Source organism: Copadichromis virginalis, linkage group LG13, assembly GCF_057382275.1.
Source record: "Copadichromis virginalis isolate Kocher_CV1m ecotype Utaka linkage group LG13, C_Virginalis_male_GT1.1, whole genome shotgun sequence".
Taxonomy (NCBI): Eukaryota; Metazoa; Chordata; class Actinopteri; order Cichliformes; family Cichlidae; genus Copadichromis; species Copadichromis virginalis.
In genome coordinates, this window is record NC_140630.1 from 25981910 (window position 1) to 26237317 (window position 255408).

The following is a 255408-nucleotide window of genomic DNA, read 5'->3' on the forward strand; positions in this document are numbered from 1 at the left end:
CATGGAAACTGTCACCTTAAAGCCTCATTCTAAATATCATCACAAACAGATGTTTTCCACACAGTTAACAAAGCTCCACCACATCCAATCACTGCATATAAATCTAAAAGAAAACAAAAAAAAAATCAAAAAAAAAAAATAAAATTAACACAAGGGAAAACTTTTGATTTAATAACTAAGCTTAAAATAAGTGTTACCTTTGAATATTTGTGGGAAAATCTGATGCTACCCCAAGAATACAAAGCCACACTGGAAACGATGACAGGCTTGCAGCCCTCTGTCTTCCTGGAGTGAGGTGCCTGATCAGTAGCAGTGAGTTGACAGAAGTTGGTGTCTGTAAGAGTGGCCAAACACTGATACTCTGTCCACTTGAGTAGAGTCTAAGAAGCTGGAATGCAGGCACACTGGACGAGCTTGTTGTAAAAAATACAGAAAAAGGAACATTTTATTTGTGTTAAGGCCTAAAAACTACAAATAAGTTATACAATGAACAATATTGAAATACCTTATAGGTGCTGCAGGCCACATAACCAGAATCCAGAGCAATCTCACACTCACATGATGGTGAGGAAAGACATGAGCTCTGCAATGAGGTTTGAATGTCTCATTTGGGACACTGAAGAACTCAGAAGACAGCAATACCTGCACAGAGAGACAGAGTAGAAAAAGCATAGATTTGTAATCCATAATGTGAATTAAAACTCAAAAAGTGTCAACAAGTATAATCATTTGAGTGTGGAATTATTTATGCACTAAACAGGATTTAAATTGATTAATTGGATTAAAAACACTGACTTTTTTTTTAATCAAAGATAAAGAATCATACCTCTCTCTGCTCTGAGGATCACTGAGCATCTCTGACAGGAAATACAGTTTCCTCAGTAGGGGTCATCATTCATGGTCTCAGAGGTGTGTAGTGTGGCAGCATCATGATGGTCTCCAGATCAGGCAGGAGGTCAGGTGATGGGTGTGTCATCTTCTCCATTGAAGACATACTGGTATGGCAGTTCATAAAACAGCAGTCTCTGTGTGGCATGTAGTTATCTGTGCAGTCCAGCACTGGTGGATCAGGTTTGGCTCAGCAGTTCATGAAGATGGTGTTAAGATGTTGTTGTTTCAGCTGAGGATGGTGAAGTTTGAAGGTTTTCCCACAAAGGAAACAGGACTGTGTGTGCCCTGTCTGAAAAAAATACATCTACAAAACATAAAGTGCTTTTAACACTACCCACCCCCCCCCCATACCCACCCATCTCAGCCCCCAAGTGTCTATATAATGCTGGTATGGGGTGTCAGTTACTAAATCTAATTAGTGCGTCAGAAAACGGGGGCTACACCTAAAGCCCCCGCTTTCTGATGTCTTTGTTTATTAGCAGCTTTTTCCAGCTGCTCAGAGAATTCTGACTTGGCCTTTATCCACCCAAACCCAAACCCACCCGGATAAAGGCCAAGTCAGAAAATGGATGCAGAAACTTTCCATGTACTTCTAAATCAGTTTTTATACATATTCTGTAAGCTGTGAAAATGTTTTTCTCTACATAATGTATAATTATAGACATCTCTGGTAGCCTAAAGATAGCTTAAAACTTTTAACATTTTTTACCTGTAAAACATGATAAGCAAAACCTCATTCATCCCAAAAACATTTGATTCTACAAAATTTACTATAATCAAGAAAATATAATTGTCTGTATTTATTCACGTGACCCATAATAAATACCTGCATTTATCTGTGATTTGTTTATTTACTATTTCATATTTGAAAGCATCTTGGAGGGGAAGATCTCGTTTGTTGAGATACATACGTCAGAGTAAAAAAAGTATCAAAAAAGGAGATGACAATTAACATCCATGAAAAAATGTATAAGTAGATTTAGTCATGTAAAACATGAGAATAAAAAATAAATTATGTCCGTTTAATGCAGTATATTTCAGATCTGAGGTGCATGATAACAGAAAGCAGATCTCCCGGCTCTGCATGAAGTACAGCCATGATTTGGTGAAATGATTAATAACATTGCAATAAGAAAGGGTCTTCTTACAGACAGAGTAGGGAAGACAATTTTTTCCAATGAAAAATATTTTTCATACTCTACAATCAGTAAACTCTGTAACAAACATGATCTGTAATTGTTTCAAAACTCACCAGACGACTTCATGATTGGCTCGAGGACAGGACACAAAACACAGGGTTGTGGTAACTGTAGTATGATCTCAGAACACCGGAATGGAGACATTGATCTGGCTGAGAAATAAAAATGAGGTCAAGCAGGGTGTTCTTGTCTGTAGTGGCAGAAGTGATCAGCTGTGAATACCCTCTCGACTGAAACTGCTCCAGAATCTGTTTTCTTCCACTCTGCAACTGGTTCTCATTAAAATCTCCACACACAATGATTGGGTGACAGTCCATTATTTCAAGGGAATCTAAAAGACTTACCAGGTTTTGGATGAATGGTGTCAAACTGTAGTCAGGGGGTCTGTACACAACAGCAATGAGTGCAGGGAATGGAGCCTGAACCTTCAACACTAAAAACTCAAGATCAGTGACATTATGCAGATACTGTTTTACCTGAACCTGAAAATGATTCCTCAAATACACAACAACTCCACCACCACTTCTGCTGGCCATGTGAGGAAAGTTTGTGTAGGACACATGTCTGTTGCGTTTGAACATGGTGTAGCCGTCCAAATGAAGACTGTCTGCAACAAAGGAGCCTTGGAGGTGAGACTCTGTGAGACACAAAACATCTGCTAAACACATTTCATGATGACTCTTGATGTCACTGATGTGAGATGGCAAACCCTCTGTATTGTGATGGATCAGTGTAAGAGTGTCAAGTCTGCTGGCTGTTTCTCTGACCTGAAGAAGAGGCATCATTTCCTCAACGCTGGCTTGTCTCATGGTTTGGAGTGCTGCAGTTACCTCGGGATTGGAGTAAATCTTTTTCTCATCCAAGTCCTGCAAATAGAGTCCACTGAGAGACGTCACCCTGCTGAGAGCAACATAAGCCATACCTGGTTCAAAAATGTTCTTCATTGAAACTACAGCTGTCTGTGTTGTAAGACCCTGAGTTTTGTGAATTGTGCAGGCAAATGCTAGCTTTACAGGAAACTGTCTGCGTACCGCTCCTTTAAACTTCAGACTCTCCTCTGCTCTCTCAATGTAAACCAGATCATCAGATGCTGCATTAGCACTGCGGTTGTGTCTCATAGGCTGCCGGTTGTCCATTCTGAGCCCCAGTTTGATTATGTGTCCATCATTTTCAGATCTCACCACCTTTACCAGTATACCAAAAGCACCGTTGACTAAACCGTTTAGTGTGTCCAAGTTTCTGGTCAGCATGACTCGAGCTCCTTCAGCAACATTCAGAGTGTCAGGTAAATCATTTCTCCCACCTGTAAATGGTTTGTCTCTTCGTTCCATTCTGCCTGTACGTTTATCCTTCTGGAAATCGTCTGCAGTGATGATTATGATGTTTGAATGAAGCTTCTTCAGGGTATCTGTGTTATGGGATTCCACATTCTTGTTGGTGGCATAAATGTGTAAGACCTCAGTTGGACATTCTTCTGGTGCAGTCACAGCCTGTGACAACAAATCTCTGTCGCACTGAGAAAGCTCATCCGTCTTTTCTTTCACTCTAATCCTGTTCAGCATCTCTGCAAAGGCCACATCATCTTTCTGACGCATGATCTCGGTTAGAGTGATCATCTGAAAATGTTCCTGCCATAGGTCAATCTGTTCTGGATCGTAAACGCAGAGAGGTTTAGACTGTCGCACTGGTGGCAGCTGGTAAAAATCTCCAACAGCTAAAACTGACATTCCACCAAAAGGTCTCTGAGTGCCTTTGATTTGTTTCAGTCTTGCATCCACATAGGCAAAAAGGGGTTTTGAAACCATTGAAATCTCATCAATAACAATAATTTCAGCATTCATCAGCTCAGATCTGACTTCATCCAGTTGGTTACCAAGTCCTTGAATGGGTGGTTTCAGACTCCTGGGTAGTTTCAGTAGAGAATGTAACGTAGAGCCACTGATAGAAAAAGCTGCTGTACCGGTAAATGAAGTCAGTAAAACAGTTGGATTTGATATGTCAGCTTCTTCTGCATTAGCAGGCAGTCTGCTCAGGATCTTTGATGCTTCAGAGTGAATACATTTAATCAGATGTGACTTTCCAGTTCCTGCACCACCGTTGATATAGAAGAAAAATGGATCTGGGTTCAAACCACAAACTCGCTGAATACACCAGTCTCTTATGGCATAGAACACGCAGGCCTGCTTCTGGTTCAGATTCTGATACATTACACGTACCACGGCTGGATCTACTGCAGGTTGTTCTCTGATGGCTCTGATCTCTGTTACAGCATCAGACTGACGACTGTAGTCGGGGACATTCTCCTGTTCGTTCTCATCATCAGAATGTCTCTCAGGAAGATTCTCATCACATTGCAGCCTCACAACTTCAGATTCAGGAGCAAGATTACACCATTCATCGATCACAACATCCCTATTTTGTTCAAACTCTTCCAGTGCACTCTCAATATCCTCAGAGTTCTTCTCATACTTGTCTTTATTTCTTTTCACAATCCGTTTCACAGACTCACTGTGGTCTGAACATGGAAGTCGTACAAAACCTGAGTTGTAGAAGGACTGATAGGTTTGGAACCCTTGTGGTTTCAGTTCCTGCTCTGATCTGTGTGGAAGGTAAAGTCTCAACAGTCGACCATAATATTGCTCAGGATCTTTTTCCTGTGAACAGTGGTAATACCTGATTATAGCTGGTTTATCATTCTTTCGCCTTTGTACAAATCCAAGCTGGTTTAGAAGAGGAAGCACATCTTTTCCTTCATTTGGACCACTCACCAACCGGCACAGGGCAGCAAAATCAGCCAGCGACATTTCCTCATATTCTGGGGTCTCAGGTCTGCATTTGTATTTATCACTCAAACTTGTCATCCAAATATTACAGCTGTCATGTGTTGTGCTTTCCAGGAAGCTCATGGGCCGACTCATTTTTACTGGGTTATCATCTGTTGGTACAAATACAACACTGCGGGAACATTTTTTCATTTTTAGGCCACAGACTCGAGTCACACACTCCTGTGCGCTGATCTCTCTCTTTTTTGAGTAAGCCTGCATCACAGCTCTCATTTCATCACATTCATTGACGGTGTTCTTATCAGAGTTATCGATAACTGTCTTCAGGTATTCAGAGAGGCCAGATTCTTTCTTTGTTATATATTTACAGAGGTATTCTACACATGAATAGGCATTCAAAATGAATGAGACATCTAAATTAGAGTTCCAGGCTTCAAGCAGATCTGGGTTGTAATTGTTGATCCAACAGTCCTTTGGGTCACGTTTCAGAATCAGAGCTGTTTTCTTGTTTATGTTCTGGAGGCATTGTTCATACTCATTCATTGTCAAGTTGCATCGTGACAGAATCTGCTCTATGGTGAGGGAAGCAGCTTCAGGTTCCTTCAGCAGGTTCAACAAAGGTCTGAGTTTGGCTTTTGCAGCTTCAGTGTCTGAATCCTCATCCTGTCTCACAATCATTGTTCTTGTGGATGGTGGTTTTGGAAACCCAAATCTACAACCAGAGTTCACACTCTTAAAGCATGTCTTTGTGTGGTTTTTGCTGTGCTTTTGTAGTTCAGAGACTTTTTTGTGCAGTTCAGGTTGTTTTTCTGGATCAGGGAGTTGAGCTGAGATGTATCTGTCCACAAAGTCACAGACAGTTTGGTCATCATCCACATCTGCTTCTACCTTTTCTCGAATCCACAGCAACATGTGTATATGCGGACTACCTCTGTGCTGGAACTCAACTCTGTAAAAGTAATCAATGATCTCACCAAGGGGCTGTGCAGGAGAAAACAGCAAATCTCTGAACAAAGCCTCAACACGCTTATCAAACATCCGCATGGTGGTTACTGGATTTGATCTTAGAATTTCACACTTTTCTGACCAGTCCAGGGCTTCAAAATCAACCTCTTCACCTTGCTGTCTCTTTATTGCTTGAATCACTTCAGGCCATCTCATCTCAGCAGCAGAGAAAGTGACAAAGAACTGAGGTGTTCCTATTTGACGAATCATACTGAATAAATCTTTGGTAGTTTTCTGCCAGTAAGCTGGAGTTCCTCTGAGTGGCTGCATAAATCTGATTGCATCTTTATTTCTTACCAGCTTCTCTACTTCTGTCTTACTTTGTAACATTCCTGATGTGATTTTGCGTCCATCTTTGGTCATAGTTTTACCTTTCCTTAGCTGTATTGTCATGCTGGAATTAGCCAAATGTATTTCAGTGACAAACTGTGAGAAAAACAGGTAATTTGTGTCTTTAGCAAATCTTGCATCAATGTTGAAAAGCCTTGACTTGAAGTAAGCACTTGGTGTGAGTTTAAGAAGTCTCTTTTCATCCAGTGTATTCTGACCGGTAGGAAACTGCACAGGAAATGCCATGGCTTCCAAATGAGGAGTTCTGAAGAAGCTAACAGGATTGTTTCTTTCTGCAGGAGCCACACAATATGTGTTATCAGTGAAACAGAGAATCTCTTCTGAAATGTCAACAGGCTGCAGACAACTTTCTAGAGCAAAACCTCCATTGTTCAAATCACTTTCTGGTTCATCTGGATTTTGTTCCTCTGGTTGTTCATCACAGGATTGCATATTAATAGCTTGTTCACTTTCAGACTCACTTTCGCACAAAAGGGCATCTTTTTCATAGTTGTCAATTTCCATTAAATCTGCTTCATCATAATCATCACTTCCCATGCTGGCTTCATCACTGCTGTCATCATCAGGTAACGTTGGATCACAAAGCAATGCATCATCTCTGATAATAATATCTGTGTACTGTGGATGAATTTGTTTCAGTTTACGCAGGGCTTGAATGAGTTTAGACCAGGTGACAGTCTGGAACAGCTGATGGCCTTTGTAGCACAGTCGTCTTTTCAGCTTTATCCTCATGATCTGTGATTGGCTTCTGATCCTCGGTAAACTGTCAACTGTTTGTTGGACTTCAGATGGTACACACACCACATTACCACGTATGAGTCTCTGTCTGCCCTTTGGAAGTGGAATAATCTTAGCAAATGGTATGCATTTGGCAATCAGATGTCTCTCCAGAATGTTGAGATCGCACAGTTCAGCTGGAATATCCTGCAGTTCTAAACCGTTGACAGCAGCAAGTCTTGGCATGCGTCCACTTTTGAGGGAACTGTGACACGTGTGACAGATATACTCCTTTTTTCTCTCAACAGGAAAGCTGCAGTGATCATGACATGCTTCATCACACACATGAACAAATTTACCAGTTAGACACTGCTGAGCTACAATTTGGTGTTTTGAGTAATTTTCTCTTTTGCAGATTTTCACCTGATTAGGAAAAGAAGCTTTTAGACAAACAGTACAAACATAAGATGGTGCTGACTTAATGTTGGATCTGAAACGAGATATGGCCTCATTCATTAAAGTGTTCTCTGGATGACACTGTAAACTGTCAGCTGGTCGATGCATCTGACGATATTTTCTTTTTATTTTCATTGCACATCTGATATTATGCATCTGTCTAAAAGAAATACTGTTCCAATATTTTACTCTCATTCGTTCTCTCATATTGTCCTTGTGTTGCTGCTGAAATTGTCTCTCTTCTCCATAACGTTTAGTCATGTAAGATAGTTTTTTCTGTCTAAATTCTACACTTTCTTTATATAGGTTAGAAACATATGACCTCATGTAAGCTTTATGTTTCTCTCTGAATCCAGCACAAGTTCTGTAATTTCTTCTTATACGTTCCTTCTGCTGTTCTTTGAATATAGGAGATTGTCTATAAGATTCTTTATATGTTTTTCTCATACGTTCCTTCTGCTTTTCTCGAAAAATGGGAGATTCTCTATATGTTCTTGTTATACGTTCCTTCTGCTTTTCTCGAAAAATGGGAGATTCTCTATATGTTCTTGTTATACGTTCCTTCTGCTTTTCTCGAAAAATGGGAGATTCTCTATATGTTCTTGTTATACGTTCCTTCTGCTTTTCTCTGAATGAAGAATCTTCTTTATACATCCTTATGACACGTTCTCTTTTTCTCTCTCTAATTTTAGCACTATCTCTATAGATTTTTCTAAAATGTTCTCTCTGTTTCTCTCTATATGTAGCATTGAGTTTACACAGATTATTTTTGTACACACTCTTCTTCTGTCTGTGATCAGGATCATGAGACTTTCTGCTAGAATCTTTTTTCTTTGCCTTAAAGCTTTCATCAAAAGCGTACATCTGTCTTTCTTTCTTTTTCTGATTTTCCCTTCTCTGTGGTAGTTTTTCTTGGACCAACAGTCGTCTCCTAATCTTTCTCCTTTGCTGTTTATTATGCTTCAACAGTTTATGTGAGAGTTCATCTGTTGTCATAGTTAAACAGGAGGCAGTGTTTAAATCATTCAGAGGAACAGAATCTTTTGTTACCTGAGTGTCTCTTACAGAAGATGCAGAGGTTTCTATTTCTAAATAATCAGAATTGTTCAGCTCAGCAGCTGGCTCATTTGAATAATCCACTCTGGATGACATCACTTCAGTAGCTAAAGTGTCGGCCACAGTTTTCCGTGTCTGCTCAGTGGACTTTGGGGTTTCAAATTCAGGTTCATTTAAAGCTGGTGCTGGAACAGTTGTAGCTGTTTGTCTGTTTTCATCAGCATTTCTTTGGTCAGCAACGTTTTCACTGTGGAACTCAACAGGCTGTAGCTCATAAGCACAGGTTGGTGGGATGCTACACATTCGGTACAAACGTTTGATCCTGTCAATCATGTCGTTAAGACGTGTGAATTTTAACATAACTGCAGTTCCACCACTTACACTTAGCGACAATGGCATTCCTGTAGACTTACGTGGGTGAGGATCAAAATATGCGTATCCACCTGAAGTCAGCCTGGAAACTGCAATGGCTGTTCCTCCCATGACTAGCAAAGCATAGCAAATGTCTGAAGCCAAACACTGTAGTCCCTGTTCAAGGCTCGGAAGATGATCTGTACCGTCAAATGTGCCATAAAGAGCAAACTGAGACATGTCGACTTGATACTCGTGTCTGCGGCTGATGATCACAGTGGGAAGTTCATCACAGGCTAGAAACACGCTGTTCACAAACCTCTTTCTGGCATCTGAATACACGGCATGGCCTTTGTCCAACACACGGTTAAGATCTGCTCTGGTAATGAATTCATCCTCGTGTAAGAATGACAGGAAAACCAAACTGTTCGCCATGCATTGCTGATTCCGGTACTTTCCATACTTAGCATTGGCCTGGCTTCGGGATGCACAGATGCTACTCACTCGTGGACGACTTTCACTGTTTCTAACCTGTACATGAGACGGTCCTGGAGCTTCTCCATCATGCTGCGTTTGCACAGTTAGCTGGGGTTCAGTCTGGATTACCTGCTGTACTTTAGCATTTGGCACCGATGATGAGCAAACACCTCTCTTTACCACATCTGCATAAGACACTGCGGCTGTCTGAACACTGAGCTGCACTTCTGGACTGGGAATACTTGTAACAGACACCTTTACCTGCTCACTGGTCTGAGAAAGATTTACCTGTTCCTTCTGCTTTTGCCATCTAAGCTTCTGGGACTGTGACCTTTGACCTTTCCTTGGCATTTTGTGCAAGTACAAACTGGACCTTATATGTATTTATACACAAATGTATACAAAAATCAACCTGTAAACACTGAAAAACTCCTCAAGTTTCTATTAAATGGATAAATGTAAAACTATACAAATGGTAAAGTGTTCTTATAACTGTTTAATTGATGTAAAAGGCTGGCTTAAATACAAACTCAATATAAAAGTTATTGAAAGATCTTTAAAAAGTTTTATTGTAGCTTTTTCAAAAACTGTATATTATACTTTTTTTTTTTAACCAGACTGCTTAATGAATAGGTCTATACTTCTGTGAAGTAATATGCAGAATAAATCTCAACAATCAATCAACAGGCTATAATAAAACTCTTAGCTTTGAAGTAGACTTTGTGTAAATCTTTCAGATATCTAAAATCTAAAGCAAATATAAGGAGCTGTGGTGGTGTAGTGATCAGATGACAGGCGATGAGGATTCTTCAGCTGGATGTTCTGCAGCAGTCAGGAAACAGGAAGTCTGGGTTCTCAGGGCAGCCTCTAGATGACAATTGTAACTGAATACTTACACTGAGTGACAAAAAAAGGGTTTGTCCTTAAATAATAATAGTTTAAACTTGTAGTCAAATGTTATAGCCAGTGAAACAGACTTGAAAAATGTATTTGAATCTAATTTAATATTTATCTAAATAGAGCAGTCTGAATGTATATATTACAAAATAACCAGATTGTCTTATTACAAATAAACCTTTAAGAGGTGTATATTTTATATAATTTCTCAAAGTAATTGCACCTGTAAGCCAAACTATCACTGTTTATTTCAAAGTGTAATGCAAAATTAAAATGACAAATGTAGGGCTCTGTAAGTAGTTTCTACAGTGAGTTCTACTGTACTGTATATTCAACTTTTTACTTGTAATTTCCAAAAAAATGAGTGGATATGAGAGAGTTTAACGACAGGAAAGATGGAGCAGTGAGAGCAGAGATCTCTCAGATTTCTGAAAACAGATCGTCGAAGTTGCGGTAACTTCAATTTCCAAAAACTTGGTTTGTTGTCAACCTTGGTTTGTTGTCAAACTTGGTTTCTTGTCAAACTAGGGCTTATGCTTGTCAAAATTAGATAGAGTTCATGGCGGAGAAATGATAGAAGATAGAATCCCTTGTCAAAAAAGATGGAGCAGGGAGAGGGAGAGTGATAGGACAGACTGAAATTGCTTGTTAATGGCTTGTCAAAGATAGAGGGAGAGGGTTTTCTGCAGCAGGTCACCTGTAAGACAAAAAGGGACTGGAATTAGGCATATTTCCAATAAACATGGCTTTCCAGTATTTTTCAAACTATAAGTCACACTTGAAATCCTTTAGTTTTCTCAAAAATCAACAGTTTACCTTATGTATTAATTCTGGCTGTGCTTACTGACCTCAACCCAATTTTATGTGCTACACGGCGCTCAAACATCTGTCAAAATGTTTTAGGTATGACTTTGGAAAGCTACAAAGCTGCAGCGCTTGATGGATTGTTGGAGCATTACAGCTACAGTAGTCAGGAGCCTCGCCGAGTAATTCGTATTGTCCTTAAACATAATATTATGGTGTGTGTATGAGGACCTGGCATCTGTTTACAGACATGCGTACGAAGCAGATTTCAAAACCGATCAATCCATGAAGAATTTGATAGATTTGTGGAAGAGGACTGAAAAGAGAAAGTGAGTGTACTGTTCTGTGTTACCAGTGAAAAATGTTGAGAGTTATTGTGAATGAGTTGAATAGTTTGAGTTGTCTGAATATTTGGTTAGCTGCATACACCTTATAATCCGAAAAATACAGTACATACAGGGCTTTACATATTGAAGAGTTCCACAGTACATTATTGGACTGAACTGATTGAAAATGCTCAAAAATGGTGGTGGAAGTGTTCTAAAGAAATTTTTACATTCTATTAACACAATAAAAACAAACAGTGTCTATAAACCAAGATGTGCTGCTACAATAACCTACTGTAAATATCATATGGTCCAACAAAACCCACACATTGAGGTTAGAGCAGACAGTTTCAGACCACCTGCTTAAAATTTATGCCACATCACAGGTTATTTAATCCCCAAAGTACCTGTGACAACAGTACATGATAATATCTGGGCACACAGAAACAGGGATTTGAGATCCGTTAACATAAAAGTAAACAATACTTTACTCAGAATGACTTTTGACAAAATGAGAAATTTGGAGATGGATGGTTCCTACAAAGCAGTTTCTACATATTTCAGTCACATGTTTAATGCACAGCCATAAGCACTCCACTAAATCTAGCACTTATAATGGTCGATTTAAAGGCCTAATTAAAAATGTAGTATGACGATAATTTCTTTGTAGATCATTTAATCATAAAATACAGAAATGAGTGCTGTATCTGTGCTTTTGATTTTTTCCAGTCATCAACAAAATCTTTAATTAAAAGACTAATTCAAAGAGCAGTTTTCAGACAGTGACTTAATTTAATGAAGAGAAAGAAGCTTTGGAAATCCACAAGGCCCTACTTGAAGACTTAATTGTACCTAAACTGCTGTTCATGAGCTGCTCTAATGTGAAAAAATATGCGCTGCTACAATAACCTACCGACCTCTGTAGGTCTGGAAATGTTTACACAGACTTTTCTAGGATTTGATGACTTTTGATGATCACCAATAGCTGTGCTCACTCACAGCACTACACTGAATCTCCTATAATGAGAAACATTTCTCACCATTGCACCTCAGACACCTTTACTTACCAGACTTGAGACGATCAGATCAGCAGTCTAGAGAAAGGAAACAATTCATCAGATCACTGTTTGATGATTCAGACTGTTGAGCCTCTTCCCACACAATCCAATTTACTGTGACAAAAATTAACTAGTAAAATTCTTAATTTATTTAAGGCTTTATGAGCTTACTGTAGTCTAAAGAGGAGATAAATGAACTGCAGCGTCTCACATGGCTATAGCAAGTGTAATAAAGGCATTCATTACTACAGAAGTAAAAAGAATAGGCACCAATATTTGTTGGCACAAGTGCAGGATATACCAAATATTTCCTAAACAGAAGCTTTGTGGCTCCAACATTTTCTACAACAGGTCAGTACTAGTAAAGTGTGAAAGCCAAAACTTTTCAAAATGTTAGATACAAAGTAATTATATAAATCAGAAGCAACAGAAAACCTCATCATGTCTGATATGAATATACCTTTAAATATTGACATGTTACAATAGCAGAGGTGCACCATGTTTTGTAATTAAAATTAAATGTCTTAAATTTTTACACTAAAAAGCCCTTTCATTATACCTGTTGCTAGGAATATTTATGTATTTTGCAGTCACCTTTTTGGCAACTTTTCTATTAAATTTTAAAACACATATTCACCAAATAAGTGATAAACTAATTAGACACACTGGCTGTAATGTACCTAACAATGTCCACTCACACCTCTGGTTCTCTTAGTTTTTCATTATTGCTTAACTGTACAAAACACTTCTACAGTGTTCTGACTTTAATGTAACACATCAGCAGAATTTGAGAGACAATATGAATCAATCACTGTGCAGCTCTTAAGTGTTTGAGCAACCACTTATACCGACTCCCCTAAAACACTTTCATTGTTTTGTCTGCTACTTAAATCCACAAACATAAGGAGAAAATGAACAACTGACATTTAGCTGTATGTTTGGATTTGATAAGCCATAAGAAATTGAAATCATACATAAATGGGCTATTAAACTTCAGGGACATTTTCAGGGACAGTCAGAGGTCCCGTGTGAGGACTTTGCTGCTACGTGTAATAAATCCTGACTTTGTGTTTTTGCCAATCAGTAAATGGAAACATATCACAAAAAGTCAAACTACTGTATGTAAGTTGCCACATGTGCTACGCAATGCCAGGTTCATACTGCTTCAGTTACAATCACTGTTTACTTACCAGCAAAGGCAAAACCAAAGATCTCTTTCACTCTGTGTAACAAAAGACAAAGCACAAAAATACAGAATGAGACAACTCAAATCAGCATCACAGTCAATACTGCATCACTCTGTGTAGTCCAAAAGATTCAGTACACTTCTTTGTTTACCACAGCAACAAACAACTCTCCTCTTTTTTCTACACCTTATTAAAGATTACTGTCTTCATTAAGGTAAAATGTGGTTTCATCCATTTGTAATAAGCCACACACGTTTCTCAGTTATGTGATAGCTCTATTAGTTTGGTGCTATTAGATAACACAGTAGATTTAATAAGCAATGATTTGCTACACCTAGCTCTGCACACTTTATCAAATTCTGACATCACAATTTCAAAGCATGAACAATCATAAATGAAAGCTTGGATGTTATTTTTGTAGGCTTCAACATTTGAGTTCTTCTGCATTCAAATTCTGCTTCCTAAAAATATTATCACCTGCACACAGTATCATTTAATATGCTGTTGTTTTAAATATCTACATATCATATTTATAATATTAATGGTGCACTGCTGCATTTTATTTATTTGAAGGTGGACTTTTTTATATTTCGTTAGTTTTTCACAAAGTGAGAAGTTAAACAGAGCTGCAGGTGTAGGTTTCATTAAAAAAAAAAAACAACCTGCACAAACAAGTGTTTGTTAAACAGTTCTTAAAATTTAACTAAAAAACTAAAATTAACTAATTAAAAAAAAACTTCTTGTTAAGAGATGTTATTATTCTTATATTATGTGTTTCATCCTCACTCTCTCTCTCCCTTCTGTTAATTAACCCACAGCACAAAAACACACCGGTACAGGCACGTGACTCTTTTTCTCCCGGCTTTCAGTCAGAAGCTGTGTCCCAAAATGTCGGCTGCATCCTCCGGAGGCCGCATTTGAAGGCCGATTATGTCACAGCCAGTCGACGAAGGCTGTCTCAAATGCGGCCGACAAATGAGTCCTTCATTTCCCCGAATAAACTTTTAACATATTTTTAGGCGAGAAAGTAGCGGTGTAAATTACAAATATCTGCTTGGTTTATCAAGACATCGCATATTTGCAAAAGTGTGCCGACGTTTTCAGAGACGTCTGTCACCCACCGGCTCGATGGCAAGCCGGGAGGGGGGTTCAGACCCCCGCTCTTTCGCTACTCAGGTTAAACATGATATACAAGTCACTCTGATAACTTAAAAATGTAATTGTTTGCCTTTTTCTGTGTTTTATTTGTTCTGGAGTAAATCGGTTTGGCTGAGATCAAAGTTATTAGATTATTAGATTAAATAAAGCTTTATTAATCCATCCGGTGGGTCCTCCGGAATTTTCACACAGCTCAATAAACGTTAAACGGTCGAGAATTTACGCCAGTGTCCTGTTATATTTTAAATAGCAAGGAGCAGACGGCCGAGTTTATTAAACTCCAGCGAGACAGCGGTGACGCAAATCTGAAGGCTAGACCGTCCAGTTTCACAGCCTTCTCGGTCCACGTAGACCGCGAAAGCTGGGTCCTCCGAAAGATGCAGCCGACGTTTTGGGACACAGCTAATGGCGGTAAAATGGCTCCTTTGAAGTTGCCGACCCTGCTGCTTCAGCAGCTAATCAGTGGTTCTAAAATGACGGCTCATTACCTCACAACCGAAAGAATGAGGCCGTTTTTAACTGACTGATTTGTGAAGAGAACTAACTTCAGCTTCCCTAACAGACTCAGAAACACTAACACACCGAATGAACCAAATACAACACAATAACTGTAATAAACAATCAAATGAACCATATTAATTTCACACTGGGCCTATAGCAGCTAGGCTAGGCGTTAGCACTTAGGGCTAGCATACCAAACACTCCTTTTAAATAGTAAAATTACAACGTTTCACTAAAAAAGCAGCCATTGTGTTACTTTAACATGACTTATACTTCGACTGGCTTCATAAGTCACTAACAACAACTGGGTAAATCCCTCATACAGCTTATAGACATTTCATTTCAGATAAGAGAGACAGAGAAGCAGCACTTACCGGCACGGATTGAGCTGAGAGTGGACGGAGATTCAGGAGTCAGGCGGAGACGTAAAAAAGGAGGCATTCATGAGTAGTGGGAAAAGTGGGAAACTCCACAATTACACAAAATTGGCATGGAAAACGTGAAAATATATGTAAATTTAAATATTATTATACTAGATTTTTTTGCAACAAAAAACAACTTTTAATTTAATTCTATAAGTTTAATAAATGTTTCAAATGGGATTCTTTGAATTTGAAATAATGGTTAAAAGACATAAATAAACACAAGGTCATTATGTTAAAATGTACTTTATTATGCTGGATTTATTTAACTGACTGCAGTAATAAGAACAGTCTTGTGTTGGTGTTGGTGATCGCCTAAGCATCCTCACAGTAGGAGCTGCAGAGGCTCATCTCACTCCACTGCAGGACTCAAGAGGTTCAGGAGGTCCCTTAACCCCACTGCCATGAGACTTTTTAACAGCGACTCCTGACATGTTCATTGCACATTTGTTTCTTTTACTCCAATACATATTGGTTGTAATCATATGAATTCTGAATTGCTTTAAAGCTGAAGCTGTCTGCTAAAACTAGCTGAAAAAGCTGAAAAGTTGCAGAAAAGGGTGGCCTTTTGTTGTGGGCAGTCTGAGGTACACCTGTGCACTACTCATGATGTCAGATCAGCATCCTGATGTGGCACACCTGTGAGGTGGGATGGATTACCTCAATATAGCAGATGTGCCCACTACCACACATTTGGACTGATTTGTGACCACTGTTTGGGAGGGATGGTTATATTGTGTATCTGGAATGAATTTTAGGTCTCTACGTCCATCCCATGAGGAATGGGAGCAGTAACAAAGGTGTTGCATTTATATTTTTGTTGAGTGTATATTTGGCAGAAATACTATATTTGGCACAAATCTTATAAAATAGCAGAAATAGTATGATTTAGCACAATAGTAATAACTTAAACAGAAAAATTGGAAAAGCAAAATGGACAGGTGAAAAAATGCTGAACATGCTGAGGGTCCCTCAAATATACTTGTTAAATGAAAAAAAATCAGCAAAAAAATCTATAACAGCCACACAATCACAAATATGTACACATAAGGAAACACACATGCACAGAGAGACACACACACAACATCCAATTCAGTCACCCAGTCTAAATATATTGAATTTGAATCTTAGAATGAGATCATCCCATTAAAAGGCTTACTCTCTCTCTCTCTCTCTCTCTCTCTCTCTCTCTCTCTCTCTCTGTCACACACACACACACACACACACACACACACGCACGCACACTCACACACACACACAGGGAGAGAGAAGTAAGTTTCTAGGTCAGCCTGGGAGCTGCTGAATTTGAATCCACCAATCAGAGAGCCTGTGGACTTTTTCCCGCCAAAACAGGTGCTTCTGTTTACACACGCAGCACAGAGAGGCACAGGATTATTGCAGTCTATTTCTCATAGTGACGACTCCCCTCAAACAAATGACCATAATTTCCTAACTGTAGGGGCTAGAAGGGTCATTCTTACACCGTTTTGTTCAGAAGAGATGGGGGAATCTTCAAGTGTTGACAATTTATCATTAAAATATGAATTTTTAGAGATATATGACATGGATGACTTGTTGACTTAGAAGCCACGAATTCCCCAATATGCAAATTTGAATGCCTGGAGCCCACATACATGATTGGCTGGCTGGGAAGCTGTGCAGGCCCTGATTTGTGGATTTGAATTCCTCAACCCTCAGATATGATTGGCTGGCTTAGAAGCCATGAAGGCCCCAATATGCAAATTTGAATGCCTCAGGACACATATGTGATTGGCTGGGAAACCGTGCAGGCCCTGATTTGAAAATTTGAATGTCTAAGTCCTCACAGAGGATTGGCTGCCTGGGGACCTGGCAGAAATATATAGAAATAGTATGATTAAGCACAAATACTACATTTAGTAGAAATACTATGTTTTAGCACAAATACTATAAAAAGCAGAAATACTATAATTTAGAAGAAAAACTATATTAGGCACAAATCTTATAAAAAGCAGAAATACTATAATTTAGCAGAAATACTATGTTAGGCACAAATCCTATAAAAAGCAGAAATACTATAATTTAGCAGAAATACTATATTAGGCATAAATTCTATGAAAAGCAGAAATAGTATGATTTAGCAGAAATACTGTATTTAGCACAAGTACCGAAAAGTACCAGATTTAGCAGAATAGTAATAACTTATTGAAACACAAATGCACAGAGGGACACACAAACACAGGCTCTAATCCAGTCAACCAGTCTAACTATATTCAATTTAAATCCTACAATGACATGCTGCCAAATAAGGGCAGGGTCCTCTCTCTCCCACTAAACACACACACACACACACACACACACACACACACACACACACACACACACACACACACACACACACACAGACAGACACAGACAGACACAGAGGGAGAGAGCTGCCGAATTTAAATCCACCAATCAGAGTGGCTGTTTACGTTTTCCCGCCAAAACAGGTGCATCTTTTTCCACACGCAGCACAGAGAGGCACAGGATTATTGCAGCCTATTTCTCATAGTGACGACTCCCCTCAAACAAATGACCATAATTTCCTAACCGTAGGGGCTAGAGCGGTCATTCTTACACCGTTTTGTTCAGAAGAGATGGGGGAATCTTCCAGTGTTAACAATTTATCATTAAAATATGAATTATTAAAGATATTTGACTTGTAATGCACCATAACTGAGTAGAGCGAAGCAAAAACTGCCTTGACTTGCCCTCAAACAACGCTTTGTAACTCTAAATCTATTTGGAGTATCGATATCATTCTTTCACCGTAAGAGACAGCAGGCTTTGGTGAACAATCATGGAAATTTTCAGGTCTCTGTGGAAATCCAACAAAAAGTTATGACGAGAGAAAAAAGTGGTTCATTTCCACAGTTTGAAATCTGAAGAAATCTGAGCGAGGGACAAATTTCCTACCCTCAAACAAACGTAATTCATGGCCAAATGGTAATAGGTGAGAAAACAATTCTTGAATTGTGAGCGTCAGGAGTGTCTGAAGATATACCAGGACAAGCCTCATGTCTTAACTTTGCTTCGTTAAGGAGATATGACGATTCGAATATGCCTCTCATTACAGAAATCCAGCGGTGATTTCTAGCAAACTCTCCATTCACTTTGTATGGAGAGGTTTGAGACCTTGTGTTGGTCTGAGGAGATTTGCCAAAATTCTATAAATCCCACAACAATGACAGTGACATTTTCTGAAAGCCAGCAAAAATACCTACGTTTTGATGTATAATTTGTGGAAGTTGAGTGAAAATAGAGAAAGTAGCAAGAAGTTGTTTGGACATGAAGAGAAGACTGCAAAAGCTTCAGTGACACACTGGAAGCCAAGAGCATAGCAACCATAACAACGCATGTATTTTGTGAAAAATCACAATTGTGCAACTCAAAACTTTAAGAGGCATAAAAGTAAAACGGTAAAAGATTTGAAATAGCTGAATCATACCTGAATAGCCCAATAATTTGTGAACATTTTAAAATTTGAATGGTTGTTCTAGGCGAAAGTATGAGGAAGTAGTTAGGTTTCAAAAACAAGCAAAATTTAGCAGAATTTTGGAAGTTTTCCATTCATTTCAATGGGACAAATTAAAGGAAAAAAGTGGAATATTTTAAAAAGTATAATAGCAAAAAATAGCAAAAGTCATAGCAAGAAAGAGCAAAAATAGCAGAATAGTTTAAAATTTGAACGGTGAAAATAGCATGAAAATTGTGGAAGTAGTTAAGTGCCAAAAAGTGTACGGAAGCAACTGGAATAATAACTAGAAAAAGTTGCATTTCCTGCGAAAATGCAGTGTGGATGCTTAAAGCTGAAGCTGTATGCAAAAAGTAGCTGAAAAAGCTGAAAAGTTGCAGAAATTGTAAAAACTTTGCAGAAGCAAAGGAACATTGCTAAAATGTAATAATTTAGCAGAACTGCAATATCTTAGAGGAAACATAATACTTGGCAGAAATACAATAGCATAGCAGAACTTAGCAGAAATATTGTAACTTGCCAGAAACATAACTTCTCAAAAATACAAGAATTTAGGAGAAATAGTATAAGATAACAGAAAGAATATATTTAGCCAAAAATACTTAAACATTACAGAAACACTATGATTTAGAAAAATAGTACAACATAGCACAAATACTGTGATTTACCAGAGACACTGTGATGAACTATGAATATTGTAATTTTAAATTAATACTATTTTTTAGCACAAACACTATAATTTGACAGAAATACTATCATTTGGCAGAAATACTATGTTTCAGCACAAATACTCTGGTTTAGCACAAATATTATAACATAGCAGAAATACTATTATATAGCAGAAATGCTATATTTAGAAAGAAAAATATAATATAGTAGAAATAGTATGATTTAGCAGAAATACTGTGTTTAGCACAAGTACCACAAAGTAGCAGAAATACTATCATTTAGCAGAAATACTATGATTGAGCAGAAGTACTAAGATGTAATAAAAGTACTTTGAATTAACAGAAATACAATTATGGAGGAGTAATACTTTAAAATGGGAGAAATATTGATACACACACACACATACACAGAGCCTAAAGGGAAGAGTATTTGTGCCATGGAGTGTTAAGAATGTGAGGTCCATATTAGAAAAGCTGGTAAAATCATAAAAGTTTGCAGAATTGTAATAAATGATGAATATGAATTACTGGTCTGTGACAGTGTATTAATTTGTAGGGAAAAAAAACATGTTGACCAAGGTGGAATCGAACCCACGATCTTTGGCTTGCAGACCCGTGTCATTACCAACTGCGCCACTGGGAAAGAGAGCAGGCGTTTTGAAAAACAGGCTGATGAGGAGTCAGAATTAGATCGCGGTGAGAGGCGAAAAATGCCATTTTTGGAGTTACAAAACAGTGTGTAACTCAAAAACTAGGTGGACTAGAAGCATAATTCTTCTACTGGCTGAATCAGCGGACTTTGGCGTACTTTGACTGCGATTTTCATTGCTCTCTGTACATCTGTCGCTGAGATATGACGAGAGAGGAAACGGGAGACCTCAGATATGATTGGCTGGCTGGGAAGCCGTGCAGGCTGTGATCTGTATACTTGAATGTCTGAGTCCTCACAGAGGATTGGCTGCCTGGGGACCTGGCAGAAATATATAGAAATAGTATGATTAAGCATAAATCCTATAAAAAGCAGAAATAGTATATTAAGCACAAATCCTATAAAAAAGCAGAAATAGTATATTAAGCAGAAATCTTATGAAATAGCAGAAATAGTATGATTTAGCACAATAGTAATAACTTAAACAGAAAAATTGGAAAAGCAAAATGGACAGCTGAAAAAATGCTGAACGTGCTGAAGGTCCCTCAACTATACTTGTTAAATGAAAAAAATCAGCAAAAAAATCTATAACAGCCACACAATCACAAATATCTACACATAAGGAAACACACATGCACAGAGAGACACACACACAAGATCAAATTCAGTCACCCATTAAAAGTCTCTCTCTCTCTCTCTCTCTCTCTCTCTCTCTCTCTCTCTCTCTCTCTCTCCCTGTCACACACAGACACACACACACAGGGAGAGAGAAGTAAGTTTCTAGGTCAGCCTGGGAGCTGCTGAATTTGAATCCACCAATCAGAGAGGCTGTGCACTTTTCCCCACCAAAACGGGTGCTTCTGTTTACACACGCAGCACAGAGAGAGACACTGGATTATTGCAGCCTGTTTCTCATAGTGACGACTCCCCTCAAACAAATGACCATAATTTCCTAACCGTAGGGGCTAGAGCGGTCATTCTTACACCGTTTTGTTCAGAAGAGATGGGGGAATCTTCCAGTGTTAACAATTTATCATTAAAATGTGAATTTTTAGAGATATACGACATGGATGACTTGTTGACTTAGAAGCCACGAATTCCCCCAATATGCAAATTTGAATGCCTGAGGCCACATATATGATTGGCTGGGAAACCGTGCAGGCCCTGATTTGAAAATTTGAATGTCTAAGTCCTCACAGAGGATTGGCTGCCTGGGGACCTGGCAGAAATATATAGAAATACTATGATTAAGCATAAATACTACATTTAGTAGAAATACTATGTTTTAGCACAAATACTATAAAAAGCAGAAATATTGTAATTTAGCAGAAATACTATATTAAGCACAAATCCTATAAAAAGCAGAAATACTATATTAAGCACAAATTCTATAAAAAGCAGAAATACTATATTAAGCACAAATCCTATAAAAAGCAGAAATACTATATTAAGCACAAATCCTATTAAAAGCAGAAATACTATATTAAGCACAAATCTTATGAAATAGCAGAAACAGTATGATTTAGCACAATAGTAATAAGTTAAACAGAAAAATTGGAAAAGCAAAATGGACAGCTGAAAAAATGCTGAACATGCTGAGGGTCCCTCAAATATACTTGTTAAATGAAAAAATCAGCAAAAAAATGCACAGGGAGAGAGAAGTAAGTTTCAAGGTCAGCCTGGGAGCTGCTGAATTTGAATCCACCAATCAGAGAGCCTGTGTACTTTTTCCCGCCAAAACGGGTGCTTCTGTTTACACACGCAGCACAGAGAGACACAGGATTATTGCAGCCTATTTCTCATAGTGAGGACTCCCCTCAAACAAATGACCATAATTTCCAAACCGTAGGGGCTAGAGCGGTCATTCTTACACCGTTTTGTTCAGAAGAGATGGGGGAATCTTCCAGTGTTTACAATTTATCATTAAAATATGAATTATTAAAGATATTTGACTTCTAATGCACCATAACTGAGTAGAGCGAAGCAAAAACTGCCTTGACTTGCCCTCAAACAACGCTTTGTGACTTGAAATCTATTTGGAGTATCGATATCATTCTTTCACCGTAAGAGACAGCAGGCTTTGGTGAACAATCATGGAAATTTTCAGGTCTCTGTGGAAATCCAACAAAAAGTTATGACGAGAGAAAAAAGTGGTTCATTTCCACAGTTTGAAATCTGAAGAAATCTGAGCGAAGGACGAATTTCCTACCCTCAAACAAGTCCAACTCATTTCAGAACGGTAATAGGTGAGAAAGAAATTCTTGAATTGTGAGCGTCAGGGGTGTCTGAAGATATTCGGGGACAAGCCTCATGTCTTAACTTTGCTTCGTTAAGGAGATATGACGATTCGAATATGCCTCTCATTACAGAAATCCAGCGGTGATTTTGAACAAGCTCTCCATTCACTTTATATGGAGAGTTTTCTGACATTGTGTTGGTCTGAGGAGATTTGCGAAAATTCTATAAATCCCACAACAATGATAGTGACATTTCCTGAAAGCCAGCAAAAATACCTACGTTTTGATGTATAATTTGTGGAGGTTGAGTGAAAATTGAGCAAGTAGCAAACAGTTGTTCGGACATGAAGAGAAGACTGCAAAAGCTTCAGTGACACACTGGAAGCCAAGAGCATAGCAACCATAACAACGCATGTATTTTGTGAAAAATCACAATTGTGCAACTCAAAACTTTAAGAGGCATAAAAGAAAAAACGGTAAAAGATTTGAAATAGCTGAATCATACCTGAATAGCCCAATAATTTGTGAACATTTTAAAATTTGAATGGTTGTTCTAGGCGAAAGTATGAGGAAGTAGTTAGGTTTCAAAAACAAGCAAAATTTAGCAGAATTTTGGAAGTTTTCCATTCATTTCAATGGGACAAATTAAAGGAAAAAAGTGGAATATTTTAAAAAGTATAATAGCAAAAAATAGCAAAAATCATAGCAAGAAAGAGCAAAAATAGCAGAATAGTTTAAAATTTGAACGGTGAAAATAGCATAAAAATTGTGGAAGTAGTTAAGTGCCAAAAAGTGTACGGAAGCAACTGGAATAATAATAATAAAGTATAAAGAATAAAGAGAAACAGGAACTCAATAGTGTGGATGCTTAAAGCATCCACACAATAATAAAGTATAAAGAATAAAGAGAAGCAGGAACTCAATAGTGTGGATGCTTAAAGCATCCACACAATAAAGATTCGAATAACAATACTGTGAATGCTTTTCAAGCATTCACACTAATAACTAGAACGTGCATTTTCTGAAGAAACTGCAGTGTGAATGCTTGAATCTGAATGTATGCACTGAAATGAATTAATTACTGAATTTTGAGTTAAAAATATTGAATGAGATAAAAAAAAAAACCCGAATTTAACCTGAAAACAAAAGTGCTGAACTGCTAAAAGCTGAAGGTTACACAGAAGAAGTTGGAAAAAAGCTGAAAATGTTTTAATTGTAAATTAGAAAACCCTAAGAAATGAGAAAAGAACATTTAGAGTCAGAAAACATCTGAATGAATATTAAAAGGTCATATTCTTTGAATCACTGAATGACTCAAATGTGATCCCTCCACTTTGAGCCACACAGTTTAAAAAGTTTAAATGCCTGAGCTTTGAAAGACACGGTGTTGGAAAGAGAACAATAATGGCGACAATTTGAGGGTAAAATGATGGCTGTAACACTGTGGACACAGCAGCAGTTGAAAGAGAAGTGCTAAAGATGAATCTTGGTACAGTGGCAGGCAGAGCTCGTTAAGCAGGCAGGTGTGAGCCTGGTTGCTATAGTGACCGCACCCAATGGCTCCATACACACGTACACAGACATGCGCCTCACTTTTGCTGCTTAAAATGAACAGAAAAGTCAGGCCGAAACAAATCGCTCCCAAATGAAAAGTAAAAGTCGTATTAACAAAATTCTTTCACCGTGAGCGACAGCAATGTCTAGTCTACCTAATTCTCAGTTTTCATGCCTGTGGAGCTTATTATATGGACGTGGTGACAGTGGAAAGACACCATGCTCTTCTGATTTTCAAACGAACCTTCTGAGCCATTTTAACATTAGAGTCTATGGAAGAGTTGGAGGGAGGAGGCTGTGCATTGGTGACATTTATGAAAGAACCATAACACCTAGTACAATAGTAAACACATTGGATGAAAGAGGACAGCCATGGCTACGTTTTGAGGGTAAAATCATACCTGTAGAGCAAACGCTGCGGACACAGCAGCAGTTTTAAAAAAGATTTTAAGATTAATTTTTTTGCTCCTCTCACTCTAGCAGTTAAGCTGCCTCACTCTAGCCCCAACATTCCGTCCCATACACACCCATTATAAACTCTGAAACGGGTGAAAAAACATCATGAAACTTAAACTGGAACTGAAGAAAAAGTATAAAAGATATTGAAAAGATAAATACAAGTTGAATAGTTGAATGTCTTGTCTTCGTTTTAAAGTTTGAATGGTGGCTCTATGTCAATGTATGTGGAAGTAGTAAGAGTTTAAAAATGAGTAAGTTGAATGAGGATTTGAAGGGTCTCCCCATTGAAATACATTATAAATTTTTGTTGAATAAAGTTGAATAAAATTAAAAATATAAATGTTAAAAATATGAAAAATAGAAGCAGTGTTGTCCAAAAGAATAGGAATCTAACGGTGTTTGAATGGTTTTTCTAAGTTGAACGGTTTTGAAGGAGTAGGCTTACAAAAAACGTACGGAAAAATAAAATATAATAATAACTAGAAAGTGCATTTTCTGAAGAAACTGCAGTGTGAATGCTTGAATCTGAATGTATGCATTGAAATGAATTAATTACTGAATTTAAGTTAAAAATCTTGAATGAGATAAAAAAAAAAAACCCCGAATTTAACCTGAAAACAAAAGTGCTGAACTGCTAAAAGCTGAAGGTTACACAGAAGAAGAAGTTGGAAAAAAAGCTGAAAATGTTTTAATTGTAAATTAGAAAAACCTAAGAAATGAGAAAAGAACATTTAGAGTCAGAAAACATCTGAAAGAATATTAAAAGGTCATATTCTTTGAATCACTGAATGACTAAAATGTGATCCCTCCACTTGGACCCACACAGTTTAAAAAGTTTACATCTCTGAGCTTTGAAAGACAAGATGTTGGAAAAAGAACAACGATGGCGACGTTTTGAGGGTAAAATGATGGCTTTAACACTGTGGACACAGCAGCAGTTGAAAGAGAAGTGTTTAAGATGAATCTTGGCAGAGAGAGAGAGAGAGAGCTCGTTAAGCAGGCAGGTGTGAGCCTGGTTGCTATAGTGACCGCACCCAAGGGCTCCATACACACGTACACAGACATGCGCCTCACTTTTGCTGCTTAAAATGAACAGAAAAGTCAGGCCGAAACAAATCGCTCCCAAATGAAAAGTATAGGTCGTATTGACGAAATTCTGTCACCGTGAGCGGCAGCAATGTCTAGTCTACCTAATTCTCAGTTTTCATGCCTGTGGAGCTTATTATATGGACGTGGTGACAGTGGAAAGACACCATGCTCTTCTGATTTTCAAACGAACCTTCTGAGCCATTTTAACATTAGAGTCTATGGAAGAGTTGGAGGGAGGAGGCTGTGCATTGGTGACATTTATGAAAGAACCATAACACCTAGTACAATAGTAAACACATTGGATGAAAGAGGACAGCCATGGCTACGTTTTGAGGGTAAAATCATACCTGTAGAGCAAACGCTGTGGACACAGCAGCAGTTTTAAAAAAGATTTTAAGATTAATTTTTTTGCTCCTCTCACTCTAGCAGTTGAGCTGTCTCACTCTAGCCCCAACATTCCGTCCCATACACACCCATTATAAACTCTGAAACGGGTGAAAAAACATCATGAAACTTAAACTGGAACTGAAGAAAAAGTATAATAGATATTGAAAAGATAAATACAAGTTGAATAGTTGAATGTCTTGTCTTCGTTTTAAAGTTTGAATGGTGGCTCTATGTCAATGTATGTGGAAGTAGTAAGAGTTTAAAAATGAGTAAGTTGAATGAGGATTTGAAGGGTCTCCCCATTGAAATACATTATAAATTTTTGTTGAATAAAGTTGAATAAAATTAAAAATATAAATGTTAAAAATATGAAAAATAGAAGCAGTGTTGTCCAAAAGAATAGGAATCTAACGGTGTTTGAATGGTTTTTCTAAGTTGAACGGTTTTGAAGTTATAGGATTACAAAAAACGTACGGAATACAGAATAAAATATAATAATAATAATAACTAGAAAGTGCATTTTCTGAAGAAACTGCAGTGTGAATGCTTGAATCTGAATGTATGCACTGAAATGAATTAAATACAGAATTTAAGTTAAAAATTTTGAATGAGATAAAAAAAAAAACGAATTTAACCTGAAAACAAAAGTGCTGAACTGCTAAAAGGTGAAGGTTACACAGAAGAAGAAGTTGGAAAAAAACTGAAAATGTTTTAAATGTAAATTAGAAAAACCTAAGAAATGAGAAAAGAACATTTAGAGTCAGAAAACATCTGAAAGAATATTAAAAGGTCATATTCTTTGAATCACTGAATGACTAAAATGTGATCCCTCCACTTGGACCCACACAGTTTAAAAAGTTTACATCTCTGAGCTTTGAAAGACAAGATGTTGGAAAAAGAACAACGATGGCGACGTTTTGAGGGTAAAATGATGGCTTTAACACTGTGGACACAGCAGCAGTTGAAAGAGAAGTGTTTAAGATGAATCTTGGTACAGTGGCAGGCAGAGCTCGTTAAGCAGGCAGGTGTGAGCCTGGTTGCTATAGTGACCGCACCCAATGGCTCCATACACACGCACACAGACATGCACCTCACTTTTGCTGCTTAAAATGAACAGAAAAGTCAGGCCGAAACAAATCGTTCCCAAATGAAAAGTAAAAGTCGTATTGACAAAATTCTTTCACCGTGAGCGACAGCAATGTCTAGTCTACCAAATTCTCAGTTTTCATGTCTGTGGAGTTTATTATATGGACGTGGTGACAGTGGAAAGACACCATGCTCTTCTGATTTTCAAACGAACCTTCTGAGCCATTTTAACATTAGAGTCTATGGAACAGTTGGAGGGAGGAGGCTGTGCATTGGTGACATTTATGAAAGAACCATAACACCTAGGACAATAGTAAACACATTGGATGAAAGAGGACAGCCATGGCTACGTTTTGAGGGTAAAATCATACCTGTAGAGCAAACGCTGCGGACACAGCAGCAGTTTTAAAAAAGATTTTAAGATTAATTTTTTTGCTCCTCTCACTCTAGCAGTTGAGCTGTCTCACTCTAGCCCCAACATTCCGTCCCATACACACCCATTATAAACTTTGAAACGGGTGAAAAAACATCATGAAACTTAAACTGGAACTGAAGAAAAAGTATAATAGATATTGAAAAGATAAATACAAGTTGAATAGTTGAATGTCTTGTCTTCGTTTTAAAGTTTGAATGGTGGCTCTATGTCAATGTATGTGGAAGTAGATACAGTTTAAAGAGGAGGAAGTTGAATGAGAATTTGAAGGGTCTCCCCATTGAAATACATGGGAAATTTTTGTTGAAAAAAGTTGAATAAAATTAAAAATATAAATGTTAAAAATGAGAAAAATAGGAGCAGTCATGTCCAAAAGAATAGGAATCTAATGGTGTTTGAATGGTTTTTCTAAGTTGAACGGTTTTGAAGGAGATAGATTACAAAAAACGTACGGAATCCATAATAATAAAATAGAATAAAGATTAGAAGAACAATACTGTGAATGCTTTTCAAGCATTCACACTAATAATAAAGATTAGAATAACAATACTGTGAATGCTTTTCAAGCATTCACACTAACTAGAAAGTGCATTTTCTGAAGAAACTGCAGTGTGAATGCTTGAATCTGAATGTATGCACTGAAATGAATTAATTGCTGAATTTTGAGTTAAAAATATTGAATGAGATAAAAAAAACCAAAAAAAAAAAAAAAACGAATTTAACCTGAAAACAAAGGTGCTGAACTGCTAAAAGCTGAAGGTTACACAGGAGTTGGAAAAAAACTGAAAATGTTTTAAATGTAAATTAGAAAACCCTAAGAAATGAGAAAAGAACATTTAGAGTCAGAAAACATCTGAATGAATATTAAAAGGTCATATTCTTTGAATCACTGAATGACTCAAATGTGATCCCTCCACTTTGATCCACACAGTTTAAAAAGTTTAAATGCCTGAGCTTTGAAAGATACGGTGTTGGAAAGAGAACAATAATGGCGACAATTTGAGGGTAAAATGATGGCTTTAACACTGTGGACACAGCAGCAGTTGAAAGAGAAGTGCTTAAGATGAATCTTGGTACAGTGGCAGGCAGAGCTCGTTAAGCAGGCAGGTGTGAGCCTGGTTGCTATAGTGACCGCACCCAATGGCTCCATACACACGTACACAGACATGCACCTCACTTTTGCTGCTTAAAATGAACAGAAAAGTCAGGCCCAAACAAATCGTTCCCAAATGAAAAGTAAAAGTCGTATTGACAAAATTCTTTCACCGTGAGTGACAGCAATGTCTAGTCTACTGAATTCTCAGTTTTCATGCCTGTGGAGTTTATTATATGGACGTGGTGACAGTGGAAAGACACCATGCTCTTCTGATTTTCAAACGAACCTTCTGAGCCATTTTAACATTAGAGTCTATGGAAGAGTTGGAAGGAGGAGGCTGTGCATTGGTGACATTTATGAAAGAACCGTAACACCTAGGACAATAGTAAACACATTGGATGAAAGAGGACAGCCATGGCTACGTTTTGAGGGTAAAATCATACCTGTAGAGCAAACGCTGAGGACACAGCAGCAGTTTTAAAAAATATTTTAAGATTAATTTTTTTGCTCCTCTCACTCTAGCAGTTGAGCTGCCTCACTCTAGCCCCAACATTCCGTCCCATACACACCCATTATAAACTCTGAAACGGCTGAAAAAACATCATGAAACTTAAACTGGAACTGAAGAAAAAGTATAATAGATATTGAAAAGATAAATACAAGTTGAATAGTTGAATGTCTTGTCTTCGTTTTAAAGTTTGAATGGTGGCTCTATGTCAATGTATGTGGAAGTAGTAAGAGTTTAAAAATGAGGAAGTTGAATGAGGATTTGAAGGGTCTCCCCATTGAAATACATTATAAATTTTTGTTGAATAAAGTTGAATAAAATTAAAAATATAAATGTTAAAAATATGAAAAATAGAAGCAGTGTTGTCCAAAAGAATAGGAATCTAACGGTGTTTGAATGGTTTTTCTAAGTTGAACGGTTTTGAAGGAGTAGGATTACAAAAAACGTACGGAATAGATAAAATATAATAATAACTAGAAAAATTTGCATTTCCTGCGAAAATGCAGTGTGGATGCTTAAAGCTGAAGCTGTATGCAAAAAGTAGCTGAAAAAGCTGAAAAGTTGCAGAAATTGTAAAAACTTTGCAGAAGCAAAAGAAGTTTGCTAAAATGGAATAACTTAGCAGAACTGCAATATCTTAGAGGAAACATAATACTTGGCAGAAATACAATAGCATAGCAGAATTTAGCAGAAATATTGTAACTTACCAGAAACATGATAACTTCTCAAAAATACAAGAATTTAGGAGAAATAGTATAAGATAACAGAAAGAATATATTTAGCCAAAAATACTTAAACATTACAGAAACACTATGATTTAGAAAAATAGTACAACAGAGCAGAAATATTGTGATTTACCAGAGACACTGTGATGAACTATGAATATTGTAATTTTAAATTGAGACTATGTTTTAGCACAAATATTATAATTTGGCAGAAATACTATCATTTAGCAGAAATACTATATTAAGCACAAATCCTATAAAAAGCAGAAATGGTATGATTTAGCAGAAATACTGTATTTAGCACAAGTACCGAAAAGTACCAGAAATACTATGATTTAGCAGAATAGTAATAACTTATTGAAACACAAATGCACAGAGGGACACACAAACACAGGCTCTAATCCAGTCAACCAGTCTAACTATGTTCAATTTAAATCCTACAATGACATGCTGTCAAATAAGGGCAGGGTCCTCTCTCTCCCACTAAACACACACACACACACACACACACACACACACACACACACACACACACACACACACACACACACAGGGAGAGAGGACTAAGTTTCTAGGTCAGCCTGGGAGCTGCTGAATTTGAATCCACCAATCAGAGAGGCTGTTTACGTTTTCCCGCCAAAACAGGTGCATCTTTTTACACACGCAGCACAGAGACATAGACCTGCTTCTTTCAGTTTATTTCACATAGTGAGGATTCCCCTCAAACAAATGACCATAATTTCCTAACCATAGGGGCTAGAGCGGTCATTCTTACACCGTTTTGTTCAGACGAGTTGGGGGAATCTTCAAGTGTTGACAATTTATCATTAAAATATGAATTTTTAGAGATATATGACATGGCAACCCGTTCTCACTCCCAAAGCGTAACATTTTACGCTAGGTGACAAATCGTCACCATATTACGTTTTCGGCTACCCACCACGTTCCTAAATGACGACCTCGGAAAAAGAGGAAATATGAGAACCATCTGGACTGAACCTACACATGTTCGCTCTTTTTCTTCAAATCGCTTAGAAACACGCTATTTAACATCATTAAAGTCCTGGTTAAGGTCAGGAATAAGGTTATGGTCAGGGCTAGGGATAAGGTTAGGTTTAGGGCTGGAATACAGGGCTGGAACGTCTACTACCGCGGGAGCGTCATTGCACTGGATTCCAGCAATAACCCGCCGCGTACCATAAGAACGCCGAAGGTCTCCTTTCGCGTTCCTCAGGAACGCTGCGGGACGTGACAAAACGTCGACATGTTACGCCTCGGGAGTGAGAACGCTCTGGACATGGATGACTTGTTGACTTAGAAGCCACGAATTCCCCAATATGCAAATTTGAATACCTGGAGCCCACATACATGATTGGCTGGCTGGGAAGCTGTGCAGGCCCTGATTTGTGGATTTGAATTCCTCAGCCCTCAGATATGATTGGCTGGCTTAGAAGCCATGAAGGTGCCCAATATGCAAATTTGAATGCCTCAGGACACATATATGATTGGCTGGGAAGCCGTGCAGGCCCTGATTTGAAAATTTGAATTTCTCAGTCCTCACAGAGGATTGGCTGCCTGGGGACCTGGCAGAAATATATAGAAATACTATGATTAAGCATAAATACTACATTTAGTAGAAATACTATGTTTTAGCACAAATACTATAAAAAGCAGAAATACTATAATTTAGCAGAAATACTATATTAAGCACAAATCCTATAAAAAGCAGAAATACTATATTAGGTACAAATCCTATAAAAAGAAGAAATACTATATTAGGCACAAATCCTATAAAAAGCAGAAATACTATATTAGGCACAAATAGTATAAAAAGCAGAAATACTATAATTTAGCAGAAATACTATGTTTGGCACAAATCCTATAAAAATAATAAATACTATAATTTAGCAGAAATACTATATTAGGCACAAATCTTATGAAAAGCAGAAATAGTATGATTTAGCAGAAATACTGTATTTAGCACAAGTACCGAAAAGTACCAGAAATACTATGATTTAGCAGAATAGTAATAACTTACAAAATTACAAATATGGAGGCATATTGAAACACAAATGCACAGAGGGACACACAAACACAGGCTCTAATCCAGTCAACCAGTCTAACTATATTCAATTTAAATCCTACAATGACATGCTGCCAAATAAGGGCAGGGTCCTCTCTCTCCCACTAAACACAAACACACACACACACACACACACACACACACACACACACACACAGAGGGAGAGAGCTGCCGAATTTAAATCCACCAATCAGAGTGGCTGTTTACGTTTTCCCGCCAAAACAGGTGCATCTTTTTACACACGCAGCAGCACAGAGAGGCACAGGATTATTGCAGCCTATTTCTCATAGTGAGGACTCCCCTCAAACAAATGACCATAATTTCCTAACCGTAGGGGCTAGAGCGGTCATTCTTACACTGTTTTGTTCAGAAGAGATGGGGGAATCTTCCAGTGTTAACAATTTATCATTAAAATGTGAATTTTTAGAGATATATGACATGGATGACTTGTTGACTTAGAAGCCACGAATTCCCCAATATGCAAATATGAATGCCTGAGACCACATATATGATTGGCTGGCTGGGAAGCTGTGCAGGCCCTGATTTGTGGATTTGAATTCCTCAGCCCTCAGATATGATTGGCTGGCTTAGAAGCCATGAAGGCCCCAATATGCAAATTTGAATGCCTCAGGACACATATATGATTGGCTGGGAAGCCGTGCAGGCCCTGATTTGAAAATTTGAATTTCTCAGTCCTCACAGAGGATTGGCTGCCTGGGGACCTGGCAGAAATATATAGAAATACTATGATTAAGCATAAATACTACATTTAGTAGAAATACTATGTTTTAGCACAAATACTATAAAAAGCAGAAATACTATAATTTAGCAGAAATACTATATTAAGCACAAATCCTATAAAAAGCAGAAATAGGATGATTAAGCATAAACACTACATTTAGTAGAAATACTATGTTTGAGCAAAAATCCTATAAAAAGCAGAAATACTATATTAGGCACAAATCCCATAAAAAGCAGAAATAGTATGATTAAGCATAAATACTACATTTAGTAGAAATACTATGTTTTAGCACAAATAGTATAAAAAGCAGAAATATTGTAATTTAGCAGAAATACTATATTAGGCACAAATCTTATAAAATAGCAGAAATAGTATTATTTAGCACAATAGTAATAAGTTAAACAGAAAAATTGGAAAAGCAAAATGGACAGCTGAAAAAATGCTGAACATGCTGAGGGTCCCTCAAATATACTTGTTAAATGAAAAAATCAGCAAAAAAATGCACAGGGAGAGAGAAGTAAGTTTCTAGGTCAGCCTGGGAGCTGCTGAATTTGAATCCACCAATCAGAGAGCCTGTGTACTTTTTCCCGCCAAAACATGTGCCTCTTTTTACACACGCAGCACAGAGAGGCACAGGATTATTGCAGCCTATTTCTCATAGTGAGGACTCTCCTCAAACAAATGACCATAATTTCCTAACCGTAGGGGCTAGAGCGGTCATTCTTACACTGTTTTGTTCAGAAGAGATGGGGGAATCTTCCAGTGTTAACAATTTATCATTAAAATGTGAATTTTTAGAGATATATGACATGGATGACTTGTTGACTTAGAAGCCACGAATTCCCCAATATGCAAATATGAATGCCTGAGACCACATATATGATTGGCTGGCTGGGAAGCTGTGCAGGCCCTGATTTGTGGATTTGAATTCCTCAGCCCTCAGATATGATTGGCTGGCTTAGAAGCCATGAAGGCCCCAATATGCAAATTTGAATGCCTCAGGACACATATATGATTGGCTGGGAAGCCGTGCAGGCCCTGATTTGAAAATTTGAATTTCTCAGTCCTCACAGAGGATTGGCTGCCTGGGGACCTGGCAGAAATATATAGAAATACTATGATTAAGCATAAATACTACATTTAGTAGAAATACTATGTTTTAGCACAAATACTATAAAAAGCAGAAATACTATAATTTAGCAGAAATACTATATTAAGCACAAATCCTATAAAAAGCAGAAATAGGATGATTAAGCATAAACACTACATTTAGTAGAAATACTATGTTTGAGCAAAAATCCTATAAAAAGCAGAAATACTATATTAGGCACAAATCCCATAAAAAGCAGAAATAGTATGATTAAGCATAAATACTACATTTAGTAGAAATACTATGTTTTAGCACAAATAGTATAAAAAGCAGAAATATTGTAATTTAGCAGAAATACTATATTAGGCACAAATCTTATAAAATAGCAGAAATAGTATTATTTAGCACAATAGTAATAAGTTAAACAGAAAAATTGGAAAAGCAAAATGGACAGCTGAAAAAATGCTGAACATGCTGAGGGTCCCTCAAATATACTTGTTAAATGAAAAAATCAGCAAAAAAATGCACAGGGAGAGAGAAGTAAGTTTCTAGGTCAGCCTGGGAGCTGCTGAATTTGAATCCACCAATCAGAGAGCCTGTGTACTTTTTCCCGCCAAAACATGTGCCTCTTTTTACACACGCAGCACAGAGAGGCACAGGATTATTGCAGCCTATTTCTCATAGTGAGGACTCTCCTCAAACAAATGACCATAATTTCCTAACCGTAGGGGCTAGAGCGGTCATTCTTACACTGTTTTGTTCAGAAGAGATGGGGGAATCTTCCAGTGTTAACAATTTATCATTAAAATGTGAATTTTTAGAGATATATGACATGGATGACTTGTTGACTTAGAAGCCACGAATTCCCCAATATGCAAATATGAATGCCTGAGACCACATATATGATTGGCTGGCTGGGAAGCTGTGCAGGCCCTGATTTGTGGATTTGAATTCCTCAGCCCTCAGATATGATTGGCTGGCTTAGAAGCCATGAAGGCCCCAATATGCAAATTTGAATGCCTCAGGACACATATATGATTGGCTGGGAAGCCGTGCAGGCCCTGATTTGAAAATTTGAATTTCTCAGTCCTCACAGAGGATTGGCTGCCTGGGGACCTGGCAGAAATATATAGAAATACTATGATTAAGCATAAATACTACATTTAGTAGAAATACTATGTTTTAGCACAAATACTATAAAAAGCAGAAATACTATAATTTAGCAGAAATACTATATTAAGCACAAATCCTATAAAAAGCAGAAATAGGATGATTAAGCATAAACACTACATTTAGTAGAAATACTATGTTTGAGCAAAAATCCTATAAAAAGCAGAAATACTATATTAGGCACAAATCCCATAAAAAGCAGAAATAGTATGATTAAGCATAAATACTACATTTAGTAGAAATACTATGTTTTAGCACAAATAGTATAAAAAGCAGAAATATTGTAATTTAGCAGAAATACTATATTAGGCACAAATCTTATAAAATAGCAGAAATAGTATTATTTAGCACAATAGTAATAAGTTAAACAGAAAAATTGGAAAAGCAAAATGGACAGCTGAAAAAATGCTGAACATGCTGAGGGTCCCTCAAATATACTTGTTAAATGAAAAAATCAGCAAAAAAATGCACAGGGAGAGAGAAATAAGTTTCTAGGTCAGCCTGGGAGCTGCTGAATTTGAATCCACCAATCAGAGAGCCTGTGTACTTTTTCCCGCCAAAACATGTGCCTCTTTTTACACACGCAGCACAGAGAGGCACAGGATTATTGCAGCCTATTTCTCATAGTGAGGACTCTCCTCAAACAAATGACCATAATTTCCTAACCGTAGGGGCTAGAGCGGTCATTCTTACACTGTTTTGTTCAGAAGAGATGGGGGAATCTTCCAGTGTTAACAATTTATCATTAAAATGTGAATTTTTAGAGATATATGACATGGATGACTTGTTGACTTAGAAGCCACGAATTCCCCAATATGCAAATATGAATGCCTGAGACCACATATATGATTGGCTGGCTGGGAAGCTGTGCAGGCCCTGATTTGTGGATTTGAATTCCTCAGCCCTCAGATATGATTGGCTGGCTTAGAAGCCATGAAGGCCCCAATATGCAAATTTGAATGCCTCAGGACACATATATGATTGGCTGGGAAGCCGTGCAGGCCCTGATTTGAAAATTTGAATTTCTCAGTCCTCACAGAGGATTGGCTACCTGGGGACCTGGCAGAAATATATAGAAATACTATGATTAAGCATAAATACTACATTTAGTAGAAATACTATGTTTTAGCACAAATACTATAAAAAGCAGAAATACTATAATTTAGCAGAAATACTATATTAAGCACAAATCCTATAAAAAGCAGAAATAGGATGATTAAGCATAAACACTACATTTAGTAGAAATACTATGTTTGAGCAAAAATCCTATAAAAAGCAGAAATACTATATTAGGCACAAATCCCATAAAAAGCAGAAATAGTATGATTAAGCATAAATACTACATTTAGTAGAAATACTATGTTTTAGCACAAATAGTATAAAAAGCAGAAATACTGTAATTTAGCAGAAATACTATATTAGGCACAAATCTTATAAAATAGCAGAAATAGTATGATTTAGCACAATAGTAATAAGTTAAACAGAAAAATTGGAAAAGCAAAATGGACAGCTGAAAAAATGCTGAACATGCTGAGGGTCCCTCAAATATACTTGTTAAATGACAAAAATCAGCAAAAAAATGCACAGGGAGAGAGAAGTAAGTTTCTAGGTCAGCCTGGGAGCTGCTGAATTTGAATCCACCAATCAGAGAGCCTGTGTACTTTTTCCCGCCAAAACATGTGCCTCTTTTTACACACGCAGCACAGAGAGGCACAGGATTATTGCAGCCTATTTCTCATAGTGAGGACTCCCCTCAAACAAATGACCATAATTTCCAAACCGTAGGGGCTAGAGCGGTCATTCTTACACCGTTTTGTTCAGAAGAGATGGGGGAATCTTCCAGTGTTTACAATTTATCATTAAAATATGAATTATTAAAGATATTAGACTTCTAATGCACCATAACTGAGCAGAGCGAAGCAAAAACTGCCTTGACTTGCCCTCAAACAACGCTTTGTAACTCGAAATCTATTTGGAGTATCGATATCATTCTTTCACCGTAAGAGACAGCAGGCTTTGGTGAACAGTCATAGAAGTTTTCAGGTCTCTGTGGAAATCCAACAAAAAGTTATGACGAGAGAAAAAAGTGGTTCATTTCCACAGTTTGAAATCTGAAGAAATCTGAGCGAAGGACAAATTTCCTACCCTCAAACAAGTCCAACTCATTTCAGAACGGTAATAGGTGAGAAAGAAATTCTTGAATTGTGAGCGTCAGGAGTGTCTGAAGATATACGGGGACAAGCCTCATGTCTTAACTTTGCTTCATTAAGGAGATATGACGATTCGAATATGCCTCTCATTACAGAAATGCAGCGATGATTTTGAACAAGCTCTCCATTCACTTTATATGGAGAGTTTTCTGACATTGTGTTGGTCTGAGGAGATTTGCAAAAACTTCTATAAATCCCACAACAATGATAGTGACATTTTCTGAAAGCCAGCAAAAATACCTACGTTTTGATATATAATTTGTGGAAGTTGAGTGAAAATTGAGCAAGTAGCAAACAGTTGTTCGGACATGAAGAGAAGACTGCAAAAGCTTCAGTGGCACACTGGAAGCCAAGAGTATAGCAACCATAACAACGCATGTATTTTGTGAAAAATCACAATTTTGCAACTCAAAACTTTAAGAGGCATAAAAGTAAAACAGTAAAACATTTGAAAAAGCTGAATCATACCTGAATAGCCCAATAATTTGTGAACATTTTAAAATTTGAATGGTTGTTCTAGGTGAAAGTATGAGGAAGTAGTTAAGTTTCAAAAACAAGCAAAATTTAGCAGAATTGCAGAAGTTTCCCATTCATTTCAATGGGACAAATTAAAGGAAAAAAGCTTAATATTTTAAAAAGTATAATAGTTAAAAATAGCAAAAGTCATAGCAGGAATTAGCAAAAATAGCAGAATAGTTTAAAATTTGAACGGTGAAAATCGGCTGAAAATTGTGGAAGTAGTTTAACGGCGAAAAGTGTACGGAAACACCCGGAATAATAATAATAAAGATAAAGAATAAAGAGAAACAGGAACTCAATAGTGTGGATGCTTAAAGCATCCACACAATAACTAGAAAGTGCATTTTCTGAAGAAACTGCAGTGTGAATGCTTGAATCTGAATGTATGCACTGAAATGAATTAATTGCTGAATTTTGAGTTAAAAATATTGAATGAGATTAAAAAAAACAACAAAAAAAAACGAATTTAACCTGAAAACAAAGGTGCTGAACTGCTAAAAGCTGAAGGTTACACAGAAGAAGAAGTTGGAAAAAAGCTGAAAATGTTTTAATTGTAAATTAGAAAAACCTAAGAAATGAGAAAAGAACATTTAGAGTCAGAAAACATCTGAATGAATATTAAAAGGTCATATTCTTTGAATCACTGAATGACTCAAATGTGATCCCTCCACTTTGATCCACACAGTTTAAAAAGTTTAAATGCCTGAGCTTTGAAAGATACGGTGTTGGAAAGAGAACAATAATGGCGACAATTTGAGGGTAAAATGATGGCTGTGACACTGTGGACACAGCAGCAGTTGAAAGAGAAGTGCTTAAGATGAATCTTGGTACAGTGGCAGGCAGAGCTCGTTAAGCAGGCAGGTGTGAGCCTGGTTGCTATAGTGACCGCACCCAATGGCTCCATACACACGTACACAGACATGCGCCTCACTTTTGCTGCTTAAAATGAACAGAAAAGTCAGGCCGAAACAAATCGTTCCCAAATGAAAAGTAAAAGTCGTATTGACAAAATTCTTTCACCGTGAGTGACAGCAATGTCTAGTCTACTGAATTCTCAGTTTTCATGCCTGTGGAGTTTATTATATGGACGTGGTGACAGTGTAAAGACACCATGCTCTTCTGATTTTCAAACGAACCTTCTGAGCCATTTTAACATTAGAGTCTATGGAAGAGTTGGAGGGAGGAGGCTGTGCATTGGTGACATTTACGAAAGAACCATAACACCTAGGACAATAGTAAACACATTGGATGAAAGAGGACAGCCATGGCTACGTTTTGAGGGTAAAATCATACCTGTAGAGCAAACGCTGCAGACACAGCAGCAGTTTTAAAAAAGATTTTAAGATTAATTTTTTTGCTCCTCTCACTCTAGCAGTTGAGCTGCCTCACTCTAGCCCCAACATTCCGTCCCATACACACCCATTATAAACTCTGAAACGGGTGAAAAAACATCATGAAACTTAAACTGGAACTGAAGAAAAAGTATAATAGATATTGAAAAGATAAATACAAGTTGAATAGTTGAATGTCTTGTCTTCGTTTTAAAGTTTGAATGGTGGCTCTATGTCAATGTATGTGGAAGTAGATACAGTTTAAAGAGGAGGAAGTTGAATGAGAATTTGAAGGGTCTCCCCATTGAAATACATTATAAATTTTTGTTGAAAAAAGTTGAATAAAATTAAAAATATAAATGTTAAAAATGAGAAAAATAGAAGCAATGTTGTCCAAAAGAATAGGAATCTAACGGTGTTTGAATGGTTTTTCTAAGTTGAACGGTTTTGAAGGAGATAGATTACAAAAAACGTACGGAATACAGAATAATAATAAAATAGAATAAAGATTAGAAGAACAATACTGTGAATGCTTTTCAAGCATTCACACTAATAACTAGAAAGTGCATTTTCTGAAGAAACTGCAGTGTGAATGCTTGAATCTGAATGTATGCATTGAAATGAAATAATTACTGTATTTAAGTTAAAAATTTTGAATGAGATTAAAAAAAAACCCCGAATTTAACCTGAAAACAACAGTGCTGAACTGCTAAAAGCTGAAGGTTACACAGAAGAAGAAGTTGGAAAAAAGCTGAAAATGTTTTAATTGTAAATTAGAAAAACCTAAGAAATGAGAAAAGAACATTTAGAGTCAGAAAACATCTGAAAGAATATTAAAAGGTCATATTCTTTGAATCACTGAATGACTAAAATGTGATCCCTCCACTTGGTTCCACACAGTTTAAAAAGTTTAAATGTCTGAGCTTTGAAAGACAAGATGTTGGAAAGAGAACAACGATGGCGACGTTTTGAGGGTAAAATGATGGCTTTAACACTGTGGACACAGCAGCAGTTGAAAGAGAAGTGTTTAAGATGAATCTTGGCAGAGTGGCAGGCAGAGCTCGTTAAGCAGGCAGGTGTGAGCCTGGTTGCTATAGTGACCGCACCCAATGGCTCCATACACACGACACAGACATGCACCTCACTTTTGCTGCTTAAAATGAACAGAAAAGTCAGGCCGAAACAAATCGTTCCCAAATGAAAAGTACATGTCGTACTGACAAAATTCTTTCACCGTGAGCGACAGCCATGTCTAGTCTACCTAATTCTCAGTTTTCATGCCTGTGGAGCTTATTATATGGACGTGGTGACAGTGTAAAGACACCATGCTCTTCTGATTTTCAAACGAACCTTCTGAGCCATTTTAACATTAGAGTCTATGGAAGAGTTGGAGGGAGGAGGCTGTGCATTGGTGACATTTATGAAAGAACCATAACACCTAGGACAATAGTAAACACATTGGATGAAAGAGGACAGCCATGGCTACGTTTTGAGGGTAAAATCATACCTGTAGAGCAAACGCTGCGGACACAGCAGCAGTTTTAAAAAAGATTTTAAGATTAATTTTTTTGCTCCTCTCACTCTAGCAGTTGAGCTGCCTCACTCTAGCCCCAACATTCCGTCCCATACACACCCATTATAAACTCTGAAACGGGTGAAAAAACATCATGAAACTTAAACTGGAACTGAAGAAAAAGTATAATAGATATTGAAAAGATAAATACAAGTTGAATAGTTGAATGTCTTGTCTTCGTTTTAAAGTTTGAATGGTGGCTCTATGTCAATGTATGTGGAAGTAGTAAGAGTTTAAAAATGAGTAAGTTGAATGAGAATTTGAAGGGTCTCCCCATTGAAATACATGGGAAATTTTTGTTGAATAAAGTTGAATAAAATTAAAAATATAAATGTTAAAAATGAGAAAAATAGAAGCAGTGTTGTCCAAAAGAATAGGAATCTAACGGTGTTTGAATGGTTTTTCTAAGTTGAACGGTTTTGAAGGAGTAGGATTACAAAAAACGTACGGAATAGATAAACTAGAAAGTGCATTTTCTGAAGAAACTGCAGTGTGAATGCTTGAATCTGAATGTATGCACTGAAATGAATTAATTACTGAATTTAAGTTAAAAATCTTGAATGAGATAAAAAAAAAAAAACCCGAATTTAACCTGAAAACAAAAGTGCTGAACTGCTAAAAGCTGAAGGTTACACAGAAGAAGAAGTTGGAAAAAAGCTGAAAATGTTTTAATTGTAAATTAGAAAAACCTAAGAAATGAGAAAAGAACTTTTAGAGTCAGAAAACATATGAAAGACTATTAAAAGGTCATATTCTTTGAATCACTGAATGACTAAAATGTGATCCCTCCACTTGGACCCACACAGTTTAAAAAGTTTACATCTCTGAGCTTTGAAAGACAAGATGTTGGAAAAAGAACAACGATGGCGACGTTTTGAGGGTAAAATGATGGCTTTAACACTGTGGACACAGCAGCAGTTGAAAGAGAAGTGCTTAAGATGAATCTTGGCACAGTGGCAGGCAGAGCTCGTTAAGCAGGCAGGTGTGAGCCTGGTTGCTATAGTGACCGCACCCAATGGCTCCATACACACGTACACAGACATGCGCCTCACTTTTGCTGCTTAAAATGAACAGAAAAGTCAGGCCGAAACAAATCGTTCCCAAATGAAAAGTAAAAGTCGTATTGACAAAATTCTTTCACCGTGAGCGACAGCAGCTTCTAGTCTACCTAATTGTCAGTTTTCATGTCTGTGGAGTTTATTATATGGACGTGGTGACAGTGGAAAGACACCATGCTCTTCGGATTTTCAAACCAACCTTCTGAGCCGTTTTAACATTAGAGTCTATGGAAGAGTTGGAGGGAGGAGGCTGTGCATTGGTGACATTTACGAAAGAACCATAACACCTAGGACAATAGTAAACACATTGGATGAAAGAGGACAGCGATGGCTACGTTTTGAGGGTAAAATCATACCTGTAGAGCAAACGCTGCGGACACAGCAGCAGTTTTAAAAAAGATTTTAAGATTAATTTTTTTGCTCCTCTCACTCTAGCAGTTGAGCTGCCTCACTCTAGCCCCAACATTCCGTCCCATACACACCCATTATAAACTCTGAAACGGGTGAAAAAACATCATGAAACTTAAACTGGAACTGAAGAAAAAGTATAATAGATATTGAAAAGATAAATACAAGTTGAATAGTTGAATGTCTTGTCTTCGTTTTAAAGTTTGAATGGTGGCTCTATGTCAATGTATGTGGAAGTAGTAAGAGTTTAAAAATGAGTAAGTTGAATGAGGATTTGAAGGGTCTCCCCATTGAAATACATTATAAATTTTTGTTGAATAAAGTTGAATAAAATTAAAAATATAAATGTTAAAAATATGAAAAATAGAAGCAGTGTTGTCCAAAAGAATAGGAATCTAACGGTGTTTGAATGGTTTTTCTAAGTTGAACGGTTTTGAAGGAGTAGGATTACAAAAAACGTACGGAATAGATAAAATATAATAATAATAATAATAATAAAGATTCGAATAACAATACTGTGAATGCTTTTCAAGCATTCACACTAAATATAATAATAATAACTAGAAAGTGCATTTTCTGAAGAAACTGCAGTGTGAATGCTTGAATCTGAATGTATGCACTGAAATGAATTAATTGCTGAATTTTGAGTTAAAAATATTGAATGAGATAAACAAAACAAAAAAAAATGAATTTAACCTGAAAACAAAGGTGCTGAACTGCTAAAAGCTGGACGTTACACAGAAGAAGAAGTTGGAAAAAAGCTGAAAATGTTTTAATTGCAAATTAGAAAAACCTAAGAAATGAGAAAAGAACATTTAGAGTCAGAAAACATCTGAAAGAATATTAAAAGGTCATATTCTTTGAATCACTGAATGACTAAAATGTGATCCCTCCACTTGGATCCACACAGTTTAAAAAGTTTAAATGTCTGAGCTTTGAAAGACAAGATGTTGGAAAGAGAACAACGATGGCGACGTTTTGAGGGTAAAATGATGGCTGTAACACTGTGGACACAGCAGCAGTTGAAAGAGAAGTGCTTAAGATGAATCTTGGCACAGTGGCAGGCAGAGCTCGTTAAGCAGGCAGGTGTGAGCCTGGTTGCTATAGTGACCGCACCCAATGGCTCCATACACACGTACACAGACATGCGCCTCACTTTTGCTGCTTAAAATGAACAGAAAAGTCAGGCCGAAACAAATCGTTCCCAAATGAAAAGTAAAAGTCGTATTGACGAAATTCTTTCACCGTGAGCGACAGCAATGTCTAGTCTACCTAATTCTCAGTTTTCATGCCTGTGGAGCTTATTATATGGACGTGGTGACAGTGTAAAGACACCATGCTCTTCTGATTTTCAAACGAACCTTCTGAGCAAGTTTAACATTAGAGTCTATGGAAGAGTTGGAGGGAGGAGGCTGTGCATTGGTGGCATTTATGAAAAAACCATAACACCTAGTACAATAGTAAACACATTGGATGAAAGAGGACAGCCATGGCTACATTTTGAGGGTAAAATCATACCTGTAGAGCAAACGCTGCGGACACAGCAGCAGTTTTAAAAAAGATTTTAAGATAAATTTTTTTGCTCCTCTCACTCTAGCAGTTGAGCTGTCTCACTCTAGCCCCAACATTCCGTCCCATACACACCCATTATAAACTCTGAAACGGGTGAAAAAACATCATGAAACTTAAACTGGAACTGAAGAAAAAGTATAATAGATATTGAAAAGATAAATACAAGTTGAATAGTTGAATGTCTTGTCTTCGTTTTAAAGTTTGAATGGAGGCTCTATGTGAACGTATGTGGAAGTAGTAAGAGTTTAAAGAGGAGGAAGTTGAATGAGAATTTGAAGGGTCTCTCCATTGAAATACATTATAAATTTTTGTTAAATAAAGTTGAATAAAATTAAAAATATAAATGTTAAAAATGAGAAAAGTAGAAGCATTCATGTCCAAAAGAATAGGAATCTAACGGTGTTTGAATGGTTTTTCTAAGTTGAGCGGTTTTGAAGGAGTGAGATGCCAAAAAACGTACGGAATATATAATAATAATAATAATAATAATAATAAAGATTCGAATAACAATACTGTGAATGCTTTTCAAGCATTCACACTAATAAAGATTAGAAGAACAATACTGTGAATGCTTTTCAAGCATTCACACTAATAAAGATTCGAATAACAATACTGTGAATGCTTTTCAAGCATTCACACTAACTAGAAAGTGCATTTTCTGAAGAAACTGCAGTGTGAATGCTTGAATCTGAATGTATGCACTGAAATGAATTAATTACTGAATTTAAGTTAAAAATCTTGAATGAGATAAAAAAAAACCCGAATTTAACCTGAAAACAAAAGTGCTGAACTGCTAAAAGCTGAAGGTTACACAGAAGAAGAAGTTGGAAAAAAGCTGAAAATGTTTTAATTGTAAATTAGAAAAACCTAAGAAATGAGAAAAGAACATTTAGAGTCAGAAAACATCTGAAAGAATATTAAAAGGTCATATTCTTTGAATCACTGAATGACTAAAATGTGATCCCTCCACTTGGATCCACACAGTTTAAAAAGTTTACATCTCTGAGCTTTGAAAGACAAGATGTTGGAAAGAGAACAACGATGGCGACGTTTTGAGGGTAAAATGATGGCTGTAACACTGTGGAGACAGCAGCAGTTGAAAGAGAAGTGTTTCAGATGAATCTTGGCAGAGAGAGAGAGAGAGCTCGTTAAGCAGGCAGGTGTGAGCCTGGTTGCTATAGTGACCGCACCCAATGGCTCCATACACACGTACACAGACATGCGCCTCACTTTTGCTCCTTAAAATGAACAGAAAAGTCAGGCCCAAACAAATCGTTCCCATATGAAAAGTACAAGTCGTATTGACGAAATTCTTTCACCGTGAGCGACAGCAGCTTCTAGTCTACTGAATTCTCAGTTTTCATGCCTGTGGAGTTTATTATATGGACGTGGTGACAGTGGAAAGACACCATGCTCTTCTGATTTTCAAACGAACCTTCTGAGCCATTTTAACATTAGAGTCTATGGAAGAGTTGGAGGGAGGAGGCTGTGCATTGGTGACATTTATGAAAGAACCATAACACCTAGGACAATAGTAAACACATTGGATGAAAGAGGACAGCCATGGCTACGTTTTGAGGGTAAAATCATACCTGTAGAGCAAACGCTGCGGACACAGCAGCAGTTTTAAAAAAGATTTTAAGATTAATTTTTTTGCTCCTCTCACTCTAGCAGTTGAGCTGCCTCACTCTAGCCCCAACATTCCGTCCCATACACACCCATTATAAACTCTGAAACGGGTGAAAAAACATCATGAAACTTAAACTGGAACTGAAGAAAAAGTATAATAGATATTGAAAAGATAAATACAAGTTGAATAGTTGAATGTCTTGTCTTCGTTTTAAAGTTTGAATGGTGGCTCTATGTCAATGTATGTGGAAGTAGTAAGAGTTTAAAAATGAGTAAGTTGAATGAGAATTTGAAGGGTCTCCCCATTGAAATACATGGGAAATTTTTGTTGAAAAAAGTTGAATAAAATTAAAAATATAAATGTTAAAAATGAGAAAAATAGAAGCAGTCATGTCCAAAATAATAGGAATCTAACGATGTTTGAATGGTTTTTCTAAGTTGAACGGTTTTGAAGGAGTAGGCTTTCAAAAAACGTACGGAATAAGAAAATATAATAATAAAGATTAGAAGAACAATACTGTGAATGCTTTTCAAGCATTCACACTAATAATAACTAGAAAATGCATTTTCTGAAGAAACTGCAGTGTGAATGCTTGAATCTGAATGTATGCACTGAAATGAATTAATTGCTGAATTTTGAGTTAAAAATATTGAATGAGATAAAAAAAAAACAAAAAAAAAAAACGAATTTAACCTGAAAACAAAGGTGCTGAACTGCTAAAAGCTGAAGGTTACACAGAAGAAGGAGTTGGAAAAAAACTGAAAATGTTTTAAATGTAAATTAGAAAACCCTAAGAAATGAGAAAAGAACATTTAGAGTCAGAAAACATCTGAATGAATATTAAAAGGTCATATTCTTTGAATCACTGAATGACTCAAATGTGATCCCTCCACTTTGATCCACACAGTTTAAAAAGTTTAAATGCCTGAGCTTTGAAAGATACGGTGTTGGAAAGAGAACAATAATGGCGACAATTTGAGGGTAAAATGATGGCTGTAACACTGTGGACACAGCAGCAGTTGAAAGAGAAGTGCTTAAGATGAATCTTGGTACAGTGGCAGGCAGAGCTCGTTAAGCAGGCAGGTGTGAGCCTGGTTGCTATAGTGACCGCACCCAATGGCTCCATACACACGTACACAGACATGCGCCTCACTTTTGCTGCTTAAAATGAACAGAAAAGTCAGGCCGAAACAAATCGCTCCCAAATGAAAAGTAAAAGTCGTATTGACAAAATTCTTTCACCGTGAGCGACAGCAATGTCTAGTCTACCTAATTCTCAGTTTTCATGCCTGTGGAGCTTATTATATGGACGTGGTGACAGTGGAAAGACACCATGCTCTTCTGATTTTCAAACCAACCTTCTGAGACATTTTAACATTGGAGTCTATGGAAGAGTTGGAGGGAGGAGGCTGTGCATTGGTGACATTTATGAAAGAACCATAACACCTAGTACAATAGTAAACACATTGGATGAAAGAGGACAGCCATGGCTACGTTTTGAGGGTAAAATCATACCTGTAGAGCAAACGCTGTGGACACAGCAGCAGTTTTAAAAAAGATTTTAAGATTAATTTTTTTGCTCCTCTCACTCTAGCAGTTGAGCTGCCTCACTCTAGCCCCAACATTCCGTCCCATACACACCCATTATAAACTCTGAAACGGGTGAAAAAACATCATGAAACTTAAACTGGAACTGAAGAAAAAGTATAATAGATATTGAAAAGATAAATACAAGTTGAATAGTTGAATGTCTTGTCTTCGTTTTAAAGTTTGAATGGTGGCTCTATGTCAATGTATGTGGAAGTAGTAAGAGTTTAAAAATGAGTAAGTTGAATGAGGATTTGAAGGGTCTCCCCATTGAAATACATTATAAATTTTTGTTGAATAAAGTTGAATAAAATTAAAAATATAAATGTTAAAAATATGAAAAATAGAAGCAGTGTTGTCCAAAAGAATAGGAATCTAACGGTGTTTGAATGGTTTTTCTAAGTTGAACGGTTTTGAAGTTATAGGATTACAAAAAACGTACGGAATACAGAATAAACTAGAAAGTGCATTTTCTGAAGAAACTGCAGTGTGAATGCTTGAATCTGAATGTATGCACTGAAATGAATTAATTACTGAATTTTGAGTTAAAAATATTGAATGAGATAAAAAAAAAAAAAACAAAAAAAAAAAACGAATTTAACCTGAAAACAAAGGTGCTGAACTGCTAAAAGCTGAAGGTTACACAGAAGAAGGAGTTGGAAAAAAACTGAAAATGTTTTAAATGTAAATTAGAAAACCCTAAGAAATGAGAAAAGAACATTTAGAGTCAGAAAACATCTGAATGAATATTAAAAGGTCATATTCTTTGAATCACTGAATGACTCAAATGTGATCCCTCCACTTTGATCCACACAGTTTAAAAAGTTTAAATGCCTGAGCTTTGAAAGATACAGTGTTGGAAAGAGAACAATAATGGCGACAATTTGAGGGTAAAATGATGGCTGTAACACTGTGGACACAGCAGCAGTTGAAAGAGAAGTGCTTAAGATGAATCTTGGTACAGTGGCAGGCAGAGCTCGTTAAGCAGGCAGGTGTGAGCCTGGTTGCTATAGTGACCGCACCCAATGGCTCCATACACACGTACACAGACATGCGCCTCACTTTTGCTGCTTAAAATGAACAGAAAAGTCAGGCCGAAACAAATCGTTCCCAAATGAAAAGTAAAAGTCGTATTGACAAAATTCTTTCACCGTGAGCGACAGCAGCTTCTAGTCTACTGAATTCTCAGTTTTCATGCCTGTGGAGTTTATTATATGGACGTGGTGACAGTGGAAAGACACCATGCTCTTCTGATTTTCAAACGAACCTTCTGAGCCATTTTAACATTAGAGTCTATGGAAGAGTTGGAGGGAGGAGGCTGTGCATTGGTGACATTTACGAAAGAACCATAACACCTAGGACAATAGTAAACACATTGGATGAAAGAGGACAGCCATGGCTACGTTTTGAGGGTAAAATCATACCTGTAGAGCAAACGCTGCGGACACAGCAGCAGTTTTAAAAAAGATTTTAAGATTAATTTTTTTGCTCCTCTCACTCTAGCAGTTGAGCTGCCTCACTCTAGCCCCAACATTCCGTCCCATACACACCCATTATAAACTCTGAAACGGGTGAAAAAACATCATGAAACTTAAACTGGAACTGAAGAAAAAGTATAATAGATATTGAAAAGATAAATGCAAGTTGAATAGTTGAATGTCTTGTCTTCGTTTTAAAGTTTGAATGGTGGCTCTATGTCAATGTATGTGGAAGTAGTAAGAGTTTAAAAATGAGTAAGTTGAATGAGGATTTGAAGGGTCTCCCCATTGAAATACATTATAAATTTTTGTTGAATAAAGTTGAATAAAATTAAAAATATAAATGTTAAAAATATGAAAAATGGAAGCAGTGTTGTCCAAAAGAATAGGAATCTAACGGTGTTTGAATGGTTTTTCTAAGTTGAACGGTTTTGAAGTTATAGGATTACAAAAAACGTACGGAATACAGAATAAAATATAATAATAATAATAATAATAATAATAACTAGAAAGTGCATTTTCTGAAGAAACTGCAGTGTGAATGCTTGAATCTGAATGTATGCACTGAAATGAATTAATTGCTGAATTTTGAGTTAAAAATATTGAATGAGATTAAAAAAAAAACAAAAAAAAAAAACGAATTTAACCTGAAAACAAAGGTGCTGAACTGCTAAAAGCTGAAGGTTACACAGAAGAAGGAGTTGGAAAAAAACTGAAAATGTTTTAAATGTAAATTAGAAAACCCTAAGAAATGAGAAAAGAACATTTAGAGTCAGAAAACATCTGAATGAATATTAAAAGGTCATATTCTTTGAATCACTGAATGACTCAAATGTGATCCCTCCACTTTGATCCACACAGTTTAAAAAGTTTAAATGCCTGAGCTTTGAAAGATACAGTGTTGGAAAGAGAACAATAATGGCGACAATTTGAGGGTAAAATGATGGCTGTAACACTGTGGACACAGCAGCAGTTGAAAGAGAAGTGCTTAAGATGAATCTTGGTACAGTGGCAGGCAGAGCTCGTTAAGCAGGCAGGTGTGAGCCTGGTTGCTATAGTGACCGCACCCAATGGCTCCATACACACGCACACAGACATGCGCCTCACTTTTGCTGCTTAAAATGAACAGAAAAGTCAGGCCGAAACAAATCGTTCCCAAATGAAAAGTAAAAGTCGTATTGACAAAATTCTTTCACCGTGAGCGACAGCAGCTTCTAGTCTACTGAATTCTCAGTTTTCATGCCTGTGGAGTTTATTATATGGACGTGGTGACAGTGGAAAGACACCATGCTCTTCTGATTTTCAAACGAACCTTCTGAGCCATTTTAACATTAGAGTCTATGGAAGAGTTGGAGGGAGGAGGCTGTGCATTGGTGACATTTATGAAAGAACCATAACACCTAGGACAATAGTAAACACATTGGATGAAAGAGGACAGCCATGGCTACGTTTTGAGGGTAAAATCATACCTGTAGAGCAAACGCTGCGGACACAGCAGCAGTTTTAAAAAAGATTTTAAGATTAATTTTTTTGCTCCTCTCACTCTAGCAGTTGAGCTGCCTCACTCTAGCCCCAACATTCCGTCCCATACACACCCATTATAAACTCTGAAACGGGTGAAAAAACATCATGAAACTTAAACTGGAACTGAAGAAAAAGTATAATAGATATTGAAAAGATAAATGCAAGTTGAATAGTTGAATGTCTTGTCTTCGTTTTAAAGTTTGAATGGTGGCTCTATGTCAATGTATGTGGAAGTAGTAAGAGTTTAAAAATGAGTAAGTTGAATGAGGATTTGAAGGGTCTCCCCATTGAAATACATTATAAATTTTTGTTGAATAAAGTTGAATAAAATTAAAAATATAAATGTTAAAAATATGAAAAATGGAAGCAGTGTTGTCCAAAAGAATAGGAATCTAACGGTGTTTGAATGGTTTTTCTAAGTTGAACGGTTTTGAAGTTATAGGATTACAAAAAACGTACGGAATACAGAATAAAATATAATAATAATAATAACTAGAAAGTGCATTTTCTGAAGAAACTGCAGTGTGAATGCTTGAATCTGAATGTATGCACTGAAATGAATTAATTGCTGAATTTTGAGTTAAAAATATTGAATGAGATTAAAAAAAAACAAAAAAAAAAAACGAATTTAACCTGAAAACAAAGGTGCTGAACTGCTAAAAGCTGAAGGTTACACAGAAGAAGGAGTTGGAAAAAAACTGAAAATGTTTTAAATGTAAATTAGAAAACCCTAAGAAATGAGAAAAGAACATTTAGAGTCAGAAAACATCTGAATGAATATTAAAAGGTCATATTCTTTGAATCACTGAATGACTCAAATGTGATCCCTCCACTTTGATCCACACAGTTTAAAAAGTTTAAATGCCTGAGCTTTGAAAGATACGGTGTTGGAAAGAGAACAATAATGGCGACAATTTGAGGGTAAAATGATGGCTGTAAAACTGTGGACACAGCAGCAGTTGAAAGAGAAGTGCTTAAGATGAATCTTGGTACAGTGGCAGGCAGAGCTCGTTAAGCAGGCAGGTGTGAGCCTGGTTGCTATAGTGACCGCACCCAATGGCTCCATACACACGTACACAGACATGCGCCTCACTTTTGCTGCTTAAAATGAACAGAAAAGTCAGGCCGAAACAAATCGTTCCCAAATGAAAAGTAAAAGTCGTATTGACAAAATTCTTTCACCGTGAGTGACAGCAATGTCTAGTCTACCTAATTCTCAGTTTTCATGCCTGTGGAGTTTATTATATGGACGTGGTGACAGTGGAAAGACACCATGCTCTTCTGATTTTCAAACGAACCTTCTGAGCCATTTTAACATTAGAGTCTATGGAAGAGTTGGAGGGAGGAGGCTGTGCATTGGTGACATTTACGAAAGAACCATAACACCTAGGACAATAGTAAACACATTGGATGAAAGAGGACAGCCATGGCTACGTTTTGAGGGTAAAATCATACCTGTAGAGCAAACGCTGCGGACACAGCAGCAGTTTTAAAAAAGATTTTAAGATTAATTTTTTTGCTCCTCTCACTCTAGCAGTTGAGCTGCCTCACTCTAGCCCCAACATTCCGTCCCATACACACCCATTATAAACTCTGAAACGGGTGAAAAAACATCATGAAACTTAAACTGGAACTGAAGAAAAAGTATAATAGATATTGAAAAGATAAATACAAGTTGAATAGTTGAATGTCTTGTCTTCGTTTTAAAGTTTGAATGGTGGCTCTATGTCAATGTATGTGGAAGTAGTAAGAGTTTAAAAATGAGTAAGTTGAATGAGGATTTGAAGGGTCTCCCCATTGAAATACATTATAAATTTTTGTTGAATAAAGTTGAATAAAATTAAAAATATAAATGTTAAAAATATGAAAAATAGAAGCAGTGTTGTCCAAAAGAATAGGAATCTAACGGTGTTTGAATGGTTTTTCTAAGTTGAACGGTTTTGAAGGAGTAGGCTTACAAAAAACGTACGGAATACAGAATAAAATATAATAATAATAAAGATTAGAATAACAATACTGTGAATGCTTTTCAAGCATTCACACTAACTAGAAAGTGCATTTTCTGAAGAAACTGCAGTGTGAATGCTTGAATCTGAATGTATGCACTGAAATGAATTAATTGCTGAATTTTGAGTTAAAAATATTGAATGAGATTAAAAAAAAACAAAAAAAAAAAAACGAATTTAACCTGAAAACAAAGGTGCTGAACTGCTAAAAGCTGAAGGTTACACAGAAGAAGGAGTTGGAAAAAAGCTGAAAATGTTTTAATTGTAAATTAGAAAAACCTCAGAACTGAGAAAAGAAAATTCAGAGTCAGAAAACATCTGAATGAATATTAAAAGTTCGTATTCTTTGAATCACTGAATGACTAAAATCTGATCCCTCTGCTTGGATCCACACAGTTTAAAAAATGTAAAAGTCTGAGCTTTGAAAAACAGTGTTGGAAAGAGAACAACGATGGCTACGTTTTGAGGGTAAAATGATGGCTTTAACACTGTGGACACAGCAGCAGTTGAAAGAGAAGTGTTTAATATGAATCTTGGCAGAGAGAGAGAGAGCTCGTTAAGCAGGCAGGTGTGAGCCTGGTTGCTATAGTGACTGCACCCAATGGCTCCATACACACGACACAGACATGCACCTCACTTTTGCTGCTTAAAATGAACAGAAAAGTCAGGCCGAAACAAATTGCTCCCATATGAAAAGTACAAGTCGTATTGACGAAATTCTTTCACCGTGAGCGACAGCAGCTTCTAGTCTACTGAATTCTCAGTTTTCATGCCTGTGGAGTTTATTATATGGACGTGGTGACAGTGTAAAGACACCATGCTCTTCTGATTTTCAAACGAACCTTCTGAGCCATTTTAACATTGGAGTCTATGGAAGAGTTGGAGGGAGGAGGCTGTGCATTGGTGACATTTATGAAAGAACCATAACACCTAGGACAATAGTAAACACATTGGATGAAAGAGGACAGCCATGGCTACGTTTTGAGGGTAAAATCATACCTGTAGAGCAAACGCTGCGGACACAGCAGCAGTTTTAAAAAAGATTTTAAGATTAATTTTTTTGCTCCTCTCACTCTAGCAGTTGAGCTGCCTCACTCTAGCCCCAACATTCCGTCCCATACACACCCATTATAAACTCTGAAACGGGTGAAAAGACATCATGAAACTTAAACTGGAACTGAAGAAAAAGTATAATAGATATTGAAAAGATAAATACAAGTTGAATAGTTGAATGTCTTGTCTTCGTTTTAAAGTTTGAATGGTGGCTCTATGTCAATGTATGTGGAAGTAGATACAGTTTAAAGAGGAGGAATTTGAATGAGAATTTGAAGGGTCTCCCCATTGAAATACATTATAAATTTTTGTTGAATAAAGTTGAATAAAATTAAAAATATAAATGTTAAAAATGAGAAAAATAGAAGCAGTCTTGTCCAAAAGAAGAGGAATCTGAAGGTGTTTGAATGGTTTTTCTAAGTTGAACTGTTTTGAAGGAGTTAGATGCCAAAAAACGTACGGAATATGGAATAATAGATAATAAGAAAGATTTGAAGAACAATACTGTGAATGCTTTTCAAGCATTCACACTAATAATAAAGATTCGAATAACAATACTGTGAATGCTTTTCAAGCATTCACACTAATAAAGATTAGAAGAACAATACTGTGAATGCTTTTCAAGCATTCACACTAATAATAATAATAATAAAGATTAGAATAACAATACTGTGAATGCTTTTCAAGCATTCACACTAATAAAGATTAGAATAACAATACTGTGAATGCTTTTCAAGCATTCACACTAAATATAATAATAATAACTAGAAAGTGCATTTTCTGAAGAAACTGCAGTGTGAATGCTTGAATCTGAATGTATGGACTGAAATGAATTAATTGCTGAATTTTGAGTTAAAAATTTTGAATGAGATAAAAAAAAAAAAAAAAACAACCTGAATTTAACCTGAAAACAACAGTGCTGAACTGCTAAAAGCTGAAGGTTACACAGAAGAAGAAGTTGGAAAAAAGCTGAAAATGTTTTAATTGTAAATTAGAAAACCCTAAGAAATGAGAAAAGAACATTTAGAGTCAGAAAATATCTGAATGAATATTAAAAGGTCATATTCTTTGAATCACTGAATGACTCAAATGTGATCCCTCCACTTTGATCCACACAGTTTAAAAAGTTTAAATGCCTGAGCTTTGAAAGATACGGTGTTGGAAAGAGAACAATAATGGCGACAATTTGAGGGTAAAATGATGGCTGTAACACTGTGGACACAGCAGCAGTTGAAAGAGAAGTGCTTAAGATGAATCTTGGTACAGTGGCAGGCAGAGCTCGTTAAGCAGGCAGGTGTGAGCCTGGTTGCTATAGTGACCGCACCCAATGGCTCCATACACACGTACACAGACATGCACCTCACTTTTGCTGCTTAAAATGAACAGAAAAGTCAGGCCGAAACAAATCGTTCCCAAATGAAAAGTAAAAGTCGTATTGACAAAATTCTTTCACTGTGAGCGACAGCAATGCCTAGTCTACCAAATTCTCGGTTTTCATGTCTGTGGAGTTTATTATATGGACGTGGTGACAGTGGAAAGACACCATGCTCTTCTGATTTTCAAACGAACCTTCTGAGCCATTTTAACATTAGAGTCTATGGAAGAGTTGGAGGGAGGAGGCTGTGCATTGGTGACATTTACGAAAGAACCATAACACCTAGGACAATAGTAAACACATTGGATGAAAGAGGACAGCGATGGCTACGTTTTGAGGGTAAAATCATACCTGTAGAGCAAACGCTGCGGACATAGCAGCAGTTTTAAAAAAGATTTTAAGATTAATTTTTTTGCTCCTCTCACTCTAGCAGTTGAGCTGTCTCACTCTAGCCCCAACATTCCGTCCCATACACACCCATTATAAACTCTGAAACGGGTGAAAAAACATCATGAAACTTAAACTGGAACTGAAGAAAAAGTATAATAGATATTGAAAAGATAAATACAAGTTGAATAGTTGAATGTCTTGTCTTCGTTTTAAAGTTTGAATGGTGGCTCTATGTCAATGTATGTGGAAGTAGTAAGAGTTTAAAAATGAGTAAGTTGAATGAGAATTTGAAGGGTCTCCCCATTGAAATACATGGGAAATTTTTGTTGAATAAAGTTGAATAAAATTAAAAATATAAATGTTAAAAATGAGAAAAGTAGAAGCAGTCATGTCCAAAATAATAGGAATCTAATGGTGTTTGAATGGTTTTTCTAAGTTGAACGGTTTTGAAGGAGTAGGCTTTCAAAAAACGTACGGAATAAGAAAATATAATAATAAAGATTAGAAGAACAATACTGTGAATGCTTTTCAAGCATTCACACTAACTAGAAAGTGCATTTTCTGAAGAAACTGCAGTGTGAATGCTTGAATCTGAATGTATGCACTGAAATGAATTAATTACTGAATTTAAGTTAAAAATCTTGAATGAGATTAAAAAAAAACCCCGAATTTAACCTGAAAACAAAAGTGCTGAACTGCTAAAAGCTGAAGGTTACACAGAAGAAGAAGTTGGAAAAAAGCTGAAAATGTTTTAATTGTAAATTAGAAAAACCTAAGAAATGAGAAAAGAACATTTAGAGTCAGAAAACATCTGAAAGAATATTAAAAGGTCATATTCTTTGAATCACTGAATGACTAAAATGTGATCCCTCCACTTGGACCCACACAGTTTAAAAAGTTTAAATGTCTGAGCTTTGAAAGACAAGATGTTGGAAAGAGAACAACGATGGCGACGTTTTGAGGGTAAAATGATGGCTTTAACACTGTGGACACAGCAGCAGTTGAAAGAGAAGTGTTTAAGATTAATCTTGGCAGAGTGGCAGGCAGAGCTCGTTAAGCAGGCAGGTGTGAGCCTGGTTGCTATAGTGACCGCACCCAATGGCTCCATACACACGTACACAGACATGCGCCTCACTTTTGCTGCTTAAAATGAACAGAAAAGTCAGGCCGAAACAAATCGTTCCCAAATGAAAAGTAAAAGTCGTACTGACAAAATTCTTTCACCGTGAGCGACAGCCATGTCTAGTCTACCAAATTCTCAGTTTTCATGCCTGTGGAGTTTATTATATGGACGTGGTGACAGTGTAAAGACACCATGCTCTTCTGATTTTCAAACGAACCTTCTGAGCCATTTTAACATTAGAGTCTATGGAAGAGTTGGAGGGAGGAGGCTGTGCATTGGTGACATTTATGAAAGAACCGTAAAACCTAGGACAATAGTAAACACATTGGATGAAAGAGGACAGCCATGGCTACGTTTTGAGGGTAAAATCATACCTGTAGAGCAAACGCTGCGGACACAGCAGCAGTTTTAAAAAAGATTTTAAGATTAATTTTTTTGCTCCTCTCACTCTAGCAGTTGAGCTGTCTCACTCTAGCCCCAACATTCCGTCCCATACACACCCATTATAAATTTTGAAACGGGTGAAAAAACATCATGAAACTTAAACTGGAACTGAAGAAAAAGTATAATAGATATTGAAAAGATAAATACAAGTTGAATAGTTGAATGTCTTGTCTTCGTTTTAAAGTTTGAATGGTGGCTCTATGTCAATGTATGTGGAAGTAGTAAGAGTTTAAAAATGAGTAAGTTGAATGAGAATTTGAAGGGTCTCCCCATTGAAATACATGGGAAATTTTTGTTGAATAAAGTTGAATAAAATTAAAAATATAAATGTTAAAAATGAGAAAAATAGAAGCAGTCATGTCCAAAAGAATAGGAATCTAACGGTGTTTGAATGGTTTTTCTAAGTTGAACGGTTTTGAAGGAGTAGGAGTACAAAAAACGTACGGAATAGATAAAATAGAATAATAAAGATTAGAAGAACAATACTGTGAATGCTTTTCAAGCATTCACACTAATAATAATAAAGATTAGAATAACAATACTGTGAATGCTTTTCAAGCATTCACACTAATAAAGATTAGAATAACAATACTGTGAATGCTTTTCAAGCATTCACACTAATAAAGATTCGAATAACAATACTGTGAATGCTTTTCAAGCATTCACACTAATTAAGTTAAACTGCCATCTGTTGCTTTCGTAGTTAATAAAACCTGTACCTGCTTCATTCTTTATTTTTCTCTGACTTTTAAATGTAATTATAGGAGATATGCGGGCGACCGTGGCTCAGGGGGTTGGGAAGCGCATCTGTAACCGGAAGGTCGCCGGTTTGATCCCTGGGCTCTCTGTCCTGGTCGTTGTGTCCTTGGGAAAGACACTTTACCCTACTTGCCTACTGGTGTTGGCGCGACATGGCAGCCTCGCTTCTGTCAGTTTGCCCCAGGGCAGCTGTGGCTACAACTGTAGCTTGCCTCCACCAGTGTGTGAATGCGAGAGTGAATGAATAGCTTTGGGTGCCTTGAAAAGTGCTATATAAATCCAATCCATTATTATTATTATATCTTCCTGCATACACTTGGGTTGTTGTTTGTATATATTCACTTCTCTGTGTGTCTTCTTTGATGTGTCTTTCAGGACACACCAGTGGGCAGATCCATATTCATGGTAAACGCCTCCGATCCAGACCAAGGCACTGGGGGCAGTGTTCTCTTCTCCTTTCAGCCACCTTCTGCCTTTTTCGCCATTGATGGAGCCCGAGGCACTGTCACTGTGACCAGAGCTCTGGACTATGAGACGACGACAGCCTACCAGCTCACCGTCAACGCTACGGTCAGCACACATACAGTATCAAAACTTAGTCTCTGTTAGCAAAATTGCATTAGCGCTGTTAAATGTATACTGTGTTTGTTTGTTTGTGTTTTTTGGTTTCTGAAAGGATCAAGACAAAATCAGACCTCTGTCACGGCTTGCCAGCTTGGCTATCACCATCACTGATGTCCAAGACATGGATCCCATTTTCACCAATCTGCCCTACAGTACCAACATAGAGGAGGATGTTCCCCTGGTCAGTAATACAGTCCCACTTTACATCTCACCACCACAGTGTGTACCCTCTTCAAGCAGCTTTCGTCTTTTCTTTCTTTCCATCCTGCTCTGATGCCAGAACATTCAACTTATATTTTACCTCATTTCTCATATCCCGCTCCTCCTGTCTCATGCTCATGTTGCTCTTTGATTATTCAGTAGGTGTATACAACTCGTGCAAAGAAATATGATTAAAAACAAAGAGTTTCTAAAAGCAGAATGGGAGAATGAGCCTTTAGCTTTCAGGACCTTCTTCTGTGGAATCAGCTCCCAATCTGAATAGGATACAGATGGTTCGTACTTTTTAGGTTAGGCTTAAAATTCCCCCTTTTGATAAAGCTTATAGTAGATCAGCTGACCATGAATCCTCCCCTAGTTAGGCTGTAACAGGTCTTGGCTGTGGGGGTTTCCCATGATGCTATGAGCATTTCTCCTTCACTCACCTCTATGTGTTTACAATTGAACTCACAGTGTGTCTTTTGTCCTGTCTCCCTCTCCTCACTGCCAAGTCTGGTTCTGCCAGAGGTTATTTCCTGTTAAAAGGGAGTTTTTCTTTCCCACTTTTGCCACGTGTTTGCTCAGAGGGGTCATTTGACTGTTGGGGTTTTCTCTGTATTATTTTTGGGGCCATACCTTACACTATAAATTACCTTGAGGTGATTGTTGTTGTAATTTGGGCTCTATGGTAAATGGCCTGTATTTACATAGCGCTTTACTAGTCCCTAAGGACCCCAAAGCGCTTTACCTATCCAGTCATCCACCCATTCACACACTGGTGATGGTAAGCCACAGTGTAGTCACAGCCACCCTGGGGCGCACTGACAGAGGCGAGGCTGCCGGACAATGGCGCCACCGAGCCGGGGCTCTAACCGGCAACCTTCCGATTACAAGGCGAACTCCCAACTCTTGAGCCACGATCGCCCATCTATAAAAAAAACTGAATTGACTCTAATTGAATGACGGCATGATATTTCACATCTTATCGTCACTCCTGAGCCTCCAACACTGGAAATGTTGGAAATGCACCCAAATTCAGTCCAGTGCCCCCATATACAGCACTGTGGTGGTTGAAGATGGTAATTACTGTTATAGATTTACAATCCTCATCCATAGATGCGAAGCCCCTGCCAAAGGTCACAAGGGCTACAGGATTTCTGGTCTTATGCGCTCATACTGTGGCATGTGTATGAAGTCTGGGTATAACATGAAGTACATTAGGGACTCAAAATGGCCGTAGCTTTGTTTCAGTTTCAAGTAGGTTTATAATGGGTATGTGATACACTAAATGTCTGTTTCTCTGTACACCATTATGTTCACTCTCCTGGCTCAGCTCTTAAACTCAGTTCCCAGGTGGCTAATGGTCCAGCTACTGATGTTTCCACTTGTAGAGAGAGAATTACACACAGGGGCATAACACTGTCCGTCCCGATTGTGGTTTCTCACTCTATCAGTTTTCGTTCTGTCTCGTCCCCAGTCTCTCACCCATATCAGCCCCCCGACTCACACAACAACCCGCACGTCCCTCGTTCCCAGCCCGAATGCGCTGTAGTAGAAATGTCAAGTGCTACATTTGCATGCATATTAACGGGGCGTGACGGAGTCGAAGCCCGGTGTCTCCCGGACTCTCTGATTCATCAACTGTCACCAGGAAGGTCACAATAGGAGGAAGGGGGGAGGTGTGAGGGTATGGAAAGAGAATAGGATGTCGGGGTGGAATGAGAAAAAGGTGACCGGAGAGAAGAAAAAAAGCCAGGTATAAAGTTAGATGAGGGAATAAGAGGGAAGATTTTTTTAAAAAGAGTCCAATTACATTGGATTGTAAAGTTAACATTAGTAAGTGGATTCCAGATCACAGCAGCTTGGAAGCTTTAATCCTCAGTAATACTGCCTCGGAGTGCCTCATCTCTTACCTCTAACAGTAGGGGGCAGTGTCTAATCCTATTACAGTTACAATGTAAGAGCAGGTCACGGCAGATACACAGCCAAAATCAGAAATCTATTACTTAGCCCTGTTGACCCCACTACAGACACAGGATTACAACAGTGCTTAAAGCCAGACACATAAGTACAAGCCCGCAGCAGCACCACACTTATACACAGACACTCCTTCAATGACCTCATGTGGTATTCTGTGTCATTTCCATTATGCAGTGTTTGGTGGTGATAAGCCGAGGGCGTACAGTGACGGAATGAGTGTCAACTGTTCTCAAGGCCCTTGACATTTACACGTAGAGATATCAAACTTGGGTCCCTGTCATAGGTCATTTCTCAAAGGTGTAAGTGCGCACGCTCTGTTTCTACCTTTCCCTCTCTGGCGGCCTGTTTGTTTCTCTGTTTCTGTCTTTCTTTTATTCCTGGGCCAATCAAGCAGTCATCCAGGGAAAAGTTTGACAAAGGAGTAGAAGAAATGCTTTTTTTTATTATTATTATTTTCAGATGAAATCACAGGGCAGGGTTTTTAGCTGTTATAGCTGTGAATCTGTGCTCGGACTGACGTTTAAGCCCCTTCTAGGACAAACGCAATTTGGCTGTCAACTCAATGAGGAGAAGGAGAGGAGGATGGGGGGGTAATGCACTGTATAGCTAGAAATGAAAGGATGAAAAGAGGGAGAAGAGGTTCAGTGTATACATGTTAGTGTGTGTCTGCATGTGTGTGAAGGAGGGGAGGGATTGTATCTTTGACGCTTGATTGAACATATTGCACTTGTGTGGACAGCTCGAGAATATTGCTCATATTACTTCAGCATCACTTCTCCACACTCACTTTCTCTATTCCTCTCTTAGTATGTCCCTGCATCTTTCTCGTTTGTGTGTGTGTGTGGGTGTGTTTCCCCCTCAGTTTGTGATAGGTGCGAATCAGTCTCTCTAAAAGGCTTGTAATTGATTCTGCTGTAATTGGTCAATGACAGGAGATGCTTTGGCAGAAATGGAGCATAAACACGTCTTAGACACAATTTGCAGGATCAATGGGAGGCAGCCTGCTCGGGTGTGAGTGAGAGGGCTGAGATGGGAGTAAGGGAGGGAGGGAGGAGAGAAGGAAGTAAGTAAGGGAAGGTCTCTCAATCTCACACTGCAGCACAGGGGTTTTTAAGTACCACCGCTGCGTCTGATTGAGGCAAGAAGGCTGAGAAAGCTCAGCGGATCAAAGACTTTTCAAATAGCTTTCTGTCTTTCGTTTTGATTTTTTTTCTTCTCTTTTTTCAGCTGTCACACTGTGGTTTTGTTGAGTAGCAGAGTCATTGACGCAGCAGGGGAACTTCGAAACAATGAAAGGAGAAATAAACCCCAATGAAATGCTAATAACACACATAAAGAAAAAATAGTTTGTGATTTGCCTGCACTTTTTACATTTTTTTCCACCCTCTCCATTGAAGAGATACAAAGGAGGATTGGAAATACGATACTGTTATGCTTTAAAATTTGATGGGCACGTCTTTGTGAGAGATAAGTGGATATTTACGGTTTTGATATGCCTAGGAATATTCTGTTAGCTTGTTGATGCTTTGGTTACAGATATTTGATTCACCGGTATAAACTAAGGTATCCTGTCCTGATTTTTAAAAGAAGAAAAGAGAAAGGGAGATTTCAAACACATTCAAGGCGTCTATCATCCTGTGTGCACATAGCAGAGGACAAAATAGCATGTAGTTGTATTTTATTTAGCAAAAACTGCTAACTGTGTCCCAAGGGTTTGATGTTATTGTTTTTTCTCTGATTAAAGTGGAAACTACTTTTCAACAACTAAAAAAATGTGTCTGTGAAGACTGCATGCAGCTTACAGGTTATATTTGTGCGTGCGTGTGTGTCTCTGCAGGGATACGAAGTGCGGAAGATAACAGCCATTGACCAGGATCTTGGTCGACCAAGAGGAATCGGCTACACCATCATCACAGGTCTGAGTCACATAATCGATCTGACATCCGCAGCACATAGAGGGGAATCGATCACCTCTTATCATAATTCCGCAGTAATAATAGACAAGTCTCATCAAGCACAACAGTCAATAACAGCAGAGAGGAGCGCCTCAGAATTGGAGAATAGGCTTGGCTCTGAGCATTTATTAATCACTGTTTTGGTTCAGTTATGCAGAAGTCAGCTTTCATTTTGTGTTATCATTCTTAAGTTGGCTTGTGCCATCAAAACAGGATTATGATTTGTCAGCGTGACAAATTTTACCTTCGGCAGACGAGAAGGATGCCACGATTTTTCTGTTGTCGTCTCCGTTTGCGGTTTTTTTTGTTTTGTTTTCTTTAAGATTTTGTTTTAGATTTGAGATAAAGGGCCAAAACAAATGACCGCCATATTAAGCTCACTTCGGAAATCCCTGACTTGTGTTGGTGTTACTATATCTGAGAGCTTTACTTTGGAGTTGTACAGCTTGTATGGTGCTGATAAGGATGAAGCAGTGATCCTGCATTAAATACTCAGTTTTCTTACTTCTGCCAAGGATATGATGTTTATGCCTGCCAGTTGCTTTGTCTGTCTGTCTGCCAGGAAGATATCTCACAAACTGAACTGACTTCATGAAAGTTGGTGGACAGATTGACCCTGGGGCAAGGTTGCTTAAAGTTAAACTTTGGTGTTGATCCGTATCTGGGGATAGACAGGTATTTGTAATGACATGAATACTATATTCATCCTTCCGAGGCTCAAGGAATCAAATTAATATAAAGATTTCGTGAAATAATTATTGTTATGAGTACTAACGGCATGCAGCAAAAGCATTGCGTATTAACTCTGCACACACTTTGTAGCTTTGTGTCTTAATCTTTATGCGCCACTGCACCACTTTGCTCTGTAAAACTGGCTTCACATGCTTCGTAATCCTGTAAAACTCGTTGTTAAGCTTGCGCTAAAGGTGCAGATGGATATCTGGGAGAAGTTACAACAAGAGTAATATTGACTGACTATGTAACAGGATAAACTTTAAATGCACCCCAGTATTATGAATATAACTAGATTAAGTGAATGATTCAGCTGTCATGTTTACACCTGTGCCAATTTATCTTACAGTTAGCTCTTAATGCAGGAAGCATAACTCAGAACAGCTTAATGACATAATGATGACAATATCCTAAATTCCTCCTGCTGTAGTCAATTACTCTCTTTTTTAAGATGCTATTATTTTGTAACTACAACTCTTAATCAGTTTAAAAGAAAAGGTATTAATGAAAAGATTTGCTGGGATTAATTGCAATAAATTACCTTTTTAAGACTGAAAAAAGCATGGAATTAATATTGAATTAATTTCCTCTAAGTGGAATAAGTGGAAGTGAATATTAACATTAAATATAAATAACCCATACTTACAGTAATGTGCAAAAGTCTTGAATCACCACTCATTTCTTTATGTTTTACTTCAAAGTAGCAAGACTGTTGTTCAAGAGCTCGTGAGGCGATACTTATCAAGACTTTCTGAACATCTTTCAAAGACTTTCTTTGGTTATTGTGAGAAAGGCTGAAGTATATCAAATTACACAGGAGAGAGGTGCAACAGTGAGTGTCTGCAGCCCTCTGTAAAACACGGTGGAGGCTCCGTCAAGGTTTGGGACTGCATATCTGCCAGTTCAGCTTGATGATGATCCCAAACACACTGCCGAATTCGTTAAAAGCATGTTGACTGTCTAATATCTCTATAAATTGATGCACTTATCTCCTATTTTCCTATCAAATGATAAATAAATGACAGGTAGCTGAAGGCTTTTGCACAGTCCTGTGGCTTGAATGAATACTTAGTAATATTTATTGAGAGAAATGTAATCATATTGCCCGGTATACCCAGCTAATCAACCTTTTTTAATTTTCTCCAAATCAGTAGTCACTGTGACGCCATCTTGCTTGAGTCCATTTCCTTATTTTAAACTTAAGCATGCTCGTTTTAAGTTTCGACGTTGCCCCAGGGTAATTGGCCTGGACAAATGTTTATAGAGTTAATTACTGGAAGGCAGACTTTTTTTTGTGCACATGGATATGAATGTATTTTCATGTGCCAGAAAAGCAGAACTCATGGAAGTGGATGCAGGCCAGACACAGACAGATCGAGAGTTGACTGCACATTAACTTAATGTTAGTGCTATTTGTTGACATCGTATCTGAAGAGAATGGAAAACAAGTTTACCTGATGACTGTTCCATCAGTTTACCCTCAGCTGTTTCTTTTTTTCTCCTCATTGATGCACATTAACACCTGTTTTGACACGGGGACGGTGAGCCACCTGTGCAATTTACAGAACCCTACACAACTTGTGAAGTGATCTAGCCGTGCTAATTGTGTTCATTTTTCTTTCTAATGTGTCAGATATTACAATTGACTCACAAAAAAGAATGCAGTAATTTTGACAGCACTATTATAAATTATTCTTGACTGTCACAAAGCTTCTGTGAGCGGCAAATAGTCAATTTAAATTATGATTTATATCTGAGTAATTGACCCAGTTGTGTTGCTTGTATGCATCACAGCCGCTGAGCGTATCAGTCAGACTTGTGCGGCCTGTTTGAGAATACAAACCTGAATCATAGTTAATCAGGAGAGACATGAAGCATCTCTATTTCTATTAAGATAAAACACACAAACACTTTTGACTCTGTTGTCCATCCACTGCTGCAATGCTTCTTTAATACCCCTGCAGGGTGTTTATTTCAACCACAATCAGTGTTTCAGTCCTGAAGGACGAACAATCCCTCAAAGATCCTTCAGGACTGAAACATTGATCTGCGTGGTGGAAAATAAACACCCATTGGGAGGATTACAACCGTCTGTGGACTGTATCCTTTAAACTCTGCTTGCCCCCTGTTGAGCCCAGAATGGCCAGGATGGAGGGACATCGGTGCCTCCACTATTGCCAGCTGGCTGATAAGGGCTGGCACCGCTTGATATGCTTGGCACACCATGGGAATTTGTGGTGATAAAGATATTCAGTCTTCTACCATCTGCTGAGTCACTGCGCAATCTCACAGCTGAACGAAGGAATTTGACCCTTTGTCCACGCATGTGCGCAGCCATGCATTATTTGTGAGTGTGTGCGCTTGATAGCTGTATGCTCAGGACAGAGAGGCCACTGCCCAGCCCACTTCTTTACTGAGCTCACCATAAACCTGCTGCTCCCATTCAGTGCACACACCTACTCAGTCTTACTTACCGTCTGCTGCCACATGTTGTATTGTTGTGTGTGTTGTGCTTGTTGCAAAGTTGAGCTTGGCTGAGTTAAGCTCTGGAGGAGAAAAGCATTAAAAAGACATTAATTAGGTGGTGCGATGTATTCCCGGTCGTTGCAAAATCAAGAGTTATAGCACCGCACTAAGCCCTTATGGAGATGGAGTCTGTAGGCTTGATAAAATCATTATAAGTTTGATAGATAATGGAAGTTGAAGGGTGATGTAGTGCTAGGAGATAAAGGTGGGAGGGTAAGGTTATATGATGATGCATTTTGCATGGATATATGTGTGTGTAGCCTCTATATGTGTGTGCTTGTACATGCACGCTTACACATATGCCTCTGTCTATCTGCTCAGATTGGTGCGAGGGCGTGCTTGTTTGCAGACTTAAGTGGGACTCTGCATGACTCCTCACTTGCCTTCCCGCTCCTCACCCCGAGTGTCCTCTGAGACTGCGGCTCACTCCTGCGGGACTCGTCTCATTAGTTCAGTAATTAAGATAAACGAGGTTTTAATTGCAGCTGTGATTCACGCTAATGATTGTGGTACTCAAGATGAGGATTTCCTCTCCCTCCTCCAATCAGAGGAGTGTATCTGGGATTTGATGTGTACATGAGATAGAATCACAGCAGCGCTCTGCCCGCAGTGTTGCAGTTGTTATTTTTTTGTTATGATGGAGATTCAGGGTAGCGGTTCTGATGGTAAATCCCCTGTCCACAGGGTGAGACTTAGCCCTCTTATTGGACCTCTGACTCACTGCTCTCATTATATATCACTTTAGCAATAGCCCACTGCTGAACTATCCACTGGATTTTTCCTGCTCTAAACATCTGTGGGGGGTTTTCTGACCCAAAATGCTCCAACAATTCCTCAATTACTGGAAATGAGAAAGAAAGGTTTTATCGCACACCTATAGTGGCTGTTGCCTTAAACAAACAAACATATTCATGTATACTCCTGACAGAGTTTTGGTTTTTTTAAGTGTGGCTAAAACACAATCTTTCTTCTGAGTTGATGGTCGGTAAATTACTTAATGCTCATCATTGTCAGTGGTACTAAAGTCGCTCCAAATATACAAGTTACTTTTTATTTCATGCATTTATTACTTAATGATGTTGATTCCTGCATATCTTAAATGGGGCGTGCAGTATAATCATCAAAACAGCTTAAAAGCAGCTTAAAAGCAGCATTGACCATGCAATGTGCCTGCAAACAAGATTAAAAGACAATACTTAATTCACGTTGTAGTAATCATGTTAGCATGCTCCTTAGTGCTGAGAGGCATGCTGAATTGAAATAAAATCAGTCCAGCATGCCTTTTTGCGATTATTGTATTTGTCATTTTTGCAAGGCTTTTTATTTGGGAAAGCTGTGCAGCAGATCCTTATTGATTACTCTTAGTGGTCCTTCTTCCTACTTATTCAGTCACACATCTGCCATGTAATAAAATTTAAATACACATTAAAAACCTTTTTTTAAAGAAAAAGAAGAAGAAAGAGAAGCTTAGTCATTCAGGAGACTAGGGAGTAGATCTGTGGCTCCTCCTCCTTGGGGTAGCTTGTGCTTCAGGTGTTTCTGTATGAAAACATTTGACCTCAGGATGGATGGTTGGATGGATACTTGGCACCCAGATGTCTTTGGAATCAAATATCTGCGTGCTTAGTCTTGTTTCACCGCTTGCTGTGACTCCTGTTCCTCTCAGGAATATCAGATTACATGTTCCCATGACAGTTCTCCTCTAACGCTAGCATCTCAACTTTGACTCAAGTTGTTAGATCTTTGGAAAGATTTGTCAGATTAATCCCTCTAAAAGATAAGATCATAACAGCTTTGCACCTCTGTCATCACTGAGATGATGCTCAGCTATGCTATCAAGCTACAGCAGAGCTAAAGAAGAAACTAAGCACATAAATAAATTGCGACTAAAAAGAAAGGTAAAGATCAAAGAGTACACAAACCCGGGGTGTTTCTGACTGATGAGCTTCTACACCAATGAGCTTCTGCCATAGCATTGTATTACATTATTCACATCTATAGCATTACATCATAGCTTTTGGACAGCAACTCAGGCAATAAACAATCCCAAAACGTCAGCCATCATCTGCTCAAACCCATCCCTGAGGACGACAGGGGGGAAACACAGACAACACTAGTCAGTCTCAATGACACCCCCAATGACCTGAGGAACTATCACTCTAAAGCCCAGATGGACTCATTTTAGCACAATGTCTACTCGCTACATGCTCATGTCTATCTGCACACATATATGCTCGGACAGATCACCTACTTCACACTTACAGACAGATATTAAAGCACAGTATTCATCTTAAGAAATACAAAAAATACCCAATATTGACCTACTGAACATATTTTACCTGCTAAAAATAACTTTCTGTCTTGCTTTCTGTGATTTCTATTATAGAGGACTTGAGGCAAGCAGTCTTGCCCCAAAAATACTGCTGTCCGTTAGGATAAGAGTTAAGCTTATGTAAAGTTTCTGTAGCCTCTCCTCTGCGCTGTAATAATAGTGTAAGAATAAGCAGAATAAAAGTCAGCCTTGCGTCTCACAGAACGAAAGGACATCCCCCAAGCCTTTCATATCAGCCTCTTGTTTATCTTTGTGTGCTTGGTTCTATCGCTTTTGTCACATGCAAGCACAACTAATCCCACTCTAAGCTCCTTCCATCGCTACACTTTTCTTTCCTTTTAGACCATTCTTCCTTTCTCATTGTAGCGTCTTCGTGCTGGGAAACTGCAGCAAAGATGTTATTTAATTTGCAGCTAAAGTAGTACAGATTTACAATATCATCACTGGGTATTTTGAAGTCTGTCAGGAACCTGAAGAGCAAGACCACATATTGCACGTACACATTTGCCTATGGACACAGAGACAGAACAGGTGTCCACTGTCCACTGCACTTAGTATTAGGGGGGCATCCTCTAGCCTGCCCTCAGCAAAGCGGTGTCACAGGTACGGCCATGCCATTTCCTGCCTGGACACACTGATAAGTTGTAAAGGCGATTATTTCCCGTTGTCTGTCTTTCCCCACATATCTTTATCTCTCAGTACTGCTACACCCTGATGCTCTGATTCCATGCGACTACTGCCTAACTTGTATCAGCAGACATGTTGTAATATGGACAAGCCTAATACCTGTTATTCTATAGGGAGCTCTTATTGTCACTGTCGCATCACGGGGATTTCTCCTGGTTTTCAATTAGACGCTCTGAGGCTCACCACAGCCCGGTGCTATGTAATCTCTCAGGGAAGGCAGATAGTCTGCGGGATGCTGATTGTGACACAATCCCAGGACTAGTGAAGTCTAGTAGAGTGCAGCAATCAAATGCAATCACAGCCAAGTCCAGGCCTCACTTTGTTATGGTGTGATCAGCCTCAGCTTTACAGCAACTAAAATGTGAAGTCAATAATACTGATCATCTCCTTACGATGCAAAATCTGCTGCGTTGTGAGGACATGATGCTCACATCTTTGTGGATGTTATTCTGACATGTGCTAGCCAACTGGATGTGGTGGAAGAACAAGGACACCCCGCATGGCAACAACCCTCCTCAAAGGCATCAGCCCCTGCTAGCAGAGCAATGCATCGTGAAAGAGCACAAAAACTGCACAGCTGTTCAAATTCTTTTCCACTATTGATCTCAGTTATTGGTCTGTATTTTAATTGTAATAAAAGGTCTATTTTGCTTTTGTTATATTTCCAGCATACACTGGAGGTTTATCAATTGCTGTTCTGTTCATTTACCCTTTGGATAAAGAGGACACCACTGGCCTTAAGAAGTGATATTCTAAGCTATTGGCTTGTGAACAACAGCATTTCCCAATGTCAAATCCAATTTCCTCTTCTGCTGTCTTCTAACCCGCTGCTGTTTTGTACTCTGTGCAAAAACTGACTTTGTGTTGTCTAGCACGCTGCAAAAAATCAGATAATAGGGTAAATCAGTCTAGCCTAGTCTCACTGAGAGACACCGACAAGATTTTTCGCAAACACGCTGCTACAAATACACTTCAAATACACACACTAGCGATAAGACCACACTGCCAGTTCAATACTCAGTTGAAAAGAGACTGTGACGTCTTGGGCTGACAGACCAAATCCAGGAATCAATAGCTGTAAGCCTAATTATTTTTCATGAGACCTGAAGATTGTAGATCGTGGATACATTTATCTGTGACCAGGATGAGAATTGTGTTGGTCTGAGGTTAGGTTAGGTCAGTGGCATCTTGAGCTAAAGTCATTGGAGGAAGCGCACAGAATGTTTTAATGCTGTTTGTTCCTAATAAATATGTAATAAAGTAGGATTTATGCCCTGTCCAAACTGCAGTTGGACACTCTCCCATTCCACCCACACACTTCCAACAATGGTCATGGGATGACTGTGTCTTCAATTATTTGTAACGTTACCAAACCAACAGTATTGTTGTTGGCCAGCAGGGTAGAGGTAAACTGTACTTCTCTTCCTCTTTCTTTTGTTTGTTGTTGTTCTTACTTAGCTGTTAATTTCACTTTTCACACATAAGTCAATAAAAAACTAAGCTATGAGAAAATGTTCAGCTGCAGGTAGAAGAGCCAAAAGCTTGGCCTGATCATGTCACGTCGATGGGTGTGGGATCATGTGCAATGTCACAGAACAAGCAAATTTGACTAGTTCTTTTGGTAGAGGCGCAAAAGGCTAACATCTCATTGGATTCACTAAGCACATTCAAAGATAAGTGGCTGCAAGTGCCTGTTGTAAAATCAAGTCAATAAGTACTGCTATGGAAAAAAATTCCACTGTTGTTCAGCAATCCGCCCACTCGTTACTGGAAAAGCAGCATTTGTCTAAATGTTTAGAGCAGGGGTGTCAAACAAAAGGCCCGGGGGTCAGAATTGGCCTAGCAGAGACTCTGGTCTGGCTCATTTGAGAGCTTTGGAAAATGTGAAGGAGGGCATATATTTTAGACTTTTAACTATATTTTACTAAGTTTTCCTACTAATAAATACCTTCCCCATTCCCATTCATACTGCAGTGAAATAATAGATAAAGAATCAAATGACAGAAAAGTTCTTGTTTTTTCACTATCAACTATAGAACTTTATGAGATTTTATTGTTTGGTTTTTTTTTACAATGCGTCCAGAAAAAGGACATTTTTTGCAAAATACAAAAAAAAAAAAATCTTATTTATAATTACAGCTGTCTGGGCAATGAGCTTTCAGTACTTTTTCCATAAGTTCACATTTATTACTTATCATTTAAGTCATGCTGACAGATTTATTTTATTTTCTACAGCAGTATGTTTTATTATGTACAAAAAGTGAGACATGCTGCTGAATATACTGACAGAAATGGGATGCCCACTTAAAATCAAAGTGGGTTGTATGTACATGAAAGTAAAGCTTAATTTATACATCTGTAGAACCTGTGCAGAGCATGCAACGTAGCCTAGCAAATGGCCAACACCATTAACAGCATTTACACAGGTTGCTGGCAATGAAGGGGACCCACGTCTCTGGAGCTGCACATCAGGTTACAGCATAAGTTAGGCTTTAGGGCTTCAGGTGGCAGGAAGGGTCAAAGCACAAAGACCGCTTACGTGCATCTTACTAGCTGTGTCAACCTGAGTGATCTGTGGTTACAAACAGAAGTCGGTTTCATCTGCCACACATTCTCAGACAATACTTGTCCTTGAATCTTTTCTGAAGAAAAAAACTTTTGATGAAACTAATTCATTTAGTATTCATGAAATGCAGCTTGTCTGCCAATGGCATTATCACTTCACATCGCAGACACACAGGAGCACATGCATATGCACTAGTAGCTGTCATACACTAAAGGGTTTGTGTGAATGCACGGATGAGCACGTGCATAAGCAAATCAGTGTAAGTGAGAAGCTGTTCATTTAGATTTTGAAGCGAGTGTAGTTTGAAGACAATAACTAAAACCTCATCATTAATATGAATGCCTGTAGGCGTAATCCTTAAAAGTGACACTAATTTGTGTACATTTAGCAAAGTACACAAAATCTTAGCCCCGAGCCTCTAAGCACTGGCTGCTTGCCATATCACATTACTAGAATGTTCCAGCGCCCCCATGGTGTTGTCACCAACTAGAAAAAACAGTTGTCACTAGCTTAGTCATGGCGATTACACTCGGAGAAGTCCTGTTTCGGCTGTCCTCAAAAGCTCGAGTTTTGGAGAAAGTCATTGTTATCCACACGTCGCACACCCAGTTGAACTCATCAGATCAGATCCTTTATATCTTCTGCTTCCAGGGCAATCCTCCCATAATAACTACACGTGTAAGTTTTCCACTTTTGCAACTTAGAACACGGAAGTCGCCCAGAATCACTAGCATGTTTTCCCCCCTGTGTCTACACTCGCTCCTTTGCTGTTTGTGAGGGAGTGAATTTCAATAACAAAACTGTTCTCAGGAAATAAGCCTTCACTCCATTGTTAATGATGCAAGGGTGTAAATGTGTTTGTCAATACATAATATGAGATCTACACTCGTGTTTTCCACCTATTCTTTGGTAATGCCGAGATTCTTCAAAAGTGGCAAATTATTTGGATTTCTTTTATTTTGTAATTGTAGCATTGGCCATTGAAGCTGTTGAGCACATTATAAATTCCCAGAAAATAAGAGCTGCTTGTGTGAGTTTGTGTGTGTCTCAGTGCCTGTGGGCATTTCTCGAGGTGTGTGCGTGAGTGGATGAATTTGAGTGTGCAGGCCCACTCTAGACAAAATCATGCCATGCTTTCTCATTTTCCAGTCCAGTACTGTTGGTAATGTGAGAGCATGGCTAATCCCCTGGAGTCTCACATCACAGAGTCAAACTCTCCTGGTTAACACTAGATGCACTCTGACACACACACGTACACAAATCTTTGAATTTCTTCTTAGGAGTTTGAAATTGAAACGGCAAAATATTAACACACACAAAACACAAATTGAAGTAACAAATTTGAATTTCAAAATTCAAATAAAGAGTTTATTGCTATTTGTGTATAATTTGGGTGCGTGTGTATCTTTGAACAGCAATTTTCATCCGTTGGGGGTCTAATCACTGTGTCCTAGCAGAGCACTGGAGAACACTTTGCATCAGCAATTAGATTATGATTATATTTTCTTTCTCAGTGGCACCTCTGAGTCACCCTGTGTAATTTCAGTCTGTCTCTCTGGTCAAGCTCAACACAGCGGTGCCTAGGTGGAAGGCCCCTTCAATGGAACCTGAAGCAATGAGTCAAAGCCTCTTAACGGATGCATGCAGAGAGTACAACCAGCAGCCTGCTGTTATCTCGCAAATGTACATTACAGCACGGCACTCTAGAGCTTTTTGTAGATGCGCGTGTTTGTGTATGCACGATAGCCGCTCGGCCAGGTGAGCACCCAGTCGTCCGGGCAAGGGGCGGCTGTTGGAGAAGATTGGCATTCTAGTCAGGCCACTGAAGCTGACAAAGCAATTTAGAGGCAAGATGCCCACACTGAGTGGGTCTAAGTCCCTGATGCGCGTTACCCTCCCACCACCTCTAACAATTGTTGTCAACATCAACTTGCCTGCCTCTCCCATCAGGCAAAAAGAAATGTTGCAATGAATGTTGTGTCAGCTTAGTGTCACTAGTGCGTAACACAAAGTGGCAGTTTTTTTGTGTTTTTTCCCCCCCATGCACACTCTTACAACAACACACTACTACACTTCTCCTAACAAGATACTTGGGTCTAGCGGTTACTGCAGGATTATTACATTGATTACATGTGGCCTTTTTGCAATATTCTGTGTTATTGATCCTGTGTTTCATTGTCTTCCTGCTTCCGATAGTGGTCATTTTCAGTGTTCCACACCTATTAGGACTCAAAGGAGCTTGCAAAGAAAAGCGTCTGGACTTCTTTAAGTTGCTTGAAGACGTTTCACCTCTCATCCGAGAAGCTTCTTCAGTTCTAAGGTCAAATGGTGGAGAGTCCCAGATATAAACCTAGTGGGAGTAACCCCCCACAGAGGGACAAAAGGACCCCCTGATGATCCTCTAATCGCCTGAGCCAAGGTGTGAAACTGGGTGTGGGTCCCAATAGGCCAGAGTTTCGGGTGTGTTCATTGTGAAACCTGGCCCCACCTTATCATGCGAATTCCTGAGGTCAGATGGCCCAGGATGTGAGTGGGCGTTAAGGCGTCTGGGAAGGGATCTCAAAACTGGATTATAGATGGCAGAGAGTTGGTGTCGTAAACCACCGCCTCTGTTCAAAGATGGTCGCTCACAGTGGACATAGATGGCTTCTTTCACTCCTCTTTCAAACCATCTGTCCTCTCTGTCCAAAATGTGAACATTGGCATCCTCGAAAGAGTGTCCTTTATCCTTAAGATGCAGATGGACTGCTGAGTCTTGTCCTGTGGAGGTGGCTCTTCTGTGTTGTGCCATGCGCTTGTGAAGTGGCTGTTTGGTCTCTCCAATGTAGAGGTCTGAGCATTCCTCGCTGCACTGTACAGCATACACCACATTGTTAAGTTTGTGTTTTGGCGTTTTGTCTTTCGGGTGAACCAGTTTTTGTCTGAGCGTGTTGCTGGGTCTGAAATGCACCGGGATGTCATGCTTGGAGAAAACTCTCCTGAGTTTCTCTGATACACCGGCTACATAGGGGATGACAATGTTGTTGCGTCTGTCCTTCTTATCCTCCCTCGCTGGTGTCTGGGCGCCCTAAACGCCCTAAATGGGCGTTCTTAAAGTCAGCAAAGAGGCACAGAAAAGAAGACCAGACACCAGCGAGGGAGGATAAGAAGGACAGACGCAACAACATTGTCATCCCCTATGTAGCCGGTGTATCAGAGAAACTCAGGAGAGTTTTCTCCAAGCATGACATCCCGGTGCATTTCAGACCCAGCAACACGCTCAGACAAAAACTGGTTCACCCGAAAGACAAAACGCCAAAACACAAACTTAACAATGTGGTGTATGCTGTACAGTGCAGCGAGGAATGCTCAGACCTCTACATTGGAGAGACCAAACAGCCACTTCACAAGCGCATGGCACAACACAGAAGAGCCACCTCCACAGGACAAGACTCAGCAGTCCATCTGCATCTTAAGGATAAAGGACACTCTTTCGAGGATGCCAACGTTCACATTTTGGACAGAGAGGACAGATGGTTTGAAAGAGGAGTGAAAGAAGCCATCTATGTCCACTGTGAGCGGCCATCTTTGAACAGAGGCGGTGGTTTACGACACCAACTCTCTGCCATCTATAATCCAGTTTTGAGATCCCTTCCCAGACGCCTTAACGCCCACTCACATCCTGGGCCATCTGACCTCAGGAATTCGCATGATAAGGTGGGGCCAGGTTTCACAATGAACACACCCGAAACTCTGGCCTATTGGGACCCACACCCAGTTTCACACCTTGGCTCAGGCGATTAGAGGATCATCAGGGGGTCCTTTTGTCCCTCTGTGGGGGGTTACTCCCACTAGGTTTATATCTGGGACTCTCCACCATTTGACCTTAGAACTGAAGAAGCTTCTCGGATGAGAGGTGAAACGTCTTCAAGCAACTTAAAGAAGTCCAGACGCTTTTCTTTGCAAGCTCCTTTGACTACGATGACCTGGATGACTGAGAACCTTCACAGACCTATTAGGACTGTCGGCCAAAGAAAAATAAGAGCATCTGCCGTTTTAGCAAATGGCCCAAAATGATTGTTGGTCAAATTAATGTTGGGAATCATTTTGGTGACCATAGGAATTATTAATGCTGACCATGAGGGGCTGTTTCATACTGATGGTCTTGTGTTTCTTTGGTTTGTTTTAATCATAGCGATTGCCTCTAAAAAATTTGGGGGGTTTTAAGTATTATATTTGACTTAAGGCAAATAAGCCACTAAGTCTAATGTTAGCCAACAGCTTGGAAAACATCAGACTTACTGGCTTATTGGCTCACTAGTCATTGTGCAGTTCATCAATAAGGTAGTCTCGAAGCTGAAGGATAGGTTTTATGATGGTTTTAATCCTTGTCAGCATCTTTATATTTTGACAGACAGACAGACAGACAGACAGACAGACAGACAGACAGACAGATAGATAGATAGATAGATGCCACTTGTCATCAGTTACATAACTAAATTCATTATGTAGGCTGGATATGATCAGCAGTAGTTTCTGTGCCTTCTACATCCTACTCTCCACCTTTTGGCCTCAGTCCAGGCCAATTACCCCAAAGCTTTGCTCTCTTTGCTAGCTTGGCTCCTCTCCTCAATGTTCATTCTTCTGTAGTTTCCCTCCCTTCCATTCCAGACTAGATATAGGGCAATAATAGAGTGCCGACTGGGGAGTGGGGAACGCAGGCATGGGTTAATCTGTTGACCCCTAGTCGTTGTATACTATAGACTTACCTCAACATGTTTCTCTGAAGTCTAGACCTCAGCTATTACTCTAACCTATCTGAAAGAGAATGTTTCTTAATCCCGCTCAAAGTGTAGGTCAAGGTTCACAGTGTTCTTACTTGTGAATGTAGGATTTCAGAAAAAGGGAAAATAGCATTTATCATGTCATATAGTTAAAGGAAGTTAGTTTAATCATGCAAAAGCTAATGAAAAGCAATCATGTCTCAAAATGTAAAAAGAAGAATAAAGTAAAGTAAAAGAAGTAATAGTTGGTAAGCTACAAAAACTATGACTGATTTATATTATTAGGACAAAACCGGGGGATTAGCTACAACAAATTTCTGGCCAGAACTTCAAATAGTATTTCAGACAGATCTGTTTCATTTTTACTGAATAGACCTTAAAGTAAATCCAGTATACATTTGTTTGTAATCTGCCAAAACTGGAGTAATGTTAGCCTTGAAACCAAATAAATTCAAGAGCTCATTTTTTATTTTTCTCTAGGCCCTCTCCTTCAGACACAACACTGATGTGTGCCACAAAACACCCTGCCATATGTGCAAAAGGCTTCAGTATCAACTATGGTGAAGTGTAACCACACCTGTAAATGTTTAGCTCTCGCTGTCATTGCCACCAAAAGAGTCCCTCTAAGTGTGCGTACTGCAGCAGGTGCTTCCGACCATCCACACAGGTGCAGACTGAACGATCAGTTTTCTGCATGGAAATAGCAAAAGAGCATCCTAAACAAATGCTTTAATGTCTTAATGCTATTGCAAATAACAAACATAGCATTAAATTTGACACAGGAGGCATGCACAGTCCAATCGTGTGAGTGTCTCTCGTTCAGAGTTGTGCCATACTGAAAGCGATACATGTTAAATGTTGTGGTGCTTAAGATTTCAATAACAAGTTTTAGTTAAATGTGACCTGTCTATGATGCTAGCATGTTCAAATTTAATTTTTGAATACAGGTCATTTAATGCAGGCCAGTTGTTGACTGAATTCTTACATGTATGAATTTGGTACACGCAGTTCACTGATGGGGAAATGTTAAAATGAAATTTTAAAAATTTCCCCAAAGCGGGCTAACAGGGACATTAGTAGTGTACGTGCCTTAAACTAGAGCTGGGATGTCGAGTCGTTTTACATCGAATGCCACATACAGCTTACATTAATCTCAAATGGACCAGACTAGTCAAACTCTCCTATCTCAGTATAAGCACGTTAAAATACACATTAGATGTCTCAGATATCTCAGTATAAGAAAAAGAAGTGCAATTTCAACAGTGCGACTTAGTTTTTCTACATTATGAAAAATACTGCTGTAGTAAAGGAAAGAAACCTATGGTGCATTATGTAAAACTTGTTAAAACCAATAAATAAATGTGTCCCAAAAAAATGAAACAAATCTGTCAGCATGACTTAAATTCTACGACCTAAATTGTGTAATATAATTCAAAATGAAAATTTTTCTTAATTCACAATTTAACTTTTTTTTAACTGGAGCCATTGTAAAAACAAATCAATAAAAACTCCATAAATTTCTATAGTCAATAGTAAAAAAAAACTTTACTGTATCTATTATTTTACTGTTGTATGGAAACGTCTTTATTAGCAGGAAAAGCTGTAAAACCTCTGAAACTACAGGTAAAAATTGAAAAGCGATGCCGTCCTTTATATTTTCTAAAGCTGTCCAGTGTGCTAGTCTTTTCCAGGCCAATTCTAGTGCCCTGGGCCTTATTTTTGACCACCCTGGCACGCAGCATAATGGTGTGCTGATGTGTAGTACTCATTTTTGTCAGATGTTTTTGATTTGGTTGCGGCTGGATTATATTTTATCTGTTCAGCATTATTCGATTTTTGATCATTCCCTCACATTAACCTGTTTAACCTGCAGTGTGCGACATCACAGATGACCTGCTGTGGTGGCCGCTGTTAAAAGTGTTAAAGTGCTCCATGTTAACACGGCGTAATTGAATTAGTCCTAGGTATGTTTCCCATTCATTCATTGATCTCATTTAGTCTTGTCTCCTCCATTGTTTGCCTTCAGCTGAACAGATTGCTGTAATAACATTCACATTTATAAAGTGCTACTTACCAGAGATTTCAAAAGGGCTATTCACGTCTCATATAACACATCATCGGCGCCAAGGATCACACTGAAAGTGTAAAGGCATTAGCTTCTCTGAGTGAGACTTGAGCATCTGATCTGAGAGAGGGAGATACCAGGCAGTGCGGGGCTGGAGCAAGAGAACATTAAAAGTGAAGAGGTGAGGGCCATTGGGTGTACTTTTGTTTGTGCTCTCCATCTGCTGGGTGTAATTAGCAGGGTGTCGGAGAGAGAGAGGGAGAGAGAGACAGAAAGAGAAAGTGTCACAGAAAAGTGTGAGAGAGGTGTGAAAGTTAACGAGAAGGACAGTAATTTGAAAAGGAATAGAGGGAATAAGAAAATATTAGAAGAGGACTCAAGTGGGCCTCGGTCTAATATTTTAACCTGTTTAATTGAAGTGAATGGATAACACCAGGCACACTTGAACTTGTTAATGAGAACAGTGCAGCGTTCATAATTTGAAATGCTCCTCTCTGAAGGAGTGCATGGAGTATGACAAAGTTAATGCAATTTATCAACCCATGCAAAAAGGGGTGACTGCAGTCAATCTGTATTGTAAGCCTATTATGTTACAGTTTAAGAAATTCTTATAAGAATTATAAGATTCTATTAATACCAAATTATACATCCAAATATGTTCTTGAAGTTCATCTGTGGGTTTTAGTTTCTAAGTAAAGATTGTTTTAAATTCAAACTTAAAAACATTTGATGTCCTACATCCCATCCTTTCTTACTAGCATGCGTCGTCTTTGATGCTTTTATCGCGACTTAACTGCCAATCAGCAGCACAAATGATACAGGAGACCCATGGTGCACGCACAAATGGTTTTATGCCTGCATATGAGAATTCACAGACAAACAAAACAGTAGCCCATTTATTTAATTTTTAAAAAAGTCTCCGTGACACTAACAGTGATAATAAAAAAAGATCTTTCCGATATCAGCCACGATGCTTGTAGTTCCCGGGATGTGTAACTATGCTTGCAGTCAGTTACTGACAGCATTATCACTACATAAATTACAGATGAACTCAATAAAGAAGTGAAAAAGGGAAGGGGAGTGTGACAGAAATAAAGCGGGTTTAGGAGAAGCAGCTTGTGGACAGGTTGGAGGAGGTCAGCCAGCCTAAGGGAGGTACAGAGATAAAAGACAGCACAGTGAATGCAGTATCCATATTACATGAAATAGAGACTTGCACATGGCTCATCCACCACCTTCCCTTCCAAAGGATTCTTGTTGTATCCCAGGAGACATGTTGAATTATCAACTATGCAGGTTTTGTTTCTCTCTCTGACTTTCTTTGGTCTCCCTCTCTCCCTCTCTCTCTCACTCCATCTAGGAAACACAAACAGTGTTTTTGCCCTGGACTACATCAGTGGATCCCTGACAGTGAATGGGCAGCTGGACAGAGAAAACCCCCTCTACTCAGCAGGATTCTCTCTGACTGTCAGGGTGAGCTGCCGAATGTGGGGGGAGTTATTGTGTGGAGGGACTGTCGTAGGCTAGAGAAGAGACTGAAAGGCTGCTTCACCGCTGGATTAAGAGAGAACTTTGATATGAAAGTGTATTCTATATAGTCTCCAAAGACCAACTAAACAGATCTCTTAGACTGGATATACAGTCTGTCGCTTATGCAGGAAATCAGTTAGAACTAGATATGTATGATGTGCGTGCAGTATATCTTTAGATGCTTTGTCAATATGCTTCTGCACAAATGAGACTCTGACAAACTCAAGTGCTTTTATTGGGCTCATTAGTGGCCATATTCATGCTTGCGATTCTGTGATAATGTCCCCTCCAGAGGCTCGTGCTGAATGAGCAGATATTAGAACAAGGGGAGCAGAGAACAAGAAAGAGGAAGAGGATTTAGAGTCCTCCTTAATGCTGAGGCCTCCTTTGTTCCTCCATTTTTTCCCCTTTTCTCTTGTTTGAAGTAGGTGTGATCTCTGAATCCCTCTATCCCTCCATGAGCCAAGTCTGTCTCGCTTGGCTTTTTAGCATGTCACTCCTTCCCTCTCGCCCCCCCCTTGTCCCCCCACCTCCCAACCCGGAGCCTTGCCACCTTGTCCAGTCCTCCACTTTTGTTGTCATTATTTCTTCTCCTCCACCATTGTACACCGAGTGGTTCCCACAGGGTGTGAGGGCGCGTGAAATGGATTTCCAAGTCCTGCTGAAAGCGGAAAGATTTGTGAACAAAGGCCTCATTTTTCTGTGTAGTTACAATATTCCATTCGTGATCTTGATAGCTTGACAAGTCAAATCTGCCACACCTTAAGAGAAATGGCCTCTCTGGCGTTTGTGCATTTACTGATTTGGCTGCAATTATTGGTAATAAAAAGCAGGTCGCGTGACATTTTTATACGAGAGACCATTGAGATACATTTGGCTCTGAGGTTTAATACAAAAAGAGATTCTGGCAAACATATTCCAGGCTCAGGCTTGTCTTTTTAATTGAAATCAATAATTACTAACCAGAAAAGTAGAATGAGCAAAAAGGCTGGAAAAGAAAAAAATGTCACCCAAAAATTTATTTATAAGATATGGATTTTTCTCCCTCCTCTCTAAATTTTCTCTCCTCTTCTTGTGCTTTCTTAGCCGGTGCTGCTATTGATTGGAGTGTGCCGTAGTAATACAACTAATTTCTCAACTTCAGGCAGCTTAGATAGCACTGAGCACGTGGAGGTGGAGGTCAAATTATTCTGGAGCACTGTTACGAAAGAGGCTAAACTATCTGATTATCCAGACTAGCATGTTGTTTCTGCTTCTCCTCCTATTGCCTGTGACACTCGTTCGTCAATAAAAGACAGTGGTTGCCCCTTTCTATCATTCCCTCCTATTTTTTTCATTTCAGAGGGCAGCCATCTTCAATAACTGAGGCAGGCAAAAACAGAGTGTGTGTAATTGTGTCTCCTCAATTGGACTTCTTTCACCTAAATCTCATTGTGTGTTCATGCGTATGAGTGTGTATGTGTGGATGTACATGTGCTGGCCTTCTCTTGGCCTCACTTTGAGCCTATTTCTGTGATTGCTTTTAGGCCGTCTGTCTACCTTTTGATCCAATAAATGAACAGCTGTAAATACCGAGTGAGATTGCGTGCTGACCGTCTCCATCCAGAATGACATTTTCAGTCCAATCAAATGGATCGCTCTCTCTCACTCTCGCTATGTCTCTCTCTCTCTTTTTTCTGTGTCCCTCTCTCTTTCTCTCTCTGATGAACATTTCCTGCTCTGGCTTCCTGTTAGGCCACCGAGCTGAATGATGACCGCAGTCCATCTAGGGCAACTGTGGTGACCACCTTCACCATCCTGTTAATTGACAAGAATGACAACGCCCCGAAGTTCAACAGTTCTGAATATCGGGTCCGCATCACCGAACTGGCACAGGTGGGCTTTGCCCTGCCCCTCTTCATCCAGGCAGAAGATAAGGACGAGGTGGGTAGATCACATCTTAATGGTTTCCACTATTCACAACATTTGTATGCCCCTGTGCTGACAACAGCTGTAGTGGGAGGCATTACGTTTTTGGCTTCTCTATTCTCATCAACACCTTTCTTTTAATTACACAAGAACATTTGATCAGACTCAGGAATGAATGCAATATGTCCGGAACATCTGAAGTGACTTTCATGGCATCTGTTGCAAATATTCTCATGTCAGTGATTGAATTTAGCGGTTACAAAACCAGTTTTTGCCCACAACTGAAGACTTCTTAGATCAGTGCTGGCAAAACTTTACACGTCAAAAGTCCTGGTGCACAAAATAGGCAGACAATAACACAATCAAACATTAAAGTATTTCCAGTGACAACTTCAGTGACCTTTCAAAATTATGTCCAAAAAGGAGTAGTAAACAATTTCTGATGAATAACTGCAAATATTCAACACACTTTTTTGCCCCAAGTCCTCATCTAGCAATCCTCAGGGCTGTGAGCCAGGCTCATCTAGGGGTGGCCAGTTAGCCGGTGAAATTTCCCCCTTTAGTAATGCTGATGGCTTACCCACCTGTGGTGATAGCCCTGGGTGGATTATGATCAATCGACCATTTCTTGTAAACCTGGTGGGGCTTTTGTCAGAAATGTGGTAATTAATCAAAATGCTACAAGTGAGTATTTATCTATTCATATCATTACTGAACTGCAATAATTTGAATAATGGACACAGTGTGACATCTTCAAGCTAAAAATTTATAGAAAATAAGCAAAGATAGACGAAATCTGTTGTTTGTTTTGTTAGAAATCTTTTAATTTAATTTTGGGGAAACATGAAATGTCTAACTGGATAAAATCATGAAATCATGCAACAAAGACAAAGCATGTCTTTAGGCATTCATCAGTGCCATAACTGAGGAAAATAGGTAAATGTGACAGTATATTTCTTGTTTGGTAAGATACAGACATACTAAAATATTATCATTGATCTTTTGTAAGTTGTCTTTGCATGTGGGATACTGATTAGTTCAATCCTGGCATGCTTTTAAAGATTATATCAGATAAAAGATGCTGTCTTTACCACATTCTAATATTCTGTCTGCCTTAGACCTTTAATTTTGCTACATAGTTCTATTGTACAGTACAGTATGCTAGTGTAAAAGAGAACAAGAGTAAATCAGGATGTGACAAAATGTTAGATGTATTTTTGCATTCCTGCATCATACAAGCAGATCCAATATTCAGTATGAAGAGAATGTGATTAGTGCAATAAATAAACCTGATTGGAACACGCAGAATTGATAGTTCAAAGTTTGTTTTTATCAGATTTCAGACTTTTTACTTTCAGTTGGAATAGATCGGCACTAACAAGCTAACAAGATACATTTTAATCTATCTTGTTATCTTGTTTATAAATGCACAGCCAAAAAAGAACATCAGCCACTCTGTGAAACTATATTTCACTATGTCATGTGGATTGTGTGGATTGTCAGCAGGAGTGTGCTACAGCCTCCTTTGGTTTGCCCGCCACTTCCCATTTACTGTATCTATCAGCCTACTGTGGTGACACGCAGTCACATACACTCAGACACCAAAATATACACAGAAGTCAAACATTTTAGGCTTGCTCTGTCTCACTCGTTTTCTCTCTCCCTCGCTCACATATGCACACGCTCGCTCACACCAGCGCATTGGACTCGACTACAATTTAATTTGCTCTGGAAGAGATGGGATAGAGCATCAAATTATACCTAACGAGGAAAATCAATCACCTAGGGTGCAGATAAGCTGAAAACTAGTCAACTCTGATTGATTCAGGCGCAGCAGCCGCCAGGGTGGAATTTGACAGATAACTGTGAGTCAAGTGGATAGAAAAGAAGGTAGAGAATAAAGAGAAACAGACTTGCGGAGGGGAGAGGAGAGGAGCAAAATCATAAGTCGTAGTAATTGGTGGAGCAGGAAGAAAACAGTCAGGAGAGGAATACAGCACTTGAAAGGAGAGATAGCAGGAATATTTAGCAGCAGGTCTGTTTATCCATTCTAGGGATGGCGTGTTTGCTTCTGCCTGTGTTCCAGCAGCAAGCAGAGAAGAGAGCACTGCAAGCGTGTTGCTGCACGCAGGTGGGGTGACGACCCAGACACCTTGGCATGAGATAAGAGGTCTCTCTGTAGGTTAGCAACCAACATTTTACCACCACCAATATCAGCGTTCGCTCAGGGGAGGCTTCCAGACACCTAACATATCTGGGCTAAGATTGCTTATTGCAAATGGGGGAATGGCTCCGAGACGGTTTTAATTTACTAGATTCGCCGTAGATGCTGCATTCGAAAGCACTTACCAGAATCGGCGCATTAGCAGCCCCAGCTCACTGTTAAGTCATCATCATGCAACAAAACAAAAGACATCAAAAAGAGCTTAAAAAGCAAAGTGTCACATGGAAAAAATATAAAGAGAAAATGCAGAAAACGTATTCCGGGGCATTTTAAACTCTACCAGTCTTGCATTGTTACTCTGCTGTGATAGAGCCACGAGTACATCAATTGCAAGGAGTAAAGCCCACGAGGTGTTTTTTGTCTTGCAGTTTTTTATTGCTTTTTTGATCTTTTAAACCTGCATGTCATTGCCGATACACACAAACTCATTCACACTCCACTACACCTGCTCTGTAATCTCACTCCTTCCATGTGTAAGGGATTATAGGCAGACATTTCTTTTCTTAGACTATGACACAAGTGGTAGTTACCTCTCTGCCTGTCGCTGCCTTCATATCCTCTTCTACTTGGCTAGCATCTTTAAAAACTTTTTGCTGCTGGAGCTTGTCACTAAACTTTGTGGCAGTTGCATCTGACAGGATGCTTTTATTGGGGGCTTCTAAAGGCAGAAGCAAATGGACGGGCAATTACGTTTATGGGCAGTTTGAGGTGACATCCCTGCATATTGGATGGTCTTTTAAATAGGAGTCATCAGCCACAATGGTTCTCCCACAGACGAAAACAAAAACAAGGGGGCTATTTCAACTGGCAGCATAATGCCAATTGACCACGCCACCCGTCTTCCTCTGTCTGCCACAATGGCTACATGATTGGCTGCCCTGAAGCTTTATACATCAAGACAGGAAGGACCTAGAGATGGGGTTTTTTCTCCCGCTCAAGAAAGCCACAGGTATTTCAGAGATGTGATGTCACTGGTTTATATTTACCCATAATGCATCTGCACGTTGGGATTTATCTGAGGAAAAAGAAGTGGAGAAGGAAAAGATGAGTTGGGGTTTTTTTTCCCTCCATTATTCCAAATTTCATATATATACTTTTTCATTACACATAACTGCAATGACACAAAACATAGTATTTCTAAATCAGTCTTCATGTTCACATAATCTACATAATCATAAACATTGTGCTGGCAACTTACGCTGCAGTGAGCTAGAAAGCAAACACAAACGAATGTAGCTGGATTGAGGTAGATAGTCATGGTTGTCACCAGGGATCACGTCAACCCCTTTTCCTCTCTCATAAAACACACAATGTGCGCAAAGCATATGGTTTTCTTCTCTGGCTAGGTATTCATGCAGTCTGACTTACTCTTAGAGCTCTGTGGGAAATAAATGGGGAATAAATTCTGTGTATCACTTAAACTGTGACCCAAGTTTTACAGACGGAGAAGTGATGAATCTGTGGTATGGGCTATGATTTGATTCTTATGTCTGATCACAGTTGGACCTTTCAGTGTTACTGTTATTAATATTCTGGCTTGTCACTTTGTTCTTTTTGTACAAAGTGCACTCCTCCACGCCAAATGCATCCTGAAGGAATTTTCGAGTTGGCTTGTTCCGTCTCGATTTAACATTTTCTTCACTGGTGCATTGTTTGGTGTGCCTTTTTATAACTGCTTCATTATGAGCGTTCAACATATTTCACAGTTGTTCTCAGAAAAGAAACATCCTGCTCAAGACTGACAATAAAAAAGCTGCTGCCTACATGCTGATCCTGGTTTTGAAGATCATTTATTATTGTTAATTAAATACAACTCAAAATTAAAACTAGGTGGGGGGACTTTCAAGAAAATAAATGAACTAACTGAAATAATATTGTGTGCTCAGAAAACTAACTAATAAAATACCAGAAATATGAAATATGTTCATATCAAAGTGACCCTGTTGAGGCTGTGTTTGTATTTGGCTATGTAGATTTATATATGATATATGATATATGATCATAATAACCAGAAAAAAAACTAATTAGAAAATATAAAACTCTAATAATCTATTATTTTAAAGTACGAACACAAACATGTGACATATTGAAAGAAAAGTTTGGAATAAAATAAAATAAGATAAGATAAGAAAACCTTTATTAGTCCCACCCATGGGAAATTTGTTGTGTTACAGCAGAAAGTGGACAGTGCAAAGTTACAGTAGCAAAAATTAAGAAAAACACTGGAATACGATAAGATAAGAAGAATAAGATACTATATACAACAGAATAAAATACAGCGTTGTCAGAAAAAGAGAATAACCCTTCCACATCATTCATGCATTTGTACAGGTATAAATTACAAGTATCTCGTGTCCTGTCATCAGCGATACATTAATCTTTAGTATAGCTGCAATTTTATCATTTTACCAGCAAAGACAGAGAAATATTTAAATGAAAACACATGAATATCATACAGTTATTACACTGTTGTTAGTACATGTTATTACCTAACACTACTAGACTATGTGCAGGCTTTTGATATACATCATTCTAGGTACAACAGCCATAAATGCGTGAAAAATATGTATGCTGTCTATCTATCCTGTCGAGATAGATAGACATGTTTTTTCCCCCTATAATTAAATGTGATTAGACTCAGTATATATTGCCACCTGACTGTGCTCCATCTTTTAAAAACACAATTTTCTTGCTCTTATTCTATCCTCTCTCTTATCCTTCCTATGGCAGGGGGTGCACAGCATGTTCCAAGTGTTTCTGACAGGAAACAATTCAGAATACTTCACCATCTCCCCCACAGCGGTGCAAGGGCGTGCCGACATCAGGATGAGGGTTGCCATGCCGCTGGACTACGAACAGATTCGCAGCTTCAGTTTTTCAGTAAGTTTTTCAACTTAGTTTGAGTAGTTGTGCCCTGTAGATTTACCTGAGAAACCTGCATCACCCCAACAAAGCATAGCTGTTGGTTTTTTTGATAATATCTATTAAAAAGCCTAAAGTAGCTTAAAGATTTATAATCAATGGAAATGAACTGTGGACCAAGCCAGAGCTGTGAAAAAGAAAATCCGAATGTAACTTCATTATGTTTCTTGAAAAGTGTTTTAATTTGTTTGGACACAAGGCACAGTTAGACTGGAGCAATATCTCTTTCTAAACAGCACCGAGTTGTTTGAACAGTGAAATTGCTATTTTGTCACCTCAGTTTAACCCCGAGTTGTTTATAGAATCAGAGTAGCACACTGTAAATCTTAAATAAATTATTTCAGTAGCAAATTCAGATTACACTTTTTAGAATGCAACCAACAGCCTCCATGCATAATAATCTGTTGTTTTTTCCTTTAATCATTCTTTATATCTGAGGAAACATTCATGTGTCTGTGTGTATTCATTGCTTCTGTTCCTTGCTCTCTCTCTCTCAGCTTTATGCAAATGAATCCATGTCGGATCATGTGGGATTTGCTCGCATCTTTATTGAACTAATCAATGAGAATGATAACCGCCCCATCTTCAGCAGACCCCTCTACAACATCAGCCTCCCTGAAAACACACCACCTGGTACATCGCTGCTGCGCATCCTGGTGAGTTTCTAAGTGAACCGCTGTGTGGTGTTTACACAGCTGGGAACGTGATAAATTACTCACAGAGTGGGGATTTATTCCTGGAGAGAAACTTAACATGGCTCCAAACAGATTACAATAAAACCTGGCTTGTACTAGTAACTTTTACAGGGCTTGCTTTATTGGGGATGAAATCTTGAAGTGTTTGTTTAGCCCACGTGACCCGGTACTCTCTTGAGACTTTCCCGTACGAGTAAGAATTTAATGTGACCCAAGCAAGGCAGTGCCTGAAACTGAAAAACACAAATGAAAAACGCAGTTACCTTCTCATCTACTATACTGGGCCACAGTTAACCAAATTACTGACAGCACAGTGGTTTAGGGAGAGAACAGTAGTGTGGTTAGTCCATATCATTGTTTGGGCCAGATAAAATTACCTTCAGAATTAAGATTTAAAGTTTCATATTACGCTAAACTTCTTTGATCTGTAACAAATTGAAGCATATTGTAGAAATGCCAGTTCTAATTGGATTGTTGTTATCAGAGGAGGTTAAGGTGTATTGCTTTTCATATTGTATTGAAATTACAGATGTCAATAATAATGGCATGACTCCATACAAAATAATGCAATTTAAGAATTGAGTTTAGGATATTTTTTTTATCATATGTTGCATTATTTATTTCCTCCATGTCTATCATTGTTATGTAGTTTCACATAGCTTGAAGTAGCTTTGTAGCTGCTCCACCTCATGATCTCAGGGTCCCACCATTTAGCACCTGCAGCCACTGCTTTAATCAGATGAGGAAACAAAAAAACAAAAGCATCTCTGACTGTCTCCTCATAAGTCTGCATTATTATTCATTACTAGTCATCGCTGTGATGAACGCCCACAATCCACTAGAAACATGTGCCAAAAACCACAGTGTGAAAATCAATAGTGTTTATAGACCAGTTGTTCATGAAACGGAGATTGCAGGGCCGTCTAATACCCAATAAGTATAGCTGGTGTTGGCCTCGTGCTGCAGCATGTGGTTTGCCTTGGAATCCTGATATCTGGCTGTGGGGAGTGAGTGGACTGTAAACAGAATGAAATGTGACGGCTTCAGTGAGGAATATACACTGGCATGACTGACAGAACTCGTATACCCTGTTAGATAAAGGTTTCGATTGTCTGACCTGTTATCAAACACACACAAAACTGCACTGATATAGACATTAGTCCTCTGAGATTGAGACGTAACATGCATTTTAAAGAGGCGTTTAATATAGTACACATTTCTAGGTGGGTTTTGAGACTGAGAAATAACAGACACATACACACCTACAGGGTACAGTATATACAGTATTTAATATTAAAGCTGTGGAGCTTATACTTTTGACGTCAGATGAAAGTCCATGACTGTCTGTACTCTTTGACCTTCTTTGGTCTTCACATGGTGCTTGGAAAGTATTTTCTGTTTCAGTTGGGATTCTTTCTTTTTTCTGCACTATGAAATTTTCTTTGCAAAGATGCAGATGGCGTCTCCTGTCTCTACAGAAATGAAAGAGCACTTGTCTCTGGCAAGAGAGGAATCCATTTGGTGCAGGTGTCCAACTCCAGGAAAAGGCAAACAGCTCCAGACTTGAATATTCCCACTGACATGTTGCAGCTCCTCTAAAATCTCTAGTCATCTATACGCTTTCATGTTTAGAGACTTCTACACATAGTCTGATGTCAGTAATACTACTTGATGGCCATTACAGTGCTTTTGCTGACTGGAATCGTGTTTTCTTCATCTTGCAAATTCTGTATCTGTGGTGAAGTTTGTGCTCTTTTGCTCTGTGGGGCCAAGGCTAAGTGGTAACTTTCCACTTGCTTTATTAATGATATTGCCACCTAGGTTTTAAAGAGCCGGGGAAATCTTGTTTCTAAGTTATTAGTTTTTGTTTTGATTCCACAAGGGAAGGCAATGCAACCTAGCCCAAGGACAGAGACTGGAGCAAGGATGTGTTTGGAAAAAAACACATTTTAATTTCCCTTTCGATAATAAAAGGAAAACAATCTGTAAATAGAAGGTAACCTGACTCGATAAAAGTCAATAAAAGTGACTAAAAAGAGTAAAACAGTTGAGCATTAAAATACTAAAGGAAAAGAAACTTAACTTGTCAAAAAAACTTTATTCATAAGATATACACCGGTACATTAAAACAAATGAAATAAAATAAACTACACCAGCCTGACAAACATGCTGTTACAGCATAGTCCAGTCTGTGTTACTCTGTCCAAGATTTCAGATCAAAGCATGATCCTTTCCCATCCCCATATCAAACAGCCTGCCACAGACAGCAAACACACCTCTTCCCTCAACACTGTGCCTCCCTCCTGATACTACAACACTGGGCAGTGCTGTTGGTAAAACAGAGCTGCTGCAAACAACTCTGATACCGACACAGCTCCTAATCCCGAATGCCCCTCTGGAACTCCTGCTATCCCGACACTAGTCCAGCTGCTTTACAAAGAGTTGAAACAGGTTACTAACAGAGGTGTGCGAAGCTCTGGGCTCTGCCCTTTGGCTCCTCCAGATTTGACTATAGCATCTAGCTTTGGGTCTCGTTATGGTCGGTTAGTAATGGCAAGGTGTTTGTGGCAGCACATCTTCTACTTTGGCATCTTACGCTGGCATTCCCCATGTTCCTCTGCTTTAGGCTACTTATAATATCTCTGGGTATTGATCAGATCTCCCACCTATATCTCCATATTGCAGCTACTAAATGTTCCTCAGTGACCTGCCCCAGGCTGAAATCCTTGGCAGCTTTCTCTCACACTCTTTATTTAGGTCAATTTTACAGTCATTAAATCTGGCAGGTTATTAAAACTACACATATATCAATTAAAATCAAGACATCTAAAAACAAATAAAACCAACAACAAGCAGAAAAAAAAGCTAAAATGCTACAAGCACAAAATAAACAGGCAAAGGACATAAACCCAAATATTCTACCTTGTGACATCCCCCACCCCTTTAATGGTGGTATTTCCTAACACCTTAACCTTCATCAGCAGCTGCGCACCCTATCCCAGGTGGGGGTTGCTCTAAGGCCACGTCCACACATAGATTTGAAAATGGCGTTTTCAAAACGCTCGGCGTCCACACTAGCGTTTTCAGTCATTTTCACGGAGTTGTGCGTCCACATTCCAGTACTGCACATGCGTGAAACGCAAGAAGATTCGACCTGCCTCATTTCTGTCTGCCATTTATTAGTGATGTGCGATACCACTGATTTCCTTTCCGATCCGATACCAAGTAAAATTCAGGGTGGTATCGACAAAAATGTAATGTTTCATTGTATTTCATAATACAATATTGTGGCATGCAGAGGAATCTTAACAAAGAAGCTCACAGAGAGATTGAGCTTGCTGTTCAACCCCAAACTGGTAGGGGGAGCTCTTTATTAAAACACTTGCCGGTGCTACAATGTGTCTCAGGGGTCAACAACAGCACAACAGAACTCACTCATGGTACAGCACTCTCTCTACAAAACAACAACTGTCAGTGACTTCATAATAATGTAACCATAAACAATAAAACAAAAATATCTAAACAGCAGCACATGTCCCAAGGCATGATGGGAGAGAACTAGCTGCTCCCCCAACATGCCACACAGCCCCCACCTGAGTGGTTAGCTGTCCCCAGCAACCAGCATGTCCATAGCAAAGTCTCTGGACTCAAGGGCTGATAGGGTGCCAGGCGATCACGAAGGAGTACGACCACCCTGTTCCATTTGACCAGCCACACCCTGTAGACCACGTCGGACAGCCTCTCCAGAACAGTGCAGGGTCCAACCCACTGGCTCATCAGTTTGGGGGAAAGCCCTTTCTTCCTTTCCGGGCTGTAGACCCACACATGCTGACCTGGCGAGAGTCCTTCCCCCTTGCAGCAGCTATCAGAAGCTCGCTTCTGCTGGGAGCCTGCGTCTCGGAGAGCCTGCCTGGTCAACTGGTGCACCTCCCATAGCCGGGCCAGGAGGTTGTGGAGGTAGTCCAACCCGGGGTCCCCGCACACTGGTCAGGGACTGCATAATAGGCCTCAGGCCACTTAGTGAAGTAGTCCATGGCAACCAGGATGTAGCGCTTCCCCTGGCCAGTGGTGGGGAAGGGTCCCAGGATGTCGACTCCGACCCACTCCATGGGAGCCCCCACCTGATACTGCTGCAAGGGGGCATGAGAGTGTTGGGAAGGCCCTTTCTGAGACGTGCAGGCATCACAGATGGACATGGAGCTCTACATCCTGGCGACACCTGGGCCAGTAGAACCGAGACCGAAGTCGCCGCAGAGTCTTGGTAACTCCAAAGTGTCCTGCCCCCGCCACACCATGAACCAGCTGGAGGACCCTGGACCGCAACTGTTGAGGTACCAAGAGCTGGAAGACCTCATGGTGACCCCCGGGAGCCTGCCAGCGGTGATAGAGGAGGCCGTTCCGGCTTGTGAGGTTAGCCCATTGGGAGTAGAAAGCCTTGGTCTTGAGGTCCAGTGCAGATACTTCTGGCCATGATGGTCTCTGACCGGCCCCAATCCAACACTGAACCTGTGAAAGGGCAGGGTCTTGGTTCTGGTCATGTTGCAGCTGTTTGGGATCCATGGCCTCCAGACCCTCAGTGTGCCCTGCAGCGGACTGGACCTGAAGACTGCTACAGTGCCCACCTGGAACAGAGTCATTCTCATGGCCACCCTGTGGTGACGCTATCACTAAAGTCATGCCCTCCTGGTCCTCCAGGTGTTGGCAGTACCTGCACTGTTCTTCCTCACAAGGGCGTCGGGAGAGGGCATCTGCATTGGTGTGGAGACGTCCCGCCCGGTAACGAACCTCAAAGTGGTAATCTTACAACGTCTCCAACCACCGGGCTAGCTGTCCCTCCGGTTCTTTAAAGCTGAGCAGCCAAGTGAGGGATGCATGGTCTATGCACAGGAGGAACTTCTTCCCGTAGAGGTAGGGTCTGAAATGGCAGAGGCCCAGGATGATGGTCAGCAGCTCTCGACAGCCCCCACGCCCGTGTTGCTGGCATCGGTGTCCACGACAAAAGGAAGATGCAGGTCTGGGTAGGCTAGCACCGGTGCCTCAACCAGTGCAGATCGGAGCCAATCAAACGCCACAGCGCAGTCCTCACTCCAGTGGAACTCTCGGCCCTCCTGTGTGAGCCAGTGCAGGGGGCTTGCAATGGTAGCAAAGTCCTTGACAAAACGCCGGTAGTATGATGCCAGGCCAAGGAAGCTCCGCAACTCAGCAGTATTGCCTGGAATGGGCCAGGCCTTCACAGCAGCCACCTTCGCAGGATCAGTGGAAACCCCAGCTCTGCTGACAATGTGACCCAAAAAAGTCGTCCCCTTTCGGAAGAGGTGGCACTTTTTGAGGTGGAGACGAAGGCCAGCCTGGCGGATAGCATGGAAAACAGCAGTCAGGTTAGCCAAAGCTTTCTCGAAGTCTGTTGCTTGGACAAGGAGGTCATCCAGGTAGACCACACAGCGGTCGTGGGGAATGTAGAACCCTCTCCATTAGGTGCTCGAATGTGGCTGGGGCATTGCAGAGGCCGAAGGGCATCACCTTAAACTGCCATAGTCCCTGACCAATGGAGAAAGCAGTCTTTGGGCGGGCCTCTGGCGTCAGCTCCACCTGCCAGTAGCCACTGCGCTAATTGAGGGAATTGAACCAGCAGGACCCAGCAATGTCGTCATGGGCATCGTCAATCCAGGGCAATGGGTAGGAGTCCTTGCATGTGATGCTGTTGAGTAGACGATAGTCAACACAAAACTGCCAGGTACCATCCTTTTTCCGAAACAGTACGGCCGGGGCTTCCCAGGGGCTGTCTGAGGGTTCGATGATGCCCACCTCTGCCATTTCCCTGATCTTCTGCTCTGCTGCGGCACGCTTGGCAAGGGGAAGGCGACGAGGGCAGAGGCAGATGGGCCGTGCATCCCCAGTGTCAATGTCATGTTGTACCAGCCTGATTTGCATGCAGTCCGCATCTTTGGCTGCAAAGATGTCGGCAAACAAGTCGAGTATCTCCCACAGCTGCCGTTGCTGATCAGCCTGGAGACCCTCGCAGCTCCTCTGGTATAAGTCCTCGACAGCTTGCTTGGTCTCTGTGGACAGTTGCTGTACTGCTGGTGAAGGAGAGGCCCTTTCCACCGCCAGCGGCGACAGGTCCTCAGGCTTCCTGACACTGGCTGAAAAAGTGGAGGCAGGCAGCGGGACTTCCTTGGTGGTGTGGAGCTTCACAGCCTCCGTGCCCAGGTAAAGGATTCCTCTGGACACGTACCCTGTGGCCTCCCATTTGGCCAGCAGGTCCAGACCACTGATGCATTGGTCCTGGATGCCGGCTAGCCAGAACTGGTGGTCCACAGTGCAGTTAGCAACAGTCGCCAGGAGGGATCTTTCCCCTTTAACTTTGGCACGCTCCCCCGTGACTGTGGTGATGTGGAGCTGAGTAGGCTACCAACCCTGCAGTCTTGGGCTGTCAGTACCAGGGAGGACTCCTGCCTGTACCAAGGAAAGCGTAGATCCAGTTTCTATCAGGGCTCTACAGGTGGTGCCAGCAAGGTCACAGTCCGGATACAGTCCCTGTGTCTGGCAAGCCAGCCAACCCGCAAGTGTGATTCGGAGGACAGATTGGTGGTGGGGGGGCAGTTCTTCCATTGTGCCACCCCGCCTTAGTTTAACGGCAGCTGGGGTGCCAGGCGTGCAATGTGGCCTTGTTCTCCACACCGATGGCAGTTGTCCCTGGATTAGCCACCTGCTGGCCTATTCCCTCGCCGAGATCGCCAGGGTGGTGTGATGGTGGTTTGGAGGGCCATCTCCTCCTGGTTGCTCCTTTTGTACTTCATTTGACACACTCGGTGACTTGTGCCAGGGCTGCGTGCACCTGAGCTGAGCACATGCTCCACTCTTTCTGCCTCAGTTAGAGCTGCTGCCAGGGTTTCCGGTGCATGCAGACGGATGTGCTCTTGTAGTCGTTTTGGCTGGAGGCCCCGAACGAAAGCCTGGAGAGCAAGCTCTTCTTGTGCTGCAGCATCAAAACCAGGGTACCGTCTTCGTGCGTAAAGACGAAGGTCGGCAGCATAGGCACCCAGACTCTCCTCTTGTCTCCGTGGGCAGCTGGCAAGTTTATCTCAGGCATCATCTGCATGTGTACGGAGGCCAAGCCTGCTCCGCATTGCTCTGGCAACAGCAGGCCAACTTAAACACTCTTCTGGCTGAAGATCTGTGCAGATCTGCAGGGCCCTGCCTTCCAAGGTGAGGGCAACCTGGACAGCTGTCTCCTCTGTTGACCATCCATTTAGCTGAGCAGCCAGCTGTACCTGGATAAGGTAGGTCTCAGGAGGCATTGGCGTTGTACCCCTCAGCTGCCAGCAATGAGGGTGTGCTGCTCCCAGGCATCACCCTGAGTGGAGGCTGGCTGGCTGCTCGTTGTCTTGGAGCCTGCAGCATGCCTTTGCAGCTCCGACAGCTTCCCAGTGGGCAGGGGTGTGAGGCTCCATCTGGTAAGCCCAACAGATCTTCCCCTGGCTGGTTTGCTGCTGCCCGGGGATCTCCCTACTTCTTTGGTTGTGCTCCATTCACTGCTTCCAGGCAGGTGATAAGCTCCTCAATCTTCCTCAGCTCCTCTTCCTCTTTCAAAATAGTGGCCATGCTCTTGGAAGCCCTCTTTTGACACCTATGTGGCATGCAGAGGAACCTTAACAAAGAAGCTCACAGAGAGATTGAACTTGCTGTTCAACCCCAAACTGGTAGGGGGAGCTCTATATTAAAACACTTGCCATTGCTACAGTGTGCCTCAGGGGTCAACAACAGCACAACAGAACTCACTCAGGGTACAGCACTCTCTCTACAAAACAACAACTGTCAGTGACTCTGCACCACAGCGTAAACACAACATTCAAGATAACAGTTAAAAGTAACGTAACCATAAACAATAAAACAAGAACATCTAAACAGCAGCACATGTCCCAAGGCATGATGGGAGAGAACTAGCTGCTCCCCCAACACGCCACAATATATAATTGTATTATGTAATTGTAGTAATAATAATATAAGTATATCGCTTCATAATGATTACAGGACATCAGACTACTGTACAGAATAATCATATAGAAATAAAAAAAAACTTGAAGTTGTGCACTGTTTGAACACGTTGCCTGCCTGCAGCATTAAAGGACTCCGCGAGAGACGCCTGTCTCGCCCTAGCAGCACCTGTCCTCCTCCTCTTCACTTCGCCTCAACATAAGCTCATCATATTCTGTGATGTGATTTACTCTGAGGTGTTTGACGAGGTTAGTGGCGTTGCCACAACACCTCACTGTCTTGCCACATGTATCGGAAACCGCGTCTTGGCTGTTTGTGGAGGTAAAATACGTCCACACATGACTCCGTTTACGCTCAGCCATTGTTCTGAGTGCACATGCCAGGGGCTGCGACACATTTATACAGCCGTATTTTGCATATGACTATGAAAGGCGTAAGAGGAAGTAGTTCCTTCAAATTTAGAAGATCCGAATGATATAGTTTCTTTCCACTGTGTTCCTGTTAATGATAAACTACAAATTTACCCCAAAGTACTAAAATATCGATATTTTAATATGAGAATCGATTCTAGAACATAAATTACTAGTATCGGAAGAATCGATATTTCAGTATCGATCCGCACACCACTTTCGTTTATTTACTTTCTGGCTCATTGAAACGTCACTGCAAAATTTTGAGGAAAAGCACCGAGTTTTTGTAAATGGACTAACAATGAGGTGGAATTGTTGCTGCGAGTAACACAAAAGTACAAAGTTGCAAAAGTGAGTGAGAATTAAGGAATTTGAAGAAAAGCTATCTGAAGCTTGTACAAACTGATATTAATCTTTAATAGGGCTGTCAAAATTGAGAGCAAACAAAATTGCTGTATAATGCCCACTGCTATCTTTGTTTAATTGGTCACATGACTGCATCACATTGCTAAAATGCGTCATCGTTTTCAAAAGTCTCCGTTTTCGCTGCCCACACTGCAACGTGTGGACGTAGCCTAAGTTTGGGCCAGTGAAATGCTGAGGTTCTCGTACCGTCTCTATGAGCTGGTTCTAGGATATAAAGATATACACGTGGGTGGGATACTGTGGGAAAAAGAGAGACATGCTTGTTAGATAGCGTTATGAGCAGAGATAAACATCTTCACGAGAAGAAGAAACTCAATAAGAGGGGGAAAAAGCCCAGCCAGTAACATGTATAGACTAGTAGACTGTCTAAATGCTAGAAATGTGGAAAAGTCCCTCAGACCCCAAAAGTGGAGTGTCCAGCAAACTGTTCGATCTGCCATTATAAAAGAGTGTGTGCCTCATCAAGAGCAGTGTATAAGGTTCAGGAAGAAGACAACATATTCCTTGGCATCTGCACTCTTCTCTGCTCAGCATACCTGTTGTTGAGGTGCTAGGCCTGGTAGCTCAAGTAGTTAGTGTCAGCCTAGAGACGCTGAAGAACAAATATTTGAAGGTGTGCAATGGTCTTGGTCTGAGTTAGCACCTATTTACCGTCAAACTGAAACCCAGTGCTATGCTGTTCTCTTTAAAGACCCCACAATGGATTCCCTTATCACTAACTCTGAAAGCCAAGAAAGACCTAGAGTGAATGGAGAAGACTGGAGTAAGGAGAGTTGATGAACCACTGGATAGCAGTATGATGGTGGTGTCTAAAAAGACAAGTGATCCTTACATATGTGTTGACTTCACTAAGCTCACTGAGTCTTGACTGTAACATGGGTCTTTTGTAAATCCCTCTAGCTAAAGAGTTTGCTAAACCAACAACCTTTATGACATCACTTGGCCCCTATTCTAAAAGAGCATGATGTCAGAGGTTGTTGTAGGTCTGGATGGATTAATGTGTCACATAAATGATGTTGTGATTTTAGAGTGTCCACGGGAAGATTCTTGTATAATATATTGGCACAGGCATGAAGAGGGCATACCTGGTCATTGCTGTAAGTTTAAGAAACACAGTCCTCAGTGGTCTACATAAGGGACATCTATGAGTAGCCAAATTCAGGGCACGTGCAGTGGAGTATATGACAGTCTAGCTTGAGTCAGCAACTGAATGAACTAGTTTTGAAAATAAAACTTGCACTGAGGAGCATGCTAACCACAGAGACCCACTGCTCCCGGCAGATCACCCGGAGAGACCCTGCCAAGACCTGGAGGCAGATCTGTTTACACTGAAAGGGAAAATGTACTTGCTGGGAGTGGTACAGCAGATTGCCTTTCACAACTAACTGGAAATACTGCAAAATCTAAGATACTGTCATAACAGGCTATGTTTGGAAAAATATAGCAATCCACAGAACCTAAAAATCTCCTGCCACATTCTTTCTGCTAGACATGCTATGACATCAAATGCAGAGACCCTGGTTCCATGTACTGAAGGGTCAGAGCTTGACCCTTTGGGGCCTGTAGGTTTTTTGGTGGTTGTTCCATTGAACAGGTGTGTTTGCTGTGCATCCTCTTGGGATCTGGGATAGCTAAGGTTACTCGGGTCGTTGGTTTGGATGCTTTTGTGTTCTGCAACACTTTCCTAAGCAGTTCTAGAGTGCCTTGTCCAGCATTAGGGAGGCTAGGGATTCAAACACTGTGTTAGGTGGAGTGAGCATAAGTAAAATGAATCTCTTGCACTAAGGTTTCCCAGCAGACCATTGGATTGTAGCAGAATGACCAGGAATTAGTCCCCTCACCTGTTACTGTTTTTCCCCTGTGATTGTATGGCTGGTCAATGTATATATGCATGGACACATCAATCTCTCTGAACACCCTCAAGGTCAACACAAGATGCCTACAGATGGTGTAACCCTGGGCACATCACTGTAAAAGAGCAACTCTGCAGCAGAGACATTGAGCTGTTAGCCGTTAGCATGCGTCCGTACTACCTGCCCCGGGAGTTCTCGCATGTTATCGCGATAACAGCGTATGTCCCCCCCTCGGCCAACGCGGATGCAGCCTGTGACTCTCTCCACTCTGTGGTCAGCAGACTGCAAACACAATCACCGAGAGCCCTTCTCATAATATCAGGGGACTTCAATCATGCCTCACTGGACTCCACACTGCCCACCTTCACCCAGTATGTGGCCTGCCCAACCAGAGTCAATAAAACACTGGACTTACTGTATGCCAATGCAGAAGAGGCATACAGTTCATCACCTCTCCCTCCCCTGGGCAGATCTGATCACAACCTGGTGCACCTTGTCCCTGGGTATGAGCCCTTAGTGCGCAGGGAGCCACCAGCCACCCGCACAGTACAGAGATGGTCAGAGGAGAGCGAGGAGGCTCTTAAGGATTGTTTTGAGTCGACTGTGTGGGAGGTGATTTGTGATGACCACGGTGAGGACATCGACAGCCTTACTACATGCATTACTGACTATATAAACTTCTGTGTGGATAACACTGTACCTACCAGGACTGTACGGTGTTTCTCCAACAACAAACCTTGGATTACCCCAGAAATTAAAACCGTCCTCAAGCAGAAGAGGAGGGCCTTCAAATCCAGAGACAAAGAGGAGTTGAAAAGGGTGCAGAGAGAGCTGAGGGGACTGATAAGGAATGGGAAGGAGAGTTACAGGCAGAAGATGGAGAACCAGCTTCAACAAAACAACGTTGGTGAAGTCTGGAGAGGCCTCAGAACCATCTCGGGCCACAAACAGCAGAACTCTCTGCCTGGGAGGGATGTGAGATGGGCAAATGAACTGAATCATTTCTTCAACAGATTTGACTCAGCCATGAGGCAGTCTGCAACATCGGCTGCAGACTCACCCACCCCCACTGCTGCTGTTCCACCTCAGACACTTCACACCTCCTCTATTCACCCTGCTCACTCCCCCCCACCCCCAACAACAGCATCCAATACACACTCAACACAAGGCTCCAGCCTGTCTCTCTCAACCACCCAGGTTAGGAGGGAACTGAGGAGGATTAATGGCAAGAAGGCAGCGGGTCCAGATGGCATCAGCTCGAGGGTCGTCAGGTCCTGCGCAGACCAACTGTGTGGGGTGATGGAGCACCTCTTCAACCTGAGCCTGAGGTTGGGAAGAGTCCCACAGCTCTGGAAAACCTCCTGTGTTGTACCAGTGCCAAAGACTTCACGCCCCAAGGACCTCAACAGCTACAGGCCGGTGGCTCTGACATCCCACCTGATGAAGACCCTGGAGCGGTTGGTCCTGGCTCAGCTTCGGCACCTAATAAGCTCATCACTGGACCCACTTCAGTTTGCCTACCAGCCTGGCATTGGAGCGGATGATGCCGTCATTCACCTCCTACATCGTTCCCTCGCTCACCTGGAGACCGCTGGAAGCACTGTGAGAATCATGTTCTTTGATTTCTCCAGTGCCTTCAACACTATTCTTCCCTCGGTTCTGAAGGACAAGCTGGAGAACTCTGGAGTGGACCATCACCTCACTACCTGGATCCTGGACTACCTCACCGACCGACCACAGTATGTGAGGACTCAGGGCTGTGTGTCGGACAGGGTCGTCTGCAGTACGGGGGCCCCACAGGGAACGGTTCTGGCACGGTTCCTCTTCACCATCTACACTGCAGACTTCTCCCACAATTCCACCCAGTGCTTCCTGCAGAAGTTCTCTGATGACTCTGCAATAGTCGGCCTCATCACTGATGGGGACGACAAGGAGTACAGAGGTCTGACCCAAGACTTTGTGGACTGGTGCCAGCTGAACTACCTCCAGATCAACGCCAGTAAAACCAAGGAACTGGTGGTAGACTTCCGCAGGCACAAGCATTCTCCACTGCAACCACTGAACATCCAAGGTATGGACATTGAGGCTGTGGACAGCTACAGGTACCTTGGTGTTCATCTGAACAATAGACTGGACTGGACTCATAACTCAGACGCCCTCTACAGGAAAGGGCAGAGCAGGCTGTACCTGCTGCGGAGACTCAGGTCGTTTGGAGTGGAGGGCCCACTCCTGAAGAAATTCTATGACTCTGTTGTGGCTTCTGCTATCTTTTATGGCGTGGTCTGCTGGGGCGGCAGCATCTCTGCTGGGGACAGGAAGAGACTGAACAGGGTGATCCGAAGGGCCAGCTCTGTTCTAGGATGCCCTCTGGACCCAGTGGAGGTGGTGAGTGACAGGAGAACGGCGGCTAAGCTGTCATCCCTGATGGACAACATCTCCCACCCCATGCAGCAGACTGTGACAGCACTGAGCAGCTCCTTCAGTGGGAGACTGCGGCACCCACGGTGTGGGACGGAGAGATTTCGCAGGTCTTTCCTCCCCACTGCTGTCAGACTCCATAATAAAGACTTTAACTGATCAAGCACACACATCCATACATATGCAATAATACTAAGTGCAATAATCCTTTCTGTCATCGTTGTATTTTTACTCAGTTGTATATAGTATTTGTATTTGTATTCTATTTTTATCTTATTGTATATTTATTTTATTTTATTCTACTGTATATAGTATTTTATTTTATTTTATTCTATTCTGTACAGTTGTGTACTGTATTTATTCTTATTGTATTCTAATTTTTGCCTCATAACTTTTGCACTGTCCACTTCCTGCTGTGACAAAACAAATTTCCCACGTGTGGGACTAATAAAGGTTATCTTATCTTATCTTATCTTATCTTATCTTATCTAAAACCAAAGTCCTTATTTATTTTTGGCTCTTCTCTATTTTCTTTTCTGTAAGACTCATATTAATAATCTGTTTGTATAGATTTGTTTACCTATGTGGGTTTGTCATAATGTAGTTAATTAGTAATTTAGACAGTAAGTTAGAGTGGTTGTGATCCAGTGAAAAACACCGATAGTGTTTATTTTCATGCTGGAGTCGGAGCAAACAAGCTTCGTCTGCCTCGCGTGTGTTTGTGTGAATGATAACATATTTATTTTGGCTCTGGCAGTGCATGTATTTATAAAATAAGTGATAATATGTCCAAAGTGAGGCACAAGAAGATGTTAAATCCATCAAGCTGTTGTTTCTGGTTCGTAATGTTCAAAGAGAAAATAAAGGGGAGAAAGGATAAATAAGCTCATGATCCTTTTGTAAAATGTAATGAATCATATGTCTTTAAATGAATATTCTGTTCTGGCCATAAATTTTAAAGTGCAGGAATTCAAAAGTGGCCTAGGCTATATTCATCTTATGCTAGAACACTTCAAATTCCACTCAAGTCGGTCTGTACCAGGTAAAATAATAATCTACCTTGTCTATCACCTGACTGTTAAGGTCAAATTATCCTGATCCCCAAGCACAGAAAATCATGCTGAGATGGAACATTAGTTGTGAATAAATTAATTCATAAAGACCTTTGCTAGTGTTTCACTTATTACATTTTTACTTAACATTGATATTTTATAGCTCTATGCAACTGTGCTGTTAATTGTTGCTGGACTTGTTTATACAGCAGTTGCATTGTCATTTTTCTGATACTCTGCATACCTGTCTCAGTCTTTACCAGCAGTTGCTGGAGTTGTGCCCCTGGTATCACAGTATAACCAGGCTAGACTGAACTCACAGTGCTCTCTGTCAGGTGGCTGTAAAATGCAACAGATGGTGGTCAAATTATGTTTTTGTACCAAACAGAAGGATAACTCCTTCATTCTTAATCAGTGTACCCTGGTGGGCCATCTTCAAAATGCAGCCGCAAACACACAGGCACACATACTTACACACTGTGCTAGAAACTACTGAACACACATATAGGTAAATAAGTGTTTGACAAGATTATTTACTGCATTGTTGGTTTGCATTATTCCCCTCTTGGTCAGAACCAAGTAAGTGGTTTCTCCTTATTTCCAAACTTTAAGATAAAATGAGGTAATCACATATTAGAATATGTGAAAATTAGTACATATGTGAAAAAATAAATAATATGATACCTTTATGTTTTTATATCAGCACATGATTAAAAAAATTGTTTGGGTCTTACCACGTTCAAAAATGACTTAAATAGAGCCGAATGATGAACAACATGACATGTTACAATGTCATTATTTATTTAACAAAAACTAAGCCAAAATGCAGAAGCAGTGTGTGAAAAACTAATTACACCCTAGTAGCAGCAATAACTTGGAGTAATCACTTTCTTTTAATACTTTATTAGGCTCACATTGTTGTGGAGGAATTCTTTCTCACTCTTCTTTGCCACGTTGCTTCAGTTTATTAAGTTTTGTGGGCATTCGTTTATGCACACTTTCCTTGAGGTAGAGGTCTGGACTTTGACTGGGCCATTTCAGCACCTTGATTCTGTTTTTCTTTTCTTTCTTTTTTTCCACCCAGTGGCTCTGTTGTAGATTTGCTGCTAAACTTGGGATCATTGACATGTTGCGTGAAGTCATTTCATCCAAGCTTTAACTGTCGGACAGATGGCCTCAGATTTGATACTAGGGTACTGTGGTATACAGAGGCGTATGTGGTTATCTCGGTGACTGGAAGGTTCCCAGGTTGCCTCTCCATTTTTGTTTAATGGTTGTTAAATAAGTAATGACCCAGTTTAATATGTCATGTGTTGTTATTCATCTGAACGTGTATTTAACTAATTTTAAGACCTGGTAAGGACCAACTGAGTTTACACGTGGTCATCATCTCATTGGCCAGGCCTCGTTGGTCAGGCAGGCGGTGTGGACACGCAAAGTTTTGAATGCAATAACTCGAGAACCAGGCAACATAGGATTTTGAAATTGATACCATAGGTGTGTCTTCTAGGAGGCTGTTGGGTACCTGCAGTGTAGTGCAGTTTTGTTATCATGTATATCATAGATATACCTTAAGATAATCATGTTAAGTGATACACCAACATTATGCCCACCTGCCTAATGTAGCGCTGGTCCCCATTTTGCTGCTAAACCTACTCTGACTCATCAAGGCACAGACTCCACGAGACCCCTGAAGTTGTGTTGTGCTGTCTGGCACCAAGATGTTAGCAACAGATCCTGTAAGTCCAAATGGATCGGACATGTTCGTCCAGCCCAGCTATTCTGTTTCCATAAAAAGGAGCACTAATGTTTACGTAGGTGGTAATGTCAAAAAGTCTCAAGGTAATATTTAAATGGATGTCAGGGCCCAAGGTTTCCCAGCAGACCATTGCTCAATGGTCCAGTTCACGCTACCTGAATGGCTTGCCTTCTTCCCATAATGCATCCTGGTGCCAGGTGTTCCCTAGTAACACACACGCACCCAGCCATTCCCTAGATGTAAAAAAAAAAAACATGACTCAGGCGAGGCCACCTTCTTCCATTGCTCTGTTGTCCAGTTCAGATGCTCATGTGCTCACTCTTGGTAAATGGCCTGCATTTGTATAGCGCTTTTCTAGTCCATAGGACCCCAAAGCGCTTTACACTACATTCAGTCATCCACCCATTCACACACTGGCGATAGCAAGCTACATTGTAGCCACAGCTGCCCTGGGGCGCACTGACAGAGGCGAGGCTGCCGGACACAGGCGCCACCGGGCCCTCTGACCACCACCAGTAGGCAAACACGGGGTTAGTATCTTGCCCAAGGATATTTGGCATGCAGCCAGGATGCAGCCTGGGATCGAACCACGGACCTTCTGATTAGTGGCTGACCTGCTCTGCCACCTGAGCTACAGCCTCCCGTGTTGATGCTTTCAACACGGGAACCCCGACTGGTCTGTGGCATGGCAGCCCCACAAACAACAAACTGTGGTACACTGTTTGTTGTGTACTGTCAGAATGGACACTGTATAGTTTTAGCAATCTGAGCTACAGTAGCTTGTCTGTTGGGTTGAACCCCCTGGTTCACCCTTCGCTCCCCATGTACACAAATGAGCCTTGGTTGCCCATGAACCTGTGGCTCATCCATCAGTGTTCTGTCATTGGACTACTTTAGATAGATACTGACTACAGCAGACTGGGAACATCCCACAAGAGCTGCAGTTTTGGAGATGCTCTGACCAAGTTGTGAAGCCATTACTATTTGACTTACTACTTGTGCTTTTGTTTTCCTGCTTTTAAAGGATCAACTTTGAGGACAAAATGTTCATTAGCTCACTAATATATCCCACCCACTAATAGGTGCCATGATGAAGAGATAATCAGTGTCATTCACTTCACCTCTAAGTGGCCATAGTGTGATACCTGATTGGTGTATCAGCCAGCTAATTTACATAATTTTAAGGAACATCATAAATGTCCGAAAAATTCACTGATCCATACAGTCTTTGTATTTGTATCTACCTGAATATGTGCCCGCCTAGGGACTCAACAATAATAATGTTAACCTGGCTTTAAGCATCATTTAAGCTTTTTAGAAAGCTCTTGTCATTATATGACAGCAATGAGGTAATATCATTATACTGAAAAGAAGAAAAGCTTTTTTTTAGACAATCATGATGCCTGGATTAGTATCGGAGTTGAATCTGCTCTTTTATTGGTCAAAAAAAGGCTCATTCAGTTTGAAAACATTTTTGCTATTGCAATAAAGTGAGAAATTACCCTCTGTAATGCTGTAGGACAGTCTGGATCTGCCATGTAGGAACAACAATAACAGGGAGGATCGTCCAGTCAAGATTCATCCCCTACTTTTTTACTACATAGAGACTGATAGTAGTTTCTCTCTTGCTTGTTGTGTTGTTGTGCTTCCTAAGAATGAAAATGTTTTTGTATCTGTGTAGCATATTAATACTGTGCTGAAAGTGGCTTGTATGTAAAGAGGGCGGGTAATTCTTTATACCTATGCTAATTGAATGTATGCATGTTGGTTCCTAGTTGTTTAAAAAAAGAAAAGAAGTGCCAAACAGCCAATCTGAAATGCTTTTTTTGGGTTAATATTCATAGCTCATCTGATCAGAGCTTATGCACAATGTTAGTAAATGCATTACTCAGTGTCCGCTCCTGCATCCCCGTGGACACTTATGCTTAACATACCAGCGCGCACTGATACACAGACACAAACACACACACACATGCGCAAAAGCAGCGGCTCTTTAATATTTATGGTCTGCAGCATTACTTATCATTATAAATATTTATTGTGATTTACTCTTTTGTCTGGGTCTTTTTCTCTCTCTCCCTCTCTCGCTCTGTTCTTCTGTCTGTTCCTTACCCTGGGGAAACCAAGCAGCTGCTCGTATCAGTGAATCACTGTGATTTTTTTTTCCTCTCCTTGGGTTTCAGAAAATCTGCCTTTTTCATTTCTTATTTATCGTATGCCCTCAGTTCTTGTTGTTTTTTCCTCTTTTTCTGTTTTACCATTAGATTGCTAATGGTTTTCAGGTGTTGCTCTGATTCGCTCTGTGATTCTTTGCCCATTTCTGCTTGGATGACGTTCTCTAGTGCTCGTGCTTTCTATCCACCGAGCACTGAAAATATGCACATTATGCATACTGGAGTTTGCCTTCCCCCTTCTCTCCTCGTATAGTTGGTATTAGCGGCTTTCTCCTTCTGTCTTGTAACCTTCCCGTGATGTGTGTTTTACAAGTTCTGTGCAGATGCTCTGCGTTTTAAGGCACAGTGATAAATGCCTCAAGTGGGTGGTTTTAAATTACAGTTGCAGATGAACCCACCGCTACTGTTTAGACAGGCGTTTTTTAGGGTAATAGTCACAACAGCAATTATAATTCATTATTGTAATAAAAGGGGTGAAAACCAGCTCTCTCCTGCTACTGAATGCTCATACAGAGTTTCTGTTAATAATGGGGCCCTCATCATGGGTGTCCTGACATTGTGAAATGGGCTGTGAATGGGAGTCCGGCGCAGAGGGTGAATCGACAGACGCTGAGAGTTATGAAAAGCGAGTGCTTTCCAGGAGTTGGTACACTATAAGCTCCCGTTCCAGTTTGATTTCTATGTTGGCTCATTTTTATCTGGACAATATTGAAATATTTGTTAAGAACTGGAAGCTTTTGGTCACAGGAGGTGTTAAAATTACAAGTGATGTTTAGTCAGAGCATTAGCTGGTCTATAAAATGTGAAAATAATGTATCTTTAATACAAGACTCAAGAAGAAGGTTTCAAATTAACATATTTTTAGCTTAAATTCTATGATGCTCACTTTACATTTATATAAATCACTACTGAAAATCTAAAAGTACTTTTGGTTTGTTTGTTTGTTCGCATTTTTCTGCTGTTGCCATTGTCATTGTGTAATTTGTTGACCTCAGTTCTACTACTTTTATTTATAGACACATTTTTGTCTTTCCCTTTGCATACATCACCTTTGTAGAGTTTTCTTTACTCTTTATCGTGTCTCTACATCCTCCCTGTTCTTGTGTTAATGTCATTCCTTCATCACTGAGGCCAGAGGAACACAGGGAGACAGAGGAGGGGAAATCAAGACCTGCTGGTAAAGTGAAGCTGCCAGACGCTGAGAACTGCATTAAGCTCAAACTCTGTCTATAGCTTATGCCCACACTAGAGTCATCTCTCTTTCTCTGTCTTACTCCTCGCTTCTCTTCTCACTTTCACAGACTTCTTTTCCAGAGGTCTACATATGGAAAATGATAAAGTGGCTACATATTCATGCAAAGACAGAATTTATCTTGCAAGCTGCCACAGTGTGCCGTGAAAACATCCCCTCCTCTTTGTTGGAGACATTGTTAGAAAAGCGTTAAACTTTTATCTCTTTCTCGTTCCCGTTGTCTTGCTGTTATCTGGGTGGTCAGGAGATAATAGAAGCAGGCAGTTCAATCCTGTCGGCAGGCGGCGGTTGCTTTGAGCACCCCCACCTGCTTGTTAATGGTTTGAAGAAATAAAGCAGTCGTAAATGTACACTCGCCATCTTCATTGCACTAAAGTGTCTGCCATGAAAAACACACACAGACACACACACACAGCTCCCATCAACCCCAAGCAGGTGCTCTAGGTCACAGCTGGAGAGAGGAGCGGTCAGTCCTAGTGCGATCCGAGGAGGGGAGGTGTATTTCATTTCAGTTTTGCTGTTGGGGTTTGAGTTTTGTGTCTTATCGCACAGCTTCGTGTGTCCGATATGAAAGTGAAGAAGAATGTATAAAATTCACTCATTAGCTCAGTCACAGGAGTGTTGAGTCAGTAGATGTTCAGGATATGTGATCATTAATTGGACACATGTCTGAATAGCCCCGACGTGGTATCTGAGTTTCTGTGCTTTTTCCAGGCTGCTGCTCTGCTGAGTCTTGCTCTGTAGAATTGATCAGAGACACAGACAGGCTCTATACGGTCCCATGTTAGTTTGTGGGCATAGAAACAGAGATCTGAGTGAAAGCCAACACCTGTTTATTTAATTAAATTATTTAAATTACATTTAAATTATTTAATTCACTTTTTCACACGTCTTCGGTTGGAATGTGACTTGTTGACTTGTCCCCTGTCAGTTATGTTGATGTTAATTTACAGAATAATTAAGTCAGCTCGCCAATTTTTTTTAAATCCATGTTCTTTAGAGGATTGTTAAAGGATGGAATTACATTGTTCTGTAACTTAAAACAACTTAAATTAAATAATGTTAATAATGCACCTATATGTATGATGAAACAGCTTTAGTTTGATTTTGTTTCTCCTGTCTGCAGTAGCATTGCATCCATCCATCCATCCATCCAACCATTTACTTCTGCTTATACAATTTCAAGTTCCAGAAAGCAGCATTCAAGTTGAACAAAGCAATTCGGTGTTCCCCAAACTTTGTAGTGTAAGTTCACTTACATTACTCCACCAATGCACAACACAGGAAACACTGGCTTTAATTAAGCTTTTAATGTCAATTAGATCTGATTAATTTAGACCACTACAGCCTGCATTAATCTGTTCATTAAAGAAGTTGCGTAATGTTGATTGTGGAGTTCCTAAACTTTAGCAAGGGCATCTTCACTTATTATGTGGACCACATGGCCATATCAAAAGATATTACCATGTGACATGTGTATACAGTATTTCAAAGCAATTTAATCACTTCTGACTGCTGGTTTGTAAGTTTGTTGCTGATGATTAACAAGCAGAGCTGTTGTGACAGAATTCTTTTAATGAAGTATATTTTGACAGTTAGTGAAGTACGGTTCACCATCGCCATTTTATTTTGAAAAAGGATGCGTCATGCGATCTGACTGTGAAACCGACACTACACGCTTACTGCCTAACAACGTGATAAATGAGCCTGAGGTTACAGACAAGGAAGCCGATGGCCGTTTTACCAAAGACTTGTATACCACCCTTTTTGCATCCAGAGGACTCACTACCTGCTGGTCATTTTAAAAAAAAGTGCAGTTTTAAGACACCTTGTACTGGTTTTACGTCTCAGACCTGAAAATACCTCTGTCTTTTATTTATAACTATATATAACTATGTCCATTTTTCACTTTACTTATGTATAGAAAAATAGACATGGATGTTAAATTATCATGTTTTTTTTATTTTAATTATATATCGTATATAGTGAGATGGCAAAAGAGGTTCTTCTTCGTCTTCTTTGTAAGCGCCATATTCATTGTGTAAAACAAAAGGCACAAATTTACACTAAAAACTGTTTAGCACTATCTATTCACAAAGAACATTGTACATGTAACGTACTGTACGTGTACTGATTTAAGTATTCACAATGATGTAGGAGTGTTTGATTAAATGATTGTTCTCTGGGCCTTAATTCTTACGTAGCATTTATGAATGTTAATCTATGATTTTGCCACAATCAGTAGTGTGGAAACCTAACCAGAGCAGAGGAACCCAAGTTCAGGACGATAACCTTGTGGACCGCCTCCTCCACAGTCACTCTCACAGACTGGACAGCTTTACTTTTACTGTTTATGTGCACATGTGGGTCCGCATTTGCTATCCCTTCTTTGTGGTTGTGTTTAGGTGTGCAACACTGAGACAGAGGAGGTTGTCTGTGTTGGGACTGGGGGTCATCTCTATTTTGACAGCATGCTTTGACAGGCAGTAATTGGTTTCCTTTTCCATGCCTCCAAAGCTCCTGCAGAAAAAGCAATTTTGGTAGCCAATCAATTCAAATTTTAGCTCACTCAAGATAGAGAAGCCCGTGCAGCTTTAACCTCCTCGCTAAGGAAAACGGCCCTGCAAACCCCCACTCCCTCAATCCCAGCCCTAACTTACACACATACGCACACAGACTAGCCTTGTCTCTCAGCCATCCTTGAGGGGAAGCTCTCATTTCCGTTTTCTCTTGAAAGCAATTGAGTGTAATAATAGCTGTTTATACTGTAAATGGTTTGGGTGCATTTTTACCTCAAAACTGAATGAACCTATGAATCTCTGTCCATGTGTATCCTTCTCACATGTTCACAAACATATGCGCACACATACACACACCATCCAATACAAAATACAAAGGTAAATACACAGGTACTCACACACACACAGAACTGTGTTTGCCTACTGGCTCTGCCCCTGTGATGTGAAGAAACACATCATTTAACCAAACTGGTCAACTGAGAACTAATTTCTTCTTTGTAGTTACTGCCTGAGGACCCTAGGGTTTGCAGAGTTTATAGTGGCAATCAGCAGCACTGTGACTCTTTGTGCAGAAACTTCTTAACAATTTAGTTTGGACTCTGATCAGGACGCTGACTCTGATACCTCAGTGCCCTCCTCCTCAGCGCTGTTACAGTCTAGGCCCGGTATTTATCAGTACATCTGCACCATAGTCTGTACACAGTAGTAGAACACAGTAGTGATATACCTAAAGTGTTTTGTGCTATCCTGGTATACAGCATTCACTTACCAGAATGCCTCCTTTACAGTTTATTTTTTTTCTTTTTGAGTTTTTCTCTTTTCAGTTATTTCAGTGGCTCCCTAAAAAGTCGTGTTTCATGAATCCATTAGCATGAAAACTATTTATCCGCGTGAACCATCACTGCACTTTAAATGGTGGTTGTAATTGTCTGCTAGGATTTTAGTCACATTAGTAAGGCACATTGCCCAGCTTTATTTCCATGTCATTTCTTTCCTCATTAAGTCCTACGCTCACTCTCTCCCTGTGCACCCCACCTCAACTTTTCTATCACCTCCAACTCACTGACTAAGAAAGAAGTTTAAGCTGCCATGGCAACGAGGGGCAAGTGCATAATACACTGGTGTCAATGATTCCGATTCCCAGGATGCTAAGTGGCTGCAAAATCCCTCTGCCAACCAGTCTCTGCCGTCCATCTGCTGAGGGCCTTCTGTGGCTAAAGTTGAAAGTCTTTGACATACAGTTGGCAAAGTGACTGGACCATGGCGATTGTTTGGCTGGTGAATGACTGGACGGGAGTGGATGCCGTCTACCTCTCTTCATTTCTCTTTCTCCCTGCCTGTCTCTCGCTCTGCCCCGTCTGTCTGTCTGTCGTAGCGAGAGCAGTTCGGCTGTAGCAGCAGAAGCGACATTGGCTCCCAGGCTGGGCTCGGGCTCCTGTCACTGCCTCGATAGCTGTCACGCTAACACCCCTGCCACTATCATTGGAGCACTTATGGGCCTGTCACTCACCTGGGAGCAAAGGGAGGGAGGGAGGCACCGAGGGCCAAGGGTGTGCTAAGGGAGATACGTGCAGGAGAGGGGAGAACGTGGAAAGGCGCTCGGATGCAGGGAGGAAAGTGAGGAAAAGACAGCAGGCAAAAGGGGAAGATAGTGGAGAAGGGATGGGCTGGAATGCAAAGACGGAGAAGGGGGGGGCAGCCAGCTGAGCGGCATTAAATGATGAAGTCATTCAGACTCAATAGATGAAAACTCAAAGGTTAACATTAGAACCTGACTGGATTTCCAAACACTCCGTTTGTATTTAGCAACCCGCTCTCTACTTGTTCAGCAGGATGTGCTCCATTACACTTGACAACTGAGAAAGGGCCGTTCGGACATTAAAAAGAAACATCGATTTGCCATCCCGGACAATGTACTCGAAGCTCTGTGAAATTACAAGCTTCAGCTAAACAGCATAGGGTAATTTTTAGAAGGAAGTGGAAAACACATTGATAGCTGCAGCTATCCGCGCTCACAAGGACATGTCACAGCTGCGTTCCAGAAAAAAAAAGCACACACTCTGGACACACACGTGTACGCAGAGGTCCACATAATAAGGTCGGTATCGGGGCATCACTGAATCACAGAGACCAGCACTGTGGTTGACAGAGCAGGCTGCAGACACGTTTGAGTCTGGCCCTTCAACTGACTGTAGAGGCACTCAAGTGAAACTCTATTACAACACCCTCTCCAGCCTCGATCCATCAGCGCCAACACAACGCCAGTTCACGTGTACACAAGCAGGCGTGTGTGTTTGTGTGTGTTTTTTCAAAGACAGATTGCTTTAATGTGGCATTTCATTAAGCACAAGATTTCTAAAAGTGTTGCTCTTTCTATGGTATTTCTTCTGACACCCCTTTTATCTGCAAAACTTATGACAGCAATTGTTGTTGCTTTTAAGGCAACTGCGGGTCATGCGGGTGAGGAAAATGTATCACTCCTCCCATCAGACTTAATCCAATCAACACCTTTGGAGCGTGAAGCATGGCTTTCATGTTTTATCAGAGAGTCATAGACAGCTGTTAGAGTGAGAAATTTAGGAAAAGGAGCAAAGTGCAGTCATGACAAGTGAGCTCATGCTGCCCCACACTTCAACACAGACAGGCACAAATGTATGCAGAGGAATAGCATAACAGATACATTGTCTCGAATGGGATGAATATTTCATGGCTGGTTTGTGAAAAAAAAAGATTATAATGTGTCTTTGCTATCATGTCGCAAAAGTTCAACATTAACTTCCCTTCCTAATTGGCTACAGCACAGAAAATCAAGGTACACAGACACATGGCACAAAACTTTTTTTTCCACATGAAAATAGTTTAGCCAAATGATGCTTGAAATTGAAAGTGACTCAAAAGTTAAAGTGGATGAGAAGCAAAAAAAAAAAAAAAAAGTCAGGATAAAAAATTTAAATCGACAAACGACAGGAACTGAACATACTGTAAAACTTTACTGGGAAGCAAATAAACAAAAATAAACATGATTTTAAATGTGTGTCTTCTTTTTGTTTTTTGGGGGTTTTTGCCCGTCTAGGCCACAGACGGAGATGCAGGCACTTTTGGGATTGTGCGGTACTACTTCACTGATGAGCCAGACCAGTAAGACACAGCTACACACACACACTCACTTACACATAGTCAATCAGTCCACACACACAAAAACACACACACAAACACATTAATTTTTCATTTATTTGGCCCCTTGTTAACAATTGTACCGCACTGTTTCTGGCACACAGCATCACCAGAGACAGCTGAGCTACAACAATGTCTGGCGCTTATCTCAACGTCTGCTCTTTTCAGGCCACAAACACCTAGAAAAACTAACACTCACATAATTCACTCATTAATAATCGCCAGTGTTTTAAAAGACCACCATTACTGTGGCTTCCTATAATATGTATATTTTTCTGTCTTTAACAAAATAATTTAATTATTTATTTAACACAATACGGGGACCTCCCTGCTCACAACTCTGTATTATATATATTTGAGCAGCTTTGCATGACAGTTTAAAATCTGTCTTTAGCTACCTTCTCCATCTCTTAAGCCAGCTTTCTCCTGATTGGCTCCCTTTCACAAACAAAAGATTTGGGTGCCAGTTGCATGGGACTACTGGGCTCTCACCCAGAGCTGTGTCATTTTCTAACTACTCTCTGGATTTCTAGTTTCATAGGGGCTGCTTGCCAGAATTAATTGGCCCCTTTGGAGCTATAGTCCAAAGATGTAAATTTCCTGTGGTAGAGAGTGGTCCGTGGGACAGTGTTGGGGGTTTCTGTGCTTACAGCCAGAGCTAGCCATATTAATCTTATGAAATAAAGTTAGTGCGGTGCACTTGTAGTCACAGGGAGGAAAAAAATGGGCCTCTAACCTCACTTTTCTCTTGCAGGTTTTCAATTGACGAAGAGACAGGCTGGGTCGTTCTGCAGGCCAGCCTTGACTATGAGTTAATGCGCCGCTTCACGCTGACTGTGCTGGCGAAGGACGGCGGTGGGGAGGAGACCACAGGGAGGGTCCGAGTCAACGTATTGGACGTCAACGACAACGCGCCACTCTTCCAAAAGGAGGCGTACGTGGGCTCTCTGCGAGAGAACGAACAGACTGTGCAGTCAGTGGCACGAATCAGGGTGATTATAAACGCATAAGGTCGAAGAAGCACCTACACACAAAAGGCGGTGGAGTTTTTAAAGCATGCTTACTGTACAATTTGTTGGCAAAATTACATGCTCTTTACAAGACAGTGTTGTAAACGTGTCCCGTTTATAGCTGCTGTAAAATACCCCATAAACATACACCTGTGACCATCGCGGGTTTTAAATATTAACACTCGAGACTAAGATCAACATCCATAATGGTATTGAAGTGCCGCATAGCAACAGTTTGTTTGGTTGCAATAAACAAACTACGTTGTAAGATAAAAAATAATGTTTATTTATTATTGATTTGAAATGAAATTATTCCACACACTGAGCACTGAGACAGAATATTTCCCCGTGTTCTCTTGCACTTATTTGGTACATTCACATAAAAACTACACCCTGCTATACAGAATCTCACTCAAACCCCACCACAAATCTGACTCCCAGACCTTTTGGCTTTGCTGCCCTTCTCGTCTTTCTTCCGTGTTCCTTCTCTGTTACTGTAATCACGCAGTAATATGTTTGTCTGCACTGTATCCAAAAAGAACAGGTCAGCTTACTGTGTTGGCCATCAGTCACTGCCACACATAAGGCAGTGGTGCGCAGGCACAGTGGTAACCAGTGGGTCAGTGTTTGCTTTGATTGCACCCACAAGAGAAAGATTATTACATCCCTTGTGGCTTTACGCTGCTACGGTTACACTATGGCAGTTTGCCTTTTGCATTGTGGGAACCGAGCTGATGGCCAGGCTCAGTGCTTTGGCTCGCTGTGTTTGATTAGTCTGAGCTAACCTTAAACGCTGCTGATATTAATACGCCGCCTCAGGAGGAAGGGGAGGGAGGGAGCCGGTCGCATAATTGTGTGTGTCAGCAGTATGCCTTGGAACCTCTTGTGCACACACAAATAAATGTGCGCGCACGCACATACAGAGTACTCCAGGAAAACAGGGAGGGATGGAGGAAACGAAAGAACGCTGAAATAGAAGGAGAGGGTGTTTTGAGAGACAAAGCAAAGAGAGGCTCTTGTGTTGTTTGCTTTTTGCCTTGGAGATTTGTGCCTCCTACCACTGCGCTTATGCTTTCTAGCTAAATCTTTTTTCATTTTCTCAACACTCCTTATTCCTTTGCTTCCTTAGCCGCTCATCTATTTGATTTGCTGCCCCCAACTCCTCTTACCTTTGAGTGGTAATGCAAAACTATTTGTCGGAATTTGATAGAGGAAGACGGTCTGGAAGAGAAAGCCACAGCTTAGGAAGTTGTGGGGGAAGAAAGGTATTGCTTACTCAACACTCTGGCGTTAAATCAAAGAGGAGAGATTTGTGTTATGGAGGGAAACAAGTGAGTGTTTTTGACAGCCTGTCCAGCCTCTAATGATGCCAGTGAGGGCCCAGTAGACTCCCCTCACAGCCGGAGGACTCGTGTTTAAGTTCCTGCCAACTCGAGAATAATGAGGGGGTGTCATCATTGTTGTTGTTGTTGTTGTGGATTAGACCTGCAAAGTACAGTTTCATCTGTCCTCTGCCTGCTTGGCTTGTCTAGGCTCGGTTGGTGTTCATCCAGTATTGACGCCTGCGCCACTAATAGCCAGAATCAGCTTTAATCTGTCCAATAACATATCGACGCTGACTGACACTTTCCTGGCTGCACATATACACTCAGACTCAAAAACACCCATGCTGTGCAGACATATAGTCATAAATATTATCACTGTCTAATGCAACATCTGTCCCATCGCACTCTGCGAGACTTTGCCTGTCAATAGCTTCTTTTGCACTCCCTTTTCAAGGTGGGAAAACCCCACCATTATTACACCTCACTGCTCCATATAAAAGGTAAAAAGGCAAAATAAGAGTGCTTTGAGGTACCGCCCTGAAGCCGGCAGTGGAGGTGGTAATGTACTGTATGCATGTGTAGAAAGCAGATCCAGAAAGCTGAAGCTTTTGTGCACAAAGCACACCTTTGATTCCGCTAAGCCAGCATGCTATCACACTCTTCCAGCATTACGTCTGCCACCATTAAGACACACCGGATGTATAAAAAGGCCTACTGAGCCACAAGTCACTAACATCGTCTACTCTCGCACACCTTGTGCCCAATCACAGGCTACAGATGAAGATTCTCCTCCCAACAACGTGTTGACATATACCATCATTTCAGCGTCGGCCTTCCCTGATTACTTCCGTATCATCATGGTGGAAGGTTACGCAGGTACGCAGATGTGGTTGAGTTTAAGAGTGTGCGCGTTAAGCTAAAAACAGATTAGATATCCAAGGATTGTTTATACGTAAGTTTTTGCTTGGATTATTTGGGATTATAATAATTATTTGACCAGCAATTTTACTAAGATGTGATGTTTGTGCACCTTCCTCCAGTGATCAGTGTCATCAGACCTCTGGACTATGAGATGGTTCCCAAGGGCATGATCTATCTGACAGTGATGGCCAAAGATGGGGGAAATCCAGCCCTCAACAGCACTGTTCCTGTTACGGTGGAGGTGATTGTAAGTATAACCCTGCAACATACACACAACAGCAACAACTTAATGACACACAGCCACAACTGGAGGTTCAAGTATCAGTTCCTCCTGCAGTTTTTGCTGACAGCTGTCAACAAATGCAGACACAGAGCAGTATTTTGCGAGTACACAGCTTTTGACTTGGTTAAATCTTCAGCATGTTTTCCACCTGCATAACCCAAATATAAACATCACAAGTATGCAGCCTTATTCAAGCTGTGAACGTTTTCTACCATCCGGTGCTTTGTACATTCTCTTAGATGAAGACTAATGACCTTAAGCAACAACTGTCACGTCTTGCTATGTACTGTCCATCGGCATATAGCAGCTTTTATGAAGCCTTGCTTATGTCTAAAAATGTTATTGACCTCACATTATCACCAACGGGATGGCATCTTTTCCCGGGATGTCAAATACATTTGAATGCTGTTCTTCCAAAGTTATTTACAGCAAACCCGCAAGCAGATGTGATTTGAAGTTTAGTTGTTCTGGGTTCAGGGGTTTGTTAGTTGTTCCAGGAAATAAAACCTGAAAGGTAGGTCTAAGAGGGCTCAAACAGTTCAGTGTAACTAGAGTGCTTGCACAGAGGTCACAGAGGTTAGTAATGCTAAATCTATCAGAGAAAACATGCATTTCCCCATTACCATTGTGCAGCATGCTTAAGCGGCTGGCACTTTTAGGATTATAAACACAACTTTAAAAAAGTTACTAGTACCCTAGCGGCCTTCAACCTCTGTTTTCTTTCTTAAGATTAGCTGATGTGGAACCTGCATGTAATTCATTAAGACTTAAAGATGCCCATTTATTGACTTTATTTGCAACTAATATTTCACAACGTAAATAACTTCTTTATATAGTAACTATTTTGATCAAAGCTGAGATTCTTTCTAATTCCAGACCCTGCGACAGAAATCCTTACAGTCTCCCCACTTTTAAGACACTTTTGTCAAACCCTTTAAAAAATAGGAAAGAAGCCCACAGAGCTCTTATATCATATGTAGTGAATGAACACAGAGCTTCCTTATACTTATAAAAATCCACATTGCAGTTTGTGACAGGTGTCACCAGCCTCATCTGGTGGATTGTTTCATATGTTTCTGACTTACATATTGCTTTCAGTATTCCTTCACTGTTTACCTTCTCAATCCTTTTAACCCGTGTCTCACTGCAACTTTGTCTGCAGCTTTATCGCAGTCTGTGCAGCTATCTGAGCTTCCAGTTCGCTTGTCAGTCTTATCAGTAAATGTCTTATTTTGAGGCACTAGAAAAAGTCACAGCTGTCTACTCGCACCCGCACTGCATCACAGATGTTTTAATATATTAAAGGATGGAGGAAAGAAAACACTCTGCATGAGGTTCTGGGTTCTGATCCTACAAGATAGTGATTCAGAGCTTTTGATGCATGTTTCCCTGCAAATGTAATGACAGACCGTATTGTGATGCTATGCACGGGAAATTTTCACCTATATGGTTTCATTTCATGATGCTTTTGGGTTTTTAAGTTATCTTTGAACCATGTTTGAATGCTGATGTGAACGGAGGTCGTTCAAATGTCCTAATTAAAGGCAGTAATGACATCATGCTTGCACGTTCAAGACGACTCGCGTTGGAACTGTGGTCACAGAAAGCTGTCTAATATGTGTCCAAATTCTCACATTAATCAGGTTGTAGGTGTAATATTGTATTTTTGTCGACTAAAAAAAGAATGAATATTGACCTTTGCTAAGGTGCAATAAATACAGCTGTAAAAATATAACGAACAACCCAACACTAATAAACAGTCTCTCTGCTGGCTCTTAAGCTCATTTCCCATGATAGCCATCAATTAGACATGAAACCTTTTGTTCATAAGAGGGAAAAAAATGGCGGTAGAATGGATGAATCCAGTTGGAATATTCTTTGATATGCACGGACAGTAATCATATCTGTACACATCCTACAAGAGAGAGAAATATTGTGTAAAACAACTGGGAGAGATGTGCCAAATTCATTATGCTCTCCCTCTCTCTCTCTCTCTCTCTCTTGCTGTCCTCCACAGTGTCGTGACTCACACCACAGGGGTTTATCAGTGGCTGGCAGCATCACATACACACAATGCTTTGCGCCAGCGTAGCACAGAGCCCAGCTAGATAATAGTGCCAGTGACTGTTGTTAAAGTGTTAACATTTCTCAGCGGCTCACACAGTGGGGAAACTCTCTGTGAATAGCCACACAACTGGATGTGTTGGTGTGAAATAGTCTAATTCAGCGAGTGGGAGGTTGTGAGGAAATGTAAATACTCTTACAAAGTCTGTTTTTCAGCAGAAGCTGTAGCACGCTCTAGTCCGTGATTCCTATCAGTATACAGGCCCTGATTACTCTTTTGCTTCAGGCAGTGCCATTAGAAGCAATAATAATAATGTTTCTAACTATTTTCTCATATATTGTTGCAACAGTGTCTTCTTTTTTAATATCTACCTCAGCTTGAGCATCAATCCACTTATTGTCCAGCCTACTTTCTTTCTCCTAAAGCCACAAAACACCTAACATTGCATTCACTGGTGGGATAGTTAGTGTAGTAGCCACAAAATAGTTTCTGATTGGACAGTGAAAACAGCAGCCGGCATGACAAAGTGTTTGAAGTCATAAAATAATATATTATAGGGTCTTTCAGCTCAGTAGCCATCTTCAAAGAGATTCCACCAGCACTGATGCTATTAAAAACGTTTGTGCTTCTCACTGTCTTAATTCCCAAATTTGCTAATCTCAGTGTTAATGTGTGACGACAGTTTCAGCAACTCTTCTTTTTTAAGCAACATTAGCATTTTCTCATTGTTTAGCACATTGACTCAAGCTGTTGTTGATGTTTGTACCTCCCCCAGGATGAAAATGACAACCCACCCGAGTTCAGCAAACAGTCCTACATCATCAAAATCCCCGAGAACATTATCGCTGGTGAGTCATTTCATACGTTTGGGGTTACAGTTTAGTTGCTAGAATACATTTTTCTGGTCGGCGCAGCCAACACAGCACTTAAACACTCCAGACAAACACCATGTGTTGCACATACAGTCACCACTCACTCGAATTGCCTTACTATTAGGATATACAACAAATGGCTCTGCTGTCTTGGGGCTGTGTTTCCTTTTTTTTTTCTTTTTTAAAATGTTTTATTTTATTTCCATCCTCTGGCCTGCACTGTCTTATTTGTTTTGATTTTGCATAATGTTTTAAAATTCTCAGTCAGAATAGGATATTGACTATTCAAGGGAAATCACTGGATGCTATATTCATTCTCATGCATGCATTCAAAAGACTCTTTCATCCCAGACAATAGATTAGTTTCCAGTCGCTAGAGGGAAATGAGATATTTGACCGCCTTGTTCTCTGTCTCGAGTTCTGCCAGATCCTGGCCAGTTTTTATTCCTCGGGCCCGATTTTGAAGGAGCGCATAGCTGAGCTGCTTGGGCCGGGGCTCGAGGTTTAGGAGACTATGTCTAAAGTGTTTGGCCCTGAGCTGAAGGCCCGAGGCTTGGGATGCAAGGCTGCGCTCAGGGCTAACCCTGCGGCTCTGGCTAGCCTCTCATCCCCTCTGCCTGCCAGGGTATTGATCAAGTCTGTGCCAAGTATGGGCTGTGCCAAACAAGCTGATAATCCACTAATCCATAAACCCACTCACTGTCATGCCATCAGTCGAGTTGTGGATGGGGGCGGTGAAGACACTAGCTCTGTGTTTGCCATTTCAGTCTGTCTCTGCTGCTCGTCTATCCCTGCCTTCTTTCCCTTTTCCTAGACTTCACATGTTTTCTCCATGATACTGTCTCTCACTTCAGTGAGTTGTAACTTTCTTTATGTCTAACCCCCCCCCCCCCTTCTGCAGGGGCTACTGTGCTGCTTGTGAATGCTACTGATTTGGACGCCTCGCGGGAGTTTGGCCAGGCCTCACTCATCTACTCCCTGGAGGGCTCCTCTCAGTTCCGTCTCAACTCACGCTCAGGTACATGTGTGTGCATGGTGTGTCTTTGTACCAGGGAAAACTGATTTTAGATTTGACTGTAAGATCATGCTGGAAGTGATGGCTTACTTAAATCTGTGTATGCACAACCTTTTTTTGGTTACTTTGCTTCTGTGCACTTTGTGACTGGCTTGCACCCCGTGTCCACAGCGATCCTCATCAAAAGAAAAAGAAATCTTTTTTTTTACTACTCTACAAACTTCTTAAAGTACCTTTAATAAGAACAAATAAAACAAAATGAATACATATAAAATATAATACTGTTTGCTAAAGTAAAGTGAGCTGTCTCTGCGGGGGTTTGCACTCTCTGAGTGTGTGCTGTTGTTGTTCTTGTTGTTTTCTTTTTCCTTTCTTGGCACTTTTGATCTGATACCATGTGTGTTTCAGGAGAGATTACTACCACAGCACTGCTTGACCGTGAACTGAAGTCAGAGTACATCCTGATAGTCAGAGCAGTGGATGGAGGCGTGGGCCCACAGCAGAAGACTGGGATTGCCACGGTAACAATTTTATATCACTCATCAACCAATAATTTGACATCAATAAATTCTGCTTCGTCAGCATAGACGCTCCATGGCATGTTTTTTTTCTGTCGTATAAAAGCTATGAGGTACTAGTAATCGGACTTGGCTCATCATATTGCATCAGTATAGTCAGTTAATGACAATAATTTCCCTCTCCTGCTGAATTTAGGTGAACATCACCATCCTGGACATCAACGACAATGCCCCCATGTGGCGAGACGAGCCATATAATGCCAACGTAGTTGAGATGAGTCCTATCAACACTGATGTCATCTCTGTGAGTGTCTCTAGCCCAACTTGTAACTTGATTCATTAGGTGGTCTTACTAATAGTAACATTGGCACACTGTAATAATAATACTAAAATTACATGTTTATTATCTCCACCAACGCGGTTATGTTTTCACTAGCATGTGTGTCATTCTGTCTGTAAACACAATTACATCAATTCTGATATTTTAGGGGTGTAGAGTGGGGTGTGACCTCTGACCTCTCCTTCACGGTGATTGAAGGAGAGTTATTATAGAGCTATTTAAAATAACACTAGGTTTTCAGACTAATTTGACTAATTTGACTTTTTTTTATTAACATTACAGTAAGAAATTCTAACCATTTGAACACATGTACATGTTTTTGAATATTTTTTATATATTTTTTCAAAAACGTCCTGTACCATAGCAGCAAAAAAACCACTTGAAATTAGGTCGAGAATATTAAAAGGGGGCAAAAGCCTGAACTTTGCACATGTTGGGACTGCAATTACTTTGAAAGTCAGTACTGTGGTCCTGGAGTAGTTTCGTGTAGGACGGGTGGTGAATGAATTTAGAAGTAAGTTACTGAATTTTTTATATCTTTTGATTGGTGCACTGCTGTCATTTGATTCGTTTTTGTTTTTTTTTCCTGTTTTGAATCAGTATTTTGCAGCTTAATTTGATTAATCTGATTTTGAAAACGCATGCCAAAGATGTGTTTTTAATTTAAAAAAAAATACTCAGTGTCAGATACAGAGTGATCAAAGTGTGAAGATTGAATCATCCATTTTTTTCTGCTTTAACTGAAGAACAACATTTGAAATATAGATCTGCTTACATACTCGGCTATCGATGGACAAATGGCCGTCATGCATAGGTCATCACAAAGTAAACTCCTCTATTAGCCCAAACTCTCATTGTCCTGCCGGTGTCTTTGGCAATGTGTTGTTGTTAATTAAGCCCTGATTGTCCATTAATTAAAGAGGCATCAGTGAGTGTAATTAAGGGAGTCCAATTGCTAATTAAAATGTAGCCCGCAGTCATACGCAAAGCAAATTATTCAGCTTCTACGCAGAGAAATAAGCAAGAACCCATCTTGCAGTGCAAAAAAAAGTGAAATGAAGAAACGGTGGAGAAAAAGAAATGGTAGATAAGCTTTGCACTGCTAAAATGTTGCCACTTTTTCCTAATCTCCTGTAGTTATTCATCAGTTGACTTCTTTCATGGTGCATCCAGCACTGCGCTGCATACTGTATGTGTCTCCATGTGCACAGTGGACAGACACAGTTGCTCCTCTGACCATTTTTCAATAAATCTGACCACCCAGGCTTACAGTCCTGTAATTGGCCCCAGTGTATCCCTGGCCCAGCCAGTGTTTCCATGGTGACAAGAGACCACCTGCTGAGTCCTCCTGGAGGTGTCCAGTGAGCCGATGAATTTGGCCGCTGTGTCCAGTGCAAGGATCAGCCCACTCAAATCTCAGAGAACCCCACCATCAATGCTGCAGCCTCCACACACACACACACACACACACACACACACACACACACACACACACACACACACACACACACACACACCGTAAGCCTCCTCGAAGATCGCCTTTCAAAACAATATTCCCTTTTCTGCCTCTCTGCAGTCAGACGAGGACCACAGTTCAATAGACAAGGCTAATATATTTGCTCTCCATCTTTTAATGTGCTCTGCTCGGGCCAGAATTGATCATTTCAACGGGCCCCGGTCAGGCACTTCTCCCTGTCTTATATCACCTGCCTTTGTCTGTGCAGTTGCTAATCAATGAGGCTCTGAGATGCCTGCCTACCATGTCCCCTTAATAATTAAATACCTGCAAAACCTTTGTTCCTCTAATGACCAATTAACCAGTTTCCAGCATTTTTAGTCAGCGCTTTGAATAATTGATCAGCTCTTTAAAAATCAGCCTGTGCTTTAGCTGGGCTCCCGGCTTCGTGCATTCATCACCCATCGCAACTCTGTGTCACAAAATGAGACATTACTATTTTTCTTTTAGCTGACTGATGTGTTCAGAAAGTTGAAAGGAATTGTACACGATGCTCAGCTGCTGTTATTCTTTTCCCTCCCTCTCTTGTTCCTCCTCCTTCCTCTTCCTCCTTTCTTTTTTCATCAGAAAAGTTCTGTTGCAGATCATCCCTTCATCTTTAAGTTGTTTTTGCAAAGTAAACCACTAATTTAGCTTTTTATATATCTCTATATGTGGGTGATATATGTGTGTATAGTAAACGGTTTTGAGGAAGCTGTCTGAAGAGCTCAGGCAAATGAAAGTAAAGGGTTTTCTTTACTGGTTTCTGTGTCCAGGTGTTGGCAGTGGACCCTGACAATGGGGAGAATGGGACAGTGATATACAGTATCAATCCAGAAAATCCTTTCTACACCATCAACAGCAGTACTGGGAAGATCCGCACCAGTGGGGTAACACTGGACAGGGAAAGCACAAACCCCAGGGACACGGTTCTTATGAGGACTATCGTCGTGTCAGCTGTCGACCGTGAGTAGTGTGTTGCAGTATGATGTTGGTTTGTGCTTGTAAAATGCTCCTATTAATTACAGGGGATCCAAAAGCAAGCTTAAATTGTAATGTCTCATTATCACGTTATAGTTTTCAGTTCTCAGCGATGAGCCTCTTCCTCCAAGCCTCATTCCTAAAGTTTTATGTTGACCATGAAACTCTTTACGGTGGCTAATAAACTCCTTTGACCATGAGATATGGTGTGTGTGTATGTGTGTGTGTGTGTGTGTGTGTGTGTGTGTGTGCGTGCATATAAATATATCTTTATCTATCCCTTTGGCGCCCTCTTTAGGTGGTACACCTCCACTGCGTGCATCAGCAAGCACCACAGTATTTGTCAACCTGCTGGATCTCAATGACAATGACCCAACCTTCCTTAATCTGCCATCTGTGGCTGAAGTACCTGAGGGACTTCCCATTGGATTCTCATTTTTTAGGGTAAAATAAAAGACTGGTGCTTTGTAAAATGGTATTCCATTGCATTTGGGGTTTATTTTGTACATGTTAAAATGATGCAAGGAAAAAATTAATAGTGAAAATCATAATAGTCATGTTCAAAAAGGACTCAGGAGAAGCGTAAGTTTGTTTAATCCCTATTGTTTTATTTAATACTATTTAGTGACTAATTTAGTCACTTTTTTTATTTTATGCTCTGTCCTATCATAAATCCTTCCTTACAATTTGTTACATGGATTTCATTTTATAACCCAGTAATGCACTAGGACGTGTAAAAATCTAAGAATTTCCCCTCTCGCCCTGCTGGTGGTCTTTATCCTTCAAGCTCAGGTCCTCTTTGAGGACCCTACCACTCTCTCTGGCTGAGGTTTTCACGCAGTCGGTTGTGGTCATATTCCTGATGTACTCATGGATGTTTGTTGTCTCATCCTGGACATCCTGGTTTTGACACTCACTAGTCCTCGGCCTCCTTCTGTTCGCTTAGCGTGCATAGGTGCTGGATTTGGGTTGAAACAATCCATGCATGGTGAGGAGGCTTCTTGTCTTGATGTCAGTAGCTTCTACCTCCTCCTTTGGCCAGCTTATTATCCCAGCAGGGTATCTGATCAGTGACAGGGCATAGGTGTTGATTGCCCAGATCCTCTACTTCTCATTCAGCTGACTCTTCAGGACTTGCCTTACTCTCTGCAGGTATTTGGGGGGTGCAGTTTTCCTAATGGCTTCTTTATGATTCCCATTTCCCTTTGTAATTTCCAGGTACTTGTAGCTTTTTTAGATGTCTACAATGTTGCCTTCTGGTAGTGCAATCCCCTCTGTTCGGACTAATTTCCCTCTTTTTGTTACCATCTGACTACTGGTACTATTGGTAAATTATCTCTACAAATTGTGGAAGATTTTCAGATGAATCTTCCTTGATGAAGCATTGTGCAGACTGAATATATCAAAATCTAAAGTGCATAATATCATTAAAAGTCTCTAAAAATCTGTGCAGTCCATGATCTCCAGGCCCTCAGACAGGTCTGCATTTACAAGGTTCATTCACAAATGCAGGTTAAACTCTGTCGTGCAAAGAAGAAGCCGTATGTGAACATGATGCACAAACACTGCCATCTTCTCTGAGGCAAAACTTTAAAATGGACTGAGGGAAAATGGAAATCTGTTCTGTGGTCAAACTGACTGAAATTTGAAATTCCTTTTGTAAAACATGGATACTGACTCCTTTGGATTAAAGGGAACAGGGACTGTTGGAGCCAAGTCCAGGCCAATATTTTACTCAGTTACATCATGCCATATTTAAGTATTTGTCATGATCTTTAAGTTTTTATTATAATCTTGATCATTTTAGGTTATAATGTAATATGCTGTGCTCCATAAATTAATCCTGCTTTGTTAGTCTGTTGTTGTTGTAAAGTGTTGGTGGATGTCGTAAAGGGGGTGTGTATTTGACCCGCATGCGGAGGGGTGTGGGTAAAAGGTTAGGTAAGCAAGCAGGACGTGGAGCAACGGTTTTCTGACCGTCGCCGTTTTAATGTCATTTTTTGTTGTAACACAAAGGGAATATAAACGGAGCTCCCACCAGAGGCATTTGTTTTGTACCTTTCGATTTGTAAGGAAAAAAGGGGCAAAACATTTATTTTCCTTACAAATCGAAGGATAAAGAACGAGGCGAAGGAAAAAAGGGGCAAAACATTTATTTTGCCCCTTTTTTCCTTCGCCTCGTTTTTTGCTACCGGAAGGCATCCAAGAGACTTAACAAGAGCACGAGTCAGAAACTTTACGTTTTGCAGAAGCGCCAAAGAAGGACCGAAGGTTGCCGCTATAGGGACCATCCAGCTTCTTATCAGTGCTCAGTTCAAAAGTCTGCATCTCTGATGGTATGGGGCTGTGTTAGTGCCTATTGGCTTGGCAGCTTGCACATCTGGAAAGGCCCCATCAATGACGACAGGTATATTCAGGTTTTAGAGCGACACATGCTCACATCCAGGAAGGCCTTCCATATTTCAGCAAGACAATACTAAACCGCAGTTAATGTCATACAACAGTACGGCTTCAGAGCAGAAGAGTGCGGACAAGATGAAAAATCATGAAACATCATGAATCATAATGAATCATTTTGAATCATCACAAACCAAAAATAGGACAAAGAATACTCAGAAGTCTTGAGCAACAACAATCTTGCTGCTGTCATCAAATTCAAAATGAGCTTACACTTTTGATTTTTGATTTTTTTGATTGAATCTTTATTTTGAACATGTTGAAAAAGTACAGCAGCATAGAATTAAAAGAGACAAATGAACAAAGCAAAACAAAAGTAAAACGATCAACCACAACTACAAATAACTTTCATGTTCAAAAAGGAGCAGGAAGAAGCATAAGCTTATTTAATCCCACCCCTTTTCCACTATCTAGTAATCAATAGACTACAGAAATACCTCCTTGCAATTACATTATATGTCATGTGTAATTTTTTTTATTATTCTTTTATATATATATATATATATATATATATATATATGTATATATATATATATATATATATATATATATATATATATATATATATATATATATATATATGTATATATATATATATATATGTTTCTATCTATCCATATACACGTTTCTCAAAATGGTCAATTTTAACAATTTAAATATTTGTTGTGTTTCCTGCATTTTATTGTGATTAAATTTGGAATTATTAAATGTCAAAGTAATTTCATTCTTTTTTTATTTATATTTTCTGTCCCAACTTTTAAATGAGGATTATATTATCACCATATTTAGTGAAGATAGGCGATGACAGACAGAAACACAAAGTCCTAAAGGAATTTCTCACTTTTTTTAAAAGACTTGACTGCCAAATAACACTGCAACACTTAATAATACGTTTTAATCAGTTAAAATAAACACAATTTAACCACATTTTATTCACCATCTGCTATCTGTTACCCTGTGAGTAATCTTCTATGGGTTTTCTTTTCTCTGTATCGCTTCCTCTCTTTCTTCTGTAGATCCAGGTTGAGGACCCTGACGAAGATAAGAATGGTTTGATTACACTAGCATTACAGATGGGAATGCCTCGCCTCGATTTCTACCTGAACATCTCCACTGGCGTCCTCACCTCATCAGCAGTCCTGGATCGTGAGCGGATCCAACAGTACCAATTGAGGATAATTGCATATGATGCAGGACAGTTCCCTCGTACCTCTACGTCAACCCTCACTGTCATAGGTGAGAGATTCAGATTTAATTTACCTTTGCTTTCTCTGAAATTACCCTAATGGGAAAGTTGAAAACCAAAATAATGAAATAATAAAGAGTTGCTTCATTACGGCAAATAGCCCACCTCTGATTTCTCAAACATCTGCTGAATAAAATGCTGCCACCTGCTGGTGGGATTTGTAAAACCCCAAATGGGGACTGGGCTGATTGCTCTGGATGTGACTGAAGAAGATTGGAAAATCTGCTGCCATTAGCCAGAGAACAGGACACCTGAGCAAGAAAGGCAAAAAGGAAAAAAAAATGTACTACTCACTGCACCACCCTGCTGCCTTTATTTGTCCTCATGTGCATCTATCCGTGTGTCCTCGTGTCTTTCTGTGTGTGGCGTGCGTCAGTTCTGGATGTAAACGATGAGACGCCCACCTTCAACCCTCGCGTGTACAATGTTTCCCTGAAGGAGAGTGTCCCTAGAGACCACACTGTAGCCCGCCTCAGCTGCTTTGACAACGACGAGGGTCTCAACGCTGAACTTAGCTACTTCATCACAGGTCAGAGGTCACGGTGGGAGGTGTTTTTCTGTGTTCTTGAGTTAAAGTTTTTAAAGCCACGGGAGATTTTGTGTGCCACCCGTACCTTCCTTCAATCCATCCATGCATGTGAGAGTTTGTGTATGTACTGAGCTCCTTTGCATGTGCCTTTTACTACGTACAGATATTAATGCGCTTAATTTCTAAAACTGTGACTTCTTTTCATTTTTAGATGGTAATCAGGATGGTAAATTCAGCGTGGGTTTCAGAGACGGCATTGTTCGGACAGTGGTCGGTCTAGACAGAGAGACGCAAGCAGCGTACACTCTGATCATAGAAGCTATAGGTGTGTCATAAAACTTGATCTTTTGTCTTTGTCATTTTTACATACTGTGTGTTTATATATATATTTAAATAATGTGGTTTATCTTCAAAGCTGCTCTTGTTTCTTTGTGCATGCATGATAATGGTGTAAGGAAAAAAAACTGCCTGCACATCTGCAGTGATTTCAGACCATTGCTCAACTGCCTTTGTTCCTGTGTGGAAAAAAAAGAACAAAAACTCGGAGGTTTTCCTGTTTTGGAAAGCATTGAGTGGGGGTAGCTTATCTGCTGAAGAGGCCAGAGACGCCAGCGCTGGGAGAAGAAGCAGAGATAATGTAAAACTGTGCACATTGTCCTCATTCAGCTGAAAATGACCCAGTTTTTAATGAGTCAAGTATATTATATAAAAAATCTCTTTTAGGAGGATTAATAGATTATTTAGTCTGTGTCAGTGAGTGTGTCTGTTTCTGTTATCAATGTCTAAAATTGATGTTAACCTTGAAACTGATGCAAACGTGTTTGTTTTTGCACATAGACAACGGTCCGGCTGGCAGCCGAAGGACAGGCACGGCTACCGTGTTCGTCGAGGTGCAGGACGTTAATGACAACAGACCCATCTTCCTCCAAAACAGTTACGAGACCAGCATACTGGAAAGTGTTCCCCGAGGAACAAGCATCCTTCAGGTGAAAAATACACACGACCACACACAAACACACGCTCATATATACTGCAAAACACATCCTGACAGAAATGGCACTGTTAGCGAATTTAAAACTCAAATTTATTTCCTTAAAACACACTGAGTGAGTTACAGTGATCTCTTTTTGGCTTGAGTTACATTTGTCTTCTTGTCCATACAGGGAGTCCCCCCATAATCTGAGACTAGCGTGACTGTGTTTGTCTTAAGGTGTGTGAATTTCCAGATGGATGGGTTTCGGTGCATCAGAGCAACAAGAGGTGTGATGTTGGGTAGCGATGCTTGAATTTGAGTGAAAATATAGAAACAGACTAAAGTGATATTCTGTCATCTGAGGCTTAATTTTCGCCTCCAAGTCGTTTTGCTGGTGTCTTGTGTTAAAATTTTCTGTATTGATTTCTTTTGCTCACTGTAAAGTCACTTGTGACTATAGCACAGAGCTGTGATGAAAAAGATCACCTGTGATCCAAACTTCAACCTGGGATCAGTAACAAAAATATGCTTTTTGATTATCTACATTTTAAATACTTTTCCTGCGTTTCCTCCACCTAGCATTCAAAGAAGGTTAGAGAAATACTATAAATGCACTCTTCACTCTCTCCTGGTATTAGTGATGTTTGCTGCACAGTCAATCGTCCTTCAGGTGCTCTTCAAGTCAGATTTCGGTAACATAGTCGAATAGACAAGGCACAGTGAGGTGGGGTTCTCCGCTGGCCTCTGGCTGTGTTGTCTGTTGAGTTGGAGGCAGGGGAGCGCGTGTGCTCTCGCGCTCCTGCGGCCTGCGATGAGGCGGCCGTCTGAAGGAGAGATTGTACGAACGCCGATACGAGCCCAGCCTCTTCCACACCTTCAGCTGGGGCTCGCTGGACGTCCTCCTTCTACGAGTCGAACTCTCCCCTGGCCCGCAGCTCGCTTCGGAGTCCCCGTCCTGTTCAGAGGGCCGGCACACTGCCAGGAAGGCTGCAAATCCTGCCAGCAGCAGCGACAGCCCCAGCACCACCATGATGGTGAATTCTGGGTCGTGGATGTGTGAAGAATAAGATGGGGGCTGTCGAATGGTGACAGAGGTGGCAGTGGTGGTGAGGGTGGACAGAGTGATGTTTTCTGTGTTAGAAGTAAAGGTGACGTTGGAGCCCGGATCAGTGGTGTTCATATTGTCTCGGTTCTGGAAGGAGAAAGCTATATTAGTCAGGATGTTTCAGAGATTGTGTGAGTGTTGGTTTTAGTCTATTTGGCTAATTTCAGTGTATGCATGTGTGTGTGTGTGTATGGGTGTCTGTGTGTGTGGTCAGCCTCCATCAAAGTGCCATAACAGCTCTCTTGACGTGCTTGCATCTCCAGCCAAGCCTAACTTTGCTGACTAGGTTTATTTTAGGCCTATTCTCATGTTTTTGCTTAATTAGGCTCATACACTCAAGAGCTCATTATACACAATGACACACATGCACAAATATGCATAGAAACGCCTGCACGCACAGCCAGATGCAGGGACTGTTTGGCATTTGCGGCAATTATGTAGCTATTAAATCAAGGACTACAAAACAGTCAATGCTTGACAGGCTTTCCTCAATGTAAAACAAATTGGGTTTATTAAATTGCCCTCTTGTAAAATGCAAGGAACCCACCTCTTCTACCCCAGTCTCCAATTACCCACCCCCATCCCTCCCTCCTATCTTCAGCATAGTAACATTTGTAAATGTCATCGTCCTTAATTCAGTGGAGACAAAGCATGGCTTATCGGTTTAAGGGAAACACATTGGGACGTGAAATTATTTTTAAGACCAAATGCCAGGAAAGCTGTGAAAAGGCCAGTGGAGCAGGATGGCTCGTTAGAGAGTCAGTTCATTAGTCAGCGCCTCCAAGCACATACGCCGCACTCGCATGCATGCACACACACAAACACACAGCTATTCAAACACAAACTTTCTTTCTCACCCACACATATTGTAGCTTGCACATATTCGTGATTAGACGCGCTGTTCTTAAGCTCGGCAGCCTGGCTCTAAGGTGCTCTCCCTCTGTTTCTCCCCACATTGTTGCTCCTCCAGATCTGACTACTCAGCTAGTTTTGAAACCAACAAAACTTTTTTCTAGCACGCTTTGTTTGTCAGATTCACATTTGCAAATTTAACTGACTGTGCACGCAATTTCACTAATAATTAATTTCTAGTAGAAACAAAATGAATTCTAGCAATATAACATCTCCAGTGATTTCAATAATTTACTGTTGTGGTATATTCTTAGCAATTAATATTGACGCTGAAATCCCTTGAAAATATATACTCACGCTGACACTTTGGAGACTTTAAAGCAGAACTTTGCTTCGTTCCAGTAGTTGAGGTCAGATCTGTTTTGTAGATCCACACTTTGTAACTGCACGCTCTTGTTTTTCCCCCCTCAAACTACGGCTTTTCCCAGAAACAGAGGGGGAAACGCTGGGGAGGAAGAGGGGAACGGGGTTGAAAAGGGGGTAAAGTCTCAGGAACAGCATCACAGAAGTAATACGTCTCAGCTGCTTTAATGACACAGAGCCAAAGACAATAAAATATTTTGTCAGTCACACAGAGTCTTAGATTTAAAAAAAAGCTGTGCGTCTACACCACACGGTTGCACTTCCAACATCTGGCTCCGCAATGTAGTCTTGCACTTTCATGCACCCCCTTTTATGGACCAAGTGGTGCATTCCACTGTGTAGTGCCCTATTCATCACTCACCAATCTGACCCCCAGCCACTTTTTTTCCTCCCGTCTCCCCCTCCCCTCACCTCCTCTTTCTCCTCTCCTCTCTACATCTCTTTATAAAACTAATGAGACTGAAGTTGGGCCCCTCTTCACGGAGGGAGTGAGAGCGCGCAAAGGAGGACACACAGGGCAAGACAGAGACCGCGAGAGTGTGGGTCTCACTATATGCGTGCACCTGACTGCACATGTAAATGTGCTTGAATGAGCGTTTCTTCTGTGTGCAGTTAAGTCTGCACTTTGTAGGTACCTCCACAGATTTTGACACATTCACAGAGAAGCGAGGTGTGACATAAAGTCGGCCTCATCCAGTGCCGGCGACAATGCTGGATTCAGAAAGTCAGTCGTATGACATGGCCCATTCACCAGCATCCCAATAGGTTTCACTGTTTATCTGTGTACGCTGTGGAGTCGTGCTGTCTGTGCTGAGATTGGCTTTTTTTGGGTGTTTCTGGCCATCTGCCTGTAACACAGAGAGAGAGAGTTTATTGCTGCCAAGCTGCGAAGAGGTTGTTGTGGCAACAAGACACTGGGCACCCGGCAATGTGTGGTGCATGGGATAGTATACAGATTTCTCCCTCTGCCTTGACAATTATTAAAAATGCATATGAAATGTTCCGTCTGTCATCGGAGAAAGAGACTAGAAAAACTGAGATGCTCAAACCTTGTGGTAACCAAATCCAACTGTTTAAGTCTGTCATGATTTTAGTTTTGAGCAATGATAGCTCTCACATAAAGTTGCAATAATTGCCATTAGACTATCACTTTTTTTAAAGCGTGCCTTTGCCAATTTTAAAGCAAAAACAACTGCAGAGCTGTTTCCTTTCCCGGAGCTGGTTTGCTTTTCCATGTTATTTAGCATTTGATTAAGTTCCGTGATCCTGTGCAGATGTTTTAAGACAATGCAGATGTCTTTATTTGTTTTTTCATTTTTGGTCTGTAAAGGTTCAAGCTACAGATGCAGACCAGGGAGAGAATGGGAGAGTCCTGTACAGGATCCTCACTGGTAAGTGTCGCAGTCCTTTAGAAAACCTTTGCACGTGGTCATCCTGTTCGCTGATTGAATGTCTACAAGTTTAAACACAGTCTCAAAATATGTGATGGCAGCTTTGTGAAGATACGTTCTTTAGAAAATTGTCAACATAGTAAAATTCTCAAGATTCACTGATTTGATCATTCCTCTTGGTTCCTGTGCTTTAGCTTTACTCAGTGTGTATGAGTCAGGTCTTGCCAAAGAGTCAGAGTACTTGTGATGACGGGCTCTTTAAACAAGTTGAATTTGCCATGTCAGCAAATGAAATGACCCACTCAGTGGACTTCAGTAAACCTAGGTTAAATGTGCAATTTTGTTCAGGTCTCTTGGCTTCATCTCACCTTCCCTTCCTTTCACTGTCTCTCTGTCTGTGCGCTCGTGTTTGTGATGCATGCAGGGAACAGCAACAATCTGTTCAGTATAGAGAGAGACACCGGACTGGTGACAAGAGGCCTCAGGGCTCTGGACAGAGAAACCAGCAGCTCCCATATGTTGGAAGTGGAGGCGTACAACAGTGATGAGGGCAGCATGAGGAGCTCTGTGAGGGTGAGAAGCAGAGAAACCACATCCGATGAAAAATATATTATATGTGCATTATAATCAATTTGTTTGGAGGTGAAATTATTGTCTTTTATGTGGCTGTTCGATATATTTATTTAGGAAATGTGAACCGTCTCCTCCTCAGGTGATCATATACGTAGACGATGCCAATGATGAGGTGCCGGTGTTTACCCAGCAACAGTACAACCGTCTGGGCCTGAGAGAGACCGCTGGCATCGGCACCTCTGTGATTGTGGTGCGTGCCACTGACCGTGATACTGGTAAGTTCGGTTTCAAATATGGCAAGAAAAGGGAATGTTTGATTCCAGATCTTTTTAATAACCATTCAGCATCAGGTTTTCTTCATCTAACACCAAATGGAAATACATATTTAGCTGTGCTATTTAGCATAGCTTGTGCCTTTGATCATCAGCTTGCAGATCAATAAACCTAACACTAGTGGGTGCCTCCACAAAGAGAACAAACCAACCTCTTCTTTATTTTTTTTCCCCTCTGGTTTTGTAACTATGGTGCGCACGAAACATCGCAATTGGCATTTAAATCACTACTTCTGCTCCATGGCACAAACTTCCTCTTATTCACTTCCCGTTGGGTAAAGTGTTGCTTAGGCAGCTTCTGACGCATCTTGTGCCGTGACATACATTTTCCAAAACATTAGATCAGGATCAGGCCTGAAACCGAAATAAACATCATATAGCCAAAAGACCAGCGTTGACAACTGTGATTAATAAAAAATAGACTTGAGGAAAAAGGTTACGTTTTGTAACTATAGCTTCATCGAAACAATGTTACAAACTTTTAAAGTTGTTATTCTTAGTAACAGTAGGTGGGGGGAAAAACACCTTTTTATTATAAGTTGTTTTTCTTTGAAATGACACCTTTTTCCTCTCTTGCTGTTCAGGTGATGGTGGAGCCGTCGCCTACGCCCTCGTATCCGGCTCAGACCGCAAGTTTGAGGTGGACGTAAGCACCGGCCTGGTTACCACTGTGGACTACCTGGACTACGAGACCAAGACCTCCTACCTCATGAACGTCTCAGCCACCGACCAAGCTCCGCCGTTCCACCGCGGCTTCTGCACCGTTTACGTCACGTTACTTAATGAGCTGGATGAGGCCGTGGCCTTCTTCTCCGCTGGTTACGAGGCTTCGCTTCGTGAGAACATCGCCACAGGCACAGAGGTGGTCCAGGTGCAGGCGCAGTCTGCCGACAACTTGAACCAGCTGAAGTACCGTTTCGACCCCGACACGTCGCCCGCAGCTCTAGCCCTCTTCAAGATAGACAGCGTCACGGTGAGGTGGAAGAAAGGTCACTGATGATTTGATCACAGTGTGCATGCCTTGTTTTCATGTGTGCTTCATCCATTAACCGCAATGCGACTCAGTAACACCTCGTCCCCGGTGATTTAGGCTAACACTCGTGTTGCTGTATGACTGTAAGCTGATCAAAGTGCTTTAGGTGCTTTGAAGTCATTTGATTCCTTTGATAGATGAGAAATGGGGATTCCTTTGTTGATTTGTGTGATACTTGTTAATTTTCTTCTGTTTTCGTCGCTGTCACACTGGGACTTACATCTTGTATGGACTCTATGATGGTTACCGTATCTGCTGATGCGTGTCTGTGTGTTGTTTCAGGGCCGCATCACAGTGACAGGCCTGCTGGACAGAGAAAAGGGTGATATGTACACGCTGACTGTTGTCGCTGATGATGGAGGACCCAAAAAGGACTCCACTGTGGTACGCCCCTTTGTTGTGAATGGTGTTGTTTCGGGCCTACCCCTCCTATTATTGTGCCTTGTGGATTTATTACTTCATGTGTTTGTGTCTATTCTGGCGCAGAAAGCTAATGGCCTTCCTCTTTTATTAATTGCATCCCTCTCTGGAACTGCAGAAGGTAAGACGTTCTTTTTATGGGGAATGTTAAGTACAACAGTAAATGCGTTTGCTGTGTAACGTGATCATTATGTTTTGTTTGCCCGGGTTTATTTAATGTTCAAGGTAAGTATTACTTTGCAAATGTGGAATTTAACCTCCATTCGATCGTACCTCTGTACAGGTGTCCATCACCATTCTGGATGAGAATGACAACAGTCCAGAGTTTGACATCACATCTGATATTTCACGCGCCATCCCGGAAAACACACCCAAGGGTACAAAGGTGGCAGTAGTTCTGGGAAGGGACAGAGATGCTGGTTTAAATGGACTGGTGAGGGTTTTTTTTAAAACAGCAGAAAATAATGAAAGATCTTCTGTGTGTGGCGCTTAATATCATATCTTTTACTTTACGTTTTACTGCACTTAACAGCTGACAAAGAGCAAAAAAGACGTTGCTTCCCAAATATGGTGCTTTATTTTTTCACTTCTTAGTTCCTAACACATCCTGAATCAAGCAAGCGTGCTTTCCCGGCATCTCAAAAGTGAATGTGACATTTATAACTTGTGTTTCCCTTATTTTAGGTTGTGTATCTCTTAATCTGGCACTAGTACTACAAATATTTACTTCCTCAGATTGCAATACAAGAAGTCAAATTAAACTTATTTCAGTTTCACATCGGCTCTCTTAGATTTTGGCATCTCGATGGCCAACTTAAGCTGCCAGTATCACATTTTCCTTTTTTGCTACTTCCTACTGCGCAGGTTGTGGACTCTCACTTCTTATTTCTTAATTTACTTTCTTAATGTGAAAGAAAAGCTATTAAAAATACCCACACTCTCATTTTTGGTTGCAGTAAGTAGAAGTAATCATCTGACATTCAGTCAGTGACTGTCTGCCCCCATTTTTCTTTCACTCATTCTGACTTGTTGCTCTTTGCCAGGTCAATTTCACTCTGGTGGCAGGCAACATGGAAGATGTGTTCATGATCAAGACTGTGAACAACACTTACGGAGAGGTTTATGTCAATGCTCCTCTGGACAGGGAGTCTGTAGACCGCTATCTACTGAAGGTCAGATTACTATAGTTACTATAGGACAGTTTTACCAGACACCTGTGTCTCTTTCACATTCATGCTCTAAACTTACACCTCATCCCTGATTCAGCACAACAATGAACTAATTACTTGTCATACTTTTAACCAGGAACTCCAAACACATTTTACATGTTGGGCCACACACATAACCCCCATTTCTGTCACTGTTTAGGAAGTTTAATTAGATATTAAAATCATTGAAATGTCTCTGTATATGAAAAAGAAGTGCAATTCAACATTGAGTCTTGGTCAGTATGACGCATTGAGGTTAAATTCTAAGAAGCGTGTAAAATTACAGAGGAAGTTCTGGTAGCTTAGACTCAGACTGTCCAGTAATTATAAAACATGAAGTTCTTATTAATTCGAAGAAAAATCTCTGTGGTAGATTATGAAAAAACATCTTTAATTTTTTAACCATTAAAGAGTTTATTAATTACACTTGTTAGGATGAATGGCAATGGGGGAGGTCTTTCTTTAGTACAAAAAGTTCAGAAAATACAGTTTCAAGTCCGAGATCTTACTTCACATTTTCCAAAGCCATTCAATGGCCAGATTGGAGTGTTTGCTGGGCCGATTCTGGCCCCCAGGCCTTATGTTTGATGCTTTTAATTGAAAACCAAATAGACATTTTTTGAGACTGTTGTTCTGTAGAGACAAAAGGCACAAGTGTTTTTCATTTACTCGTCATGTTTTAATATTATTGATGTTAATGAAAACAGATTTTAATAAAGTATTCAAAGTGCATGCGTTTCGTTTATTTATCCTCTGTGGGGTTTAATGCCAGGTATCAAAATGCATGCTGAGGCTTGTGTTCTAATGCACATCAGTTCACATGTATTGTTTTAGGTCCGTGCCACTGACAATGGCTCACCTCCCAGACACACGGACCACTCTCTCACCATCAACATACTGGACGTTAATGATAATGCGCCAGTTGTTGAGAGCCAGAGGGGCTACAACGTCAGCGTGAATGAGGTAGGGATGCACTCGACACACGATCTAAGCTAAGCAAGCCAGTGATGTCAGTGTATACAGAAATAGTATTCAGCTGTTAAGTTTTATTATAGTCTACCACAGATGATCCATAATTTAACAAGGCTTCTTTTTTGATGTATTTTGCAGAACGTTGGAGGAGGTACATCAGTCGTCCATGTGATGGCGACAGACCGGGACATCGGTCCCAATGCCATGCTGTTTTACTATCTCACTGCTGGAAACCAGGACCTGACCTTCCGCATGGACCGAGTGACCGGAGAGATGGTGACGCGCCCATCCCCTCCCGATCGAGAGCGCCAGGCCGAGTACCGACTAACGGTCACCGTGGAAGATGACGGCACGCCACCTCTGTCGGTAGGGCACAGCAGTAAGCATGGCATTACAACATGCTGCAAACATATCTTATTAATATCAATTCCAACAATTTTTTCCTTTAGCTACTCTCAGATCACTGAGAGTATTGAATCTGAATTCATCAGGATAATAAATAACTAACCATTTTTTGTGTTTGTAAGTGTGCATGCATGAGGTAGACATGAATAGTTCTGCCTCTATGGGCCACATTTACTAACACGTAGCGCCGCCGCAATCTGTGTTGTGACGTAAATAGTACTGCCAGACGCCACAGCTCAGTGGATGAAAAGAATGTGTTATTTTTGGCACTTGATATTAAAGTAAACTCACTGCAGCTGTGTTGGGAAAACAAAACAGACACCTACGAGCGCTATTTGGGGATTTGTAATTTACCCCATTTTTAAAAATTGGACTCATGTGTTGGCCCGGCGACCTGTTCAGGGTGTACCCTCCCTCTTGCCCCTATGATACCTAGCATAGGCTCCAGCAGTATGCAGACAGATGGGTTATTTTCAGTGTACTAATAATGGATATAAGCTCTCAAATAACACATGTAAGTGTTATATTTAAGAAATAGATGTTAAAATAATAACTGGGAAATATACTTAAATGAAATTTCAAGGTGAGTTTCAGGACAAATGATGATGATGAGTAAAGTTGAATAATACTGGTTAAGAGGATTCAGCTTCTTATACATAACAGTTTTGATCTTACTCACACTCTTGTCCGAGACACGGGTTCTGTTAAGGTCTGCTTAATGCTTTCTTATCTGCTTGACCTAATTAAGGCACAAATATGGCAAATATAAAATGCAGGAAGACAAATATAGTGGTTTCTTGATATTCTCTTTAAGTTAAATGGCTTTCATTTTGTCAAAACGAAAGCCACAATTCACATTTCTTCTTTTCCCCTTTGTGTGCTTATACAGAAGGAATAATGTACAGTACTGTATGAGTCACAAAGGCATCCACTGTCATGTAACTTGTACTTGAGTTTTGTGCTATAAATTTACTTTACACCTATAATAATGCACATTTTTTTAATGCATTGTATAAATAGTCAATGTAAAGCTGGAGAAAAAGCTGGGAAGAGAACAATGGCCATCACCGGGGATTTTCACTTATCAGTCATCTAGCTCTGTCTTTTCTCATGAAACAAGATGCTAAGCTTGTTTTATCATTTTCTCTCCTCAATGCCGGTCTCCCTCTGGTGTGCACCATCTTAGAAGCACACAAGTGGAACAACCTTGTTCTATCTGTGATGGCTCCCCAGACAGAAGTGCAGTATGTCCTTGTAATGTAATAGTTTTGGAGACCTGCCATTTGAAAGGAACAACTGAGAGACACAAGGCTTTAAAGTGCCACTTTATTATAAAAGCCACTAATAGCAGGATTCAGCGGTAATATACAGAACAAACATGCTAATTACAAGCCTTTTTGTATTTTGTTAACGTTTGCGCTCATGTCAACATGTGGTCACAGTCCAGATTTTTTTTAAAAACACACATACACAGACACACATAAGCAGGCATAATGGAAAACACAAGCATTTAAACACAAAAAACAATCATTAACTCTTAGAGAATAAAAACATCTTTACATAATAACCCGAACTGTACACTTGCTACACATCGTTCTAGAGAGGATTTCCTCCAAGCACCTCCTGTACACCTCAGTGTGAAAAAAACCCACCGGTGGTTTTTACAGTCACACTAAATAATATCAAAAATGCTGTCATATATACGTTCGCCCTTCTTCTCTTAAGCCAAGTTGTGTTCACTGATCTTAGGTTAACATTTTAAAGCTTTTTTCCCGCACTTTCACTTGAAATATTTGATATTTATCAAACAGCCCCATTGCACACGTACTAATAAAATACAAATGAATACTACAATATATTTTACCACAGTCAAATAAAAAAAATAAAAAACAAAAATATTCATAAAAGATTTACTTCCACTGCAGTGATTAAACTGTTTTAAGGTTTTTGTTGTTGTTCTTTATTTAATAAAAATCAGCTACATTCAAGAGTAAAAAACAATAAACATTTTGTTTAGAATTATTGAACTGTACACGAGCACAAGCAAGAACGTCTTTTCTGAATGCTTTTTCTAAATTCTTCCTGCAATTTTCAGCACTTTATGAGAATATTTAAGGCCACTGTGAAGGGCTGCGTTTCTGGAAGCACAGGAAGGAAAGACAGTATTTAAAGCAACAGAGTTTACGCATAGCTGAGGTAGCAAAGAAGAAATAGAAAACATGGCAAGTTCAAGTTAAAACAGAGGAACAGCATAATGCCTGTAAAAGCAAAAACTGTTCTTTTTTTGTACAAGACCTTTGGCACTTCTCTGATGATTGAGAGTTCGCTGGTGCAGACGGCTTATGTCAAATGACTAAAGGGAGAAAAGGGTGTTAAGTCGTCCTCACACCAGTTGTTCGGTTTTAAAAAAAAAAAACATGAAGAAGAAAGAAAACAAAAACAACACTGTTTGCTTCCTGGAGATGTAACCTTCCTGCCTTCTTGTGTAAAGGTTACAACATCAACAAGTTAAAAAGTAGTCTTGTGTGGGGTCTTTTACATAGGATTGTTTCTTAGACAGCTTGTGCATTTAGCAAATACATAAAGACAGATTTACAATAAGTCTTCGGTTGGCCCCCTTACAGTTACAAAGAAACCACAAGAGTGACACAGGAAATTTACAGAAATCATTGTGAGTTCTTTAGGGTTTGACTTGCCCTAAACAACATGCCACCCCTGCACATTTTCTATAGCATGGATCTTTGGTTGGTGTGCTTGCTGACATATAGAAACCGCAATACTGACACAAATTATACAGACAGTCACGCAAAGTGCCAACACTATTATAAGCAGTGTGTTTCATCCAAACGAGGTACCTGATTCGAATGAATGGTTTGCAAGCCATCGCCAGTGTTTGGATGTAAAATGAAGCACAACAAGTCGTCACGAGCCAAAGTTCACTTTTTGCCTGCAGCTGTTGTTGCAGGTGGAAGTAGTTTATGAATCAAAGAAATGCAGCCTTCTTTTTTCCCTCCTTGGGTCCAGACAATGTACAGACTAAAATCCGGGGTTATTCTGAGATGGCTCGAAGGAGAGCGTCCGTCTGAAGGCAGAGAGAAGAGGAAGATAGTTGCGGGGCTGTTTCCAGATCAGCAGTTTGAGTGATGATTGAGGTTCAGCTCCTCTTGAAACCTACAGGAACTCTGGAAACTCAGGGATGGCAGCTGCAAGCAAAGACAGTGCATGTCAGTGAGAGCACAGAAATCATTGTAGGTATCACTATCCACCTACACAAACATACAATTCTTTTCTTTTCCTTTTTTTGTTATGTGGAAAATTAGATATGGGGGTGTTCGAACATGCAAATGTGCACTTCCTGCCTCAAACATACCTGATCTTTCAAAAGTCAAATGAAAAAATTGAAAGAATTTCCTTTTTTTAACTTTTTTTTTTCCATAACTCCCACATCTCAGAGTACTACAGACACACATGGAGACTGATCAGTTCCACAGAACTACTCGTGTTTCTGAAAACTCATTAAAAAGCAGAACAACAAGGCCTTGGGTCTGGGTTGCGACATGCTAGCGATAACAGGGAAGTGCTGCTTGTTGAATTCCGCAAAGTTTAAGGTCAGCAAGTTGGAAAAAATGAAGAAGAAAGCTAAAGTGTGGCCTCCATCCATGTAACATGAAACCTTATGAGAAGCTGTGTATTTCAACATAACATCTGTGGACCACTGAAGGAAATGAGCTCCGGCATGGAAAATCCTCCTTGACAAATGTCAAAGATATTGTTTTTTATGTCGAACATATGAAGGTTTTATCAATAATTTTGACTTTTCTTTGCAGACGGGAAACATAGAGATCACACCAAGAAATGGAAAAGGCATCCAGCTCCCCAGTAAAAGAATAATGTTTGATTGAAGAGGCGAAAACCGCAGCATATGGCACAATTTTACCTTATGTTTATGTTTCTCATTTCTGTTTGAGCTTCAGGAAGGCTTGTCCATATATTCACCTATTACAGTGTTGAAACCTTTATGGGTTGCTTAAGGCTGTATACTCAGTAAGTTGTACCTTACCCTCTTCCCATGCACATCTCAAACCGTGCTATAAGGAAATGGGGGCAATCCGCCTCAGTATGCCTGGAATGTCTGCACAGGTGTCCCAGGAATCGGCAGAAAAACACTAAGGATTGAACCCCTTAACCGTGTCTAATGTTTCAATATTATTTCAAGTTGAGTCAGAAGGAACAACTGAAGGAGCCATTAGTGTTCAATGAGAGTGCTGATGGGTGGAGAATGACTTGTGAGAAGAATTAAGAAGAGGACAGTGTAAGGGGGTGGTTTCGTGTGTGTGTGTGTGTGTGTGTGTGTGTGTGTGTGTGTGTGCGGGGGGGATGAAATCTCCTACACAATATATTTTCAGAGTCATGCAAGACTCAGCCCAGCTGTTTTTGAGTGTGCAGCTACGCACTACAAATTCACGAGCATCTTTCCACCAACACTTCCACCAAACGCAGGATGTTTCAGCAAAAGCACAGAAAGAACTAGTGGTTCTTGATTGCATCAGTCTTTTACCAGACTGAGTGCACATTTTGATATAGGTGTCTTGCAAAACCCTTGTGTGCAATGCAGTTACACGCATATCCCGGTACTTTTTCATTTTTGTTTTTTTAAGTGTTTCTTTTTTTGAGTGTGAAATAAATGTGAACAAAGTGATTTGCATTCATTCACAACAATAAGAATATCGGAACAACAGATATAACACACTAAGCCATGTAAATGACCTCTAAAAGTGAGATGACTTGCACTGCCTTTTTGGGCTTTGATGTTTACCAGTGGAAGGTCCCTTATGTCAGCGACTCAGTCTCAGCATGAATATTGTATGAGTACAAGTTGTGAGGCAGGGTGGGGGGGGTCCTACCTTCTGCTGGGAAGAATACGTCGCCATGTGCCGGAGGAGAAAGGGGTGTTCCCGGTTCGGACAACAGGTGGCGACCTGTCTCGGATGACTGCCTGGTCATGATCTGAGAAACAGTGCGGGTCTTTGTTTCTGGTGATCCCCCTCGAAACACTGGGTTTTCATGGCCCAGAGCCTCACTGAACACACACACACATACATGAAGAAGAAGCATGATTACAAGTGAGCAACTTTCAATATGACCCAGTAAACTGTTTCAAAACTTTCCTAGAGACATGCAAGAGTTTCATGTTTGTCACTTTGGATTTAATAAGGGATTTTCTGTAATGACAATTTAACACTACACTTAAATGATTAGCAGTAGGATTTGCATATACAGGACACATCATGGCAAAAGAAAAAAAATGTATACATGGTTTTAACTAGTTTATTTTAATGAGGCTAGTGGGTTTAATCTAGCTATTGTGTCACAAGTGTTGTGGCCACCGTGTTCACAGTCTATTATTCTAAGGAGCAGCTGTGTTTTGAAGCTGGTCGCTGAGATCAGCTGCCTGTGGGAAACCTTACCTGTCCATCCTCACTAGCTCTTGTCCACCTGGGAGAGAGGAAATAGGAAATGGGCCATTGTAAATGAATTGAAACAAAGCGGAACACTACAAAAAGACTATGAATGCGCTTCCTACTGTGTGAAATACAGTTAATCGAGCTCACTGACAGGAAACGTGTCAGAACAAACACTATGGGAAGTCCAGTGTGAGAGACTTATGTGGCCCAAAGGTGGAAATTAAGTGTGAGTGTGTGTGTAGCTGTTTGTGCACATCAGTAATACATACGTCTTCCTAACGGTGAATTCTCCCTCTGTTTGTACACGAGCACTAGAATAAGAGGCAGGGACAGCAGAGCCACGATGCAGGCTGTTATAGCCAAGGCCACTGGCACAGAGCCTAGGGAAGCAACAGACAGGCTGTGAGTTTAATAACATCACGAAATAACTGCCTCAGACATTTATTGGTTGAAGGCCTGAATAATGTTTCATACTTACTTGCAGTACTTGCAGTTGGTGTGGGATCCCAGACAGTGCAATTCTGAAATCCTTTCCTTGCTGGAAAGAGATAAATAAATCGGTTCTCTCTCGTGTCAAAACAGTTTCACTGTTCAGCAACATCAGCTCCTGAGCTTCTTGCAAAATATATTATTGATAACCTTAGTGCACATTCACAGCGTTTGACATACTTACGCGGTATAACTTGTAGAATAACATGGTTGTAGGCTTTCTGCACCAAGCTATGTTTATTGAATTCTAGAATCCCACAGCAGTAGCGGCCCTGGTCCGAAGGTTTCACATTCTCTAGAATCAACCAGTGGTTGTGCCCCATGCGATCCATCTTCACTCCTGGTGGCAATGTGCTGTTACGGTGTGGGTGAGAAAAATTCCTTGGGCCCATTCCTGGATGACAGTGCTGGTCACTGTGGGCTGTGAAGAGCCAAGTGCTCCTCACAACATCGTTGGGGGAAAGCAGGGTACCTTTCTGGACGCACGTCATGTTGACTCTTGCACCTTCAGGACAGGTGTAGTACAGGTGGGGAGGAGAAGCAATCAGCGTGGAATGGGGCTGGGCGTGGTGTGTCTCACCTTTAGCTAGAGAGAAAAGACAAAAGCAATGGAAGAATGTAGTGCATTCAACTTCCTTTGAGATGGTACTTCCTCCTTTCTACGTATCCATAGAAATGTTTAAGTTTAGGGATGCTAATGTTAGGGTGTCGCTACTGAAAGAGGCGGGACAGTGAAACTTGTGGCCAGCTTTTAATAGGATCACACCAACTACAACAGTGATGCAAATGAGTTCTCAGATCATTTGCATCTTCACTGTGTGTACTCATGGGTGAGACTGTGCCATATTGATTTATTTCTGTTTGCTTATTTAATAACACTTCAATGTAGTATAAATATGATTATTTATTAAAATTGGGATAAAGTGTAGGTGTAGAGTAAAGTGTAAGAAAGTGGCTGTGAGTGTGAGTCAATCCAAGGGTACAGATATGTATAGTATAGTTGAATGGATGTATAGATGTATAACTGCACATGTTTTACGTATACATATCAGTGTGGAGTGCGTCACTGACGGATCATTTGCTGGTATAACTTTGGAACGAGAAGACAGGAAGGAGAAGTAGGATCATATAAGTTTATACTTCTTCATTCTAATAAAACAAAAACAAAAATGAGTCTTTTATTTGCTGATGTTTTATATATTGCTTTATTATTATTATTATTATTTTGTTTCAACAACTCCCATAAAGCTCAAAGTACTCAAAGCAACCTTTCTGGTTGTTCCTACTAAAGACTTACTAAACTAAGTCTCCAGCACTATATTTCACCATAATGACAAACACAGAGTCACAAGGTCAAAGCAATAATAGCCATTCTTGTTATTATTCTGTTCGGTTCAGATCACACAAATTCCCTATAGCTGTCTATTACAGATGACCCAGAAAAACCAGAGGAAAAAAGGAAGTACAAATATAAGTCGCATCTGGTTTGGCAGCGGGCCTTTCCAGGGTACAAACTGCCAGGGAAAAATTACATAACGAAAGATTTTAAAAAAGCAAAGGATAAAACCCTACAGTGACATTTTGATAATAACATGTTTTGAGCAATTTGAAATTAATGTAGAAAATAAATGGCAGGTCTGCTGAAATTAGTTGCACACCTAAAAGTTGCGCTGAGTTGAGTTCCTGCCAGGTACAGTGAGTCATTGCACAAGTAACCACAGTAAAAGCAGTAATTTTATCACCTGCCAAACTTAACATGGGCTTTAGTGGCACACTTCTGCATGCTTCCTGGGTTTTTGTGCAAAGTTTGCTTCCTATTTTGTACATTTAAACTGTGGTTAAAAATCATGCATAGTTTGCTGTCTTGAAAAATATACAAATGTCCTGAGGGAGTTAAATCTCTTGTTCCTCTTTGTGAGCTACAGAAATATAGGCAGGAACTTCTTCATCTCTTAAAATGGGGACAGTATAAAAAAAAATCCCACTGAAGTTCTGTTTATTAACTTTAAATATCATCTTGCTGTTTGGTATTAATACACAGCAATTGTTGTGTATCGATTATGTGTATTAATATCTCAAAGGATGGTACGCTCAAAGATCTTCTGCACACACTCATGTACATTCAGGAAACCGGCTGCACAGCTGTGAGCTCGTTCTCAGCTTATTGCATAAACCTTTCTCCCTCTCTCACTCTCTGCCTCAACCACATCCTGTTGTGAATTCTTCAGTGTTGCAGTGGAATGCATGAATAGATAAACATAAATTGTGTGCTTTCAATGATTATTGCATTGCAAAAACACAACAAAATGAGCTCATCCTCAGGCTAGGCAGTGTGATGCCACTCTCAGAACCTCACTTTAAAGCAGACACATGATCTGGAAAATGCACACCCTATATAACGCCTCGCTATGTTGTAAAAGAGCAGCGTAAAAAGGCTGTCATTCTCTAGCTTTGTCAACGGACTCATTATTTTGTAATGATCTGCCTTTGTAACAGATGATTAAAGAATGCTTACTGCTGCAAAAGTTACAGGAAGGCTGCATGCACGGGTGCGTGTGTGGGTGGACTGCAGAGAAAGAAGAGTTTGCCCACGTATGTGTATCTTTTATAATGACACCATGGCAAAATTTTACAGTAAATGTGTGTGTGTATGTGTGTGTGTCCATATCTCTGTTTGGGAAAGTCAGGGTGGAGTCTCAGTCAATGCCAGAATTTGGGGAGTGGACTTCCTTCCTGAGTTATCCCAGCACATAAACACTTCCACTCCCCGTTTCTTGCTCATTATTCCATGAAGCCAAACTTCAGATGTTGCAAACTTCGTGTTTCTTTATGTGATAAAAACCTCGAGCAGGTTGGACCACTACCCACAATGCCAGTAATTATAGCGTTGGAGATGACTGTCCCTGCTGATTTATGCTCACTATTAATGTTGGGGATTAACCTGTAAATCAGAGTCTTGATTAAACTATTTAAATGTGTATAAAATGCCAGTCATTATTTCCTAGCACATCTTTACTGTATTTGTCTACACAACTATTTAAAAAAAAACCCTAAAGATCAGCTTTCCTACAATATGAGGCAATACATTAACCAGTTTACACATTACTTACACAATTACTTGATCATTCAAACAGTGGGGGATTAACTTTGTTGTGCCTGCCGCATTACAGCCATATCCCAAACTTTAAAAACTTTGGTCCTAACTCTTTGTGTTTGCACAGATTCATTTTAACTTGTTCTGCTGACCTGCTTGTTGCGGTGCGTTCTCTATTAATAGTTTTCTTAGAGAGCTACTGCTTCGTTTAAAGTCTTTTCCCCTGCTAGTTATGAAAAAAATAAGCTGACAAGCTTCATCAAAGAAAGAAAAGTAATTTAAAAGCTCCCATGTTTTATTAGTTCCCTAACAAGTTCAGTTATGTTGTTCTATGTAGCTGTATAATTTAGATAGTTAAATCTCCAAAGTAACTACCCATGTTTTTGTGAATCACTGAAAGCACTTCCACATGCGTCTAAGCCTGCAGAAACTTTTGCTTTGAATGTGATTAGAGTGGATTTAACTACTTGCTGGCTCTTACTGGCAGTGCTACTTATTTGTAAGGGGAAGCTGCACCGTGCAAACAAGCCAGAATTAATAAGCACACAAGTGTTTTTGTCTAAATATTAACAGAATCAGCTGCTGTTAAATACAGCAGAACAGTCGATCACCTTTCCTCTTTCATTGGCTGGCACATTTGTTTGCACAGTATGTGTGCATCCTGTGTGTGTGTGTGTGTGTGTGTGTGTGTGTGTGTGTGTGTGTGTGTGTGTGTGTGTGTGTGTGTGTGTGTGTGTGTGTGTGTGTGTAACACAATGTTAGGTCGATGCCATAATTCTGTATTCGGGGCTGAACTCTACTGGAGCCATTGTGTGTTAGGAAAAGCAATAGGAAGACCTGGGATGGTGATTAAAGTGAAACTTTTATCCCCCCACTGTTCATGGCTTCCTAGTGGGACAATAGGAGAGGAAGCCCTTCGCCTCTCCTGTTTCACACCCACCCTACCTTCCTCTTCTCCTAATTTCATTTTGACAGCTCTTTAAGCTTTCTGTAGACCTATTTCACAGAAGTGATGCATATCGAAGGCGAGAGTAAAGACAGCATTTTTTTCGGTAAATATAGCTAAATGTTAACTAATTGCTGGGGGAACAGCTTGGAAGAGCTAATGTGCACACACATTTCTTACCGACAACGCTGTGATCTTTAAATAGGTATTCAAAGGAAATGAATATGATTTTTTTTAGCATGCCAAGTGGGTGGCGTTTGCAGTGTCGGTACTACCTGAGCTGTCTCGATGTGGTTTCCAAACCAACAAGCTATGCCATGTGTCTGGAACAGTCTGATTTTCTCTTGCATGTATACAACAGACGTGTTTTTGGCTCAATTATACATATAAGTTTCCTCCTCTGATCACTGTTCTCAGAATCCTGATAGCCCCCGAGGGCCCAGAAACAGGCCCTCCTTTGTATTAAGGCAGAATGCCACCTGTTTAGGACATGTTGCCACTGACAGCTTTCTTTCGTTCAGACATGGATGATAGTCTGTGCTGATTAAACATATATTAACCCTGCTAAAATTTCCCCACCTTTGACGTCTTGAATAACCCTGTGGTGAGTCTGCACGGTGATATTACCTCATGTTACAGAAGCTGCTGAACCCTTCAGATAAATCTGGTTTTCTCAAACTGCATTAATCCTCTACTTGCAAGTGTTGTTTCCCAACACATATCCTGCCCTTTTCACACCCACTGTAATGGTAATGATGATCAAACCCATTACAGGGTGTTAGTGAAAGCAGCAGGAGACGAGCTCCTCTCTAAAGTAAGAGAGTTTCAGTTAAAGCCCCTGGCATGAAATGGCAAACAGATGCACCTTTTCAGCAACAGGAAGCCTTTTAAATATGTTGCTCTACACTCTACATTGTCACAAAGGGAAGTGGTTATGGGTCACAGCTGCAGGTCAACGTTTAGAGATTTACATTTTCTTATAATAATCTGATGTGCCCCTTGGTACTTTGTAAACTAAATTTGTGGCAGCATTTTCCAAAATAACGTGTGCACTTTGTGTGTTTAATTTGTCTTCCTCTTTCTTTTCTTCTTGACATAATAAATGGCATGTAAATGGTTGTGTAATGACAGCTTTGTGAGAAGTTTTACAACACGATTGCACAATTATTTCCTCACTTTAAAAATGAAGGTGGCCTCTCATTTCAGACGTGGAAATGAGCAGACGTGGGCCTTTCTGTCTTTTCAAAAATGGTAAAAATCCGGGGATTACATCATTTTTAAAAACTGACTTCATTATTATAAACTAACTTCCTCTTTTTACTTTGACCTTGCCTTCCTGTTTTTCACTACATCGTCCAGTGTTAAACCTTTTCTGGCACAGTTTAATGTCTTCATATCTCAGGTCGCATTAGGTTGAAAGCAGAGTCAAGGTTCCACCAACAGTGGTCATCACTGTGTCCTTGAGCTGTTCAGAGAAACGCCCTTGCGAGAGAAAACCCCTTGCTAGCAGCATGAAGGCCGCTGCTTTTGATAACTCATATTATGATTTTACTACAAATGCACAGACCTTTCAAAATCTGATGACCAGAAAAATTTCAAGCCGAAGACGGGGCCTCCCCCTCCCCATCTTCAGCTTATTGCTGCATAGGTAAAAGATTTGCCCATCTGGCACATGTGACCAAGCACAATCCCTGCCACAACACGAGCAGAAAAGGAGGCAGAGAAAGAATGAGTAATTTTATTTTTACTCACTGGTTGGAAAATTGGCACCGTTTGGTTCCAGTTTTTTTTTATGGGGAAGACACCCACTGCTGGCAGTGGCAAAAACAGCTGTTTTCATCATAAGCTGAAAGGAAGGAAACGTCCCAACAAGGAAGACATAACAAGACTGAAAGGAGGAAACTGTCTTAAACGATACGGATTTCATTGTGCTGCATAAACAATTCAGAAACATATCAAATGGTATATCTGAGTCACTGAATGTTTTGGCTTTATACCTGAATCCCCACAAGCAACTGCTCTAGAAACGCTTTGATTTGTATAGAGTTTAAGTAAAACATTACATTCGCTTTTGGGTGAGCTTATTTAAATCCTAAAGGCGAAAGCTGATAACCTCTCCCGAGTTTTTAAGCGGCGTTTGAAGTGAAGGACCCTACACCCCGGAGGCGACAGCTGCATCTCTTCTCTCCTCCGCCGTCAGTTGCCTAAACTTCAGCCAATCCCAAATTCCCTTTTATAAAATAAATAAATGAAGTGTGGGTATGATCGCAGCTCCCAGCTGAATCCCCAATAAATTCCAAGAAAACAGAAACCTACGGACGTCTTAAAAAGATAAACTATGTGCAGTTCTTGCGCACAAGGAAGTTTTTTCCTCAACTTCTTTCAGAGGATCAACTTCTTGCGTTTTTGCAGCCGCCTCTTTTCGTGTCCGCTGCATTTATTTTACAAGTTGTTTTGAAACCTGGGGGGGAAGGGGGGGGGGGGGGGGGTCTTCTGATCTCGTCAAGCTCAAAGTCGCTGACTTTAAGGTGGATTTACACTCCACTGGGCTGCATCCATGGCGGGCGGTTTAAACAGCTCCACGCCAGATGTTCTGTCTCAAAACAGCAACAAACCAACTCAGTAAAAACCTAGAGACACGCGAGATAAAATAACGGGCTTACAGGGTCGCTGCGTTCAAGTGCATGTCGTAAAAAGCTAACAGAGGTTAAAATATCAAAGTCAGAGTGTGCAGAGGGTTTACTGTCATTGGTACAGACACGTAAGACACAGCAAGTTGGCTGTTTTGTCCATCTAGATGCTTTTTAGATCTATATATATATATATATATATCAGTGTGTGACAGGTGACTTTTCTAAAACAGAGAATCCATCTGTGACTCCAGTCAACTAGCCGCTCACTAAACAACACAACTGACAAGTTCATACACGCCCGGATCAGCCAGTTAAGCGAGTCTTAAAAGGATGGACGTGTGTGCTTACCTCCAGCTATGCAAAGCAAAAGCGACCAAAACACGAACTTCTTTCCCCAGACTGATGAGCGACGGAGTGAGACCCATTCCATGGCTGTCCGGATAAACAACATTTGGCTTTCAACTAGATCTACAAGTAGCCTTTGTTCAACTTTCTTCCCATTCAGTCTAAAACTAGGCGACTTGTCTGAACTTTACTCCAGAACAGTTGGGGAGGTTTATCGTCCCTTGTCTCTCCAGCTTCTCTGAGTTGTGAAGCAGCGTGACAGTCCCTTATTCGCTCCTCCTCATTGTTTCCCTTTCTCTCTCTCTCGCTCTCAGTGACCCACCCACTATCCTTTCTCGCAAAAAGAGCCTCACAGATACTAGTTTGTTTTTTAACGGCAATATTGATATAAATGTTTAGGGATTTAAAAATTATGTATATATTTATTTTTGTGTTCCTGTCTGTTAGACTTATATTAAAAGAGTTTGAGCTGTTTTCAGTGGTGCAAAGTTTAAAATGTTGCATCATCACATTTTTGGGGGCAGCCTGCAGGCTTTTACATCTGCACACTGTAATCGCACCAAAGTATTACCTTATCAGCTCGCTCAGTCATTGTTTATATTATTGTTAGCTTTCACACGGTAGTTAACAAATGACCATCAAGACATATGTTGACTCGACATGTGTTGCACATAGTATTGAGGGTGCTGGAGTCTTTTGGTGGAGAAAACAAACCCTAATTATGTGATTAAACTGTTTCTAAATGAGCTTGTTCTGTTAACGGACATTTTCAGACTGGTGCATATCTGACCACTATATCTGTGAGATGTCACAATATCAGGAAATGTCTGCTGACTTGTAAGATTTTACTTCTAGTTAGGTATGTCTAGAAATATCTAGACGTTTAGTCTGTGATAGTCTGCAGGCCGGAAGACGTGTTTTGGAGTGGTAGAATATATTTCTGATAAATCTCAATAATGTTTATTGCGAATGCTCAGTATCCAGTTTGTAGCAAACTGGGATTTTGTTTGTTTCCAATCAGATTTTTTTCAGGCACAATTAAGACTGAGATGACCCCAGTGGCATCACGAGGACACAAAACATAAACGTGACAGTAAGAGAGCTCTTTTACAAGTAAACTGATCTTCCTGTGAAAAACGATCGCACTTCACCTTTGGGCCTTGAAAGTTTTACTGACGTCTTTTCTTTTTTTTTGATTTTGCCAAAAACTATTTAGAGTAAACAAAGCTGTGGTGATATTCAGGTTATCACTTGGTGGGTTTTGTTTTTGGAGCATTATAAAATTCGAATGACGAATTTAACCCCCCCAGCCTGAAGGGCCAGGTTAGTCGCTCGTTCTTATTGCAGCACTGGTTGGGGAACTGGTGGAGCAGGAACTTGCATGACCTTTATCTCTTGCAGTGATACCTTTACTTCTGCTGATGTGTCAAGATCTGAACAACCAGAAATGAGTTGGAACAGGCTGGGCTTTATGGCTCACTTTCATGATTTTGCAGTTTTGGTTCTCACAAGATATTCTTTCAGCAAACAATGCACCTGTTTTTATTTATTTGTTTTATTATTCCTTCATATAAAGTGAATGCTGAATATCCAGTGTCACATGAGAGCATCACAAGTGTTTTGTTGTGTTGTTGACCTTTGCACGCCCAACTGATGATAACTCATTGTAGTTTCATTGTAATTGTAATACAAAAGAAGTATGAACTCATATTGAGACCCTTGCAGCCTCAGTTGCCACAAGTTAATCGTTTTTTTGTCATTCACATAAATAAAATCACTCTAAACAGAGCATGCAGCTGTGAATGCTTTTCTGTGTTTCTCTGTGTGTAATGCAGACCTCAACCACCATCTACGTTCGTATTGTGGATGAGAACGATAACGCCCCGGAGTTCCCCGAAGAGGAGTACGTCACAGTGCTGAGCGAGGGACCGGAGACAGTGGGTGCCACCATCGCTACGGTAACGGCCATTGACCCAGATGAGGGTTTGAACGGCACCTTGCGATATGCCATCGCTTCAGGCAACCTGATCCAGACTTTTAACATCAACAGCATCACGGTGAGACATAAGAGCAGTTATGCTGAAGCGTCACAAGCAGCAGCAGAAAAATGTTAACCTTCTGTTAATGCTGTGTTTATTTAGGGGAGAATTACCGCTGTGAAGGAGCTGGACTTTGAGATCAGCAACGGACATTATGCGCTGGTGGTCACAGCTACGGACCAGTGTCCAAAACCTGCTCTTCGCCTGACATCTAGCACAACAGTGATGACGAACACTCATATTTATATTTACAGAATAACACACACATAGAAATCCTCCCACATGCATTCTGCATTTTATCGAGGATCGCCTTCGTCTGTGTACCAGCTCTCATTTGACTCTCCCCTCCTGTCCCCTCTTTAGGTGTTGGTGAACGTCCTGGATATAAACGATGTGACACCCACTTTTCCCAGAGCCTACGAGGGACCTTTTGAAGTTACTGAAGGTCAGCCAGGGCCTCGGGTGTGGACGCTCCAAGCCAGGGATGAAGACTCCGGGCTCAACGGCAAAGTGGAGTACAGCATCACCGGTGGAGATTTCCAAAGTTCGTATCAGACTGATTTGCTGTGGTGACGGTAAACTGTTATGAAATCCCTCAAAACGTCTCTGAACATCCTGAGAACATTACAGTTATTGTGAAGGGCACCGTCTCGTAACACTTCCTGGAAACATGTCCAAAATGTCCTTGCAACATTGTAACCTGACTATTAAGTAACCAAATTTTATAGTCGTATAAAAGGGACGTGCAGCATTTTCACAACCGAGGCAGGGCGTTTCAGGGACATCCCCAGCGTCCTGTGAAGGTCTGGGACATTTTTCACCTTTAGTGAAGTAGAGAACCTTTAGATAACGTCACATAAGAAGCCTAGGAACACCCCCTTCTACACTGATATGCATCTCCACTCTCTTATATGTTTTTCTGTCAGACGAGTTCATGGTTTCCCCAGTGGAGGGTGAGCTTCGAGTGAGAAAGGATGTAGAGCTCGACAGAGAGACCACTGCCTTCTATAACATCACTGTCACAGCCCGAGATCTGGGAACCCCATCTCGCAACAGCTCGGTGGGCCACGCTTTCACACATAAGCACCCACACACTCTGCCATGTCTGTTACTGTGTGTTAAATGTGGCTTAGTTCTATTATTTGCTTACTATACACATTAACCACATGTAGGATACTATATATCACCTGAATGACTGCTGTAGTTTTTTTAATCTCTTTATGTCACATAACCCACAATATAAAAAAATCATAATAAAGTCTTGTTTTTATGGGTTTATTAATAGCTGTTCAACCAGCTTGAACTGAATGCCTTTATTTTTAAAGGTGGCTCTTATTTTTTTCAGGTGCTGGTGGGGGTTTATGTTCTTGATATCAATGATAACGACCCGGTCCTCCTTAACCTGCCTTACAACACAAGTGTAAGTGAAGGCGCGTCAGTACACACGTCTGTGGCCAGAGTCCGGGCGCAAGATGCAGACAGCGGACGCAACGCACTGCTCACTTATAACATCACTGCTGGCAACCAGGATGGAGCCTTCTACATCAATGACACAGTGAGAGAACTGGGTGGTGGGGTTTAGGCTGAAAAAGGTGGAGCAGGTGATGGAAGATAAAGAAGCATCCAAGAGCTTCTAGATTTAGTCCCAGATCAGTTTATCAGTTTAGTTTAACCTATGGAAGTGTTTAGGCTCCCTTTAATCTGCAGTCCAGCTAAATACATTAGCTGTGTATAGACTATAAATAAAAAGCTTATGTGACAGGATATGAATTTGTCTTTTTTTTTTAGATAAGGGTGAAATATGTCTCTTGTTTGTATCACAGACTGGTGTCGTCCAGGTCAACAGACCACTAGACAGAGAGCGAGTAGCTGAATACACACTCACCATCACCGTCAAAGACAACCCCGAGAATCCCCGCATCGCTCGTAGGGTAAGCTCACTCTCCTGTGTGCATTTGTTGCAAGTGTTTGCATGCTATCACCCTGACAGTTTCACAGAGAGACCAATGAACCCATCTGCCTGCAAATAAAATAGTGTGTCTTTGCAGCTTATCTCGGGAATTTAACTGCAAGCGTGGTTTTTAGGTTATGCACAAATAGTTGTTTCACGAAAGCACTTGCCATAATGTGAATGAAATGTAAATGAGCCCTTCAAACTCTGGGTGATTGCTTTAGTTTGAACGATGAACAAGGCACAAATGGGTAATATAGCCCTAAATCACAACAACAGTGACCTCAAGTTGATTTATATTGTACAATAACAGATGCCCACCATAACAGAGAGAAAACCCAACAATCAGACACGCCTACGAGCAAGCATTTGATGACAGTGGAAAGGAGAAACTCTTTTAACAGGAAAACTGCAACAGAACCAGGCTCTGGGAGGGGCGGCCAGCTTCTGCGTTGTGTTGGTGGTGAGTTCTGACTCACATGGACAAGCCAAATGCCTTCTGGAGAATAGATTTTATGGCCAGACGAGACATCATCAACTTCACCTGAAATCAGCAGCTTGATGTTTGAAACTTGACACAGCTGGGTGCTACAACAGGAAAATGATCCAAACACACATCAAAACTGGTTTTCCAGTGGATAAAGCAGTAAACGTTAGGCTTTTTGATTGGTGTTCCTAAAGCCCCAACCTTAACCCCATGCTTAAAACTAGCATGTGCCAGGAAACCAACTAAAGTATATGAATTCTACCAAATCTACCAAGGAGAATGGTCAAATATCCAGCCTAAGTTATGCAAAAGCTTGTTAATGTCTACCAAAAGCATGTATGCATGCTGTACTGGAAAAAGAAAACTTCGAAGTTTTAAAAGTTTAAAAGCCCATGTTTATCACAAGGTGACCTGGAGGCCAGCTTGAGGGAAAGGACCCAAAAGCAGACTCAGTAAGCTCAGCGATGAATTTACACTTGATTTATTCAGTGATATCAAAGCCATTTACAAACACCAAAACCCACAACAAGCCCACAAGATATTAAACAACTATTTACATGAATATGTACAATATGGGGAAGATGTGCGGAGCGTCAGTGAGGTGGAGGGGAGACTTCTTAGGGAAACTCAGGAGCGGAAGACGGGCACAGATGACTGGTTTAACCAGAACAGGATTACAGTCTCCTCCAGGGCACAGGGAGAACAGAGACAATGAGGCAAAGTGAGCCAGGAAATCTGAGGAGTGATTCAGTAGGTGTGGCTGCTTACTTGGATCAGAGCGGTTTTCCAATTGGGAGGCGTCGTCGTGAACCCAAGTGAATGGTTTTGTGGCAGGGAATCCAGAGCTTCAGTGGGCAGGGTGGAGGCAGTGATAGTGGAGGAAATCCACTGAGGGAGGTGAAGGAGATTGCCTGACTCCGCCTCAAGGTGGACCCAGGAAGAACACCGCCAGCCCCGACACACCCGCCACTCAGTTGTATGGTGACAAATTTACCATGACATTCATGCCCATGATGACTGTATATAAACCTTTGATCACAACTATAAAAGTTATATAATGTAACAAGTGCAAAGTGCAAACGGTGGATTCATGTAAGAAAAATAGAAAAACTTTCAATCTAAGGTTTTCTATGCCCATTTTGCTCTACTAGGTACAGTGATACGTGAGTTCAAATGAAGTTCATCTTTGAAAGTTACATAATTTTGATACTTTAAGAGTTATAAGACACTTCTGTTTATACCTATGTCCCACCTGTTTTTTGATACTTTACTTCCTGCATCGTGTTCATATGTGGTCTTTTTACTTAAAGCGAGAGTAACATAGTTCATCAAACTGCAGTTGTGAGGTTTTCTTTAAACACACCATGCATCTGTGGGAAAAGGTGTGAAACTGTTCTTCTTGCCTGCAGAGATGTGAACCGCTAAGAGTCTGAATGCAGTCCATTAGTGCATGCAACAAAGTAGTGCAAAATCTGTCTGATCTGACGTCTGATATCTCTATATTAGTTTGCAGGTTGACTGACCTATATTTGTCTCTTGCTTGCTGTGTCACACAGTCTTCTAAGCATTTTCTTTCCATGAATCTTTTGTCCCACACACCAGGATTCAGACTTCTTGGTTATCACCATTTTGGATGAGAATGACAATAGGCCTGTGTTTACCAGGAGCAGCTACAGGGCTGAAATCACAGAAAACTCTGCTGCAGGTAGCATCCGTGTGTGTGTGGGTGTGTGTGTGTGTGTCTACCTTTGCAACCTATAACTGCATGGCAGAGCAACATGGTCTGTAGCACTGTCTAACCCACTTCCTGAATCTGTTTACACACAGTTCGTGTTCAGCAAAGGCTTTTTTTTTCACTTTGTCGAGTGATTTACAAATAGCCTTGTATTATAAATACACTTCAGATACACAAAATACATTTGTTCAAAACACAAATAACAAACACGTGACCTGGGGACAGTACAGAAGACTTCTTCCAAAAGTCCTTTACCTTGTAAGGACTGATGATCAATGTTATTTTTGAAATATTGTGAGACTAAAGTCAGCATAAGTGACAGGCCTAAATCTATCCCCAAACAAGGACTACTTTTTAAAGAAGAAGAGCAAAGAATTTTACGTGAATAATTTTCAGTGTGTAATAATTAAGATGACTTTTCTTTTTACCACATATTGATTTAAATTGGGAGGACAGCTTTTTCCTCATTCCTGACATCTTAGTCTGTCTTGTAGGAACCACTGTAACAGTTTTAAATGGACCAGTTCTAGCTGAGGATAAAGACATTGGACGTAATGCTGTGGTGAAGTACCGCCTGCTGGGACCCAGGGTGGACCTCTTCACCGTAGATGCTGATACTGGTAACATTGTGACTCTCCAGTAACAAGAAAGAAGATTTCTTTTTTTAAAAAGTGTGATGGTAAAGTCTGTATCTCCCTCCAGGTGTGATACTTGTGCGCCAGGGAGCAAAGTTGGACCGAGAGGCATTTCAGGAGCCTCGTGTAGAGCTGTTTCTGGTTGCGGAGGACATAGGAGGTTTAAACAACAGCGTACCTCTCACAGTTACCATCCTGGATCAAAATGACAACCCTCCTGTCTTTAGCCCGTCCAGTTTCAGCGTTCGACTTCCTGAAAACAGCCCGACTGGTGTGTGCATTGCTTTGTTTCTATGATCTGGGTCAGTGAGTGGGATGGGAGGAGGGACTTTGAAACAAAAGTATTACCCCTCCACTGTATGAGGTTTAGGCGCTTTTTGTCTTCGGTGTAGTGATACTTGATCACAATGTGTGTGTGTATATTTGCTCTCCAGTCATTACTTTGTCTCTTCCAGGTGTTGTGGTGACTCAACTGTCTGCCACCGATGCTGACTCTGGCTCTAACGGATGGCTGACGTATCGGTTGGAAAGTGGCGCAGAGGACCGCTTTGTGGTCGAAGCGCTGTCTGGCGCTGTCTTAGTGGGCAACACCACGCTTGACAGAGAGGAGCGCGAATCATACCGTCTTGTCATCATAGCAACTGACCGCGGCACACCCCCTTTGTCTGGCACGGCCACCCTGACTGTTATCCTGGATGATGTCAACGACTCACGGCCACGTTTTATACAGCCTGTAACCGTGATAAACGTCAATGAGTCCACTCCGCCCGGTGTGGTGGTAGCCACGCTGACTGCCGAGGACCCTGATCTGCATCCGCGGTTGGAGTATTACATTATTTCCGTGGAGGCAAAGGATGATGGGAACAACCCAGTGGATGGGCTCCAGGAGTCCTTTGGGATTGATCTACACACAGGTGAGACATATATTTCTACCGCGTTGTATGTTTAGATCTAAAAAGCTTTACTTTGAGTAATGATGATGGATACCGGCTATATCAGGTCTTTTGTGTGTCTTTATATGGACTTTCAGGCGCGGTATTTGTACGCAACCCTCTCAACAGAGAGCTGGTAGCTACATTTGAGATCATTGTGTCTGTACATGACAATGCCAGCGATGTTATTGACAGGTCAGGCAGTGTTCCCAATGGTAAGTGACTCTTTAACCTTCAGTTTATTATAAGTGACTTCCTAAGTAGTTTCCACTTATCTCTCATATCATGATCTCCTCTACAGCAAGATTAACCATCAACGTGTTGGATGTAAATGACAATGCTCCTCGTTTCCGGCCTTTTGGAGTGACTAACTTCACAGAGAAGATTTTAGAAGGAGCTCAGCCAGGCACAACGCTGTTGTCAGTGTCAGCTGTAGATCCAGACAAGGGTCCCAATGGCCAGATCATCTACCAACTGCTTCACTTGCCTCGAGGGGGATACGTTAGACTGGAGGACCCTTCAGTTGGTGGGCTGTCGTTGGCTGCATGCTGTCAACAAACGCAGCATGCACCAGTTTTAGATTTGCTTTCATTTAAGATGCTGTTACTTGGAACATCAAATAAAACAGAATGCAATGATTTGCTAATCTTATTTTATTCACAGTATACAACAAAAACACATGTTTGAACTGAAATATTTTTTATATTTAATGAAAAATATTAGCTCATTTTGAATTTGACATGTCTCAAAGAACTTGGGGTGGTGCCACATTTTGAAACATTTTGCAACTAATGAAGTAAACTGAGAGTAAACTCAGAAGTAAAGAGGGCAGAGGCAAAAAAACTGCATCTGTAAAAGGATTTCAGAATAATATTCCTTAATTTAAAATTGCAAACACTTTGAATGTCTCATAAGCTACAGAACAAAATAAGAAACTATTTCTCTTAAACTGGTACATTTTCTCAGTTTAAATAAGTTTTCTATAATAATAATGGATTGGATTGATATAGCGCTTTTCAAGGCACCCAAAGCGCTTTACAATGCCACTATTCATTCACTCTCACATTCATACACTGGTGGAGGCAGCTACAGTTGTAGCCACAGCTGCCCTGGGGCAGACTGACAGAAGCGAGGCTGCCATATCGCGCCATCGGCCCCTCTGGCCAACACCAGTAGGCAAGTAGGATAAAGTGTCTTGCCCAGGGACACAACGACCAGGACAGAGAGCCCAGGGATCGAACCGGCGACCTTCCGGTTACAGATGCGATTCCCAACCGCCTGAGCCATGTTCTGTTCTGTGAAAATATGGGTTTATGAGATTTACAAGCTACTATTTACTAGCTTTATTTTTTTATTTGACTTGTTTTTATTGTAATTGTGTTTATATTATACTTTTCCGTACTTGTTGTCATGCAAATTTAAAATCTAAACACAGGCTATAGTATATGAATGTTGACCGTGACTATCATTGTGATACCATTTTTTCTAGGTAAGATCGTAGCCAACCAGACGGTGGATTTTGAGCAGGTTCAATGGCTGAATTTTACAATTCGTGCTCAGGACCACGGCACTCCTCCCAAGATTGCTGAGCTGCCAGTTTATCTGCGTATTGTAGATGTCAACGACAACAACCCTGTCTTTGTACAACCGTCATATCAGGTATTAAAGAGGACGTTAAGAAACACGAACACAATTGAAGCAAATTTGTGTAGGACTGTTGCTTAAAATGTTTCTATATTCTCTGTGATCACTGCTTAAACTTGATATTTGTGGAGATTTTAAGAGCCTACCGCAGGAGAAGTACAAGCCTCAGGATGCCAGTGTTATTAGTGTCATTAGTTACATCTATGTCTAAATTAAATAAAGTACCAGCGCACGTGAGCCCGAAAAGGACAAAACACAGCAAACCGAGAAATAACAAAATCATTAAATTATGAATAAGAGCACACAAAATCCATGAAATTAATTCACCACAGTAAACTGCCACCAGTGTATTAACTGTAAAAATGAGCTTGCTTTGCAATGTCATCAAGCATTGTACTGCATGAGTGTTTTTTTGTTCTTTTTTTCTTGTTTGTAGGAGCCTGTGTTTGAGAATGTAGACTTAGGCACCACCATAGTTCGCGTCCGTGCTACAGATGCTGATTCTGGCCTCTTTGCAGTGATTGAGTACAGCCTGGTAGATGGAGAGGGCAAGTTTGGAATCAGACCATCTACTGTAAGTGAACTCATACACCAGCAAAATCTGATCTAGTGTAAATAAAATTGCTTTATTTTTGTTTCTGCAATTAGAGTTTTGTTTTAGCATTTCCTAGAAAATCCAAAATGACAAAGCTTTGCTTAAAGTGTAACAAAAACATCTCAGAGTAGTTACAGTAAATGTAACATTCCACTGTGTGAGATTTTAGTGGAAAGGTTAAAGCGAAGCAATCCATAACCTTTGAACAGCAGGTTCCACTGAAAATGTGGAATTTCTGTCCTCTGGGGAAAAAAATAAACATTTATTGAGTAGTGAGGAGTGTTTTATTGTGTTATCTCTCCTGGCAGGACTGAGGAGCATACTACCAGGAAACACAAGTTTATGCAAAAGGATCTAAAAATATCTACAGTACATATTTGACCGTATTTGACTTCTGTTCTGTCATAAACACAGAGTCAACTATATGTTCTCCCAGTCAACACTTTTACTTCTTCCCCTCATCATTCTTTCTCTTCTGCGTTAGGGAGAGATCTACATCCTGTCCCCTCTAGACAGAGAGACAAAGGATCACTACACTTTAACAGCTGTCGCCCGAGACAATCCCGGCGACAGTCCAAACAAGAGACGAGAGAACTCTGTCCAGGTAGAAATCGTAGTTCGTGATGGCAAAAATATTTGGTTTACACATAAACAATATTGTAAATATGTCTTTAGTATTTGGGTGATTCATTGAACCCTTATGGAAATGAGAAATAGGCCAATTTTACAAGTTGTGTTGTCAAAGTCAAAAAATAGCAAATCATGCAAACACTTGATCAAATACTTATTAAGGGTGTCGACCAGGAGAATCTATGAATTTGAAGCCAATGCTTATCTTATAATATATATATAATTTTTATAATTTGAACTATTGTTTTAACTGCGTGCTGAGCTAAACTCTGCAGATCTTAAAGCCCAAGCTAATACTATCCCTAATATCCTTTTGCATTATAATGTGTCAAATCAGGTCCTGGTGACTGTTCTCGATATCAACGACTTTCGGCCGCGCTTCTCAGAGCGAGTGTACAACACCAGTGTGTTTGAGAATAAGCCCAGTGGTACTTCCGTGATAACAATAAAGGCTACTGACCTGGATGAAGGCGAGAATGGTGCAGTACTCTACAACATGTTAGGACCCCATTCAGGTATGAAAACGCAAGATGCAATAAAATCCTCAATAGGGTCACATGACTAAATCTTTTCAATGAACTATGCTTTGAATTAAAAGTTACTACCTTAGGTACAGCTTGAATTCTTCCAATAAATATCCACACTTTACTTTTTAATCACTTGTATAATTGGTGGAAAGAGAATAGTATCACAACTTTGTCTTCTCTTGCGCTTTTTCAGATGCGTTCTCCCTGGATCCAAACACAGGACTGGTGCGATCTCGACGTCTGCTTCAGTCGTCAGAACGTTTCAACCTGACTGTGGTGGCTACAGACCAGGGGCGTCCCCCCCTATGGGGCACAGCGGACCTGATCATCATAGTCATAGATGTCAATGACAACAGACCTGTGTTTGTTAGGCCTGCCAATGGAACTATCATCCATATCTTAGAGGTACCATCTGCATTCACAGCCTTCTTTAAGTCATCGTTGTCAGCATGTGCTTTTGCCGTACGCTTCTGTTGTGCAAGGATATATATGTCCTGATTTCTTTACTCTAGTGCTACTATAATGCTCAAAAGAAATGAGTCACTGGTTTTACTGTGAAGAGTTGAACTTATACTTTTACTTCCTTTTTAATACACTGCTAATAAAATGTATTTCATGTGGATTAGTCATATTTGTCTGACACTCCATCAGTATCATAAATGGCTCTAATAAAATAACCCTTATTGTGGTTTGGTTGTGGTCTTTCAAGAGTTGTTTATCTTCCAACTGAGAGACATCATACCATATCACAATATAGAAACCTCTCATAAACCACAGATTTCTTGCATTTGAGTAATATAGATAGGTTATTTAGTTCAAGTCACACAAACACTCACTGCCCTTCTTTGCTCTGTACAGGAACAACGTCCAGAACTGGTGGTGTATGAAGTGCATGCTACAGATGCTGATGAGGGGCTCAATGGAGAAGTGCGCTATGCGTTCCTGCAGACGGGAGCCGGTAACAGAGATTGGGAAAACTTTCACATTGATGCCGTGACTGGAGTCATTACTACTACTGCAAAGCTTGACCGAGAGAAGCAGGCCTTGCTTAGCGTGAGTCACCAGAGTTTGTTTGTGTTTTCAGTTGGTGTAATTGTAGGTATGTGACGCTAACCCTGTGCAAACTGTTCTCTCAGCTTATTATTGTGGCCCGTGACATGGGCCAGCCAGTGCCTTATGAGACCATACAGCCTCTGCAGGTGGCGCTGTCGGACATCGACGACAATGAGCCTGTCTTCCTCAAACCGCCTGTGAGCACACAGATCTAGGAATACATCATAAATGTGGTCATCTGTACATAAGAGATTGTGTTCATGTGTTTTTATGTAATATTTTCCCATGGTCTGTGTGTGTGTGCACTTCCCAGCGTGGTGGCTTGCCTTACCAGAAGCTGACAGTGCCTGAGCACTCCCCTCCAGGAACCACTGTGGGCAACATAACCAGAGCTGTGGACGCCGATGAGGGCTCCAATGCAATCGTCTACTACTTTATTGCAGGTCACTCGGTGCTTTACACACAGTAGCATGTTTTTGCTGTTAATTGTGATTTTTTTTCTCAGTCAGTTCAATAACTGATGTAGCCAAAGTCTTGAATTTAGGAAGATTATAAACAAGTTTTTCTCAACTTATTGTATCTCTATTGTGTGGCCATATGAAAGTCCTTGTACTTCAAAAGCTTGAGAATAATGAAGACATTTGTATGGATCTAGCTGTCTTTGTTCGCTCTTTGAAGCTTCAGTGTTTAATGTGGCCAAATGTGTCTCTTCCTGAAGGAGGAAACAGCGACGGAAACTTTGGCTTGAGTCTAGATGGAGAGTTAAAAGTGCTCAAAGATCTGGACCGAGAGGAGATCCCAGTCTACTCCATCATAATCAAGGCTTCCAGCAACAAGAGCTGGACTCCCCCCAGGGGTCAGAGGTCATTACGGGCTAAAGCTCTGGATCCGGCTCAAGACCCCAGTCTGCTGGATGTCCGGATTGAACTGGAAGACATCAATGACCAGACACCACGCTTCATGAAGACAGAGTACACTGCAGGTAACCTGCTTTCCTGCATAAATCTGTATGATGGACTATGTGATGCCGACATTTACTTTATACATTTCTTTCTTGTTTTAGGAGTTGCAGCAAACGCCAAAGTGGGCTCAGAGCTTATCAAGTTGGTGGCTATAGATAATGATATAGGCAACAACAGCGTGGTCCAGTACCACATTGTTACGATCCGCTACTTCCACTCACAGAGCAACGGCAGTGAGGATGTTGGCAATATGTTCATCATCGGTGCGTTTCTATAATGCATTGCTGTAATGCAAATCCTCTGAAGGGAGAACCAAAATGCATTGTATTTTAATCTTGGGTACATTTTGACCTGTGAGAAAAAAGAAATTTAAGAAACTTGCACAACAAGTATTTCGGAATTCTAGAGGGCAAAAACACTGTGTAGCAATGGCGAGAGATTTAAAGTAAATGCAGATGTCAAATATCTCATAATAAAAACTTGATGAAAAACTGTTCACATATTGTTTTAAAAGATAAGGACGACTCTGTCACAAATGAGTAAGTTCAGACTGAACTCGTTTGCAAACAAATTATAGGAATTGAAATGGCTTCAATAAAACCGAGTTAACAAATAGTAACAGCGTTCTCACACATGAACATTTTGCTTCCCGTAACCATTTTCCCACGCAGACGCAGAGAAAGTTACTTAAACCACCGCCTATTTTCAGATCTTTTCTGCATGGTTTCAGTTGTACTGGTGTACATACAGTGACAAAAGTCTTTTTGCTCCCGAGTGAAGCAAATTTCTTACACAGAAACAATGCTGTCCCTTGATTTCCCCAGGTTTGACAGATGGCATCATCCGCACTTACGATCTCTTCACAGCCTTTAATCCCGGCTACTTTCAGCTTGAGATTTTGGCATGTGATTTTGCTGGACACAGCACAACAACTAATGTGAATATCTATATTCTCCGGGATGACCAGAGGGTCAAGATAGTCTTCAATGAGATTCCCGATTTTGTTCGTGCAAACCAGGAAGATTTCATCAACCTGCTCTCCAACATCACCGGTGCTATTGTCAATTTAGATGACATACAGGTTAGGCTTTCTTAGAGAAATGCTTTGATTTGTTTGCAGTGTGTAGATATCTGACATCTTTGACCCTTTTTTTCAGTTTCATGTGGACAAGAAGGGCAGAGTGAGCTATGTTCAGACTGATATGCTCATCCACGTTGTCAACAATCAGACCAACACCATCCTAGACGTTGAAAGGTCGTGTATGCACTAGCGCTCCAAAGCAGCGTGGTTGCACTTTGATTCACATACACTAGGAATAATAAGGCCAGTGCAATAAGGCCTTTTTTATATAAGGACTACACATTCTGAACCGATTTTTTTAATACTTTCCAGGGTTATTCAGATGATCGATGAAAACAAAGAGCAGCTGAGAAACCTGTTCAGAAAATACAATGTTGTGGACGTCCAGCCAGCTGTTGGGGACAAACTGCCAGACGACATCTCTACTCTGCAGGTGTGCAAAGCTGCCAACTCTGGAAGTCTCCAGCCTGCTGCAGATGTTATTTGGTTTTGGTGCTTTTAAGGTGTCTTTCTTTTTCTCTTTCACAGCTGGTCATCATTATCTTGGCTGTGCTGCTGTGCTTTGCGGGGATTTTGTTTGTCACAATGAATTGGCATTATCGCAGAGTGTAAGAATTTTGTATTAAGGCACATTTGTTTACATTGTTTGAAACTCGCTCAGTCACGCTACCAGTCTGAGCAGCTGATCAACATGTTTATGATCTCATAATGTGTCTTTTTGTTTGACGCAGACATGAGAGGAAGTTGAAAGCAATTGTCGCAGGATCAACAGGTGAGAAGCAGCTCGACTGATGGGACGGTCCCTTTATCTGTTGATCAGGAAATGACTTTGCTATCTGCTGATGTACAGTACAAAATATCAGTTAACTCAAAGCTGTTTTTCCATTACATTGAACTTTCCTCTACCTCACAGGAAACCAGGGACTAATGGATATCCTGGACATGCCCAACACTAACAAGTACTCCTTTGAGGGGTAAGATAATAGCTTTATTTTTACATTTTACTGGCTAACATTATTTACAAGAAGTTCTCACTTACAACAAAGTTCTCACTTGATGTTTGTTTTTTGACAAGTTCTGTTTTTTCAAAGTCTCACTTGATTTTTGTTGTTTGACAACTTCTGTTTTTTCAGGCATGCCTCTCCTTAACTTAGAAAACAATAAACAAATAAATGCTTAATAAGTGTATTTATTAATAATATAACAGAGGAGGTTAACAGACACTGCAACAAAGGACAGAAGAAGAGCAGGGCACAGGAGGGAGACAAGACACTTGACAATAATGAAAGACAGTGATACAGGAGGGGAAGTAAAACTAAACACTAGACACCACTAGATTTTATCAAAATAAAACAGGAAGTAAGCGCCATAACTAAACGTTTTAACTTAATCTTAAGCTACAAGAGGGAACAAATTAAAAGGACTAAATTATAACAAGAATTAAATGCTCCAAAATGCTCAAGAAAATAAAAAGACCAGTATACAAAACTAGTGAACAACCTAAAAAGTTGAAAGTTAAAAATCATCGTCCTGCAACCCCAAGAAATATTATTGGAATTTAATTCCCCACAAAACCCTAAAGTGTTGTTTTAACGTGTGACAGCAAGACTAACATGTTAATTAGTAAGTGTTAAGTGTAAGTAAGTGTTATCTCTGCATAGCTCCGGGCTAGCTGTTTCCAGTGTCATTATATCAAACTAAGCTAACTGCACATTAGCTTTATAATTAGCTTACAGACAAAATAGTTGTAAAAATCATAGTTAACTGCATTGTCATGACTATTTGAGCTGTTTTCACCATAATTAGGTATCCTCAGCATTTCTATAGCACAACAAATTATGAGAAAAGAGACACATAATCCAATCATTTCTTTCCTTTCTCCATAGATCAGGAAGTTCATTTGAATTAACCATTTTCTTGAAGCTTATTTTGATGCCTTCAAAGGCAAGGTCCTTTGTATAACCTCTCACTGATGGATTTAATGCTTCTGCAGGGCCAATCCAGTGTGGCTGGACCCATTCTGTCGCAACCTTGAGTTGGCTGCTCAGGCTGACCATGAGGATGACCTGCCTGAGAACCTGAGTGAGATAACTGACCTGTGGAACAGCCCCGCACGCACTCACGTCAGTACCAACATCCATTTGTATTTCTCAATAACACCCCAAGTATATTAATAGATACAATTTTGCTATGTGTTTTAATACTCAAGAGATGTAGAATATGGGAGTTTGTATCGTTTACCATGAAATACTCTACCATAACGTTTTCATCATTTGTTCTCACAGGGCACATTTGGTCGAGAGCCTCAAGCGAAACCTGAGGATGATTGTTACTTGAGGGCAGCAATTCAGGAGTACGACAACATTGCTAAACTGGGCCATATCATGAGAGAGGGCCCTATCAAGGTGAGACCAGGAGTAATGCACTCACACATGCGCATACTTTCTTTTTTATTTTTGCTCCATCCATCTCATAATTGTCGGGACAGTTTCTTTTCCCAGAACTCAAGCCTTCCCCTATTTTTAAGAAGTGGAGGAGGTCCTGAGTATAAAATATAGAGGCAGACCCTCAGGACTCTATTATAGGCTTTTAACGTGCCTTCAGGGATAGGCCTTCCTGCTCTGGATTCTTATTTATCTGTCCTGTGACAGCGCGGGTGTGCAAAGGTGGATGGTGTTACATACTATGTTTGATCATGACTGCCATCCTGTCAGGGTTCCCTGCTCAAGGTGGTCCTGGACGACTACCTGAGACTGAAAAAGCTCTTTGCAGCACGGCTTGTCACAGCATCCACAACCGAAGGAGACATCTCATCTGTCACTGAGGTGGGCTACAAAAAACGGACGAGCTCTCTGCACCTGCTGAAGGTGTTCCTGTCTGCTGGAGAATGATCTTCTGTTTCTCTCAGTTCCCTTTCTGACAGCTTGTCTGAGTACTCTGACATGATTCCTTCCTGCTGGTTCTCCTTTCTCGTGTACTGTGAACCAGACTTCAGGTCAAACAGAGTTTAAGCTTAAAATTTGCTGATTATTTGTTTCAAGTGTTTTTCTTCCAGTGACCTACTAATTTCACTTCTGTTTCATTCCACTGATTTACTCCTTTCTAGCACCTTGTCAAAGCTATTTCTTTGTCAACCTAATGCATTTTAATCCCAGCATTAATAGCTAGCAGCTTCATTCACTCTCCCTCTCCTCTCCTGTCCTCCTTTAACAGCTGATCCAGAGCGATTTGGATGACGAGGACGATGAGCATCTGGGTATGGGTGGAGGTCGGGGCACTCTCCGTTTCAAGCACAAGCTTCCTGTGGAGTTGAAAGGGTCTGAGGGTGTGCACGTGGTCCACGGCAGCACAGGCACGCTCCTCACGTCTGACCTCAACAGCCTGCCTGAGGACGACCAGCGGGCCCTGGCACGTTCTCTGGAGGCACTAAATTCTGATGGGGTGCTGTACTCTGAGCGCAACGCCCGTACAGAGTCTGCAAAGTCCACCCCGATGCACCGCCACAAGGATGGGGACACCCTGTCTGAGAGTCCGCTGGAGATCACAGAGTTATGACTAGCCGAGGCCTCGCTGGTCTGAGAGCAAACCACGACTCGTGTGTGTGTGTGTGTGTGTGTGTCCTTGTGCCTTCACACCGCCACCCTGATAAGTTTGGGAAGGACTGGAGGAGCAGTGTGTGTAGTCTAGGGAACATCATCATCGAACGTCAGTGCATCATTGAGACATCCCGATAAAGGACGAACGCAGCACTGGGTCAGCGTCGGTGGATCTTGCATTGGAAACGGTCCCATGTTGGATTTTGTCAAGAGATGGTTTATTTAAAAAGAAAACATATTAATAAAGGAAAGTGACAAGCTTGACACTTTCCTTCAGCGAGACAGAAAAAAAAACTGGTTTCATCAACTTTTATTTGAAGAGCTGAGTGGAAAAGAGGGACTAAGCCTCCCTGTGGGAGAAGCTTGTTGAACCACGACCTTAAAATCGTCAGAAGGTGCCTCATTCTCACTAAACTTTTTGAAGGCATGCCTGGACTGCAGACACTCACACAAACGCACACACACACTCAAAATAAATAAATAGAATAAAAATGATGCTACACACACTCAGACCAGCGGATGGCCGTCAATGGGAGACTGAGACAATAACAATTCCTTATCACGCTGATATTTTTCCTTATTGAAAGATGCCTATGTCTGTGTTGAATGAGATATTAGATGTTGTTGTTGGGACTTTATTGATGAACACTTTATGGATACAGGGGAACCTCTGTATTTTCCCAGTGATGCTCACGGAGTGGCGTTTTCACCTCACACAAAGGGATGAGGAGGCCTGAGCTCTTTTTGATCGTCTGAAGAGCAGCAGAGAACATTCAGACTCTAGTCCAGCTCACTTTTAAGGGCATAACTGTGTCAGTCACAGTTAAAGCAAGAACCTGCATAAGAAGAGGAAGACTTCTTAAATGATGAACATGGTGGATGAAGGATGACTGTTATCTGGTACTGGGGTTACAGGGAGTAAATAAATCTTTGATATTAAGGGCAGTTAGAGAAAGCCTTGATAAAGACTTATAAATGGGGGAAACTATGAATTATCCCATTTTCTAGACATAAAGAAGGCATTGTGCCCAGAGACTTTACACTGCCACCTGAGGGAGTAAAAGTCATGCTCCAATGAGCAATGTTTGCTTTATTTTTTTATTTTCTAGAATATGTGACGGAATTAAAAGATATTTTTGAAGAAAAAAAAAATATGCTGGCTTACCAAAATCGGTAGGGAACAACTTTGGATGTTTGAGTATGTGTATTTTGTGCTATGGTGACATGTCGTTCTGTTTTCCTTTGCAGGACAACTAATGCTGTTTCTGATGAGTGGTGTGTTTTAAAAAATAATGATTTTTTATATTCCCATTTTGTAAGTTTTTATTTCTTTGTCATTTTTGTCACCAGCCCTGAGATCTGTGTTGGGAAATGTTGTGGGATGGTCTGTGGTAATAAAAAGACTTATGCAATGGCCTCTGACCTCAATAGATGTTGCCATATGTCTGGTGTCTGATGCAGCAGAACGAGCTCAGACAGGAACAAAAAGCTTGGGAATCTGAAAATAAACATTAATAAACCTAAATATTAGTCCCCCAGTTACCTCACAGTTGACGTCTGTTCTACCCGCAAACAAAAGCTTAAGTAGGAACATAACACTACAAAAGAAGACTTAGCAACTGTGGTGAGGTGGTAAATACTGCCTCCTAGTGGAACACACCTGGTATTAGGGAGCAAAAACATACAAGTAATTAGTTTGCACTCCAATCCATCCTTTTATTGTTATTAGATTACATAGAAAATTTTTCATTAATAATAGCTGTCAAAAAACTGGAAGGAGGCATTAGAAGACGTGATGTGATGTCTCATCGGCCTGTAGCGGTTCCTGATGTCACAGTGGTAGCAGTGGTTGACATCTTCTTCAGAGTCCTGTTCAACTGTAGGGACACAAGAAGTGATCATTAGTCCTGTATTCAAAATCTTTTCAGTGCGGGGCAAACCAAAGGAGCAGGTGATGTTTTTAATTTTAATATTAGAGACAACTGTTTAATTTCCAAACTTTTAATATTCAAATTAGATTGTTACACCTTGTAATAGTTAGCATCTGAAACATATTAAATATTTTCCCATTCAGAGGCATTATGGACGATTGCTTACCTCCTCAAACTTGTGGATCTGTCTGATGAAAAAGTCTCCATACCGACGAGCGACTTTGGTGTCGGCAATGTGGATCATGTCCTGTGGGGAAAATGCCATCAAATATAAAGTACAACAAGCCACATCCACATATCTAACTTCTGTAAAACTTAATTTAAATCTTATGCTTAATTTTACCCAAACTAAACACCTGAGGCATTCCTCAGAGCCATCCAGCCCTGTGACATGCTATTTAAACAGCAGCACAGAAACATCAAAAAGAGCACTTTCATTTAAAAGATGTTCACCTTGTCAATGTAAAAGTCGACCTCAGACGCAGACTGGAACTCTCCGTCCAGCGCTGAGATGCCGCTGGTCCACACCAGATTCTTCATCTTGTGTTTGAAGACGAGCAGCTGAATGCGGAACTCCTGCTCTGTCATGTCCAGAAATCCGGCCAGCTTGGCTACTGGCATGGTGGTGTACAGCTTCAAGAAGCTACAATGACATATTGTGACTTAGATGACATGTATAAGCACTCAGACACAATCTAATAGTTCATGTAAAGGATTTAAATATGTAAAGTGTGGCAAAACGTTTGGAGGAGATTCAGGATATTTTTGTACATTACTCCAGCTTTTACAGGTAAAACTACAACCTCCACATACTCACAAGTTGGGGGACTCACCTTCGAATGGTGGAGAGCTGGGCCTGCTGCTGCACCTCCTCAGCAAAGACCTTCAACTGCTGTTGAAAAGGTTCTTTGTGGTAGTTCGGGTGGACGTTGTCGTAGTTTGGCACTACAGGTGACAAGAACTTGGGACAGGCAAAGCTGAACAGCTCCTCGAACACCTGCAGATCTCTGAGATGGTAAAAGTAACATTTGCATCAAAAGAAATGTTTGAGGCTACGAGCACAAATGCTAATAAAGTCATACATTACTGATTCCATATCCCATAAGCAAAGCTCCACACTTTAACATTCTACATAATACAAAATCATAACAGTAAAACAGAAAAGGACTGACTCACAACTTAAACAAATATGTTGTAAAGCAAGGCAGTGAGTGTAGGTCTTACCCCTTTTGCATGCGGAGCATCTTATCTCCGTACTTCTCCCTCAGCTGGGTGTGGATGCTCTCGTCGATGCGCATCGGGTACATGGTCAGAGCGATAGCCAGCAGGCCGTGCATCTGCTCATTTTGTTTGTTAATCTGAAGAAAACATATAGGTATTATGACACCTGTTCCAAACATAATACTGTTTGATCATCCAACACAATGAGAGTGCCTGATTATTATTCACATGTCAAAGCATTTTAAAGAAAATCAGCGCATCCCAAATGTTGCTGTCTGAAGTTCTCTCACCACGTTCTGTACAGACATAAGTAAAAGAACCTACAGCTAAAGATAAGACAATAAAACCACTGCTGTTACTGACCATCTCATATTTATACGTTGACCTCTGGAACATGTTTCTTGTTCTCTGGATATAGAGCAGGATGTTAGCAAAGACTCGAATGGCATCCTGGTAGCGCCTCATCATAAGGTAGGCAAAACCCACATAGTAATATGTGGTGATTTGGCACTCTGGAACACGCGAGTACATACTCTGAAAGATAGGGAGAAAAAAAATATGCAGAAATATGAATTACAGAGAAAATGAGCAGTTTCATTTTTTAATGTTTAATTTCAACAGATCAGCCAAACTTTATTTGTTGCTACAAAGGTTGATTTAATAGAAACTTTAAACTCTGAGATGAAATGAATTATATGACTCCGTGCTACTGAAGAACTGAGAACTGTGAATTATGTATTTACTTTATAAAGTATTATAATAGTTATTCATTGTTAATGTGTCAGGTAAATTAATGAGTTCCTTCTTTTTTACTGCAACTTCACTTTGCCCACATTAAATTTCATGAGCATAAAGACTGATAAAGCAGAAACTGTGTCGAGTCAAATTATCACAAGAATCCTCGGAGAATATCGTTTGTTTGTTTTAAATTAAAAACATCAGTATCTGTCAGCATTGTATCAATCCTTCTAGGACAAGAGGAAACAACACCAACAACACATTTCCATAATGACACTCAATCCCAGCGCTCATCATCACTAGTGGGAGCAGACCAGACCTCTCTCTACATGAGGTCTTAAATAAGGTCGTACCTTCTTATTGAGCTCAATGTTCTCCAGGACTTTGATGGCCTGGTAATAGTCACCAAGCAGAGAGTGAAGCCTCAAAAGCCCGACCAAGCTGAAGTAACCCAACATCTTGTACAGAGAGTGACGTCCATATTCTCCAGCCACGCTTTCTGGGTCTCCTGCATTACAAGAACACATAACATGTTCACGACCTATACAGTCCTGGACTCTAAAGCCTTAAATTGACATAATTCAAGATTTTAAAATAATTAGGTTTCTATGAATACTCCATTGTTTCTATAAATATCATAAAAACACTCTTCTTTACCTCCACTTGTGTAGACCTCAAGCTGACGGTTGATGTTGCTCTTGTCCACCAGGGAGTGGAGAACATTGAGGACACTGTGGACGTTCCAGATCTTCGGGTTGCTCCTCAGGAACTCAATTTCCTCCTCAGACTTTTTGGCTGTCTTACAGCGGTACTGACTGAACGACTGAAACTGAAGGTGGAAGAGATGTTTGTTAGTGGATTTTAAATATGCTTTCTAGCCACGTGGACTAGTGATCATTAAAGACCATGAATATCTTCATTAATATGTCACCTATCTGGTGCTTAAAGTAATGATAACATTAACAACAACAGCTATCAGCCCTTTTCTTTATTTGGATCTTATTGATTGTTGAGCATGCACTCTAAAAACACTGTAATGTACCTGGTAGATAAACTCATCAATGATGTCCCAGAGCCACTGGTTTGGCAGCTCCAAGGGGGCCGGCCCATCAGCATCTGTTTAGAGTCAACAATGATCTCATATAGCTGCTGTTCTTGCACTAACGGATCAGAGAAAATGTATGGACAATATGTGCTCCTTACTGAGAATGTAGTTGAAGAGGTTGCAGTAATTGTAGTAGGACTCAAATCTCTGGTCCAAAGTTGGTCCACCCTGATTATACAGAAAATATTTTTTTCCAACCAAATTCTAGAAAGTTTTTTGGACAGTGATAAAAAAGACACAGACGACTGTTCATATTTAGCAGCTACTCACGCTGACTTTAGCGTAGATGTGTCTGTAATAGAGTTCTTTGTAGAGAATGAGAAACACGGCATCTGCAAAACACAAGAGACAAAAACAACATGAAACATCTCCACTGAACCACACAAAGGAGGCCTAAAACTCTTATAAAATCTTAAATATATAAAATAAATAATAATAATCTTAAGCGGTGCAAGTTTATCTTTTTTTTTAAAAATCACACTCAAACAATAAAGAATAAAAATGATACTATCCATACAAAATCAAAAGTAGAACAAGTAATGGATAACGCTCTCACCATTGCCAACAAGTGATGCGATGGCCTCAGCCTCTGGCCAGGGAGAGGTCTTGAAGAAACGGTCAGTCAACTTGTTCCAGCTTAATAGGTAAGAGCATGAAAAAGTCAGCATATTGATCACGCACGGTGTGAGAGTTATGTGCACAGAGTTAAGTTTACCTGTTTTCATAGACGTCCTGGATCTCGTAGATCTTCTGCTCAATGCTCTCACTAGACACCCGGTTGGACTGCAGCTCATAAACCTTCTGGTCAATCAAGTCAGAGATGGTTTTGTGGAAATACTGCAGAAAGTTCTTGATCACCTCTGGGATGACATGGTAGGTCTGCTGCTCATACTGCCTCTCGTAGGCAAGGTCTGCTTTAGGGTCACCTGCAAGGAAAATTAAAAGAACATCCTTTAATCTGCTCTAAAAGTTACTTATGTTGTGTGACTGACTAAACAAGAGGATTGTATCTGTAAAAATAGATAGTATGAGTATAAAAGGGATGGTTATTTGTATACTTACCAGTGTGCAGATCGTAGTCGTTTGTGTAGGAGTAAGGATCGTACTGTAAGGAAACAAAGCAATCAGGCATTTGTTACTGATACAGCTACAGCATCTGATATTGATCTGCCCAGCGAGAAACGACCACCTGATCGATTATATAGTGATATTTTATAATAATAAAAATGCACTAAAAAGAGTTACAGACAATTAGCTACTTTTTTGGTTGCATTGTCTTAAAGCAGGGTTTAAGAGTAAATTTATATCACACTAACTCATTGAAGCCACTGTTATACTATGCCGGTGGAGTCGAGCTAGCTACACAGCTACCTAGCTAACAGTGTGCCATTGTTATTGCAGTCAAAACGTACAAATGTCTGATGGAGTAAATGTGTACTTACATCCTCTTCGTCGTGGTATGACATTGTATTAGCTATTAGTCCAAGCTAGTTTAGATGCTGGAGTGAAAAAAGAGAATATGTGCTCAATTAGCTACCGCCGCTAAACCACGCAGCTGGCGGTGGAGAGATGGGAAGAAGCGGAAGGAAGTAGCTGTGACGTAGGAGTGACACGCATCGTAATTGGAGCACTATGGGAAATTGAGTTTGTTGTTCACGAAAAGAAACACTTGATTCTCAAACTTTCGCATATCTCTTCTAAAAGCCAAAAAATATGTAGAGGGTGGTGAATTTAAAAACGAATAACCATTTCTTTCCGCGTTTTTTTCTTCTTAAGTTTCTCTTAGGGAATGAAACCTGTGTAACTGAGAACAAGAGCAAGCTAGGGCTCTGATTAGGGTTTCATAAATGTATTTTATGAACCTCATTGTTTTGCTAGTGTCTGTTCGTGAGACGGCATCTGTCCATTTGTTTACAGCTGTGCTTTTTACTCACCATAATGTATTGTAAAGATGACTAATGATACTAATTCGGCTACACCAGTTTTGACCAAACATATATTCGGGAAACAAACGGACTCTTGGCGAGACATGCCTTCCTACTGAAGGGCTTCTTGTGCAGGTACTGAAAAACAAACCACCAAGAGGAACAGATATAATTTGAGGCTTTATGTTCTTATTTGTCACGTTTCTTTGATTCTTGCACAAAAAAAATGTATGTTGAAAACTCAGCCTAATTTTTCTAGTGGAGAATAAAATAAACTTGTGGAAAACACAGTACGCGGAGTTCTGACAAACGCAAAAGTCAGAACTGACTGTGTAGAATTTCGAAATCCCCGACAGCTATTTGACCATATGAAGTGTATCGAGCAGGCTGTGAAGACTATCATCTACCGTTAGGTGGCGTTATAGTCGTAATGGGACGCTCTGAAACGTTGCACTAGTGGCCGTGGACTCGGCGAATGGAGAGTTATTGGGAAGAAACTGCAAACTGATTCGTGCTCATACAGCATATAGTTACAAAGCTGAGAATGGTTTAATGGTTTGCCAAAATATCTGTTATTCTAGGCGCCCCTTGTTTTTTTAATCTGTATTGTGTGAAACTCAGGGGCTTGTCTAACTTTGTTTTGAGAATTGTATATAGCCGTATAATCAAAAAATTGAATGTGATTGCGTATGCGTCCACCAGAACGAAAATGTATTTGCTGATCCACCTAGCAGACACTTTCTGACCCCTTCCTGTGTTTTCTCTTCACTGGGGTTGAGCATCCTCACACCACTTTCTTGCGTGAAAGAAAAGAATACCTGACGTGTTTGACTACCAGCAGCTGACGGCGTAAGCTTACGCCTACCTGACTGACTAGGGGACCCGCCTGCATCCGATAAGGGATCTAGTCCACAGAATCAAGTGTAGCAGAAAAGGGGGTGTGGAGAAACGAAGTTGAGTTAAAGAGAGGGAGAAAGAGACACCGTGGGAGGGGAAAAGGTCAGGGACACGGGGGGGTTTATCGGACTGCCAGAAATAAGGAGCGTGTCTACACAAACGGGCTGGCAGACGAAACCAAGGAAACGACGTGAAATACACCACCGACCCCCAGTGACTTCTTCGAAAGGACTGGTGCGGATTTTAAACAATTTTTGACTTCTCCCATAGACAGTTTTGCGCCTAGGTGAACTCCTGCCAACACGATTTTGGACCGTGCGTAATTTGGAGAGTATATTACCACGCTGCGTCAGGATGCGCATCTGTCCACTGCTGGTCTTCCTCTGTCTACAGTGCGCTGGAGGCGTTCAGAAGTTCTCCGCTCTCAAGGTATGAGGAGGCACTTAACTCCCGGAATGAATGTCATTCAATTTCATGAGTAAAAGTTGTTTTAAAGGGAAAGGATGTGCTTGTGCTTTCTATGAATAAAATTCCAAAATTCACAATCTGGAAAGTATTTTTTAATATAAAAGAAATAGTTCCTACGCACCCTTTTCTTAAAAGTCAAGCTTCTTGTGATCTATTTAGTCTAAGAATCTGAAATAATAAAATAGTCAATACCTATAATGACGCATTTGAAGTCAATTACTACTACACTGTGCCACATTCTTACACCGAAGTCTGAGTCTGAGGTTATCTTGCTCTAAAAGAAGTGGGCTGTATTAGTCGGATGTTTTATATGAGGCAGAAATCCATTTTAGAGCTCAAGAGAGCATCAACTAGAGCTGTGCACTGAGAAAATGGCTCTGTGTTTTTTGTCAGTCATGTAAACTGAGCGCCACAGCTTACAGAGTGTTGGCACAGCAAAGGCTACAGGTTTGTAAGCAGTTGGTGGGTGTGCAGCAGATCCTTTGCAGGTTTGGTTTTGCTGCTGTAACCTGCCTGCCAGCTTCTCGGCTCTGCTGCCTTTCTGTCTGGTTTGCTCCTGTTGTTCTAGTTGCTCTTCAGAGGTTGAGCTGCCGGGATCTTCTGCATTAAAGCACATGGCATTGTTTACAGCAGCATCCTCTCCATCTTACATTAAACTCTGACAGAAAGTGCATCTTCTGGGGAATTTCATGGCCATGATCAAGTGCAGGTACAGTGCTAAAGGACACTTAATAGAGAGTGGAATGTGCATTGTCAGAGGCTCCCCCTTTTGATTTAGAGGCTGATGTGACAGCCACCTCTCCCAGCACCAGTATTTATGGTTCTGGAGAAGATGCCTCGGTATCCAATTGGAAACAAATGGCCATGAGTTGTTAACCTTCAGGTGAAGGGTCGGAGATCCTTTCTGCCTGACGGCACTACAGAGTTGTGGAATGTGGGAGGAAGTGTTGTACTGAGCAGATGCTTCACTGAGTTGATACACACAAACACACACACAGACCAAGGCTACAGATAATTAGTGTGAGGAGCGTTTCTCTATTTGTGCCATGGTTGATACCATTTACTGTCATTTAATAGAAAGGTTACACAGGTGTAGCTGTGTTTGTGGTTGTTTGGATATGACACATTATCTGCTGTGCTCTGGAGACGAGTGTAAGAACGAGAAACTTCTCTACTTTGTTGCGTGCCTCAGTTTAATTTTGTTTCATATTGTGTGCCGTACCTCCCAACACGGGCTAATCAGACTGTCTTTAGTGGAATAACACATGAAACTTTCTTATACAAAGAAGGTTGCAAGTGATTAATGGCTTATTGTCTAACATATACAGGAGAGACCATTACTAGTTAAAAGAAAATGTCTTCATGTTATATTTTGTCCATATTTGAGGTCAGACAGGCAGTTAAATATATGAGATATTTGCCCAGGGTTATTCATGAGACCAATTTTTTCCATTGTTTATGGAAATATGAAATAGTGTGTGAGAAGATGAGGGCACACAGAATAGTGGCTGCCTCATTTTCAAATCTTTATGTAGAAATCTTGATCTAACATGGGCCCTGTTGCCCCCCAAGTGCTTTCCTAAAATTTTCCACCTGCTCAAAGAGGCGGGTTTCTTTATCACATGACTATCACTGGCCTTTTGCGACACCTCCTTTTCTTTTTAACATCTTTCAAAGCAATTAAATGCCTTTTTCCTTTGATTGAGTTAGTAGGCTGGTTAAAGGCTGACACTTTCTTCCCTTTCCACCATGCTGGAAACTAATGATTCCCTTTGCATCCTAGCATCCACACAGGAAACTCCCGGCAAGGGCATTTAACACGTTTGCCACAGCTCTCAGCTGGGGCCCCCATTGACCCTGTGAGGCTGTGGTGTGAGGGGCCTCTCAAGGCGCTGGAAGCAGGGGCCTCCCAGCCCAGAAGGCTCTTATCAGCCTACAATGCGCTCTCTGCTGGAGGTTCGCCTCCTCCATACCCCATTCAATCCCACAATGCCGTCGAGCCAGGGGGAGGTAATAGGATTTGATTTGTATGCTGGTTGATCTTAGAAAAAAAAAATTTCCCTTACACTCCACCCGCCTCGCCCTCTCTTGCCTGTCTCTTGTTCTTTTGCCAACCTCCTGTATTATTAGAGCAGATGCAAAAAGCATCTTCCAAGAGAGATCCCACAAAGAACAAAAGGAAAAAATCATGAGAGAGGCCAAATAAAGAGAAAGGCAAACAGAGAAAGTGAGCGCCAGATGTCTGCAAGTAGACGGGAGTGGGATTTGAGCAATAAATTGATTTGAGTCAAAATGCGTGTTCAGACTTGCACGAGTCTCCTTTTATGATAATTCAGGGTGGAAGTCTGTGCCGCATGTAGCTGAAGCAGAGGCCATCCATCACTCTCCACCATGTTCCTGTGCAGGATGATGGTGTCGACTCAGAGAGGCTGGAATGAGACATCAGGGGAGTGTCGGGGCTCTGCCTCAGCCTCACCCATCCATCACCACAGGCAAAAAACACACAGAGATCTGTAGCAGAGAGCTAACTACAATTAGGTGGACACAGGAGGAAGAAGCCCTCAAAGCACCATTAGTCTCCAAAGTTTCTTCCTCTCCCTCACTTTCACATCTTATTTTTTTGTACTTCCTTCAGTGTGGCCAACTTTGAAACGACTTAGAAATAAATACTCGGATGTCTGAAACTGAGTCTGGGTGGTTGATTTCATGGGTGGCTGATTTCATGATTTCAACTGTGTTTTTCCATGCTGCGTTCTTGGAGCTTCACTGTAAACTTGCTGGAGCTTGGCACTATGCTGTGTGTGCTGGAGAGCAGACTTCTAGCAGGATGCTGAGCCGCTGAATGACTCTGTTTGCGATGTCAGTCTGCTGGCTGGCAGGGGCTAATGCTGGTGTAGTGGCAGTACATTGGCTGTGGCAAGTGCTGGACAGTCACCACCAAGTGGGGTTGGATGCTCTAAGACACCATCAGTGTAGTAATTGGCTTCAGAACTGTCTGAATGTGAAGGGGGAGCTATGAGAGACTTTCTGTGTTGAATACGTATGCCCTCCTTACCTGTGTGTGAAGCTAGTAGCACTGGAGAGAAGAGGAACAGAAGGAAGGGAGGATTGTACTAATGGGACTCTGTCAGTTAAATGCAATGATGCAAATAATTCAAACAGCTGAGAGATGCAATGAGGGAGTGGGGGCAGGACATGTAAGATCTTGTGTTTATCAAGAGCGAGCCAAATACATAAGCAACCAAAAATAGAACATCTTAAGTGTTTAGTTGAAGACAAAAAGTGCAGATGTTTGTTTCAAATTCAATCTTGATTTCACTAATATTTTATGAACAGGAATCTTCTGCACAGATCAATTAAATTCAGTTTCATTCATATAGCACCAAATTATAACAACCATCACCTCATGGTGGAGAGAAAACTCCAACAATCACACCAACTCTCCATTAGCAAGCACTTGGCAACATTGGGAAGGAAAAAGTCCTTTTCAGCAAGAAGAAATCTGCGGCAGAACCAGGCAGCCATCTGCCACAACTGGTTGGGGATAAGGGGAGGAAGACAAGACAAAAGACACGCTGTGGAAGAGTGCCAGAGATTGAGAATAACTGATGATTAAATGCAAAGTGGTGTATAAACAGAGTTAGAAGATGTGAGAGAGGAGGAAATGTTCAATGCATCATTGGAAGCCCCCAGGAGTCTAGCCCTAGAGCAGCATAACTAAGAAAGGGTTCAGGGTCACCAGATCCAGCCGTAACTATAGGATTTATCAAAAAGAAAAGTTTTAAGCTTGATCTTAAAAGTAGAAAGGGATCCAAAGTGGGAGCTTATTTGACAGAAGAGGGGCCTGAACGCTGAAGGTTCTGCCTCCCATTCTACTTTTAAATATCTTAAGAACATCAGAGCTTGGAGTCACAGCAAAGTGTTCTATATTGATCAGGTATCAATTAGAGAGAGCAAACATATAATGGATAATTTCCCCAGTTCTGCCTTAAAAGGATAACTGTTTGATGATTTGTGACATGTTATTACAGACAGTAAGAGTAAGACCTCTTGTTTATTTCAGAACAACAGACTATAAATGAATGTAGCCCCAGAAATCATCTCCATCTACATTGTGACACTGTATAAAGCTTCTTGTCTTCCTCGTGACAGTTTTATACTTACCCTTCGAAAATCTTTGATTCATTCCAACACATTCATCTTCCCCCTCACAGCTCCTTCTTCTAGTGTGTTTGAACGGGCCTACCATCTCTGATCTACCCATTGGGAGATTTATGAGCATGGTTGACAGAGTGTATCTGTGTTACCTCCCCCCCCACCCCTCCCTCCCACTGGCCCAGGGCAACTTTACCTTACCTGTTAACCCTCTTCCAGGTGCATGCAGCCCTGCAGCTCTGCCTGTCAGAATGCGGGGGGTGGGGAGGGGGAGTTGCCCCTCCTCCTCCTCAGTATATTTGTAAGATGTCAGACACAACAAATTTTGTCTTTGGCATTACCACAGCCTTTTTAGCAAACGGTTTTTGCCACAGATTGATAAGTGGGAGTGGATGAAAGTTCCCACTTGTCTGTCTATCTGTCTGCCGTATAATAGATGACATGCAGAGATTTTTGGGGTGTTTGTGAATCTAGGAAAATTAGAACAAAACAACAGTGTCTCATATGTGCAATTATTTCTATTAAAAGAGGAGACAAAAGTTCACCGAGGTATTTCTCTGTGGATAAGACTGACTGAAAGTGCACCTGCATCTGCATGAGTATCAAGTTTGTTTGTTTTTTGGGTTTTTTTCAGTCTGCCCAAAGTGAATGAATCATGCAAACTTTATGAAGCCGCTCACACTGTAGCAGCACAAACCCCGCTGACATCTAGTTTATTCAGGTACCCATTCGCTGTCTTTTAATTCATTGTAGCCGTCACAGCTTGTTGCCACCCCCCACCTTTTCCACCACCACGGCCCCATTGTGTGGCCTGGCGAGGGAGTTTCATACCGTGGTGGCAGATACAATGGTGGCATTGACACAGGTGATCCGATGCGTTGAGCCTGGATTCTCCTGTCCTTGTTCCTCTTTTCATGGCTGAGTAAAACATCCTTAGCAGTGATTCCAGGTGAATACCTGTGCAGGTGTTGGCACAGACAAAGAAAAGAGGAAGTGTTAGTCAAGTCCTCTTTAGCCCTTTAGACAAAGACAAAGCACAGCTGCACCTTTGCAGATTTGCAGCAACACTGCCCCATCTTTGTGTCTGTCTTGTACAGATTATCAGTGTCTTCTTGCACTTGATTTTTAATAATAGGCTTTTTTTTTTCTGTTGTAGCTTGTTTTCACAAAAATACATTTTGCTCCACCAGCACCAGCTCCCAGCCTTCCTAAATTCCTCAAAACTCCTACCTGTTGGTGTGCAGATTAAAATGTTTTGGTGCAGAGTACACTTATTCCCAGAAATGGCTCATTTAGCAACTGATTTCTCTGCTTATCTCCTCCCTTCTCACTTGTGCAGTTCCTGCGGGTGGATCAGGATAAGGATTGCAACATGGAATGCAGCGGAGCTCCTCGCAAGCCCCTGTGCGCCTCCGATGGCAGGACCTTCACATCGCGCTGCGAGTACCTCCGAGCCAAGTGCCGCGACTCCCAGCTGGAGGTCAGCCGAGGGCCATGCAAAGGTCAGGTCATGAGTCACGCTTCATCGCCGCCTGATGCTCTCAAATGCACAGAGGGGGGTCACAGTAGAAACTTGTGGGTTAAATTCATTTCAGCATAATTGATTCTTTGAGTGGTGGGAGGACAAGTGGGTTTGACACTGTAGAAGTGGGGGCTTACTGCTGCCTGCGTGGTTTTATAATTTCACACCATTTGTGTGATGAGAGACGCATCATTAATTTGACAAATCATGAATTATTTTGATTACATGAGTGATTTCCTCATTTATGGAAATTGCAGAAATATCTTGATAAATCGTGACAAAGATTTCATCATCCTGGATGTAAAGCTTTATATATATGATAAGTTGAAGAGAGGGAAAGGGAAGGAGAGCCTGTGAGGTCAGGAAGCTCACACACTCTCTCATTGTTAGTCGTTGAAGGAAGGAAGAAGAACCCATACACCCCAGTTCTTCAGCCCCGAACCCTTTCACCCCTGCCCCACAGGCTCACTCTATACTGCTAGTTCATCGCTCTGTAGACTGGGGACAATGACCCATTCTTACCGCATTACATTAGACCTCTAATACAGGGAATGTGAGCAAAAAAGTTTGCTTAAAAAGAGGTGTCATATGATGGAAAAGCATTCCACAATTTTATGCCCGTGCTGGGTTTCCATGGCAACGTCTCTAAGCAGACATCTGGATGTGGCGGACAGTGCCGGGACGCAGAATAGAGGATTCCAGCCAGGAAGCTGAAAGGCACGAGGGTCCATGAAAGTCGTATTGTATGCGTCAATAACATCGGGTCTATAAGAGTTTGGACCCCCCTACTGCTTCTGGATAGGGGGGCGGGGGGCGGAGTATAGACACAGCAACAGCACCCGAAATAAACCGGAGGTCTCGCCTTGCCTAAAAGCACAGAGATGGGATTGTGCAGATGGTGAGAGTGGCACCACATTTGTTTTCTATCACTGTGCTAGGATGATTCAAGTGTCCTGTCATTTTTTCCAGTCAGCTTTTTGGTCAGAGCCCCCTGGAGAAGGATGATGGTTTTGGGGTTTTCCACTGCAGCTAACTTTAGAGCTCCTCAATTCACTATTTTCCTCCCTCCAGAGCATCCAGCATCTTGCCTGCTCTCCTCACCAGTCAGCAAAACGCACACACACAAAGGGTGCACACTAGAGTAAGAGAAAGCAGTGCACATCCCACCTCACATGGCTAATCTACCTAGAAGCCATGCTGGCAACAAGACTGCCATCAAACTGGTGAATGTTTTTAAACTTGGCATTAATTATTGTTTCAGTGCGATTTGAAGCCCATCCAGCACTTTGCAGTAGCTACTGCATTACACTGAGTTACCATCATACTCATTTGTACAGCTGCTGCTGCTGGCCAGGTGAGATAAAGCAGCTTTGGAAGACTGGTTTGAGGGATGTGCAAAAACTGGAGGCACACTTGGATGAAAAGTTGCTGAGTTTGAGAGGACAACCTTGGCTGAACCTCTCAGACGGTCGAGGTTTTTAGAGGAGAGTGAGGCAGACTCAGACATTAAGGAAGGGTCAGGTTTTCCCCGTGCATCAGCCCTTTTCTTGGGTGACTGGAATGTTCTTACAAGAGCAGCATGAGCTGTCTCGCTCAGTAATGGCTTTACCACCAGGCGGTGTGCAGGCTTGCCTGACTTGTCCTAATAAGAGTGGGGGTGTTGGTTCTATTCCCAGCCACACAAGTATCTGCTGCTTCCGAAATGTCTTGAATTGTTTCCCCCTCCGTCGCTGCTCTCTCCCTGCATGTTTCTTCTATTCTTCATCGTCTGTAAAATTCGACATCTTCTTCTGACTTTTTAAGTATGTTGCTTACATAGTTGTGGACCATAAGAAAATAGCGTGTCTAGTGATTTTGCTGATTTGTGATGCTCCTCAGATACATCCAGATGTGTAGCAGAGAAGAAGTACACAGAGCAGCAGGCCAAGAAGCTCTTCCCACAGGTCTTTGTGCCTGTTTGCAACCCTGATGGCACGTACAGCGAGGTAACGAACAACACTCTATGAATTATATTAACTTTACTGCACAAGCCAAAGCTAACAACCATACCAACAGTCAACATTTTTCTAAAAATTCTCATTTGTTCCGCACAAATAAAACTCTTCTTTCATTTCATTTGATTCTAACATGATGGGTTTCCAAATGCAGCTTGTACTGACTCTGTGTGTGTATGCTGTTTTGATTGCAGGTTCAGTGCCATAGCTACACTGGATACTGCTGGTGTGTTACCCCCAATGGCCGGCCAATCAGTGGCTCAGCAGTGGCCAATAAGAAACCTCGATGCCAAGGTCAGTAAAACCCAAGTCTTTTCAGATTTGCAGTTCTCAGCTCTTGGCATCTAATTTTGTAATATGCTTGACGTATGACACTTGGTTTCAGTAATTCAGTGTAGCAATGATGATAAATCAAAGTCAGCACAGCATAAAATGGCATTTTATGTTTGTGTGGGGGTGTAGCATTCAGTCCTGTGGGAAAGCGGTCAGCGAGTGGACTGACGGCCAGAGGGTTCGAGGGCCATACGAGGACTGAGTGTTGCTCAAGGCATGGGGCGTTAGTAAAAATAAGCCTGGCAGAAAATCTGTGCTGCAGAATTGAGAAACGAAGTTCAGCTGCGAGGAATGTAAATGTCACTGGAGGGTAGCATCTGCCAAACACTATGAACACTGCTGTTAGCTCTTTACAGATGTTGGATGTGGTTTATCCTCTTGAGATTCATCACAGGATGTAAAACTTGTACCCACCATTGTACTCTATACTCTTTGGTTAACTTACCTTCACTGTCTACACACAGACTATACATTGGTCTATTTTCATTTATAAATCAATAACTGAATTGCCACCATTGTATCTAACTTCCTGTATGTCACCTAAACAGAGTAATTACAGCCTCCGCTCACAAGCCTTTATTACATTCACTGTTCCCTCACCACATACAGAACTTGGGGAAAAAGCATTTTCTTACAATGCTCCTTATACTTGGAGCAAATTGCAACAGGATTTGAAGCTGTGCAGTTTAACTGAACTCAAGGAATTTAAACAAATTCTAAGGACAAAGGAGAAAAGATTACTGGATGGCCGTTCCTGTTCATGATGTGTTATTGTTACTGTCTTTTTAGTTTTAGTTGTATTTTTCCAGTTAGCTGATTATATGACGTGTATGTTTTAACATATTTAAAACAGGTCAGTCTTGAAGATGACGCACTGTCTCTCCCATTGTATAAGTAAAGGTGAAATTTAAAAATATCAAATCCCTTTGCATCTAAGGGGCTGCCTTGTAGTTTGTTGCTGTCTCAATAGTAAGAAGCCTGCAGAAGTAATATTTGCTGCAGCAGTGTTTCTGCTGCATTTGGCAGGGTTAGGGTTAGGGTATGGGGGTAAGCTGATATGAAGCCTAAATATTTCATAAAACACATTCCAGCTGACTTGCAGCGTGTTACTTTTAAATTAGGTGGCTTTAATAAAAGTGGGTAGGGGGTTAAGAGTTACCGTGTGTCAGCCTATTTTATTCTTAAAGCGTGCCAAAGATTTCCAATCTGTTGTCTCTGTCAAAAAGGAAAAATCAGCAGCACGGTTGTGAATGTTTAGTTAATTTGAGCCTTTTGCTTTTCAGGATCAAAGCAGGAGAAGACAACCACAAGAGAGCCTGGTAAATCAGGTGAGAATTCAAGAAAAGTTCCCCCTCATAGGCACGCTGGCTCCTTGGCGATGCATGTTTGCTTTTGTGTTTGTTCGTGTGCATGTATGTACCTATCAACGCTGGCACTGAGAATGTGTGTGTGTGTTCCTTTGTATCTGTCTATTTGTCTTCATCTTTGTCAGAGATGTTCAAGACAGGTCGCCTGTTTAGGCTTGCCTCACTAATATTTTGTCAATTCATGAACGTTCGAGCTGCCTGAAGGCTGATATAAAAGCAGTCTTGAGTTAAGAGTGTGTGATAAACTTTGCACACCACTGGCAGCTTTGGTGCCTATAACTTGCTTGTTGTCTTTACCAGGCAAGCAGCAGGAGCAAGACCGGAGGACCGCTGACTTATCTTAAGTTCTCCTTCACTAACCTCTCTCCATTTTGGTTCCTTTTTCAGCCACAGTGTCATAAGATACAGCGAAATGTTCACACTCAAGTCTACTTTTTCTGTGTCTCTCATCAAGCATCTTCCCTCTTCCAGATATACAACCACTAAGCTTCCCTGTGACTGCGCTCCAAAATTTGTATAGCTTTCTCATCTCTTAAGAGACAATTTGTTTAACTGCTGTGATTTGACTCACAAAGAGTCCAATTTGGGTTCATTCAGATTGACTCATTATGTGATTGTATGTGACAGTGCATGGTTGCATGAGAGAGAGAGAGAAAGTGTGTGCACATCCACTTGTGTTTGTCAGATGGGTTATTCCTGTCAGTGTGACATTCATGTCTGTGCCTCTCTCTCGCTCTGTCTCTCTCTTTCTCTCTGTGTAAACAGTCTTGGGTATAGCGTCTGTCTGAACCCAGCCAAGTCATTACGCATAGATCAAGTGGGAATGCAAAATTTGAGAGAGGAGGTGGGATTGTGGGAGAAGGAAAGAGGGAGGAAAAGAGGTGGAGGGGTTGGTTGTGGTTCAATCTGAACTGGTTGGATAAACAGGGTGGTGAAAAGCAGAATAAACTGTAGGTTTGTGGTGTGCCAGCGCTCAAAATAGCAGTGATTGCATCAATATTTTGATTCAGCAAAAGCCCATCAGTAAAAAAAAATAAAGAAAAAAGAAGCCATTTCACAGCTGCCTTTGCAGCATTTCTTAAAGTAGGAAGAGATGTGCACTTAGCATTTTGCAATAAAGCCATTTCTGTTACTTGACTTAACAAATTCACATGCTGGAATCATATGCAGCTGACGACTGACAAACAGCAGTAAAACTAATGCCATATGACCACAAATAGCACGGGGGTTTCCTGGCACATGCTTAAAGAGGTGTTACAGTCATGTAAAAGGCCACAAAGTAAAGATAGGCCATTAGTGGTTTATCATAAATCCAAATCATAAATGCACTTTTTGAAATGGCATTTCCATCCTTGAAGTGAGCAGAGTAATAACACGTCTGCCTCAGTTATTTACACTGCACACAGACTCTACGTATTTTTATCCACCTTACGTGTTTGAGGAGATGAATGGCTGCCATAACTGTATTTGACTTTGCCATGGAAAGTCATTGTTAAAGAAAATGTATTTGAGCCTAATCCCTGTTTGTGGAGCCAACCATTAGAGATTCTCTGACTCATACATTAATGGGGCTTTACTTCAAGCAGGAGGAGTGACCAGTTCTGAGGTTAACCACACCTACAGCCATGGTTTCACCCGAAGCGCTCCAAAACCTCCATCGCTGTCTCTCACCACAAATCAAACAAACGGAGACCAAACAAACATACTCAGTTCTCCCGCTGTTAATTGGTTCATCTGAAACTTGGCTACTGCATTTTAACCCTCTTCTGCGCCGCCGCCACCTCCGCACAGCTTTCCTAATCCAAGTGCAGGAAATGAAAGATTGAAGAAGAACATCAGGGACAATCAGTCCTAATTCTCTCTTAATTTACTATAATTGATCAAAATCTGTCCTCTGTAGCACTGTGATCTCCCTCCGTTGCATGACGTGATACCATTGGAATATGTGACCACTACATTCCTAGCTTTCCTTTTCTCATATTGCAAGTCACATCTTTCAGTTTTCAGCACACGTGCAGCCTCTCTTGGTCATTTTTCATCCCTCTAACTCTGCTTCCATCCTTCTTGACCGGGCAATGTGCAAATCTCACATAGTTCAAGTGTTCTCTAATCTAGCGTACTCTCGTAATTGTAGTCTCCTTGCAAATATTCTCCATTCTAAATGCAGATGACACCGACCTAGTGATCGATCCTCAGCCTCCCGAACACGAAGAAGGTGAGCTGTTATTCATCAGACTGTGAGTAAAAAATGTTTGGTCCTGTGCCTGTGTTTACTGACATACCGCTGACTGACTCAAAAGAAAAAAACCCTTAAATGGGCAGAAGAGCCTGCCCGAGTCAGTTACAGCACCATGCTCCAAAAAGGTCACTGTGGAAAACGTTATAGTAAAACACTGTTTTGTAATGATGAGATATGATGAAAATTTTTTTCTTGTGTATTGTATACAGCAAGTGAAGCATATTTCATTCTAAAGCATAGTCCAACAGTAGCATAAGAAAATGAGTCATTAAATTAGTATTATCGAAATCTGCCAGAAATATTGAACTTGTCAGTTAAATAACCAGCAGCTATGCAGTAGCAGGAGGATGTGGTACTTATATATGTAGAAAAGTTGCTTCCCACGTTTTACTTCAAAGATAAAGAATGGAAAGCTGCTGCATTTGAGCACTTTTATAACTAGTTTATATATTTTTTGAGCAAAGTAGCGTTTTACGGCGTCACGCTAATGCGATCATTTGATAAATAATAGATTCTAGCCTACCCACCCATCTTTTGATGCTATAACTCTGGTCACAGCTTTCATATGCAATTTATTATCCGCATCCACTGCAGCAGTTTGAGATATGATAACCTTCATGTGCATTTTACAGGCTGTGAGTTTTGGTTTGCTTCAGATGATTTACGAGCATGTGTTTGACTGAAGCTAATGAAGCTGCCTTGGTGATTTCTTTCAGATAGCAATTCCCAGTACCCCACTCTGTGGACGGAGCAGGTTCGCAGCCGACAGAACAATAGAACCAGAGCACCATGTGAGTTTTCAAAGGCCGCTTTTTACTTAATGAGGGCGAGCGGGTGTTTGCAAACCTCAACTGAAAGCCCGCTGTGTTTTTCCAGCTTGTGTGAGCAATCGTGGTTTGAGGCTGTTCCTGTCTTTTAAGGACAGATGGCGGGTTGTGAAACCAATACATCTTGGTGTTGGAGTGCGTCAGGCTTTGAGGATCTGCTTCTCTGTGGTTCTTCTCATTGCAGCGTTCCTGTAAATATCCTCACATGGCACGGGCAGATGATTTTCTGTCAGTCGGCTTGGTCAATCCTGCTCTCTTTTTACAAACACGCGCGTTAAGCTCAGTTGTCTCGGAAATGTGCAGCTTTTCGTAACAAACAATAGTATTTTAGGCTGGCCTAGAGACGAGAAACTTCTGTGCATGTGTGCATTTCTGTGTGAATCCCATTATCATAATTTACAACCAATAAAAAGCTTGAGAAATGCAGCATTGATGGTTTTGATTACCACATGCTCTTTGGGGTATTGGGGTGAAAAAAAACCCCACCCGCTCCAACAAAGAGAGCCCATACGGAACAACTGGAGCGAAGAAAGTTGGTTGAGAAAGTGGGGAGGCATTTCATTTGGTCTCTTTTGTGTGGGTAAAGATCTCTAATGAAAATAAACAAAGAAAAGGGATATCCATAATCCTGCAGAAGCCTGCGAGCCTTGAGGCAAGCACCGAAAAGAGGAAGAGATAAAAATCCCTCATGGCCAGAAGAGCTCTCCTTCCATTCCTCTGTTTAATGCGGCTGCTGTGCAGGAAAAAAAAGTCTGATTAGATCCTGGTGAGGCTCAGTAAAATCCCATCAAGCCACTTCATTTTCTGTATGTATGGATAAAAGACAGGAACGTGCACTTTTTCAGGGGAATTCTGAACATATAAACATATAGGTCTGTGGTACTTTACAGTATCCTGCAGCTATGTGTCGGTCTGTGTGGGTGTTTGACAGCATAGCCCCAACTGACCACTGTGCTGCCTTTGTCCTGTCTGTTTCTCTCGCTGTCACACACATCCACAAAGGGCAGTTGAGTGTCCAAATATTTACTTAACTTGGGGCACGGGGAGCCCGTGCTTAGTCATTAGCCCGTTAATGTCCGTAAACAGTGCCATGGGGGGCTGATATAGCAGTCTACACACCCTGTCTCCGAGCGCTCGTCCTCCACCCCTTTGTCTTCTTCCTCCTCCTCCTCGGGGATTTGCAGCAATGGTTAGAATGGAATGAGAGAGCAGCTGCATGCGTTTTGCTTTTATACAGAAATTAATTCAACCATAATGCACGTTGTATAATTCCAAATGTGGTTGCCAGATCTGGTTAGGACTAAGTCCAAATTTAAACTTCAAACATACCCTCTTGTTCATATCAAATGTGCCTCTCTGGAGTGAGTGTTTGCCAAGTCACACAACCCAGACCATCAAAACAAAAGCTCAGGTTATAGACCACATGCATGTGTGCTTACGTTCTTGTGACCAATACGCTAATACCTTTGCTGATTCCTATATAACCTCTGATCTTTCCCAGCCTCGTCATGTGACCAGGAGAAGCTTTCTGCCCAAGAAGAGGCAAGGCAGCACAAGAACGACGCTGTATTTGTACCAGACTGTGCCCAAGGAGGACTTTACAAGCCTGTCCAATGCCACCCCTCTACTGGCTACTGCTGGTGTGTGCTTGTGGATACTGGACGGCCCATACCTGGGACCTCTACAAGGTGGGCAAAATATCACCTACAAAAAAAACAACGTGGTATACAGATATTTGCACCTTTATGTGTGGTACTTAATTACCCTGTGCAAATATCCTTGGCATTTATTGCCTTGTTCTGTGTGGGAAACAAACTAAAAAGTTGCTACACAAAGCAGGTAAGTGATCATTAGCCAAGCTTAACAGAGCAGAGAGGTCACAAGAAAGAGAATCTGCTCAACTAGATGACCTTGCATTTTGCCCTTTGGCAAGCATCTTCTGCATTAAATGTTCTAAAACTAGATTTGGAATTATCTTACAACAGGTCTTAATATCTGCAGGCTCTCAACCCTGCAAACTTTGAAAATACTGAAAAGAAGCTCTTAGAAAAAAAATAAATTTCAGAGATTAAAAACAGGTTTTCTATCAGGGATTTGTAAAACTGCATAAATGTCAGACTTGTGAGATTGCACGTCTAAGAACACACATGGACATCTCCATTGCTGATGGCGCAGAGTGTCTCGGTGGTCTGGTGAGTGGCAGGTCATAGGTCAGTGAGCCTGGCAGACTGGAGAACTGGTACACTCTTATTGAGCAGCATGGCTGGGTATCAAATTAACAAGGCTCCAGGCAGAGTGCCAGACAGCACATTAGCACGCATATGGAAGCATGGATTTTCTTCATTGTCCCAGGCCAGCTTTTGGCCCACTTGCACAGCAGCAATCTGGGCTCTGCGACGGAGACTGTGAAAGCTTCCTTGTGTCCCACGCTCCCTGTCTCCCACACTTCTATCTCCCTTCCCATTTCTATCCTCATACCAGCTCCAAATCCTTCCCCTCTTATTAGATGTGTTTCACAGCCCCTGGATTTGCCACAAAACAGTTATTTCTATCCCTAAGATTTAACTGCAATGGGTAATTGGAAAGCATGGGAGTCCTCTCTGACTTTACAGTAAAGATAGTTTCACTGTTATTGACAGTCCCTTTCACCCATTTCCCTTGATTGAACAGATTTTGTATTTATTTATTTTTTACGTGGTGCATTTTCTGTCACAGGTATGAACAGCCAAAATGTGATGGCAATGCTAGGGCCCACCCAGCTAAACCTAAGGACCATTATAAAAGCAGACATCTCCAAGGTAAGTTTTTCAAAACTGGACTCGGTCTCTGTTTTTTCTTTGTGTCCAGACCACACGGGGATGTTCCTCTGCAGCCTTCCTCTAACTGCTGCCTCGTTTCCAAGGTTGTGATAACAGTGCAACTATGCGTGTGTGTAAAACCATCATTAGTGCTGTTGGTCAAGGAAACGCTTGTTAAAAAGTTGAGGATTGCCAGACCCTGCCCTTCGTTGGTCAATAAGCAGGGAGATAGGGACAGATTGGGGGAGAATTCATCTTCGAGTGACATGGAAGCTGGAGCATAGTGGGATGAAAGCAAAGAGGTGAAACAGCAGGGAGGTGAGTGATAATGGATAATTGGATGCCAGAGATAGGTGGTGATCATGGGATTGATAACAGTGTAGATAACTATATTGAGGGCAGAAGATCACTTTGGGGGTGGAGGTCATGTAGCGGACTTAGTTACAGGTGAAACTCTGCTGGTGCTGGGTGCATATAGTATGTGAATGTTACTTACAAACATATAGGGCTAAATATTAATTAAATTACTGCATATTTCTTTATTTTTAGGCATATTTAGAAAACAAACTACTTGCCAATACATTACTGGGCCTAAGCACTGAGGGGTTTTTAAGATGTTTTTCAGAGTTAAATTAGCTAATGTGTTACATTATCCTATCATTCACTGTTTTTACACACAAGCACACACATGCGCACAAAAAAGTTGTTCATTCATGTTCCGTAGGCTAAAACATTTGGCTAATTTATTGCTATATGTAGACAAAGTTAAAACATGATTTGGTGCTGCCTCACTTTCTCTTCATGCTGGAAGTAGGACTTGAACTAACAACTTTCTGCTGGAGACGCTAAACAGAATCAGGTCTCGGTAACCTGCCAAAAGTATCTGACTTACATGTGTCACTTTGGAAGGAAAATGCAGCTGCAGGACTCTTTTCAAGGAGACTTCTGCCGTGGTTAGTAAAATTTGGAAAACTGTCTCATGTCCAGTTTTCCTAAAGCAAGGGAGATATTACATTAAAAATAAGTCAAGTTGTAGTTAAAGTTGTTGTATGCATGTGGATCTTAAAATGATCTTCTTGCTCTGTGATGAAACTCACATTCAAAACCACACTGAGATGACTAAACCATTTTTAAAGATGCGCCAGCTTTCATTCGGCTGCACTCGCTTTTTTTACTCATCACGTAACTGCACAACTTGTACCTCTCATTAAGCCAAAGATAGGTGAAGTAGAGATACAGCGTTCAACCGCTGCCTACAACCAAATCACAGTTTAAAGATGAATGGTGCTTGGCTAATTTGCAATTTTTTTTGGTGGTTTAGTAAACATGTTAATAGTCCAGCAGCATGTGAACAGAGCCACCACTGTTCCAGTCCTCTCCACAACTGTTTATGTAAGAGTGCGCCAGGCCAGAGCTGAGCTCTCTGCTCGCAGGTGCTGCGTTTAGCAGGAGAGCAGCACTCTGTCTCTGCTCAAGCATCAATGATTCTTGTACAGTTAATATAAAACAGAGGGACATAGACAGACATAAATGGTTGGTAGACCACCAAATGCTATTCATCTTTTGCTTTCCAGAAAGTATGCGGTGGCAATGGGGGTAAAAAAAGAAAAGAAGAAAAAGCAGCGACGCTATCCCGTGAGAAAGACCCTAAGACTGAAACATTATGTCTCTGCATGTGTTAAGTTGCACAGACCGAATTTTAAACCTGTCAAAAAAAATCTGCACCTGATCAGTCAGTATGCTCATGCAGTAAAAAAAAAAAGAAGAAGAAGAAGAAGAAGAAAAAAACGTAGCATCTTGTTTTCTTTATGAGCAATTGCGTCAATGGCTGTAAACCGTGTTACTGTACGATCCAGGTATAATTATAAACGTTGCCTTCACATTGCTGCAACCCATTTGCTGTTGAAGAGCTGGTGTTGAGAGGTTTATGGGGCGAGACTTGAGAAAGGAGCAACTTGCCCAGGAAGAGCCAGGAAAGTAAAGCTGAGTATTTGGCTAACTCTATCCCCGCAGCAGGCTCATGGGACAGCACTGGGGCAGGCGCTGGGAGCTGCGGCCGCGAGTGCTGACAGGGCTCAGCCCCATGTGGCTCCGTACAAAAACACTGCTCCTTACTGACAGTAACGCACAGGCACACACATGTAAACACGCACTTACACGCCAACTTTTTACAGGCCGCAGATATATGGAGGCTTGTGAATGGTGGTGCAGCTCTTTGCGTTTCAAAAAGAAAAAACATTGAAATCATGAAGGCTTTCTCAACCTGATTCTGTCCTGCAGCTGTCAAACTTTGGTATTACATAATTATAATTATTATGGAATAAGACAGCAGCCGTGTACTGCTGCAGCCTTGAAATGGACGGAAAATGGCCAGACACAATTTCCCTCAAATGACAGCAGGCACATTCGTGTCCTTCCCTTCAGCTAAACAGTGTCCAGACATACAGAAGCCGATCTGTCCCACCCCCACAGTGAAAGCACTGCTGCTAAGAGGAAACGACTGAAACATTACATGATGGCTTCCCTCCCTGAATGAATTGCAGACGTGCTAAGATTCCTGCAGCATTACAGAGAGCGCCGGTGCTCTCCATGAAAAACACTGAGCCTCAAACAAGTCTCACTGCATCCCACGAACCTCTCTTCATTTAGAAGCCAGATAAAAAAAACACTTTGCCTTCTGAGGGTGCAATTATTTGACTGTCTAGACTAATTTACCACAAGAAGGTCCACAAGGCACCATTTTGGCTATTATCAGGTGGGTCAGATATTTTACTGGGCAAGAGCCAGGGAGGGCCTACTAAAAGTTAAGTACAAGTCTGTTTAACGTGTAAAGGAGACCGCGGAAGAGTTTGGATGTGACTTTTTAAAACCTTGGTCTCGGTACAAGCTGCTAAAGCCCTGAAAGGTGGAGCAGAGGCTGGATGTTTATGCCGATGCTGGTCGCCACCTGTTAGAGACGCAAAGCATGCTATTATCTCCAACACAGGAGAATCGGGCCCCGCAGGCCTGGGCCATAAAAAAAGCAGAAAACTATGGACAATTTCTTCTTCTCCAACGGCGCAGGGAAACAAGATTGTGAGAAAGGAGAAAAGAGCTGGAATCCCTCAGGTCTCTGTAGCCTTCAGCTCTAAAGGAATAACTTTGGTCTCCTCACCCTTAAAATGGGCTCACAGACAATTACTGTCATTAGGGTCATTCACCCAGTGTTGTTCTTCATTTTAATTTTTTCCCATCAGTCTGCATGCAATAATGCTTTACTGTTAGTTTTTACTGGGTGGATAATGACACATTTCACCCTATAGGTTCATGGTCTGATTATATTGCCATTCTCTGTCAGTCATTTATAGAGTAACCCCGCCACACGTTGAACATCGCGTTCTAAATTTTGTCTGTTGCTCTCTGCTTGGATATCTTTAAAGCAAACACCTCAGTAATTAGTAAAATCTTGTTAATAGTAACAGGTATGCCTATACCTGTGGAAAGAAAAAACACTGCACAATGATTGGCAGGTTTCCTCCACTCCTCCACAGGAGGGGAGCTCTGATTCTTTATTGGAGCAACTGCGAGTGTCCTGGGTTTCTTTTCTCTTTTTATGTGACGTCTACATTAAAACTACGCCGGCTGTTACATGACATCCCTCCCCAGACATTTATTGGGCCACCTATGATGAGAGCATTTAACATTATTGCAAAGCTTTTTTTGCAAGAGAATCTCTTTGTTTGCACACTCGCTTTCATACAAGGGCATAATTCCTGCTTTCACACATCGATGTATCTGTGGTTGATTTTCCAGGCTGTCCCGGGGCTAAGAAAACAGAGTTCCTGACAAGTGTTCTTGACGCGCTGTCGACAGACATGGTGCACGCTGTCACAGATCCAGCATCTGCGGGAAGGTATGACATTTCAAAGTGTGTATATTCATGCTATGGTTAGTTATGGATCAGTGGGTTCAATCATTCACCACAAACACATAAATGTATGCCACTCACCAATTTTGAGTGCACTGAAAAGTGGGAAAAGCTTTTTTTCCCCACTGAGAGTGAGCGACTGCATTTCACTGAGTTGTTTTTTAGTTGCTGCATAAAGAGAGATGTGATTACTTGCTGATAATCTGATTTGTACCTGACCTTTAGGGTGGCTGAGCCAGACCCCAGTCACACCCTGGAGGAGAGGGTTGTCCACTGGTATTTCAGTCAGCTGGACAAAAACTCCAGTGGGGACATTGGAAAGAAGGAGATCAAGCCTTTCAAACGCTTCCTGCGCAAGAAGTCCAAGCCAAAGAAGTGTGTTAAGAAGTTCGTGGAGTACTGCGACATCAGCAATGACAAAGCACTGTCTCTTCAGGAGCTCATGGGCTGCCTTGGGGTGACCAAGGAAGAAGGTTAGATGAATGTAAACTAATCACCCTAAATTTGTGCTACATAGTTTTTTAAACCTCTCCTCCAAACGTTATTGCCCAGTAATGGGGCAACGAGGCACCAGAAAGATTTTGGGTTCATCCATATGACAAAGTGATGCACAAAGGGCAGTTATAATCACATTTCAAAAACAAAAATCCAACAGCAACATGTGACCTACGCCAAGTGATGACATAAAGCGGGGTGGGCAACTCCAGGCCTCGAGGGCCTGCAGGTTTTAGATATGTCATTGATCCAACGCAGCTGATTCAAATGGCTAAATGACCTCTTCAACATGTCCTGAAGTTCTCCAGAGGCTTGGTAATGAACTAATCATGTGATTCAGGTGTGCTGACCCAGAGTGATATCTAAAACATGCAGGACACCGGCCCTCGAGGCCTGGAGTTGCCCACCCCTGAAAAGAGTAAGCTAAGTTGTCTAATTAGCACTTGAATGGCATAATATAATGTTTTACAGCACGCTGTACCAGAGTCAGCTGGAAAACAATAGTTTTTAACCAACTAAAAACATTTAAGTGATAATTAGCCAGCTAGCACCTAGCTACAGTACTTGCAAATAACAGAATCCACTAACAGCAGTGCTTAATTACACAGCACAATTATACTCTGCAAAAGTTTCTCCATAATACTTCAAATTCATGTCACGTTTCTTTTATCCTAAAGGGTCCATACCAGGAGAAGGCTTAACCAGTAAACTAGTAAGTACACTCTTCCTTCATTGCATATTTCCAGCCTAACTGAAATGTTATTGTCTCCGGTAGTGTTGACTGAAGCAGTCCTTAAAATGTGTATTTCTGAAAAAGGGGCACATTCAAATGAAGTAACTTCAATTTCCTCTTCCTAGAATCCCTCAAAGAAGCAAGGCTAAGCCCTACAACAGTGATTTCCCCTCTCATCTGGAGAATCCGCCCTCACCAATCGGCAAATGGAAACCATAGTATTTGCACTTTGTACTTTAAAAAAAAAAAATGTAAATTCACTTTGTAGAAATGAGGTATTTAAACAGACTGCTGAATCTGTGAATTATGTAGTTAGCTTTTTATGTCCTGACAAAACAAAAAATATTTAACACATACAATGTATGTGTCCTTTTGTGTCTAAAAAGTGTACTTTTGAAAGTTGTCTAAGTTTTCATGTTTGATGTTACATTTTTGTGCCCATTTCTCCCCAGTTTACTTTTCTTCTTGTATTAATGATATCGAGGTGTTTATACTGATCGTTTCCTACACAGCTACAATAACCTTACCATCTCTCACGTACTGACCTATTTCATCTTTTCCTGTACTTTGTAAAGCAGTTTGCAAGAATGTTTGGAAGATGCATCATAAACAACATTCTACATGTTCGCATATATTCATGATTACTAGAAATAAAGAACTCTTTTATATATTTTGCTCCTTGTGTCTGCTTAATGTGTCAAAGAGGAGGAATCAGGTCAGCGACTTTCTTTGGATCCAATTAGTCTTCTGTATTTTCCCTCGTTATATAAATCTTGTAATGTCTTTGCCATTTTGTCTTTTCTTGCTGTGTCTTTAATAAAACACCTTGTTGACACAGTGTTTAAGAGCCAAGTATTAGTCATACATAGCAGAGGTCGTGTATCATCCCATTTAAAGACAGTTTTCCAATTCCCCTAAGGCAACGTTGGAGAATTGAAAAAAATAGATGGTACTGTTTTACAGTTTTGTCATATTGACTGAAGACAGATAAATAGACTATTCTCAGCTCTGTACAGTATGAGTGCCCATTAGAAGGGCATTATATGAGCTTCTGTTTGTGTGCACGCGCATGTATGGTTGATTATGCTATACTTAAATGTAAACCCAAAGAGTCAAAATAAAGTTTCAATAGATTCTTTGTTAAGAAACAGCTCTGAGCTCAGAGCAGCCGTGACACTTTACACTACTGTACATTGTTCCTGCCTGATTATTTATTATGTTGAGGCTAAGTGGTAAGCTGTGGCTTTTCACACATACAATCCTCTATAGGGCTCAGCGGCTGACCTCAGGCTGACCTGCTCACTCAGGCTTATCCTCTAATTTATGATTAGCACATTGCTCTCCTTTCTTTGATATAATCCGACCCAATGGTCTGGTTTTAACACCACAGGGGAACCAGAGGAGAGATTATAACCGATGGTGGATTAGCTATAGATAACCTACGGCCTTTTTAAGTCCCCTCTCCATCCACAGCAAAGGAAAAGTTATATCTGAAGCAACAGGCCTAAAGTAGTAAGGATATTTAGATTTCTGTTTCCCAGAAACAAAGTATCCAACCAAGCCTGTCTATATATAATTTTAAAAACCGCCTTTTGATTAGCTCCAGCCATCTGTGATGCTCTATGTACTAAAATACAATCTGCTAATTCTAAATTTCCAACCATGTTCCTGGTTTGTCAACCTGAAGGTGATGTTAGCACCATGCCCACGAAAACATTTGCTTTTCTCAAACAACCATACAATCTGTTAAGGTCACCATACTAGTTGCAGGTGTACCAGCAAATGCATCAACCTATAGCAAGCCAGATGTCTGCTACCGAAGCTCCGTCCCATAACCAACACAATGCTAGAGCTTTGTTGTGTAGTTTCTACTCCCCTGGGCTCAAATGCATGTAAACACAGTTTATGATTTGGCTTCACGTCAAGGTGTGGTTTTCCGAATATGTTTCCCTGATGGCTTGGACTTTTGCCTGAACTGATGGAGTAGTTGAAGAAAGGCATCCAAACCTTTTGGCCCAGTTACCAGGACCTTCTCACAGTTCCCCCCTCCTCTTCTCCTTAGTCGTGCTTCCTCACTTCTCTCTTTCGCATATGTGCAAACACACTCCCTGAGCACAGAGATACCATTGAGCGTGATTTGTGGGCACAGTTTGTGTGCTTTAATGGGCAAGAGGAGCCACCCGATCTTACTGCTGGCAGGCCCTGCGGGCTGTGGACTCATGAAGAAATTACTGTCAAAAGCCATCAGGGCTTTAATAGCCTCTGGCCCAGCCATGGCTTCCCCCTGGCCTTCAGAGGGGGTTCTGGTCTGTGGGTAAATAGCATGAGGACAGCGTGCACCCTGGGAGCCTCTCTCTTACTGCTTCCCCAGCAGTCCAGCCAGTATGGCAGAGCACGGTCTGACATTACACTCAAGAAAATGAATTGCTAGAGGAGGTGTGACTTTTTAATGAATGGGGTGCAAACGAAAAATAAGCAGCATAAAGGACTAGGTGAATTCACACAAGGGGCCTTTTCATACTTTACCTCCCCTCTGAATAATTCTTTTTGCTACAGTGGCTTAATTAGTGCAACTTTCTTAGTGGTTGTTTGCTTTCATTATACAATTTAAATGGGATTACTTTGTTCAAGTAAGCATAAATTGTGTGTACTGTTTTTATTGGAGCCTAAAGTGAGCTTAGGCAGGGTGAGTCCATAGAGTGTATGAGTGCATTTGGGAGACAAATACATGCTAATGCTAAATAAATAAAATAGGAAAATAGTGGTAAGTAGATTTTCTTTCTCCTTCATACAAAGACAGACAATCTATTTCCTATTCATACAGCTTTCTGTCATAATGTGCATCTGGAAAGTATTCACAGCGCTTCACTTGTTCCACATTGAGTCATGTCACAGCCTCAGTCCAACAAATTAAATTAATTTTTCATCTCAAAAATCTACACACGATATCCCATAATGCTTTAAATTTATTCTAAATAAATCATATATAAGATCTACATAAGTATTCACAGCCTTTGGTCAATACCTTGTTGAAGTACCCTTGGCAGCATGAACCTCAAATTATCTGAGTATGACACTACAAGCTTGGCAGACCTATTTTTGGGCAGCTTCTCCCATTCTTCTTTGCAGACTTTCTCAAGTGCCATCAGGTTGAATGGGGAGTGTGGGTGCGCAGGCATTTTCAGACTTATTAGCAGAGATGTTCAGCCAGGTTCAACACTGGGCTCTGGCTGGGCCACTCAAGCACATTCACAGAGTGGCCCTGAAGCCACTCCTTTGTTATTTTAGGTGTGTGTTTAGGGTCGTTGCCCTGTTTGAAGATGAACCTTTGAGGTCCAGACTGCAGGTTATCATCAAGGATGTCTCAGTACATTCATCTTTCATCTGCATTAATCTTTCCCTTGACCCTGACTAGTCTTCCAGTTCCTACTGAAACATCCCCACAGCATGATGCTGCCACCATGCTGCTTCTCTGTAGGGATGGTATTGGCCAGGTGATGAGCAGTGCCTGGTTTCCTCCAGACATGATGCTTGGCATTTAGGCTGGAGAGTTCAATATTTGTTTTATCATACCAGAGAATTTTGTTTCTCGTGGTCCAAGAGTGCTTCAGGTACCTTTTGGCAAACTCCAAGCAGGCTGTCATGTGACTTTTACTGAGGCATGGCTTCTGTCTGGCCACTCTACCATACAGGCCTTATTGGTGGTTTCAAACATCTTCCATTTACAGATGATGGAGGTCACTGTGCTCATTGGGACCTTCAATGCTGAAGAAACTGTAGAATTTTGAGGTGAAAAATTAATTTAATCCATTGTGGAATACGGCTGTAACTTGACAAAATGTGGAACAAGTGAAGTGCTGAGAATACTTTCCACATGCACTGTATTGTCATACACACATCAGACTTGTTTTCAAAACATTTAATATGGCCCTGTTTGCTTCAATTGTCTGCTTCAATCAGTCATCTGTAGTCTATAAACTTCCTGCACCAAAACACAAGTGTTGCTGTTGTCCAGAACTAGTTCAGCCTTCCTTGCTGGACACGGACACACACGGCATTAGTCACCCCTTCCGCACAGCCGACTGAGCGAGATAAAATGTTCTGCTATAGATAGAGCGCCGGCAGAGTCGAAGGAAAACTTGAAGGGAGCGTCATCTTCTGTGCTTTTAGGGTGAATTGTGATACTTTTCTCATTTATGTGTTCCAGCTGAATGGAGCGGCTGCCAAGTTCGGGATCTGGCCTGACATCAGAATTTCACAGGGAGATAAAGAGACTCTTGTTTTAAATTCCAATAGACAGAGTTATACACATGGTCTTCGCACCTACACACACCCACTAATTACACACACGGGCACACATTCGGAGAACAGAGGGAATGGACAGCAGATTTCTAAAAACGTGTGTTCATGACAACAATTATTGATTCAAGACTGATAAAGTCACAGTTTTATTGCATATAAACGTAAAATGGACACTATAAGTTTTGTGTCTGTTAATGTTTTTCCTTCCCAAAAATAAGCCTACAGATTTGGACATGATTTTTTCTTCCATTCTTGAATATTTGGGGGGATTAAAACCTCTGGGCCTGGGAGCTGGAGGGTTGGTGTGCATGCGGAGGGGGGTTACTTGTCCTTTAATCTCATTCTCAGTGTCCAACTTTGACATAGCAGTATTCCATTTGAGCCTGACCAGGGCTGAGAGTGGGAACCGCGTGCAAAGTACAACGAGAGAGAGAGAGGGAGGCAACCGAGGGTACTGGAGGTAATGAAGGTGGGAGGGAAGGAGGTGGGGAGCTGTCTGGCCTAAACCCAAGGGATTAACGGGGTGACTTCTCCTCTGGAATGTTCCACTGACAGCTAAGGCCCGCCCACCCACAGCTGCCTCCACCAGACAGGTGCACAGCCAAATCAAGGCAGGAGGTGGGTAGATGTGCGAAGGAGACAGAGTGCCTAAGGTGGTAAGGAGCAAAGCAAACATCCATGCCTAACCACATCAGCCTATAGAGCACCTGAAAACAGGCCGATCAATAACCATTTAAAGAAACTGCTAAAAACAATAGATAGAGGCAGAGGTTGACACACTTTGCAAACAATGCTTATAGTCACCTTCCTGAGCTGATTTAGTTGAGTCTGTGGCAAATCTAGAAAAGCAGCACAAACGTCTCGGCTGCTTTTCACACCAAAACAATGCCCATTTGTCTCAGTCCAGTCATTTCGTCGAGCTGTATACAAAGCAGACTTGGCATTTAGCAACACACACAACAGCGTAAGTGAATTCATTTGTCATGCCTTAATTTGTGTTTGGGAATGTACGAGATCTTGCCCCTGCTTGCTGTGCAGCGTTGAGTATTACTTTGCAAATATGGGAAACAAAGGATTTTTTTTTTTGCTGTATTATTTCAGCGTTGTATTATTACCATATGGGTAAACACAAAAGGGTTTTAGTGACATCCTAAGGTTGTGCCCGAGGATGTTACAACAAAGGACAATAAACACTGCCGCTGATCTACAACAATCCTGTGTTCAGAAGTGAGGAAAAAAAATCCCTCACACATTTCCCTTTGAAGCCAGTGGGATTCCTGAAGGTAGTGGGACTGTGCTTCTAAGATGTTTGATTGATAGAGGGTCTGTGAAATCTGACTCTTTGTTTTGCGCTCTCTCCGGTGACCTGCCCTGTCATGCCTCCCCTGTTTCGAGAACCAGGTTGTCTGTCCCAACATCAGGTGAACGTTGGTGTGTGGAGGGGGCACGGCAACACTCAGGTGGTGAGGCTTTGAGGTCAAAGGTGATAAACCAGGATCACTCTGTTGGATGAACATCACAGACTTCTGGTTTGTTTGTTGCTAAGGAAAAAATAAACAAATAAAAAACAAGGGATCTGTCTAAAAGATTTGTACTTCCATTTAAGTAAAGCAGTAAATTATAAAGTAAAAATATTCACAACTGCTCTTCAAGGTACTTGCACTGTAGGTACGGTGTTTTTTTAATAGGGTTGCACGCTTCAGTGTCAGTGTTGGATGAGTGTGCCAATTTCATCTTTCATCATTTTACTCTTGGTAGAAGTTTTGGCAGTTTGCTAGTCTGAGACATTCTTGTGTGTGTTAACACAATGTCACAATCTTCCCAGGAGTGGATGTCCCAGAAAATTCACCCCCAGGTCAGACTGTGTAATGCTTAGAGAAATTGCAAAAACCCCAGAGCTACATTTCAGACTCTACAGGCCTCAATTAGAACGTTAAATGTTAAAGTTCATGACAGTACAGTGAGAAAAAGACTGAATAAGGATGGGTTGTTTGGAAGGGTTGCCATGAGAAAGCCTCTTTGCCATAACACAGAGCATGGCAGAACAACCTAGGTTTGCAAAGCTGCATCTGAACGCCACAAGACTTCTGGAGAGGACTTCTCAGAGTGATGCTATTTATTACTTATACTGTAATTCATTATTATCAGGCTGTCCTAAAAACTCCCTGATAAGCCTTCAGCTGATCCAGTAATCAGTAATCCAGTAAGGGACTAGAAAGAGAGACCATGTTTTCCCCCATACTGTTAAATCCAGAACTAAATTTGAAATCTTTCTCCTCATCATCACTCTCCATCGTATCATAAAAATGTCATAGTACCATATCACCCCAAGAGAGCACTTCACTCTCAGACTGCAAGCTAACTTGTGCTTCCCAGGATATTTCAAAGTACAATGGGAGGCAGAGCCTTCAGCTTTCAGATCCCACATATGTGGAACCAGCTCCCAGTTTGGATTCAGGAGATGGACACCCTCTCTACTTTTAAGATTAAGCTTCAAACTTTACTTTTTGATAGAGCCTATAGTTAGGGCTGGATCAGGTGACCTTTAATCCTCCCTTAGTTATGCTGCATTAAGCTTAGGCTGCTGTGAGCTTCCCATGATACACTGAACATTTCCTTCCCACTCATCTCTTTTCACTCTGTTTATACACCACTTTGCATTTAATCATTAGTTATTATTATTAATCTCTGGATCTCTTACACAGCGTGTCTTTTGTCCTGACTTCCTCCCATCACCCCCAACCGGTCGCAGCAGATGGCTGCCCCTCTCTAAGCCTGGTTCTGCTGGAGGTGGAGATTTCCTCCTGTTAAAGGGCAGTTTTTCCTTCCCACTGTCGCCAAGTGCTTGCTCAAAGGGGGTTGTGATTTGAGCTTTGTAAGTAAAACTGAATTGAATTGAAATTGAATTGAATGTTCTTTTGGCATTTGAGAACAAAGTGGAGATGTTTGACCATAATGCACAGTGCCACCCAAACAAAACACATCAGCACCCACCACTGCACACTAACTCTCAAGCATGAAGGGCCGCAGGACCTGGGCACTTCACAGTCAACTCCTCTATATACCAAAGTACTCTAGAGTCAAATGTAACGACAGCTGTCTGACAACATTGGTCGGACCTTAAAACAGCTGTGCATAAATGAATGCCTGCAAACCTCAAAGAACTACGGGAGATAATAAAGTGACAGTAAAATGATTCAGGTTGATGCTGCTAAAGGTGGTTCTACGAGCTACTAAATCATGGGGAGTATTTAGTTTTTTACAGAACTCCATGAAGGTCCTGTGAAAACTTTTTTTTCACATGGCTTTAAATGATAGCTTTAGTCTTTTTTTTTTTTTGGTTAATTACATAATTTGCAACATCTTAAACAATAACCTAAACTGCTTTTTGTAACACAACTCTCAAATTTCCCGCAATAAATCAATACCTAAATGCTAATCTAATAACTTTAAACCTTCGCTTGTAAATAGCAAACAGCAGGAAACAAAGGATCTACACACATGGCTCAAACTCCATTTAAGTGTTCAGATTAAGTATTCAGTATTCTCCTATCAAATCTGCTTCAAATCTATGGTGCCTTACAGTCTTTGCAATTATACAGGATGGATTTTCAGTTGGCCGCAGTAGTGAGGAAGATGGTGTTGACAAAGCAGGTGTGTCTTTGCCACACCACCATCCAGGCTGTTTTGGGCAGATCATCTAGGCATATGTGCAGACCACCAGGCAAGGCTTTGTACTTTCCCTGTCTGAGCTCTAGCTTTAAGCAAGTCCAGGACGAAGGAGGTACACCTCACATAAACCCTCCGCCAGTCACTCGATGCAAACATCAAGAACAACATAGAGGTAGATTAATAGAGTCCTAAATCACACGACTCACAAACAAGCCAGAGGCAACAGGAAAGCAACTCGACAGGCCAACGATAAACATGTCTCGTGATCATTTCCCTCATTAATCCTGCATGCTATGACTAACTCTGTATTTGTAACTGAAGCACAAAGCTGTCTTTTGAGAGACTGCTTCATAAATTTGGACAAAAGTTAATTTATACAAGAATTTAAGTCGCGAATTTAACATTTATGAGTGACATACTGAGCATATCTCTTTCTGTGCACCCTGTTTTCCTCCCCGTGTCTCCATATGGTTCTCATGCTGGTTTAATCTTTCTACCTCATTTTTTTTCCCCAAAAGGTGATTCAATGATTTATCAAAAGTGCCGAATCCAGCAAAGCTACAAATCACGAAGGCCTCGTGGTCGCATTGTTCAAACGCGGGGAGCAGTCAGCCGCTGTAATCAACGGTGAAATGCCTCTGAAAGAGGCTCTTGTTGCTGCCCTCCCTTCCTTCTAGACGCTGGAAAACTTAGAAGTCACGTTATGTGAATGTCCAGTGTCAGAGGGCTGCTGTTATGGCGTTAGTTTTGAATGTCTATATCAGAGAAGACATTCTAGCGCTTCGCTTCAGATCTGTAGGCCTGAGAATGGGACTCTTCAAAAAAAAGACCAGATGGCTGCAGCTGATTCAGATCCCTGCACACATCCATCACTACAAGAACATTTATTTTAAAAACCACTTTAGAAAGCACTAAATGAAAATACCGGACCTGTTACATTAAACTGTTTGGACCTTTCACTACTTTTTGGGGGCTCAGTTAATATGTATGCATATATCTACAGTACATTTACATAAAATGGACAAAGAAAAATAGATTTATTGCACCTTACACCGTGAGGCAATCAACTTTTTCCACCTTTTTCCATCTTCACACATTTTCACACTTTTTGTATTGTATTTGAAGGGATAAACACGTGACATCGAGGTTAAATTACCACACAAACTTAATTCTGAAGAACATTTTCCACATTTTATTGTAATCCAAATAGCGTGCATCCAAGTGTGGAAACTTCTCTGTAAGGGTGGATGACGGATGTCAACAAATGGCAAAACATGTTATGACAAATTAGAAACGCTGATTGTAGCACGATCACGGCTAGATGGTTACACACAAAGCCCTTCTTTATTCTTTGAGAGCATTTTTTTTTTTTGTCTTCACTTGGCCCTGGATTCAGACACATCCTTTCATAGTAGGTCCTGGGGGAGCCACTGACACCCCGACCCACAATCGCACATCAACCTCCACCCCCGTCGCTCCCATGCCCCCTCTACTGCCATCTCTATCAAAGGCTTAGCGTGATCTGCGGACAGATGAAGGAGAAAATGTGATTCTGAAGAAAAAAATTAGGAAAAAGAGGGAAAAAAATGTAAGAAGCCAGTGAAGTGTAAGAGAACAGATCATAGGACTCAGTTCAAGTGTTGATGGAAGCAGGCCATCATCAAACAGAAAGCCCGTTTTAGCCCATAATTCAACACATTTTATGCAGAACAGCACGCTAAGCTGCGAGAAAAGAAATTCTGCTGTCACAGAAAGAGGTTGCCACACAGTTTGCCACACTTGAGGTAAAATATTTGGAATTAATTTGTTTTTTAATAATTTTTCTGCCAAAACTGACAAGAAAATAATCAGCGATGGGACATAATTGGTGCATTTCAAGTTAACTGCATATACCATAAAAAAAGTGGTATGTGTATGTGTGTGTGGTGTTTGGTGTTTGGTGTGGGAGGGTGTGGGCATGACAGATATGTTGTTGAAGGAGACGGCATACGAGGTGTCAAAGCAAACAGGATAGAGTTGCCACAGGTGTGCAGTCCTCTCACCTGAGCGCAGACTGCAGACAGTTCCAAGGGCCAGCGTACAAAACATATACAGCAGTTTGTCCTGCAGGAGTCTCTTTGACTGACCTCCTGCAAGCACCTGGATGGCTGCACAAGAAGCACAGCACTCTGAAAATGATCCATTACGAGACAGAAAACAACGTGCGGTGCCTTTTTCTGCAAACATAGCACAAGTTTTGTGAATGTAAGGATGTCATGATTGCAGAGTACCAGCATGCATATCTTAGGGAAAAAGATCAGATTGTTTTGTGCACCTTCAAACACGACATAAAAGAGATTTTGTGTAATAGCTATCATCCAAAAATCAGCTTTTATTCTGAAATTGAGCATGCGTTTTCCATTATAGCTGCTCAAATATTCTTTTATGTGCACAAGTTTAATACTCTGTCTGTACTGCTGTAGATAAAGTGCAAAAATGATTTCATGATTACTGTTTTGTTTGTTTTGTTGTTGTTTTTTTCATTCTTGAGTCGGGCCTCCTCTTCGTAAATGCACACTTTGGCTCCTACCTGCACCTTAGCCCTCTACAATGATTTCCCTCCCTCGCTCTCACACTCACTTGTTTTCTCACAGCCACGCTGCACCCACCACCCCCCAGCCCCCACACCTCCCGCACCCGTGCCCCACCCCACCCCCCTCTCTCAGAGGATAAGCTGTGGTTGGGCCCTGACATCCCAAGTAATTTACTAAGTCAACACAGAGTGAAGAGGGCCCATGTGCTTTCAGAGAAAGCCCCTCTATATGCTCCCCGAGGAGACATGGCACACCACACCAGCAGGCTTCCATGCTGGGAATCATTTTTTTGTTGTTGTTGTTTAAAGAGGAAGAGTGTAAATAGATGATAAATATATGTTATAGTATATGTTTAAAATATGTATTAAAAGTACACAAATGGTTCATGAAAAAGTATTTCTTTAACATCCAGTTCCATGTTTCTGTTCGTTTGAGTTATGTATGAGTTCACAATAATCTTAGCAGCAGTACCATTACATTTTACTGAATTTTGATGATACACTATGAGAGTATGATACAAAGACATGTCACCGGTGTTGGCTTGTATTAGTTTTCCAGTCTTAGTAATCAGTAGCCCGATTGCTGATTGAATCAGCCTGCCACATTTATATCCTTCATGTAAAACATTTGCACTATTTGTTATTATCATCTATGTGTAAACATACTGTGCACAAATCTGCATGAACTCCTTTTGTTTAGTTTTGATAGCAGTAGCATGTTAAGGTTTCCTTATGACATTTAGTGCTTTTGTAGATGGTGTTAGAGACGGCAAGTGGAGAGAAAGGAGGGATGACAATAGTTACCCGTACATGGCCAGCAAGCTGACTGATGCCGGTGGTGAATGCTACAATATGTATAAAAAAGTATTTAGACTTTTCAGTGCGTCTTCTAAAGTTTTGTTCCAACTTTAAAGTGTAATTTTTAACCAGAGTTCATCATACACTCAAATATGTATGCCCAAAATGCTGACTTTAAGTCATTAAATGTAAATCTTCCATTAATATTTTTGCATAGTTACAAAGTAAAACTCTAACTCTAAATAAACCAATCATATTTTACATTTTTACACATTTCCGTTGCATTTCATGTTTACGAGGGCAAAGACTCATATTTTATAGGGTAGCTGTGAGGTGAACTGTCAGGCCTGTTCATGTAGGACTCTTGATTTTACATAGATCATATCCAATATTTCTGAAATTTCTTTAAACAAGTCACATTTATCCTTTTTCCTCAAGCTTGGGTACACTGGGAGCTAAAGACAATAAACAAAGCCCCAAACTTCCATTCCTGGAGTTGCCCCTTGAGGCTCGCTCCAAAAGTGAATTAATCCCCACAGACCCATACAGTTTATTGATGCAGCTTGCTAATCAAGCTTGCTACTAGATAACACCATCAGCTCATCCAAATGCATTTTTAGATTACAAAAACAAGTATAAGGCAGCTGCCATAATGCTAACACAAAAGGCTTTAAAATGTACTTTGAATCCTGTTTACACAGCACTGATGCCACATTTATTTTATGCAATAGCATATCATAGATAATGCAGTTTTGCAATCTTGCCCAAACAAAAGAAAGGAACCTACGTGCTTCAGTCAACTCCAACTACATACACTACATGAGCGAGAAAATACACACACACACACACCCATGCTTGCTCAGGTGCAGGACTGCACTCTCGCTGCAGGCTGCTCCTTGTAAAGGGGCCTTGGTAATCACCGTGTTTGCTTTCCCATTAGGCCACTCTTCAGATGTGAGGGCTACCTGGGCCCGTTCGCTCCCTGAGGAGAGCTTTTCACTCCTCTCCAAAAAGCATTATGAAGAATTAGCCACATAAACACATGGAAATTAAGAGCGAGACTCGGACACAGCGCAGATACAGCATTCTGGAGATCGCGTCTTGCCCGAATATTGAGCGCATCTCCAGATACTTCTCAATGACTTCCTCTTTGAGATGCAATTGAGCACAGCAGTGAAAATCTGCTGAGCAATTGCAATATTTATACAGGAAGGCTCCCAGGTGTGAATGTGGATATTTTTGTAAAGAGCATGCCTGCTCAGCAACTTTCCACTGAATGTATTTTTTTAATGAGGCGCTTTTGTGTGTCTCACTGGCTTTTGGTTGATTTTGTCCAAGTTTGCCTTCAGTTTCAGCAGAGCAGAAAGAGACTTGTTCTGAATCACTGGTTTTAAAAAAAAAGCATGCAGGTATTTACCTGCGATTTCTTTTAAAGATTATCTTCTTTAGTTCGTCTGCAATGTTACTGAGGTGAAGACAGACGCTTCAGCCACAGCTGTGTGTGGCGCACAATAGCTCTGGCATGAGCTTGTGCTCCGTGGGCCATCGGAGCAGATGTTCACAAGAGGTGGATTAGGGAGACAGGGAAAAAGGGAGGTGATGGAGCTTTCAACAGTGAGCGAGTACCATGATAATTTACTGCTCGCCGCGCCGTTAACAAAAGAACTGGCTGCTTCACAGCTGAGAGCGAGCTTTATGCAATGACGGACGACGAGTCAAGAGGAACCCCGTCCTGAACCCGGCGTGGAATGTTTCATGTACAGTCACCAGCACGGATACCCTAGCCCTCTGCCTCGTCTGCCGAGACACAAGAGATAATTCAGAGCTCAGACGTGCACTCCAAAGAACGCGAGGCGCTACCCACTCTCTCTCACTTTGTCTTCCCTTCTGACACTCTCATATCACCGCTCTGTTATCTGTTATCTTCATCTCTGTCCCTCCACCAGTGATTTGTCACGTTAAAATGATTCAACATGAACAATTCCACGCCAAAACGTGCACGCATGACGCAGGTTTCTCTAAAATTCACTGAAAAGCCTGCATTACCAGTGTAAGCAAAAAAAACCCCAAAGCCTCAGCTGTGTGTGTATTTTGCGTAGATTCCTGCCCCTTAGCATTTCTCATGCCTTGAGACAATATTTTGACTGTGGTAATTACAGTATATATGAAACGCAATCATTGCAGCTGTCAATAAAACCTGGTGTGACATTCACAGCTGGCACGTGAATGCAGAGTTGTTGCCATGCTGGGTTTGAGCCCAGCAGAACGAAGGTTTTTCTCCATGAAAATATCAACAACGTAGGTTATGTTGCAACTCTGATGAATATCTGGCAACAAAAGACAACAGCTGAAATCAAAACCATGAAGGAGACATCAACCAAAAGCGTATTTTTCCATGCTCTAGTTGGAAGTCTGCGCTAAATTCATCTGATTGAAAATGTAAAGTTTATGAGTCCCTACAGAGAGGATCTAAGGCTGCGATATCAAGATGTTTTTCAGCGTTCAAGAAAACATCAACGTATTGGAAATATGAGGGAGGGTGATGACTGTTTTTATCATGATGTAAACCGAGTAAAACCCTGCACTGTTCAGTGCTGGTCAGTGCTCAAGAGGCTCCTCACTGTGCTAGGTCATGTGCAAGCCATAGTCATCAATCACAAATAGTGGGGACGAGCTGGCGAAAGGAGCCGATGGCTTGACACGGCTTGGCCTTCGGTGCCTCCTCAAATTCCAAGCCATCACTGACTGAAAGGATTACTTGCATAATCTAATATTTGGTGGCACAAGAAAGCATTCATGCCTCATTTTGCATGAAGTTTTTATTGGCTTTTTATATGTGACTTATTTGTGTGTGGCTCCCCACGCTGCTTCCAATCCTGATATTTTTCTTTGCATATCATTAATGTTTTTCATTAGCATTTAAATGTACCTCTTCATTTTAGCCACCGAGACATGCCTCGCAGACTCTATTCAGCCCCAGGTAACGCAAGCCCATATTCCCATATGCAAAGCCCCTATTGCATGCTCTTGATTGTAGTCATGGATATCTCTTACACACGCATAAACTCACTTTTCTTTTTTTAACAGGGAAATGCTGTAACATTTCCCTGTTAGACCCAAGTCGATGTAACTGAGTGATGTAACCATCCAGTGCCACAGGCCACAGAGTGTGTGGCATGATGGTAACTTCAAGCGGTGCGGTATAAAATCCAAGAAATGTAGCTTAAACAGAAACTGTGGTTTAAAATTCATTTATGTTTTGTGATCCTCCAAAGGGCTGGAGCCACTTACACTGACCATTTCACAAGGCTTTAGTCTGTGCTCATCTTATCTAACGCAAAATCAGGGTTAATAAGTTTCATCAAGTTGCAACATGAGCGTTCATTTCTTAGAACCTGCCGCCAGATATTGAGGTAGATAACGAGGTAATGAGGCAATCTTTACCCATATTTATGATTACACTAAATTATCACCAACCATTCATGCATAGCCATGTAGCGGGGCGAGAGATGAGCAGTCACGATAAAGACATGGCACCCTGGCACTTTCCTCTTCATCTCATCGTGGTGATGACACTATCTGTGACTCATCCTGCAAAATAGAGCCATGTTGTTCTTTACCTTTGCCATTGTCTCTCGGAGCAGATCTGTGGGGGAAGGAGTTGTTGCGCCATGACCAGCAGTGGTGAGTTTACATAGCTCAGAGAGATATTCTGGCCTTTTCGCCGTGCACATCCGTATCACGCAGAGGGCAGATAGGAACTAATCAGCAAATGTGGTTTAGCCTGGCAGGATGATCTAACGTAGCTGCACCTCACTGTATCTCCAGCATGCTGTCGGAAGCTAAGACAGATTCTATCACAACAAAACATGCTCTATTTCCCTGGATGAAGAAGCATTGCTCTTGACAGTAATTTCTTGTGGTACACTTACAACACCCAGCATGAGTCTTTACATATAGGCTATAAACTGATTAGTTTGTATTTTGACATAATTCTATGTATGCTAACACGTCAATAATAAGAATGCTAGCATGCTAGAATGCTAGCATATTGAAGTTTTTAATATATTCTGTTTCCCTTATCTTGGCTTGGTAAAAGGTAAAATGTTGGTAAATTTGGAATTAATGGTCATGATTTAAAAAAATATTTGGTGATATACAGTAACTTTGACCGGGTCTCCATAAAGAAATTAAAATGTTATGAAAGGTCACCATAAGTGGCAGCTCCTGAAGTATTTTACTAAAAAGCACGTTTAATTACACGTTAATTCAGTACTTTGCAGAAGCCTTGAGCCATCACTCATTTCTTTTTATTTTCCTTTCAAGGAGCCAGATTTATTGTATTTTTTTGAAAGTGGTCTTGAGCAATAGTTCTCCAGGCTTTATGAAGGTTTTTCCTCTGCACTATTTTGGCAGCTTTTTCACTCATTTTCAGTCCATCTGACCATTTTCAGAGAAATGTTTTGGGGTTTTTTACTGACCTATGAATCATTCAACACCTGATCCAGATGAAGCAGTGTTGTTTCTACATATAAATGACAACTTTGCAAATAACGAATTGTAAATTATATATTTATGCACTTTGTTTCAAGCAGCCTGTTGCAAAAAAAAAAAACAATCAAAAAACAATCATAAAATCATTTGTTCCAATTTCTTAAGTTGAATCTGTGTAAAATGCCAAAGATCACATAGTTTAAAAGGCATAAAGTAAAAGATCATTCCTAAGAGCTATTACCTAAAAACATAGCATCTCTCAGCATAGTGTTCAGCCTTTCCTTAAAAAATTTGAGGAAACTGGACAAATGTAAAGAGTGTAAAGTGTAAAAGAAGAAGTGGCACATTTAAAAAAAATACTACAGGAAATGAGTGGTATATCAAAGTCATGAAATGGGAAAAGAAAACATCCACCCAAGAGCTGATAAAGGATCTGATCAATTTATTGATCGCAAACGGTTAATCAGAAATTTACTCAGTGGAGGGGTGGTTGTCAAGAAGCCAATCTTGAAGAAGGGACAGGGAGAAAAGGCTGAAGTATGCCAAATTACACTGAAAATCAGTGGCAATGGGTCTTATGGTGTCCCCATGCTGCAGGGAGGCCAATCAATGACTGATAGTGTTCCCCTGGATGCTTTTACTGCATTGGCAGTGTTTGGGTATTCCAGATTAACAGTCCATAAATAGCTTTCCCATTTTCCTAGCAAATTATAAAGAAAGGGGTGGCCCATTACTTTTGCACAGTGTTTATTCATATTCAGCTAATATTGAGTGGGTTTTTTTTGAGAAGTGCAAAGTTGTGACTGATCATTTTCCCTCTATCATATCCTGAATATTGTTGTTATTTTAGTCTCTCTTGAACAAAGATATAAAATTTTAAATGTTTTTATTTTATTTACTTCACCACTAAAACACTGCAAGATCAGAGCTAAATATTAAAATTACAAACAAGCAGAAATTGATAGATTCCAACATGTATATAATTACAAGGATTTGAAACCCTCAATAGTAGATATCAATAGTAATGGTTGTTTGGCTAGTACTCAAGAAAAACTGAAAAAAATATTCTGGTTATGTACGAAACATGAACAGCTGGTTACCAAACCAAGTAGCTCGCTGACACAGAAAAATGTAATGATTAAACTTTTGAAAAGCAAAGTTTGACTTTCTGTAGTGCAAAACATTCTGTCTGTTTATAATTTTAACGTTTCTTATTTTTCCTGCATTTTTCAGCCTGGAACATCAGCTCACTAATATATATATCTACCACGTGTACGCACTGCCTTGCATATTTCAGCAAGAATATTCAAAAAATCAAAATCAAATATTACAACAGCATGGCTTCATACTAGAAGAGTCCAGGTGTTGCCTGCAGTCCAGACCTTTCACCATTTGACAACATATGGATCATACATCATATGATATTGTCATATTTCCCTCTGTCCCAACTTTTTTTAGACGTGTTTTTAAATGAACCCCTTTCCTCAGTTTTGAAACCTATGCCAAAAACCTACAATGTAACCTGACATGCATATCTGACAATTCCTTCTGTGCATTTCAGGCTACTTTTACACTACAGATTTTGAATGTTTCAGTGATGGAATAACAACCAGTTGTTCCAGTATGAAGGATAATACTCCACTCAAAATATCAGCAAATTCCTGGAGGAAAATTATTGAAATTGTTGGAATGGACTTGAGGGAATGCACAAAGAAATGGAAAAACTAGAGGGACAAATAGATCTGCACCTTGTAACGTCGGGTTGCGTTTAGTGGTTGAGAGGAGGCGGCAAAACACCTAGCAGGGTAGCCAAAAGAATACACACTCACGCTGGCGTTGGGGATTCCACAGTGTGTTCTTTAATATACCTTCTCTTCATCAACCATATAAGCCCGGTTGAACGGCTGCAGCTTAACAAACATAGCGCACAGTGTTCGTACAACCCATAACGTTGCAAACAAAGGTGTCTGGAGAGGTAAAACATAAAATCCGTCCCTCCTCATGTACTAGCGTGCAAGCACATGTCCACACCATCACAGAGAGAGAGAGCAGAGAGACCAGTGGCACACACTGATGACACCATCAACCCTCGACTTGGGTGTCTTAAAGGGACACCACACCATAGTGGCTGTTACATATTCCCCCCGGGTTAAACAAAGGCTGCCCTCAGCCGGACCCAGGTGACCCTCCTCCCGCTACCCCCTTTCACCACACATAGCTACTTTAGGTAGTAAGCAGGTCGTGGAGGAATTGTTACACACCTGTACAGCATTGGTACAGTCCAGACTTAACCAGCCTCCATACATGGTCAGCAGGATAAGAAGTTAAAACCAAAACAGGGAAATGTACAGTGCAATATTGACAAACTGGCATACATGACAGTGTCCCACATGGTGAATGTCCATTTAAACAAATGTTAAAGAAAGAAAATAAACTTAGGATAGCCAGGACAATTGCAGAATGAAATTCCCTTTTTCTTTCATTGCGTTTCTTCTACTTCACAAACTTGCAACAGACAGCATAATATGTGAAAACAGTACCAGAAAGTACTGTAGAAAACCCAAACAACAGTCATGTTACAACAGTAACCAATACGAAATACATAAGAAAAAAAAATTCAAATTCAGGAACTATGGCAAAGCTGCATCGAACCCACGCCCAGGAAACGCAGGTCCACGCGCATCCAATGGAGCCACGACGAAGAGGCCAAACAGAGAACGGCGCCACAGTCCACAAACCACGCTGGGGCAGCTCCAGCCGCTGCCATGGAAATGCACCGCCGCGACCCTTTGATCCTCCCGACGTCCTCGTCCAGGACAGCCTGGTCCGTTCCCGCGAAACATGGCGGACAGCCACTTTGCCGCGTCGTACCTTTTTATGTACCAATCATCAACTGCTCGAAGATACTGCATACTGAGGTCCAAGAGAAGATGTTCGGGCGCCATTTTGTAACGTCGGGTTGCGTTTAGTGGTTGAGAGGAGGCGGCAAAACACCTAGCAGGGTAGCCAAAAGAATACACACTCACGCTGGCGTTGGGGATTCCACAGTGTGTTCTTTAATATACCTTCTCTTCATCAACCATATAAGCCCGGTTGAACGGCTGCAGCTTAACAAACATAGCGCACAGTGTTCGTACAACCCATAACGTTGCAAACAAAGGTGTCTGGAGAGGTAAAACATAAAATCCGTCCCTCCTCATGTACTAGCGTGCAAGCACATGTCCACACCATCACAGAGAGAGAGAGCAGAGAGACCAGTGGCACACACTGATGACACCATCAACCCTCGACTTGGGTGTCTTAAAGGGACACCACACCATAGTGGCTGTTACAACCTGAAAAAATGGACACAGCAAAGTGTAACCAGGAAGGAAAAAAGTCATTTTTAACAAGTAATGCATCAGCACAAGCAAAAACAACATTAGCGACATAGCTAGATTGTGTCATAACCTCTACAAAGATTCCCAGCAGAAGTGTAAACTGGGCATTGCACAGCATCACAACTTTTTTTGGACTTGGGGTAGTAAACAAAGGGAAATGTTTTGCAGATATTTCACCTAATCAAGCGAGTTCTTACAGTTTCTTAAACCAGGAGCTTTTGTTAAGTACCTTTATGTGGGAAACAAAATGCAGCTGATGCTTCACAGATCGACAGAATCAATATGTGGCTGTTGCGGGATGCTGTCCGCGACAGCACACAGGGGTTTCCATGCGGCACACAGAGGTGACAGAGTTTCTGTGGTTGGCTCACCACACAGACCTGCTCTGTCCCGACCTGCAAAGCGTCGGACTCCCTGCGTCAGACCTGGCCTTGGAGAGAAGGGCTATATTATGGCGCCTTGGCCTCTGCTTCTCCCCTGTAGTTCACAACTTTTTCACCACAAGAAAATGTCAGGGATGGAGTTTTTTTTTTTTTTTAATTTCACCCCCAAATTTTCCTCTTCTGCTCACGTGTTTTAGCTCTTGGCTCTAGAAGCTGGGGAACTCAGCACCCAGTCTTGTCCAGAAACACGTCTGCGCTATCAGCCACTCCATCAAAATCTATTTGCCAACCAAACACAGTGATACATTAATTCAGAGCTTGAACGCTTATTTAAATAGTCGCTTGGCTGTTCCATTTTAAATACTCTCCCTGATATGTGATCCTAGAAGGATTTAATGATTTGTAGGTCTTTTGGGGAGAAATACATGACCAATAAATACAGCAAATTAATTACTAATAAATAATAACTAGGAAAAAAGAACAGCTCCATCATCTGCTACACCAGAATGTGCCCCCACCCCACCACCCCTGCTTCCATAAACATAATGTGAGCCGAATCTTCTGAGGAGAAAGGACAAGCTAGGATGGAGGATTTAAGCCATCCAACAGATAATACTTTCCCACAGCCTCCAACAACCGATCTCTGACATTTTATAAATGACTCCATGTGCTCCACAGCTTGACCTTTGGCTTCCTCTATATTAGGTGTCAAGTCTTGGTCAAAGGAGGATATCATTCAGCATATAAGGTCTGAGTAACGGCCTGCCAGTACAGTTTAGAGCTCTCATTCTTTAGATATGTAAGGAGTAATGCTGAGGAATTTGCAAACATTTGCTGCGCATTATCTTGTTACAAACACTCCTAATTCTTACTCTTTTCCTGATAGGAGGGAAGCATAATTGCTCTAGCTCGGAGAGCGGTTAGCAGCAATTGTTTTCCTTACTGTGCTGAGCTCTGTTTGTTCGATTCGTTCTACCTTAAATAGCAGATAAATTTGCTGATTTAGTGTTCGTGAGTGGGCTTCCGGAGTGAAAATACAATAAAACTAAAGCCCTGGGAAACAGGACGCTCTAGAATGGCTCTTGTTCTCCCCGTTTGGGCCTCAGTAAAAGTCTGCTCATAATTTTAAAGACATGTGAGTTGCAGAGGTTGTGGGCAAACACCTCAAAAACAAAAAGGTACATTTTTCAGCGGACTTTCGCTCTATGATGGCTCTGGGAACGCAGCCCTGAGCCTTTGTTTGTGCAAAATCAAACTTTAATCTGGTGCTCTTGATAGATCTTGCCTTTTATTTCGAATGTTTATGGAAATACCGAACAACAGTCTTGTGTGGTCCCTTGTCTAATGAAACACACTCACGTATGCCTCTCACGGCCATCGGATCACTAGCTAGCACATAATGTTAACTATGGAGTGTGGTTTCTGAAGGGGCCGGCGCAACACGGGCATGGGGCAGGAGAGGGTTTTCATTCTCCTTGGCAATCATCACTTGTGTGAAAGAGCGTCCAAGGCGGGTCCCAGTCCCAACCTTTGATTCAGCAGGCCAGCTGTGTTGGTGCTGTCAGCCTCATTGGGCTCTGGTCCATTGCTTCCCGACCACATGAGCTCCCGTGGAGGGCTCTAGGAGGATTAGCACACCAGAGGAGGGAAAGGGTTTAGGATCAAGTGTTTAGGGGTCAGGCTGAGGTTTCGGATTGATCTCCTCAATTAATTTGCTGTGATGTATTATTTTCATTGAGCCTCCTTGCGCCGATATCCGCCTCAGCTCGTCCACCTATCAGGTGTAATTTTCTCACATTCACACTGAAGAATCTGCTCGTCCGAGGGGCACAGGATCACCTGAGTCTGAAGTTTTCCTGTTGACTACAATCAAGGAGGGAAAGAGCAGCAGTTTGCCTCAGTTTGATGAATTGCGGGTTGTGGTTACAAATCACACAGCACATCGATTTGTCTTGACAAACAGCAAGGTTCTCATGTCTCAAAAACAGAGAGCTGAAGCAGGGGCTCACATTTTTCTATTTGTGTATAAGGGAGAGGGGAGTGGGGCAGTCGGGGGCACATTTGATGAATTCGACCATTCTGCGCGGACAGATGTATTGTAACGTTAGCCTAGGGGCATGAGCAGTTCTGTCACACTCCCCACAGGAGGGGATTCTGCAAATAAAGAGGCCCCTTAAAACTGCACACCTGCATGCTGCAGCATTTCAGCACTCAGCCTGTATAGCCTGTGGTTATGTTCCTATCAAGCCAGCAACAGATCTCAGCACAAACTCATCTCACGCAGATTTGATGCCAAAATCAGATTCCGATCGGACATGAGGGAGGTTTAGACAAGGCAGGTTTGGTTCTCCCGAGTTTGTCTTGTAACTTCATTGTGATGGCTTAAAGCAATGTCTGCTGGTGTTCCTGTGTACAAGAAGCAACATGCTCTGTCCCCCCGAAAGGAGGAGAGGAGATTTACTTGTTGTAGCTAAAAGAAGCTTCTATGTCCCTACCACCATTGTGATAAACATACATAAACAGCGAATGCAGGAGAAAGGACACAACAAATGACACGTAGCTCTCTTTAACAACAGAACTTCCCTTCACTGGATGGCGATAACAGAAGCTGGGTGGAAAACAAAACTTCCTCTCTTCACGAGCATTTGTGCAATAGAGAGACAGTGGATAAAAGCCTGTATTGTATACTTACACTTTTGATCAGTTTTTGAAATGTGATAGCGGCACACTGATTGTATTTGGCTTGACTTTTGACTCAGAACCACAAATGTGTGTCATGGTCAGGATTGTGCAGCTTCACACATTGTGTGTGTGTGTCTGTTAAAGTAAATTTCATACAGATTCAAATGGGCTAGCTGCCCTTCATAGTTTACAATAATTAATTCTGAACCAAATTCACAATTCGAAAATGTAAGCAGCTCACATTCATTTCTAATGTATTTTAAATTAGGTGGTCTGCGTTATTCTTCTTCACAATGCCCGTCTTCTGCCATCTGCACAGCCCCCAATCATTACAGCTTCATGCACTGAATGAATCACTGTGTACTTCATGGAATCACAGAATGATTACATTCAAAAGCCAAGGAGAAACGGCGAGAAACTACCCTAACCAATGTAGACAACTCAAACAGCAGGACAACTTGGAACAACTTGCAGACAGTTTACAGTGGAAAGTTTTTGTGACTGCTGGCTTATTGTGTTACCCATAGCCAATAATTTCTTGTTGATATCAGCCCCTCGCTGCCATTTTTCTAGTCTTTCCTAGACCTGAACAGAACATGTTTAATTTTTCAAATTTATTGCTAGTGGCTGATATTCGGACTAATATCAGAGAATTTTGGGGGGGGTCAGAATCTTTTCTAATTTTTCTCATAAAACTTCTGTCAGGTGTTTAAGTGATGGCGTGATGAATCCTACAAATAAAATGCCACAGCAAATGCGCTCTAGTGTGAACGCTCAAAGCAGCCCGCATGCGCAAAAGAAGACGTCACACACAACTCGCTCTGTTTAGACCCAGAGCAAACTATATTGTTTGACTGATGGCCCTTAATATAAAGACTTCGGACTTCATGTTTCCCAATTTTTACTTTAAGTTATTTTGTTATTTACATAATAATGTAGATAACCTAATAATGATCCTTATTGCTGTTTTAGAGGAGCGGTGCTTCAAAGGATAGTTGCAGATTTCTGTCAGAATCTGCAGGTTATGCAGTACAAATAAAATGTTAACGCTTCTCCAACGTTGTCTTCCCAGCAGTTTCACCGGATGGCCAGGAAGCGTTCACGATGTCTTCTCGGGCACTTCTCTGGCGCTGATAATTGGCGTCTGTCTTGTGTCAGTGACGTAAAAGACGGATTTAATGCGACTTGACCATTCACACAGCAGTCGCTTTCTGAAACATCGGATATGTATCGGATTCAGTACCACATACAAAAGTGACCCAGATCGGATTTGAAAATATCGGATTTGTGCCGTTCACACTGTCACACCATGATCGGATATGGGTCGCATAGGGTCAAAAAAATCGGATTTGATGCGCTTTCGCCTGCAGTGTGAACGTAGCCTTAAACACCAGATAAAATTAGGTGTTTGTTGCATACTGCTGACAACAAACTCGCCCTCTAGTGGACAGCATCAGCACTCATAACATGGCTGAATGGTGTTTCTCCCATCTCTTCTTCAATTTTTTTCCATTTCATTTATTGGCAACTATGAATGTGGATACCGATCGATCAGTTAATGGCTAAAATCAAATGGTCTTCTGCAGTAGACTTGTAGCTACAAACAAGAGTCACATACAGGGTGCTCACTGCATTAATATCTGTTCGAATTTTAATTGCAAACCGTTCCATTGTTGTCAGCTCATTTCAATCTGGGCAGGAGTTGGACCAGAGAAGTGAGCTGTTGTTTCAACCACTACTGTTCAATTATCTTTGTTGGCAAAAAAGAAGAAATGTCAGTGACCTTCAGTCTCCACCTCGTTGCAAATCCTAAGGCTATTGCTCAACTCTGTCCAGAAGTAGCACCCCTACTACACTGTATATAAAAACATGCCGCTGTGTCATCGCCTATTGGTTTGTAGACTCCTGTTGTAAAACCTTATTTTAAGTATTTTTATTTAATCTTCTTTGTTCTTTCTTTCTTTTTTTTAATTCATATGTAGATGTGAGTGATGAATCTGATTGAGAAAACAAGGAACATTACACACTGAGTAGCAACTTGTTAATCACAAGGTTGTCATGCCCTAAATAATACCCTGCTCTATCTTCTGTTTTACTGTAAATGGGATCATAATTTACAAAATGAACACCATGCTCTATGAAATAAGACTTGAAGGTAATTGAGACCATAAACTCTTTACTGAGACATTGTTTTTCCCCATGGACTCCTGTACCGTCTTTCTTTTTTCACAGCCAGAGGAGTCACCCCCTGCAGGCCTTTGGAAAAATTGGAAGTTTAGGTCACTTCTATGCTCTCAGCACAGACCCTGGGACCAAATCTCTCTTTTATATACAGTTTATGGGAATAACAATCTTTTCAGCTGCAGCAATTGGAAAAAAGCAGAAAATTAAAGTGTCTGGTCTCTGCTGTTGTTTGGCTAGAAACAAAGCAAAGAGATGACAGCAAGGAAATATGTGGACTGTGTCATTGTGTGGTCTGTGTAAAACTATTTAATCTAATTTAAATCTAATTAGCAATAATAAAATTCTCTTTTTTATTAGCACGTGTGGAATTCAGTTTATTCCCTATGCTGCAGTCTGTGGAGTAGCATGGGTCTCCAGGGCACTGCAGACAGGGTTAGCTAAGTACGATGTCCAAGCCTTCCACTGCTCAGATGAATGTCTCCATGCCTATGAAAAGATACAGGCCATTTGAGACTCTCCATGATAAGTGTCCCTTGTATGGACTTTGACACTTTTACATTCATGCGTGAAATGTAACCATTCCCCTGGTAAATGATGTCTTTCAGACTAACGTCTTAATTCTGTTTTTCTCCTTCTGAAGCCCAAACAGACATGCATACTGTACACATAGGTACACATAAGTTATCTCAAATCTCTATAAAATATATGAGGGTGAGAGTGAAGCAGGTGTAAACATATAAATATGATTTTTTTTAAACTCCACATTTGTGCCGATTGTGCACAGCACACTGTGCCCCTTGACCAATCCCACTGAGGATACATAAGTGTGTGTGTGTGTGTGGGGGGGACGGGACTTTCCAAACAGCTTTCCCAGCTTGTCACACAAGAGGTATAGACCATCCAGTGGAACTTGGCTGAAAGCAGCACACTGCATTCAAAAGGTAAGGCAATACTAAATCAGTTAATTTAGACTGATGTCTTTATGATTTGCAGGAGTACAGCGTGGAAGCCAGTCTCCTTCACTTGCTGAATAAACAAAAATTTGCTCAACCCAAATAAAATTTGATGAGGAGATAATTTTGCAAGCCTGCAGTATAAAGGTCTCTCTCTTGTGCGGGGTTTCTGCACTCAGAGGGCAAATCAAATGAAAGTCTAAAGAGTTAGTTCAGCACACAAGACAAGATGATAGAGAGCGATACCATCAGTCCGGTCCAACACTGGAGATACGCCCATGCGCCCCCAAGATTTATTTTGTACCTTTCAAAATTAAATTATCCTCCGGGTCTTCTTAAACTATGACATCTTTACAAACCTCATATAAGCTTTTCAGGATTTAAATGCTCTACCTGAGGGAACCCGTGTTATGCCTGCTTTAATGAATATCTCTCTTTATTATTTAAATAAATGTCCCGATTGAGTAATGAAACTAACCCAAAGGAGAATTCTAACAATATTAGACAGGCCATTCAATATGTTTTATCGTGGACAACTCGTGGCTAAAAACCCACACACACACACACAAACCTCTAATCTGGGATTTCATCAAGAGACAAAATCTTGGATCTGCTCCGCTGGCAATGAATTGGAAACTTACATGGTGGATTGCGTAGTGACTGTCTGATCTTTGCTCTTAAGTCAGTAACTGTAGACACAAGCAGAACATATCTCAAATACCTTGTAAAAAACAAAAATTCCTGGGAACTGTTCTGAGTGTGGTCAGTAACATAAATTGGATCAACAAATGTCAGTTCTGCTTTCTGTTTTGGAACTTTGAGAGCAATGAATTCCCAGGCAGCCCGCTGGAATTCCTGACATGTCTCATGGGCGAGATCGAGTTGGATCTCTTTAGATTAAAAATCACTTGAGGCATTAAAAGTAAGCCAACAGTTTCATAACATACAAAACCGCAGCAGAGAGCGATTCTACCGCCAGCCTTTCTTTTAAGAGCACATATATGTGCAAGAAGCTGCAGATGAAGGACAGATGCATTAACTTTCCCAGTAAAACTCACTTTGGACATAAAATCTAATGCCATAATCTCTCTAAGTAACTCTAGTGAAGGAAGGAGACTGGTGAGCAGCCGCGTGTTAACATCAAAAAAGCAGTTTTCGCCATGTGAGGTTCTACAAGACTCATTCATTCAGTGCAGCGAGTGATACTCGTGTTGTGGTGGCCAGAGGTGGCAAAGCAAGGGAGGCTCTGTTGTCAGATACAAGGGGCCACTTTGATCTCTGAAAGTCCCCATCTTTGGCTTTGTTACCTGGATTGTCAATTAGTGAGCCTTCATGGGAATCCCCTGACAAGATCAACAGTACACAGAAAGATGTGACAATACAACAAGGCCAGGAAATAACTTAAAATCAGCAACTCCCTTCAGAGGAATTCTGCTTCTTTTTTAAGCCAGTGTCTTGTCTATGATATCAGATTTTCATCTTTTGAAGTTAAAAGGTCAAAATGCCTACATGTAAAAAGCTTTTTTTTCCATGTACACAGAGCTAACAATGGATCCACTCCTGTCCTCCTCCTCTCACCCTCCCACATATGACAGCACCTAATGTTTACCCCTTCCATCACGCGCATCCTGTTTGTGGCATCATCGTCTGCTGCTTTGTTTCTGAAATCTACCTGAGCATGTAGAAAACACTCGTCCTGTCTTGGCTGTTTTCAAGAAGTGTCACGAATACCATAAAAGGGATCCGCACCCATGTGCTTTTGTCTGTTTTATCATACCTTAAGTGTGTGGAAAAAGTGGGAGGATGGAAAATATGCTGATAAATGCAGCACGCAAAAAAAAGGCACACAAAGATAGATATTTTTGGACTTGGCCTGGCAAAGTAGTTAAATGTGCTTTTGGAAGTCCAAGTGGAAGAGGATAAGAAACTAGGTACGTACTTGCCTGCTAAAGGGGGGACATTTTTGGAGCAGTACCCCAAGTGATGTCACATTGGAGGAAGTGCTTTGAAGGCGATGAGGGCACAGCTACATCCAGGCATCACAAAGCAGTGTTTTATTCCAGCACCATCACAAGGACATGACGCTATCCCTGTAAGGAGTGGGCTTCACAATGCACTGTATATGTTTGCTATAATGTGAGCATCTTGATGGGGGTCCTGCCAAAGTGTTCTATCAAAGTGATGCGGATGTGTTTGTGCAATCAGAGGTTGGTAAACAAATGATTTTAGCTTTGTATCTTAAAAATAATCTTCATGTTTCACGATCCGCTACATAGTGAAGGAGTGACATGGCTTTATTTTTCCATCCAGGATCAGAATTCCAGGTGAGAGCGATAATGCCACGTCCATAAAAGTGTATGCACCAACAATATAGCAAAGTGTAAAAAGGATTCTCACATAAATTGAGAAGTTGTGTAACACCACCCTCTAGTGTCTGGTGTCTTCATTTTTTTTAAGCCATGTTGTTGTTAGTCAAGCTTTCTTAATCCCATGTAGCATGCATGTGGGTATGTGTAAGTATGGGTGGAGTTAGAGTTGATTAATGTGTCATTAATGAATTAAAAATTGAAATGAACAGATAAATAGTTTATTAAATGTTAAAATGAAATAAATTAATATTTGATTAACTGTGTATATATTTAACTAATTAATTAATTTACTCGTTTTTTTCTCAAATGTTCTGCGAGTCATACTGTTAGGAGTCTACTAACATTTCCATGATAGAACAAGGCTGCAACCTTTGTACACTATATAAGGCAAAGAACTAATTAGCCTCATTAGCCTCATTTTGTTTTCATTCTGAGGCTTGTTTTATTAGCACTTACAAACATTTATTTTCAATTCGGGCAGCCTGATTTTCCACCTGTGATTCAGTGTGAACAGCAGCAATGTCCAGTCATAGTAAAAACACATTACACCTGCTTTTAACGCTGCCCAAACTGATGGACTACAAGAATTGCTTGTTTTAAATCATTCCTGATATTTCATTGAAGGGCCACAAATGCCAAAATGAATTAAATAAATTTGTCATTAAATAATAATGTAAATATATCATTAATGAATTACAATTGGAAACTAATTAACTAATGTTGGAAATAATTGCTTATATATTCCATGTCCTCGTCGCTAGTCTTGGTAGCTGGGGATTGGCCCGCAAGGGTCTCTGCCCCCTTCCACCGCAAAGCATACAATGTGTGCGGGTGGTGGGCAACAGGAGGGTGAGCACATGTCCCTTTTTTTGGGCTATGCCATGGACTGAGGCCCGGCCATCAGACGCTCACCCTTGGGCACCCTCCCCGTGCCTGGCTCCAGGACAGGGCCCTGCTATCCCAGGCAGTGTGAACTGTGGCCAATTTACCACGGGAGACCCTACCAGAGGACAAAAAGCCCCCAACAACAAAGCCCCTGGGATCCCTGGAACACACAAACCCCTCCACCACAATAAGGTAGCAATTGATGGTGTAAAAGCAAAGCTCTCAATTTACCAGTCGAGCTACATCCCTACCCTTAGAGCTTTGGGTACTGACCGAAAGAAAAAAGATCGCCCATACAAGCGGTGGAAATGAGTTTTCTCCGAAGGGTGAGGAGTTCGGCCATCCGGGAGGGGCTCAGAGTAGAGCCGCTGTTCCTCCACATCGAAAGGAGCTAGTTGAGGTCATTTGGGCATCTGACAAGGATGCCTCCTGGGTGAGGTGTTCCAGGTATGTCCCACCAGGAGGAGGCCCGGAGGCAGACCCAGGACACGTGGAGAGATTATATCTCTCGGCTGGCCTGGGAACACTTTGGTTTCCCCGCGATCAGGCCCCAGATAAGCGAAAGAAAATGGATGGATGTTTATATAATTTCATTATTGGCCCTCTATCTTTTCTTATTGTGGCATTGAGTTAATGCACACCTGAATGCTCCAGATCAGCAAACTGCCAAAATTTTGCTCACGCTTGATGATGATCAGTCAATCAAGCACTGCTCATTTGACTAGCAGTAAATAGATGCTACTTATTCTGTTATCCCTATAAAAGCAGTGACGATGTACTTATTTTTTCCACACAATGTATCTTCATTTCGGTGTAGTTTTTGTTAAATAAATAAATGTATATTATTTATCTAATTGTAAATGAACAGTCGCATGCCGCCCCCCATAGCATGAAGCGGTGGCTCAGTAATTTTCTGTCATTTATTTCTTATCTGATTTCTGGCAAAAATCAAGTAGGTTGTTTTTCTTAGTTATTGAAACAGCAGCTGAGTCTTTCTTTCTTCTTAACTGAGGCAATGAGGCCTGCAGTTCTTTGGATTTTGTTCTGGGGTCTTTTGTGACCCCTTGGATGAGACATCACTGCAGTCTTAGGGGGTAATTTTGGTCAGCCGGCCACTCCCGGGAAAGTTCACCACCGTTCCATGTTTTTGCTGTTTGTGGATAATGGCTCTCACCATGTTTTGTTGCAGAAATGGATTTATAACCTTTTATTTTTATTTTTATTTATTTTTATTTAACCTTTATTTAACCAGGAATGTCCCGTTGAGATCAAAGACCTCTTTTTCAAGATTATTACTTTGTTTCTCATTTGTTTCTGAATTTCCTCTGATTGCAGCATGATGACTGCCTTTTAAGGCAGGTCCAATTCAAGTTTCTTGATCGAGAACGATATGTACGATATGCAGTTGTCTAAGCATTTCACTGCATATCGTACTGTGTATGACTGTGTACGTGACAAATAAAATTTGAATTTGAATTTGAACAGGTGTGGCAGTAACCTATGGAACGCCAGGACTGCCATAATGAATTAATTAAATACACCATTAAATAATTAATTAAATGTGGCAATAATTAATTAAAATTGGAATTAATTAATTAAATAAATAGTTATGACACATGTAATTAATTAATTATTGACACATTTAATTAATTATTTATGTATTTCACATTTTAATTAATTATTGACACATTTAATTAATTAATTATTGACACATTTAATTAATTATTTATGTATTTCACATTTTAATTAATTATTGACACATTTAATTAATTATTGACACATTTAATTAATTATTTAATGATATATTTATTTATTTCATTTTGGCAGTCCTGACGCCTGGCTCTCGTCATGAAATAATTTTATCTGTCAGCCTCACCCATCAAACTCAGGGGGCGGGGTTAACGCTGCCCATGCAGCTTCTCTAACATTTGATTGGTTGCCGTGCAAAGTAAGTCAAAACAGGTCGATCCTAGATAATCGATTGCTTGTGTAGACTTGGGGCAGCCAGTTATCCCAGAATGCAGATCAAATCACAGGCCGTTTTTCTGTCACCAGCTACACTTTTAACAGTGTTTTAGCCGCGAATGTCGGTATGTCTGGTCAGGTTGTCAACATAGAACATGTTTGCAAAAGTGCTCAGATGTTTTCAGAGATTTCACTAGCTCTGCTAACAGTTAGCATGCAGAGTGCACCGAGGGGGTTACGTTAACCGGTTTGTTTACATATTCCACTCTCCGTGTTCCACATGTTGCATTCGCAGATTCTCATTTTCACCGAACGATCGTCTCTTTCCGCCTGGTCTTGTGTCTCTGTGCTTCTGTAACATAAAGAACGAGCTGACATTTTTCTCACGAAACCAGCGATCAGCTCAACAGACCCTCAGTTTACCTGCATGCATCCTCCTCCTCATCTGTCAGCTGTTTAACACCTGCTGCTAATTCAAGAAACACGCCTAGTTACCTGGTGATAGTCACAGTTTAACTGCACAAGATAAGTAAATATAGTGTTTTCCCCGAGCGCAGAGCTGCTGGAGCTCGTTTCCTTACAGAGCACTTTATAGGCGAACAGCTTCATCAGCGGCTGATGTCCAATCACCAGCACACAGCTTTCAAACCTCAGCTGAGTTTTAGCTCTCAGTGGTTAAACGCTGGACTTCATTCACTCAGGTTCTGTCTGTCGGGTCACGTTTACTTCGCTGTTTTATTTACAACTGAGCAAATCGGTTTGGCTGAGGTTAAAGTTACGTTTCATAACTGCATAGTTTCACAGACGTTTAATGAACCACTGGCACATGTGTTAGACTGAACTATCATCTAAATATCATCTGTTTTTTAATAGTTATTCAACTGTATTCTAAGCACCAGCTGTCTGTTAGAATGTGATTTTTTTTTTCTCTCTCTGTTGGCAGAGGTATAAAAATGCGCAGGAAAATCTGACGTGCATGGCAAACTTCACCGACGATATTTAGGGAGGAATAAACACACATCAAACATAAATGAACCATTTGCCTGTCTCCATAATTGAGAGAATTTTCTCTTCTTATGTCAACACTCTCTCTCTCTCTCTTTTTTTTTTTTTTTTTTGCTTTTTCGGTCATGTTATGTTTACCTGTCAAAGGCTTGTTACAAACTATGAAACACATTGTGCAGACTTCTGGATGTTAGAAGAAAACGAATACTGCTCATGAATGAGACTAAAGGCAGGAAGGTGTCCTTTAAAACTAAACATGTTAATAGGACCTCCCTGTTTATATCATAGTTTATGATATAGCATGTGTATTTCAGTAATAGCCTGCTGAGGCCACTATACGTGCTGGCCTCATATCAAATGTGAAGGCAGACTGAGTCTATGTTTGACGTTTGTTTATATCTAATCTTCCTTTTCAAACATTTAAACAGCAGCGAGTCTGCAGCTGAGGGAATACAAATTCAAATTGTCGGAACAGGTTTGCTCGTTTCTTGGATTCATTTGGTGATTTATTAAATGTATAACTGTGTGGTGGGGCGTGGTCTGCGGTGCCGTGCAGGGAGGGCGGACGCACCTGCACGGCATCCTTAATCACGCCCGCCTAGTTAAAAACACGGGGACTGAGGGGTTTGGGGGTGTTGTGGTGTGGTGAGATGTAAATAAAGATGACTCTGAACGTTGCTCCGTGGTCCCGCCGTGTCTTATTCACGCCACATTGGTGCCGAAACCCAGGAGGCAGCACGGCGGGTCCATATCGGAGCCAGGGAATGGAGGAGCTGGCCCAGAGGGTGGCCGAAATGGCGGCCGCCCAGCGGGAGCAGGCGGCGGAGGTGCGTCGCCAGCAGGAAGAGCTGCAGGACCAGTCCGAGCGGCACCTGGAAAGGATTGGGGAGCTGGCGGCGCTGCTCTGGGCCTGGGCGCCACCCCCACAGGTGTGTCCCGAGGACAGTGAAGCGGTGGAGGAGCCGCGTGAGGCACCTCAGCAGCCGGAGGTGGCAGACGAGGCGCGCGGGGATCTGCGCCTGCCGGAGGAGGGGGAACAGCCAGGTGAAGGGCTGCTCCTGCCGGGAGTGGTGGATGAGCCGCTCCAACCGGAGGCGGCAGACGAGGTGCGCGAGGGTCTGCGCCGGTTGGAGAAAGAGGAGCTGCACGAGGGGCTGCTCGAGCCGGGAGTGGCGGCGGAGGGAGCAGTAGTGACGGAGGAGTCGCGCTATGGGCTGCTCCAGCAGGGAGCGACAGCGGTGACGGAGGGGCCGCGCAAGGAGCTGGAGGTCCCAGTGCCAGGGGAGCTTGCTCGAGTGGAACTGGCGAGCGAGGCGGGCGCCACGCTTGAGATCACCGTGCTCGCCAGACCGGCCTCACCACCACCAGAGGCCTGTACACGCCACACCTCTGCCCAGCCACCTGTGAGCTGGGGCTCACGCTTGTGCCGGCCGCGCCGGGTGCACCTGTCACGTGTCCGACTTCCGAACCAGCTTTGCCTGCGCCGCTGGATTCGCGGGCGGCCGCCTGAACTCGCACCTCCCCGTCGCTTGGCCGGGGCCTGGGGGTGCCAGCTGTCCGGGCTGATTTCCCTCTCCCACTGGCGGTGGGGGAGTAGGTTCGGCCGGATGGCTCCCCGGCCTCAATCGGGCGATGGGGGTATGTGGTGGGGCGTGGTCTGCGGTGCCGTGCAGGGAGGGCGGACGCACCTGCACGGCATCCTTAATCACGCCCGCCTAGTTAAAAACACGGGGACTGAGGGGTTTGGGGATGTTGTGGTGTGGTGAGATAAAATAAAGATGACTCTGAACGTTGCTCCGTGGTCCCGCCGTGTCTTATTCACGCCACAAACTGTTATTCTAATCTGCTGCTGAGTCTCTTACACTTTTCTTTATGCTGTATATTTTCACGTCTCTGGAATAGTTGGCAGTTAGATAGTCAGCTGGGAAACTTTGTGTTAACTCATGGAGCTGAGGATATCGTGGATATGCTGACCTCGCTGCGTGGTGTACAGAGCGAGGTCAGCATGATTAATATTCACAATAAAAATATTAGCCGAACATCATGAAGTCTGTATGTGTTTCATAGTGTCGAACAACCTTTGTACAGTTAAAGCCAGCAGTTACTACATGACGGAAACACCAACGTTATCTCTTTTATGTGTTTATACACAGGTCACGCTGATTACTGAACAAAAACCCAAAGATCAGATGTTAAACAGATTTATTTGCTCTCTCTCCTCCTTAAACATGTTTTTAATGTTAGTTATAATTCAGAATTGGCGACTGAAACACGTAGGACACATAAGAACATCAGGAAATAAAACCCTGATAAATATAACCTCAGTAAAAGAAGTCAGCGGGGGTTACTACAGCTGTGTACCGGGGCCTGCGCTTTGTCGGTGGGATTGCTTGCGAGGCGAGCGGGTCTATCCCACGCTTTGCCGTGAGACTGGGCAGACATCTCCGAAATCATCGAAACACTTTTGCAAAGAGGCTGTATCTTGACAAACCGACCAGACACATGAAGATTAAACCACTACATTCTCGGCTAAAAAAATATTAAAACGGTATTTGGTAACACACAAACAGGGTTTTTCAAAGCTCAGTTCTGTTAGCTTCCGGTTGTTGTGTGCTAGAAACAATGGCCACCAGGCCAAAGCAATGGTTTTGACTCGATCAGCGTTAACCCCGCCCCCTGAGTTTGATGGGTGAGGCTGACAGATAAAATTATTTCATGATGAGAGCCAGGCGTCAGGACTGCCAAAATGAAATAAATAAATATATCATTAAATAATTAATTAAATGTGTCAATAATTAATTAAATGTGTCAATAATTAATTAAAATGTGAAATACATAAATAATTAATTAAATATGTCAATAATTAATTAATTAAATGTGTCAATAATTAATTAAAACGTGAAATACATAAATAATTAATTAAATGTGTCAATAATTAATTAATTACATATATCATAACTATTTATTTAATTAATTAATTCCAATTTTAATTAATTATTGCCACATTTAATTAATTATTTAATGGTGTATTTAATTAATTCATTATGGCAGTCCTGGCGTTCCATAGTAACCAGGCCTGCGTGTGGCTGGAGAAATTGAAATCAGCTTTCCAAAGATGCGATACGCCACAATTAATTTATGTTGTTTAATGATCTGAAATATTTAAGTGTGACAAACACACAAAAAATTGAGAGAATTCAACGTTGTAAATACACCCTTTTAAGTGCTATTGACGCTCAAGTGCCATGGAGGAAAAGACATCAGTAATGACCTTAAAGAAGTAATAGTTGCTACCAACCTGACTGGGAAGTGAGTATAAGGCCATTTTCAAAAAATGCCAATTCCATGATTCTGCAGTGAGGAAGATTATTCACAAGTGGAAAACATTCAGTCATCGAGTTGACCATGAACTCTGCTGTATACCAAAGTATATTAGAGTCAAATGTGAGGCCATCTGCCTGACAGCTAAAGTGTGGTTAACACTGGGCCATGCACCACAACACTGATCCCAAGCACAGCAGCAATCGACAACAATCCCAGACCTCTGGGGCGGGACCTTAAGAGAGCTGTGTATATACAAATGTCCTCAAACCTCACTGACCTCAGCAATTTTGTAAAGAAGAGTGGGTCAAAATTCCTCCACAACAAGGTGAGACACTGATAAAGCCACACAGAAAACTCTTTTTGTTAAATAAAAAATGATAGTGTAACTTGGCATGTGTTGTTGTTCATGTGAGGTTGTAATTGCTTAATTTAAAACCTGGTTAGAAAGAGATAATTGTTATTATGTCCTGATACATGAAAGCTTGAGTTTTCTTCCTTTTTACTGTGACTGTATATGTAAATTCATCCGATAAGGCACAACATTTTCATTTTTTACTCAAAAGTAGATACTGTGGAGTTTATCTTCATAGAATGGTTTTATTTGAAGTTGTGCTTTCCAATGTTTCGGGTGTGTAGATTTGTTCCAATCGTTGACTCTATTAACTTTGGCTTTTTTTCACCCATTAAATATATGTATAAACTACACTGTATGTAATTGGTGGGCATTCCACGTGATTCATATTATATCAAATAAACTTTATTTGTACAACATGAACTGACAACAAGAGTTGGCCCAAGTTGCTTTATATTGTTAGACCCTACAATATCAGTACTGTCTCATCAAAAATCATTGTCTTTCTTTTCAGTTCTGTATACATTTTCTCATAGTTTATCCATAGTCATCACCACCTTCCCACTTTGTGCTGCTACACTTAGTGACACGAGGTAGGTGAGGCATTGCTTGTCATTCTTAAATGCTGTGTCGTTATAATCCCTTAATAAAATGCAGTTTAATTTCTAAAAGCCTAAATTGAGTTTATTAGTCATTTTCTTAGCTTAAAGCAGCTGTTTTTAACTCATTATAGAGATGATGAGTTTAAAAAAAATAGCCAGTGTCATAAACTGTATCTTTCTGTTCAACCACACGATGGAGCTGTTTATCTGTCATTGGTCTATATCAACTGGCCAGTCTCTTTTATTGCATTTGTTTAATCTTTAATCCATTTCCAAAATAATAACAATAAAAACAAAAATGAACAACTATGATTTGTGTGAGTTTTAACCCGATGAAGATTATATTGAAGAAGACTTTTTTCAAAAGCGCCATCGAGATCACACCAATTTAAAGATGAACTTTCTGCCTCAAATTTGTTGAATTTCACGCCTCTGATGGGATTAAATGCGTTGTCTCGTGACTACAGAAATACTTGTCGTTTTTATTCACATGTCTACTTTCCCTGAAAACATTGGCAGATGTCCACAAAGATGATTCCGGATCTTTGTTTTGCTCCGCTACTGGAGAGATTAATAGCAACAAAAGAATGATGGAAATCGCATAATAAAGTGTCTGCGGTATCTTGTGGTAATACGCAGATGAACTTTGCGCATGCCTGGGCAGCTTCAGTCAACGAGGACTTGAATGAGGAGGATTGGAACCAGATGTTTATTGGGACCGACGTGCCAGCCAATAAGGAGGAGGACCGTTTTGTCTGTGGGAGGAGCTTAGTCTCTATTCTCTACTCAAAATTTATTCTAACAGGTAGTTTAAAATCCAAACAGCACAACAAGAGCCGGGGGAGAAGGGAAGCGGTTATCCTTAACGGCATTGTGTTTCTGGATGTTCCCGGGCGGCGCTGATCATTCAGCATGCTGAGCAGGAAGGGCTCTTGTATGGGGATGTTGAGCGCAGCAGCCGTAGTGGACCGCAGCAGGGTCGGAGAGAGGCTGCAGGCTGCTCTGGCAGGGCTGCACGAGCTGCAGCTTCTCCGGGACAGACAGAGCGATATGGTGAACTGGGCGCTGAGAGTCGACCAAGAAGAACCGGTCACTTCGGTCAATGCAGACTCAGAAGGTGCGCGGCTCATGGGGGCCGAGGAGCAGCGACTGGAGGCGACCCTGACAGCCCTGAAGCAACAGCTGGTAAGATATCATTTCATTAAAAATCTATAAAGAATAAAAACAACAGAATCTTTTGTGATACTATGCTTATGCACAGCTTGATGCTGTCATGATATTTTATTGCAGTTTTCATTAAATATTAGAGAGCTTCACTGTGCTCACATTTATTTATTTATTATTTATTTTTAATAAACAGTTTATTTGTATAGAAGGGGTTTCCGTCAGCTGATGCTCATGTGCAGTCCGCCTTCAATTATTACCAGACACACTTTTATGTCCTCAGCTGGGGGTAGGAAGTAGGATGGGTGTCATAAATCAAGGTTCACTGCAGGACCCGAGGACTTTTTAGCTGTGTGTGCGCGCGCACTTGGTGCACGAGGACCGCAGGGGGTCAAACCTCAATCATTAACCACTAATGCTGGGAAATTAAAAAAAAAAAATGGAACTTTTGCTGTGGATAAGAATCAAGGGAGTCTTGTTCATCAGAGGAGTTGTGGAGACAGAGAGCTCTGTGGAGTTTTCCATGACAAGCTTTTTCCATGCAGGCTGCTGTTATAAGCATTTTAAAGGAAGTGCAAGGGATTAGGGTGCTATACTTGACATGCAGCACTGGTCAAATGCATCAGACAGCATAAGGTTTAAATTGCGTTTTGCAATCATGCTGATAACCACTGGGAGTTTTCCAAGAATGGTCTCAGTTTAAATAGAAACCAGATGATCTAACGTGATCTTCCAAGAGAATGTAGCATTCATAAAATAGTGTGTTTGCAGGCACTGACTCCAGAGATTTCACTTTAAGAACCACTGTAACAGTAAATACCCCACTCAAGCTGCAAAGTAAGCAGTGCTTCGCCCCAACCCCCAAGCTTTCCTCCTGTAGTAGTTTACACAATGGCCAGCCCCTCGCTGTGGGGGAGAAATGAGTTATCCACCACTGCTTCTTCCATGCTCCCCCATGTCCTGCTGGGGTTAATCATCAGCCACAGCTGAGTCGCTTTTGTTTTTCTGATGGTTCTACATTAGAGCTTCTTTTATCTAAACAACAGACCTAATCTTAATGGAATTACAGCATTACTTACATAGACTTTGACTTTTAAGACCAATTTTCCTGTTCAGAGACTGGCACAAAGAAACTCTGAGTGAAATCCTTGTTTGCATGGGAAGCTTTACTGTGTAGCTTAGAAATCTTCTACCTTTCTAAGGAAATCTTTTTAGAGACGGTCTTTGTTCTAGGGTGTACCACTCACACTTTTGTATGTGTTGCCTGTTTTTCAGTCTCGTCTTCGAAAGCAGGATGTGGGCCTGAAGACTCACTTGCAGCAGCTGGACCAGCAGATCAGTGAGCTGAAGCTGGATGTGAGCAAGGCCTCCACGGAGCAGCTGGAGAGTGACAGCAGGCCAAGTTCGGGTGTGGTGGCACACTATATTAAAGCATACACCCAACCTACTACACATACTCTTAAATACTGAGAAGATCCTCATTGAATTGTTCGTTTTCTTTCAAGGTTTCTATGAGCTCAGTGATGGCGGCTCTTGCTCCCTGTCAAACTCGTGCAATTCAGTGTACAGCGAGAGCCTGTCATCTTCACAAACAAGCCTTCTCCTCGCTCCCATCAGCCCTTCTAATTGTCACGTTAGCCCTCCACCACCACAAGTTGATGTATGCCGCCGACGTTCTGCTGATGAGAGCACTACCCAGCCTAACCCTCCGCGGGGTTCAGGCCTTCATCTGGGCAGCAGCAGGATCCGAGCAAGCGCTACAGGCTCCGAACAGGCGCGGCCAAGACCTGTGTCAACTGGTAACGACATCTCTTAATTTTTTATTAAGACAGTCTTTCTTCTTGTAAAAGGAGCCTGAGCTTTGGAAAGTTAATGTCTGTTTTTGTTTCCATCAGGTGATCTTGACAGAATGCTGGCTCAAGTTCCAGGCTACTACAAGTCTGCGGATGCAAAGAAACCCCCAATGTGTCCAAATCTTAAGACCTCCACAGGGGACCCGAAGTTTCAGCGCAATCTGGAGTCCCGCATTGGGACTGAAAAGTACCACTATCCCAGCCCCCTGCACGCGGTGGCTCTCCAGAGTCCCATCTTTTCCAATGGGGGTGAAGCAAGCATGTATGGACTACTAGAGGGTCAAGGACCCCCAGGAAACAATTACAACACCCTAGAAAAGCCCTATGAGACAAAGACACTGACACATTACATTGACAACCTTCTCCAGCGCAGTCTGAGCAAAATCCAGAGTGATGCAGGAAGTCGAACTCTGGAGAAACACAGTGACTATTGCAGGAAACCCATTGAAGATAAAAGTGTTTTTTCTGAAGTGGCTCAGAAAGAGGTGCTTATGCTGCAGCCTCCTCCAACTAAGATGACAAACATCATTCCATTAGACTTCACAGAGAAGAGACACTGCATGGCATACTCCAGCCAAGAGCTGGTCAGTATTGCAGACCATAAGCAGTCGGTGAGAGGCCCACAGGTGCCACAGCAGTACTCCTATCCTGCTGCCATAAAGGAGTACAGCTCTGATGAGGTCACCTATTCATCGCTGAAGAGAAATGATAAACCACAAGAAAGGTATGGCAGTGTAGCAAAGAGCCTTTCTGACAAACGATGTGGAGAAAATCCAGAGCCAAGGCCGCAAGATAGGAAGGATCACAGGCAAAGACCGGTGATGACCCATAGCTCTAGTGCAGAGGAAAGTCAAGGCTTTGAGGTTCATAGCAGTCACACAGCTTCACCTGAGTTTGTCCATGCCAAATTTGTGCCTGCAGGATCTCAGAAGGTCAAAGTTAGGCAGGCAGATCGTAAAAGCAAGGCTTTGAAACTGAAAAGGAAAACCAACGAGAAGCCTCGAGCTGCAAGGCACCAAAACTTTGACTCCTTCTGTGAGAGGACCAGAGAGATGAGCACTGGAAGAAAGGGAGACCACAGAAGATCGGGAAAGGGGAAAGCGACCCAGAAAAATCCCACCTGTCAAACAGAGGGATACAGACAGGGTTCAGGCTCAGACTCCAGCCTCTACAGTCCTGGACTCATGTCTGCCCACAAGACCCACCCAAAGTCGCATCCCAGCCATGTGGTTACAAAGTCCAGCAAAAGCCCCAGACTGCAGTCTCTGGAGTATGAGCAGCCTGTAGAGCAGAGGAAGAAGAGGCAGATGACTGCCAAATGGCCTTCTGATGCGGACATGTTCCTGGCTTCGTGTGGTCAGCGTCTGAGGTCAAAAGAGCCCCACGCTCTGGCACCAGGGAGCATGCAGATGGTCTGGAGTATGAGTGCCAAGCCAGGCCAGTGGATACGACCTGCACTCCCCTTCCAGTCCTCCGTGTCTTCTAGCTCTTTTCTCCACAGTCTTAATGCCAAATACCCTCCAGCACCCTTTCACGTTACCAGTCACTACCCCCCAAGGTGTGAGTCTGAGTATTCAGCTGAATGCGCCTCACTGTTTCACTCCACCATCGCTGAAAGCAGCGAGGGAGAGATGAGCGATAACACCACCAACCGCTTCGGAGATAGCGAGTCCAGCCAAAGCTTCCAATCCTTCTCAGACTCCGACAGCAGCCTGTCTCTGTACGAGGGAGAGCAGGCAGAAAGCCACGATGAGGAGGGAAGCATGGTGTGGGCTGAGGCTGCGCTGGGACCCACCGCAGCTGGAAGGCCCCTCAAGCAGCTCCCACCCCGCCCCGAGCCCGCAGCCTGCCGCATCAAAGCTTCCAGAGCCCTGAAGAAGAAGATTCGTCGGTTCCAGCCAGCCTCCTTAAAGGTCATGACCCTGGTGTAGAAGAGTTTCCTCCAGGCACAATGAGAATTCCTGGGGAAAACACAGAGAGCTTTAGCCTCCCAGAACTGTTAAGATCTAATGCAGTCTATTGTAAGAAAACCCCTAATTCAAGTTGGATCGCATTTGTGCACTGAGTGTGTAATTACTATGACAAAAAACACAGAAAAAAAAACAACAATGTATGAATGAATCTGAAAGTGTAAAAAAATCACTGTATGTACTGCATGTATAAAAATGCAACCTTTACACTTAATTATTTTAAAATACATATTGCTATAATGGAATTTTCTCATAGCTTGCAGCTGCATTGAACAATTTCATTTCTCTGTCTTATAACTGTCTGTACATGAGAAATAAATCTTGTTTAGTTACCATTTTACTTTCACTTTGCTGATTGCTTATAGTTAATCATCTTATTTGAATAAACTGATATTTAATGTACACTGTGTCCTTTTTTCCTCATATATTCAGACAGCTAGATACTGTAGACATTTTTCAAATGAACCAGTGAGCAAAACAGTGTCGCCAGTGTCTTATCTGGTAACTTCCTTCTTCTTCTGCTCTCTCTTTGTTATCAGTCATGTTGGAAAAGTCTCTGCTTAATCCTCACAAACATCCCACTGTGGCTGCCCAGTTTAGCATAGATAGCTCCTTATCTGCTTTCCTGATTCTGCCCAGCTGTTGGTTTAATAAGTCGCAGCTTCAACAATCAATCCAGCCGGTCGTGTTTAATTACAGGGTTAAACCTATCAGCCCCATTCGTTTAAATGTAAGTAAATACATGCAATGACGAACTAAAACACACACTCCCACTCCTAGAGTTTCGCAAACAGACACCTAGATGACGGTCGCTGCAGAGGTTCGGGTTTCTGTGGAGAGACGTGCAGTTTTTAAATCAGTCGGTGTGTATAGCAAGGGGCACATGGGATTTAGAAGTAATGACAGATGATAAGAGCCTCCTCATTTCTGAGCTGTCATGAGAAGCTTAGGCAGAGGGCAGCTGCACGAAGTTGCCCAATAATCTCGTTTCTAAAAAGCCTGCCTCGGTATCTTTCCATTAAAATTCTTTCAGAGATGGGGTGAGTGAAAGGGCATGAATGAAGGTAGGCAGCACTTCCAAAAATCAGTCCTCTCTACTTTGGTCATATTTGATAATGTTTTCTCCCATCAGGAGGCCACAGTGACCTCAAAGTTCACAACTAAGAAGCTTACAGGCCTGACAAACATTTTCAGCATTTGATCAAATTTTGCTTTGATGTGGTCCCTGCAAATCCAGTCATTACGAAGGCCGTTATTTTTGGCTCATGAATCATTTATTCAGCATGAGTCTCGCTTTCTTTTAACTAGAAATGTTCACTTTACCTTCAGAGGTTTAAAAAATGCATTTTCTTTTGAATAGAAATGCTCGATAAAGAGCAGAAGCACATTTCTTCTATTCGTTTTAGACACAAAGGGGAAAAGGGGGAGGGGGTGCATGCTGATCTAAGTCAGCACTTTAAGTTCACAAAGTTGCAACAATCAAAACAGCTTATTAGGGTTCGTACATCCAGCTGACCTCTGTCCTCTTTGTAAGAGTGTCAGCAAGTGGTCGGTGGGATTAACGCTGTTGTTTTCAGCCCAGCTCAGAGAGAGCATGACAGGAGCTGGACTTGTCTTTGATGTTGAGTATTGCAGGATCGCGACGGCCTGACCTTGTGTGTTCAGTGACCTTTCCAGATGTAGGGCCAGCTCATCTCTGAGAGAGCATCTCGTCATAACAAAGAGGTCAGGGGTCTTGTTTTATGCTTGCCGTCTCTGGGCTTTCTTTATTGTGTTCCTCCGTGTCCGACATATCAGCCAGTAACTTTCTTTTAACTCGCTGTTTGAGACCGTGGCAAGAGGGCAAGCCTGGCTGTCTACTGCAAGCCCGTTCCACGCAAAATCTTGCGTTTTCATGCAGAATCAGTCAGGATCTTAACTGTTATTATACTCGGATACCTGGGGGAAATAATTTGCCAAGGTGATGAAACCACGGTGGGTGGAACTGAAAGCTGCACGCTGAGCATCAGGTATGCAGGCAAACACCTGCAAACAGGATCTTCCCATGACATTTTATAGGGTTTAAAGTTGTGTACACATAGGAGAAGGATTCCCAGTGGATACGGGTCAAGTCATACTGAAGGACTACAGATGTCGTGTGGGATCTCATTACAGCCACTCTGCTCTGAGTCTGACACCATATACGTGTGAACACATGGGCAAATGATCACATCTAATCAAGATGAGACATCTTCCTGGCTCACACCTGCCAGTCAAAGGTGTTAACAAAGGTGTTTCGTTTAGTGTTTTTAAATATCATACTTTTGTAAAAAGTCTTGATTGAAATAGCATCAAAGCAATGATGGTACATTACCTAAGTAAGTAGAAAAATTTAAATAGCACATTAGGTTTCCTTACATGCACATGCAGTCCAGGCTTGTGAGTGTTCAGGGAGTTATAAATAGGTGCATGTGTAATGCTGATTTACTTTCAGTATTAGGACAGTTAAACGGTGCCAAGAACGCACGCCACTGAGCTGGCTTTTACAGTTACAGTGATCTTATTATGCATGAACGCCTTACTTCTTCAGCTAACATGCATGTGATTTGATTAATAGTCCATTCACAGCTCCATCTCTGTAAAAGACTCAAAAATAACAAGAGATTTAAAAAAAAAGGGGAATCAGATTATTTTAGATTGAAGTTAGCAATTCTGTAACAATGTCACATCTGCAAAACAAGGTAAATATCACAAACAAGCGTGACTGAGAGCAGAAAAAGAACAACAAAGGGCGTGTCACAGACAGGTACTACATTAATTCAATTTTGACTTGGTTCACACTGGGTCACAGATGGAGGAGGGATTCTGCTCTTACACATGCACGAGGTAATCCCAAAACCCGATCCACACCAGCCCTTCCCAATCTGCCTGCATGTTCACAGCGCATAATATCACATCAAGCAGTCTGTTTCATCTCCTCATCACAGTTACTCCAGTATATAATACTCCTTTTTCAATTCACGCTGCTTATTGTGTAATTCTCTTCATTTCTTGTTTGTATATTTCCCATCATCTAGTTCTTTTTTTTTACATGATTTATTTGAGGCTGTGTTGCTTCCCTCATGTGAAAGAGGGTGCTGGGCTTCAGATATAAGATGTGGATTTACTATGTTGACAAATGTGAGCTCAGAAACTCATTACCACTCTGATGAGAGGAGCTTTCCTCTCCTGCCCAAAGTGGAACCCCCCGGAAGCCCAGGAGGGGGTCTCATGCTTTTCCAGGATTCTGCAAGAAAACAAGAAGGATTAACTTTAGTTTAACATGTTGGATAACAGAGCCAAAGCAGACTGACTCATGAGAACAGCCACAGCCGAGTCATGTTTTTATTTCAGATTATCATGGACTGATTTCTGAAGGATGATTGCAGATTTGGCTCATATGAGAACTTAAGATCAGCTGAAAAAGATGTATGTTGGCACAGTAACACACAGATTATTACCTGATGGTGCAAACGTGCAAAATGCAATGATACAGCTTATCAACATGACATCTTAGTGAAAACTGTGGTTGTATTTTGAAATGTCACCAGATATTTTGTGGTGAGCGAACATGTTGACAAGATGACTGGGTTTTTAACTGTAGTCTCTGCGCTTTTAGGTAAGCCACTGATTCAACCAGCAACTCAACTGCAGTCCTTTGCATGGGGGATGGGCTCTGTAGTGTGTGGGAAGGCTTTTGTCCCTTTGCTTACTGTACATATGAATGGGGCTGGACCAGAATGTCCAATCTAATGAATGTCAATAGTCTGAGTTGGTTGTGTAGAAGTGGACAATAGAGATAGAGAACAGAGAGACAACACTTTAGAAAAGCAGGGATGTAAACAGGAAGAGATGAGCAACCAGAGACAAGTGTGAAAGATGGAGAGCAATAGAGACAGAGCATGAAAATGCAGAAAATTGAGAAAAAGCTGCAGGGAGATGCATGATGTTAGGGCTTAGCTGGCCCTTTCTCAGCTACCACCTGTTCCTCTTTAAGCACATCCTGTCATTTAATACCTAATCCCTTCATTCATTCCAGCATGTTTACTAACCATTGTCTCTACTCCCTTCAAGCTGTGGTCAAGAGCTGGTTCAAAAGTTCGCAGTGTATGGAGGGCACGCACTCTCAGTAACTGAGGGCATTGTGAGTATTTTCGCTCCTGCTAAGCAATTGTCTGAGACAAAGATTGTGCACGCATGTGAGGGAGTCGTGGGGTTCTAGCATTTGAAGCCAACATTATCAGCTTTTTTAATATGAAAAAAAAAAACCAAAACAATGGCAGACAGATAATTGGGCAGACTACAGTACAGATTGTATTAGCAATCCATGTAAAGACACACATTTGTGAGAAAATATGTGCAGACAAAATTAACGACAATATAATAATAATTAATTTGACAGCGAATACAAAGCTCAGTGGAAGCTCAGGTATCTGATCATCAACGAAAGTAAACAAATAACAGTTTTGGATGGAGATCAAAGTAATGTCAGATAATAAAGTAACATCTGATTGGTTAAATAAATCCACACGCTGCTGAGGCGTTTCAATTAAAAGTCATAAATGTCAAACAGATGTGCAAGTGGAAAAGTATTTTCCAAATTTAGTCATTTACAATAATGTGCAATTCCTTGAATAATAAAATGCTGATGTCGCTAAGAAAAGAAATATTAACAGCAACATTTTTACTACAGTAGCTTTTTTATATTGGTGGGCATGTTTAAATTCAAATCAGTAATATAACACTGTTGTCCCTCTCACTCAGTAACGCTATGCTTGGACTTTGATTTCTGCATACGTGTTATGTGACTACCAGAGAACAGCACACAATGAGCCACCAAGGCCAAAAATTGCTTCCTTGTGGTAAAATGGTATTTTGTGTGGCCTGTGGTGTCGTGGAACTGGGGCAAATCATGATATTTTATCACTGTTCAGGAATTGAAACGGAAACAAGATTTTAATGCTGCCACATCTAACAGTACTACTGACCTTACTTACAAGCTATCTGTAATTCAACAGGGACATTTCCTGTAAATCTAAGTGGTTGGGTTTATCTTGTGGAAACCACAAATATCTGAACACTTCATCACTTTCACCCAACTATCCATATAATATATATTGCCTTCCCTGCTTGGCTAAAAACCACTCCTGTTTTGTTAATATATAAATGCTAAAAACATTGAAGTAGGGATCCAGAAAGCAAGGTGTGAACATGCTCTCTCAGCTAAAAACAGTTGAGATTATATAAATCAGTCGGATATGGAAAATTGACTTTTAATCCAGTAATGCTTTAAGTTTATTAGTTAACGCTCAAGCATGTCTGTGTTTTTATTAAAAAACAGTCCACTCCTAGTGTTTTCACGTTTGGATAGGGAAAATGATTACTCCACAGTCCCCTTGTAGCTTAGTGGGACTGTACCTAAAGTGTGCAATTTAAAAAAAAAAAATCATAAGCTCATTATGGAAAAGGGAGAGTGTATTTGTGAAGTATTAGGTAACATTTCCCCCTTTTTGTTTTTATCAGTTTCAGTGTCTCCGTGAGGATGTCCTGGCGTTTTTATGAGCAGGATGTCCTGTTTCAGCTCAAGGAATTGCTTCTCTTTTGTCCAGCCTCAGGCTCTAAACTACTAAATTGAACCACCCGGGCCTCATACATCCTCAGAGAGCACTAACTATCTTGCTTTATCTTGCATTTTTCCCCCTACTGTTGGGTTTGTCAACTGGCTCGCCAACAAAGCCACCAATTCTCATCATGAACAAAAAACAAGCCTTGACTCCTCTGAAGTGTTGTGTGAGAGCTCTGAAGGAGGACATCAAAAGAGCGGGGAGAGTGACAGCTGGTCCTCCTCTTGGTCTGGCCCCCTGATAAGATCAGAGTGACAGGAGTACATGAGACCCAACAGGTACCTCCCTCACGCCCCGTCACCCTCCTTACTGCTCCCATATGGCCACTAACAAGACTCTCACCTACCAACATGTCAGTTCTTTCCGTGAATATTCCGACTTCAGGCACATCTGTGCATACAAATAATATCTCTATTAAAATAAAGCGTTTATTCGTTCACCCACCAAGCTACAGGCATTTTATCTTTGACCTCTAGCTATCTTTAGTTATCACCTCCACTCTGTTTGCCTGTCCTTCACATGTGACTGCTCTCCTTCCACAAGATGCCGTAAATCCATTGGGAGCGTTTGCAGCCGACCACTTGAAAGCTGTGGCTTTCTACAGCTCCAACCGTAATGGACTCGAGCCTAACACCTGTAAAAATATTTCAGACTTTGAGCGAGGACTCCCCATTTGTCTCTTTCCAGCCCATGTGTTCCAGTTAAAGATGGGCTCAGCTGGCTTGTTTTAAACAAGTCAATATTCTGTTAATTTTAGGAGCTCTAAACTGTTTGTTTGTCACAGATTTATGATCCCAAGTGCTCCTCATTCATTTAAGCAATTCAAACATTTTTTAAATAGCTACTTGATTTAAAAGGAAAAGCACCATCAAATAAAGAAATTCTAATGAAATACACACGCTGTATTTTCTTGAAAGCATCCGAGACCATCCAATTAAATTCGAGTCAGCTGGGGGAAACTGCTTGTTATGGTGGAAAGTGCCACATTTCCTTGGGGTCAGTATCTTGCCGTTTCGTTTGTTTGCCTCCGTCTCCAAGGTACAGTGGTTAGCTTGCACACCCCTCATCTGAGACAGGTCCCAGCTCGCAGGTGCAATGGAAAAGATCCAACACTAAGAAACTGCAGGAAATAATAAGGCTCTTTCCGTAACACACCCTAACTCAGAACCTCCTTTCTGTCCTTTTGTTTTGCATTAGTCTCTATTTCGCCTTTTTTTTTTTTCAGTGTCTCAAGGCAAAAGTCAAACAAACAGAAAACTGTGGAGCAGACAAATGTAATTTCATCTGGCTCCACTAACAAACTGCAGGACACCCTGAGGTCTTGTCAAAGAGCTGATTTGGACAGGCCTCTTCTCTCATCACAGGGGTCAGGGGTCATGCAGGGAACAGACCAAGTGGTATCAACTCACTGCACCTTCAGGAAACACAGAGATAACAGAAAATATTCCAAAATATCTTTCATAGCTTAATTTATAGATTCGTAAAAGAAAAAAAAACATAAAAGGCCAGTATAGTTATAAGAATAAGAGATGGACAGTTTACGCTACACATTTACGTAAATACGTAACGTGAAACCTAATAATTTGAAGCTCCAGAGGGCCAAAGTTTGTTTGAATGCACTCGAGTGTCATTTGTTTATGTTGTACTGAGGAATGGGTCTTTGAAACATGACACAAAAGCAGCTGATGGGGGAGGGCTGGCCCTAAGCCCTTTTACTGTGGTAGTAGGGAAAGTTGAAGAGAAGAATTACGACAGGAAATGGGGTTTAAGCCATTCTAAAAGGATCTTTCAAATAGAGAAAAAAATCTATTATTTCACTAATTATCATATTGTATGAGCTGCATGCTGTGGAAGTGGAAGGAAACATACGGCGAGGCTTCTGTTATCGCTTTTGGATGTTAGCGCCACAGCTTCCTGGCATAAATATGTTAAAAGGGCGGCAAATGAACTTCCCATTTATGGCTCTTAAGATAAACATTAACACCTGAGAGTGAATGTGCTTCCAGATAAACCAGGATTAGTGTTTGATAAATGTTCTGCAGGCAAAGATGAAGGGGCTTCTGGAGAAAACTGGCCTGGTTATGACTAATGTTTCATGGTGTTAACTGCAGAGAAGTGGATAACTCATCCAAATGTGGACGTCAGCTCAGTGAAGCAGGCCTGGATGATGACATGAGGATGATATGTTTATACGGGGTGTGCACTGAGGCAGTAAATCAACACGGGGCTGGGTCGTGAGGAAGGATGATAGTAGATCTGGGGGCCCTTGTGTTTTTAGAAGGATGGGGGATAGTTTGGGGGTAAACTCTGGCACTCTGAGGTTGACCTGCCAAGTCTGACCCTGCAGCTCCTTTGAACAGGACAACCCAGGGGGACACACTATGCCAGCTTGTTGAGGGATTTGCACATGAAGGACAGAGAGTTTAGAGGGTCTCAAAGGAGGAATGCAAGTAAGATCCCTTATCTTTATGTGTGTGTGTGTCATTCATTACAATAAGAGCAGCTGGGCTTCACCTGTATCAAAAACATAACACCCTTTGAGCTTTTGGAGGTGTTTTCACATGAAGAAGTTCAAGAACATCAAAGCATCGCTGAAAATCTGCGTAGATTCAGTTAACCATATAAATATTTGGCAGTGATAGGCCTTGACTAATGGCACAAATCCAACAGATAAATCCGTAGCAACATGTCCGGGCGACTCATAGAAATGTACACTACATGGTTTTGCAAAAAGCGGAGAAAGGGAGTGCTAAAGATCAGTGAACCACGTGCCACTTTGTTAGTACAAGCAGTTTTACTTTTACAGAAAAGCTCTTTTGAAACAATACAGGTCTGTGGCTCTTGCAAGGTTAGGTGGTGGGGAGTTTCATGTCAAAACAACTATTAAAGTATATTCTGTGGGAACTCTGCTCACTATGGCCTCAGGTAGGCTTATGTAGTCACGCTACCTTTCGGCGCCACCTAACAAATGCCACAATCATTAAATAAATAAAGAAAACGATGACAGATAGGGTGACGCACAGCTTTAGAGGTTCCTGTCAGACTGCTCTCCAGCAGCCTTCAGCCCTCATTCAGTTTAATTTGACGCCCTCATGCTCGTGGCTCCCCAGCCGATCTATTTTATTGATCTGTGCTGGGTGTGCTTTAGCTTGATCAATGCCTGTCTCTTTTCACTGCTTTTTACAAGCTGCACCAAAAAGCGTATCCTTCCTCGGTGCGATCAATGACAGCAAAGACGTCCTCTCTGCAGGATGTGTGTGCAGATTTGGATTTCCTCCTCTCTAGTCAGGAAAGCTATTAAACTCTAAAGAAAAAAAGAGGGGCAAGGAAGAAAAAAAATACAATAAGGCAGGGACCGTTTGGCTGGAAAGTCCAGTTTTGATCCTGTCTCCAGCTGACTCCAGCTTATAGAGCACATTAGCCTTGACGGTCGTTTCTGCAGCTGTCTGAAGATCCTCATCCATGTACCAGAGAAGTCAGCGCGCACTTGCTCTGACCTCTATGGTGCACGCATGAGGATCACTGGCCTTATCTCAAAACTCCAGCATAAAGATTCATGAAGCAGATTAAGGCTGAGAGTTTTAGCCCAGCATTCCAGTAGAGTTCAACATGTGTGAAAGCCAAGAACAGATTCCTGTCTTAAACAAACTGTGTCCCTGCAGCCAGAGAGCTTCTTATTTTAGTGGAGTGACAGGCAGCACATAAGCCAAAGCTGCATGCCCCTGCACAGAAGGGCAACGCTTGGGCATATCTCAGTGTGTATCCACCTAACAAACACCCCAGCTCTCCAGGAGATCCACTATGTGTTGTCATGGCAGTCCTCCAAACACAGTAGGGATGTATTTAGTGGCTTTGTATTTCCTGTGTTTACCAAGCGTCTTGGGCAGTCCTACAGTGAGGCACAGGAAGCTGGTCACCACAGCAGCAGCAGTGAAGTCTATGGATCCTCCGTGGAGGAAAAACACACAGCCACAGAAGGGAAGCTAATCTGAGGCGTCAACAGTGTAAGAACTGAGCCTGTACATCACTTTTCCATCAAACTGGGGAGAATGCTAATGGCAAACAACGTCTCTGCTCTTATTCTTCCGCTTCATCGCTCCTTTCATCGCATCAGCAGGCAGGACATCAACATATGGCACATTCTTACAAAGAAGACAGGACATCTCTGTCCCATAAGTGGATTTGTCAACCAGGAAACCAGGTTGTATTTATAGAAGATTCTAAGTAAGGGTCAGAGGACAGTAATCTGGCCTCACTTTAGCCTGACATCAGTAACAATCTGGGCTGGAAGTCCAAGCAGCATATCCATGTGTGAGATCAATTTCCTCAGACATTGTTCCCTCTTAACAAGGCATGCATATGCACCAGTAATGGAGTACTGTAAACCTTAAATGCACCTTTGAGCCTGCTGGAGAGGTGGCAGGGGAATAACTGTCATCAATCACCTAATGTAAACAGCTCAGTTAAGAAGTGATGTGTGCTGCTGTTGCATAATGACAGAGCAAGCTGCTACCCTGCTGACAAAAGGCTCTTTACTGTAGAGGCTGTTTCCTGACACATGCTGGAGTCAGTATGGTGGAGCTGCTTTTACTGGAGAACACTGGATCCCTCTAATGTTGAAAGCAATCATTTTCTCTCTTAATCCTCAGATCAAACATTACTGATTAAATACTTTTGTTAGAATATTGTTTTACTGTGAAAGCACACTGCATTTCCATTGCTTTTATTACTGCGGTATAACTTCATGTAACATTTATGTTAATTTTTTGAATTTGTTTGCATGTTTTGTTTTAGCAATTTAAATCAGTACTTCACTCCACTGCAGAAAAAAGCAGACTCTGGAGCTGGAGATATAATAATCTGGATCAGTTTTAGCCAAGCTGGTGCTGCAGCCGTGTCATCTGTCTGATGTCTGTTCAGTCTCACCAACTATTGCATTGTAATATTGTTTTTCACAAATATTCATGCAACTCAGTCATTTCTGTCAATGCCCCCCTGCTGCCTAAACACTGACACCAAGCAGGTTTTCTCTGTTTTTCCTCTGGTCTGGAAATATCTGCCATCCATATAAGGACCTATCTAAATCAGTTCTAAAGACCTACACATTTTCACTTTCTGTTATTCTGAGACGCGTTATGGTTTTGTCGAGTCCACTGTAATTGTTTTCTTACCTCTTTTTTGTTTTATTTTAGCTCTTGTTCCTAATATTTATATTTATATTTCATTTTTATTCGACTCCTTTTATCATTTGAGCTTGCTAGCTAGCTTTGCTTTCCAAAATAATGTGCTGTTTATGTGTGTTTTTGTGTTTTGTACTTGGATTTGTGGAGACCTGACACAGAAAATGGGCTTGCCTTAACTTGACTCAGTTTGACCTGACCTTTGGTTTTGAGTGAGATATCTCAATAAGCACTTAATTGATTATTGATTCAGTCATTTCACCCTGAGGATGAAGGAAATGCAATAGTTCTGTGATCCCCTGAGGTTTATACAGCTTCATCAGTAGTTTTCATTACATTTATTTCTGAATTATTTGGTAAAACTACTAATATTCAGGCTCCTGCAGGGTCCTATATTTAAATGAAAATGTAAGCTTACATATGAAAATGTAATTCCACAACAGTTATATTTATCCACAAATATGTGTGTTATTCGAGTAAGAATGTGTGTGTGTGTGTGCGCGCGCGTGTGTGTGTGTGTGTGTGTGCGCATGTGTGTGTGTTAAAATGAATGTGAAAAAGCTGTTTTACATTTAATGTTTATGGTTTTTGTACAGTTTCATTTTCAAAAACATACCACAGTTTACATGAGCAACCAAGCAAATGTTAATTCAAATTTTAAAATAAAATAAAACAATATTAAGGCATTTATTTTCTGTGTTTTCTTTTATGAGAACAACATACATTCATGTTTAATTCAATAATCAGTTATAATATAAGTATAATTTAATTTAAGTTGTATACATTTGAAAAGGGCATTTAATATTTTCATTGTCATGGAGTATATTTGATTAGACCAGTACTTTGACTACATTTTGCATTAGCTTGTTGCTAAAGTTCGTCTGCATCTGTATTTGAATGGTGGTTCAAATAATTCCTATATAGTTAACTACTTACAATTTGAAGCCATAAAAAAATTGTTTTTAATCAGCAGTTACTTTTTGTTTTCATTTCAAATTCTTCTGTTCTATTATTGTCTGTTTCACGAGGCCAGTCGCTCTTTTACTTTCATTCCATGAAGACAAGCCCAGACAGCACATTCATCAGGCAGACACACTGGACCTTTGCGTCATACACTTGAAATACCTCCATAATACCCTTTAATAACATAGCCTAAAGAAGAATCATTGTACCTAGAATCACTGTACTTAGGCAAAAACATGACAGTGATTACTTCAATCAACAAAATCTCTTACTATCACTTTTACTGAGACTGGCCGAAGCTGTTTACAAGACCAGTGTGATCAAATGGTGCTTTAAACAGTTCTGTTTGTGTTACTGGGGAACTAAAAGGTGGCTCACTGTAAACTTTCCAGTCCAGAGCTGCAAATGTGAATCTTAATATACGTTTAGAAAGCAATATCCCTGTTTCCTACATATAATACACAAAGAGATGTGTGGTAACTGAAGAGAAAGAAAGAGTCAGTTCAAAGAAACGTCAGCTGACTTGCACTTCACTACACATTCCTAGCACTCTGCCATTTCTTTATAGTAAATCTAACATTGCAACCCCCTGCAGTTTCCTTCATCCCTGAACGAGTCCCCTGCCTAATGAGGGGCTTAGATTCTGACCCATTACTTCATCTCTGTCCAGGGCCTGTCTTTCCTATCACGTTGTTCAGCCTTACTGGACTTGCCCTCTTTCTGCTTTATCGTTCAGAGTGGTACGAAAAGTGTTCACTGCTTGAACTGACTGGAGACAAAAATATTCTCTCTTGTACAGATAAACTAAAGGGTACTCTCGAAATAAAGACGCATCAGTCCTGCAGTGAGCTAATCTTTAAAATTGGACTTTATTCTCAAAAGTGCAGAGCTATTATTGAGCATTGCTGAATCTTTAAAGCATTATTAACTTTTTTGGCCTCAGGCTGTACAGTAATAGCTCAAGAGTAGCTGAAATCCTGATTTGACTTGATTTGCTGTCATTATATGTAAATGTGTCTGTACTGGAGGATGAATGAGCACACTTTCCTTCAGAATAACACCCTCACAAATGAATAAAACATAAAGATAATGTTAATTTAGAGCATCACTAATGGTTTGAAACATTTTAAGCAGAAAATGAGCGATTCCAAAAATGTAATGACCCATTAGATCCGTGAAAAAAATCACTTAAAAGTATTTCTCTTTCAATAAAGATACACATTTTAACTGCTGAATGGATGAACCTGACCTGTGCTACTATTGCACAATTGCCCTCATCTTGTTGTCCCACTAAAGTAATTATACGGTGAGTAATGTAATTAACCGGGACTACTCTAATGATAATGCTAAGATAACAAGTCCCAAAAACCGGTTATCAACATGCAATTACATCCATTATGCTGTCAAAACAATGAAAAGGAGTAAGCAGGCAAATTTATTCAAACTATCTTTATTTATTTGCACAAAAATACTTTCTAAAGAAGAGTCTCTGGGCACAGATCAGCACACTTGCCACAGCACTGAGAAGAGAGCGGTAAAACGAGCTCCTCTTTACACACAAACGCAACATGTCTGAATGGGTTTTGGTGTGAGGGTACTGCCTCATGGTGTGAGGTGCTTTTTTTCATCTAACACCCTTTCACCAAATGTCAACTGGCAAATAAGCCCAGCCTACCCCGCAAAGAAGATTACTCAAACCACTCTCTTTGTAAAAGGTGGGAGGCAGGAAGATGCTAAACACAGGCAAATAAAGAATTATAGACATTTAAATGTTTGCCTTTTTGCAAAAGTGCTCCAGACACACAAATGCTCAGGGCGAGTGCGTGGAGCTGCCTGCGTGACAGCTGTCTTATTTATAGCTCGCTTTTACCCAGAAAGTCTTACTCCGAAAGGTCACACGCTATCATCCAGACATCACAAAATAAATGAAGACAAACAAGAGGAGAAAGTGTGCTAACGTGGCATCTGGAGTACACAAGGTTCTCATATCCATCAAAACATAGACACAATATGATCAATGGGCCTCTACAAGTCTGCAGTCCTTGATTGACTTTCTTTGCCGCGAGCCTTTTCTGCTACTCTAAGTTGTTCCGGTGTGGTCATCAACAATGAAATGGGTGTGTATGCAGCCTGTCTGCAGCTTCACGCTCCCCTGATTCTTGTTTTGCAATCAGCACAGGCCGGAATGACACACCCCGCATCACTAACGCTCACTCGTAGAAGCCAAGAGAGTGGATCAGCTACAGACGTCCACAATGCTTGACTGACAAAGGACAATCCAATACAAATAGAAACCATACAGCATATATCACTTATGACAGCTAACTGAAAAAAAAGCATCTGTGTGTGGTGTTATTAATGTAAGTTTGCAGGGGCAAAGTCACACGAACAAATTATCAAATTAATTTGGATGTTTGTTTGCTTTTAATTTAACAAAAGATGAAATGAAATGAGATGTTAAATCTGCACTTACACTACACCACAAATCACTTTTCCATGCACGGAGCAATTAAAACTAATTTCCACTGCCTTAAGCATTACCTCAAGCTTTATTTCTTGCTGCGTAATGACCCAATTCCCCCTGCGCACCGTGCTCACATAGGACAGCCAGTCACCGGGTTCAACCCCACAGGTGTCCAGACTGCAAGCCGAAAAACATCAAAAGGCACCTTTTAAGACCATGCTTATGATCTACTCGGTTTGCCCAATCTGTTTAGCAGAGCTGCCTCTCTAAATGTTAACTCAAGTATCGTCGAAGAATGTCCAGCTGATACTTTGCAGAGCTCTTAAAGATGACTGCTTTGTTGTTGTTTTCTGCCAAAACTCTATATTCTGCACAACCATCGTCAGCTGGGTGTTGAGGCCATAAGTGCTGGTTATGTTACTGATTATAATCTTTACGGACAGGCAAATATATCTCATTAGGAGCTGTGTGAACTTATTTTGAGCTCTACGACCAGGTTCAAACAGATTATTTGCAAAACTACCCGATACTTGTTTACTGCATAATTATGTGACATCATCACATAACGCAGGTGACTGGCATCACTTATGACTGAGCAAACAAGTAATACTGGCTATAATAACAAAACCTAAAATGTGAAAATTCATTCATTGGATGTTTAATGCGTGTAATTTAAATCGACGCGGTGACTAATAGCTGTAAAAACACAGGAAATGTATGGCAAAATGTTCTTCTTTGTGAGGGAATGAAAACATATATTAGCAACCTACAGTATATGTTTATAATATAATGTAGTTGATTACAGTTTATTAAGATGTGGAACCAGCTCCCAGTTTAAAATCAGGAGACAGAAAACCCTTTACACTTTTAATATTGGGCTTAAAACTTTCCTTTTTGCTTATAATTAAAGCTGGCTTAGGTGACCCTGAACCCTCTCTTAGTTATAGTGCAGTAGGCTTAGGCTGTTGGGGGCTTCCCATGATGTACTGAGTGTTTCTTCTCCACTCACCTCGTTTCTCTCTCTATGTGTTTTTACACAACTTTGCATTATCATTAGTTATTGAACAAACTTTTGTCTTTGGTGAGCACAAAGACTCACAAGAATGCACATTTAAAACTCAGATTGTTAACTAAAAGTCTTGCAATTGTTGCTAAAGTTACTCAGTGTTTAGACTTTGTTATATGCGTGCACTTAAGTTTTCCGTGTTGGCTGAGACTCCCGTAGCAATTACTCAAGTCCAGCCAGCGCTCATCTTGAGGATAGCTGTTAAAATGTTTAACACAGCATTCCTGTAACCTTGTGTTTAATAGAGTTTGGGGGAAATCATAGATCAAGAAGGACAAGAAATAGTCGAGAACACGGGGTAACGGTAAGCTTGCCTTGGAGATTAGAGAAGGAATAGAAAAATGGAAGTTATCAAGCAGCTGATGGCATTATACTGGAAGGTTTTAACTCTCTGCAGCACAAAACCTTGTAGAAACTGTTGTTTTAGATGACATGTAGTTTAATACCGACAAATTCAGCAACCAGCACCTGTAATGTAAGAGGAAAATGTATTACAGCCTACAGCGGTTAGGTCCCTCTCTCCCTGGTTAGCATTGTATTTATTTATCAGTGTACTAATGAGTGTGGCTGGAGTGAAAACCTGCAGATTTGTGGCCTTTCTTGACACATGGTTCCACATTCTTGTTTGAGACATTAATGAATAGCCATTTTTTGAGAAAAAAAAATGCACATTCAATTGTTTATAGGATCTAATTTGTATCTAAACCACACTCTCCATCCTGCATCGTTACCTCCAGTCTATCTGCAGTCTGCCTGCACAGCTCTGAGGGGACTACCCTCCCCCCAGGATTTGTCCACTCCTTGTGCTGTGTTCCTGGAAGACCGCAAAGAACTAATCAATGAGTCATGTGTCCTGATTACAACCAGCTCCCTATGGAGCATCTTCAAAGGGGCCCCGAAGAGATGTAGGCTAGGAGAACTATTGCCCTCCATGGGGTAATTACAAGTCGAGGCTCTATGGTCTCTAGTTCTTTTCTGTGCACACTCTGGCTTAAAGACAGACCAGACCAGTTAACAATTCACTCAGTCTTGTTAGCGCAGCGGGAGGCTATTCCAACCACTGATCACCAACTGATGGTGTATACCATCCAAAACTATACAAATCCACCCTCAACAGCATATTTTAAGAAAATACATGCTATTGCACAATGCGTATTAATTGAGAGAAGCAAGTGATAAGGTCAGTTAAAGATACTATAAACAGGGAGAGTGACATTAAGATTTGCTGCAGCTGAGTATACGCCTCTCGGTCCCAGGAAAACAAGCCAAGTGTTTAAGTGTTTATGAGTCAAAACTGCCATAAAACTAGGAAAACACATTTAAGTACTGTCTGGCTGCCTCAAGGCTTTCCGTTTTTTTCTCCACCCACTCCACTATTGCTTGTCTGGTGATATTCACACACATCATTTACTTTAGACTGATATCCAAGTCCCGTGGCTGTTTGCTTTGTCCTGTTACAGTAAAACACTGTGTTGAAGAATCCAAGAAATAGCATCTGAGGCAGTTTGCCAAACATGCAATGATTCTATGTTCTGCCAAGATAGCAGCCAGAAAAACAAAGAGTTGCAATCGCTATTATCAGTGACTGATGAGCAGCTGCATAACTGAACCCAATCTTGTGCATCTGTTGCCTATTTATTTAGCTATTACAGCTGCAGTAGTTAATTAGTGCTTGAAGTGATGACTACATAGAAAGTTAATCAGGAGTAGAAGTGTGGAGACAGTGTGGCTGATGTTGTCTTTGGGTTAAGACTCCAGTAAACCCTGTCTGCACGGCAGCAAACAGAGAGAGGCGATCAGGGACAAAACAGTCATTAGTATTAGCTTCCTGTAATGAGGGAAAATAAGAATACGTGTGTGTGTGTGCGTGCGTGCGTGCGTGTGTGTGTGTGTGTGTGTGTGTGTGTGTGAGTTCGTGTAACCTGTGTTATGGGTGTCAGTCAGGAAATTCCCACACAGGTTCTCTGCGTGAAAATCCCTTGCAGGTGTTCAAGTGCTCTAAAAACACAAAGAGAGATAAACAGTACTTTGTTTGCATATATTCTTGGAGTTGTTGCTAATAAGACACTAGTTTTCTGCACTGTTCTCATGCATACACATATAAATATTAGGTCACTGCCCTTGTATAAGTTTTGTTTTTGGGTTGGTTTTTTTTGGCTCTGTCAGACTGCCATCTATATTTTGTTAAACAGGTAACTTCAGCATTTAAATTAAACGACATAAATGTTTGCATCCACATCATACAATTAGGAAAGTATGGCGTAACTCCATACAGCACTGCATTTTTACATAATGCAGAACAAATCGTTATACATTACTGCCCTCATGTGGACAAACTATGTAGCCGTGACTACAGTGCCCTTTGACCTTCCTAGGTAACCTCTGCAGCTTTGGTGGCACACCATATGCTTACGGACATCCAAGTTCATTGGAGTATTCGGTTTGTTCTATTAATTACATTCATACAATATAGCTGAACCAGCTGATGAATGACCTCTGTTTAGTTTCAAAGGAACATGAAGGTTACCAGCATGACCTCCTCAGTCATGATGGTTACATGATTGCTGAAGAAGCACTAAAATATTATTAACCGATATGGAGGGTGTTTTTTTGTTTGTTTTTATTAGCAACTTCTATGAATTAATGGAACTTACAGTTGAAGCATATCAGTAGAAATCCGATGAAGGGGTACACCATCTTTAGTGGGTGGGTCTGGACCCCCGAGCCCCATCAATAAGGCCAAACTAAACTTCTGACAAGGAAAAAAGTAAATGCTGAAATTAAAAATATAACATTGCATAAAAAAGAAATAATAATAATAATATAAAATAATAACATGTACTGGATGGAATTTTTTGAATAAGATAATATTTTGGCAAAAGTCTACATACAATATATTCTACACTACATTTTCAACTACATTAAATTTATACTGTACTTAAATATGGGCTAAAAGATACAAGCTTTACAGATATCATATCATTTGTGAGCAAGCTTAACAAAGTCTGCTCATCAAAGCAAGAAACTGTCCAATACAAAGGGATATTTATATA

The 255408-nt window shown here is 41.0% G+C and overlaps 9 protein-coding genes and 1 long non-coding RNA gene across 12 annotated transcripts; 5 read left to right on the plus strand and 5 right to left on the minus strand.

The window, feature by feature from the left end:
* Positions 1-2512: 2512 nt before the first annotated feature.
* On the minus strand, positions 2513-5841 carry LOC146695790 (uncharacterized). Its single transcript, XM_085478219.1, has 2 exons — positions 2858-5841; positions 2513-2697 (listed from the first exon to the last, which is right to left on the minus strand). The coding sequence occupies exons 1-2, from the start codon at positions 5783-5785 to the stop codon at positions 2587-2589; spliced, it is 3039 nt and encodes a 1012-aa protein (XP_085334345.1). The 5' UTR covers positions 5786-5841; the 3' UTR covers positions 2513-2586.
* Positions 5842-10271: 4430 nt separating this feature from the next.
* Positions 10272-15653, minus strand: LOC146695791 (uncharacterized). 2 transcript variants are annotated; one of them, XR_014923628.1, is made up of 4 exons: positions 15592-15653; positions 13562-13593; positions 12381-12407; positions 10272-10880 (listed from the first exon to the last, which is right to left on the minus strand). It is a non-coding gene; the product is annotated as an uncharacterized LOC146695791 (long non-coding RNA). The 2 variants fall into 2 exon arrangements; XR_014923629.1 differs by lacking the exon at positions 15592-15653 and adding an exon at positions 14390-14881.
* A 44025-nt stretch (positions 15654-59678) lies between these two features.
* Positions 59679-122711, plus strand: LOC146695792 (cadherin-23-like). Its single transcript, XM_085478559.1, has 15 exons — positions 59679-59729; positions 61791-61869; positions 78940-79052; positions 80844-81032; positions 85972-86121; positions 86661-86819; positions 111793-111857; positions 112648-112885; positions 114999-115104; positions 115269-115396; positions 118273-118345; positions 119271-119387; positions 119793-119905; positions 120099-120206; positions 122514-122711. The coding sequence occupies exons 1-15, from the start codon at positions 59679-59681 to the stop codon at positions 122709-122711; spliced, it is 1887 nt and encodes a 628-aa protein (XP_085334685.1).
* A 3495-nt stretch (positions 122712-126206) lies between these two features.
* LOC146695793 (cadherin-23-like) lies at positions 126207-134395 on the plus strand. The gene is made up of 11 exons (XM_085478222.1): positions 126207-126411; positions 126798-126950; positions 127162-127275; positions 127788-127936; positions 131634-131694; positions 132119-132267; positions 132407-132542; positions 133184-133572; positions 133915-134016; positions 134119-134173; positions 134336-134395. Exons 1-11 carry the CDS (start codon positions 126249-126251, stop codon positions 134356-134358), a joined length of 1494 nt encoding a protein of 497 aa, XP_085334348.1. The 5' UTR covers positions 126207-126248; the 3' UTR covers positions 134359-134395.
* Positions 128019-130588, minus strand: LOC146695794 (uncharacterized). The gene is made up of 2 exons (XM_085476746.1): positions 130238-130588; positions 128019-129115 (listed from the first exon to the last, which is right to left on the minus strand). The coding sequence occupies exon 2, from the start codon at positions 129101-129103 to the stop codon at positions 128606-128608; it is 498 nt and encodes a 165-aa protein (XP_085332872.1). The 5' UTR covers positions 129104-129115; positions 130238-130588; the 3' UTR covers positions 128019-128605.
* LOC146695795 (cadherin-23-like) lies at positions 134256-168904 on the plus strand. Its single transcript, XM_085478220.1, has 35 exons — positions 134256-134485; positions 135096-135224; positions 136095-136223; positions 136371-136598; positions 151445-151666; positions 151751-151870; positions 152012-152192; positions 152575-152708; positions 152994-153203; positions 153472-153579; positions 155689-155791; positions 156316-156441; positions 156524-156727; positions 156912-157370; positions 157487-157603; positions 157690-157914; positions 158878-159047; positions 159469-159606; positions 160112-160231; positions 160595-160772; positions 160978-161189; positions 161643-161837; positions 161921-162034; positions 162151-162280; positions 162556-162819; positions 162901-163062; positions 163624-163880; positions 163957-164054; positions 164193-164313; positions 164409-164488; positions 164612-164652; positions 164794-164854; positions 165874-166003; positions 166166-166285; positions 167094-168904. The coding sequence occupies exons 2-35, from the start codon at positions 135123-135125 to the stop codon at positions 167433-167435; spliced, it is 5601 nt and encodes a 1866-aa protein (XP_085334346.1). The 5' UTR covers positions 134256-134485; positions 135096-135122; the 3' UTR covers positions 167436-168904.
* vsir (V-set immunoregulatory receptor) lies at positions 137944-149848 on the minus strand. The gene is made up of 7 exons (XM_085478224.1): positions 149613-149848; positions 142776-143177; positions 142581-142640; positions 142372-142482; positions 142106-142133; positions 141542-141717; positions 137944-139840 (listed from the first exon to the last, which is right to left on the minus strand). The coding sequence occupies exons 1-7, from the start codon at positions 149713-149715 to the stop codon at positions 139809-139811; spliced, it is 912 nt and encodes a 303-aa protein (XP_085334350.1). The 5' UTR covers positions 149716-149848; the 3' UTR covers positions 137944-139808.
* A 274-nt stretch (positions 168905-169178) lies between the features above and the next one.
* Positions 169179-174063, minus strand: eif3l (eukaryotic translation initiation factor 3 subunit L). The gene is made up of 15 exons (XM_085478221.1): positions 173914-174063; positions 173534-173576; positions 173187-173397; positions 173028-173107; positions 172742-172803; positions 172570-172639; positions 172409-172482; positions 172024-172195; positions 171720-171874; positions 170992-171162; positions 170632-170765; positions 170241-170414; positions 169861-170050; positions 169574-169654; positions 169179-169353 (listed from the first exon to the last, which is right to left on the minus strand). Exons 1-15 carry the CDS (start codon positions 173935-173937, stop codon positions 169282-169284), a joined length of 1713 nt encoding a protein of 570 aa, XP_085334347.1. The 5' UTR covers positions 173938-174063; the 3' UTR covers positions 169179-169281.
* Positions 174064-175192: 1129 nt separating this feature from the next.
* On the plus strand, positions 175193-196806 carry smoc2 (SPARC related modular calcium binding 2). Of its 2 annotated transcripts, none has more exons than XM_085478225.1 (13): positions 175193-175722; positions 181256-181418; positions 183317-183423; positions 183627-183726; positions 185049-185093; positions 187267-187347; positions 188088-188162; positions 189700-189886; positions 190914-190996; positions 194789-194888; positions 195129-195376; positions 196076-196110; positions 196257-196806. In XM_085478225.1, the coding sequence occupies exons 1-13, from the start codon at positions 175648-175650 to the stop codon at positions 196278-196280; spliced, it is 1323 nt and encodes a 440-aa protein (XP_085334351.1). In that variant the 5' UTR covers positions 175193-175647; the 3' UTR covers positions 196281-196806. The 2 variants fall into 2 exon arrangements, with proteins under 2 accessions (XP_085334351.1, XP_085334352.1); XM_085478226.1 differs by having other exon boundaries at positions 175217-175722; positions 187300-187347.
* Positions 196807-232854: 36048 nt separating this feature from the next.
* On the plus strand, positions 232855-237442 carry dact2 (dishevelled-binding antagonist of beta-catenin 2). The gene is made up of 4 exons (XM_085478227.1): positions 232855-233238; positions 234493-234625; positions 234723-235016; positions 235113-237442. Exons 1-4 carry the CDS (start codon positions 232966-232968, stop codon positions 236999-237001), a joined length of 2589 nt encoding a protein of 862 aa, XP_085334353.1. The 5' UTR covers positions 232855-232965; the 3' UTR covers positions 237002-237442.
* Positions 237443-255408: the final 17966 nt, after the last annotated feature.

Bases quoted from the DNA above. Each gene is read 5' to 3' on its own strand.
- LOC146695795 (XM_085478220.1), top strand. From the start codon at position 135,123: ATGGAAGATGTGTTCATGATCAAGACTGTGAACAACACTTACGGAGAG. The intron at 151,667-151,750 runs GTGAGACATAAG...GTGTTTATTTAG, and splicing joins TTAACATCAACAGCATCACG to GGGAGAATTACCGCTGTGAA. The intron at 159,048-159,468 runs GTATTAAAGAGG...TCTTGTTTGTAG, and splicing joins TTGTACAACCGTCATATCAG to GAGCCTGTGTTTGAGAATGT.
- dact2 (XM_085478227.1), top strand. From the start codon at position 232,966: ATGCTGAGCAGGAAGGGCTCTTGTATGGGGATGTTGAGCGCAGCAGCC. The intron at 233,239-234,492 runs GTAAGATATCAT...CCTGTTTTTCAG, and splicing joins CAGCCCTGAAGCAACAGCTG to TCTCGTCTTCGAAAGCAGGA. The intron at 234,626-234,722 runs GTGTGGTGGCAC...TTTTCTTTCAAG, and splicing joins TGACAGCAGGCCAAGTTCGG to GTTTCTATGAGCTCAGTGAT.
- eif3l (XM_085478221.1), bottom strand. From the start codon at position 173,937: ATGTCATACCACGACGAAGAGGAT. The intron at 172,804-173,027 runs GTGAGAGCGTTA...TGTGTTTTGCAG, and splicing joins CGCATCACTTGTTGGCAATG to ATGCCGTGTTTCTCATTCTC. The intron at 172,640-172,741 runs GTGAGTAGCTGC...CTGTATAATCAG, and splicing joins ACATCTACGCTAAAGTCAGC to GGTGGACCAACTTTGGACCA.
- smoc2 (XM_085478225.1), top strand. From the start codon at position 175,648: ATGCGCATCTGTCCACTGCTGGTCTTCCTCTGTCTACAGTGCGCTGGA. The intron at 183,727-185,048 runs GTCAGTAAAACC...TTTGCTTTTCAG, and splicing joins TAAGAAACCTCGATGCCAAG to GATCAAAGCAGGAGAAGACA. The intron at 194,889-195,128 runs GTATGACATTTC...CCTGACCTTTAG, and splicing joins GATCCAGCATCTGCGGGAAG to GGTGGCTGAGCCAGACCCCA.
- LOC146695792 (XM_085478559.1), top strand. From the start codon at position 59,679: ATGTCGGGGTGGAATGAGAAAAAGGTGACCGGAGAGAAGAAAAAAAGC. The intron at 61,870-78,939 runs GTCTGAGTCACA...CACTCCATCTAG, and splicing joins CGGCTACACCATCATCACAG to GAAACACAAACAGTGTTTTT. The intron at 79,053-80,843 runs GTGAGCTGCCGA...GCTTCCTGTTAG, and splicing joins GATTCTCTCTGACTGTCAGG to GCCACCGAGCTGAATGATGA.
- LOC146695790 (XM_085478219.1), bottom strand. From the start codon at position 5,785: ATGTTGCTGTGGATTCGAGAAAAGGTAGAAGCAGATGTGGATGATGAC. The intron at 2,698-2,857 runs GTCAGAGAAACA...CCTTTGTTGCAG, and splicing joins AAATGATGCCTCTTCTTCAG to ACAGTCTTCATTTGGACGGC.
- LOC146695793 (XM_085478222.1), top strand. From the start codon at position 126,249: ATGGGAATGCCTCGCCTCGATTTCTACCTGAACATCTCCACTGGCGTC. The intron at 127,276-127,787 runs GTGTGTCATAAA...TTTTGCACATAG, and splicing joins TCTGATCATAGAAGCTATAG to ACAACGGTCCGGCTGGCAGC. The intron at 132,268-132,406 runs GTGAGAAGCAGA...TCTCCTCCTCAG, and splicing joins GCATGAGGAGCTCTGTGAGG to GTGATCATATACGTAGACGA.
- vsir (XM_085478224.1), bottom strand. From the start codon at position 149,715: ATGTTGTTTATCCGGACAGCCATGGAATGGGTCTCACTCCGTCGCTCA. The intron at 142,641-142,775 runs GTAAGTATGTCA...ATCTCTTTCCAG, and splicing joins TATTCTACAAGTTATACCGC to CAAGGAAAGGATTTCAGAAT. The intron at 139,841-141,541 runs GTAGGACCCCCC...CTTTGCTTGCAG, and splicing joins CGTATTCTTCCCAGCAGAAG to CTGCCATCCCTGAGTTTCCA.
- LOC146695794 (XM_085476746.1), bottom strand. From the start codon at position 129,103: ATGAACACCACTGATCCGGGCTCCAACGTCACCTTTACTTCTAACACA.